This window comes from Xiphophorus hellerii, chromosome 3, assembly GCF_003331165.1.
Source record: "Xiphophorus hellerii strain 12219 chromosome 3, Xiphophorus_hellerii-4.1, whole genome shotgun sequence".
Lineage (NCBI taxonomy): Eukaryota > Metazoa > Chordata > Actinopteri > Cyprinodontiformes > Poeciliidae > Xiphophorus > Xiphophorus hellerii.
In genome coordinates, this window is record NC_045674.1 from 6,828,624 (window position 1) to 7,067,221 (window position 238,598).

General features: G+C 36.8%; 2 protein-coding genes, 1 long non-coding RNA gene and 1 other non-coding gene across 4 annotated transcripts in view; 2 read left to right on the forward strand and 2 right to left on the reverse strand.

Annotated features, from left to right (window-relative positions):
* Positions 1–15,199: 15,199 nt before the first annotated feature.
* On the forward strand, positions 15,200–32,486 carry LOC116717830 (uncharacterized). The gene is made up of 3 exons (XR_004338818.1): positions 15,200–15,295; positions 28,885–28,893; positions 32,477–32,486. It is a non-coding gene; the product is annotated as an uncharacterized LOC116717830 (long non-coding RNA).
* Positions 32,487–102,690: 70,204 nt separating this feature from the next.
* Positions 102,691–208,921, forward strand: znf385d (zinc finger protein 385D). Its single transcript, XM_032558641.1, has 8 exons — positions 102,691–102,903; positions 122,783–122,925; positions 160,243–160,350; positions 170,133–170,301; positions 197,309–197,629; positions 201,181–201,362; positions 205,268–205,369; positions 207,954–208,921. Exons 1-8 carry the CDS (start codon positions 102,882–102,884, stop codon positions 208,194–208,196), a joined length of 1,290 nt encoding a protein of 429 aa, XP_032414532.1. The 5' UTR covers positions 102,691–102,881; the 3' UTR covers positions 208,197–208,921.
* Positions 208,922–230,064: 21,143 nt separating this feature from the next.
* Positions 230,065–230,138, reverse strand: trnai-aau (transfer RNA isoleucine (anticodon AAU)). Its single transcript has one exon. It is a non-coding gene; the product is annotated as a tRNA-Ile (tRNA).
* An 8,137-nt stretch (positions 230,139–238,275) lies between these two features.
* The window catches only part of rab5ab (RAB5A, member RAS oncogene family, b), a 15,054-nt gene continuing 14,731 nt past the window's right edge, over positions 238,276–238,598 (reverse strand). The window contains exon 6 of the mRNA XM_032558493.1: positions 238,276–238,598. This exon is cut by the window's right edge and continues 1,074 nt beyond it. The gene's annotated coding sequence lies outside the window, so the exon portion shown is untranslated.

Here is a 238,598-nt window from a genome sequence, read left to right on the forward strand (position 1 = left end):
TTGACTCAATAGACTTGTTAGCATTAGCATGGCCACCGATGAATGGTTTTCCTGTAACAATAAGTTGTTTCTCAAACATTAGCTAAATGTGAGTACATAGGATTGATTGACAGCGCTAAGACCCTCCTCCTGGCTCTGATTGGTTGTTTTTGGTCAGGAGAGGTGCATTTCTAAAGACGGCAATAGTAGCTCGTTATTGAGAAACTATTGACTTACAACAAGCTCCTACATCTTGATGAAAATTTTCTTTAGTTAGTTTTGTATTATGTCAAACGCTAAGATATTTCCACAAGAAAATAGACCAAAAATTTGTGTTTTTGCAGTGCATTTCAGAAAAAACTTATGATTTTGACAAGCAGATTAAAGAAAATGCTACATAAAGTCAAGTAAAGAAGTCAAACAGAAGCTCGCACATCCACTGAGTAGCTTTCATGCGGCTCTCTCAGCTACATGATTCAGTGAAGAGGACTGTGAAATGTAAGAACTGCAAAGCTATTAGGTTGATATTTCAGCTTCTTACAGTCACTGTTTCCTAATACCAAGACCAAACATTCATTCATGCTTGAAATTCACGGTGAGTATCTAGCTTGCAGTTGTAGAAAACAGTACACAGCGCATGATGTGCCTGCAGAGGAGCAAAACATCCCTGTAGTCAAATGAATACGACAAGATTAAGCGACGGTTCATTGCTGGTCGCAGTGAGGTGCAATTCACTAAACCTTAAAAAGTCACAACGCTAAAGGGATTTTTTTAAACATTTAATTTTTTTCTCTATGAGGCAAGGAAAGCTGAATTTTCTTCCAGAATTACCAGCTTCTCTGCGGTGATGAGAAGGCTGAAATTCCTGCAAAAAAGGTACAATTAAATGGGAAGCATCAGGCATGGAGCCATGCCTGATGCTCTGGAGCCACAGAGTGTCATTCACATAACACTTTCAAAAGCCTGAATTTCACATTCTTACCAGCTGGCTGCTTTTTTTAGGCCGGGCTTACTTGCAGATTTTGTTTCTTCATTAACCCGTCTCATCAACGCTGGCAGCTCTGAAAATATATTAGCTGAAACATTTGTGGGCTGGACCTGTGGCTCCACAAAGAGAAGAATATATTTTTTTCCCACTAACTGGAGCTGAACATCTATTAAAGGAGACAGCACTTTGGGTTGTTTCAACTGCGAAAAGGTCAATGAATGAATAAAACACTGTGTTCAGGGATTCTCCACAGGTCAGATAAGTCTGTGCTGCTGCAGCACCTTTCTAAAATATTTAACACACTCAACCATAAAACTCTTGCAAGGTTTTGACAGCAATGTAGTTCCAGTACTGTAGATCAGAGCTAATGCTTGATTCTTAATTGGATTTGTTAAAAGACAGAAAAGACCATGGTGTGCCTCGTTTAACTGAAACATGTTTTTGTCAGGATCTGTGTTTTCTGTGTTCATTTAGAGTTTTTTGTGTCCTTGCGTCTCTTCGTTGTCCTGTCCTCCCCTTGATTGTTCCCAGGTGTGTCTCGTCTCTGTGATTACCCTCCCGTGTATTTAACTCCACCTGTGTTCTTTGTTCCTCGTCGGGTCCTCGTCTGATGTGCGTTCGTGTTGTTCCGTTGCCCATTCCTTTTTACGGTTGCTACCGGTGTCGAGCCCTGGTTTCCGCTCGGCCGTGCTGCCCGTTATTTTGGACTGTGTTTTGCTGGACATTTATCATTAAAACCATTAATTTACCACATCCTGGGTCTACAGCGTCTGCCTCACCAACCCTCACCACACCACATGACAGAAGGACCCGACCAAGAACGAGGTGAGGTCGCGGCGCTCATGGCCGAAAATAACCGTGAGGAATGGATCCAGCAGCAGTTGGAGTTGGCGCAAAAGGATCTGTACAAGGACGTAGAGATCCTGCCCTCTCCACTGCTGCTGGAGGAAGAGGGACTGGAGTCGGACTATGATAAATTAAAGAACCAGATTCACACCCTGACAGCCACCACCCACGCTACATCGTCGCTACCTACAAACATTTTTGAGTTAACTTCCGAGGAGGATTTTTGTTTTCTTTTCGAGCAGTTCAGAAAGGATTCATTCGTGTTAGAGATCGTGTTTGAACTTTATGACGAGTTCGTGCGGAGAAAACAATCCGTTCCAGCCTTCCTTCCAGCGTCCACTCCAGCTCCCATCACACCAGTACCACCTTCAGATCCAGCTCCGGGACCGGCACCTCCAGCCGGCGCACCCGAGGCCGTTTCAGCCGGCGTTCCAGCCGGCGCACCCGAGGCCGTTTCAGCCGGCGTTCCAGCCGGCGCACCCGAGGCCGTTTCTGCCGGCGTTCCAGCCGGCGCACCCGAGGCCGTTTCTGCCGGCGTTCCAGCCGGCGCACCCGAGGCCGAATCAGCCGGCGTTCCAGCCGGCGCACCCGAGGCCGAATCAGCCGGCGTTCCAGCCGGCGCACCCGAGGCCGAATCAGCCGGCGTTCCAGCCGGCGCACCCGAGACTGAGACTCCCTGTGTTCCTACCGAGACTCCCTGTGTTCCTACCGAGACTCCCTGTGTTCCTTCCGAGACCCCCAGCGTTCCTTCCGAGACTCCCTGCGTTCCGACTCAGACTCTCTGCGTTCCTCCTGAGACCCTGACCTTCTGCGTTCCTCCTGAGACCCTGACCTTCTGCGTTCCTCCTGAGACCCTGACCTTCTGCGTTCCTCCTGAGACCCTGACCTTCTGCGTTCCTCCTGAGACCCTGACCTTCTGCGTTCCTCCTGAGACCCTGACCTTCTGCGTTCCTCCCGAGACCCTGACCTCCTGCGTTCCACCCGAGACCCTGACCTCCTGCGTTCCACCCGAGACCGAGACTCCCTGCGTTCCACCCGAGACCGAGACTCCCTGCGTTCCACCCGAGACCGAGACTCCCTGCGTTCCACCCGAGACCGAGACTCCCTGCGTTCCACCCGAGACCGAGACTCCCTGCGTTCCACCCGAGACCGAGACTCCCTGCGTTCCACCCGAGACCGAGACTCCCTGCGTTCCACCCGAGACCGAGACTCCCTGCGTTCCACCCGAGACCCCCTGTGCTCCACCAGAGACCCTGCCTCGGGGGGCTCGTCGTCGCCGTCTGTGGGCGGCCCCCGGGACTCATCGCCACCTCCAGCGCCGCGGACGGCCGCCGGACGGCCTCCGTGGTTCCCGCCTCCAGCGCCGCGGACGGCCGCCGGACCGCCTCCGTGGTTCCCGCCTCCAGCGCCGCGGACGACCGCCGGACCACCTCCGTGGTTCCTGCCTCCTTTGCCTCCGCCCACCCTGTGGGTAGTTTTTTGTTTGTTTATGGACTCTTGGCCCTTCTTGTGTTTCCGCCCACGATGGTGGGTAGTTTTTTGTTTTTCTGGACTCTGGCCCCCCGTCCAGCGCCCCTCCGCCCACCCTTGTTGTGTTTTTGTTTTTTCTGGACTCTGGCCCCCCATCCGGCGCCCCTCCGCCCACCCTTGTTGTGGTTTTTTTTTTGGGCGTCTGGTAGCCGCCCTTGAGGGGGGGGTACTGTCAGGATCTGTGTTTTCTGTGTTCATTTAGAGTTTTTTGTGTCCTTGCGTCTCTTCGTTGTCCTGTCCTCCCCTTGATTGTTCCCAGGTGTGTCTCGTCTCTGTGATTACCCTCCCGTGTATTTAACTCCACCTGTGTTCTTTGTTCCTCGTCGGGTCCTCGTCTGATGTGCGTTCGTGTTGTTCCGTTGCCCATTCCTTTTTACGGTTGCTACTGGTGTCGAGCCCTGGTTTCCGCTCGGCCGTGCTGCCCGTTATTTTGGACTGTGTTTTGCTGGACATTTATCATTAAAACCATTAATTTACCACATCCTGGGTCTACAGCGTCTGCCTCACCACACCACATGACAGTTTTCCAATTAAATGATGATTGTCCTGTGGTCACGACAAAAAGGTTCTTATAAATATTTACACATTTAGAAAACCCTTTTTAAACTGCTATCCTTGCTTCTCACAAATGCCCTGTGCTATTATGCTTCCTTAAACAAGTTAGGACAGGTGTATGAACTATACAAAACACATTTATTACATTTTTTGAAGAAAAATTTTTCTTATATTGAGATTTTAGTCTGGCCAGTTCTGCCTATTTTCAACTCCTTTCGGGACAAGCTTTTTTAGGAACTCTGTCACTTTAAATCCAAATAAACTTCTGCTGGCCACGCCCCCAGACTCAACATTTACACCAGGGCTATTATAGTTTAACTAAAACTAACAAAAACTGAAATTGAAAAACATTTTTGTGAACTGAAATGGGTAAATAGGATAATTAATGGGGGGAAAAACTATAACTAACTGGAACTATATAGTTTAAAATGAACCTAAACATACTGAAATTATCAGTATTCTATTAAGTCAGCAACAAAACTCTTGTGTTTAAAAAAAAAAGCCATTTACATAATTCAGTAAAACTAACTGACCAAATGTCCTGGAACTCAGCTTGGGTTGCTAGGTAACGGGCGGGGCTTCCGTGGGGTTGCTAGGTAACGGGTTGGGCTTCTGTGGGGTTGCTAGGTAACGGGTTGGGCTTCTGTGGGGTTAGTAGGTGAGGGGCAGTGCCTGCTGATTTGTGACGTTATATTCTGGAGGTTTTTGAAACTGGTCGTTTTCCAGACACCAAAAATCATTAAGTTATTGTCAAAAACTAGCTGGTGTTTTTTCTTAAAGTACCTGGGTTGTTTTTTTTAGAAGCAGTGGAAACACAAATGGAAGTACACAAATGTGTAAAATATTAATTTTGCACAATATGCCTTCTTTAAAGAGTAACTGGTTCTCAAATCAATTTTTGTTTTTAGCAGATAAACTGTATTTTAAAAATCAGTTTTAAACACCAAAAAAAATGTATGATTTAAAAGATATATTTGCCTACTGGTAATTCACGAGTTAGCCCAACAATAGTGATTGTCTTACATGTGGTATATTGAACATTTATTACAAAGGATGAAAATAAAACAGCAAGAAGATAGAAAAATTATATTGTATTATTCCAGTGCTAACCTGACTTTTCTTTGATTAATAGTAAGTGGAACATTGATCAACATATTTGTGTATTGTTGATTTTTATTATGTAATTTGACAAAATGCAATGTTTACTTCTTGTTTTATATGTGGTACTATATTGTGTTTTTATGCTGCAAAGCGTTTGAATGGTAATGAAATATGCTATAAATACAAACATGACTTGACTTTTCTCATATGGTTGAAGCTCTTTGCTTTGTTGTTTTTACCTTAAATTACTTAAAATACAAATGAAGCTGGCAGTTTTGAATATGGCGGTCCGTGTTTTCATTGGTTTTTGTTGTCAGCGCAGATAAATGTTTTTTTTTTATGTGGCAAACAGGAAGATCTGGTGTAAACCAATCTCTGCTGCTGGTTTGGCTCTGCAACCATTTAAACAATAAAAAGCATTGTGTCAAATGTTTAAATAATTGGACAAAACAGAGAAAAACTGCAAAAAAAATAAGGGTTACGCCTTAATTATTATAATGATTCATGAATCCTACTCTGAAAAGCTTCTTATTCCGGCTCAATTCACACATTTTCCCATAAATGTTTACTATAGCATACCTCACATTAGTAACAATAAAATTAACGCTTATGGGTGCCGCCACATAGTTTTAAGTGCTTGTCAAAACCGCAAGAGAAACTCGTTTGACTCACTGGGTTAGCAAAAAAAAACAAAGCCTTCACGCTGGCAGCTAAAGCATCATAAAGATTCATTCAGCTTTCAGAGCCGAGCACATCCCAGTGGGTGAGAAAAGGACAGATAACAGGAAGAAAAATCTAAAAAATGCTTCTTTAAATTAATGACACAGACAGAAAAACATATTTTTCAGTGTGTTTCTCTAACAAATCTGGTTCTTTATGGTTTCAAGACTGTGTGTGTATACACATAAATCCATCAGCCTTTTCCTCAAATGTTTAGATGCAACAGTTTTAGTTTGTTTCTGTTGGCTTGATTAATGTGTAACTGAAGCCGAGTCAAACATGGAGAGTCTGTAAGTCTCTTACATTTACTAATTATGCCAACGCCAAACACCTGAAATATAGTAAGGGAAACCACACCAATGTCTCATTGTGTGGTGTCTGTGGTGGTTTAGATTACAGGAATCAAAAGAGAAAACAAATAATTGCTTAAAATGTAAAGTATGTGGAGTGTAAAGAATGCTGTGGTTTATGAATAAATATTACGTTCTCCTAAAAGAATTGTTGACATTTGAACCATAATAAATGGATCATTACCCAACATATTTGATGCATATTGATGATTTTAAAGATGATAGAACTTAACATCTGGTTTTCACAAATGTTGAAGCACTTTGAACGGTCATGTTGCTGAAACGTGCTCTACAAAAAAACTTGATTGCTTGATTGATTGACATATTAATGTCAAACCTTTTATTTTTCCATTCATCCCTGAAACAAAATGTAAACACCCAAACACGGCCTTGTTTAATTCATCAAACAATGGATGTCAATAGAAATTTGTTTCTATCTGACAAAAAGTGTGTACACCTAGTAGAGAATGCCTTAAATAACATCAGAGATATTTTTTATAGACATCTACGAGAATCTGAAATCAATTTGAAGAAAGTTTGCTAAACTTTTTATCTTTATTAGAACAAAATTTGGGATTTTGATCCAGCTAAGATATTTCTCAATTTTGAGCCAGTTGTTGGGTTGTTGTCATTTTTTAGCATCAATTTTCTGCTTTTCCTTTAATTTATTTCACCGCATTGTGTGTTTTTAAATGATAAAAAATAAAACTGGAAACCTGAGTGAAAAGTTAAATATTTTATCCTTTGTAAACCTTGTTGAAACTAGAAGTGCTTTTCTTTTCACTGCTTGTTAAAAATGTTCGCACCAATATTAGATCTATTTGTTTAATCAAACTGGCTCTGAAAAAACGCAGAACCCTTTCTAATCTCTCAGCTGGAGGACTGCACAGCGAATGTAAAACAGACTTCTGAGAACTGCAGCCTTTATTGTCTGGATTAATAACAGCGTACTCAGAGAAAATGACTTACTGAGAGCCCTGCTCTTATCTCTGGGCTTTTCAAGAGTCGATTCACTGAGATGTGTGTGAACGCCTGAGGGCGAGCTCACACCAAAACCACGAGGCATAAATCGCACGATAACTGCCTCCAAACCAGGAGCTTCGTCCTCCTCAGTGAAGAATCAGTTCATTAGTTCCAAATGATTTTTATTTAAAGAATTTCCTCAAGAGAAAAAGGAATAAATCACGATTATTCAATATTCTGCACAGGTGAACATCTTTGTGGGACTTATTGTTTTAAAAAAAAAAATCAATAAAACACAAAAAAGGCATTGGCTGCATTCAAGTTTTCTTTGCAAAGAGATTTGGTGAGTACAGAGTTTTTTCTCTGAGACTTATAGCCTCTGTGTTTGCCTCGTGGTCTAAGGTGTGTGGCGGCATAACAGGTTGGATTACTTTATTGAAAAGAGCCCAGATGAAAGGTAAACAAAATGAAATCCCTGCAGGAAAACATTGTTTGAATGAGTCAAAGTCACTTGTTGCAGCTGCATTTTGTTGCTATGGCGATTTCTTTGTGTTTTCCTCCCAAGAAGATAAACTGCTGATTTTCTTTTGAGTGATCGTAATCAATAATTCTCCAGACTGTCTGAAGGTCTTTCAGAAATGTTCTTTTTCAGCCTTTTCTCTTATTTTTATTCCAGGAATGTGTTTTTCCTTCTTTTATCAAAGCTATTTCAATTCAATTCAGTTGAGTTTATAAATGTAGCACATGTAAGAAATAATGCCACAAGGCTATTTAACAACAAAAATAGACGATTACATCGAGTTAATAGCTGTGTGTCCATTACAAATATAAGCAAAACTTTGTCAATATTCCACTAATTTGAAAAAAAAAAAACCCAACAGAATTTCGCATTTGCAGTGTTTCCATTAAATAAGAAATGCAGCTAAAATCCCACGTGAATAAGTGTGGCCCTAACACTCCATTGTAATTAAACAGATTTGCATGTGTGACTTTTTATTTTTAAACCAAACTTTTTAAATCACTTATCACGCTATAAGTTATTAAAAAACCTCACACACCATCATCTTCCTACCACTTCCTGTCATCTTCTTTGTCATTTCTGCCAGTAGTAACATTCAGATTTACAAAATACATCTATTTCAATACAGCCGAAAATCCATTAAATCCTAACGCAAAAACTTCATCAGAAAAGAAAAAAAGTTTTTTTCCACACTGCCGTATTTTCATTAAACAAATTTATTTTTGCAATTCCAATTTGCACAATTATATTTTCAATGGAAAGGCAGCTACTCTGAACGACTACCAGTCTCGACCAACTGGGAGTTTGAGAATACAGACCATTCACACAAAGACAATGAAACAGAAGCACTGATCCAGGAGTACGTCCTCTGTTTGTCACAGTTTGGTTTACAGAAAACAGGATTTTAATATTCTCATTTAAAATCAGAGTCTCAACTGGTTCTAAAAACAGTCCAGGAACTTAAAAAAAAAACAACAGGCAGTTGTTTTTGGGCAATAATTTAATGACTTTTGGTGTCTGGAAAATGAGCCGTACAAAAACCTATGGAATGTCATGTCACTAATCATTTGATCTTTGCTAGTCTGTTACCTAGCAACAACTCGGGAGCTCCACATGTTGTGTTCTTGTTAGTTGTGCAGGAGACTCTACTTCTGCTTTTCAAAGATGTTTTGTTGTATAATTGCGAATCTGTTTGAAGTCATTTACATGTGTGGGGGGCGTGGCCAGCAGCACCTTATTTGGATTTAAAGTGACAAGACGCCCTAAAGCAGCTCAAAGTAGGCATAACTAACCAGACTAAAATCTCATTACTAAGAATAATTTTGGGCAGAAAATGTAATGAACATAAACCTTTAAATACTAGATGACTGCAAAACTTGTGCAGAGGAGGCAAACAGAAGCATTAAAACTAATCTGCAACTTACAGTATGTGCACAAAATAAGAGTTGTTAACAAAGTAATAAACTGATATGACGAAGCATAAGTTCAACACAGTTTAAAAAAATAATCAAAATACAGATGAAAATGAAAACGCTCCAGAATCATGGCAAGCAGCCAACAGCAGCACATTCTTCACACATTTGTTGCTGAAATAAGATTAAAACCTTTGAATGACTATTAAACAGCCCAGCTTAATAGTGCAAGAGACATATTGGACTTTTATTTTATAAATTCTGCCCTGACTACTAAGAACAAATTGGAGCAAATATGATTAAATATTAGCCTATTTTTCTAATCTGGGGTTTTTGCATAACAGTGCTAACATCACATTGGAGGCAATGCTATTTGTACGAGGAGGCAGCAGGTGAAAATATTACTCAGGTCAATTTGCACCGTCTCCAGATCAACAGCTCTATTAGCTTGGTACCTTTCTAATCATGTTCCTTTTGCCATAGGAAATTAATCTGTTCTGCCATTTCCTTTAATTGCCTTTTCTACTTGAACTTATCTCTCACTTTGTGCCGTTTGTGTTCGTTACGAAAGCAGGGACAAACCTGACAGAGTGCAGGAGGTACAACGTAGATTTTTATCACCTGATAATGACTCCTGCAAATATGCTGTAAGTCAGTATTTTCGTTAAGGGGATCTATGATGCCAAGTTCACATTTTGCAAGCTTTTATTCTTCTATCTGGGTCTGAACTGCTTCTAAAAACGGCACAAGCACTTAAAAAAACACCCAGCTATTTTTTGTGGTGGTAAGTTAAAGTATTTTGGTGCCTGAAAAATGAGCCATTTCAAAAATCCCCTGAATGTAATGCAACGAATGAGAAGACACAGCCCCGTTACCTAGCAACCCCAGTCAGCTGGTTTTACTGCTGCATGTGCTCTACTGGACAAGACAAGTGTTTTCTTTTAGACTTACCATCAAGAAATCACTTGTAACATTCTTGTTGGTTGTGCAGGAGGCGCTACTTCTGCTTTTCTAAGATGTACAGCTATATAATCGCGTATCTGTTTGGAGTAATTTTCACGTGGGATTGTGTAAAAGTAAAACAGCTCAGCAGTAGCTTATTTGGATTTAAGCAACAAGAGGCAGAAATGACCAGAATAAGATCTCATTATCAAATGATTTTGTGGAAAAAATAATGTAATGAACATGTTTTGAATAGGCCACAGACCTATCCTTAGAAGGTCAAGGAAGCATAATAGGTCACCTTTAAACAGAGTTTGGTAGTGACTTGTTACATTTACTGAATTACACTTGAGCAACTGAAAAAATGTACTAATTAAATTTAAAGAGCCTGGTTTTCCTTGGATTCTTAATTTCTTACTCACTGAGGCGTTTTCTTGGAAAACTTGGACAAAATGAAACTCTGATATGACTTGAAAACATTAAATGTAGCATTTCAAACGCAAACTCAGCTCATTATTGGATCCGGATGAAGAAGATTAGCAGAAAATTTAATATAAACACATGAAATTCCATCAGTAACAAAATTTACCAGCATATTGCAAAAAATAACAAGCTACAGCGTCAAATTCGGCTGCTGCAGCTGCCTTCTCCAGCGCTCATCCAAGTTGGTGTGGCAGCAGATAAAATCAGGCCACTCGTTTTAATGAACATCTCTTGGATTACCCTCCACAGTCATTAGATCAGCATAACAAAGGGACTCGGGCTGGCGAGAGGAGCAGGAGGTGCGGCGCGGTTCGGGTTCTTGGTCTGACAGACAGCGACCTATTAGGCTCACACGTGAACAGGGGAAGCTTCGGTGAATTCATTTCCCCAGTTTGTCCCTGACAGGTCTCAGGGCCACGTCTGCTCACTGCTAAGGAGGCTTTTGTGATGCAAATGCTGTGGATAAAGTTTAACCCCTGCAACAATCCGAAACTTGGTGCCCCGTGTTGGCGAGTCCCTCAGGGTCACCGCGGCTCTGATCCAAAAAGACGCAAGTTCAGAGGCAAATAACTGATCCTGGAACAGCTGGCTGGGTCTCTAATGTTACAACTCTGTAGAAATAATCACCCAAAAATGAAACTTCAGTAAGAGGAGTACTACTTCTACATAAAAAAATAATAGTAAAAAGTAGCCGTCCAAGAAATTACTCAAGTAAGAATAAAAACGTATTTGGTAAAAGTCTATTCAATTACTGAGTAACTGATGAAATCATCAACCATTTAATACTTAAAAATTACATCATCAGAGGACCAAAATATAAAGTTATGGGTAAATTTAGGCATTTTAAGAACAAAAATGTCAATAATTTATGTAAGTAACAAAAAAATAACAAAAACAGACAAAAGAAAAATGTTTCCTAATCAGTTTCTTTAAATATAAAACTTATAAAACTTTAACAAAACCTGCAGGTGTGTGTCTGTGTCTGATGAATTTTTGGTTAAAACATGTTTGTTATTCATTCAGTGGGTAGAAAATCCAGAAATTTTACTCACGTAAAAGTAGAGATACTAAATTATAAAATTACTCAAGTAAAAGTAAAAAGTACAGCGCAGTAAAAATACTCCTAAAAGTAAAAATTTTTCAAAAAAGCCACTCAAGTAAATGTATTTGAGTAAATGTAACTAGTGCCTTTTAAAGATGACCTGTTGCGCTTACTTGAACAGGTTAAGATGGGTTTATGGGCAACACCAAACATGTTAATTACAAAAAATGTAATTAGATAACAAGATTTTATTCTGGTCAGTTCTGACTGTTTTGTTCTCCTTTCAGCTGTTTTTGGGCGTCTTTGTCACTTTAAATCCAAGTCCACATCTGCTGGCCACGCCCCCAACTCAATCTTTACACTCGCACATGGTAACGGCTGCAAACAGATGTGCAGTTATACAACTGTACATCTTTGAAAAGCAGAAGTGGAGCCTCCTGCACAACCAAGAAAAAAATGCAGCAAGTGGTTTCTGGATCGTAAATCAACAATAAAACACTTGTCTTTTCCAGCAGAAGTAAAACTAGTTGACCAAACATGCTGGAGCTCTGCTAGGGTTGCTAGGTAACGGGTGAGACTCCACTGGGGTTGCTAGGTAACGGCTCAATGCCCACTGAATGTGACTTAACAATCAATGGCTCATTTTCCAAGAAAACCAAACACCAAAAATAACTTGTCTAAAAGCTGCTGGATGTTTTTAGAAGCAGTTGAGACCCAAATGGAAAACATGGAAAATGTGAATTTTGTGTAATTAAAACCAAACATTTTTTATTTACATGAACCAAAAGAAAATTTTTGAGTTCAAATTGTGTTAGGATGGGAAATATCCCTTTTCGTTTTGATTTCTATGGTAAATCTAACTTGTTTTATAGGGAAAGCAGAGTTTTCTATGAACAGATACAGTAGATAATCTATCATGAAAAATTGACAGTGTGAAGTTAAACTATTGTAATAAAGATTTTCTGTTAAATTTTAATCATTCTTCCGCAGCAGTAACTGTGGACGATGTTGTAAATCCTTCCAGACCAAGGATTCTCTGTTTCGTGATCAATAATAGAAAGAATTTGATTTGTTCTGTGAAACATTCAGCAGTTTCCTTCAGAAGAGAAATACAAGGGAGAACAGCTGCTTGAAAATAAAAATCTAAAAATGGACACGGAGGAGTAAAATAAAGAAACGGTTTGTTTAGTGCTCCGAGGAATTTTACACGTTGTTGTGCAAGATCACATAATCTGCCCTAAAACCTGAGGCAACATCTGTCGATAGCAGGTACAATGAACCTGTTATCGAGGCTTTATTTACGATTATCCACGGAGATTTTAGGTACATAGATAGACACACTGTGTGCACAATTATGAAGCAAGTCTTGTTTTTAATTTAAAGTGCTATGAAACCTCAAACATGAGTGTTTAAGAAGGGAAAAGTGGCTTTCTTTAGAGAACATATACATGTGCACCATTATTGGGCAAAATTATTAAACAAGTAAATGAAAAACACATTTTTGACATTTTTATTTTCAATTGTTTCAGTGAAAATTATAAACAAATAACTCAAAACATTCCAGAAAACACTTTTGACAAAATAACGAAGCTGCCTTCTTTTCAGCTTTCCGTTCACCAATGCTGTTCAGTTTCTTGGTTTAGTTACATATTTCATATTTTTCAACAAAACACTAAATACCACATTTTTCTGCATTATGTTCTAATTTGTTCACAGTTTGGTTCTAATGATATAGGAGCTTATTTTAAGTACATTTTTCCTTAATACCGATTTTGAAAAGTACTAGTTCCACTATTTCATTTATGACATTTTCCCCATGTTATAGGTGAAATAATCACAGAAACTATTACTGTTTTATTAGTGAGAAATTATTTACTTAAAATAAGCTCGTATATCTTGCTGAAAAGTTACTTATAAATTAGAACACTTCAAATAAGACAAAACTAACTTACAAGTAACATTTTAGTAAGATATATGAGCTTATTTTTAGTGAATCGTTTCGTACTAATTCCACTAAGATTATTTCATTGGCGGTAAATTTTCCCCCACATTATATTATGAAATAAAACTAAACTTAGTAACATTTTAGCTGAGCAGATACACTGCAAAAACGCAAAATCTTCATCAATTTTAAGGAATTATTTACTTAAAATGAGCTCTTATGAATTGCTGTAAGTTAGTTTAGTGTTTTTTCAAGTGAACTAAGATATTTGTACTGGAAATTAAACCAAAAATACGTTTTGTGCAGTTTTTGATTAACATTTGCTTATGATTTTGATGAAGGCTTTTGGCAAGATGTGAAGTTTATCACTTGTTCGGTAACTGGTTATGTCTTTATGAAGTAAAGCGCTTTGAACTGCCTTGTTGCTAAAATGTGGTTTACAAATAAACTCGACTTGTAAAACAGGGAATAACTGCATAAAAGCAACAACTGCATGTCCAAAAGATTTTTCAATTTAGAAGGAGTGAGAAAGGGAACAAATGGCTAAATGTTGCGGAATGAAAATTTAAATTCTGATCAGAGAAAAACTGTAAATATCTTGGTCTTGGTTTGAACACCAGGGGGAGCTGTTGGACCTTCTTTCCCTGGGTTCCTGAACGCGTCCTGGCTGCTGTCAGCTTGGTGTCATGGCAGTGAAGAGAAGAAGGTGCCTGAGTTGGTGTGTGTGTGTGTATGGGTGTGTGTGTGTGTGGGGGTGTGTGTGTGTGTGGGGGTGTGTGTGTGTGTGTGTGGATTCCTGAGGGTCCTGTTTTCCGTCTCTCACACAGAGAGATGGCAGCAGCTGCTTTAGACAAGACCGCCGCTTGTGATGAGACAAAACTCAGCACATCAGGATCCATCAGCGCCATACAGGCTGAGCAGCAGGTCATGGGAAGGACATTTTTTCTTAAAAACACGTCCCTTTTAGTCCGTTAAGCATGGAAAAATGAACCTCTGGCCCAGAAACGTTTGATGCTCAGTGATCCCTCAAGGCTTTAAATTGTTTTACCGGGTGTAATCGTCCGCCTGAAATGTCACAGAAAGGCATTTGCTCCCGATGGGTTTTTTACGGCATTTCTTTTATAGGATTGACTCCTTAAAATCGACACTAGATTGGCATGAAAGTGGTTTTACTTTGCAGGTAATGGTGGAAAAAAGAGCAAATATCTACACATCTACAAATACATGAAAACAGATGAAATGAGGAGGAAATTGCTGAGTTTCCACTACAAATGGAAATGCAGCAAAACTTTGGAAAAACCCATAATTTTGTAATTGCAGTTTTTCCATTAAATGAGAAACTCAATTAAAATCACGCATGAATAAGTTGATATGTCGTTAAAAACACATGCCACGTCATCATCCTCCTACCACTTCCTGTCTTCTTCTTTGTCGTTTCCGCCAGTAGTAACAGCCGGATGTTACTACTGTGACTCGTGTGATGCTAAAAAGTGTTTCCATTGTAGTTTTGAGAAAGAAACCAATCCTGATATAGCCACACAAAAAAACACCTCAACCAAGTGCTAGAACTTTTTATCGAAAACCTGAGTATTTTCAAAATTGGCATGTTTTCATTAAGCAAATTTATTTTTGTAATTCCAATTTGGACAGTTTTAAAGTAGGTGGAAATGCACTTAATAGCTTTGTTTCCAATACAAATTTGAGCAAAACTTTGAGATTCCACGGAGGTAACAAAAAAACAAAACACAATTTCACAATTGTGGTGTTTCCAATAAAAAAGAAATACAGTTAAAATCATGTGAATGAGTTGGCTCATATGGTAGGTCGTTAAAAAACATGCGGCGCCAAAGTCCTTCTACCACTTCCTGTAGTCTTCTTTGTCTTTTCCAGCAATAGTAACATCTGTTTCTTGATCATGACTTGTGTGATATTAAAAAAGTGTTTCTGTTGCCGTTTTGTAAATATATATAGCCCAAAAAGACCACTTCATCCTAAAACTTTTTAATAGAAAAACTTGTCGAAATTAGCATATTTCCATTTAGCAAATTTGATTTTGTAATTCCAATTTGTGGAATTTTAAAGTCCACAAATTGCATAAAATTTTGTTGCATTAAATTAGAAATGTGTGAATAAGTTTGTTCACACAATAAGTCATTAAAAACATGTTGCACCATCGTCTTCCTACCACTTCCTGTTGTCTTCTTCATTGTTCCCACCTGCAGTAACATTTAGTTCTTGATCATAGCTTGTGTGATTTGTGAGAAAGTGTTTCTGTTGCAATTTTGCAAAATACACCAACTTGGATGCAGCTGGAAAACCGCCTCATCCTGGTGCAAAAACTTTTAATCAAAGAAATCAAGTTATTTTCCAAACTGGTTTGTTTCCATTGAACAAATTTATTTTTGTGATTCCAATTTGTGCAACTTTATGATGAGTGAAAACAGCTAATTAAAGAAGTCTAGTCTGAGTTTACGAGCAGCCGCTCTGCCTGTTAGACATTTTCTTCCTGATGCTGAAACATCTGGGTCCATAAAGAACAGAGTTGATGACGGGTCCCTTCAGAACCAAATATTTAAATCATGAAAACTGGAGAACTCCTGCGTCTTTCCACTCACACCAGAACCGAACCCACCCATGCCTGCAGGGGAGGTCCTTCTCTTGGCTGCTCTTGATTTTTCTGGGATCCTTTTTCACAGAGGGCTGGACAAACTCCAACTCCCTCTGAGTCACGACTGAAGATTCAAACCGGAGGAACCGCTTCCAAACTCTCTCCTCTGGAGACGTGTGTTTTTTAAAACTATTATTATTATTTTCACCACTTTTCCCCACAGCTCAGTTAGCAGAGTAAATGATGCTCTTTCTTCTTCCTCACCTTTAAGCATCTACTGAGTGGCTTTATGGTGCACATAAGTCATATTTTGTTAGAAACAGACCCGTGTGTTTAACATGGACTCTAAATACTTCTCTTGAGAGCGGGAATCCGACCACAGCGACATTCAATACAGAAAAAAACATCTGTAATGTTGAACTGCAGCAATTTAGGCCTGATCCCATTTCCTATGGCCCACTACCCTGAGATTTTGATGAATCCCTTCGAGGCCAAGAAGGTTAACGGCTGAAAGATCCGTCTATGAAATGTGACGATGCTTCAAGAGGGCGATAAATCACCAGTTGTCATGAGTTACTTATATGTTAAAGGCTCTCCCCCGAGTTGCCGTCTTTAGTTGCTTTGATCTGCCTTTAAAGGTGACGTATTATGCTTCCTCGAGAATTAACATTTTGCAAACTTTTTTACTTCTAAAAGCAGCCGAAGCGCTTAAATAAAAACACCCGGTCGTTTTTTGGCAGTAAGTTGATGTTTTTTGATGTCTGGAAAATGAGTTGTTTCAAAAACCTTCCAATTGTCACATCATGACATTCTGCAGGCACTGCACCGTTACCTAGCAACCCAAGCCACGCCCAGCCTGTTAGCTAGTACCCGAAGCTGGGCTGTGCAAAGGCTGCTGGAACAGACAAGTGTTTCATTGTCGACTTACCATCCAGAAACCGCTTGCTGCATTCTTGTTTGTTGTGCGGGAGGCCCCGTTTCTGCTTTTCAAAGACGTATAATTACATAATTGAATAAGAGGAAGAAGAAGAAAAAGAAGTTTTATTTATGTAGCATTTTTTCAGCAACAAGGCAGTTCAAACTGCTTTACATGAATTAGAAGAGACACAAAAATAGCAACACAAGCACAATAAAAGAAAAACTACATTTTAAAATGTTCCAGTTGTTCTGGGTTGATAAGTAGGTAGTACTTTCAAAGTTTGTTGTAGATGAGTAAAGTACAAAGCTAAATGTTGGTTCTCCATGTTTGATTCTTGTTCTGGGTTGTTGAGTACTCCACAATTTATAAACTAACAGGAGTTTCTTTAAGTCTTGCTTCGATAGTAAAAGTATGATTGCACGTCTCTCTGCAGCCATTTTCACGCACGAGTGTAAACATTGAGCTTATTTGGATTTAAAGTGACAAGACGCCCTAAATTTCATGATTCTATGTGACTAGTAGCCTCAGGTTCCTGGTCATTGGACCTTTTCTCCTGAGAAATTGTTGCACCTAAAAGTCCTAGTAGATTAGCATCAAACCTGTTTGGCACCAACCGAGATGGCATGGTGAGAAACTTCTTGGTTGAAACTAAGTTTGAGCTTCAGAAAGTCGTCGTCTCCAGATGCTGAAAGCTCTGATTGGCTGATTCACAGCAGAACAGATGAACCTGCAGAAGTGGGCGGTGACTGTGAAACAGATTAGAAACTGTATTGAGTTAAATCAGTCTCTTCACGTTTTCTTTACTTGCTCCATTTCATAAACATGTGTTGCCCCCCTTTTTCCTCCTTCCATTTCCCACCAATTTACTTAATCTGTCACTTAATCTAGTAATGACTGGTAGTGTTAAAAAAATACTTAAATGTCAGAAAAACTGTGTAATATTTTATATTGTCAATGAAGGCCAGCATTTTAGTTAAAGTTTTTTCAGCTGCTTGGTCCTGGCTGATTACTTAATTAGGATTTATAGAGAAACAGAAAACTTCTTAGATTATTACTTTTAGAAATTGTGGAGTATTTATTAATTTAGACCAACATTTATCTTTGTACTTTTAATATCAGAGCAGGATGTAGAGAAACTTCTGCTATTTTACAAATCCAGAACAAACTTAGAAAGTACCATCTACTTAACAACCCGGAACAAGAATCAAAGATGGAGAACCAACATTTAGCTTTATATTGTACAAATCTAGAACTCAACCCAGAACAACTGGAACAAGAGTCCAGAGAAACCCCTACTAGTTTATAAATTATGGACTTCTTATTCTTATTAAACACGAGGAACCAATATGTAGTTTTATACTTTTGTCTTTCTTTTGGTTTGTTGTTTTGTTTGTATTTCCTTGTAATTCATGTAAAGCACTTTGAACTGCCTTGTTGCTCAAAATGTGCTATAGAAATAAAATTACCTTACCCAAATCTCACAAATGTGAATAATGTTGTTTTTTTTCCCAATATACCACCATATATTTTTGTTTCTTCAGGTTGAAGTCATATTATTTTTATTTTATTATCATATTTTCTGTCACCTTTTAACATATTTATTGCAAAAACACAGCTTAGCAAATTTGCTGTGGGAAATCCTGGATATTTCTTTATTGGCTTCGTATGACCACATTTTGATTCAATAAACTCTGAGCAGATCATAGAAAATTACTTTAAAACGTCCAGTATTAAAGCGGGCACAGTGCGTTCCCACTGTACATACTGAATGTCCTGTGGCAAACAAACAAAATTAACAGCACTCAGATAGGTACACACTGTACTGAGCTGATTACTTCCACAATAATAAAATTATCTGATTTCCTATGAAAGTGTTGAATAAATCTCCATAGCAACCCTTGACGATTTCTTTTTGTTCCCTGAAAAATTTATCCTACGTATCGACAGCTACTGGAAACCTGTAGCCCTGGATGTGGAATCCCTCTTTAGCCTTGGATGTTTCAGAAGTTTTGCTCATGTTTATCCAAAAAGAAATAAAAAAACTCAATGTGTTTGCAGATTTTCTGCATTTGAGTTAGTAGGTGTTGCTTTTATTCGAAGCTACCATCTGATTTGACCATCATGCTGCTCTTAACAGATTTTAAAACTGTTCTTTACAGCTTTCAGCCGTCATTTTTACAGCCTCGTTAAAGATCTTACTCATGCCACCTGTTTTCCACCGATTCAGCCCAGCAGCAGGTCAGATCTGAGACGTCGCCTCTGTCTGGAAACATCTCTCGATTTGGGACGGCCATGAAGAAAGACATCTAAATGCAGCAAAAATGCAAAAATACATTCACTATTGTAGGTTTTTAGGCAGGGCAGTCACATTCTTGTTAAAACTCCTTTTAAATGTGACCTACTATGTTTCCTTGAACAAGTTAGGATAGATCTATGGGTTACACAAAACATTTTCTTTACCTTTTTTCATAAAAATGTAATGAAAACATTCTTAGATAATGAGGTTTTGGTCTGGTCAGTTCTGTCTATTTTTAAACTGCTGCTGGCCCCCCAACTCAACTTTTCCACTTGCATGTAAAAATGGCTGCAAACATACTACAGTAGATCTTTGAAAAGCAGAAGTGGAGTCGCCTACACAACCAACGAAAATGCAGCAAGTGGTTTCTGGATGTTAAGTCAACAATAAAATACTGTCTTTTTTCCAGCAGCCATTGTACAGTGCATACATACCCCTGTCACAATAACAAATTTTGCTAGATGATAAATTGTCCCAGAAGTTATTGCAATTAATGATGATACTGTTGTTTTGAGACCATTTTCAAGTAACATAATGGTAATGGCTTAATAATGTGAGAACCCATTCTCAAAGATCTATAAACCTGAAATTATAATGAACATTTAACGCTGGAACTGGAAGACATTTTACATTTCCAAAATAAATAAACAAAACAACAAAAACAAGAAATAAAATGAATTCTGAAGTCTTTGTAAAAAAAAAAAACTGTCCTTCAGAAAAAAAGGTTAGTTGAGACCAAAACTTGAAAAAATTAAGACTTTTATCATCCAGTTTTTGGTAGAAAGAGAGAAAAACGATAAATCACGCAAATGGGAATTATTGAGTTTGTTTTAATTTATCATGCCATTAATTGGTTATTGCTTATCGCAAGTTGCCTTTATGCATACAGCTGTAAAACTAGTTGATCAGATATGCTGGTACTCAGGTTGTGTTGCTAGATAACGAGGGGAACTCCGCTGGGGTTGCTAGGTAACGGACAGTGCTGTTACATTCTGAAGGTTTTTTTGAAACAGTTCATTTCCCAAACACCAAAAAAGAATTTACTTATTGCCAAAAAAACATCTGAGGAATTTTTTTCTTTGCACTTGGGCTCTTTGTAGAATCAGTTAAAACCCAAACAGAAGCATAAAAAAAGAACAAAATGTGAATTTTACAAAACAGACTGCCTTCTAAACTATTACTAAACATAGAAGCCCACTATTTACATGTTTTTTTAGTCCTGTAGTTTCTTTAATTTCATCACCGAAAGGATATTATTAGTAAGTTTAAAAGCTCGTGGATCACTCTTTTTGTGTTTTTCCTACTAAGTTCAGGTTTTATCTCACTCCGCCCCCCCGACCTCCGCCCTTCGCCCCTTACGGCTTGAGGGACTCTTGGTGCCAGACGTGGCTGCAGTCTTGCTCCAATCACTCAGTGGCCATTCAAACACAATCAACAACGTTGTGCTGCCGAGCTGTACACAACGCCTCTCCAATTACAGACACAATCACACCTGATTGCTCATCGTGTGTTTATTGGTCAGTTTCCAGAAGTTACTTGCTGCTTCCTGAATGAGCTGGCCTCTGATTTCTGCTCGTTTCTGAACCTGTGCTGGAAATATCCTCTAATTTAATCACCCTCTATATAATGTGTGCACGATAAAAAGACCTGAGTAGTCAGTAGGATTTGACTTTTTTGTCTAGTCTTCCTGTTTTAAAGCATCTAATAACGACATAAAGTATTCAAAGGGATGAAGCCAGAAGGATAAACCAGAAAACATCTCGCCATATCATTTTAGGATCTGATTTTTACAGTTTTTAGTTGCACCTGTTCACTAAGAAGTAGCACAGACTGCAGCTGCAACTCTGTGAAATCCCTAAAAACACATAAATTTGACCAGCAGCTGCTAAAAAATTAGAAATTAGCATTTCCATTGTGGCTAAAATCACAATAATACTGATAATGTTAGCCTGCTAACATCTGTGTTGAAAAAAACTTAAAACATTAACCTACAGCAGAAACACTATTAATAATACCAACTATCTGTATTGCAGAATTATTTAAAAAGTGAAAACTTCTCGAAAGGCAGTGTTAGCATTTACAGTGTTAGCATGCTTGGCTAGAAGCATAATAAAATATAATTTTTTTTGGTGCTTTACATGAAAGGATATCAAGCTATTGAATAAGATTATTTTGCAAAGTAGAATATTTGTTCAGGTTTGTACATTTTGAGTTCATGCAGCTTTTAGCAACAATAGTTATATGGACATTAATACACATTTTCCTTGTAATCTTTTGGGGTTTTTGGCTCAGGCTGACTTAAATACCACTTTAGTCTTCTAAATGAATACACTTTCCATGCATTTTCACATTTCACAAATTACAATAATTAATCATGGAGATTAGCATTGGTGCTTAATTATGTTATGAAATAGTGATAAAAAGAGGGACAGAAATAAAACTTCCCACCTAGTGGCCCTACCAATTATTAAAAAAAAAACATCACTAAACAGAAAATAAAGTATAATTATCTGTGTTTGCGATGTAGACGTTCTCCATGGGTGTAAAACCTATGACTGATTTAATAAAAGCCAGCACTTTCTTAATAAATATCTATAGATAGGTGGTATTTGTAGTGGCAGATCTCAGGCTTACTTCTCATTAAATGTTTTTTCTGTCTTTTTATGTTGTCCTTCATATATTGTTGATTTAATATACCTAATTTAAAAGAAAATAATTAAAGTTTTGCTATAAAACAGTCAATGGGATGCTGTTTCTTTTTACTGCATTATTATATTACAGCACTCTACATACTAACAGATGGTTTTATACCATTGGGAAAAAGCATAAAAAATATTATTTTTATTAAGTCACATGCTGCATAAACATCTCTTCAAATCATCCACAAACGAAGATCTTCTCTCCTGTCGTTCTCCCTGGTAAAATATTCATGAACTGTGTTGCTTGTGTTTCTTTTTAATAAAGCAAACACTGCGTGGTCTCATTGTTTGCATCATCCTCACAGCCTAATAGCATAATCTAAATAAGCAGGAGAAGGCATTCAGGGACAGTTTGGCAGTGTAGGTTACTTTTTTCTGCTTGGCATGAAGAGATTAATGGTTTGTTTGCATTCCACTCGTTGCGCGGTCCCAAGCGACACTCTGCTGTAAACATGCAGAACATGTAATGAAAGATGAATCTGACGACGACGAGGGAAGGCTTCCCCGGAGATACGAAGCCATTTAATTAACAAAGGACGGCAAAGTTTAGGCTGTAAGACTAAGGTTTATGATTCTTCTGAGGTGTTTTCATTGTGTGCTTAGCTTCTGACATGAAAAACATAGATGGTTAAATATTTTTGTTCAAAATAGAGAATAATAGTTACTCTAGAAAGACGTCATGTTCTCCTACCTCCCATTGAAAAGGGACTGTAGGCTAACAGAGCTGTGACATATTTCAGATTAGTCACTGCAAAAACAAAGTCTTACCAAGTAATTCTTGGTGTTGTTTTTAGTACAAACGTAACTTTTCAGCAAATTTCAGCAAGATATAGAAGTTTATTTTAAGTCAATAATTCCTTAATATTAATGGAAAAGTACTGGTTTCACTGGCAGATTAAATATCGTTTTACTAGTGAAAAAAATCTGTTAATTATGGAACAAGTACTTATTCATCAACATTAAGGAATTATTTATTTAAAACAAGCTCCTATATCTTGCAGAAAAAATTACTTGTAAACTAATACACTTGAAATAAGACAACACTAAAATAAGACGTTTGTACTAAAAACTACACCAAGAATACTTTTTAAGATTTTGTGTTTTTGCAGTGTTGGCATATGAGACTTTACTCCCTAAATCTCTGTTTTCCCATGTACACACGCAAACAAGAAGGCGTTTCATGAAAATCCCCACTTTCTTTCTTCTTATTTTTTTTAATAAATAATTGTTCTTGGTGACACTAAATAGAGATTTCCTGTGGACGAAAGCCCATAAAAAATTATTACTTTTCCCAGATATTCAGCTGCATGTGGACTGGCCCTAAACATTGGGTGTTATTTAGCTGTAAGAAATAATTCTCATTTTAACATCTGTGTCATTTATTAACACGAATATAGTTTCTTGATATGAGTGCAGAAAAGTTACTTGTAAGTTAGTTTTATTGTGACTGTAACTGTTGTGACAGTGTTGTCAATAACTGTCCAAACTTTTCCTTTTTACAGCACAGAGCGATTAAACCAACTGACCAAATGTACTAGAACTCAGCTTGAGTTGCTAGGTAATGGGGCTTTGCTTGGGAGGGGGCGTGGGGGGGGGGGGGGGGGGGGGGGGGTTGCTAGGTAACAGGCTGGGCTTGGCTGAGGTTAGTAGGTGAGAGGTCACTGCTAGGTAACAGGCTGGGCTTGGCTGAGGTTAGTAGGTGAGAGGTCACTGCTTACTGATTTGTGACGTTACATTTGGCAAGTTTTTGAAACCAAAATGAAGCACTGCTAGCTACTTGTAGGTGTGGTTGAAATGTATGGATAATTTTTAATAGCCCTGTTCACTCCTGCTCTAGTAAAGAGGTCTAAACCAGTGGTCCCCAACCAGTTTATTACCGCAGACCGGTCAAGACTTGGCAATTTTGCTGCGGCCCGGGGGTGGGGTGGGGTAATGCTTCTCCATGTTGGTGTTCCGCTAAAGCCTTTTTTTTTGCCCCAATTTTCCCTTTACGACAATCTTACAACGTCCTGCAGTGTCTGGTGTGTTGGCCCAATGTCTTGGCCCGATTATCTCAGCCTGTGCGGTTTTCCCTGACTGGGAGCGAGAACTCAGCCTGTTGAATGTGACAGGTAGCCAATCAGAAAGCGCGATGACGTAAGAAGGAGAGGAATCCCAAACAGTTGACATGGCAACTGAGAGTCCGGTGGACATCAGGGGTGATGTGTGGAAATGTTTATTACTATATGTAAAGGTCATTTTTGGTTATGTTTATTCAATTAAAAATGTTAACTACGAACAAACATAACTCACCTCCAAATCATAGAGCTGCTGCTCCCGCCATCTTTTATCAAACGCCTTTTCTTTTTGTTACAATTTATCATTTAAAATGAGCCACAAACTATCACTGCTGTTTCTACATCGTCATCCGGGTTTGATTATTCTAAATTCACGTTTGGTATGTTGGGGGTTTTACTGGATTTTCTACTGGAACCGGGATGTTCGTGAGTGGAATCGGTTCTGTGGTGTGTTGCTCCTGCCGTGCGGCTGGAGACACGAACCGACCGAACCTGTTGGACTTTTATCGGCTCTGTGGTCACAGAGGTTTGGAAAATCGGCTGGTAATCCTTAAATCGTGCCGTGTGAACCAGACCTAAAACTCACAAGCTCTACTCTCATCTCGTCTCGACCGCTGCCCTAACGTTCTGACTCTGGTCGCTATGGTAACGTCTACACATCCCTTCAAAATAAGATACAGATGCGCCACAAAAACGAACATTTTACTTTTGTGAAAATTTTAACTCACGATAACGACTAATGGGAGCCCTGAGCTCGTTTCTCTGCAACGAGACCTGGGAGTGATGAGAGACAATGACACCAGAAGTGTTGCTTATCCACAGGGTGCTTTGGTCTCTAGTGGAGAAACAGTTTGAAGCTTCATTCCCGCATTAACATCCGGTCACCATGTCATGCAGAGCTTGGAATGTGGGAATCACCTACCGGTCCGGGATGAATCCATTCTCCTGTCTCTTCTCTGGGCCTTTTCCCTTCACAAAGAAACTTTCCAAAGAATCTGATCTGTTTCTAACTCATTCTGCTGCTTGTGGGCTCGATGTTGGCGCCCAAGGCCGAGAGAATCCGGTTAAAGGATTTTCAAAATAAAAGATCCTCCAGACTCAAATAATACATAAAACGGAAATATTCAATTATTTCTTGCGCGGCCCGGTACTAATTGGTCCACGGACTGGTACCGGTCCGTGGCCCGGGGGTTGGGGACCACTGGTCTAAACTACATACCTTTTTGAAAAATAATGTTTTCTAAACACTAAAATGATTAATCATTTTGCCACACTGTAAAAACAAAAATCTTAGGAAGTATTTTTGGCCTACTTCTCATTGCAAATATCTTGAAATAAGACAAATCTAACAATCTAGGAATGTTTTAGTAAAAAATACTACAGATTATCTTACTTATAACATGAGAAAAGTGTCCTGTTAGTGAAATAATCTGTCGGTGCAACTAGTACCTGTTTTAATAAGAAACAAGGAAATATTTACTTAAAACAAGCTCCCATATCTTGCTGAAAAGTCATTTGTAGGTTAGTTTTGTCATATAAGTGTACTAAGGTATTTGCACTAAACTAGACCAAAAATACTTGGTAATATTTTGTGTTTTTGATGTGAATAAACTGCGATTTAATTTCAGTAAATTGACTGTTTCTTGAACATGTGACAGTATAACTGGATCTATGTACAGTACGTCTGTTATATTGAAGGAAAACTGGTATCGGACTGAATCAGAAATAAACTGAATTGTCCTCTGTTGAAAACAACTTAGGTCCATAAAAATCCTTTGAATCAAATCATGTTTTTATTTAGTGCATAGATCTAAAGGGACATTTGTACTGAATTTGTGCAACAAATGAAGCGAACAGAATAATTTGGAGTCATTTGAGTTACGACTGGATTAAACTGCATCGTAAAATCTTCGGCACAGACAAAGTTTTGAATATTTGCATTTTCAAAATCCAGGGATTTTCAATGTGGGCAACAAGAATGACCTAATGGAAAATTCAACATTTGTCAAAATGCCTGTGTTTGTGTGTACAGAGGCCAAAAAGACTTTGTTTTACTTTAAAGTCCTTTTTATCCAGAAACCTCATGCTGCTCTGATCGGTCAAAAGCAGTAAAGAAAAAGAAATTTATTTGTTTGAGGAAAGCCAACGTAATGAGTCGGCTGGCAGTATAAAAATATGTTTCTGAATTATCTTCCGTGGGACACATTTGGACACGTTGCAGATAAGAAAATAAAGGAGACTGAAAACCAATAATGCATAAAATGAGTCACAGGCTGAGGGATGACAAATGTTTAAATCTGCAGGATAGCCGTGTATGTTTCAGGCTTTTCTTCTCTCGCACAAAAATACATAAATTGAGAGAGATTAAATAATGGGAAAAGAGTTTGAAATATATATAAAAATGTAAATGAATCATTTTCAGTGGAGTTATACACAAAGTTGTTAACTAAATAGAATTTAATACTTTGAAGTTTCAGGATATAAGTTGCTTCCACGCACAACTTTTTTCTTTCACCCTTAATTAATGCATAGTAAACAGTTATTAATGACTTATCAGGTGTCTATAGATGAATTGGTAACATCCATAAATGATAGTCTATGAGGGGAGTCTTGTTGAGACGTTTTACCAGAACAGCATCCTTGTGCCTCCAGTGCTGACTCAGACCCTGCAGAGTTTGGCCCCAGCAGAAGAGCAGAAGCAGTTTTATAAAAATGTTTTCTAGCAGAGTAAGACGTCTGGCAGGAGAAGAAGCGGAAAGTGTTTGTTTATTTGCTTCTGAAAGCTGGCGGGTTTGCACAATAACTCCCTGCGGATAATCTGACGTCAGTCTTTGAAGCCAGACAACGCGATCATCATTCCAGTTTGAACTGAAGCCTAATTGGTATCAGTTGTTGAAAGGAGGTGATGAACAACACAAGAAAGGCCTGGAAAAGGAGCCTTCCCTTGATTATTCCACATATTTATGCAATAAAATGCAAATTTCTGGAATAAACAAGCTTAAATAAAAAAATATCTGTCAGCCTTTCAAAAGGAATTCGCCATTTCATCATCAAACCAGTTTATTGAAGCAGAGGTCTGAAGATAAGGTAATTATTCCAGTTTGATTTTCTTCAATGCAGAACAACCGGCGCTTCCTTTTATAAGTCTTTTTATTTTTTGATCAACTTTTAAAAATGTAATTTGCATAATTGACATTTTTGTTCCATTTCATGTTATTTTAATCAAAACCAGAAGCAAAAGCAGTAATTAGATCAACTTAGTTGCGTATATTTAACTGTTAGGAGACTTTGGTAAAACTTTAAAGGACAATTTTAACATCTAATTTGTTCATTTTCACGATTAAAGAAACAAGTTTCCCATCATGCACCAGAACCCATCTGTTCTGGTTTCAGACTGTTAAAATAAACAAGCTTTAAATTAGATAAAACGTTCTGTTTCAGGGTTGATGAATGACATCATTCGGCTTATTTAGGTCTGATTCTTTCCTACATGGCATTTTGATGGAGCAAAATTTAATTAAATCAGATCAGCTTGTAAACACGGCTGTAGATTAAATAGGAAAAAATTATATATTTAGCATCTCAAAACAAAAATGAGTCAGAATAACAACATTTAAATATAGTATCTAAGAGCAGAAATAAGAAAATGGTACTGAATAAAATAATAATTAGCAATATAAAGTAATATTTGCTCTTCTCTTCTGTCATTGTTGTCAGAAAACAAAGTTTTCATCTGATATTTGGACTAAAACAATTTAATCCTTGACAAAAACATGGACCTATAATTTCATTATATTTACCAAACCTTCTTCTAAACTTTCCATAATGATGGAAAGTTGAGTGGAAGGAAAAAGTGCATCAAAGCTACAGCATGCTGCCATGTTCTCTCCTCCTCTTTAGCTTATTGGTACTTTCTCTCTTAAATCATCTTAAAGAAGAACGAGTGCAATTAGTTTCCCCACACACCTTTATCTGTTTCTTATTTCTGTTTCAGCTTTGCTTTATGAACAAAGCCAATGTTGAATCATTTGCACGTTTTTGTCCACTAGAGGTCAGATTGAAATACTTTTGTAATCCGGAAAAGAACAAATTTATATTTACAATGTGTCGTAAATATGGAACTCCTCCCTTGGTGAAATTCTGACATAAAATTGTTGGACAGAAGCAATTCGGTCCAAATAAAAACGACATTTAATGTTGTCACAGAACATGAGTAAGCAATCAGTAATGCTCTAATTTCAATGTGTTTCTGCACAACACATGAAAAACACTCTTTAACAGCATGTGGCTAGCACTCCAAATTAAAAAGAGTTGATGTTGTAAGCAAGGCTGAAACGATTAATCACGATTAATCGTTTATTGTCAACTAATTTCGTCATTGATTTACCATTAACTGGAGTATACAGACTCACAAAAGGCCACTTGCTGAAAGAACAACTAATTCAGAGCAAAAGTGAACAAAGACACCTTCTGCATTTAAGGAGAAATAAAACCAAATTTTCTACCCCAAAACTGGCAATTTTAGCTCAAAATCGTTCAAATTTGGTGAAAAAAATCTTCTATTAATCATCTTTTGAAATCCAATTATTTAATCAATTCATCGAAAATAACCAACAGATTATCCCGTACACCACGTGTCAAACTCAAGGCCCGTGGGCTACATCTGGCCCACCATAGTTTTATGTGGCCCAGAGAGAAAATAACCCTTTAATTCTTATATAATATGTTATCAATCAAATGAAAGCATTTTCAACAGAAGAGAATTAGGACCACTAAAATTATTTTCTTAGAATTTTGATTTTTTGTCTCAAAATTCTTTTTTTTATTTGAATTTACCAGAATTATTCTGATTTTAATTTTCCACAATTAAAAGTCAGAATTCTGGTGGGAAAAGTAAAAATTCTCAGAAAAAATGTTCAGAATTCTGAGAAGAAAAAAAGTGTAAATTTTTACCCTTTCTCAGAATTTTGATCACAGGAGATTATATCCAGAGTTCTTTTTTCAGTGGCAGTAACCTTCTTCCATACATTTCTGTATTTGTATCCTGATAAATTACATCAACGTGAAATGATGTTCAATCAATCAATCAATCAATCAATCAAATTTTATTTGTATAGCACATTTCAGCAGCAAGGCATTTCAAAGTGCTTTACATCGTTACAAACACAGAAACACAATGCAACATAGAATCAACAACCAAAACAAAGCATTAAGTCAAGTTCCATCAATAAATTTGTAATTGATCACATTTCAAATACAATCCTAAACAGGTGGGTTTTTAGTTGAGATTTAAAAGAAGTCAGTGTTTCAGCTGTTTTACAGTTTTCTGGAAGTTTGTTCCAAATTTGTGGTGCATAGATGCTGAAAGCTGCTTCTCCTCGTTTGGTTCTGGTTCTGGGGATGCAGAGCAGACCAGAACCGGAAGACCTGAGAGGTCTGGAAGGTTGATACAATAAAAGCAGATCTTTAATGTATTGTGGTGCTAAGCCGTTCAGTGATTTATAAACTAACAACAGTATTTTAAAGTCTATTCTTTGAGCTACAGGGAGCCAGTGGAGGGACTTTAGAACTGGTGTTATGTGCTCTATCTTCCTGGTTTTAGTGAGAACGCGAGCAGCAGCATTCTGGATCAGCTGCAGCTGTTTGATTGATTTGTTGGACAGACCTGTGAAGACGCTGTTGCAATAATCAATACGACTGAAGATGAACGCATGGATGAGTTTCTCTAGATCTGGCTGAGACATTAATCCTTTAATCCTGGAAATGTTCTTCAGGTGATAGAAGGCTGTTCAGTATTATTTAACTTTAAAAGTATTCACTGAGTGCAGAGGCGGCTAGTTACCAAACATTTTGAGGCTTGTTCTTGGGTTTTATCAACACATTCTACCACAACCGGCCCTTTGAGGACATTCATGATCTCAATTTGGCCCAAAATAAAAATGAGTTTGACAGTGATGTTATCAATAAGTCTGACTTATTGACTTATCATCAATAAGTCTGTAATAAGGGCTGAGCTTTAACCTCAAAGGCATCATTTGCTACAAATGATCAAGTGTTCACTAGAGGAATGATATAATATTGTAGTTTAGGTAATAAAATATTTGTTTTCTTATTTCTAAAAGGAATTGAGTTGTACATTTGCATTTTTAATGTATGTCTAATATTGTATAAAAAAGGCTTAAATCAAAAATTGTGCCAATTTTCTATTTGATTAATCGTCAGAAATAATGACTAGATTAATCAATAATGATCGTTAGTTGCAGCCCTAATTGTAAGGTCTTTTATTTATCAGCTTTTACAACAATTTCTGAAATATCAACAAACATTTTAACTATAAACAAATCATTACAAATAAAGGATATCGTAAAAAGAAGAAATAATTGCTCAGATTTATTTTTTTCTTAATCATCCGTTGTTCATCTGTAGAGAAACCATACAGTTTTATTCTTTTATTTATGGAAATATATTATAGTTAAGAAGTTCTTACAATGTCTTTGTAGGGCTCCAACTAACGATTATTTTAATTATCAACTAAACTATCAATTTTTCTGATGATTAATCGATTAATCGGATACAAATGGGCACATTCTGCTGATATTTTATTGAATCCTTTTCTATACAATATTATAAACACATCTGTCTATGTTGATTATTATTGATTAATAATAATCAAAAGAAGCATAAAATGATATATATTTGTTTTTACATCATTTTAACCAGGCGAAGCAAAAACTAATCAACTTGGGGAAATTTGGGTGGAACACATTTACAGATAAAGACATTTTTATTATTTTAAATACAAAATGTATGCATTTTTTGCACAGTTTTAGCTTAATTACAGCTTTGAGTGTGTTAACCCTTCAGCAAACTGACTTTTTTGATGCTCCAATTAAAGATTAATCGATTACTAAATTAGTTGACAATTATTTCAATAAGCGATTAATCAGAATTAATATGATTAATTGTTTCGGTCCTATGAGTTTGTAATGTAAAATGTATGTTTTTTATGTTTTAAAGTTCATTCTGTAATTTGCAGCATTATTACAGCCCATAAATCTTTGTGTTTGATTAGTAAGGTGGAAGTGAGGCAGGGAGGTTTGTGTTTTGCTGATTTGTTACTGAATGTTACCCCAGCAGAGAAAACCACGCAGACATAATTCAGGAGGAGAAGCTGCTCTTTTCTCTTTGTATCTAATTTTAATGAGGTTGACTTTTATTTATTTATTTTGGAAGAAATAGGAAAATTGGGACACATGCAGTGCTTGCTTAGCCCTGCAGGTGACACCAGCAACATATGTAAATGTAAACACATGCGGCATGCAGCAGATAAGAGGAATTAGACGGATTTAAGTTCTTTTTTTTTGTACATGGTGGGAATCAGTCGGCTGTGGTTTGGTTTTCCCAGCTTTCTGCAAACAAAGTTTTGAACTCCTGCTTTAAAACCGCTTCCTGGAAGCAAAATAAGCGTCTTCTTTTTCCTCCTGTGCCACGTTTTCCGCCAGCTCATCACTATTGTCGCTCTGCTGTGTAGCTGTTTGCTAAAACCTGCAGCCAGAATGCTTTTGTCAGAATGAGACGCCATCAGTAAGGAGTATATTTGCTGTACATATCAGCAGATCTTTACTTGTAGCTGAAAAATAAAAAGGGAACAAAATCAATCTCAATCAAGGCAGACGACATTTCTTTCACAGCTGTACGCAGTTCCAATAATGTCTGTTGAGATTTGAAATGCTTAGAGGTAGAAAGTCATGCACTGACTGCTGCTGCTCTCAACAGCTTTCATTTATTCTCCCACTAAAAAAAGATTTAAAACTGCTGACTTCCTCTTTTAGGTTGAGAACTGTGACATATAAATTAGGTCCTTGCAGAACTCGCTCTCTGTGTGCACATGTGGGCCTTTTTATGACATGTTCAGGGGATCACAGAGGAAACAACAGAAAAATCACATCTCAGCTTTAAATCGAGTTAACTAGGACGCCATGGTAACCGCTCCAAGGCTGAGGTTTCTGAAATTTGGGGCAGCAGCTTTCAAGGACAGAATAATCTCACGTAATTGGTGAAAAGCCTTCAGCGCAGAACAATGTCCTTTCTCTGCTTTACTCAGGGAAGTAGAAGTTATTATGAGGAGTCAGTATCTTACCTGACAGGACTTGGAGTTTTAATGAGAAAATTAAGATAACTTCAGACTATCCAACTTGTCCGAACTTTAATATATTCAAAAGTTGTTGAATTTGTTATGTTTCTGTGCAGTACTTGAAGTTTTTTTTAGTGGGAAAGAAACATTTTCCAATACCCAGGTCACAAAATCACAAACTTTGTCAATATTCTGTTCATGTGTGTGTTTCCATTAAATTAGAATTGCAATAAAAATCATGCATGAATAATTATGTTCACAGAATAAGTCATAAAAGAAATGTTCTCCTACCACTTCCTGTCGTCTTCTTCGTCGTTTCTGCCTGTAGTAACGTCCAGTAGTTGGTCATATGACTCGTGTAATGCGAAAAAAGTGTTTTTTTGAAATTAGTGTTTCCATTAAACAAGTTTATTTTTATAATTTGAATTTGTGGAATTTTATGGTCAAGGCCAATAGATACGTTTCCATTACAAATGTCAATACTCCACTAATGTTGAAAACACAGTTTCACAATTGAACCGTTTCCATGAAACAAGAAACACAATTAAAATCACATGCAAATAAGTTTGTTCAAGCAATAAGACACTAAAATACTTGACGAGTCATCATCCTCGTACCACTTCCTGTCGTCGTCTTTGACCTTTAAGCCAGTAGTAACTTCCTGTTGCTGGTCATGTGACTCGTGTGATAAGAAAAACTTTTCCGTTACAGTTTTTCAAAATAGACTAATTTCAAGTCACCGAAAACAACATCATCTTTGTGCAAAAACCTTTTATTGAAAAACTTTATTGTCTATTGCTGCGTTCAGACTGAACGCGTTTGCACTTTGAAGTCAGACGCTTGACATTTTGCTCTAGTTGAGCATCGAAGCCAGTTTGTGTTGGAACAAGCCCTTGTTTTCCATTGCTGGTCTCTTTATACAGCGGCAGATGGAACCAAAGTATGATGTAGTGAAAGCTTCTGCAATCATACGGAGGCTCCGATGTCTTTGCTGAACATTTTGTGTTCAGTTTTTTATTGAACAAGCAACGTTAAAAGCTGATGACGGCATCTTGCCTTTTATTTTTCTCCCGGTTACTTTGAACAATGGCGGATGAAATACTGAGAGAGCGTCTTTGCTTTATTTACTGAAAGCAACAAAATGTCGCCGTTGGGCGCGTGTTTGAGTTTACCAGGTAATTCAGAGGTGTTGCGAGTTCACAAGCCGGCTTTCACTAGATCGGCTTGTGAAAGCCGAGCTCGCTTTCACAAGCCAGTTCGGCGAAGACGACGATCTCTATAAACACTGTTTTCATCTCAACCGAGCCCGGTTTGATGACCTGCTAACCCGCGTAGGATAAAGACCTGTTCAGATTTGCATTTGAAACAATATAAATGAAATATTAATTAATCAACAATCTGATGTGTAACGACGGCAAAATGTCCCGTTTAAATTTTTGACTGTGTGTTCTGGAGTAAAATTTGATTGGATTTGATTTTGATCGGTGCCAGTATCTCCTGGCAGGACACCGACTACAGGCCACTACGTCACATAGCAGAGTCACTGTGATTGGTTGACGCTCCGCGATGGCTGCGCGTCAAACCCTGGAAACGCGTCAAGCGCTGAACGCTGGAAATGCGTAAACCAGACTGTAAACCAGACAACCTTGATGCTCAAATCGCGTTCTGCCTGAATGCAGCATTAATTCACCATCACTGTCTATTTCTGGACATTTAGTTTCGGCTAAAAAGAGCACTCGTAAAATCTGTTAAAACTCTCAGTTTTTATAGAAAAAGCCCACAGAGAGAAGATGTTTCTCCCTCGGTTGTGTGAAAATGCTAATTATCGTGCGTTAAATTTAACCTCATGTAAAATCCTGGATGGATTGGCTCCCTGCTGCTGAGGATCACAGCGAAACTTTGACTTCTTCCATAATGACCTTTAGAGAGGGCCTGTTTCCATCCTCGCTGCAGGGAGCCGCACCTGGCGGCGCCGCCCGCAGGGCAGCTGCTGGGACGAAGTGAAGTGGTTTTCAAATTAATCAGAGGAGGTGAGCTAATTGTAGCGAATGTAGCGAAGCGGCTGGCGGAAAACTTGTTTATTCTCAACCTCAGGCAGAGAGATGAAAAGGTCCAGTGATATTCTGGCTCTCTTTAAAAGCCGTAAACCGTCTTTCATCCGGCGCAGACTCTCATTTCTCTCTGTGTGTGTTCCACTTTCAAATCGCTGCAGAAAAGGCCACACAGAGAAACCCCGAGGAGCACGCAGAGCCTTATCGTAAAGTCGTGCTACAATAATGCGACTGTTGTCTGCTGCCGCTCGGCATTTATTTGCAATGCTTTGTAATCCCCAGAGGAAGATAAGTGGCTAAGGCGTTTAGGTGGAGCATTTTGTGACAGTGTGCAGCGACGCTGAGGTCTCACTGCCCACGCAGCCGCACATAAATACACAGACACACACGATCTTCATTCCTATTCAGCTGCTTGCATAATTTACATTACTGCTGTAATGTACTCAAACAGGAGAATATCTTGTATTAATGTAGCAACATGTTTAAAGGAGAAAACAACATGTCAGGAATAGGTTAAAAATATTTCAAAAATTACAAAATGAACGTAGAGCTGAAACGATTAGCCAAAATGTTTGTTATTTTGCTTTCACAACTGCTGTGTTTTTTTGTTTTTACATGTATGTATTTTCACTGCTGTGTTGCTGAAATTTGCTACGCAAATAAACTTGATTGACTGATTGGTTGAAGTAAAAGTACAGCACAGCAAAAATACTCCTAGAAGTACATTTTTTCCAAAAATTACTTGAGTAAATGTAACTAGTTACTCAACTCTGGTTTTGAGTTGTTTAGTTGAGATGATAACGCTCATGATAACAGTCTCTGCGTTCCCCCTCCCCACAGGTTAATTTGCAGTTTAAAGCAAGAGCGGAAATGTAAAACACATTCATCCACCTCTTACAAGCAACTCATCCCTGAATAATTAATGCTCTGGGCTTTTGTGTGCCTTGCTAATCTCGCTGCCCGTTGACTCGGGTCTCAGAGTTCGGGCTGCCTGCGCCGGCTTGCTGCTGCTGTACATTAGACCAACATAGCGAGTGAGAAAAACATCACCTCAGTTACAATAACAAATGATGGTGCTAAAAGATCCTGCAAGGACTGAAAGTAACCGCTAATGGAGGTGAAGTGATGCGGGAAATTATGATTCTCTGAATTTGACAGTGTATAAATAATCATAAGACTGTGATGACTTGCAGTTCATGTGGATGCCAGGATGAAATGTGAAGCAGTTGCTGGTAAATTAGTACATTAAATAAGTCAATAACAAAAAACAAGGAGAAAGAAATATATCTAGGATCTTTTGGAAGCCCAGTTTCTGTAAACACGTCCGCCCTTCACAAAGAACAGCAGCTGAAATTTTTGCACTTTTTTGCTTCAGGAAGGCAGCGAGCCGTCAACTGTTGCAGATTCCTTATAACTAAAAATACACAGCGAGTCTGCCCATCAACACCATGGCAACAGCCAAACCACAGAGGACAACCGGATTTTTATGCTTTGTAAAGCAGAATCCCAATAATACTAAAAATTACATTGAAACTACATTACTATACATCTGAAAGTTTTCTCTGTCAGTGTAATACATACTGCGTTGTATTAATAACATTTGGGTATATTGCAAGGACAGCTCATACATCTTCATTTTCTGGTGTGTCAGAAAAATATTGTAGGGTTGCCTCTTCTTCCTCCCCCAACATCAACAAAAGGATAGAAAAACTCAAACCGACTGGTTTAAACTGGTGAAAACGACAACGGGTAGGAAGGGTAGTGGTGCAGGGTGAGGTAAGAGGTGTCGAGTTGCATTCTTAATTTCACATTGTGCATGTTTTTGTATTTCCATTTGGTGCTCCTACTGCTGCTCCTAAAAACAGCCCAAGCACTTTAACAAAACACCCAGATGCTTTTGGGTGTCTAAAAAAACATCTGCTGAATGTAAAGTCACAAATGATTAAGTCCTGCCCCTCACCTAATGACCCCATAGAAGCCCAGCCCGTTACCTAGCAACCCCAGTGGAATTCCGCCCATCACCTAGCAACCCAAGCTGAGTTCCAGAACGTTTGGTCAGTTGGTTTTTACAGCTGCTGGACAAGACAAGTGTTATGTTGTTGACTTACCTTCTTGTTTATTGGACAAGAGGCTCTTCTTCTGCTTTTTAAATTTGTATGATTGTATAGTAGCGCAACTGCTGTAGCCATTTTCACTTGCAAGTGTGAATGTTGAGTTGGTGGGAGCTTATTTAGATTTAAAACGAGAGGCCGTAAAACACTTCATACTACAATCTCACTATCTAACTATAAAGACATTTATCACGTAACTAGCTGTTTAAGAATCATCATTGGTCATATTCCATAGAAATGGATCTGCTACTCCAGTCCTTGAGTGATACCATCTTGCAACTTTTGGATGCCTTCCTGCTCCAACACACCTGAATCAAATGCATGAATACTGACCAGGCTTTTGCAAAACCTGTTGACATGCCAGGGAGGTAAAGCACCCTTTTGATCCAGGTGTGTTGGATCAGGATTGCATCCAAAAGTTGAAAAACAAGTTGCAACCAGTCTGGAGTCGCAGACCTTTGCACTAAAGCATCTGCTTTGCAAAACTGCAAGTTAAATGGTTTTTTTCCCTATATGAATTAAAATGTTTAACTTCTTAGATCATATATAGAATATATATTCTATATACTGTATATATTGAATGACTTATTCAAGTCATTATGACTTGAATAAGTCATAATGTGACGTCTTCTAGGTTCAGTCAGACGTATCACTTATGGTTATGGTCGTTATGGTTTCAAAAACACAAAAAATGTCCTTCATACTGTTCATTCAGTTTAAACTCCTTTCATTGAGATGCCATCAAAGTACTAGTTCTGCTTTTGTTACTTTGTAGAGAGCTCCACAGCAAAACGTGTAATACGTTTCACAAAAAGCACCTGAAAGCTACCACTACATGCACTTAAGTCTGTCCATCAAATGAACAGAACGCAAGAATGACTTTGACCTGGGATGGAAATAAGACCGGTTCTTCTGAGACCAAGGCTCAATGTTTAGAACTTCAACAAATATTTTAGGACACTGCATTTTGTACATCACAAAATGCAAAAATTAATGGAAAAATGGTTCATCACTCAACTTTGTATAAGCTAATAATTGCTACAATAAAATAATATTTAAGTTATTAAATGCAGCCACACTGTATTGATACACATTCTCTAAACTGAATTAATCAGCTTACATTGAACAACAGCAATATGATAAATAAAAAGAACATTTAGTTTAGGCTAATAAATATTTGTGATATTTAAAAAAAAATCTTGATTTATATGATCGTCTGAATAAAAGCAAGTCATCAGCGTGTCAGATGTTAAAAAGCCTTCTGATCCCCATAGACATGTTGCTTGTTATTGTTTACGTTCAGAAATTTTGCGCATGCACACAGAAGAGCAAAAATACTCTTCTTTTGCTTGCCATCAAGAGCTGCGCTGCCATGGTAGAACAACTTCATTAAGAAAATGAAACCTGGAGATGAAGGAATTATTAGCTTAGTGTAGTGCGCAAGAGAAAAGGGAAAAATAATGCAAAAACGGTGAAGAGAAACTCGTATTCTTCTTTTTTCTCACTCAGACCCGTTGCCATAGCAACTGACTGAAAGCAGCTCCACTAGGATTCGACACCAGAAAACAAAACATTTCCCACACAAAGAACAGAACATTCAGTCCGTTACAGCATTATGTTTTCAGGCCTAATGTTTGTCTGAGATTATTAGTTATTGATCGTATAAACAGAGCGATGGCTGATTAGCTGACGTTCAGAGTTGGTGTGTGGGTTTCCTTTTTGTTATCTTGTAACTAAACCGAAACACACAATTCTGCAGCACATGTACATGTTAAGGTTGTCAAAGTCAAGCTAGCATAACTGACCTACTTCCTTCTCCCTCAATATTTTTTACTAAATTAAAACTTTTTCCTGACCTTGTTATCTAATTGTCATAGTGTCAATAATTAATAACAAAACACTGCGTCTCTTTTTCTTTTATACACAATGCGTACATTTAAGATTTTGTGCGCTATGTTGACAACTTGACAGATAAAACCAACAGGTTACCAAAATAAAATGGAAATATTTTTGCTAACATGGATTGTGACCATAAGACATCAAATATAAGTCTGCAGTATGGTAAGGTACATTCCCTAACTCCAGAACAAATCACAATTAACCAAATTAATAAAAACTTAAAGCCATAAAATCAACACTCCTGAGCTCTGCTCCAAATATGCAAATCATACATTTTATATGACACCTTTACATAATGTTGCATATCATTATCCTTTCTCCTGTTCACATTTTCTGAAAGGTAGGTAAGTATTTCTGAGCGCTGTATGAGGCTGTGGCTCATTTAGCAGAACATTTGATATAAATATAACTCTGAAGGAGTTTGTGCTCCAGAGAAAATCAAAAGCTGCAAAAAATGAAAGCAGCTGATATAAAAGACCTTTTATTGACCGCTGGTACACTGTTGTCCATTCACCTCAGTAATAACGTTTATGTGAGTCAGATTTCACATTCATTTGAGCCAACTCCGCTGAGAAAAATAAAAGCTTTATTGTATTTCAACCCCACAGGCTCTAATTATCGTGATTTTCTGATAAACTGACAGTCCTCTGCTGGGCATCAAACTGAAATGTGTCGTATATGTTGGAGCTTGTTTAATTCCTTTCTGATTGCTGCCTCGGATAACAGAGACATGGATTTTTCAGGTGTCAAATGTGTCTCCGTTCGCGAAGGTCAAGTGTCTGCAGGAACCCGGGGATCACCCTGCAGGACTGCGTTACTGCGCTCAGATAACCCTGCAGGAGAAACGCTGCTGCTCTGACTCACATTTCTCCATGAGCAGCCGCTGGAACTGAGTGGCGCCTAATCCGCAGCTCAGCCTCCTGATGCTGAAACTCTCAATTTACCTCTTTCACATTTCGCTATTTTGATACTTTTGATGTATTGATTGGTGACAGGTGGGAATGCAGAGACTTGCAGAAATAACAGAAGATATTGGATCTGACAAGATCTTTGTCCTCTCAGGGAGTTACACCATATTTAATTTTTTAGCAGAGCTTCTATTTTCAGTATTTAGACATCCGTTGGACGCACAAATATATTCATTCATAATAATGTCTGTACTCAATGTACAGTGCCTCGTACTTAAACGTGACAGGCGATTAGTCTTCCTTGAAGAAGAAAGACTATTAGGTCTTCCTTGGGCTATAGAAAATATGTTTGTTACATTTTGTGCACAAAATCATTCTTAGATAAGATTTTATTTTGGTCAGTTCTGCCTGTTTTTAGCTCCTTTCAGAATGAGCCTCTGGTCACTTTACATCCAAATAAGCTGCTGGTCAAATCCTCAACTCAACGCTTACAGTTACATGTGCCAACTCATGCACAATTCTACAACCATACATCTTTGAAAAGCAGAAGTGGGACCTCCTGCACAACCAGCAAGTGGTTTATGGATGGTAAATCAACAATAAACCACTTGCCTTTTCTAGCAGCCATTGTGTAGCGAATACAGTGGTAAAACCAGCTGACCAAATGGGCTGGAACTCAGCTTGGGTTGCTAGGTAACCAGGCTGGGCTTCCATGTGGTTGCTAGGTAACGAGGTTAGGCTTTGCTGGGGTTGCTGGGTGAGGAGTAAGTCTTGGTGATTTGTGACTTAACATCCTGAAGACAATAAAAAACTGCATATATATATATATATTTATATAAATATAAAGTATAGTTAGTACTGGGAGAAGGCGGAGGGGCTCAATTTCTTCACAGTTCATTTGCCTTGTGTCAAACTGTTACGACATGGTGACAATTTCAATAAATATGTAAAAAAATTATTATTTTTTAAACGTTACACGAAAGCTTTAAGAACATCAGAAAAGAGACGGCACACCACTATTTTTTTTTATCTATAAGCGCCAGCGGAGCCCCAGACTGTTTAACATCTTTCCTCTGTTCAACGTTATAGAACCGCAGTCTCTCCTTCTGCAAACCACAAATAAAACGGCAGGAATAAATTTCATTTTCTACACTCTAAAAATTTGTTTCCAAGCAGTCCCAAAACACCCGACATCAAAGAACAGACATGTTTTCAAACCTATTAATGCAGAAGGTTAAGAACTGTACTTGAAATGGACCCGCAGAGCTTCGCGATCGAACACATTAACTCCTACATTACGGTTTTTTAAATTTAATTCAGCTATGCTTCTAAACTCATTTTGTTTATATTTTAGCTTGATTTATTTACTTTATCTAATCAAATTCCTAATATAAGCAGAACATGAACAGATAATCTTTTTAATTATCAGTTGTCAAATAGTTTACACGTAATTTTTTTACATTTCAATGAATCGTTTATTAGTTATTATTGCTTGATTTTATAAATAATGAGATTAGTAACATAGCTTGTCTTACTTATTATTTATGTCACAAGACAGAAAAGTAAAGCAAAACAAAAACAGCTAGTAGCTGAAGCTTCTACATTTTCTCTTTTGCATAGTTTTCAAAGTTAAAGCACTCTTTTTTTCTAAGGTTTTAAATTAATTTAGTACATTTTGCTCGCAGCATATTGTGAAAATGTGTTGTTTGTTTGTCCTGACGCTGAAAATAAGCCACGTACCACATGCTGCTGTTTATCAGAGCTTACATGCTTCTTTCCTTCACCACAGAGAGAATCTCTGGTGGGTCCGTTGTGCTGCGTTCGCTCATTCATGCCGTCTGGATCCGGCTGTATTGGACATTATTGCTCTGTCCTTAAACTTGTTCTCTTTTCCACTCTAAAGCGGCAGATCAGTCCGTCTGCAGCCCTTTCCCTTGTTCGAGCACTCAGTGTTTACTGAGGCAATAAACATTTAAGTGCTTTACTCAAGGACAGCTGTACTGTCCTCTTGAGGGAAGCACGTTAATGCAACAATGATCTAACTGCCGAAATAACCAGCCTGCTCTGTGTAATGCACTGCAGGCTGATTAAAACCTTAATGGTACTTTTGTTACTGGTCCAAACTCTTATCTGACCCATCCTCTCTTCTCATTGGGTTTGGTGATATTGAACGCAAAGGCCTTTGTTTAAAATTAAGCTGCATCGTTCTTATAATAGGATGTGTCAACACTTTTTATGATAAATAAAAGTTACACAAGTATTTAAATTTTCTATTTTTAACTGAATAAAGAAATCTGATACAAAAATAATAAAACTGTACAAAAACATGGCTGAAGACATTTATAAACATTGCAAAAACAACATTTTACTAAATATTTCTGTTCTAGTTTCTATTGCAAATATCTTAGTACACTTAAAATAAGATAAAACTAACTTACAAGTAACTTTTCAGCAAGATATAGGAGCTTGTTTTAAGTTGAGTAAAGACTTTAGCTGCTCAATTTCTCCTGGTGGAATCAACCAACTCACTCATTCTTTGGTAACCTAGCAACAACCTGCCGAGTAACTCGCAAGGTTTCACCCCTGTGTCTCACAACTGCTTAAAAATAAAAAAAAAACAACTTTGTGAAGTGAAAAAGATAATGACAAACTTGAGAATTTAATTATTATTTAAATATTTTACTTAAATCTGAGTCACCCTGTAGTAAAAACCTTTAGTAAAAATTTCCTTTAGATTTACCAGACAGTATTGGTATCAGTATTGGATCGGTATGGCTGACACCAGTCTGAAATTCTGGATCAGAAATTAAGCCAGAAGTATTGAAAATTACCAAAAGAAGAAAATGACAATTTAAGGATGGAGAGCAGACAGGCAGGTAAGCAAACTGATTTTTTTATGTTGCAAAAAATGTTAAAGAAACATAAAATAAAGATGCAACAACCGTAGGAGTTAGTAAAAGCGTCAATCTGAGAGCAGTCAGTCAATCCATCACCTCCGTTTTATCTTTTCTCCCAGGTGGTTAATGGAAATTAATTTGCCTTCTCTTTTCATCCTGTGAGCAAAATTAGCTCTGATTAAACTGCTGAAATAATATCTGAGCAGAGATGAGTCAGAGTGTTAGCAGCAGCTGCTTTAAGGCCGGCAGCACTCCGGCTCGGTGGCTACATGGCCGATATAAAGACTTCCAGCATGAGGTTCATCTTCCTGCATGCTCAGCCAGACAGCCATATAATTAGATATTGATAGAAGGGCAGTAATTAATGATTAGTCTACCAGCAACATTATCTGGCCTGCAATTTCATCCGCATGTCCTGGTGCTGATTGGGCCGCGAGGGTCACGGAGACACAGCCAGTCGTTTGTCAAGCTCCTTGACCTGAATCCGTTGTAATGGAATGGAGAAGTAATGGAAAAATCTCCACCTCCTTCCGCGTTTTTAGCCCCAAAATGGCGGCAGGCTGAAGACTCCTACAGGACCGATGGGGCCAAGAGTCGCAGTTCTGTAGGTTTTACTGGCTTTCAGAGAAAAGTGTCTGCAGCAAGGCTCAGGAAGGTTTGTAATTTATAGTGAACAAATACAATAACTGTAACTCTGATGAATAAATAACTACAAAAATAGAAGCGCAGGGTTATGTTTGCTGACTATGATGGAGTATTAGGGACACAGTAAGAAAAAATAATAATTACAACTACGAGAATAAAGTCGTGTGAGAATAAGGACATAATAATATGAGAATAAAGTCACAATATTACAAGAATAAAGTTATATTATGAAAATAAAGTCGTACAAGAATAAAGTCAATTATATGAGAATAAATGAATAATATTACAAGAATAAATTAATGATATTATAAGAATAAATTAATGATATTATAAGAATAAATTAAGGATATTATAAGAATAAATTAAGGATATTACGAGAATAAAGTTATATTATGAGAATAAAGTCGCAATAATGAAAATAAATTAATAATATTACAAGAATAAAATCATAATTATATGAGAATAAAGTCATAATCCGAGAATATATTCATAACATTACAAGAATAAATTAATGCTATTATAAGAACAAAGTTATAATATTGTGAGAATAAAGTCGTCCGGGAATAAAGTAGAAATTATACGAGAACAAAGTTGTAATATTTTAGTAATATGGCGAGAACATTCATAATATTCATTATGAACAAATGTTGTGAATAATATAGTTATAATAAGATTATAAACATGTAAATAAGAGTCATTATATGACTATTTTTGAAACACTATCACTTTATTCTCTTATTATTTCAACTTCATTTTTGCACTATGACTATTCTCGTGGTTAAATGTTTTAATATTCTTAGCAAAGCCCTAATACTCCACCGAATCTAACAGCCATCAGGACTTGTAATAATTTAATTTATAGAGCAACATTTTTAGAAAACAAGTTTCAAGTATTTCTGTTTGTGGGGTGAAACGTTGAAACGGTCTGAATGTGGAGAAGGAGATCAAAAACACCTGGATAAATGTCCCGTTATGAGTGAAATAATCTGCACTATTTTATCAATAACAAGGGATTATTTTTCTTAAAACAAACTCCTGCAGAAATTGCATTGCAGAAATGTCACTTTAGAGTTAGTTTTGTTTTATACTAAGATATTTGCACTAAAAACAAGTCAAAAAAATACTGCAGTGTACAAACATTTTTTTCCACAACCCATATCTACTGATATTTCTGCCCTGATTGTTTAGTTCTGATGCTTTACACCTGACTCTTTAGGAAGAATCGAAGGAAAAGGTGAGGGATGAAGTGAAGAATGGAAAAGAAAGGAGTGATTGTGCTGGTGTTGTTCAGTGAGACAGGCAGGAAACGCAGGCCGAATGCTCCATCTTCCTGCAGGAATACTACACCTCTGTGTGTGAGTGATGGCTGCGCCTCAGCCGGGGTTATGTGTGCGCACCGGTGCGTGTAATGAACGCCGTTGTCAGCCCGCCTCCCCACCCAGCCACCCGTCTGCACACTGCAAAAACACAACATCTTCCCAACTCTTTTTTTTTTTTTACCCTACTTTCTACTGAAAATGTCTTAGTACACCTGAAATTAGGGCTGGACAATAAATGATTAACCAATATATATATCACAATAGACACAATAGATAATACATCTGGCAATATTCAATAAATAGAATATTCACTGAACTCCTATCCAGAACCAAACAGCATTCTGGGAAATGTAGGCAGAGAAAAAGCTTTAGCCCCTCCACCTCTAACTACAAGCTAAGCAAAGTTCTCTGTTGAAAAAGTTAATTTTAATAATAAGAAACTTGAAAAAACTGCTTCAGAAATTTAACTTGATCTCAGAAGCAGATCCCTCTGTTATATTTTTTACTTTTATTTTACTTTTTGCTGTAATATACAGTTTTTTTTTAATGCATTTGATTGTATTTTTGACACTTTTTGTTATGAAAACTGTATAATTGAAAAAGTACACATTGTTTTATTTTACCAATGTATATATATTTATTTAACTTTTATTTTTTTACTAAATTCAATCTACTTTAAAGATTTCAAGACTTTAACATTAAGACTGTCATTGTCTGTAGTTATTCCTTATTCTTATTTTTTATTATAATATTTTGAATTTTTCATTGAGTTAACGATCCTATATATGTTCATGTTATTTGTATAAAATAAAGTTTAAAAAAAGAAAAAAAAAACTAAGCAAAGTTGGCTACTCACTCTTTCGTTACCTAGCAACTCAATCCTTCTTTGGTTACCTAGCAACAGCTTGTTGAGGTACCTCAACAAGCTGCTGCTGCTGTTCGCAGCAGCAGCTTCAGGTTTTGCCACTGTTCCTCATAAAAGCTTTAACATATTGTAAATTGAAAACTGTGGATAAAAGAGAAAAAATAGTATTTCAGATATTTACAACAAACTCATATTTATATCGACTGATATGAAACGTTTATATTGATATAGGTTTTTCAATCATATCGTCTTGAAATAAGACAAAACTATCTTACAAGTAACTTTTCAGCAAGATACAGGAGCTTGTTTTAAGTAAATAATTATTTAATATTGATAAAAGAATATTAGTTTCATTGGCAGATTATTTCACTTGTAACGGGAAAAATGTCTTGTTATAAGTGAAATAATTTGCAAGCGGAATTATCAATATTATAATACATAATAATATAATATTGTAATATTATATATATATTATAATGTATATAATATCAATATTAAGGAATTATTTACTTAAAACAAGTTCCTATAGTTGCTGAAAAGTTACTTGTAAGTTCGTTTATCTTATTTCAAGTGCAATAAGATGTTTGCTATAGAAATTAGACTAAAATACTTGGCAATATATTTTGCTTTTGCAGTGTATGAACATGTTTTTCACAAACAAAGAATATTTATTGATATTTCATGGCCTGTCCTAATTGTTTGAATTTATATTACATGATACTTCAGTTTTAGTTATGATGCTATGTACCTAGTTAGATGTCACTCTTTTGGAAGAAATTAAACCAAATCAATTAGCCAACTGAACTAGTACTTTTTCATCAATTATAAGGAATAAATTTTTTAAATAAGCTCCTATATCTCACTGAAAAGTTACTTGTACTAAGATTTTCTTATTTCCAGCATGCTGAGATATTTCTACAGCAAACTAGACCAAAAGTCCTTGGTCAGATTTTATGTTTTTGCAGTGCATCCTAAACCCGACCCCTCAACCGCCCAACAACAATCTCACAACTCAGAGACGACGACGACAACGATGATGACGATGATGAAGATGGCCGTATCTCATTATAATCACGAACGCAGAGGCCGTCATCACATCCAGGAAGTCGGCTCAGGCTCCTCTGCCGAGTTCATCGCTCACTGGGCTGCAGCCCAGAGGAGGAGGCTGGTCTCCGCCATTTTCATTTGAATAATGGCTGCAGGCTGCTCACCGAAATACATAATAATGATAAATGGGAATTTAAGGACCTATCAGTGGATCCAAGGACAGTGAGCAGTAAAAGATGAAGGGCTGGGACAGATGTGAGACGGCGCTTCTCGAAGAGAAATGTGAGCAGAAATGTGTGCGCCTCTAAAAACCCAGGAACTGTAAGGTGCTGAAAGCGGCGCCAAGCAGGAAAACGGCCTCCACGACTCAGAGGGTTTTATAACAGTGGAGTCGGCTTGCAGATTTTTCCTGCGAAGAGAATTGACAACTAGTGAAGAAAATGAAAAATAGATTTTCTGTTGTCTCTTTTACAATGTTTTTTTTTTGGTATAAGTAGATCATTTTTATTATTATTAAAACACTTTTTCTATACCTGCTTTGATTTATTGTGTGATCACAATAATGAAATTGTACTCAAGTACGAGCAGCACAACTTCAACATATTTTTACTTGAGTAGAAGTAAAAAGTGCAAAATAGCCGTCCAAGAAATTACTCAAGAGTAAAAAAAGTTCAAGATATAAAGTGAAGGTGAAAATGTTGCTATTTTAAAGACCAAAATGAAAATAATTAATTTAAAAGCACACAAGTATGATTGACAGCAGTAAGACCCGCCTCCTGGCTCTGATTGGTTGTTTTGCACTGGGATTATTGCGCTTCTTCAGAAAACAATAGCAGATCAGGGAAAAAATGGAGGACATTAATCTTTTCACAGATTATCTGTCTCATATTATACGGTCACAACATGGCGACATTTTTATCAAATATGTAACAAAAAAATTATTTTTTTTAAACAAATTCTGCAGCTTTAAAGGCAAATTCATGCAGTTTATCTGCAAAAAAGTGGATTTGGGGTTTAATGAGGAAACTGTGGGTTTACTGGATTATATTTTTGGGTTTCAGTAGGAGTGGATGAATACAAGTGCACACCACACTTTTCAGATCGTAAGCATTATTTTACCACTTTATTACAATTTGTTAAACTTTAAAGCTTGTGGTTGGAATATAACACAAACACAAAATCTTAACAGGTTTTTTAGGCCTAGTTTTGTAGTGCAAATATCTTAGTGCACTTAAATAAACAAAACTAAGATAAAAGGAACTTTTCAGCAGGAGAGGGGAGCTCGTTTTAAGTAAATAATTCCTTAATACAGATAAGAAAGTACTAGTTAAACTGGCAGATTATTTAACTTTTAACATGGGAAAAATGTCTTGTTATAAGTGAAATAATCTTTCAGTGGAACTAGTAATATTTTATCATTATTAAGGAATTATTGACGTAAAACAAGCTGTTTTATCTGGATGAAAAGTTATTTGTAAGTGAATTTTGTTTTATTTTAAGTGTACTAAGATATTTGCAGTAGAAATGAGACCAAAAGCACTTGGTAAGATTTTGTGTTTGTGCAGTTAAGAAAATTTATGCGTCAACACCCCAGAACAGACAAAAGGTCTTTTTTTTTTTTTATTTTACATTTTATTTAAAAGACACATTAACTTTTACGATGCAGACTCTTGTTGGCATAAATAATTACTATTAAGAGGCCAGAGTAAGCTCAGTTAAGACCTTGTGCTTTTATTTATGCTTAGGTCCGCTGAATAATTGACTGGATACATCTAATGCAGCTATCAGACTCCAGAGATGTGCTGCTGAAATGTCAACACATTTCCACCCAATTAGCCCTTTTTATTGCACATGAACTCTTTAGAGTTATAGGCCACGCAGCGGAAAGAAAAACTTTCTCTCTCTGCCAGCGAAACCGTCACACAGGATGATATCAGGACTGCAGATCAAATGCTTAAAAAGTTTAAAATTCACATTTAAAAGCTGGGGGAGTTCTGTTGCTGTTTTGTCTTTCGAGCGATATCGTCAAGAAGAAAAATACATCTTTAAAGTGTCTCAGCGTGCCTCATTTGTTCCAGAAATGGGCTCGTTTAATTCCTGGCAGCTGTGCCGTGAAACCAAAAGCTGTTCCATCAAAGTCTCAGTGCCTGCAAAGCTCAACTTGGACAAGAGCCGCATAAGCCCGCTCGGGGTAATGCTGGCAGCGCATATGGATTCCATATGGACGGCTCTCTGGGCCGTAACAAGCTGAGGTGATGGAAAGCCTCGCAGCGCCAGCACGTCCAAACTCTCCTCCTGACCCTCTGAGCCAAACGCAGGCCGAGGCGCCGAATCCAAACCAGCAGGAACTCTCACTGATTACGGGTCAGCTCTAATTGTTCGGGTTGAGTACATTTGGAAGAGTGTTTCTTGTCTGGAAGAACACAAGAGAAAGTGCTTCACAGATTGATTTTTAACCGCCTCTGGGCAAAATGGCTGGGGAAGTGAGTAGAGTGGCTGCAGGGCTCTTAAGTTTTCTTCTTCTTTATTAGAAGAACGGTGAACGGAGCAGTGGAAAAGTCGCGTTTAACTGTATTTCTAAACATTAAATACATTTTACAAATTCGACAACGATTGCTCAATTTCCTGTTCTTGTTAAATCATGAATCAACTGTGAATAGTTTTGTTTTTGTGAAAACTTAAACCAAACCTGTTTAAAAAGAAATGCTGACAAACAAAAACACAAAGTCTATCTCACATTTTCCAAATAACATCTTGATGATTCCAAAGACTTTGGAAAGACACAGGAGCGCATCTAAATTTCAATTTAGATGAAATTAAAATTTCATCTAAAATAATTTAAGTCTTAGATTACAATAAACATTGAATAACAAAACCATTTATTTAAAACAAACAAAGCACATGGATCTGTTTAACATTTGAAAACTATGAAGTATATTAATTTGTTACAAGATTAGCCTGTTTAGCTTAGCCTATCTTAACTTAATACAACTCTATTTTGGCGCTGTTATGAATGAGCATAACAAGCATTTTGAAAAAGATTTACCCAAATTCTGTTCTAATAAGTAGAAAAAAATCTGAAATTTTGATATTTCTTGAAAATTTTTGAGTTCCAAAAGTCAAACTTTTTCATTTTTGAAACTCTGAAAATTTCCAATTATTTTTTCCTAGAAAGTTTCTGAGATTAATCTCAAAATTCCAGATTATTTTTTCTAGCATTTTTAACCTAAAAATGTCAGAATTTGTTTTAGCAGAAATGTACTCATCTTTTTTTTCATCTACAATGCCCCTAATACATTTTCACAGTACTTATATGTTATATTTATTAGGCCAATTTTCTTTACTCAGAGGTTATTGAGTGTAATTTCTAATTAATTAGATGCCAGTTGTAGCCTTCAGCGTCTTTGTCAACTTTGACACCTTCCACTTGTACTCAAACCCTGCTGTCGGGGCTAAAGGTCTCCCTCATTCATCAGGAGATTCATGCCATCCCACAAAGTGCTGCATATGGAGGAAAATTTGCAGTGCAGGCAAATCAAAAGTGGAGGAGAAAAAAAGAGGCGGTATTAGAGCTGCAAACATGGGATGTGATCTACAATCTGCATCGCTGTCAGAAATGTGATGATCAAAACAGAAAGCTTGGAGCTTTACAACCAAGAGGGTCGGAAAGATTCATTTGTGCATGGTGTGGGATGATGTTATGGGAAGAGGGATTTTCCTGGGAGGGAAGTTACATCTGCTCCAATTAGTTTTCACTTCCATCATTCAGATTTCCTCTTCACTTTCACGCTCGAATCTCAGTTTGGAAATATTCTCCATGACTGTGTTTATATTTGTTTTCCTACGAAAAAAAACTTTAAAAATAAATCTTGCTTCAAGTTTACTACAATTCCTGAAACCAAAACTGTTTCACAGAAGTCAGTTTTTCCTGACTTAATTTAAAGATGGAAATGTGAAGGAGGCAACTACTGCAGGAAAATGCAAACTACAGCTTTCTTTCTTGAAGCAAAACAGAAATTTGTAACTTATTTTTTTAATATTTTAAAGGCTTTTTTTAACAGAACTTGGCAGAAAGTTTATGTTTTTTTGTATCTGGAAAATTCCATGTTGTTACCTAGCAACCCCAGTGGAACCCAGCCCCGTTACCTAGCAACCAGCTGGTTTTACCTCAATATGCGCTGTAAAATAGCTGCCTTTCCATTAACTGCAGAACTGCACAAATTGAATTTACGAAAATAAATCTGCTTAGTGGAAAAATGTCAATTTAGAAAAAACATTCGTGTTTAGATAAAAAGTTGCTGCGTTAGGGTGATGGTGGTTTGTCAGCCGTATCGAGTATTTCGCAAAACTGCAATGGACTTTTATCACATCATAATAATAGTCACATAATAAACATCCGGATGTTACTACTGGCGGAAACACTGAAGAAGACGACAGGAAGTAGTAGGAGGATAACAGGGTTTTTTTTGTATCTGTAACAGCGCGCACTACATTTTCCCCAAAAAGTCGCATTCGTAGCCGCTCCCAAGTGTAGCGAGATAAATCCATAAAATGTCTGTTTTGAAGGCTGATACATGATAAGCGCCAAATATCTCATGTAACTGCTTACATTTGCCATAATTTCTAATGACTTATTGCGTGTGATTTTAATTTAATTTCTTCCTTAATGGAAAGAAACACTGCAACTTCAAAATTGTATTTTTTCCACATTTAGGGATTTGAAGGAAGGTGTTAGTAAACCCAGTGGCGGGCCGTGCATTTCACACCTAGGCTTTCAGTAGTGCTCCGTCTGAATCAATCCAACCCTCAATAACTATTTTTAGGCTATAAAACTTCTACAGCTGCGACACACATAAAAAAAGCATCAAAAATAACCTGATAAAATTGCAATATTATTTAGGAATATAGCAACATTTTACTCACCAAAAATCCTGATTATTTGTACACAAAATCCATCCTCCTTTCTTTCCTCAAGAAGATTTCAATTACTCTGTTGTGCAGATTATCCGTGCGTTTCAGTTCCATGAAGAAATCCTTTTCTATCGCCGTCGAAGCTACTTGTGCTGCTCGCTGCAGCTTGCTAGCTCTGGCTAGTACACGCTTTGACTATCCAATCAGAGCGTGTGAATACGCTGACGTTTCGGTACGTCTGCTAGAGGGCCTTGGTGTCGCCAACTCAAAATCTGATTGGTTGAAGCAACAGTTTGATCGACATTTATTTTATGCTGCAGAACTGATTGTGAAGGCCTCCAGGCAGATTTCTTTGACCCTGGCAACAAATAGTGGCTGAAATGTGATTGGTTAAATGCTTAAATATGAAAATACATGTCTGGAAGCAGCGCAACCAGGGGGCTAGCAATGAAAGGAAGCGGACAGACCATTTGGATTTATTTAATACGTATTCATGGACAAAATATAATTAACATCAGTCTGTGATTCAGATATTTTTAGGCCAGCAGAGAAGGCCTTGCAGGCCCACCACTGAGTAAACCCGAAAAGAACAAAAGGAGGTGAACCAAAACACAAAAGTAACCACATTGCAAAATGGAAAAAGCCTAACATTAACATAAAATCAAAGAGAACAGAACATAAGAAATAACTAAAACACTCAACACAGAGGAATGAACAAATATGGAGTGACAATAATATAAGCAGAGAACAAACAAAATAAAAGCCAAACATTAATGAATCATGACAGCTGCATTCTGCAGGAAGTTCAATGATGAACTTCAGAAAACTGGTGGGAAGTTATTTTCTCTTTCTCCATGTTTAGGAAATCGTGAAAACATTTATCAGAGCACCATGAGTTAGCACCAGGAAATCCTAATAAACTCCATGTGTGTCCTTATGAAGAACGGAGCCATGAATAAAAAGTGCTGCAAGAGCAACTTCTTTAATGAACCGGGAGCAATTTTGATGATAATCTGTGTACTTTGCAGTAGATGGAACACAAATCACTGAGGCTAAAGTCTGTCAGATTTAACAAACTGACTCAGAGACCAGGATTAGACTGAATGGTTGGACCAAAACGCAGGTGGAGAAACAGGAACCAACAAATGCTACGCTAACACAGTTAATGGCCCAAATCACTAAGAATAAATCCGATCTGGGCCGTTTCCATATGTGGTTCTAATTCGGATCCAATAGTTTTCAAACCACCTGCCTTCTGAACGGTATTGTCGCATTTTATCCGACTTCTACGTCATTGATGTGAGACATGCGTCATAATTCTGCACCAGAAGAAGCCAGAATAAATAATGGCTGAAAATTATGATTATGAACTTATGAAAGAATGTCACTGAAGCGCATTACAATCAGGCAACTCCTGGCTCTGACAACACATCCAAACAGACTTCTATATAGAAGTTGCAGTCAATGCTCCACAAAAAGCCATTGCTATTCGTTATTAGCTTCCTTCATCAGGTTATGATCTGGTGACAATACTACCAGCTCCGTTGCTGAAGAAAGTTTAAAATGAATGGCTCCATATATTATTACTTCTGTAAACAATGCGAAGGTGCTGACGTCTAGATTTGAGATAAAAGCCCTAAACTGTATAACAATATTTCAATAGTTTAATAACAAACAATATAAATGTAATGAAGCTGTCAACCAAAATTGAGAAAGTTCATGTTCGTTACATTTTTTGTCCACAAAATCAGTCTTAGATAATCATATTCAAGTCTGGTCAGCTCTGCCTAATTTGAGCTCCTGTCAGAATGAGACACTTTTAGGGCCTTTGTCACTTTAAATTCAAACAATCTGATGCTGGCCACGACCCCCAAGTCAACGTTTAAACTTGCACGTGAAAATGCCTGCAAACAGATGGGAAATTATACAACCATATAACTTTGAAAAGCAGAAGTGGAGCCTCCAGCACAACCAACAAGAGAGCAGCAAGTGGTTTCAGGATGGTAAGTCAACGAGGAAACATTTGTCTTTTCCAGCAGCCATTGTATAAAACCAGCTGACCAAACATCCTGGAATTCAGCTGGGTTACTAGGTGATGGGTTGAGCTTCGCTGGGGTTGCTAGGTAACGGGCAGTGGCTTTTAAAACAGCTAATTTTCCGGATAACAAAAAACATTAAGTTATTGCCAAAAACAGTGCTTGTGCTGTTTTTAGAAGCAGAAACCCAAATGGAAGTACAAAATGTGCAAAATGTGAATTTTGCACAACATGTCCCCTTTAAACATGGCAACACAGGAAGGTGTCAAGGCTACCTTTTGGGTTTTGTTTGGAGGAAATGCCAAGAGTAGACAGCAATGTCTTAGTTTTATGAAAGACAGCTCATTCCCAATCTGTCAGCCCACCACGGGCGCCGACGCGCATAAACAAATCATTATCCTGCCAGGAGGAACGCACGGCTACACACACAACCAGGATCAAAATTGAACAGATTATCCCTTAAGAATATAAATTGTCTGTGAGATATTTTCCAACAAGTCTGTCAAAGAAATCAGTTTTCATTTCTCATCCTGAGCAGATTAAATTGCAGATAAAATTAAAATGTAAACACGTTTAATGAAACTGCGGCTGCAGTAAATAACTCTGTTGTGCATGGGAACGGCAGCAATCAAGAAACAGTAACTCACCCGGATGGCTGACATGACTCATAGAAAAATAATTTAATTCTGAACGGGCATTTACGGAGACAGAAACAATCGAAGTCTTGAGGGCTTCCCAGAAGTCTGGAGCTGGCATCCATTAGATTCAGTAGATTCTGCTCTTTGGTACTGGCAATGCCCCCAGACGGGTCTCATTACTAATCTGTGACAGATCTGAGCTTTATGAGGATTACATAATGTGCCATCATTAGTCATGTTCCATGAGTTACATGTTGGGCTAAATGTTCGCACTAACATGGGACTGGAAAATCTGCACCAACCTGAACAGAACCAAAAAAAAAAGGATCCCCCTGACTTTCCTCCATTTTTACCCACAAACAGACTTTAATGGCATTTTTGGCACCAAGAGATCCATTCAGGGTTGAAATTCATCTCAGAGCGGGTCATGCTTGATGAGGCATACGTTTTAGTTTTCTGAGAAATATTCTCTGTCAAAGGAAGAGTCATTAGAGAAACTGGGAACATTTAAAGATTAACCAGCATAATTTATATTATTCGCACGGTTGCTGACCATAAGAAAGGTAATTTCTGAATTTCTGCAAATGTCAAATTAGATTTTCTTCATGTTTAATGTGCAGAGAAAGGTTTTACTCACAGAATAAATGTTTCCCCACTGTTAATGGTTCCTTAGCATCACTGCACTAAAAAAATGGGACTTTCCCAGACCATGATTACTGTAATTTAAAAGAATGTCACAACTGCTATTGTGGTTTTTGCTCAAAATTCCCCTTGTCACTAAATTTATTTAGACGAGACATTCAATTCCAACTTTGTTCCCCATACTTTTGGCTTTGGTTTGTTAAATATTTAGAAAGGTTTTGATTCTGAATTAGTAAAGAAAACACTCTTCAGTCCTTATTTACTGCATACATACAAATATTACCAATTCATATCCAATCAAATTCAGTATTGCATAAACCCAGACTTGACATAAATAACTTAGGATTGCAAAGTTTAGAGATATTACAGCACAATTTGTTCTTTTGGTCACAAATCTTCCCTCCTTAATTAAACTGATGACATGTTGACTCCTCGCCAGGGTTTTAAAAAGAAAAATAATATTATTTCCTGATCTCCAGCTGAGTGTAAATTTGGCTTGAAATTATCTGCAGAATTAACCTTAACTTGATATTGGTGAGACTTTATTATGCAAGAGGTGGAAAAACTGGAATAATTTAAATAGTTAATGTTAAGAAATAGTTTCGTTATATTCGTTAAAATACAAAGTAAGAAAAACACAGTAGGGTGCAAGTTATGATGAGTTTGTGGCGGATACAATGTATATATTTCACACCCAAATGTAGAATTTTACTGTGAAGGGGAGAAGGTGAAAGGAGGAGACACCAATGGTTGTATTTAATTCTATTTTTGGTTTTGGTTGGAAGACAAGACTATGCTGTTTATTTGGTCAGCAGACCAAATAAACAGAAAACTGTCATTATTAAACTGATACATGTTTATAAAACATAACAAAACAGAGTCTCTTAGGTTGCTGAATACAAACATAAAAGATGAAAACCGTAAAATATGTCCAACACTTAATTCCCCATGTACAGAAGTACCGTCTGTAGTTGCTCTTGAAGGAAAGTTAAAACGTCACTCCATAAAGTGAATTAACTCACCACAGCCCTCAAGATCAACGTTGTTTCCCCCCCCCCCCATCATGTCACAATTCTACGTCATGTAGCAAGGCTGAATGAAGGACTATTTAAGTGAAACTTAATGAGTTTGTTGAGTGTTTATATTTCAAAACAAAACCGCATAAAATACATTTTCCATCCCACACCGGACTCCGTTTGGACCGTTTCTGTTTACCGTTAGAGATGCCCGACGCCATCTTTAATTTCTGTGTCAACGGCCCGCTTCAGGATGATCAGGGTTTTTTTTGTTGTTGTTGTTTTTTTTTAAGTTAATTGACTGGAACTAATTTAGTCTAATGTAACAGGTTAATTATATCACTTTTAGTCAAGCTTAGAATTCCACCAAATAAGTCATTATTTGTTAAGTAAATTAGTTAATTATATTTAACTAATTTACTCACTGCTCACCTGTTTGAAGTGAGCAGTGAGTATTTCCTATTGCACTTGAACGCACCTCGCGCAGCGTACTCACGTAGCCTGATACGTGACTGCGTATCATGCGCTGGGCTAGCAGGAGGTAAGAAGTGCTACACTCTCGGTCCAGAAGTAAAAGTTTTTCTTGGTTAACTCACATTTCATAAGTTATATATTTGTAATTGTGTTTGAAGGGATGTCTTTTGTTTAACCGTGGTATGTTATATGGTCTACATGAGCCGAAATTAGATTTTATTTAAATGTACATGAAGCTAATGCTAGTTCCTGTGTTACAGTTTTGTAACTGACTTACCTTAGCTGGATTTCACGCAGTTGTGGCGGGTTTTTCGTGGTTGTTTGTTTGATTTGTCTGTTTTTTTCTTTATTTTGGGGTTTATTTTCTTGCAAAGGAGGGTGTTTTGCACCTTGGAGTCCTCACTGCTGTTTCTTTTTGATATCTCAAACAGACAAAATCAAAGACGGTCTACCCAGATCAGGCCCCTGTTCGTCTTAACACACCAATAGAAAGATACAACGCAGAGTTGAAACTTGGACTGGTCACACTAATAACCAAATAACTGTAAGTTGATAAATTGTTGCATCCCTCTCACACAACCATTGTAAAATAAAATAATTTCAGTCCAGCACGTTTTAATCATCCGGCCCCAAATATGGATTAACTGAGATCTTGTTACCCCGTCTTTACTCTCACCCTAACCTGCAGCGTTGTTCAGCTTACACATCTAAAAACAACATCAGAAATGGACAATTGAAATCCTGTCACCTCCCATTGATTCCCCCATTACTCAGCCTTCAGATAAGGATCGCAGGTCAGGATCAGCTCGGATAAAGACAGAGGACGACATTATTCAACAGTGTGAATAATTGAGCAGCCTTGCAATCACTTTCCGGAAAGGAATGGGAAGATCACGGCAACGATCAGGCTTATCACATGGCGCCGCGGGTCTGTAACCGCCGACAGAGACGTCTGCCTTGCTGGTGTGTTGGAGACGGGTGATAGAGGAAATGTACATCGTCCATCATCATGCAGAGAAGTCAGAAGAACCTTCATATCAGCGGGATGCACTGTTGAATGAAGGACAGCATAAAGGTGACCTATTATGTTTCCTTAAACCATTTAGGACAGGTGTATGGGATAAAACATGTTCATGAAATTTTTTGTGCAAATCATTCTTAGATCATGAGGATTTAGTTTGGTCAGTTCTGCATATTTTGAGGTCCTTTCAACTGTCCCCGTCTCTTCTGCAAACAGATGCCCAATTATACAACCGCACATCTTTGAAAAGCAGATTTGGAGCCTCCTGTATAATCAACAAGCATGCAGCAAGTAGTTTCTGAATGGTATGTTGACAACTAAACACTTGTCTTTTCCAGCAGCCATTGTACAGTGCATAGAGCGATAAAGCCATCTATGGAATTCAGCTTGGGTTGCTAGGTAATGGTGCTGGGCTTGGCTGGCGTTGCTAGGTAACGGCGCTCTGCCCTTCAATTGTGACTCAACACCTGGGAGATTTTTGAAGCGGCTAATTTTCCAGACACCAAAAAACAGCTGGGTGTTTTTCGTTTTGTTTGTTTTAAGCGCTTTTGCTGTTTTTAGAAACAGTTGAGACCCAAATGGAAGTATAAAAATGTAAAAAATTTGCATTTTAAATAAATAACGTAAGACAGCAGATGTTAGAGGGATCTTCCAACATTTTGCCATTTTCTTGAAAGCGGGCAGACTTTCTTATGATCTTTTAAAGGACTCTTAATCAATAGTTCTTGTTGCTTCCTGAAGGTTTTACCACCGTCTGGGTCTCTGGAAGCATCACTGTGCCTCAGAAAGCCATTCCTTCCCCTTTTCCACATTACAACCTCACCTAATGGGCAAATAGAGCCCACCTGTGTGTGATTTAATCCCAGCATGAATCCCGCTGTTCTGGGAAGGTCTCAGAGGTTTGTTAGAGAACATTAGTGAGCAAACGGCATCATGAAAACTGAGGAACAGAGCAGGAATAAAACTGGAGACGTTTAGAGCAGGGCTAAGTAATGAAGCAATGTTCCAAGCTGTGAATATCTGAAGGAGGACTGTTCAAATGGACTAAAAATTAAAAGAGTAAAACAAAACAAAACATTTCCTTTCTCCTAAACTAATGGATTAAAGCATTAATTAAAAGGCCCATTGTTAAAAGAAAGTAATAAAAAGTCATTTATGTAGGGGACAGGAGTGAAGTGGGCCCCCACCTTCTTCAAACCTATCAAAATGGTTTCAAACGTTGTGCTACGTTTGTGCAGCAAAGATTTTCGTTTGTGCCGCTATCATTTTAAAGATATTAAGAAATGTTTCCAGGGGTCATGACAGGTCAACCAGCCCCCCACCTTCTTTAAATCAGACAAAATTGGTGTCAGTCAACTCGTCTACATTTGTGCAACAAAATGTTTTGTTTGTGCTGCTTTTCCTTTTTAAGATATTAATAAAAGTTTAAAGGTCAACCAGCCTCACCACTTTTACGAAATCAAAAAAATTTGGTATCTATCAACTCGGCTACGTTTGTGCAGCAAAAAATTTCATTTGTGCCGTTATCATTTTAAAGATAATAATAATAAAAATGTTCTCCAGAGGTCATCAAAGGTCAGTGAAAATCTGTTCATGTTGGAACTGTGAATTTTGTAAAAAAAAAAATGCTTAGGTGCTGACAAACCAGCACAAACTTAGCTGAGTTGATTGACACTAAATTAGTTTATTTTGGAAATGTAAGTGGGGGGAGACGTTTGGCCACAGGTGACCTCTGATGACCTCTGGAAACATTTTTATTATTATCTTTAAAATGGTAGCGACACACAAAAAACGCTTGAGACCAACTTCACTCAGGTGGAAGAAGGTGCTCTGGTAGATGAACATTGAGCTTTTTGAACCTTCATATGAAACCTTATGGTTTTGAGAAATCTGCACTGCAAAATACAAAATCCTACGAAGCGATTTTAGTGTATTTTCTTGTGTAAATAACTTAGTTCACTTGAAATAAGACAAAACTAACATACAAGTAACTTTTCAGCAAGATATAGGAGTTTGTTTTAAGTCAATAATTCCTTAATAATGTTGAAAAAGTGCCAGTTGAACTGGTAGATTAATTCATTTCTAACATGGGAAAATTCATTTTTTAAGTGAAATAATCTGAGAGCGGAATTAGAACTTAAAAAAAAATCAATATTAAGGAATTATTGATTTAAAACAAGTTCCCGTATCTTGTTAAATATTTAGTTGTAATTTAGTTTTGTCTTATTTCAAGTGTACTAAGATATTTACACTAGAAACTAGACCAAAAAACCTTGCTAAAATGTTCAGTTTTCGCAGTGTAACACAGCACATCAACCAGAATACATGATGGACAGAGATTCTCCTTCAGTTTAACGTTTAGAATAAAGGATTGTAATGTGTGACCACGGCCTACTCAAAGTCCAAACCCAAAACCGTTTGAGAGAGTGACAGAAAACATATTTTCTCTGTTGAATTTAAGTGAACTTGAGCTATTTTGCAAAAAAAAAAATTATTCAAAAATGGGTAAATAATACATTAAATAACTAGAAAAACAAAATTTCAGAAGAAATTTAGCCGGGGCCTGCCAAGGCGCGCCCGTGGGGTATGGGCCCGGCGTCGTCACGCTACAAATTGGCATCGACGCTAAAGAACGCCGCAACGTAATCAGTGGCACGCGGAGAATCGCAAGAACATAAAGTAAGGCGGACGTGCACCATTCAGTATGATTTAAAATTTTTGTCAAGGCTTTTATTTTGGAAGTTTAGTTAAACTTCATTTCAAAGGGCCAAACTAATCCCATGCGTAATAGTCATTGGGTTAAATCAGTTATATAATGCTCAACAGAGCAATTATCTGATTTAAAAATATTCAAGGCTTTTATTTTGAAATTTGCAGTATGCTTCATTTCAGAGGGCCAAACTATTCCATTGTGTAACAGTGCTTTGGATAAAAAAGTCACATAAAGCCAAAAAGCGCAATTACCTGATGTAAAAATATTCAAGGCTTTTATTTTGAAATTATTATTATGCTCCATTTGAAAGTTCCGAACTAATCCCATGTGTAACAGTGCTTTGGATGAAAAAGTCATATCCGGCCAAAAAGAGCAATTACCTGATGTAAAAATTTTCAAGGCTTTTATTTTGAAATTATTATTATGCTCCATTTTAAAGTTCCGAACGAATCCCATGTGTAACAGTGCTTTGGATGAAAAAGTCATATAAAGCCAAAAACAGCAATTACATGATGTAAAAATATTCAAGGCTTTTATTTTGAAATTATTGTTATGCTCCATTTTAAAGTTCCGAACTAATCCCATGTGTAACAGTGCTTTGGATGAAAAAGTCATACAAAGCCAAAAACAGCAATTACATGATGTAAAAATATTCAAGGCTTTTATTTTGAAATTATTGTTATGCTCCATTTTAAAGTTCCGAACTAATCCCATGTGTAACAGTGCTTTGGATGAAAAAGTCATACAAAGCCAAAAACAGCAATTACATGATGTAAAAATATTCAAGGCTTTTATTTTGAAATTATTATTATGCTCCATTTTAAAGTTCCGAACTAATCCCATGTGTAACAGTGCTTTGGATGAAAAAGTCATACAAAGCCAAAAACAGCAATTACATGATGTAAAAATATTCAAGGCTTTTATTTTGAAATTATTATTATGCTCCATTTTAAAGTTCCGAACTAATCCCATGTGTAACAGTGCTTTGGATGAAAAAGTCATACAAAGCCAAAAACAGCAATTACATGATGTAAAAATATTCAAGGCTTTTATTTTGAAATTATTATTATGCTCCATTTTAAAGTTCCGAACTAATCCCATGTGTAACAGTGCTTTGGATGAAAAAGTCATACAAAGCCAAAAACAGCAATTACATGATGTAAAGATATTCAAGGCTTTTATTTTGAAATTATTATTATGCTTAATTTTAAAGTTCCAAAATAATCCCATGTGTAACAGTTACTGAGTTAAATCAGTTATATACAGCCCATAGCAGCGGGTAGTTCTAAAGGCCAGTTCTCAGTCCTGATCTGTTTCAACTGAGGATAGATAGAACTACAATGATGCGTATTTGTAGTCCAAACCAGCAGCCAATAGCCTCTTGAGATCCGTTGCTATGTTAAATAAGTTTCACACCAAGGTGTGAAGTGTTAGTGAAACAGCCTGAGAGCCTAAGAAAATCCTGTCGCATGACTTTGCTCTGAAGCACCGTGACAGAAAACCGTACGGTCTAGATAAATTTCGAAAACATTTTACCGGAGCAGACAGGCGTATCAATGTCAGGACCGATTTTGATACAAATCGTGCGATATTTGTGGCCGTGATGGCGATTTCAAAATTATTTTGGGCTCAAAAAACCTCTTCATTTCTCACTCTAGCCGAGATGGGCTGTCACTCTAATTTTAGAAAAAATGAGAAACTTTGGGTCGCTTAGAGGCAAATTGTGGACAAACCGTAACTGGTATCGACGAGCCGTCTTCACTTTCGAAGAGATCACAGACGTATCTACAAAATGAAATTTGAATGGCATTTCTAGGTGAATTTGTGACGACACAGAAAATCCTCAAAAATAGGGTATTTCTAGGATTTTTCCCATTGACTTATAATGGGGTTTTTTTCCGTAGTTTTTTGCGAATTATGTCGCCACGTTAAGCCCAAATCCCACCAGAAGTAATAGCTGGAATGGCGTGAATTTTCTGCACGTTTTGATACCTCATTTGTAGGTGTGCACCCAGCGGTATGAGCCGCATTAACGGTTACGGAAGAAAAATAAAGAATAAAGAAACACTTTCTCCGACAATAGCAATAGGTTCCTGCCATTGCTTTGCATGGCAGGCCCCAATAATAAACTGAGGTTGTTTATTGGTGTATTAGTGGTGATTTTCTTCTTCAAACTCTCATTGTTGGTCAAAAGTGTTAAATAAATGACGGACATTTTTAGATTGTATTTTCACTGAGCCAGTTATAACGTTTATTTAAATAATCCAGAGTAAATGTTTTACATAACTCCCTTTATTTATGCTGCTAATCTGCAGAACAGCAGAGGGAAGGCTTGTTTTTCCCGCCTGTGTTTCTGAATTTCTCATAATGAAGTGCTCAAACCCTAACAGGGATTTCTCTGATCGGATTAGTTGTTTGATTTGAGAAATCAGCTGCAGGCCGTTCTTTGATTTTTTTTTTTTAAGCCGCTGACATTTTGTGTTTGCCGCGATGCTTACAGTTAACACCGATCATCAGCAGTTATTCTGCTGGAACTTATGCGATCCGTCACTTGTTGTTGAGTTGTTGTTTGACTTGAGGGCAAGATTTTACGTCAAGTTTTTGTAAACGAGGCGGGAGCTCAACACTCGAACGGAGCAAACTGTAGAGCAACAATCACGGTTGAGTGGTGGCAGGAAGTGAAAAGTTTGTAGTTTAATTTGCAGTTGGAGAACAGCGGTTATTCTGCAGATGGGGGTCTTGAATTTAAACGGGGAGCATTTGGTCTATCTATATGTTAAGTGGGTTTCATGGTTAAAGAGGCCGGCTGTGACCTCAGCGCTTGGTTTATCCGACCAGCAATTCACAGACAGATCGACTTTTTTCAGCCTTTTTCACTGCAGAAATGCTTCATCAGGATAAAAAACGGGTGAAATTGTTACAATAAAAGCAGAAGTGTCCAAATTTTGTGCCAGAATTATTCAATCAAAAATATTTGTGGGTCAAGAAAATGTAAAAAAATCTCAAATAAAGCAAATAAAGTTGATCTTTTATATATTTTTTGTAGGAAACCATTATTTATTCATTGTAGATCCAAAGTTTAAAAAGGATTTTGCACATTCGATGTATTAAAAGAAAATCAGTTATAAGAAAAGTAAACATGGTTCTACATGCTATATGATTATAAATAAACTATATGAGTACTAATTTTACCCTGATTCAAATAAAAGGTTTCCATCCGCATTAACCATCTGCGTTGGCCAAATTTTCATAATTCTTGAATTGCAGTTGGGGCCACACAAAAGTAGTCTAAGGGCCACAATCGGCCCCCGAACCACACTTTTTACACCCCAGAGTTAAACGGATTAAAATTGCTCCTTGGATTAGAGGTAAAATAGAAAAAACCCCACCCTCAAGACATATCTAGCTAGCAAACATTGCTATATTTGGAACTAAATATTTTAGCTAGTGAGGCAAATATTTGGTTCCAAATTGAATATTTAGTCAGAAGAAAGTAAATAATTTGTTTAGAAAAAGCTCACAAGGCCCAGCTTTTAATTTGTAGTCCACTTTCGCTTATCAACCGAGTATAATACTTAGTTTGAAGCTAAACATTTAGTCTCATATCTAAATATGTAGCTTGCCACTTAAATATTTAGCTTGAAACTGTGATATTTATAAGTAAATGAATAATATGATGAAAATAAGACTTAAAAAAGGAACCCCATTATTTTAATCCCATGACAAGCTAAATAACTAAGATTATTGTAGTTAATTTTTTAAAGTGTGACTTTACAAATTATTCCAGGTACGTTTTTACCTTTTTGGTTTTGGTTTTAGCTTATTGGTTGCCATTGATATACAAATACTAAGAGCAGCATCCAAATATTATTTGTGCATTACTTTTTGAATCTGAACTATTGTTAATAATTGTGTGCCACTTATTATGTTGTAATTTATTTATTATTATTATATTTCACCTTTCGTGTGAATCTGCATGCTTACTTTTTGTCTTTTTGCTGCTGCTTCTCTGTGAATTTTCTCACTGAGAAGCAGGAAAAATATTTCTGTTCTGTGACACACTGCAAGAGAGAAGTAACTTTAAAGCTCACGCCTGAAAAAATTAAAGTAAACACAGATTTAGCTCATAAAAACAGCATTCCACTCGAACCAAGGAGATTCGGCTACCCTTCAAAGGACACGAAACCATTAAAAAAATTGTTTGTGGATTTTTAAGATCTTATAAATATAGATTTTTTTTTGGTCACTCTTTTTGTGTCATTGGTCTTTCAAAAATCAATAAAATCTAATAAACAGTCTCTTCTCCCTGGGTTTGTGCTGAACTCCAGTGTCAAACGCTGTTTTTATGCACTTTCATTACTTTGTAAGAAATGAAAGCCTGGAGGTTGAATTTCTACATATTACTCAACGCAGCACAAAAACTCAAAACCTGCTCCAGATTTACAAATATATTCTAAAATATAATAATTAGTCTCTGCTGAAGTACTTTTATTAGTATAAATAACACTAATGTGTTATTGAAATGTTTCAGCATTACATTTTTCATATGTTTTCTGATTTATTTCCTTTTACTATTCATCATTCTCGACATAAAGTGATGTCTGATGTTCTGTTTGTTTCTTTTTAAGGAATCTTTTAACTTTTCCGGTGGTTGGTTTAGAAATACCACATTTTAGTTTTAGTGGAGAGAGTGAACATACTGTGCCTTGCCATGAGCAAAACAAACTGCAATTTATTTTAATTAGCACAAAGAAGTGCATAATTGTGAAGTGGAAGAAGGCTATTAAGGTTTTCTTTTAAAGATTGTTTTTACAAATATATATCTAAACTGCTGCATTCATGTGTTTGTATTAAACCCACCTGCGTCAGAACTGTGTATTACGACCTTTCCTGGTAGTTAAAAGTTATCGCCGTTATTTTAGACACTTACATTTTCTTGCACGACATTCTTTGCAAAGCAGCTCAAAACTAGTCAGATTTAATAGAGAGCATCTGCGGACACCAAAGTTAAGGTCCTGCTGCAGATTTGAAACGGTCTTAGATCTGAATTTTGACTCCTATCATTCTAATCTGTGAATATTCTTTAAATTATTGCAGCTCAGGTTGTATATTTAGGGTTGTTGGCTGGCTGGGAGGTGAACTTTCACCCCCATTTCAAATGTTTTCTCTAACGTACTTTTGTTTCAGGATTAAACTGGATTTAGCGCCATTAATTCTTCAAGGAGAATGGTTTGAGAGTAATTTATAGTGTAAGGGTGCATTCACACCAGCCATGTTTTAGTTCACTTTAATCAAACTCTACAAAGTCTGGTTTGTTTGTGGACTTTGTAGAGTTTCTAGAGTGGAGGTCTGAATGCTCAAACTCTGATGTGGACCAAAAAAGCGAACGCTGGTCCGCCTAAAACCCTGGGTTCGGTTAAAGTGAACTCTGGCGCGGTTTGAATTCATATGTAAATGCCAAGCGGACTGAAAGCAGAAAAGTGGCTATAGTGCAGGGCATTCTGGGTAAATATAACCAAAACAAAAGCGAATTTCTTGTGCTGGCGGGAAAAATTACTCGTGTTCTTTTACCAAAGACAAAAGAAAAATCCTACAACTGCTAAAATCTGACGCTAAAATCTCCTCCATTGTTGTTTACTTTTCGTGACAAAGGAAGTTGCACTCGGTGATTTATTTTGAAGTTTTTGTGTTGTTTCCTTAAGTGGTTCTTGGTGCAGCACCACCACAGGTGAGGAGGGGAACAGTTTAAAAAATTTTTTTAAAGGATTTGAATCGTTTGACACAATGCCATGTGAAAGCGAACCGCACCAACTGAAAATGCAACAAATGTTGCAATTTCAGTCTCTAATTGAACTGAGTCCACCAGACTGTTAGGTGTGAAAACAGCCTAAAAACCTCGGTCTCAGTTTGGTTGAAGTGAACTCTGGTGCGGTTAAAATGCGTATGTGAACGCCTACCCTACTGGAGACCACTCCTAAAGCAGGAAGTGTACTACAGTGCAGGGCATTCTGGGTAAACAACCAAAAAGCTCACTAGTTTAGCTCTACTTTGAGAAATGACCTGTGGTATTTTACATGACTCGTATGATGCAAAAAAAGTGTTTGCTTTGCAGTTTTGCAAAATTTTAAAACATCCACAAAACATAACCTCAATCTAGTGAAAAACTTCTTATCGGTAGTCTTTTAAAATTTGGCCTGTTTCCATGAAGCAAATTTATTTCTAATTCAAATTTGTACAATTAAGTGGCTAAATGCAGGCTTGTCCCTCATGTCCTTTGACCTCGCTTTAGTTTCCTAATGATTGTGTGGAATTTGTAATCGAAGAAACCACTTGTTGAGTTTTTAGATGTGAAATATTTTGGTTACTTCCATTTTATTTCATTCATATTATTTATTTTAAAAGAAAATCTAATATTTAAAAAAAAAAATCTGACTCCATTGGTATCTAAAGCCAGGCTCATATTCATGTTTACTTGTTTCAGGTTTATTATCCTGATAAAACTTAGCAGGAAAAATGAAACTGAACCAAGCAAAGTGTGAACGCCTGTACTCTTCCTGTTATGACAAGTCAAAGTGTCTGTGATTAAAAAGATCTATTTTCTGGGGCTGCTGGGGTGAGACGGTTGTCAAAACTTGAACTTTCCTTGACCAAAGCAGCAGGATGAGAGATTGTTGGAAAATGTGCACTGTTAACCCCAAGTTAAAAAATCCATCATGTCCCGTTGTTAAGGTCTCCAGGCGTTTCACACCAACTTTCAAATAGACCCATACACACTTTTCCTTTTATTGTAAAAGAACGCAACAGTAGCGATTTCAGTGCTGAACTGATATTACAGAGCTAAATATCTCCAGCTAAGTAAAGACATCTGATGCTAATATCTTAGTTATTATAACTTAATCTAAAAATCATGCAGTGAAAACAGTCTGAAGGTCTAACAACGTTTGACAAAAAAGCTGAAAAGAGCAATAATGTTTCATTTTCAGAGCTTATTGTAGATAAAATATAATTTAATATATAATTTAAACATTCCCATAGGAATATTTTAAGGTGGAAATTGACCAGAAATATTGGTCATCATCAAGATACCAGGATTTCTGAGACCTAAAAATCCAAATGCTCCTGTAATGCTAAATGTTCCTTAAAGGGGCAGTATCATGTGAAATTAACCCTTTTTTTGGCTTTACATCATGTTATGATGTTTTGTTCATGAATGTTTGAGGAATCCTTTAATCTCCCTGGCAACCATTTGACTGCAAAACGCCTAGGTGCACCTAGCCCCGCCTTCTAGACGCAGCTCCTCCTCAGAGCTGCAGCTTCCATGCTTATTATTTAACAATTGAGTAATTTGTCAAGTGATGAATTCAACAACTATAATAAAAACTATGAATCAGTATGAAAGGCCAGTAGATGTGTATTTGATCAAAGTAGAGATAATAAAATACATTATTATGGCATCTTGTTACCTGTTAAAGTAGGAAGAAAACAAGGCCTAAAGCAGAACCTTGAGGAATGCCACTCAGCAAAACTTCTGGTTCTGATTTGACCTGATTCAATTAGATGGTTTAACGTCTGTCTACGTGCTTTAATAGAAGCCATTTTAAAAAACAACCAGTTCCCACAATCCTTCAGTTTACAGTTATAGACCAGTTAAAGCAAATCCTCAAAATGGCTATCTACTGCCAATAACATTATCTAAAATAAGTGAAATGTATCCTGAATTGTATTTATTTATTTTTATTAAAAATGCAGATTCCTAAATATGTTTTCAGAATACAAGCAGTTGAAATATTGACCTGTAACTCCTTGGAAGAGATGGGTCTACATTGGGTTTCGTAAATGTTGGCCCACCAGCAGCTTGGAGAAAGGATCTGGGAACGGCGCCACTTTACTAGTACTAGTCATGTTCACAATGCGGCAGCCAAAGGGCTTAATGAATAAAGAGACTGGAAGAACATCAAAAACACAAAGTGGGTTTTATATAACCAATCAGAGCCGTCGTCTCTTGTAATGTAATTTGCAACGATAGACCTGGAATCAGACCAAAGAGAATCAATAATGCAGTGGAAATGGTGTGACAATGGTCTATTCGCATTTTAAAAGGAACAACATTCTTTGATTTATTTTTTATTTTGAATGAATTTTTGTGATTGTTGGATGGAAATGTAACGTTTTGTTATGTGGACAGATTGGTGTAGATGGAAATAAAGTTCATAAAAATGAGGCATTACATGAATTTCTGAATTTGATCCTTTTACAAAAGCAAATCTTGAATGATTTTTTTCCAAAATGAAAAAAAAAATATGCAGAGAGAGTTATTAAGACCAACAAATAATCTGAAAATTGCTACAGAAATTAAATCAAAAGCATCAATCAAACAAAACTCCATCATAGTACCTGGTAGGTCTTACACTATCAATATAATCATCAATAAAGGATTTTATTGGTATTTTCTCAGATAGACCAACATTAAATAGAGTGTAATTAGTCACTCAAATGAAAATCTGAAAAGAAAGGTGTGTACTTGTATTCAGATTGATGCAATCTAACAATCAAAAATAATTAGACTTTATTCTTATATGAGTTCGTCCTTGTAATTCTATTTTATTAATTTTTTTATTCTCCTTGGTATGGCCCTATTGCTAATTATTACATTTAAATGAATAAATCACTTCATAAAGTTCATTTGTAGTTCAAAAAGTTTTAAATAGTATTTTTACTCACTTTTTGCCTTTCCAACATTGATATTCTTTTTTTACTTCGCAGATAACCCATGACTAAATATGCAGTCTGGGCCATAATGTCATTCAGTGACATGTACCCGCTTACAAAGAGGCCTTATTATACAAAATTAGGTTTTTACAGCTTCTAAAAACAACCCAAGTGCTTAAAAAACACCCAGCTTGTTGTTAGCAATAAACTTGTGTTTTTCGTTATCAAATACATCTGGAAAGTAACGTCCTAATCAGCGAAGCCTCAGCCCCGCTACCTAGCAACCAGAGCAGAGCCCAGCTTGTCACCTAGCAACCCAAGTGTGAACGTTGAGTTGGGGGCGTGGCCAGCAGCATCTGATTTGGTTTTAAAGTGACAAGATGCCCTAAAACAGTTGAAAGGAGATTAAAATAGGTAAAACTTACCAGACAAAAATCTCATTAACTAAGATTTTTTTTAGCTTATAAAGATTATTTACAAATATGCCAAAAAAACCAGAAAGGTTTTTATTATTAAAGTTGTTTTGTTGAACCATTTGAAGCAGCCTGGACTGGCTGTCTTCCGAGCCGTTTGCGGTGACCCCGCGGACATCAGCAGGAAGGTTTCAGCGATTAACTTAAGTGTGCAACAATTTATTGCAATTGTCCAGCTTCCTGCTTTTGTAAATCAGCATAAGGACGCCGCTTAGCACCACATGTTGCACACAGCTCCAATTTACTGAAACTGGCATGCTTCCCAGACAAGATTCAGCATTGCAGGTGATTTTTTTTTTTGTTATCGCTCACAATGTTTGTATAGCTCTTACTTCCTTTTCTGATTATTATCTCCTTCCTGATTAAATCCCTGCTTCTTATTAATAAACTAAAAGGGGTAAGTGAATTATAGAGTATTTATCCCCGCAGTAAATGTTTCCAACTTAGCAAAAGCATCTTAAATAATAATTAGTTTCAAATTTTGGTATGAAGGAAATATTAAAACTCTTCCACTTCTCATAAAGAACAATTATTTTAATAACAACGACCTCATTGGAGGTTCAAAGTGAGCCAAAAAAGCTAAAAAACAAAAATAAAACAGTCGTCCAACTTCTCAACTGGCATAGGGACACAACAACCAGTTTGTCCTGGTTCCTTTGCTGAGCTGCAGTGCAATTTCCCTGCTGGTCTCCGTCAACGAGGGCCAAGAAGTGAGAACTGTTGGACCGGCGTAGATGGAGCCGCATGCTAAATGTGGGAACAAAAGAAAACAAATGAGCAAAATTCCCCTGAAAGAAATCTGTTATTAATTACCGGCAGGCGATGGGGAAGACTTGGAGCTCTTGATCCCTGGAAAGCAGCGGGATCAAAAATGAGGGTTGACAAAGGACTTGGATCCTTGAGATTGCTGGAATCCGACTAATCCCAAAAGAAAGAGGTGAGAAAATATTTATAACCTAAATACTGGTAAAATAAACGGATGTCGAGTCTTCTGGTGAGTTTATGTCCACTGGGGTCTCTTGTCTGATGTAACAGATATGAATTTCATATTTAGCCGCACAAAAATAACTGATTTGAACTCTTGAACTGTCCATATTTATATCAGATTAACACTTTAATTTCCTCTCAGTTACAACATTCCCAGCAGTAAATGCGTTGAAGTGGCTCGGTCTATTATTCCCTCGGGACGTTAATTACATTGCTGACTGTGGCGGCCTGTTTTTATTGTTTGAGTCTCTGTTATTATTCGCCTCAGTTCATCGTGTCGTGTTCTCAATGGAGCTGTACCTTTGACAAGTTCGGGGCTTTGGCAAACAGTGCTAGTTAGAAATGCAGGAAATAGTATCTCCCATATCCTCCCTCTGGTCTTTAAAACCACAACTGTGTTTATTTATGTGTCCAGATTCCCAGATCTAAACTCATAGAGATGCTTGACTGGATTTGACCTTATTTTTACGTCGTGGCACAGATTCAACAAGGTGTTGGAAACATTTCTCACGATTTTGTTCAATTTTGACATGATTTGATCACACAGCTGCAACAGATTGTCCATGATTCAAACCTCCTGTTACGCCACACCCTGTAAGTTCCTCTACTGGGTGGAGGTCTGGTTTGAAACCAGTTTCAGCTTATTCCTCTTGAAGTAATCTTCAGAAAACTGGTACATTGTGAACATTAAAGGGGAGGTATGTTTGTTTTTCAGGCACATAGTGGCATTTTATATCACAATCAAGTAACTGTTAGCTTCAGTTATAGAAATGTATGTATCAAACATGACTTAAAATGAATTTGACTTCACAATTTAACGACTTGAATTTGGGACTCTGTCTCTTTAAGAACTCCAGCTCTTTCTGAAACTCCACCTTTCTTAAGTCTTTACAACATGGCTCCTTTGTTAACCCTTTAGCAACGTTTTTACCAACGTTTCACTGAGACGTAGATTAGCAGATGTGCAGTTCTACCAGGTGTTTGCTAATTGCTGCTGGCTAGTCTGAAGGAGCAAGTGAAAGCTGCTCTGAGGCGGAAGCTTGGAAACTGCAGCTTGGAGGAGGAGCTGCGCCTCGAAGGCGGGGCTAGGTACAACCAGGCGTTTTGCACAGCTGGATGGTTGCCACGGCGATTAAATGATTTTTCCAATCCTCCATGGGTTAATCTCTCCATAGCAGACTTGGTTTTAGTTGTGGCCTTTTCTGGGTCTTCTATAAAAGTGCTACAGTTTTCTAAATCTCAGCAAATACAACACAGAAAATATAAAAAATGTGATGTTTTTCTGATGAACATCCACAGACCGTCACTCTTTTCAATTTTTTGTTAAAGCCATTGTTCAATCAGCATGTACACCTAAGATTCGGAAAGCTCTTACATCTTCACAACTTGGATAAAAAGAACGATTCATCCACAGAAAACGAAGCAGCAAGCCCTGCAAAGAGATGGAGATGTTTCATTGTTCTGCACTGCATTTCTTTGAGAAGCTAAAACAGAAGAAAATTAAATTCCACACAGTCAGTTTCTGCCTAAATTGGAAAATAATAACTGGAAACAAACAACAAAGCGTATATTTGTCTTGTTCACCACCTTGTTTTGCTCCATTTGGCTAGTTAGTCGAAATGTCATTTGAAGGAAAGCGTAATGTGTGTCATGCAGCCTCCAGGACTTAGACAGGAAATTGCACTCATTACTTTTCTTCTTTTTTTCGTGTGGTGAGGTTCCAACAGGGGATACAGTTGTGAAACACACTTCCGTTTTTAGTTTGTGGGTAATTTGCATGTGTGCGTTTCAGCAGGGGGTTTGTTTTTCTTTTTTTTTCTTTGCACAAATTGGACAATGTAAACATTACATTTTCTAAGCTTGGGTGGGAAGTGATACTCGCATTAATGGGTTGCACTTTTTAATCTTAAACTGTGAATGTGGTAAGAGAAGTGAGAACTTTCCGAATCAACGCTTACGTGACTTATAATAAGATATATATTAAAAAAATGATACAAAAATCAACACTACTTTTCTTACGGTTTACATTTTTGTTCCATTTGAAATTTCCAAGTTTTAAATTTCGTAAACTGGACAGTTTCCTGCGTAATCTGTGAGCAAACAAGAGCCAGTGGGTGGCTAATGGTACTTTATTTTTCCTGAATTTGCAACATTGATCATAAAATGTCTGGAATATTTGGTTTGGAAGCTTTTGTCTGTAATCAAGATGTCAAAATCTTTTTCGAGAGCTGAAGCTCATCAAGAAGAGAAACTTACAAAAAATATCACATTGTGCAAAATCACTTTTCATATTTTTTATTTTAAGCCTTCAGATTTTATTTGCACATTTGCTCTGAAAGGCTAATGTGTAATTAGAAGGTCTCAGAGTAAAAGCACAGTCACGTGTTGGGAATGTGAGAAAAAAGCAGTTCAAACTATTGTTCCAAACACATATAGCTGCCAAAAATAACCAGCCGTAATGCAGCTGTTCAGGTTTTCCTTTGTGTTTCCAGTTTGAGATTTCTGGTTGCTTGTTTATTAATTCAGGTTATAGGAAAGTTTAATGATCTGAATCAACAGAGCGGAGAGACTTCTAATCTACTGAACAGTCTTCAAAAATGAGCGTGAATAAGAAGAATATGAAAACATTCTCTGTGTTGGAGAATGGAGTAAAAAAAACAAATACACAAAATTACATTTCAAACAGGACATGAGTTTAATGTGAATATAAAGTGTAAGGCCCAGAAATGACTGACCTTTCTGAACTTTGCAAATTCATCTGAAGTTAGCAAAAGCTTAGAAGCAGGCAGATGTTTTAAAGAGAATCTATTACGCAAAATTCACATTTTCCAAGTTTTTGTACTTCCATTTGGGTTTTTACTGCTTCCATAAATATCACAAGCACTTAAAAAAACAAACAAAGAAAACCACACAGATGTATTTTGGCAATTAGTTAATGTTTTTTGGAAAACAAGCCGTTTCAAAAACCTCCCGAACGTTACTTCACAAATTCTCACTTCGCCCAGTACTCCCAGCAGCATTCTGCCTGCTACTTGGCAACCCCAGCCGAGTTTCGCCCGTTACCTAGCAACTGAAGCAGAGTTCCAGGACGTGTGTCATCAAGTTTTACTGCTATATGCGCTGTACATAGCAGTAAAACTGCTGTGAAGTGTTTTGTTGTTGACTTACCATCCAGAAACCATTTGCTGCATTCTTGTTGGTTGTGCAGGAGGCTCTACTTCTATTTTTCAAAGATTTATGGTTGTTTAATTGTGAATCTGCAACAGCGTATTAGGCCATTGTAGATATGAGTGAATTTCCACCAAAAAACTCAGAAATTTTTAGATTAATCTCAGAAATATTTTAATAAAAAACAAGGAAATTTCTGAGCTCCAAAAGTCAAAGTTGGAAGAATTTTTGTGGGTTTTTTGTTGACAATTTCTTAGATTAATCTAAACATTTCTGAGTGTTTCCTAGCAAACTTTCAAATTTTCAAATGCAGAAATTTCTGTGGTTTTACTTTAAATTTTGCAGCTTAATCTCAAAACCTCTTGAGTGTTTTTGGGCAGAAATTTTCTCCTCTCATTTTGTCTACCCACAAAGGCCCTCAGACGCCATCATACGCATCCGTTTGCAGACATTTTCAAGTGCGAGTGTAAACGTTGAATTGGGGGGCGTGGCTAATAGCAGCTTATTTTGTTTTTACAGTGACAAGAGGCACTAAAACAACTGAAAGGAGATCAAAATAGGTAGAACTGACCAGACTAAAACGTCAAAATCTAAGAATGACTTTGTGCATTAAATGTAATGAACATGTTCTCTATAGATAAAACAAGATGAGTGGAAAGAACAAAGTATATGAGCTGAATGTGCAAGAACAAAACAACAAGAAGTCGGACAAGATGGTGAGGACGAGCACAAGCTGCTAGACTGATGAAATTTCCATTATCTCCAGCTGTAATATTGTGAAAGTCACTGTTGCATGTCGTCATTAGTACTGTACCAAAGGCAGGCTGTACACCATACACCGAGCAGCCAACATACTTTAACTAACTGTGCAGCACTTTGAGGGCTCACCGTTTTATTTTTGTCTCCTTTTATTGAAAACAGCTGACTTGAACTTGTCCGATCGGGTTGCCAAAACAAAAAAAAAGGAGAAATTCTTGAACCTAGATGTTTCTCATCTTCCCAACTGGGAGTGAAACAGCAGAGCTTTGTGTCCATATGTACGGGGAATGAAGCGCCAGGAGAGAATAAAATTAACTGCATTCCCTCTTTGAGAGATAGCACCCGATAAAAAGAAAAGCTGCACGATCAGACCTGATCAAACACTTAACAGGTAGAATGCATGGCAGGAGTGTAACTGGAAGCTTTATTAAGAAAACCAAAAGTGCAGCAGAGGGGAGTGAAAGTAATCATGTGAAAAAATCGATAATATTTTAGCGGTTCAGGCGAACTCCCTCACTCCATTTCTGCTCTGGCCAGGATACCTTACCAGAACGTTTTCCACAAACCCGCAGCAAACTCATCTCTTTAGCAAATCACCGCAGTCTTAAAGTAATTAACTGTCTAATGCAAATGTGAGGATGGTGTGAATGTTTATGAGGTTGTGTTTGGATGAACCGATGTTTCATGTTTGTGTCTGGAGTTGCTTTTTTCTTAAAAAATAAATGTGAAAGAAAGAAAAAACTCATCTGTAAAAGCAGCTATGTTGTGTTTGGAAGTGTTAGCGCCTGTGAAAAGCAGAGATAAAGTCTGCTGCTCCGATTTCAGTTCGTAAAGTCAAGATTAATATGGCGGTTTGTCCAGTAAGGAGGACTATTATCTGAGAGAGTGGAGACATAATAAACCAAGACCTTACTCAGGAACTTAAAAGCTCCTAGTGGGGAGCTCTGATTGTTTTTATTCACAGCAGTTACAAAATCTGTAATTAGAAAAAGGCCTCTGGCAATAAGCAATAAATAAATTAATCGCATGATAAATTAAAATGAGCTCAATAATTTCCATTTGCATGATTTAGTGATTTTTCTCTCCCTTTCTACCAAAAAAGTCAACTTTTTGGATGACAAAAGTCTTCAGTCTAATGTTTTGGTCTCAACTTGGTCTTTTTTTGAAGGACAATTTTGTTTACAGACACCCCGTAATTCATTTGTTATTTCTGTTTTGTTTATTTATTTTAGATATTTGAAATGTCTTCCAGTTCTGGTGTTAAGTTTAATGATCTTTGATAAGCATTATATTACTGTAAAATGGTCTCAATAAAACAATATTATCATTTATCACAATAACTTCTGGGACATTTTACCATCTAGAAAAATTTTTTATGACAGGCCTAATCAGAAACAAATATTTTCGTTGTATCAGGATTGAGGTAAATTTTCTCAACACAACAAAATAGTTTCTTTATTTTTTGTTGTCGTTTCCAATAAACAACTAGACAGCCATTTGACTTATTTACGTTGAAAAATGTCGTTTTTGACAACAAAACAATTGGTTTTCTGTTTACAAACATAAACTGACAAGCTTCAAAATGATGAGGTAAAATTTTATACGCCATCATCCAGATATTGATCACTGAACATTTTGTTTTTATAATATATTTTTCAATATTTCATTCAAAAATAAAATTTTCTGGCTCTAAAAATAATATTTTCCCTTTAAAAATGTAGCAGTTAGTTTTACCATCTAGGAAATACCATTACATGCAACATACACATCTATATAAGACAATGTAGAATAAATTTGAGGACCTGATATACGGAGTACAGCAGGATATGTTAACATTTTTACAGTGTGATTGAAATACAAAATGTGTGAGAAATTGTGTGAAACAGCAGCACAACCTAAAGTTGACTGCTTAAACCACCTTAGCGGTCATTTAGTTATACTACTGGTACATTATTAGTATGTGTTTATAACCATTTTACTTTTCCTCTGAGTTTTCTACCAACAGTTCAGTTCATGCTGTTTGCTTTGGGATTTGGTCACATTTTTCTGGGTTTTTGTTAGCATTACACTCCGTCTCTTGCAGCAGGAAATTCCTGGCCTTTCTGAATGTTCTCCCTATGAATGCGTTGGTTTTCGCCAAGTATCCTAATTTCCTCCTGCATCGCAAAAATATTCTATGTTAGGGTATTTGGTTGCTCCAAGTGTGTATGCGTGTGTGTGGTTGGCTAATTACGTTGTTATAGGAAAAGCAGAAATGGTCTGTTGCCATTACTGAAAGACATTAATCTGGGAGAAAACAACTGTAAACTTTTTTAAAAATCTGAATTAGTTTGGTGTACATTGTCAAGAGAGACAAAAGAAAACCTTTGCAAGCAGAGACAGAATCAATAAATTAAGTTTCAAGTTTACAGTGAAAAGCCCAGAGACAAGAAGAAAAAAAGCAATTTTGCAAGTTTCATATCTTCAACTTTTAGACAAGAATGAAGACAAACAAGCTGACAGTGTAGAGGTCACTGTTATCTCCAAAATTCAGATAACTCTGAAACGTTATCATGTTTGGTTTTACTTGTTTCTGTTTATCTACATCCCTGGATTAAATTACTAATCATCTCATCTGTCTTATTTTCTCTCACTAATTTAGCCCTAATGCATCCATTCCACTGGAACAGTATTAATATGTTTTAATCTTTTTCTTATTTTGAGATACTACAACATATTTCATTGGGATTTTAGGTAATAGACCAACGCATCCCATAAGTATCATTTAACTGTGAAGTGGAATGAAAATATCCATGTTTTAAAAGTTTTTTTTCCACAAATAAAAACATGAAATCAGAACATGCACATATATTCAGCTGTCCTTTACTTAGATGTCCCAAAATAAAATTAAAAAGTAAAACTAACTGCCCTCATAGGTGATCGGATCCAATTAAAAAAATCATTAAGAGTTGAAACTTGTTTTCACACTGCACTGTGTCAAAATGATCCACACTGAAAAACATGTTCACCTCCTGGCCTGTGGGGGCGCCACACCAAGAGCCACTGAAGAAAACAACATAAAAACTTCTGAAGAAGACAGAGCCCAACTTCTTTCTTCATGAAACGGAAACAAAAAAGGACTGGCATCAGATTTTAGCGGTTGTAGGATTTCTCTTATACCTTTGGTAAAAGATCACAAGTAATTTCTCAAGCTAGCTCTAGACTTTCATGTTTGTTTTGTTTGTGTTTACCCAGAATGCACTGGAATGTGCTGCTGCAACGGTCTCCAGTCGACTTGGCATCCACATATGCATTTGAACCTCTACAAACTAACCAAACTTTCTAGACTAATGAAGTAGAGTTTGATTAAATGATGCAGCCTCAGTTTCCGTGATGTTTCTCTATTTCTAAATAAAAATAAGTTCCTAACTTTAACTTTTCTGTTCTGCTGTCGGCAGAGCATTTTTCATTTTTGTAACCTTTTCTTCACCTACAAAATACTTTGAAAGAAACAAATTAGGAGAAAGCTGCAAATTAAAAGCAACACAGAAAGCGCATGTCTTAATTTTTCATGTCTTTCTGCCAATAGCGGCTGCAACACAATTCAGTAACAAAAAAAACCCCTCATATGATTTATTGTAATTTAATTCACGTTACGCCTCTCCGTCATTCTCCAGAGGAACCATCTGTTTCCTAATTGGTTTTCTCGTCTCCACCGTATAAGTGAAAAGTTAAACAAAATGTGTTCAGCTTTGCTTTGTTGTCCTGAATCCAGTGGCGGCAGCAGAAAGACTAAAGGTTACGACTCGCTCTCCAGCAGCTCCAGGGTTAAACAGCCAGATGTTCAGGCTGCAAGCCTCTGGTAGACGGTGATTTGTCTTGAAAAAGGCTGTAAAATTTCTAATTGCGATCTTTTTTATGTTATGAAAAGAAAGAGTTGCACCTTTCCCATCTGTCTCAGAGAATTAGCCCAACATGGGTAAATTGTTTCCATCTACTGGAGTATTGGTTTTCCCATGGCTCTGCTGCTGCATCGCAGGAAAATGTAATTGTAGAGGACATGTAATGGCTATCTGATTTTTTTTCTCTTGATATTTTCTTTTCAGAATCCACATCATAGCATGTCTTTGGCATGCTGTAAACTCAACCTGGCATTGTCGTACACTCTGGGCATAAAATACAACACATGCGCTCCAGGGCTCCGATATGGAGAAATTTTACCTCAGTTTTTCTCTGAAGTGTTGATTCTGTCCAGCTGGATCTTTTACCAAAGGATTTTTTCTTTTCTCAAGTGAAATTGTGCAGAGAACTTGGAAGCAGCCAAAAAGACAAACAACATACACGTATGTAAAGAGGGATTATCAGTCGACACCATGTACTGTGCATGACACAAGCAAGAATACATTATTCTAACTATTTAAACTTTTTACAGTTAGGTAAAGAAAATTATTTACAACTAGCAGCCAGTACAGATCAGAGGTTTTATTTTGTAGTACTGACCCTTTGCAACTACGTCACGAAATCATTCAAGGCGCCTTGATGGACATCGGAAGTGAGGGACAAGAGTATTGAACAGAACGATTGAAATTGTTTTCCAAATTGTTTCTGCTAGTTTATTCATGGCTTCTACTTGTTGGAGTCGAGCTAATTTATCTGTGAACGTAACACACCTGGTTGGGGCTCACAGACGGCGGATTTACAACAGTTGGAAATAATTAGCTTAGAAACCGACCCATTCTTCCTCCCTCTTGACGTGTTGATCAAATTACCGACTTTACCTGAATTCACACCACATCATTTATGTCACTGTCATAAACAGCAGGTAGTCATTACATCGGAGCAACATTAAAAAGATGCAAACCAGTTTTTTCCATTCATACTAGGCTACATAACGGCGTGGCTTTGTTTCCATGGTTACTAACTTCTTCTTGATATCTTTCTAATCATACTTATAAAGTATATGAACGTTAATCTTCTTACCTTGTAAAAAGTGTTTGCTGCACATCTGTAATTACACTGAGCTGCTATCCATCACTGCTGTATTTTTCCTCATTAAAAGTTATAAAATAAAATGACAAGTTTGGTTTGCATCCTTGTCTGTTTGTGCAGCCAATCTCGCCATTTTTTAAAGTGAAATCAACTAAATAATAGCGATATTAGGTTACAGTTGTTTGTTTTTAGACTAGCTTTAAAGGAGCCCATTGATTGATTTGACGTTCGTCATGGCGGAGTGGGCGGAGTTCTGGAGAGCGTGACGTCACACGCAAAGGATCGCTAGCGCCTGTAGTTCAACCTGCTGCCATCAAAGCTGGCTTAGTTTACCACCAACTGCAGCTACTCAATGCTCTCATCTGCGTTTGGGTCATTAAGTTTCATCTCGTTCACTAATGCCATTTGTTAGCATGACTCAGAGTTTTTAAAGTGGGGACCAGTGGAGGAGGAGAACCTTGCTGCATTTTTGTTTGTTGAAATGTACTACATACATCTGCCATTCATCAGCAATCACCCTCCCCAGTATTTATGCTCCCCAGTTTCCATCACTCCTTGTGAGATCCTCCTGCTTCCATCCTGTTTACCGCCCATATCTTGTGTTTCCTCCACCTCTCTCCTGCTTGTTTTTTGTAGCTTACATCAGAATTTAAATTTAGGAGGCACCAGTTGATCTACAGACATAAAACACGTTTTAAAGAAAATAAATTAATATTGTTCTTGACTCTTTCAATAAGTAGTGCCCTTACACGACCTCCGTCAGAGCGGTGCAGTGAAACCGAATTTTGCCAACGCTGTGGAAACAGTAGAAGCGGGTAAATGAGGATGCTGTAGCGAGTTGACGTGTCCTGGATAAATAAACACCTGAGACAAATTCGGAGAGATGTTCACTGAGATTACGCTGCACCTCTCAGGAAAATGAGAAACAACTTCTGGAACAGAATGTGTCCAACTGTAGGCCAATCTCCTGGATTAATTTCAAAAGTCTGTTAAGGATTGAAAGTTTGCTTCTGGTTTGTAAAATAAGTATTTACCCTCTTATGCTTTCTTCTGTTTGTTTTTTTTCCCCCTCACTTAAATGTCTTGGATCATCAAAAAAATGTTTTTACAGAAATGCAGTTTTCAAAAGATGACTTGATTTATTAAGAGAAAAATGGGTCTCTTAAATTACTGCGGAAGAATTTTGGTCTGCTTCTTTTTACAGAAATGTTTTTAATCTCATTGGTTTGTTTTCAAGCATTCTCTCCAAGATCTTGCTCCAGTCTAAGTCATATTTAAGTCTGGACTTTTTGCAAAATCTTCTTAACTATTTAGAGGTTGACTGGTGAGCTGCAAAAGTTTTTGTACTTCGATTTGTGTCACTAATCCAAGTACATCTAAAAACAGTCTCAAGAGCTTTAAAAAAACACCCTGACGTTTTTTGGCAATAAATAAAAGTTTTTTAGTGTCTGGAAATTAAGCCGTTTCAAAAACCTTTCGAAAATAAATCAGCACTACCTGTTACCTAGCAACCCCGAAGACGTCAGCTCGTTACCTAGCAACCCCAGTGGAGTTCCGGACGTTAGAATTGACCTCCAAATCCTTCATTGTTGTTTCACTTATTTACGTACATGCATGAAAAACTGCATTTTTCTAAATATAAGGAAGCGGTTTTCAAATATTTATTCAAAAACTGTTTTTATATTCATTATTGATATACTATCTTTGATGTTAAAATGTGTTTAAAACATCAAAATGTAACAAAAAATAAAAAATTTAGTAATCTGTAAGGTTGCTTTACTTTTTACTGTCCATAAACTGAATGTGGTTTAAAACTCACTGACTGCAACATCAAGTTAGACTTTGTTGAGCAAGTTCACTTTATAATTTACATGCAAAAAGAGAATGATTTGATTTAATCTGTTTTTTTTTGGGGTAATCAATGAGCAAACATTTCTGCTGTCACCTCCTGTTTTTGAAGGAACAGGTTAGCGTGACATATTTCTGCTTTATTCCTCTGAGAACTGAAATAATTTATCCGCTTTTTCATTCCATATCCAGCAAATAAAACAAGAATTTATCAGTCTGTGGATAAGAAAGTGTGAACCCGGTGAATTTGGAGGAAAAGCAACAGAGTTTAAACGCATTATCTGTGTTTTTTTTTGTGATAATGGAGGGAACTCAGTCAGGTCTGAAAGTGCTGTCACGTTTCTCTGGTTACATGTTTGCAGATATTGAACATTTCTCAGTGCTCCTTCAGATAAGGCTTCAGGGAAATGCCGTGTTCATCACCACACCGGAGGGTAAAACAAGATGGTTTTGTGCTGTCGCTTTGCGAGTGATAAGTTTTAACCTTCTCTGAATCCTCCTATTTTATTCAATACTGTTGTTTGTGTCAGTCTGCACAAAGAAGCAGGGCTCCATTTTTCAGCCAAGCTTTTTAAAGGGGAACTATTATGCAAAGTTCACATTTTACACATTTTCATGCTTCCATTAAGGTTTTTACTTCTTAAAAAAAAAACAAAATAAAAAAACAAACAAAAAAAAAACAGCCAGTTTTTGGCAGTAAGTTCATGTTTTTTGGTGTCAGGAAAACAAACCGTTTCAAGAATCCCCCTAATGTAGTGATATTCAGAACCCTCATCACCTAGCAACCCCAACGAACCCCAGCCTGTTACCTAGAAACCCTGATCAGCTAGTTTTACTGCTGTATTCGCTGTACAATGGCTGCTGGAAAAGACAAGTGTTTTGTCGTTAACTTACCATCCAGAAACCCCTTTTTGCATTCTTGTTGGTTGTGCAGGAGACTCCACTTCTGCTTTTCAAAGATATACTGTTGCATAATTGCGAATCTGTTTGCAGCTTATTTGTATTTAAAGTAACAAGAGGCCATAAAACAGCTAATTCTGAAAGGAGATCAAAATAGACAGAAGTGACCAAACAAAAATCTCATTTCTTAAGAATGGTTTTGTTAAAAGAATGTAATTAACATGTTTTGTATAACTCCGGCTTCCATGACTGTCAGGTTAATTGGTTTCTCTAAATTGTCCTTAGGTGTGATTGTGTGTATGTGGTTGTTTGTCCTGTCTATCTCTGCGTAGCCTTGCAACAGACTAGCGACCTGTCCAGGGTGTACCCCGCCTCTCGCCCGGATTGTTAGCTGGATATAGGCACCAGCACCCTTCCTGACTCCACTAGGGACAAGCGTGTAAAAAAATGGATGGATGGATGTTTTGTATAGACCAAAAACCTATCCTAACCTGTTCAAGGAAGCATAATAGATCCCCTTTTAACCAGTGATTTGGCACAGATTTGATGTTCTGTTGATGAAAGACACCGTAGCTCGTATCCTCCCTGAAGACCGCCACGGCAGCGCTCTTATTATTCGCTTGTTTCCGGGGCGAACGGCATCATATCTCATTCTGTTTATTTCTTTGATCGTGCAGAACCAGCTCCTCTACTTTCTGTTTCATCGCTCTGCTGGACTCTTCCCCATCGCCACGGCCGTCTTTAATGACAGGAAGTCTGAACAGCCAGAATTTTGAGGTCAACCTGTCAGACTTTTCTAATAATTTTAGATAAGTGCAGACACTTTTTTTTTACTTTTTTATCTCCACATTATCACCACAGTAGTCAAAAAGCGAGCATTGAATGCTTGACCACAGAGATGGCCATGTAACTGGAAAAGAAGCACACATTTTATCTGAACACTGCGTGGAACCACTGAATGAGATGTATTTTAGTCTGTCTCCAGGATTTAATTGTACTTTTAGCGGTTATTTCCATGATTGCTGTGGACAAAATTATGAAAAAATAAGAGACAAATATTTCCACTAACATTACAATGTTCTTCTCCACTTGTAAATCACCTTTTCTGTAATTATTGGCTCACAGTCGTGTTCTTCCGTTCACAGAAACATTACTTTGGGAAACTGTCTTTTAAATTACATTTCTGATTATTCTAACTTGTGTATCTTTATTAGCATAATAATGGCTACTTCTCCTGGGGTCCACAAAAAACACATTTATTAAAAAAAACAAACAGTTACACTTAATAAAACACTAATAACATATTCATTAATTCATGAATTTTGGCAGGGTATTTAATTACATTTTGGAGTTATCTTCATAAGTTAAGGCAATTTAAAAAGCAAAAAAACCAAAAATATTACCTAGTAAGATGAGACTAACTGACAAGTAACTTTTCAGCAGGATATAGAAGCTTGTTTTAAGTAAAAGAAATCCTTAATAATGTTTAAAAGTACTAGTTCCGGGGCGTGCTGTGGTGGCGCAGCGGGTTAGCACGCCCCACGTTTGGAGGCCTTAGTCCTCGACGCGGACGTCGCGGGTTCGTCTCCCGGTCCCGACGACCTTTGCCGCATGTCTTCCCCCTCTCCAAAAACCCTCCTTCCTGTCTGCCTACTGTCGAAAAAATACGAGCCACTAGCGCCGCAAAAACTCTTCGGAGAAAAAAAATTGACAAAAACAAAAAAAGTACTAGTTCCACTGGCAGATTATTCACTCATACCATGAAAAAATTTTTACGTCACTAAAATCAGAAGGCACTGGCCCTTACTTAGCTCAGCCCGTTACCTAGCAACCCCAGCAAAGCCCAGCCCGTCACCTAGCAACCCAAGCTTAGCTCCAGAACAGAGCAAGAATGTCATGTTATAACTGAAATATCCTTTGAGTTGAAACGGTACTTTCAAGTATTTGCGGACAACTTCAGTAGTTTAATCCTTATTTCACCATGTAAAGACCAACACAGCGACCTTCTTCCTTGTTTCTGCCAGATTTCTAAGCTTTGTTTCTTAAAATTAGGATGTAGCACATAAAGTTGTGTTTAAGCATGGCAGAACAAGGTGGTTTAAGAATAAATAAATGTCAGCTTGGTGGTTGTTTGGGTTAGGAGTTAGGTAGGGAGTGGTTCTCTCAGGTTTTCCGCTGGTGAATAACCAGTCTGAAAATGTGCTTGCAGGGCAAACACATGGAAAATGTTTCTACCAGAGGAGAGAACCATCAGATTCAGGCATCACAGGCTCTTTAAATTATTAAGTCAGCTCTGTTTGTGCTTGTTCTTTCTTGGTGTGACCTTTCACCTACATACACTGTCACACAATGTGAAGTTTCTAAGCAGCTGAATTTGAACATCCGTCTTCTGTACTATTAACCTCCCACTTATTTTTTACTTTAGGGGATTGTTTTAAGTAAATAATTATTTAATTACACATTTTTCCCATGTTAAAGTGAAATAATCTCCCAGTGGAACTATTACTTTTTCATAAATATTAAGAAAATATGGACTCTAAACAACTTATTATACTATAAAAGTTATTTGTAAATTAGTTTTGTCTCACTTCAAGTATACTGAGATATTAACACTAGACATTAAACCAAAAATATTTGATAAAATGTGTTTTTGGAGTGTTGGTCTCAACTAGCTTCTTTTTTGAAGGAGGCTGTTTCAGTTGTTTTGCTAACTTATTTTGGCTATTTAAAATGTCTTCCAGTTCCAGTTAGTTAAATGTTTGTTAGAAATGAAATTGACCTTTTGAGATTTGAGGTGTACTTAGATTATCACGTTATTACCATTATATAACTTGAAGATGGTCTTAAACAACAATATTATCGTTTATCGCAGTATGTGGAGGTGCCAGTTTTAAAACAATTAGCTACAGTTTTAGTATTAAAGCTGTAAAAGAAAGAATAAAACAAAAATTGTTGAAATCAAAACTGGTTTTATTGTCACTGTGGTAGAAATAGAGCACAGCTAACTACTACCGAGGTTATTACAGTTAACTAAAACTGAAATTGAGAAAATGTTTTAATTAAAATAAATAAAAACTAAGTAATGGAGAAAAACTATAACTAAATGGACCTATGTCATACATTTATAAAACTAAGTAAAACATATTAAAATTATAGACATATTTTCTGTTTTTGTGTTCATGAATCTATTTAATGACTTTTTGACCTGATGAGAATTTTTTTTGCCACAACACTACAAAATGGCAACAGCAAATGTTGGGAGAAACCACCAGAGTCAACTGGTTGTTTAACAATAATTGAATAGTTTTTTTTGAAAATGATATCTTCTGTTTATATATTCAATACCCAATCAATACCCAATGGTATGAATACATAACCTTATGAATTCAGCATCTAAAAATTAACCAAAGTATGAACCAAAAAAAACTATTACTAAAAATAATAAAAACTAGACAATATTTAATTAATAATAAATAAAAATGAGCAAACACACTCTTAAACACATACAAAAAGTCAATGAAACAAAGCTAAACTATAATTAAACACTATTATAACCCTGGCCACTACAGGAAGTAAAACAATCACATTTAATTTGGAAAAAAGGAGAATTTTTTTACCTGTGTGTTTCTTACTGTTACTAACGGTGAAGATATTTGGAATTTGATCAAAGATTAAAACATCCAACATAAAAAAAAGGAAATATGCAGAATTTGATCAACACTTAAGCTCCCATGGTGTTGCGTTACTGTCTGCTTTCTGTCAAGCTGAACTTTTGTTTCAGTCGGTCCAAAGGTAATATAACATTCAGTTGACATTCAGATTTTTGGGGATTTGGGTTTGTTGACTCTGCGTGCTGCAGTTTAACCAGCCGCTGTGATTATTTCTGCTCCCAGTGCAGCTGTGTTTGTGCTCCAATCTCTGTCTCCTATACTGTGCATGACGAAAGAATGAAAAACAAATGAATGAAGGAAAGCTTGCTGATTTATTTCCACCACCTTTGGGATTTTAAATATTTACAGTTGTTCACAATAAAATTAAATGTTGGAAAAATTGGGGTTATGACCATGGAGGTTTGGTTGTATGGTGTAAGAAAGAGAAAAAAGACCTGTTTCTAATATTAACCTCCAGCATGAATAATTAATCTGGAGCGTTGGTAAATAATAGCATTTTGCGATTGCTACAGGCTAGCTAATTTAGTTCGTTGTCACCTAAATGTAATTTTTTAACCACAGGCTCAAGCTGTGTGGGCTTCAGGGAGGTGATGATGAAAAATAAAGAGCCCTGATCCTTTACAAAGTGCAACGCCCTGTGTGACCTTGATGGGGGCTGCTGCTGGATGGACAGGGCGGCGGCGCAGAAGGCTCTGAGGGCGAGGCGTCCATTCATCAAGAGCTGTGGGATTTATTGAGCTTTGGGTATCATCCTGTGTCAAGGTGCACATTCTTTCTGTGTATTATAGGGCCAGATGATACTATGTGGAGGCTTCCAGTAAATAATCTCGAGGTTATGTCTTGTGTTGAGTTATGCATCCAGTTAAATTTATGATTAAGGCTCAGAGGAATGAATTATAAAGGAATGTTCACATAGAAATCCCAGTGAAGCATGAATAGGAGTGGAGGAAATGCATTAGACTTGCTTTATGAGAGGTAATCTGAAATCGGTGATGTCAAAACCACAAAGTCAGACACAGAAAAAATAAAAGCTGGAGCACAGCACATCTCAGGAAAACAAAACAAAGTATTTTTGACCTTTTATGATTATCAATGGATATATTATTGATTAACAAGTCAGACTATTACTTATACTGCACCAATTTTCACATATATGCTGTGTTCAGGGTCATAGATAATTAAAATCACATTTTAATTATCTATTAAAATGTGACCAAAATAAAAAATATGATTAAAATGAAATACAAAATAAAAAGAGCAAAAGAACACTGAAAACGCAGACAAAGCTTGTTCAAAAGTGATAATCAGCTGACAAAGTACAAAAATCTTCACTACAAAGTCTCCAGCTCAAAATTAGGTTATGGATTTAGTTTAATGACTCATTGAGGCGGAAAAGGCCAGGAGAAGTTTAGCATGGGAACCTAGCAAACCAGCACCTTATGCTGGTTTGTTATGGAAGGATTTAAAAGTATTCTTTAGTGCAACCAACCTGAATGTAATTTACTATCTTGCAAAATGGCCACTTGAAAAATAAATTACATTTGACAAGAGTTATTAAAATAAATGTTGTAATTTCTGCTCCAGTCAAACACTCTTGCCTATTTAGCTCAGGCACTGAGAAAAAAACAGCTGCAGTTAAAGGGGCGGTGTTGTGTAAAATCAACTTTTTTCAGCGTAACATCATGTTATAAAGCTTTTCCCTCATCAAAAACGTACCTGGAGTTTTGCTTTTATTCTTTTATGCACGTTGGAGAAATCCTTTAATTTCCATGGCAACCATTCAGCAGGGCAAAATACATGGGTGGACCTAGCTCCGCCTTTGAGGTACAGCTTCTCCTCTGACTTCCTGAAGGCGGAGTTTCAGAAAGAGTAGGAACTTTTAAAGAGACAGAGGGCCAATTTAAAGCCATCAAACTACAAAGTCAAATTTCTTTGAAGTTATATTTGATATATATAATGTATTTTTATACTTGAAGTTAAAATAGTGACTTCATTGTGTTTTTAAAGTACAATAGTAGTAGTAAATTTTTATTCTCAGAGAATTGTGAAGAGTTCCCTGCTAATATCCTATTCGAATAATAGTTTTATCTGTGTAGCTATGAAAATAATGCTTAATGTAATTTTCCCATTTAAAATAAATTGTAGTTCTCAACTTATTTGTGTCCTTAAAACATTTAATCTGACATTTATATCTTAACAAAATAAATAAATCCCTTTCATGGTTTTTGCCAATTATTACACAATTAACAGTCACTCTAACATGAAAAGGAAATCTTGGGCTTTGCCGTTAAAGGGCAATAGCAAAATGAGGAGAGATCTGTCACAAATCTCTGGCTGCTGCAAAAAGATTTGCTATTAAACACTGGCTTCACTATCGCATTATCTGCTGCTGTGCTGAGCCGCTGCATTCATTTTCTCCCCCCCCCCCCCCCCCCCCCACTGGCTCACTAATCCAGTGTCGCTGGAGGAAAAGCAGCAAACATTTTATTTTTTTCACATGGTTTTCAAAGACAGCTTTTGTTGAGAGGCCAAGAAAATTTTGGATCGCATCACAAATGCATTTTAAGCATGGCAACTGGATGTATGACATGCTTGTACAGACTGTGAAGTGCTTACTCAGAGCAACGCATTCCTGATGAAAACGAAACTCCCCTTACTCGAAAAATTTATCTTGGATTTGATTCACCCAACAGAAAAACATCTACCGGTTTTGTTCCACAGTTTGGAAAATTGGGTCAATAATCTGTAGAAATAAATCTTTGCCCAGCGTTAATTTACAGGGAACATCTAATTAGTTACCTCTAATTGGATCCTAATTCATTATAACTGAGGAACGTCCATCCGACCTCAGCTATATTGCTGTTTTTTTGTCACTACTATTACTAATTTTACTTTAAATAAAGATAACCTAAACAAATACAAAAAGCATGGCACAAAATAAATGTCATTTTAAGTCAAAGAAGGGAATCTAACCCAACCTTTTCCGATGTAAAAAAGTAATGATACCATGTCTTCTCAAAATAATTATTCAGTGGGAAGTATTGTGTGTTTTGCAGCCACATACTGCCATTTTGTAAAATGATCAAGTAACTGTTACCTTCAATTGTTGTAAAAATGCTATATATTTCAAATATGACTTAAAAGAGATTTGAGTTCTTAATTTAACGCTTCTGTTTTTTTAAAAACTCCTGCTCTTTCTGAAACTATGCCTTCACAACATGGCTCCTCTAGAAACCCTTTAAAAATGTTTTTTACCAGCGTTTCACTAAGAAGTAGCTACGATAAATGAGATCAGCTGATGCACAGTTTCACCAGGTGTTTGCTAATTGCGGCTGACTAGTCTGAAGGAGCAGAGTGGGGGAGTTGCAAGGGAGTGAAGCTCTGTGAGGCAGCAGCTTGGAAACTGCAGCTCGGAGGAGGAGCTTTGTCCTTGAAGGCGGGGCTAGGTCCACCCTGCTGAATGGTTGCCGTGGAAATTAAAATATTTCTCCAACATTCATGAAAGAATCAAAGAAAGTTTGATTCTTTCCATGTTTGTCTATGATGATGGCAAAACATTATAGCATGATGTAGAGCTCAAAAAAGTTGATTTTACATTATACCTTAGATAACATCTGAATCTGACAACATGAAGCTAAAGGATCTCAAAAAGCAGAAAGTAACGGTGCGATCTAAACAAAATTATTAACATCCATGATAAAAAACATTGAAAATATCCAGAAAAGCCTCTAAAGTACTGCAGGTCTCACATCCCGCAGAGTGAGTGTTAATAACCCAACAATGACAAAGACACAACAAACATCAGATAAAATCTTCATGATCACCAAGATTTTATCTGGTAGAAAAATAAAAATAAATAAATAAATTATTTTTTTAAAATAAGAAAATAAAACATTTAGTGCCTAAAATACAACAACATGGTGTTCCTTAAGTGAATGCTTGATCATTTGTAGCAAAAGATGCAACTGCAACTAAAAAATACTTTGAAAAGTTCAGGTCTTTCTGCTTGACTTAAAATCAACACAATGTAGAGCTAATCTGCTGATTATATTAGGATTAACAGATTAAAAATAAATGCAAAAGGTGCTTAATGGAAGATTTTTACCTTATTCTTTTTTGCAGGATGAAGCTAAAACTGTGCGACTTGAGGACTTCTGGGTAGAACAGATTTCTAGACAAATATATGTATATGTTTATCTTTGGGGTTAATTTCTGCCTTTTTTAAGCCTATAGTTCAGTTAATGATTAATCGGTTACTAAATTAGTTGACAATCACGATTAATTGTTAAAACTGAAGTGGTTAAGAAGAACTTTTTTAAAGAAAACATATGTGGGATAACTTGTCTTTTGACGAGACGCGTTCAGATAAAGCTTAGATTTTATTGATTATCTTGAACTCCTTATGGTAATCCATAAAATCCTTTAATTTAAGACTTTGTCTCAGATGTTATTTGCTCTGTCCTACTCAGCAGTCGGTTTTCCAATACATGCCAGGTACACACTGACCTACCCGCCTTACAGTTTGGGTGGCCGCTTCCTCTTCAAGGTTTGTTTTCACCCACTGTTCTGACTAAATCCCTCAGAAAAGCCCTTTTCCTGGCAGGTTTAATTAGGTTTTAAGTCGTCCAAAACGCAGCAAAAACAAAAACCAGTCAGAACTTAAACAGGATGTAGAGCAGCGTCATTGACAATCCTTTGAAGTTTGACTATTTTAGTGCCGCATCAACCACGACACTCATCATTTGGATTGTAGATCGTGAGTTAAATGAACAGATATCTTACCTACCTCTATAGGTATTATTCATTTTATGTTAATTATTATAACCTTATGCATCGACGTCTGAATGGATACATTTCTGTTTGCAGCTGCATCGGTTACAAAACAGCAGACCCCACTTTAAAAACCACAGCTTACTCTTCCTGTTTAGATAGTTGCCATCTTTTGCTCACGTTGCCGTTTTCCTGATTTACAACCGGCAATGGCTTTTTAAAACAGACTGGATGAAAGGCGGAGGTCGCTGGGAAGTCAGCAGCACATCGGTGTTCAATTAGACGCCGTTAAAACTTGGAACTTTTAAAGTTTGGCAGAGGAAAAGTCCCAAACGTCTCCCCCCTGATCCGACATCTCAAACAGGGAGTGGGGAGTGAATAATCCCCGCTGTATTTTAGGGAATGACAAGCGCTGGCAGTGGAAGTGCAAATTAACTAAAATTCATTTGAAACGCCTGTTGTCTTAGATCACATCATTCCTGCATCCGTCAGACTTCCTGTGTTCTTTGCGGAAATTGCTCAGCCCTTGTTTTGACTCCACTTTCTCGTTTCGCAGTGATTTCATTGCGAATAATTTGCTTTTAACACGTTCTTCATTAGTTGCCCGTCGCTGTTATGTATAAACATAAGGAGGAGAGTCACAATCAGATAAAAGCAATTCCGCTTTGTTGAGATAAGAAAGCTCTTTCCTTTAAAAAAAAAAAGGAGTTTTTAAACTTTAATGCCCGTTTTTGTCTAAGCATGTTGGTTAATGTCTCCTCCGTCTGATCTCTTTGAGAGGAAGCAGACTTGTCTTTTACTCGAGTGATGAGCTTTTGACATCAATTTGTGTTTGTTAGACTGCAGCAAGGCATCCTCCCCCAAAGATCAATACCTCGACTCATCCCTCTTAGGCTCTGTGCCTTTACAAGCTGTACAGACAGATAAAGTGTAAAAGAAAGAGCAAGACACAGACTGAAGAGACAGGGGGGGAAAGCTGGAGGGAGAATCAAAACAGCCAAAGCGGCAGAGTAAATCTGGAATTGGTTTTATTGTTGGAGCATGACTTTCATGATGTTGGCTGCTTGGCCTGCATGATTTTTTTTTCTCAGTTCAAGGTTACCAGACTCTCTGAAAATGTTCTTATTGTAGAACATGAAGTGAGGAGTTCACTGACAGGACATTCAGTGTAATTTACTTGTTCCCAGTCTGTAATAAAAGCAATCAGGTGAAACGATGAAAAAAGGTATGGTTCCTGCCCTCGTTATTTTCTATATTCAATGCTTTTGTCCAACTATTTCACTTTAAGTCCTACACCCCTCTTAAATTCAAATGAAATTCAATAAAATGCACAGATTTGAATATATTCTGCAGCAGAACTACAGAGCGGAACAACTCTTCTCAGAGGGCAATGTGACGACATGCCACACATTTAACATTTAAAACTATGACAAACAGAAAAAAATATAACTCACCGTAAGAAAAATAGTGGGGTTTAAAGTGTAACTAATCCTCCTCTGAAAGCTAAAAATCACAAATTTTGGAAAGTTCCTTCAAAGTGGGCGGAGCCAAAAGACGCGACAGAGTGTGGGGATGAACGGAGGGGGTTAGCGCCGTATTCATGTCTGTGGTTACCACGATGACAACTCATCCACTTTATCGCTATAGCGATTTTTCAGACTCCTCTAGTGATTCTTGTTTTCAAAACAACTAGTGATAAAGCTAGTGACTCCTATTCCGTGTTGTTGGAGACAACGAATGCAGCCTGTCTGTCCTGAGCGGGCAGAGAGCGGCCATTAGCCGCCATTAGCTTCTCCCGCTTCACAGTAACGGCCTTCGAACAACGCTCACCAGTCGCCATGGCAACGCTCGCAACAACTGAGAGAGAGGGGGAAAGCACTATGCTTTCTCCTTGCATGTTTTTTTATTTGTATGTTTTATTAAATAACGTACAAGTACGGAGAGAACAGTAAACCATATAAGAGTAGTGACAAGGGTTATTACAACATCATGCTCATAAAATGAAGTTAGATAATACTAAAATGTTTAAATTTAGTGTTATCTACTGGGAATGAGAAACTGACATTGGTGAAATAGGTCAATTTTAAAAGTCACAAAGCAATTCATTTTTCTACTGAAGTTGTGAATATAAAAATCAAATTAATTAAAAAAAAAATATTTTCTTCTGTTCTTGAGTAATTGTGAAAACCAAGGACAATATTATCGCAACATAAAACAAAATCTTTATATGTACTATTAATTATAAACCGACAGACATTTCGATTTATAGCAAAGCAAAGCCAAAAGAGAGTTTCAGAGTTAGAATCATGTAGTGAACATTTTATATTAATATCCTTTTTGAATTTAGCAGGTAGTGATTAGCTGGATAGTATTTATGTATAATTTTGTGGGTGTTGTTGTTTACATCTGGAAATGTTTGCACATGTGGTAGATTAGCCACATGTGCTAATCTACCACATGTGATAACAGAACACTTATTAATAAACGCAAAATATTATTAATAATATTCTGCGATATGGAATCTGTTTAACAAAAATTCGCCTCATTTTCCAACTTTTTTTTTTTTTTGACTAGAAACATTAAAACTCTGATGTGATGTTTTCCCTAGACAAAAGTTCTGATTTCCGAGGTAAACTGAATGCACCATTACACCCTGATTCTCCAAACAGAAGTTGCTCAGAGGGTCAAAAGTACTCCAAACGAGAAAACAAAACAAAAAAAGTGAAATGAACGATCCTTTTCAGGACAGGCTCTGGTGGAAGGAGCCGCACAATCAATCAAAGCCGACCGAACAAAGTGTCTAATAAATCAGTTTGTGACCAAAGCAGAAATGTTCTTGGCAATCTGCATTTATACTGTCAGGCAGAGCCAGATTTAGCTCTGAAAACAATTTCAACCCGTACTCAGAGCAACTTGGAGGGCTTCATTTGTCTGAGTGGTTGAGATTCGCTCATGACGGTGATGGACAGATCAATTCTTCCAAGCGTGCCCGGCCTCCTCCAAACGCTTTTACCAAGGATTTCTCAGAGTACCGCTATCTTCTGGGTCAGCTTGAATGTAGCGAACAAGTGCTTGCTGTCGATCCATGCATGACACATTGCTGTTAAAGATTTGTTCAGGTTTTGTTTTCTCTTAATATCAAGCAAAGAGAATCTTTAGTGTAAATATTTAATTTGTCACAAAAAGTGGCTATTCAAACAAACCTGTGAAAAACTCAAGACGTATTTGCGATAAAAGGCGATGAGTGTCTGAATCTGTGTTAAAATTTCAAAATAAAACAAGATAAAACAAAAAAATCAGGTGTTATTCTGGTGGTGTTTTTATTTTCAAACTAATTTAGAAAAACAACTATTACAAAATATTAAACAGTGTGTTTTTAAAAAAAAAAAAAAAGTATATATGTACAGTACAGACCAAAAGTTTGGACGCACCTTTTAATTCAATGAGTTTCCTTTATTTTCATGACTATTGACATTGTAGATTCACACTGAAGGCATCAAAACTATGAATAACACATGTGGAAATATGCACTAAACAAAAAAGTGTAAAACAACTGAAAATACCCCTTATATTCTAGTTTCTTCAAAGTAGCAACCTTTTGCTGTGATTACTGCTTTGCACACACTCTGCATTTTCTTGATGAGCTTCAAGAGGTAGTCACCTGAAATGGTTTTCACTTCATAGGTGTGCCCTGTCAGGTTAATAAGTGGGATTTCTTGCCTTATAAATAGTCATGAAAATAAAGAAAACCCACAGAATTAGAAGGTGTGTCCAAACTTTTGGTCTGTACTGTATATATATAAAAAAATGATGATGATCAGCCTGAAAAAGTTTGGGAAACACTGCCATGGATTTATCCTAACCTGTTCCTGTAAGCGTCATAGGTAACTTTTATAGCACATCTGTGGCTAAATCAAACACAATATAAATTACAGGAACCATTTTTACTCGATATTTGGGGAACTACCTATGATATTTTACATGACAAGGAACCATAAAAGGAAAGAACACGGCCGCTTTGGTGTTTCCCTTTTCAGGCTTGGATTGGGCTTAACTAGAATATTTCTTTGTCCAGGTTCAGTTATTTTTAAGCAGCTGAGCTAATAAATTATTCGTGCCATGTACTCCGCCCTGTCAGGACAACTGAAATGCAATATGTCATTAACATCTTTTTGCTGCCACACCTATCAAGGGAGCTGCAACGAAATGACAACAGAAAAAAAGAATCTGCATTTAATAAATAAATATTAAATTTTTATTTGCTTGGGCTGTAAGAGTCATCGTGAGTCATTCATGAGGAGAAAGTGGAAACAAGACAGAACTCTGGTTGGCTTGTAGAGTACAGAGTTACACTGCTGGCTGATGATTGTGGAGTGTTTATGAACTGCGTTGCTACATAAAACTGTACAATGTCAAATGTGGCTTGTGTGTAACCCACCTTCATGTCCTCTGGAGGCATTGCGGCCTGTTTTTCTCCCACTAAGCCCTCTGGAATCGAGTCTGGTTTCCCACCATTTCCTCTCCACGTGTTTTGCATCACTGAACGAGCAGCAAAACGGGCGGCAGATAACCGCTCATACCTGCAGGGAACAGGACTGACTAAACAAGGGGTATTTTTGGGATCTTTCATTGTGAAATCTGACCTACCATCTAGAACAAGAGGCAGTATTTTCAGAAAAAGGGGGAGTTAAGGTGAAGAACATAACTGTTTCCAGTTACAATGATGAGTCATTCGAAAACACATTTGAAAGGCGTTTTATTTTGGAGGACGTTGACAAAAGCTATCGACTAGTCCTTTTTTTTTTTTGCTATGCTGAGGCGACTGAAAGCCTGTGGCAGTGGAGGAATAAACTAAAACTGCAGGAGAATCATTTGGAGTTGGCGTTAGATTGGAATAGAAATGGGATTTCAGGTAATTCGGCTGAATATGCTGCAGCTCCACGCTCGGCTGTGGTTCAAAACTATTGATCCACTCTTCTCTCTTTATGACTTTTTTTTCTCCCACCATTTAATTTCTCAGCAGAGAGGATCAAAGTGTTCCTGCAACAGTTGCAACATCCACCACCAACCATCCTTATTTTTTTCCCCTGTGAAATCTTGTAATTGAAAACAGATATCGGAGTTACAACACGCTGAGTGGACTGAACCGAACTCTTCACTTTAACGTCTTTTACGTCCATTACATCGGCTGTTTGTACTCAAGGGTTAAATATACTGCAGATCTTCTATAAGTCTGTTGTTGAGAGCGTCATCTGTTGGGGCAGAGCCAGGGACCTAAAAAGGCTCAACAGCCTGATAAAGAAGGCTGGTTCTGTTCTGGTTCTGTTCTGGAGACAACTGTGGAACCTCTGGTGATTATTATGCAAAGAAAGATTGTTAATAAAGTAAAGAAAATTATGGACAACCCTGATCATCCTCTTCACAAGACTGTCTTTGGAAGGTAGAGCATCTTCAGTCAGAGGCTTGTTCAGATTTAGTGCAGTACAGACTGCTACAGGAGATCTTTCCTGCCAACAGCCATCACTTCCTACAATAACTCTTTGAAGAATCTTAATTATTGAGTTACAACAACATTTCATTTGCTTTGAGGATTAATAAAGTATTTTTGAATTTTGAATTCTATTAAGATATTCGCCCTTTCCACGTGACGTCACGCACTCCATGGCCCACTGCGCCGTGACGGACGTAACAACCGATGGCTCCTTTAAAGCTAATCTAAAAACAGACATCTGTAGACTGATGTCGCTTTTATTTAGTAGATTTCACTTAAAAAATGGTCATACTGTGCTGCGCGGTCGGCTGCACAAACAGACAAGCATGCAAACCAAACTTGTCATTTTATAACTTTTAATGAGGAAAGATCCTGCAGCGACGGACAGTAAGTAGCCCTAAATCAGGGGTCTCAAACTCCAGTCCTCGAGGGCCGCAGTCCTGCAGTTTTTAGATGTGCCACAGGTACAAAACACTGGAACGAAATGACTTAATTACCTCCTCCTTGTATAGATCAGTTTTCCAGAGCCTTAATGACCTAATTATTCTGTTCAGGTGTGGTGCAGCAGAGGCACATCTAAAAGTTGCAGGACTGCGGCCCTCAAGGACTGGAGTTTGAGACCCCTGCCCTAAATAATAATGACTGGCAGCCCTCGGTGTAATCACGGATTCGCTTTTTAAAGGTAAGAAGATTAACGTTTATATACTTTATAAATAGGTAATTTTAGAAAAGAAATCAATTATCGCATTATGGAGAAGGTACGTGTGTAATCATTAGTTACCATGGAGACAGTGCCGCACCGTCATGTAGCCTAGCATGTATGGGAATAACTGGGTAACATCTCGTCTTTTGTATGTTTTTAATGCTCCGGTGTGAAAGGAAACGCTGTTTATGACATAGTGACATAAATGATGTGGTGTGAATTCAGGTAAAGTCGGTAATTTGATCAACACGTCAAGAGGGAGGAAGTTTCTAAGCTAGCTATTTCCAACTGTTGTAAATCCCGCCGTCTATGAGCCCCAACCAGGTGTGTTACGTTCACAGATAAATTAGCTCGACTCCAACAAGCAGAAGCCATGAATAAACTGGCAAAAACAATTTGGAAAAACAATTTCAGTCGCTCTGTTCAATACTCCCGTCCCTTCCGACGTCCATCATGGCGCTTCGAATGATTTCGTGACGTATTAGAAAGCATCAATAGTTTAGTGCTAGTGTCCAAATCACCTACATAAATGCAAATTTTTGAAGAAAAAACCAAATTTTTTAGTTTTTTTGATCGAACTTAAACATTATTGATCAACAATTCAATCCTCCACTAATCAAAAAGCAGAATCAACAATACGGGCTTGTAATCAACTTGGAATTTTGGATTAAATTTTATGTTAATGCACTGTGACATCTGGCACACATATCACAATTTGTGCTATTTCCTTTATACATATTTATATTGATTGTCATTTTCTTATCTCCTTGCTTTATTTTATGCTCCCCCTGGTAAATTATTGTTATTATCTTCCCGAGTTTTGTTCACAGTACAATTGTATTGTTGTTTATTATAATAAATAAAGTTTATTAAAAAAAAAGATAGTGTCCAAATCAGGTGGGAGTATCACTAGTGGTGTTCTTTGCTCAAAATAATGGTATAAATTACAAAAAAGAGCAGGAGTTTTCCTTTAAAAATGTAATTGTGGATCTCTGGATCGCTTTAATGCGTAATAAGCAATCCGATGCCAGGATTACGCAGTACAAGTTGTGTAATTGTTGATCAACAATTACACTACTGGAGAAATTTGTGTATTTCTCTACAACTGCTACTTCCCGTCATGGGAACAAGAAAATAAACTCATTTCTGGAGTTACCCGTCCCAGGACATTATAAAAACAATCTGGTCTACATTTGTTTGTAACGTTCAAGTTTTAAATGATGCCTTACTTTTATTCAGTGGTGTGTTTATAAACGTCTTTTACAAGGCGAGCCGAGCTGGGGGGGTCAAAAGGTAATGAAAAAGTCACTTGCAACACTAGCAGATTATTTTATTTATATTAAGACATTTTCCCATATAAAAATAAGTACAAGTGAAATAATCTGTCAATGAAACTAATAATTTTTCATTAATAGTCAATAGAAATTATTGACTCTAAATAAGCTCCCATATCTTGCTGAAAAGTTACTTATGACATAGTTTTATCTTATTTTAAGTGTACTTAGATGTTTCTACTAGAAACTAGATAAAAATTATTTGGTAAGATTTTTGTTTTTGCAGTATTGTACCTCTGTCTCTTGTAAATTTTAAGTTTAAATATCCTGTATCATTTATTTATTTTATTTTTAATTTTTTTATGTTAAATGCAAAATGTTTATTTTGGCTTGAGTACTGCTCTGAGTATGTTGTCCTTTCAGCAAATGGTATGATTTAGAGTAATCGATTACTAAATTAGTTGCCTATTATTTCTATAGCGCTCCAGACGTCACGTTACAAAGTTTGTTTACGCCGCCATGTTTTCTGAGAACAGCAACCGGGAAGCACACAAATCAATGAGAAGAATGGATGGTAGCAATTAACTTAACTTTCGGAAAGCGACAAACCACTAAACTTCAGACTACGAATCAGTGACCCATATTTAGCTTTATTTGTGCTTTTCAATTTGCATTCAATGACGGGATCCTGCGCTCCGAGCTTGTTTAATCGCAGAAGTCTGTATTTTCCTCCTAACTGGATCTTTAGGGATGTAATAAAATGTTCCCTTGGTGGTTTGTGTACCATCTGCTTCTTTTCAGGGGGTCAGCATCTTTATTTAAATTTTAAGGGAAAGACAATCAGATTTCCTTGGTTAGATTATAGTTTTTAGCACTCACCTCCATTTTTTCCAGCTTCTCTTCTCTCCATTTCCTCTATTTGTTTTGTGAAAAACAAGTCAAGAGTGTCCCTGTTGATCAGATAACCCTATAACTAATGAAAAGCGTCACTGAAGTGACAGCAAGATTAATGAAGTATCTTGGGCTGCGCTTGCATGCGGTGCACCAGGGTTTTTCCTGCAGAGTTGCTGTCGCGGGCTAACTGCTATTTATGGTGACAAATAATGCCCCATTCTGCCACCAACACCTGGAGTCAAGGTTAAAAAACACATTCCCCTCGACAGGATGAGGGAACGCGGACGAAGGGTGGAAGATGGAAGTTAGCAAGCAGAGACAAGGACAGGTGGCTTTTCTGATGCACAGTAAACTTATTTTCTGAAAACTGGGCGCAGTGGGAGGGCGCCAGGAGAGGCGGCGGACAGGAAGAATGGCAATGAAGGATTAATTGAAAACATCTTTGAAATACAAAGTAGTTGAGGCAGAGGACTCTAAAGGGGATGATATCAGAAAGGAGTGAAAAACAGCTTCTAGTCGTCATTATTTGCATGTTTTTATTTCACCTAAGTGCATGCAGCTGGCAGTGTTGCTGCATGACTGAACACAAAGATGTGTGTGAATGTGTGTGTGTGTGGAGCTCAGACCCACATCACTTTGATTAAGACGGTATCTTATTTGTAGTCGATACCGGCGGCCAAACCTCGGGAGCGGTCAATTTCATCTGACCTTCAGCAGCAGCGTTACAGTCGGGGTGTGTGTGTGCGTGTGTGTGAGAGAGAGAGAGTGGGGAAAAAAACATCCAGACAGACAGACGTTAAGCATGTGTGGGAATACGGGACCACAAAACACACTTGACTCAATGACAGACATAAACACATTCTGACGTTCTTCTGTCTCCATCAGGCTGCAAAAACAGCAACAGGTGCAACAAAAAACATACAAAGTACGGAGCCCCCTAGGGGGAAATGGAGGGTGTTTATTTTTTTACAATAAGTTTTGGGTTCTCTCGCCACAATGTACTGATCAGTTCACACAGCATAACTGAAAGTCTTTCTTATGATGGCCTCCGTAATTTCTGCTATAAAATAAGGCTTTTGTAAGATTTCCATGTATATTAATATCTTGATGTCTGAGGTTTTATATCTTTTTCTTTTGGATAGAAATGGACACTAAATCCACTTCTCCATCGTTAAATCTCAGTGTAGCCCAAGTTGAGAAAACGTTTTGTGGTTGACCTACCATCCAGAAAACACTTGCTATATTCTTGTTAGCTGTACAGAAGGCTCTACTAATGTTTTTCAAAGATATACAGTTGTATAATCTTATTTTACTTTTACTTTATAGCTTTATGTTTTTGCAGTGTGGTAATCAGAATTTATGGATGTGGAAATTTTGGTATAAATGGGATGTTTGTGTTTTCTTTAACCTTTGAAAGCTGGTGTAGTGTAGCGTAGCGTTGAGTGACGGATCTTTGATAATCACCAGTCCTCCTTCGGTTTGCATAAATTATGACAGATTCAGTTTAAACTTTTCAGTGACGTACGGTTTGAGCGTCCCCACCAGAATTTCTCAGAAACATTCGCAGTCTGACTGATGTTGACATTATTTATATGCATCTCTCTGTTACATAAGCCTCTTTCTGTCGGCATGAATTTGCCCGCATGTCGGTTGTATAAATTTGTTTCGATGAACATGTCATCTGTATTTGTATCTGCGCTTGTTTGTGTTTCTCAGAGCAGCCTGCTGTAGGTGTCTCTGGAGCGTTTTCTCTGCAGATACGAGCGTGTGTAGTTGACGCACACGGCTTGGTTTGTGACTAAAGATTCTGCGAGCCTTTGTGTGTTTGCGAAGACTCGAGATAAAAGCGAGCAGCCGTGTCTCATAGCTCCAGTCTGATATTTGTGCCTGTTGAGTTTGATTACAGCCAGGCAAAAAGTGGGAGAAAAAAAGCAAAAATTATGAAAAGAGAGTGACAAAGTGAAAGAAAAACAAGACAGATGGGAGTGAAATTCAGCAACAAAAGGCATTCTGAGCGTTCAAGAGAAAATAAAAGAGTGAGTGTCATCCACAAGGGGTGACAGAAGACAAAAAGGCTGATTAAATCAGTGCACTTACTGTGTTACTGTCACTCTAATCCTATAATCAGATTTCTCTAACATCAAGCTAATAATCAAGCTGGTATCTGTAATTAAATTCTCAACTGCCTTCCCTTCGGACAGCTGTGTCACTGTGACAACCAAACAGGAGCCAGAAAAAGGAAAGATCATTACGCAAAGCGGTAATTTACTCCACTGAAAATAGCCGAGCGCCGATGCTGAGTAAGACTTGAGCAAACACAAAGTGAAGCGGCTTGAAAGTTGTTTATTTTTAAAAGTCACACTTCACACATGCAGGGAGATTTCTGTAGAGATGGTTAGCTAGCAGCACAAATTCTCCATCACAGACTCAAATACACAATCAAACAATCAATCAACATGGGGCTGATATGCGACAAGCGGAGGGTAGAGTAACCAAAATTATACTCAAGCAAGAGTAGAAATACTTCAACATATTTTTACTCGAGTAAAAGTAAAAAGTAGCCATCCAAGAAATTACTGAAGTAAAAAAGAATAACTGATCAAATTATCAATCATTTAATATTTAAAATATTACATAGTCAGTTGGACCAAAATACAGCTCTGGAAAAAATTAAGAGGTCATTTAAAATGATCAGTCTCTCTGATTTTACTTTTTACAGATCTATGTTTGAGTAAAATGAACATTGTTCTTTTATTCTTTGAACTACAGACAACATTTCTCTGAAATTACAAGCAAAAATGTATTTATCTCATTTTATTCACAGAAAATGAGAAATGGTCAAAATAACAAAAAAGATGCAGCGCTTTCAGACCTCAAATCATGCAAAGAAAACAAGTTTATATTCATTTAGAAGCAACAATACTCATGTTTTACCTCAGGAAGAGTTCAGGAATCAATATTTGGTGGAATAACAGGAGGTTTTTAACGGGGTTCAGTTCAGTGGGCTTTCCAGAGCTGTATATAGTGAAGTGGAAATTTTGGTGATTTAAGGATGAAAATTACAATAATTCATATAAGTAACAAAAAATAATAAAATCTGACAAAATATCTTTTTTTTTCAAATTAGTTTCTTTCAATGAAAAAAACAAACTTTTGAAAATAAGTAAATTTGGTTCTAAATGGTCCAAAGTTATGGGACAAACTAAAGTTTTGCTACATATACAAAGTTTTATGTGTCAGAAGAATTCAAGCTAAAATCAGACCAAAAGTAAAGTCTTTTAGATATTTAGTCAAAATCAAGTTTAAGTCAAACATTAAAACAAACATGTGGGGAGATTGATTGATGTTTTAATCTAAGTCAGATTTCTGTTTAAACCCGAGTAGTGAAACAAAGAAAAGTGAATTAGTAGTCTTTAAACTACACTATAAAAATGCTGTTGCACAACCAGTAATTCAAAGTACAGCAGCATATTTTTCATTTTGCTCCCATTGTTGCGTTAGAGGCTTTATAAGCAAGAATAATGGTGAAATTGAGCCAACACAGTAAATCTGCAGCTGCAAAACCCTAAAAGGTGCCAAAAACGCCCCGCAGAGGAGGAGAGGAAAGGTTGGTTGTAAATATAATATGAATGTTTGTTATTGTTATTGTGAAAACATGGCTTTAACTTAGAGTCCATGGCTACATTTAAAGTGTTTTATTTTTATTTTGGTTTGCGTTTGTGGGTGGATTGACTCCAATATTAAATATTAAACAATATTTGAGATTTTTTCTATTCCACCCATGATCACAGTAATACATAAAGGCTCAAATACATGCACTAGTATTTATCAGTGTTTCCACAACTTTGAGTTTAGTTTAGTCAATTTGTTCTCTATTAGTTTTTTTTTTGTTTTAACATATTTTATCGTTTTTTTTCTGTGCCTCAGTTTTCCCCATCAGCTGTTCCTCATTGCTTTAATTACTCACTGCAGCATTATTTAATCACCTCTCCAGCGAATAAACTTCCACATTCAGTCTCCAGTAGTTCGATTCTCTGGTTCTGTTCCCAACATTCTCGGTAATTACCAACTTCTTTATTAAAAATCACAATTATCCAAACTGTAGTAAAATCACATGTTTAACTTAAAACACACCAGCTTTTTGGGCATCTACTGTCTGTGGCATAATTCATGTTGGATGTTTCATTATTTCAATCTGAAAAAGTAGATTTAAATTTGTTGATTTCTTTGCAAACACTCACCATTTAGCAAAGCCGATCAATTATCATTTTCAGCCTCCATTTTAGCACTTTCATTTGGTAGCAGGCTAAATTGATAAAAATAATGGAGTACTTTAATTCCACAGTAGAGAAAGCCATATAGTTTCAGTAAGTAGGTATAAGAAAATAATATCGGTATTTGTATTGGTTATCGGTTAAATGAGTTTTAGTATATTGGCATACCGGATATTGACCAAAAATCCAATATCGTGCATCCCTACTTTTTAAAAAAACATTATTTAAGAATGTATGTATTCACAGTATAACAGCATAAAACACTGGTGTTAACTATCTAAAAGAGCAGCAAATTTTTGAGAAAAAAATTCAGAATCCTGAGGGGGAAAAAAAGCCAAAGATAAGGAGTGTTTTGGGTGACATAAAACAAGGACGAGTCAAGCAGAAAGAGAGACTGTTGCTGGAAAATGTAGAGAGACACCCTGGAGAGCGAAAAGAAAAAAGCAAAGGGAATCAGAGAGAGAGAGAGAGAAAGAGAGAGAGAGAGGGAGGAGGACGAGCTAAAGAGGAGGGGAGGAACGAAGGGAGTACCAGAGTGAGGAGAGACAGAGAAGCAGCAGACAGAGCGCAGAATGCAGGCTGGTCACTGACACACACACACACACATGCACCGACACACACCTCTGAGGAGTGTATGAGGCATGCACACGCTGCTGCCCATGGAAACACACACACTGGCAGGAAATACAGCGAACCCCAGAGCCTGAGGAGACATGGAGAGCAGCATGTTCTTTGGTGAGTCTGCTGTGTTTCAACACAAACTCCTTCCTTTTAGCTGGCCGTGGACTGGGAACACTGGTTTCCATTAGAGGAAATCACCATGAAGTTGCTCACCTAGGCAACCTCTTTTTGTTTTAATCTCCCTGTGTGAGCGGAGTCTCCACTCTGACATGTAAACGTGATCCAGCTGAGCTGCTGTACTTGTTCTGGAAGCTGAAGATGGATCTGAGCAGATGTTGCAGAGAAGATCAAATTGCTCCATTAGGGCTTCAAAAAAGAAAAAGAAATGCTGAATTAACTCCCTGGGTGAATCCTTTTAAAAATAACTGCTGGTATTATTATTTCCTGTGGTAGAATTAGGAGGATTTATCATTAAGGATTAACCAATCAGTGCATTTGGACGTCTAGTATGAACCAGAATGTTTGCATTGTGTCAGGATTCACAGGAATTTGAGTTTCCATTTCGAGTGGATTCCTTTGTTTTTATTATGTTTTATTGTTTTGATCTATTGCCCTCACTCTTGTTTATCCATTCCATAACAATTAGTCATTTTTCCTCAGCTGATCCAGCAGTGCTCCTCTCGCAGCTGCAGAGCATTTAGTTTATCACACTCACCGTCTCACTCCAGAAAACACTGCTTGTAGTATTTCAGCTGTGCTTTTCGTAAATTTATGATATGGTTTAGTCCTTCTGATCGCCTAAAAGTGATCCTGCCTCCCTCCTGCATGTGTTTGAATCCTCAAAAATTACAAAACATTTGTATTTTCTCCAACTTTTTTAGTGTAATCCAGACTTCCCCCATTGTACTGTAAGCCTGGCAGCCCGCCAGGCTTTAATATCCCCCGCCAGGCTAAACTTTATTTATTTATTTTAAATACTTTAAAAAAAAAATAAACAAGTGATAGCAAAGATGGATTAAGCTAGGATTATAATTGATTCATTGAATCACTGTCCTCTACAACATCAAATAATTTGCAGGTATTAAAAATAAAAATACTCCGATCCAAAGGAATGTGCAGCTGAGAAGAATAATTTAAAAACTTTACAAAATGTGTATTTGTGCATTTAAAAAGAAATGACTGTTCACACGAAGTCTTTGTAAAGCAACCAGACAAATCTTTTTCATCCAATCAGAGTTCTCCTTGTAAATAGTTCAATAATAACAACCAATCACAACCAGCTAATCAAAATACTGTATGAAGCAGCAGATGTTACTAAGTAAAATATTCGGATTTAGGAAAATGCACAAAGAAATTTAATACAATAAATACTTTCATATGCTTACTCATCATTGTCCATTTTAGTTAATATTTCTTTACATTTTATTTTTTACATGTGAGCAGCATTACGTAGTGTGTATGGCTTTTTGGTTAACTCTCCCAAAAAGCCATAATTACATCGTTATGCGTTAAAATTTTCTGTGAACCTTTTACATTTTCTAACACGTCCAGCAGCGCATTTCTGCTCAAAAGTTTTTGTCGTTTAAGCAGCACATACGCAGAGATTCGGCGTCTTGGCAGATCAGAATCAATGATTTTTAAGATTGGGTTCCAGAGTGGATAAATTTCTGAACGCCACGTTCATGTTTCCGTGTCGCCATTCGATTTGAGCCATTTTTTAAACGATGACCTTGAAGCTCCACCTGTCTTTACCTAGTATGCGCTTCACTTTCAAAAATAACAAACATGGCGCCATTGAAGTGAAGTGTGGCGCGATTTGAATGCCATTGTGGATACAAATGGGACTGAAGGCCACTCCAAAAGCAGGAAATGAACTAAAACGCAGGGCATTCTGGGTAAACAGAACCAAAACAAACATGAGAACCCAATGCTAACATGCGGCAAAATATTAGGGCCATGCTAAGTAAATAACAAATGTAAATCACAAGAATAAAGTCAAACTATAATGACTTTATTCTTGCATTATTTCACCTTTATTCTTGTAATCTTATGATTTGTCCTTGTAATTTTATGTTTTCTTAGTAAGGCCCTAATACTCCGCTGTACTAATGGGAGAAATAACTCAGAATCTTTTACCAGAGACTCCACATCTGTTTACATTTTGTGAAACAAGAAGTTGTGTTCAGTGTTTCCTCCGGTGGTTCTCGGTGCAGCGCCCCCACAGGCAAGGAGGTGAACAGGTTTTTCAAAGAGTTTGGCTCAATTGCGGCAGTGCAGTGTGAAAGTGAACCATACCAGCTGAAAATGTAACAAATGTTGCAATTTTGGTCCCAGATCAAACCAAGTACTACCGAACTATCAGGTGTGAAAATAACCTTAAAATCAGTTCCATCTTGATACTAGTAAGCTATATTAAAGGTGAATGTATATTGATGACGTACCTATAATACCACGCATCTCCTTTAACCAACTGGTTTTGCTCAATAACCCTAGATGGGAGTTACTGGCAGCAGGAGGCTGTTGAAATTCCCTGTAGAGGAAGGCCTCTTCCATTAGTTGATAGGAAGGACACTGGAGGAGGCTTTGAAAGACTTAATGCAGCTTCCAGTCAAGTACTCTTCTCTCAGCTGGCTCACATCGGAGGAATAATTACACAGGGATCCGGATTTCTAAGGGAGGTGGGTGATTTGTTAAATGAAAGATTTTTTTTTTCTTCAGGGATTAAAGTGATCCAAACTTATAGACCGTGACTTGTAAGAGGGAGAAGGATTTTCTCTTGTTATGCTATACACAGAGGATGAGCAGTATCGGGTGAGGGAGGAAAGATGGGCCTGGAAGCTTATGAATGAATAAGCCGTCAGGTGCAGAGACAACTTGGGCTCTTTGAGATCCACTGCCGACGTTGCTCAGGTGTGAAACTGCTGGAAGTGGAGGAAAGGAAAGTGAAGGTGTTGCTGTTCTGTTTGGCTGCTTCTAATCCCATAAGATGAAAAGGGAAAGTGGGAAAACTCCCCGGCTCTCAACTAAAAGAGCATTTCGGATGGGTTTTTGTAGCTGGAGAAGCTCGTTTTACGCGTGTTTCTGTGTCATTTTATCTTTACTCCTTGGTGTAAAACACAACAAAAGGATGGCAAAGATCAGTGCCTGGATGTGTGCATCGTTTCAGCATTTATGAATGCACTTCTGAGTGCGCTGCAGGGGGAAAATAGATGCGATCTCCTAAAAGATTAATAACACTGTTTGTTCACCAGCTCTGCATTGCTCCTGTTTAAAAGCTTTCTGTTGGAGTGATTTATACCTGACCCCTGAACTCTTTGAAACAGGAGCCCAAGAACTTGGAGAAAATGGAAAACAGATCAGAGAAAGACTTTTCTCGTTTCACACAACAAAAAGTTGCCATAAATAAACTGTGAGCGAGCAGATGAGCCCTCAAAACATTGACACAGCAAATAGGAGTCAGAAAATTACATACATTTTTAAAATTATAACTGTTTTATAAACATATCTGTACCCTTCAACTTGCAGAAGTTACACAAATTGTGAGGGAATCTCTTGTCCACAGTCTCATTTTAATTTTCATTTGATGAGACTATTGTTGGCTTCTATGTACGGAATCACAGTGATGCCAAAAATATACAATCATCTTTAGCATTTTAGAAGATTCCTGAATGCTTTTGAGTGAAAGCTACTGGCCTTAAGAAGTATTCATAATTTCATTCACTTTGACAAAACCCGTGAAAAAAAATTGCCCTATCTAAACTTTTTAGAGATTTAGGCTAGCGTGGTTGCCTTCTTTAGGAGAAAACTTTTCTAAAACCCATTTTTTCAGGCGGACAACTTTTACCTAAATTTGTTTACTGCAGTTAAAATAACGTATTAGTTTTGCTTTCTGTTAAATAAAAACCTTCAAAGGTACAATCACTCATTTTACTCTGTAGGTCATCCCTGAAATTCTGTTGCTCAGAATCACAAGTCGAAGTGCGAACTGTGTCACGGAGTGTTAACTCAATAAAAACATGCATTATCTGCAGCATTGTTCACTAAAATGGCACACCACCATCGATGTGTTAAAGAAAACATACATATGTATTCACACTTAATGATATTCTAGACTTCTGCATTACTCTTAATTTTGATACTTTAAAGTATTTTGCAAGTCATATTTTACATGTTTTTATACTTCCATTTGGGTTTCTACTGCTTCTAAAAACAGTCCAAGCACTTTAATTGGCAATAAGTTCATGTTTATTTTTGGCTTCAAAAACCTTCAGGATGTAACATTACAAATCAGCAAGCCCCGCCCTTCCAACTAGTAACTCTGGGAAAGCCCAGCCCGTTGCCTAGCAACCTCAGCTAAGCCTAGCCCCGTCACCTAGCAACCTAAGCTGAGTTCCGGAACGTTTGGTCAGTTGCTTTTACCGCTGTATATGTTGGAAAATGCCTTTTCTTAATGAAAAAAATGTAATGAACATGTTTTGTATGGCCCATAAAAATATCCTAACCTGTTTACGGAAGCGTAATAGACCACCTTTATGTATTTTTAAAAGAAAGTATTTACTTTTACTCAAATAAAAATGTTAATGCGGAGTCAGGGAGTATATTTTTGTCTGTTTATTTGTACTTTTACTTAAGTACAGTGTTTGACTACTTTCTCCACCACTGTAGGTTTTTGAGGAAAGTGCTTATTTTGAAGTGGGATCTGAAAAATGTGTTTCAAAACTGATGTGTTTGGCTTCGTAGGGTCGACAAATGTTAATCAGGTTCTGGAGTTCTGTAGGCTGTTGAGGTTGAGTCGAAACCCCAAAGGAAATCAGCCCAAGACTTTCTTTTAGTTTCTGCAGGAAACACGTCCAGGGATTGTTGGAGCCGATTTAAAAACATCTGTGTTTATTAGTAAGCTTTGTTCATAATGGCAGAGAGAGCTACCGTAAGTTAACAAGACACGAATGGAGCCAAAAGAATGAAAAATTTTTTAAAAAGCCAAATTTATCTTGTAAAGGTTAATTGGAAAATTTGTGAAAGTGTAGCTCTCAGAATGTTTTAAATCCACCCTTTGTTCGTTTTAATAGGGGTGAAATGATTTTATCCCCCCTGCTTGAAGGGAAGCACTGATCTCACAGCATGTTAAGGGTCAGCGAATACAATCAGCAAGCTGCATAAAAACACAAAAAGCATTAATCACATCAGGAACGTGGTCGGCATGCGAATAAGCTTCAGTGAAATTCAGATTTATCTAATAATTGGATTTGTATTTGCTGAGGGAAATGGACGTGCCGCGCGAAAGCATTCTTTTTATTATGAGTGGCTTTGCCAGTGTGGACTCTCAGCCTCTCCAGACAGATCTTATCCGGGCAGCCGGCAGGTTCAGGACAACAAGAGGAGCTGGAGGGGAGGGAGCCAGCGCCAATGATTAATTATTAATGCCAGTCAGCGTCTTCCAGACATCATTTTTACTTTCCTGCTCTCTTGAAGCCCCGCCGCAGGAGGAAAAAAAACCCCCACTGCAGCCCAGATATGGGGATCCTTCAGGAAGGGCAGCGCAGAGGACGGCTCCAGTTGGAGGCGCACACTGCAAAAACACCATGTTGCCAAGTGATTTTGGTCTAGTGTCTGTCACAAATATCTCAGTGTGCTTGAAATAAGACAAAACTAACATAGCAGTAGCTTTTCCTCAAGATATAGGAGGTTGTTTAGAGTAAATCCTTAAGATTAATGAAAAAGTACTAGTTCCACTGGCAGATTATTTCACTTATAACATTCAAGATGTTGTAGCAAGACCTAATCTGTGCACTTCTGAGACAATATTACCAATAAGACAAATACACTGCAAAAGTACCAAATCTTACCAAGTGTTTTTGTCTAGTTTCAAGCGCAAATACCTTAGTGCACTTGAAATAAGACAAACTATCGTATAAGTATCTTTTCATCAAGATATGGAAGTTTGTTTAGAGTGAATAATTCTTTAATCTTAATGAAAAAGTACTTGTTCTATTGGCAGATTACTGCACTTATACCATTTCTTCATTGTATAATTCCAGTGCAACTTTTATGATACCTTCACAAAACCTAATCTGTGTACTTCTGATAATATACCTGAAATAATACACAGAAAATTACCAAAAAGATTATTACACTTAAAAAAATACCAAATCTTACCAAGTATTTTTGTCTAGTTTATACAGCAAATTTTTCAGTTACTTGCAATAAGCCAAAACAAACTTAGAAGTAACTTTTTCTCAAGATATGTGAGCTTGTTTTAAGTAAAATTGATGAAAAAGTACTAGTTCCACTGACAGATTATGTAATTTATAACTTATAAAAATCACCTAGTGGATTATTATAACTATTTTAACAAAATTAAGGAATTATTGCAGTGTTTCGAATTGTTTTCACTTTTCAGATGAAGGTCAAAATTTCACCTATAGCAAGACATTTTTCCCATGTTCTAAGTGAATGATGGAACTATTATTTTTTCATGAATATTAAGGAAATGTTCTAAAACAAGCTTCTTTATCTTTCTAAAAAGTAAGTTAGGTTTGTCTTATTTCAACAGTACTAAAATACTTGTTCTAGAAACTAGACCAAATATACTTGGTAAGATTTTGTTTTTGCAGTGCATTGATAGTCGCTGCTAAACATTTAACAACACTGTATGTGATGCATCATTTAGCACAGTCTCAAAAAGAATAAATAACCAAAGGCTAGTGGAGGGAAAAAAACTTTAATCAGTTTCAATCTCATTCAAATGTGTCGAATTGTCAGATCTCATCTGAGTTCTGCAGCTGAACATTTTGGGGCTTCGCACGCGTCTCCAAGAGCCTCAGGTTAAAAACAAAGAAGTGCACCCATTGGTTTGTGTTTAATTTGATTCGTCGGAGTTGCTTTTATTAATTTAAAGCCCTGCAGCCGGATATCAGCTGACATGATGACGAAGAAGTGAAAGCGTTGCATGTCCAGCGTCACGGCGTTTGAGCGGTGTCTCATAAGCTTGATGGGTGCAAATGCACCACTTCCTGTCTTCTAAGATTCATTTTTCATAATTCAGCAATTCCTGGGGGGGATATGACTCTTTAGCTGTTATTTATACATAATTACAGTTCGTTTTATGGAGATAGCTTACTGTGGGATTATCAGGTTTGTTTTAGTGGCACGTTGAGAATGAGAATACCGTCTTGGGAGGTCTACTGAAACTGTGTGTCGAACGGTATTAAAATGTATGTGACACCGGTACCAGTAATTACTCTCCCAGTTTATTTACACTGGTAATTAGTGGAGCTTTGTGATAGCTTTTACTTTAATAAATGATTAGAGTTTCTGTCTGCAGAACTGTGAAAGGGTTGCAAACTACCGGTAATTTATTTATGTTGTCCTTCCAAAGAGCGTGGCTTTCTTGTAATCTTTTAAATTTGTCTTATTTCTCTTTGGACTTTAGTAGCTTTTCTTTATAGAAAAGACACAATTGTTTTTCATCTAAAAGTAAAATGTGTGTAAAATTGCAAAAACACAAAATCTTACCAAGTATTTTTGGTTTAGTTTCTAGTGCAAATATCTCAGTACATCTAATACAAAAACTTACTTTCAGGAAACTTTTCAGACCAAAAATATATATTAGCTTGTTTTAAGTAAATTGTTTCTTAATATTTATAAAATAGTCCTACTTCATCCACTGGTAGATTATTACAAGAAAGTTTTCCCAGGTTTTAAGTGAAATAATCTGCCAGTGGAACTAGTATTTCTTCATCAAATAAGGAGTAATTGAAGTAAAGTTACTTTAAAGTTAGCTTTGTCTTATTTCAAGTGTACTAAGATATTTGCACTAGAAAAACTACCTTAGCAACTACATTTTAGACTCTTATTCTTCCAAACCAGAAAAGGAATTAGACCAGAGGATACTTACTTACTTATACTTTTCTACCAACTCCGAATAGGAGTATCTAGTTTATTTACTTTGGATCAACATTATTAGTTTTTTCTTCTTTTGCTCTTTCTTTTGGTTTGTTATTTTGTTTGTATTTCCTTTTAAATCCTGTAAAGCACTTTATATTGCCTAGTTGCTGGAAATGTGCTATATAAGTAGTTACCTTTACCTTTAGAAACTAGACCAAAAATACTTGGTTTTAAAATTTGCATAGACAAACATTTAAATTCCTGGTCCCCATGAATGTCACATTTATTGGTTGTATTTTTGGTGCCTGCATGGGAGGCTGACAGCGAGAGACAGTGCTCACTGTGCAATTAATCGTTTGGTGGGTATCATACTGACATCTACCCAGAGACCTCTTCTTCAATTGACCTTTAGCGTTCTATTTGTTTTGCTTTGCCTCGCCTCAATTACTTTTGTTTTCATCAAGTCGGAATAAGTGCTCGTGACAGAAAAATAGGCCACATAACAAAGCTGCAGACGGAACAAGCGAACAGCTCCAGAAACACTTCTGAGAGGTATTTTAATGACTGTGACCTGCAGACCTCTCAGAACAAACCGACTCTACTTGCAGACCCTCGATGTAGAGTAGATGACAGCTTCTGCTATGGAGCCCACTTTAAACCAACAGGACTGCAGTCCAAAAGCAACCATTATTAAAATTTATGTCCAAACTCTTTCTCAAAAGCGTGACAGTTCTTGACTGAGTGGCAGTCCGTTAATCAAGTTGTTTTTTTTTTTTTCTTTTTGAGAGTTGGAGTAGTATGACGTGGGCTGAGCGCTTTGGTTTCAGGATTAAAGTTTAGTTTAAACCCAGTCACTCGTCTTCCTTCTCTGGCTTATTTTTTTAGTCCCCCCTTTTTTTTTAGTAGTGACAGATGTTTAGGCCTGCAGACTTGCAGGAATGTGCTCATGTGTTTAATCATGTTGGCTAGATTATGAGAGTTGTGTTGCCTGTCCTACCAAAAGACAAAGAAAACAAACATAATAGAGACATAAACACGAACACTAATTTCTTAAACATGTTGAAAACCTCCACCGAACAGGAACCAGAGCTGTCAAACCGAATGTATGAGGCACATGTGCACCATTTACCCAACTGGCACTCCAAGTCTGACACAGTCACCCAAGGAATAACTCTATAAAGTCTCGGGCTACACTATGCAAGTGCTCTATCTGCTAAAACCTCATTGAGTTTGCATTTATGAGGTAATTTTCAATCTTTTGTACTCAAAACTTTTGTTCTCTTTCAAATATTCACTGTGCTTTCTCAAACCTTTCTCCTCGCGCTCAGAACTCGTCTCTGCTCGGAGCAAATCTCCACTTGGAAACCTCTCCGCTCGCTTGCAAATTGTTTTCTGCTCGCACTTGGAACAGAAAAGTACCGTTGCCTGGCAACCTCTCAGCTAACAGAGGTGAGAGGTTGTTGCACTCAGTGTAACAACGAACGTGTTGTAATGGGTGCGTTTGTTTCCTTCTACGCGTGTGCCTGTGTGGCTGCTATTGATTGTAGCAACCTGCGCCGCCCACTGGATGGAGGGAGAAACAGCAACGTCAGTTTTCTGCTCCGTAGTACACCAAACATCCGCTAGCAGTGTGCTACTGATTGCTAACAGCTACTGATCTTAGGCAGGAGTTTGTTCACCCCAATACAACAGTTATTTAGTTGGCCATAACATTAACACATTGTTCATGCCATATTGATGCCAGCCGAATTTCTTTTTTTTTGCTTACTTACATAAATTATTGCCATTTTCATCCTTAAAATACCAAAATTTCCACTTAACTTTATATTTTGGTCCGTCTGATGATGTAATTTTTCAATATTAAATGATTGATAATTGGATCAGTTATTCAGTACTTGAGTAGACTCTTTTCACCAAATACTTTTTTGCGCTCACTTGAGTAATTTCTTGGACAGCTACTTTGTACTTTTACTTGAGTAAAAATATGTTGAAGTAGTTCTACCGTTACTTGAGTATAATTTTTGGGTTCTCTACCCACCTCTGCTAATGAGCCTCCCTCTGCAGCGGGAGTCCACACTCATGTGGACTCGTTCCTCCAGCCATTTTTCTTTTTTGATTAGCTGTCCTTTGCGGCTGCAGATGGTAATGTTTAACGCTTGGTTCATGTCCGTCAGTATGAGTTAACATTTAATGCAACAGTCAATAAATGCGTCATTTAGAGGAAAAAAACACGTATAAGTCGCAGAACCAGCCAAACTATGAATAAAGTGTGACTTATGGCCTGGGAAATACGATTTGTTTTTCAATCCAACGACATACAAGTTCGTGGCAAGAACAGAAACTGTGTGGCAGCAACTTTCCTTCCTGTTTTGGTCAAACGGGACAAATTTGAGGTTTGTTTCAAGCTAACCATGTGATTTTCTGCACCACAGTAAAATTTAACACCACCACATTCCACTGGGAAATGTACTTTTTACGCTACACTGATCTGACATCTATACTTACCAGTGGCTCAGATTTTTAGACACAGAAGGACCACGGCTCAGTCGGAAGCCATAATGAAACATGTCAGCAGTTATGGAATGTATTGTTGTGACATTTAGGCTTAAAATGCGTTCCCTCTAAAGATTGGATCTTAATAATGTTGTTGGTCCTTTTCAGACCAACAAAATCCTGTGTGGTATGGAAGAAACCAAGCTTTTAGCTTTAGTCTGTTTTGCAAAAAATAGCGATACTTTATCATCTCTATCGCATTAAGATCTGGAGTTTCTGGAAGAATTGAAGAGTCAAAACTGTTTTTTTATTTATAAGTTCATCCATACTGACATTATTATGACTGGGTAAGCTTTGTTTGTTTGTTTTTTGTACAATTTTCAGATGTCAAAGACTGCCATGTTAATCTGTTCAAACAGTTATATGCAAGTATAAACATCCTGTTCACTAAGGATGGTGTGATGTCTCAGATATTAAAGGAGATCTGTGCTTTTATTCTTCCATTTTGGTTTCTATTGCTTCTAAAAAAAACAGTCCAAGTACTTTAACAAAAACACTCAGCCATTTTTTTTTGACAGTAAGTTAATGTTTTTTGTTGTGTGGAAAATGAGCCTTTTTAAAAATCTTTGGAATGTAACGTTACCTAGCAACCCCAGTAGAGCCCAGCCCGTTACCTAGCAACCCAAGCTGAGTTCCAACAGCTGGTTTTACTGTTTGGTTGGTTGTTGATTCACCATTCAGAAACCACTTGCTGCATTTTTGTTGGTTGGATTTAAAGAGATGAGATGCCCCAAATAGGCAGAACTGAACTGATTAAATCTCTTTATCTAAGAATGACTTTGTGTGGAAAATGTGTTGATTTTGTATCACGCAGAGATCCAACCTACCTTGTTTTTTAAGCACAATAGATCACTTTTAATGTTTTCATAGTGTGAAATGGTCAAATCAACACTACAACAAAAGTAAAAATGTTGTGAATATTATAGTTGAAGCTGATAAAAGCATAATTTTCCACAACGAAACAAGTCTCAAGATGTGCTTTATAAGTGTAGTATTTTTAGAGGTGGTCCAATAAAGCTAAAATTGAAGTATTTGACCAAAAGGACCACCATTACATTGTTAAGAAAGGGAAGAAAGTTGTATGTCGATGCAGAAAAGAAATTGTTGGCATCATGAGGAAAGAAGATTAAATGGAAACACTGAAGAAACATCTTAAGTCTGAAGCTAAATCTTAGTCACAAATTGGGTTCCAGATGGAGAATGACACAGAGCGTGTATCAAATTAGGGTGTTTTCACACATGAGGTGTTTAGTCTATTTAAAACATAATGTTTTACTTCTCCCTTTGGTGTGGGTCGTTTGTGAAGATGTGAGCACAGCAGTCGCATCAGACTGTGGACTAAAATTATTGCATGAAGCATTTTGGAGTCTTAATACGATTCAAAGTGAACTGTAGAGCGATTGGTTTATGGTGTGAATTTTAATTCAATCTCGATGCAACCAGCTACCAGGTGTGTGATGTGAACTTGATTCAAACACCTTCCTTGAGTTGTTTTTTTAATATGTAGCATTAAGACAGTGGTACAATTCTGTACAAACACAAAATCTTACCAAGTATTTTTGTCTAGTTTCTAGTTCAAATATCTTAGTACACTAGGAATAAGACAAACTAACTTATAAGTAAGTTTTCAGTAAGATATTGAAGCTTGTTTTAAGTGAATAATTCCTTAATACTGATGAAAAACGTCTAGTTGCACCGGCAGATTGTTTAACTTTTAACATGGAGAAAATGTTTTGTTATAAGTGAAATAAGTCAGTGGAACCAGTGCTGTTTTTAAATCAATATTAAGGAAATATTTACATAAGACAAGCTCATATACTGTATCTTGCAGAAATATTACTTGTAAGTTAGTTATTTCAAGTGTACTAATATATTTTCAGTAAAAAGTAGATAAAAAATACCTGGTAAAGTTTTGTGTTTTTGCATTGTTCATTCTCCAGGTTTTCAGCTTGTTCAGAACAAAGCATCTGCTTCCTGTTTTTACATTTGGTGCTCCCAAACCACACACACCTGATCAATAAAGATATACTCTGACTGGGTAAGCTCTGGTGATGATGATGATGGTGAACTTCCACAAATCTGGTTCGTCTTTGGGGAAAATTTCCAGATGTCTGAAGCTGCCATGTTAATCTGTTCAAACAATTATATGCAAGTATAAACAACCTGGTAACTTCCAGCTATCATACTTTTTACTAAGGATGGTGTGATGTCTCAGATATGAAATGTTTTTATTATTTCCTTTTGGTTTCTATCACTTCTACAACTCAGTCCAAGTACTTTAAAAAACGGCCAGCCATTTTTTCACAGTAAGTTAATAGTTTTTGTTGTGTGGAACATGAGTCATTTAAAAAACCTTTGGAATGTACCATCACAAATCAGCAGGCACTGCGCCGTTACCCAGCAACCTTAATGAAGCCCAGCCCGTTACCTAGCAACCTCAATGAAGCCCAGCCCGTTACCCTGCAACCCCAATGAAGCCCAGCCCGTTACCCAGCAACCCCAATGAAGCCCAGCCCGTTACCCTGCAACCCCAATGAAGCCCAGCCCGTTACCCAGCAACCCCAATGAAGCCCAGCCCGTTACCCAGCAACCCCAATGAAGCCCAGCCCGTTACCCAGCAGTCCCAATGAAGCCCAGCCTGTTACCCAGCAACCCCAATGAAGCCCAGCCCGTTACCCAGCAACCCCAATGAAGCCCAGCCCGTTACCCTGCAACCCCAATGAAGCCCAGCCCGTTACCCAGCAACCCCAATGAAGCCCAGCCCGTTACCCAGCAACCCCAATGAAGCCCAGCCCGTTACCCAGCAGTCCCAATGAAGCCCAGCCTGTTACCCAGCAACCCCAATGAAGCCCAGCCCGTTACCTAGCAACCACAATGTAGCCCAGCCCGTTACCTAGCAACCCCAAGCTGAGTTCCAGCACATTTGAACGCATTTTACCAATGTATGCACTGTACAATGGCAGTATATAAATTAACGGTACTGTATACTGTACTCTATAATGTATATTTACTGTATATGGTACCATATGCCGTATATTTCTGGTAAATATAAAGTAAATTTACCGTTTACGTAAACGGTAAATTCACTGTATGCCGATATACGGTATAAATGTGGTATATTTATATAGTATAAAGATTTTACTGTAAATATACAATAAAATTCTGGCAACCACAACTGCTGATATTTTACCGTAAATTAGAGATTTTTTTTTTTTAGTGTTTCTCCACTCCTGAGTGTCAGAGGGACAAAAAACAACTAAACTTCACTTTGACTTCTTGTGGTTCTCCGGTGGAACAAATCAGCTTCATGTGATGATGTTGCAGGTCAAGGGGAAAAAGTAAAAATCCCCAAACCTGAGCCATGATGGCCCGTCAGATCCCATCTGTCAGTGCGTACACTAAACACGACCCCGTCAAACAAATCCACATGTCAGAGCGCTGCAGATGAACTTCTCACACCAGCGCGGCTGTGTTTGGATGATCTGCTTTTGGCTACGCGCCTCGCTCTGACGGACGGCTCATTTGGCTGTTAGCAAGGTGAGGCAATCCTGAGCAGTAACGTCAGGCCGGCATGTCGGGCGACGGTTGATCCCTGCAGACGGACATGCTTTGTTAAAGTTGGTACCGGAACGTGCCTCCACATGAAAGGCCGCATGTGCGCTTTTTCCAACAGATGGCAGCGCTCCGGTGGCTGGAGGAAGCAGCAAAAGATGGAGAAGGAAAGAAAAAAACAAAAAAGGCCCCGCAGTTTGTGGCTTCTCCCAATTCTCTGCTTGTTTTTATGACTTTTGCTTTTTATTTACCCCTAACCACAGCCTGGGGACTGAAACGTGGCAAACATTGTTTTTATTTGTCTCATGACACTGGTTTGATGCCAGCGCTTTTGAGCCTGCTGGCTCAGGTTTTCGCTGTTGTTATGCAGCGATAAAAATGAAAAAATCTCCCCTCTGGTTCTCATTATAGCTTTGTGAAATAGCTTCTTTAACTCCTAATGTTTTGGAACGCAGGGGCAGTTTCTTTCTCTTTTTTTTCTGCCATTTTCTTTTCAATCCTGACGTGTTGAAATCAGCCCTGTCCTGTTTCCAGCTCGTGGTTAGGAAAGCTCTCTGCTGGCGTGGCGCTCTCACATGATAATAAAACTGGAGTATTTACTTTTGTTTTTCCTAGAGATGTGTGGCCTGGACCTCTCTTACTGTTGAATCATCTCATAAGACTCGCTGTGGGGCCGCTCCACCTCAGCAAGCATCTGATTTCAGAGAAAAAAATAAATAAATGCACTTTCCACCTGCTAACCCAACCTGCTCTTAGGAAAAAGTTTAAATATTTTCAACCTGAATTCACCTTCAAATCAATTATAAGGATAAAATTACCCCAAAATGTAACTTCTGTCCACATAGCGTAGACTTTTAGTCAGAGTTGGGTAGTAACTGGTTACATTTACTTATTTTAAAGTCTTACTTGAGTAAAATTTCTGGATTTTCCACCAGCTGAATGAAAAACAAACATGTTTTAACCAAAAATTAACCAGACACAGACGCACACCTGCAGTTTTTGCTAAAGTTTCATATGTTTTCTATTGAAAGAAACCAATTTGGAAACATTGGCAACGCTTTATTTAAAGTGGTCTTATTTAAAGACTGATATGATACCTTAATATTGATGAAAAAGTACTAGCTTCATTGACAGATAAATTCACTCATATGACATTTCCCCATATTATAAGTGAAATAATCTGCCAATAGAACTAGTTGTTCGTCAGGTGACAGAAGACTGACTTTGTATCTGTATTTATGTGGCTCTGGATGTTCAGTTCTCACCATGTAAAGGTTTAAAACCAATAGGATTAATGGAAAATCAACTTTGAAAAACACAGGAGCCAATACTGAGAAATGTTAAAAGAGGGAAGATTGCAAACCTGAAAACACATTGAAACTGTGAAGTACGGTGGTGGCAGTATCATGTGGACTGGCTGTCTTTTGCTTGGTCCTGTGCTCATCATAGAGTTCATTGTTTAGTTCTTTCTTATATACAATATGTCACATCTATCAAAGTCAGAGCTGGGCGGTAACTAGTTACATTTACTTGAGTAACTATTTGGGAAAAAAATACTTTTAGGAATATTTTTACTGAGCTGTATTTATTACTTCTACATGAGTAATTTTATTATGAAGTATTTCTACTCTTATGTTCTGGATTCTCTACCCGCTGGATGAAAAACGAACAGCATTCTGGGTAAAAACCACCTAAACAAACGTGAGAGTCTAGAATAAGATGGAGAAATGGCTCATGGTGTTTTAGCAAACGCAGAAAGAGAAATCCTGCTAACATCTGACGCTACTCCATGTTTGTTTACATTTTGTGAAGAAGGAAGATTTTCATGTCGTTTCCTTCTGTTTCCTTCTGCTGCAGCGCCACCACAGGCGAGGAGGGAAACAGGTTTTTAATTTTGATTCGTTTGACTCAGTGCAGTGTGAAAACAAACCACAGCAGCTGAAAATGTAACAAATGTTGCAACCCAAAGGATTTCTGTAATATGAAGGAATCAAAGCAACACTCCAGGAATGTTTTTAATAAGGAAATAACACTATACCATAATATAAAGCTCAAGAAAGTAGATTTTTACATGTTATTTTCCCTTTAAATTCAGATGCTTCTACCATTAAACCAGTGTGGTACCATAATACGTTCCACCGCTGCACTAAACCCACTTTAGAGTCAATAAATGCAAAGTTCCCAAAGGTCACGACCTGCAGACTCAACATTTGCGACCTCTAGACCTTAAATGTCCTTCAGAAAAGCTCAAGAACTGAAAGTAGAGCACTTCCAGAAGCACTGCATAATATTTATGGATCATTAATTCAAGGATTCTATGCCAATTTATAAACGCAGCTGGCGGGACAGCAAAAATTAATTTCTCCAAGTCGAGTATAAATTATATTTTGAGATGGTGTTCTCCATAGAGTTGTTTGCTTGGTTGTGTTGTAATTAGAGGCTGGCATAAAACAGGAATCCATTAAAAGTGAGAGGATTCAGCCACACCTGCACAAAATCTAAGAGAGAAAGTAAATTAAAAGAAAATATGTTCTGTTCCTGTGATCACAGGTGAGAAAATTAACTTCAGTGAAAGAAAAAAAGAAGCAAATTTCCTTTTTCTGTGGGGTAAAAGTTTTAATAGTGCCTTTATTTTCCTTTTCAGGTTGTTGTACAGCTAGAAATGAAATGTAAACAAAGCTTTTTGAATCAAAAGGTTTCTCTAACTCCTCTGCCTTGAACTGGTCTTCATTAAATCGGTGGATCTCTCTCAAATGTCTCTGAAAGAAGACAAGACAACACAATTAAGCCAAAAGTTTTTATTTCTGCAGGATGTCTGAGAGCGAATCCAAAAGCATAAAGTGACAAATGATCCGACCGCTAGACGTGTTTACAAGCTGCGATGGTCGTGAAGGAGATCGTCACTGCAGAGGCATGAGTCATGCTTTTTATTTTTCTTATTTTGAGGCCGTCATTCGTTGAATTGTTCTGTGACTTTCTAACAAGTTTATTTGCATAGCACATTTCCACAACAAGGTTTACACCATAAAAACATGATACAGTAACCGATTATGAAACCAGCAATAAGCATTATATTTTGTCAAATACCGTCATAAAGGAAATAAATGTGAAATATGTTGATCAATGTTCCACTTACTGCTAATCAAAAGCAGGTGGGATTTTTAGTCTGGATTTAAAGGATCTCGGTGTTTCAGCTGTTTGGCAGTTTTCTGGAAGTTTGTTCCAGATTTGAGAAGCAGAAAAACTGAATGCTTCTTCGTGTCTACACTGCAAAAACACAAAACCTTACCAAGTCTTATTTTAAGTGTAGAAATATCTTCTAAGTGTACGAAGATATTTGCACTAAAACTAGACAAAATCACTTAGTAAGGTTTTGTGGACAAAAATACAGTGTGGTTCTGGTTCTGTGGATGCAAAGCAGAACCAGAACCAGAAGACCTGAGCAGCTGGGAAGGTTGTTATGACAACAGCAGATCTTTAATGTATTGTGGTGCTAAGCCGTTCAGTGATTTATAAACTAACAGCAGTATTTTATAGTTTATTCTCTGAGCTACAGGGAGCCAGTGTAAGGACTTGAGAACTGGGCTGATGGTCTCTATGTTCTGGTTTTAGTCAGAACACCAGCAGCAGCGTTCTGGATCAGCTGCAGCTGGAGGATTGATGTTTTTAGACACTATTGCAGTAATCAATACGACTAAAGATGAATACATGGACGAGTTTCTCTAGATCTTGCTGAGACATTAGTGATTTAATCCTAGAAGTGTTGTTCAGGTGACAGAAGGCCGACTTTGTAACTGTATTTATGTGGCTCTGAAGGTTCAGTTCTCACCATCTAAAGGTTTTAAAACCAGTAGGATTAATGGAAAATCAACTTTGAAAAACACAGGAAACAATACTGAGAAACGTTACAAGTGGAGTTAAAAGGGGGAAGATTATAAGGTTGAAAACACATCCCAGCTGTGAAGTACGGTGGTGGCAGTATCATGTGGTCTGGCTGTCTTTTGCTTGGTCCTGTGCTCATCATAGAGTTCATGGTTTATAGTTCTTATGTCCAACATGTCACATCTATCAAAATCAGAGTTGGGTAGTAACTACTTACATTTACTTGAGTTACTATTTGGAAAAAAATTACTTTTAGGAATATTTTTACTGAGCTGTATTTTTTACTTCTACTTGACTAATTTCATTATGAAGTATTTCTACTCTTGAGTAAAATCTCTGGATTTTCTACAGTCTGATGATGTAATTCCTAATTATTAAATACCTTAGGTTTTGATCAGTTACTCAGTAAATAGTTTTTTACTTTTACTTGAGTAAAAATACACTGCCTGGCCAAAAAAAAAGTCGCCACCAAAAATTGGTCACACTCTCTAATATTTTGTTGGACCGCCTTTAGCTTTGATTACAGCCCGCATTCGCTGTGGCATTGTTTCAATAAGCTTCTGCAGTGTCACAAGATTTATTTCCATCCAGTGTTGCATTAATCTTTCACCAAGATCTTGTATTGATGATGGGAGAGTCTGACCACTGCGCAAAGCCTTCTCCAGCACATCCCAAAGATTCTCAATGGGGTTAAGGTCTGGACTCTGTGGTGGCCAATCCATGTGTGAAAAAGATGTCTCATGCTCCCTGAACCACTCTTTCACAATGTGAGCCCGATGAATCCTGGCATTGCCATCTTGGAATATGCCCGTTCCATTTGGGAAGACAAAATCCATTGATGGAATAACCTGGTCATTCAGTATATTCAGGTAGTCAGCTGACCTCATTCTTTGGGCACACAATGTTGCTGAACCTAGACTTGACCAACTGCAGCAACCCCAGATCATAGCACTGCCCCCACAGGCTTGTACAGTAGGCACTAGGCATGATGGGTGCATCACTTCTCCTGCCTCTCTTCTTACCCTGATGCGCCCATCACTCTGGAACAGGGTAAATCTGGACTCATCAGACCACATGACCCTCTTCCATTCCTCCAGAGTCCAATCTTTATGCTCCCTAGCAAACTGAAGCCTTTTTTCCTGGTTAGCCTTACTGATTAGAGGTTTTCTTACGGCTACACAGCTGTTCAATCCCAACCCCTTGAGTTCCCTTCGCATTGTGCGTGTGGAAATGCTTTTGCGTTCACAATTAAACATACTCCTGAGTTCTGCTGTTGTTTTTCTTCGATTTGATTTGACCAAACGTTTAAGTAATCGCCGATCACGATCATTCAGGATTTTTTTCCGACCACATTTCTTCCTGGAAGACGATGGTTCCCCACCATCCTTCCAGTTTTTAATGATGCGTTGGACAGTTCTTAACCCAATTCTAGTAGTTTCTGCAAATCTCCTTAGATGTTTTCTCTGCTTGATGCATGCCAATGATTTGACCCTTCTTAAACAGACTAACGTCTTTTCCACGACCACAGGATGTGTCTTTTGCCATGGTTGTTTAAGAAATGAGGAGTTACTCATTGCATCAGCTGGGGTTAAATAACTTGTTGCCAGCTGAAAGATAATCGCCTATGCAGTACTTATCCAATAGGAGGCTTGTACCTATTTGCTTAGTTAAATCCAGGTGGCGACTTTTTCTTTGGCCAGGCAGCGTATATTGTAGTGCTACGCTTACTCGAGTATAATTTTTGGGTACTCTGCTTCAATCTGATCAAAATATTCCAGAATTTGTGACAAATTCTCAAAATTTCATAAAATCATAAGTGTTTTAAAGGTTGTAAACCTTTAAGAATATTTTTTCTTCTAACTGCAATCTACTTTCCTACTGGAAAAGTGCTCATTTCTGGCTTCAGCTCCAGTTAAACCAGTGTGTGATGACTTGACTTGGCTGCCTCAGCAGCACAGTTGCTAAATAGCTGGAAAAGCAGCAAATGTGACGCGAAGGGACGGAGATATCGATGACGCAGATGACACGGATCTAATAGGAAGAGCGTTTCACGGATGTGAGGTAAATAGATTTTGGCTCAGTTGCTCAACATGTTGCCTTTTGCTCCGTCCTCCTGCAGGTAACACATGTCAAAATGGCCTCATGCCTGCGCTGGTGCGTCCCACCCTGCCGGCCGTCCAAACCTCGCTGGGCATGAAGCCGTTCCTCCCGATCCCGCTGGACACCGCCTCGGCCGTCAGCCTTTTCCCAGGATTCAACACGGTGAGTGAGGGATTTAGCTGAGGAAAGAAGAGATGGCAGGTCTCCACTTTCTGCTCCTGACCTTGAAAATATATCATGTCATCTGCTGGCTAAATATTGTTCAAACCTTATAAATTTCTCATCATATCAGTACACAGCTGACATCTTTGTTTCTGCTTCTGTATTTTTATCAGATCTTTTAATTTGCAACAACGTTAGCTACAAATTAATCTATCAATTATTCTGATGATTAATCGAATAAAAAATTTCCCACATTCTGCAGATTTTCATTTAACCACATAAGCCTTTTTATACCATATGAGAAGTACATTAGAAGAGTAAATAACTCAATAATAATAAGAAAATAAACATTTTATAACACAGCATTCCTTTAGTAAATTTGAACTGGGTGAAGCTAAAACCACCACTTGCAGAGTTTTGGGTAAAACATATTTATAAACAAAGTTTTTTTAAATCTAAAAACCTATATATGTTTTATACAGATCATGTATGATTAATACAGGATCTGTAGGATACGTATTATTTGTATAATAAGTAAATTTACTGCATTGTTTTGTGACTACGATCAAGTTAGAATGTTTGTATGAACATTTTATTTTTGACACGTTTTCTTCAGCGGTGGAGTTTTGTGCAGTGAAACCTTTGGTTTTAAAAGCTTTATTTATTGTTTTTATGGGAAAATCAATAAATAAAATTTGAAAGACTTTCTGAAGATCTCTGTAGGTCCTCCTCCTCTTTTGGAAGGAGCACTTTATTTATGCTTTTACTTATGGAATATCTCCATAAATAAATCTCTTTTTTTGTGAACTGAACTAAATTGCACCATTGCCATTTGTAATTTTTTGCAACATTAAGAAGTTTTGTGAATTTTTTTTTTTTCTGTGTGATCATTTGATGAGGATAAATCTTTTTATACGCCATGAATTAATGTTAAAACGGCTGATATTGATTTGGAAAGCTTTGTAAATATTGATTTCTGTCACATTCTTCCTTTGTGTTCAATTCTCATTTCCTGATTTTATTATTTTTACCTATAACTGCATTTGATGTGGTTACATTAATATTTTTATTTATGTAGTAGGATCATAAAGTTTATGTACAAAACAAAACAAGATAAGTGAGTTAAGACTCGACTAACAACTGAGACTTGACTTACACTCCTAGTTCGAGACGTTAGTCTTATTTATACGTTTTTATCTCGTTACTATGAAAGGCAGTGCTTGATTATTAGTCAGTGACAAGAATGGTTTATGGGCTCTTAATTTCAATCAGTTTATTTATTCTGTAGCTTGATGAAAGCATTGGATTGTTTAGGTAATAAATAAACGTAGCTTAGTTTCACTGCTAGGCTAGCTGTAGCAAAAGGTTCCAGCTGGTATTATCAAAGAAAAAGCAAATCCTGTGTAGTTCATTCACAAGTTCAGCAACGAAGCAGAAGCAGAAGAGAACGTGTACCTTTTAATTTCTTTTGCAATTTACACCTTAAAGTTGAACATCTTTGCTATTTAGAATTGAGAACAAAACTAAGTTACCAAAAGAAAACCCTTCAACCCAAATAACTCTTTATTATTGTAACAGTGACCTATTACTCTTCTTTCAACAGGTTAGGATAGATCTATGGTCTGTAAAAAATATATGAATTCCTGTTTTGGCATAAAATAATTCTTAGATTAAGATTTTAGTCTGCCTGTTTCAAGCTGCTTCCAGAATGAGCCGTTTTGCATGCTGGAACTCTGCTTGGGTTGCTAGGTAACGCTCTGGGGTTGCTAAGTAACGGTCTGGGCTTGGCTGAGGTTGCTAGGTAACGGTGGAGTGTGACTCAACAAGCAGGAGGTTTTTTAAACAACTTATTTTCCAGACACCAAAAATGTTAACTTGTTGCCAAAAAAGATTGTTTTTTTTACCCCTCCAGGGGGTGTTTTGTGGGCTCTAGTGTCCCTTATATGATAGTGGACTGACAGGAAACGGGGGAAGACACGCGGCAAATGTCGTCGGGTCTGGGAGTCGAACCCGCGACGGCCGCGTCAAGGACTCAAGGGCTCCAAATACGGGTCGCGCTAACCGCTACGCCACCACGGCACGCCCTGCCAAAAAAGATTTTTAAGGACTGTTTTTAAAAACAGTAGAGAAAGGAATGGAATTATAAAAATGTGCAACATGTGAATTTTGCATAGTAGGTCTCCCTTAAGGTTTGATTAGATGAAGGCACTCTAGTAGGTTTTGAACTTTAATGCTCTAAATTTTGCTCCAATGTGAAACGTTGAATTGAATCAGTCTTCTTATTTCAAATTTGGTTTATTATGTCGCGCCAAATCATACCAAGATTTCTGCAGTTGATAATCTTTCATTAGTTTTTGTTGTTGTTATTGATATTCTAACTATGGAAACCTCCTTAAACACAAACGTAACATGAGGCTGAACCTCGCTGAATTCATGACCAGTCAGAATGTTTGGATCCATTTCTGTCTCGTTTAGAAAGTCAAACGTTATTAGGAGGAAATATGCGACAGCTCAAATCAGCGAGGTTATCAAAAGAAAGATGGCTCCTCAAGGAAGAGAAGAAAACGTAGATAAAAGGCTCAAATTTTCTGTTTAAATTTAAGGGATTCATTTAAAAATCTGTTGGAAAGCGAGGGTGAAATATGGAGCACAGCTGGTTGGAAGTGGGAAGGAATACAGAGATGAAAGAGTGGGAGTGGGGACGTCACAGAGAAGTCGCCCGGTAACCCAGGAGAAGACGGATTGTTTCTGTTTCATGGGAAAGTTCAGGATCCCTTCGCTGCCTAATCTGTATTTAACAGACTTCTCTCCAGATAATGAGTAAAACACTGCAAACCCTCCAAATGGTGCAGGATTAACACAAAGAAATCAAGTGTGCTCACAGACACTTGAACACACCACTCCTTATCTTTCATAGTAACTGTTTTATCCAACTTTTCTTTAGGTTTTTTTGCTTTTTCGTCTTTTGCTTTCCAAACTTTCCTCATGGTTCCATATTTCCGAATGCAGCTCATCCTCTGCGCCTCTGACACGAGTCTTAAACCGGGGACTGATGTGTCGTGCAGACGTGGGGATAACAAGCTGTGGAAAAAAGAAATCAAAAGCTGAAGAAACTGAATCAGGTCATATAGGAACCATCAAGGTGGAGGAAAAAGACAATATATAGTGTTATTGAGATTTTTTCTTTTTCAAACTTTCATTCCTGCCTTTCTGGGTTGAAAATACCTTTTTTGGACAACAATTTCTTCTTGTTTTGGATACTGTGTATAACTGGACGGATTTTTCACAAGTTTTATTCCCACAAGTCTGAATCAGAATTGATCCGCGCCACTGAGCCGCCATCTTGGTAGGCAAGCACAGTGAAAACCATAAATGAATCATGGATTCGAAACCAACAGAAAGTATGTTGACACTTTAGACCAAATTATGTATCAACAAAATCACTGCTGTCGGGATCGATCAATATGAGACGGAGAATGTGGCTTGCTTACTGTTGTCATGGCAACTCCATAGCAACTGTCATGACAGTTAGTTGTGGACACCTACCAAGATGGCTGTCGGCTACAAAGTTCCTAGAAGTGTGAGGTCACATGAGAACTATGTAGACCTTCATGTTTTAATATTGTGACGATGCGTAACCATAGCAACAGGTTGGTTTACAACAGGGAGCCGCTGGTTCAGCCTTTCTGAAATACTTTATTTCAGAAAGGCTGAAATAAAATAACAATTACTTCATTTATCTTTGGGATCAATAAAGTATTTTTGAATTTGAATTATATATATATATATATATATATATATATATATATATATATATATATATATAAAAGGGAGGAGTAAATTACTGTCAAAAACATTTCTAGAGAGAATCTTCTAAAGAAAAACTGAGAAATTTTGAAAAGTGAAAAATTTGCGAGAAAAATATTATCAGAAGAAAAAACTTGAAATTGGAAGTTTTATAGAAAAAATAGAAAAATCTTGTTTTTCTCTACAAAAAAGAAGAAAATTTCTGGAATTGAAAAGTCCAAAATTTGCTGGAAAGAGATTAATATCAAAAATTTTCAAGAAAAAATAAGAAAATGTAGAAATATCCAAGTCTTGTTTTTTTCTTCAAAAAAGAAGAAAATTTCAGACTGAAAAGTCAAAAATTTGCTAGAAAAAAACCTCATAGTTTTAGATCAATCTCAGAAATCTTCTAGAAAAACCTGAAAATTTTTAGATTAATCTCAAAAATTATCTTGAAAAGAACAAGAAAAAAAGTCCAAATTTTGTTTTTTCTACAAAAGAAGAAAAATTATGAGATTGAAAAGTGAAACATTTTCTAGAAAAAGATCAATCTCATATATAAAGTATATATTTTAGAAAAAACAAGAACATTTGAGTTTTCTTTCTATCCATTTTTTTACTTTTAAACAGATATTTCCAAGGTTTATTTTCCAGAAATGTTCTGTGATTATTTTTTGCTACGAATTGGAGATTTTTGGCAGAAATGTTTTCCTTACTTACTTTTTCTCCTCCATCTCACATGGCTCAAATGCGCCGTCGTACTTAAGAGCCGCGGATTGAAAACCGTAAAACACATGAAGCAAATCATTGTGCGTTTGTGAGGCCTGAGCAGCGCATTAGATGCTGGAGATTTGTGATTGTGCTGTAATCGTGCACAGAAACCGCCCAGCTGTTTGACCGAGCGAAGCGGATTCTGTGATTTACAGATCTTTCCATCTGCACTCCCCTCTGAAAGCAGACGCTTTACATCGGCTCAGATGAGGTCACATTTGCTTACGTGCCTCCAGGGCTCAATAAACATTTATGTTCCCCTGTTTCTTTTTGAAAAATAAAATAAAAAACACATGATATTATCCTGATGATGACAGTTCTTCCATTAACGCACCGCAGGAGTGAGAATACACTTAATCATGGCAAGATACATGCTATTAAATTCATTTTTCATGTGTTGGGAAGAGGAAAAGGGGACAAAACAGAAGAAATGGTGGAAGCGTGTCCGCACCTGCGTGAAATGACAATAATACCAAAGTCTCTTGTCGAAGCGCTGCACAGTCTTGTTCTGGGATGAGTGACAGACAAAAATCAGGGAGTCCATGGCCAGAGGCGGAGAATGGATGTTTGTTCTCGCGCTCTCTGTTCCCTTTGCCCTGGTGGGGCACCGCTACACAATAAAATCCTGCAGAAAATATGACTGCAAGCCACAGAAGACGACTTGAAGCATGTAAGTGCATGTGTAAAGAGAGCAATGAGGTGGAAAGCTTCTTTACGAGGAGTTTTCGGTTTGAGGAGAACAAGCACAAAGGCAAGGCGAGAGCAGCTGGTTTGGTTTTTCCTGCAAACTCTACTGCCAACACTCCAGTTTTTTTTTATTTAAATGAGCACATATTTAAATAGTTACCTATTTGTTCATGCAATTGTGGCACTTGTGGCTCTGGATATAAGAATAAAAAACAAAATAACACATTTTATCCAGAAAAGTGGGTTAGTAGTTAAAAATGAAGCAAATGATAAAAAAGAAGAGGTTCAAGTTCAGTTGAATAAAGTGAAGGCCTGTCATGGTAACAAATTGATCTGGACGATAAATTGTCCCAGAAGTTACGTTTTAAGACCATTTTCATCTAAGTTAATGGTAATAATGGCAAGAACATATTCTCAAATATCAATAAACTTTCAATAATAGCGAACATTTAACACTGGAACTGGAAGATGTTTTAAATATCCAAAATAAAGAAAGAAAACAGCAAATAAAATGAATTATGAAGCCTCTGTGAACAACAATAAAAAAATTATAGTTGAGACCAAAGCACCAGAATGAAGACTTTAGTCATCCAGTTTTTGGTAGAAAGAGAAAAACGATAAATAATGCAAAAGGAAATTATTGAATTTGTTTTATTTCTTCATGCGATTATTGTGACTGGTGTAGTAAAGTGCAAAATGTTTATGCTTGTTTTTCCTTCTTTGCTAGGCAGTAAAATCCTGCAGCTGTACGGCTGTCATTTAAGTAGATAAATAAAAAAGGTTTCTGATTTTTGTTTGTCATCTAAACCTCTTTACTATTAATGAAATTGTGGAGAAAAATTGATCTTTTGTGTCAAAACATTTTGTACGTAGCCCACATCTGTGTGAGTCTGGGATGGGAACGCCGAAGCCTTGATGTTATTGGTCAGTTTATTTTTGTTTATTTGCTTGTTTGGTGTTTTTTCTGTGAGCTAAAGATGAACAAGCAGAGTTTGGTCCCTCCCGTAGTGACAGGAGCGGCCGTTTGGATCCCGCCTGAGCTTTTTACCGGGTGTGCAGTTCTGGCTGGTTTTGTGCGACATGATGCACTTTGGAGATGTGGTTCTGCTCTTGCAGGTCAGGTCCAGTGATAGTTTTGTCTTTTCACTCCAATAATATCCTGCAGACGCCCCTGATGCTACATTTTTATCCTAAACGGTCCACTTTTGATTATTATAAGCAGAAACCTGCCAACTCGGATCAGATTAAAGCTGTGGTCAAATAGTAGCTTTTATTTGAAATGAACTAAACTGACCAAGGAACAGTAATGGCATTCTGCCTTTCACTAATGATATGTTAATAGTGAATAATTAAATCCATAAACATATTTTACGCATTATAGCAAGAACCTGCTCAACTTTTAAAGTTACACTGTATTGCATCAGCTCCAGAATTAATTGAAACTGGTCATAACAACAAACAGAGTAGAGAAAGTAATTGGTCTTGAACTGGAAATGTGATCGGGAACGAATTGTTTGTCAAATAAACTCCGTGTTTGAGTCTAAGGAAGGATCATGCTGTTCCAGCGGGGAGGAGTTTTTTGTTCTGCAGAGAGAAATGAATTGAAACGGTTCTGGGAGCCACAGATGAGGCAGATTAGCGCAGCTTGAGGTTATTCCTGAACAGTTTTCATTCTTATCACATGCAGTAGTGTTTTAAAGCCTCAGAGGAAAGCTACAGGTCAGATAGCCTCATGCCATCATGATGGAAACTGTGTTCAGTTTTTGAATGTGCACCAATAAAAAAGTGGCTTTTTGTGCGTTTTGTTTCTAATATAGTGTCTGCATATTAAAACTTGTCTGCAGGGTTTTGTCTGATATATTGGAGTCCTGATAAAGAAGTGACATGTAATTTTTTTTCAAAGAAACTAAATATATCCACCGATATCCAAAATCTTCCTGAAAACCCCTACTTTAGATTAGATTGCCCATGACATTACCATTTTCTCTATTTATTTTTGTGCTGCGTTTGCCCATTTATGGACCGAGATCGTTTGTTCTCATCTATCTGACAGATTCTGGGCTCACGTTTCCACGTCTCGCAGTTTTATCAAAGCATATTCCCTTCAAATTCATCCCAAGTTTCTGGCCCTGCAGTGACACGAATCAAGAGTCTGGATCTTAACAGGTGACAGAGCAGAATGCTCATTTCAGAGCATCTGAATCTTAAAGGACATCTAAATCTAGACAGTTAATCAAAACATATCTAATGCAGCTGGAATTTCTATTTCTTTTTTTTCTTAACTTAAAATGTAATATGTATAAGATATTCACTGTGAAAACGCAAAATCTGACCATTTTCGGTCTAGTTTACGCATCAAATAGACAAAACTAACTTGCAAATAACTTTTCAGCAAGATATAGGAACTTGTTTTAAGTTAATAATTGCTTAATATTGATGAAAAAGTTCTTGTTCTGGCATTTATTTCACTTTTAGGAAAAATGTCTTGTTATAAGTTAAATAAAATGCCAATGGAACGGGTTCTCTTTATTAGAATTAAAGACTTATTGTCTTAAAAAGCTCTTGCATCTTGCTGAAAAGTTATTTGCAAGTTAGTTTTGCCTTATTTCAAGTGAACGTACTTGTAAGCAATATTTTAACAAGACATAGGACGTTGTTTTAAGTAAATAATTCCTTAAAATTGATGACAAATACGAGTTTCACTGGCAGATTATTTCACTTATGACAGGAAAACATGTCTTGTTATAGGTGAAATAATCTGCCGATGGAAGTGGTATTGTTTCATCAATATTAAGAAAATATTCACTTAAAACAAGCCACCTTTGAGTTAGTTTTGTCTGTTTTCAAGTGTTCAAGATATTTGAAACCAGATTAAAAATACTTGGTAAGGTTTTGTGTCTGGCATATGTACAGTGGCCGGTTTTGCAGAAAAGGGGGAAAATAGGAGAGTGGGCTTTGAAGAACTTTTAGAATTGCTCTGCAACTTTCAATTGATTCAGTCGCAGAACACTTATTGAAATTGCCACCTTGAAAGAATTGAAGCACAGCGAAGAGGAGAATGAGAGGAAACCGGGGGGAAGAGGAGAGTTTGAGAGTGTAATGAAAGAGAAAAGTGAAAGGAGGAAAAGTGGTTTCAGCTTAAAAGAGCCTGGTGTTAGACGGATGCGATCCGTGTGTGTGTGTGTGTTTTGAGTTGTCTTTCTTTGGTCCTGAAAATAAGATCAATCCCACATGGAACCTACATTTGTCTCAGAGAAACAATACAAACTCCATTTCCCCCCGCAGAGTAATCAGGAATGTGATTCATCGATTCTCTACTCAGATCTGCACGGTGGGAAATTGCTTTGTAGTCCTGTGACACGCCGGCCTCTCTCCTGACTCCCGACTCCTTCGCAGCCCAGTCAGTGTTACTGTCACTGGTTTAATGGAAACGTGCTCCTTGACAAAGCGCATAACACGGCAAGTCAAATGGCCCTTTTGTCTGTTTGAGAAAAGCTTTAATGTGTTTTTTGAGTATAAACAATGTTGGTTGTCTGACAGCTGGAGCCCATTCACCTCTGAGTCACTGTACTTAGATTAGTTTAGTGATGCAGGAAGGCAAATTGAGCCTTCAACGTGACTCTGAAAGTTAGAATTTATCTGGTGATTTCTGATTTCTGGTGTCTGTTGATGATGAATGCGGTTCATTTCTACTGTAGGATTCAGGATTTGGCAACAAGAAAGAGACAGAAGAGTGAGTTTTTTTGGTCTACTATTTAGTGCAAACATCTTAATACACCTGAAATATGACAAAACTTACAAGGAACATTTCAGCAAGATATTAGAGTTTGTTTTTAGTCAACAATTCCTTAATACTGATGAAAAAGTATGAGTTCTGCTGGCAGATTATTTCACTTCTTACACCATGAGAAAAATACCTTTTTATAAGTTAAATAATCTACCAGATGCTTTTAAAAAAAATCAATTTGGAGGAATTATTTACTTAAAACGAGTTTCTTTCTGCTGCTTAAAATCTGCTTGTAACTAAATGTTGTCTTGGCTGGACAATAAGCAAAAAGCAAAGTTGGTGGAATCTACTAACGCACTCTGGTTACCTAGCAACTCGCTCATTCTTTGGTTACCTAGCAACAGCCTGCTGAGTAACAGGCGCAGCAGCAGTTTAAGGTGATTCATAACTTCTTTAAAATAATTTTTAAAAACAAAGCTGTGGTGTGAAAACTGAAGACTATGAGCCGTTTCTCTTTGTTTTGGTTGTATTTACCCAGAATGCCTTGCGCTGTAGTCCTCTTGCTTTTGGAACGGTCAGCGTTGTTACAATAAAGTCATAAGACGACTTTATCCTCGTAATACTATGATTTTATTTTTGTAATATTATGACTTCATTCAAATACTTTTGTTTGTTTATTTTTTTGTCTTAGGGCCCTAATTGACCCTTTGCGAGTGACGTCACACTCTCCAGAGCTCCGCCCACTCCGCCATGACAGACGTCAAAACAATCAGCGCGCCTCTTTAAAGCTAACCTAAAGACAGACATCTGTAGCCTAATATTGCTTTTATTTATTTGATTTCACTTTGAAAATGGTCATATGGTGCTGCGTGGTCGACTGCACAAACAAAGATGCAAACCAAACTTATTTTATTTTATTTTATAACTTTTGATGAAGAAAGATACAGCGGCAAAGGATAGCAGTCAATCATAATGACTGTCATCCCTCGGTGATTTTCAGCGAACACTTTTTACGACGGTAAGAAGATTAACGTTCATATACTTTATAAGTAAATATTTGTAGAAAGATATCAAACATCGCACTATGGAAAGGGTACAGTAAATGCACTAAGGTAAATGGTTAGACCAACCATTAGTAACCATGGAGACAATGCTGCACCGTCATGTAGCCTGGTTAGCATCTCGTCTTTTGTACGTTTAATGTTGCTCCAGTGTAAAGAGAAACACTGTTTATGACTGTGATGTAAATCATGGTGTGAATTCAGGCAGAGTCTGTAATTCAGGAGGAACTACGGGTCGGTTTCTAAGCTAGCTTTTTCCAACTTTTATAAATCCCGCCGTCTATGAGCCCCAACCAGGTGAGTTACGTTCACAGACAAATTAGCTCGACTCCAACAAGTAGAAGCCATGAATAAACTGGCAGAAACAACTTGGGAAAACAATTTCAGTCGCTCTGTTCAAAACTCCCTTCCGACGTCCATCATGGCGCCTGGAATGATTACATGACATTTTTACCAAAGGTCAATACTGTTCGTACTTTCTTCTGCTGACTTCCAAACGATAAATAACTGCAGTTGCTCTGGGTCTGGTTTCCAGATTTACCCGTGTGCCGTAAACATCTTCAGTAATAGACTGTAAATTGTGTTCCTGAGGGGAAGCATGTGAGCTGACAGAACGACGGGGGCCGATCAAAGCTGGAGACCACCACAGCGCCAGCCGATTACCTTCCAGCGGGTCACACCTGCTGGACCGGACTGCATTTCTGTCCAACATGACTGCGCAGCAGCCCCTGATAATTCACTTTAGGCTGCTGGGCTTTTTAACCCTCTGAACTGGAACAATAAGATGCAATCCGACGAATCCCAGCGTTCATCTTAGTGTTTAAGTTCTGTGAAATATCCACCGCAGTGCGATCGTTTACGGAGGTCTGAAACAAAAAGACTGTTTCTGTGATTTTTTTTTTTTTTGTGATTAAAATGGGAGAGAGAAACATTAGACGCCCGCAATCTGTTTCTGATTCCAGGCTGCTGCCATGTGCTTCGGGTTCTTTGAGGCGACAACAAAATATTTCAACTTTAACTGCCCATGTGCTCATCTTAAAAGAGGAATTATTACTCAATTTGGGAATTCAAGTCAGAACGTTGCAGTTAAAAACAGCAGGACGTGTTTTAGATTTTGGCTTGGATTGGAGAGGGGGAATAAAAATAAATAAAAATAAAAATCAGGATTTCAATGGTGAACGGATTGAGCCTTTATGATGTGTTTGAGATTTGAGGTTAATTGAATTTGTCACCTCTTGGTTTGACAAATCTGCGGGGGAAAGTCACCTGAACAAACTGCAGATGGCTACAAAACTCTGTCAGAAGTTTTCAGAGGCATGAGCGCAAATGTTGAGCCGAAGATCATAATAATGCTGACACAGCCTGGCTGAGGTAAAGATCCTCGGGGCTGAGGCACTTTACTGCACATTAGTGCGGTTTGTAGACTCCCTCTAATCCTAAGGAGACCATTAGACTCTCGATTAAATTGAATTAACCTAAAAACAATATGCTGTACTTTACAGTCAGGTCTTAAAAACCAGGACAACAAACTGAAAAACCATTAAATCAGACTTTTTACTACGTTTCACTCAGAATTCATCTGCATGTTTTTAATATTTGCATTTTTCAAGATGTAAAATGCATATAAAAATGCTGTGAGGCCTGTATGAGGTCAGGCAGTAAAATAACAGATGTTTTTTTTTTTTTTTGAAAATCCACCTAAATTAAACCCCGATGGTGACATGCACGACTGAGGAGGAAGTTCCTAACATGAAAGGGAGCCGGGTAAACATTTGTGCCCGGTAAAGAAAAGAGTTAAAGCCTGTTGCATTAGTCGTAGTAAAACAAAGGAGGATTCCTTGACTAAAGTAGAAAATAGAACGACGCTTAAGGAAGATAGATGTCCAGTGATTTCTTGTTCCCTCAGTAGCTGTGTTTCAATCTACAGTACAACTGTTCAAATTGGAATTATGAAATGGAAATGATTTAAAAAACTTCAAAGTTTTTCAATTAAAGTTTTTTTGTGCTAGGATGAGGTGATTTCTCGTCTGTTTCAAAATTAGTGTATTTTGCAAAACTGCAATAGAGTGAACTGCATCACGAGTCGTGATCCACAATCGGACATTACTACTGCTGGAAACGACGATGAAGACGACAGGAAGTGGCAGGATGACGATGGGATGTTCTTTTAACGACATCGCTGGAACAAACTTATTCACGTGTGATTCTTATTTAATGGACTTTTACAACAGTAGTGGGATATCAACAAAGCTTTGCACTGATTTGTAACGCAGCTACTTATGATGTTCCCCAAGTTTCCATTTTAAAATATAGAAACTTATGTTTCCATATTTTATTTAAAATATGAAACTTTTAATATATGGAACTTTAAAAAGTTTCCATTTTTTAAAATATTGCAATTGGAGATTATATATATATAAAAAAAATAAACATGTAATTGAAACTGCACCAGAGTTCACTCCAACCGAACAGAGAGCTAGGTTTTTATGTGGACCAGAGTTCAGTTTTTTGGTCCGCTTTAGTTTTTTACACCTTCGCAAAACGAACCAAACTTTCTAGACAAATGAACTAGATTTCAATTAAAGCGGACTAAACAGGACTGGTGTGAATGAACCCCTAAAAACAGTTTTTTGTCTCCTATTTTTATTAAAATAACAGAAGAAAGCTTGTAAATATGTTTAAAGCTGATTTTTTTTGGAGATATCGGTTTCTGTTTAGTTGAATTAAAATATTTGGGCTTACCTTTTGCTTTAGCTGAATATGCAAGTTAGTTATACAAATGTGCAGAAGCGTAAATTATCTTATTCCAGCAGATTTAACGCAGTTTTAGCCTTTGGTCGTCTCTAGTTCCCATCAATTATAGTGACTCTGATTAACCCGAAATAAAGTTCACCTGTCCTGGGAGGATCATCCTCACATTTGTTATTTGTTAGCCTTAGCCAGGGCTGCAGTCGGCAGAGTGGCAACAAAGAAATCCATTTATATTTGTATATTTATTTTAAAACAATAGTACTGCAAACATTTCTATAAAAAAAGTTTGGGCTCTACATGTGTCAACGATCTGCTGCATTATTCATACGTCAGGGTGGTGAAAACTACAAAACAAATGTTTGTACTGCACAACAAACACCTGTCATGTTCTGTGGCAAGACCCACCTGAGAGAAATGCTCATGAGGCGGTGATAAAGGTTTAAAATATCTGCTGAAATGAAATGAAGATGTCAGATCTGAATCGTAGGGGTTCGATCCAGATGGCGGTTTTCTGGAAAAAGGTGAGAGAAACGAAGGAAAGTGGAAGTTAGTGAGTGGAAAATATGTCAATAGTGGCAACTATAGTGATAAAATCAGTCAAAAGGTGAAATAATGATGTGTACAAATCTATCTAAACAGGTTAATGGATATTTTTGTCTTTTTTCAGTTGAATTGTACAGAATATATCCTGTAAAGAAACATTTTTAATAATTTCTGATGATTTCAGGAATGTAAAAGATAGATATAGATAGAAACAAGAGCAAACATCCAAAAATAAATTACATAAAATTTTACATAAAGTAATCTATAACACACACAACACACAAACCGTTGTTTTACTAACATGATAATAATTTTATTTTCAGATTAAACAATGTTAAACTTGAAAATGTGATTTTTTAAGCCTGCGGAGTCCAGACTCCAGCTCATAAATATTTCACTTTCACCGTTTTGGTCTTTTAAAGAATTATCTCTCAATCATTTTTATGCATTTTTTGTTTGTTTATTTACTTATTTGATAGACACAGAGGCAAGAAACATAGATCAAGACAATCTAATGCACAGGTGTCAAACTCCAGTCCTCCAGGGCTGCTGTCCTGCAGTTTTTAGATGTGCCACAGGTACAAAACGCTGGAATGAAATGGCTTAATTACCTCCTCCTTGTGTAGATCAGTTCTCCCAGCCTTGCTAATGACCTAATTATTCTATTCAGGTGTGGTGCAGCAGAGGCACATCTAAAAGTTGCAGGACTGCGGCCCTTGAGGACTGGAGTTTGACACCCCTGATCTAATGTCTGCATCACAACGTTTATAGTCGCAGCTAATTCACAACCACCACCTTTAAAGTTGCAATATGTAACTTTTATAGAAAATATCTTCTTTACATATTTGTTAAAAATGTTACCGTGTTGTGATCGTATAATATAAGACAGATAATCTGTGGAAAGATTGATTTCTTCTTCCTCCTTCCTGAGCTAATATTGCCGTCTGAAGAAATACACCGCTTCCAACCGGAAACAACCAATCAGAGCCAGGGGGAGGTTCTTAGCGCTGTCAATCATCCTCATGTATTCTCTGTTCAATGTGCTAATGATGGTAAAAACAGTCTGACATCATATCTGTGGCCATGCTAACTAGTGTAGCATTCACGACAGGATTGGGAGCTCAGAATGATTGACAGCGCTAAGACCTGCCTCCTGGATCTGATTGGTTGTTTCGGATTAGCACCTGGAGAAGACAGAAGAGCACAATTTGTTTTTCACTGATTGCCTCCTACTATACTGTCACAACATGGTGATAGTTTTATCAAATATGTAAAAAATAATTTATATAAAAGTTGCATACTGCAGCTTTAACAGTTAGTTGAAATGGTTTAAGAGTTAAGATCAACAGTAAATACAATAAAATGATCAAAAAGAGATATAAAACAATGTATTTAAAACTAATGAGTCAAACACAATTACAATATTTAAAAATGAGTTCAGGTCTGGTTCTTGTTTGGCCCATTTTTATACCTTGAAATAAATATTTTAATGCAAGTCATGGCCTTAAAATCAATCTATCCTTCTGCTGCTTTCTCTCTCAACAGATGTCTGCAATGGCTCAAGTGCTACATGATTGATCCATTTGATAAAAGAACATTTACAAAACTGTCAAAACTCATTAGATTATATTTTGTCTCAAATCTAACTTTTATTTTCGGTCCTAAAGCTGGAGCCTCTACCCGGCTTTCACCTGCGTGGTTTTTGTTAGAAGTGTTTTGTTTTTTTCCCAGCTGTCAGCAGCTGTAAATATCGACACCATTACAAATCAAGATGTCTTCACTCTTCACAGATGGTTCTGAGAAACAAACCATCTGTCAAAGCAGGCATTAATTAAAGCAAACAACTAATCTGGTTGATTTATCGCTGCTTCAGGAGTTTTAAACCCAAAGTATGAAAGTTATTTACTTTTACGCTTTTTGCGGTTGGGTGGTTTCAGACCCAACAGGTATTGTTTGACATTTCCAAATAATCTCAGTAATCCTATAAAATGTTTTGAAGCACTGGAATACGAATGGAGCGTTTTAATCCTGTCATTATTCTGTATAACTGGGGGATTCTGATTCTGACCTTATTTGTTGTATTTTTGGTTAAATTTTAACCAACGTTTGTGTTTGTAACAGTCTAAACACTGCAAAAACACAAAATATTACCAAGTAATTTTGGTCTAGTTTTTAGTGCAAATATTCAAGAATTCAAGGATTTTTTTTATTGTCATATCATCTTTGCTTGTCTGTGGTACAAAATTCGGACTCAAGTCCAAGATTAATAAATTTAATACACATAAATAAATAAATGATGTATGTGTTTATTTATTTATTTAAGTTAAATAAATTATTATAAACAAATAATTTATATAATTTAGTTTTGTCTTTTCCAAGTATAACAAAACATTTGCACTAGAAACTAGACCAAAAATATTTGATATGTTTATATTGTGTAATTTATGTGACCTATAGATATGTATATTAAAAAAGTGTTTGTGTGTGTAAATAATTTATGAGATGAATCGGAATTAAGATTAAATATCTTATAGCACTTGAAATAAGACAAAACTAACTTAAAAGTAACTTTTCAGCAACACACAGGAGATTGTTTTAAGTCAATAATTCCCTTTTATTGATGAAAAATTGCTTGTTCTGTTGGTAGATTGTTTCATTTATAATGACATATTTTTCCCATGTTACAAGTGAAATAATCTCCCAGTTGAACTACAACGTTTTCATGAATATTAGGGAATTATTGACTCCAAACAATCTCCCATGTCTTCCTGAAAAGTTACTTTTCACTTAGTTTTGTCTTATTTCTTAGTTATTTGCGCTTGAAACTAGAAGAAAAGTATTTGGTGAGTTTTTACAGTCAACATGTTTGTTGTGTAATAGAGAGAACTCGCACTTAATGCAGATGTTTTGGTGTTTCCCCATACATTCCCAGCGCCTGACTTCGATCCCGCAGGAATTTTCTTGGTTTGTGTCAGAGTTTTCTCGGGGCTGCGTGCCAAGCAGAACCATCTGGGGTTCGACTCCATGAATCTTCTTGCACCTGCAGCACCGTTGTTTCCCTAATGCTTCCCCAACCAAACGCACACTGCACCCAGGGGTGGAATATTAACACTGTCTTCCTGCACGGAGTCGAGGTCGACGCCTGGATTTACGAGGGACGGACTCCCAGGACTAAATCATTATGTGGATGAGGCCGTCTGGGACTTGCACTCCCTAACGCCAGTGGCGCGAGGTCTTCGCGTCCGCCCCGTTTCTCTGCAGTGATACTTCCCGAGCTTACATAAATATGTCCCCTGTGTGCAGAGAGAACTCGAACAAGGGTCACCCATAAATCATTTACGCTACAGAGGCCCCGTATGAGGGTGGAAGTAGAGTTGGAGTTAAGGAAACGAGGCTGAAAGTCGGTGGTTTGAATTCTTAAACTGCCTGGGAAATTATGCATGGAGATGATGCCAGGACCGGTCATTGGTTTGGTATTTTGAGAACATAAACTCCAGAACAGACAAATGTGTGCCTGTATTTACATGGGATATAGAAACTATATGTTCCCAAAGCCAAATGCAAGTTTTTCTGTCACATAAAGAAATTATATCATTATAAATTACTACAAATCTTCTGCTTTTAAAGGCAGAAGACCTAAAACAGATTGGCATAAAGCAAATAAAAGCATTATTAGCAGAGTGTAAGGTTTGGCAGTTATTTATTTTTTCCACTTCCAGAGCCATCCTTTAAATCTGTTTTTTGGGAACACCTTGGAAGCGCTTGTGTAATGCAGTGTTAAAGACGTTGTGGTCATGTTACTTGTTTTTGGATAACACCGGGTCTAACGAGGTCCGCCGCACAGTGAAAGATCTCTCTCCTGAGCCCAATTTTCTTGCCTCACCAACTTCTGATGCCTCTGTGATACAATCTGGCACTGGTGATAGGTAGTCTGTCAGCCCGAACCCGAATGACTGATGAAGATAGGGGACTTACTGCACAGTCGCTCAACTCCCACTGACAGGCTGTCATATGGTTATGACTTGGTGTTGATAGATTTAGACAGTGCCACCTCAGTGTTTTTTTGAAGAAGCGCTTCTTTGGCCTTTGGGATACAGGCTTTTTGCAACAGCGATGTCCTCAGATTAACAGAAACACCAGAGCAGAAAAACAGTCACAAATTAGTAATGTCACGAAAACATGTGAAATTTCTGTCAAGGTTGTTGGGAAAAACCCAGACAATAAAAATCTACCAAAAAGTGGTAGAAGTGGTTTGATAGTAGAATGGTGGAGCGGAGAAAGTTTCTCCTTCTTCTATACTGAGATTGTTGAATGGAGCAGAAAATCCAAGCCCTCTAGTCTAGCTTAATTATTTTCAATAGAAACACCATTATAAGTTTAAACTGGTCCCAGGGTGTTTGACTTTACCTAGCTAAACTGGAATTTTGATACATAGGTATATGTATATTTACACGTTTAACATAGTCACAGGTTTAGGACTGTAAAATGTTCAGCTTGGCGATGTTACTGTGATATTTTGGGCTCTCTTTGTTTAAGTTGAACCCTCTGCAATAAGCCATACTTTTCTCTGTCATCATCCCAAAGTGCAGCCTCCCGTACTACTCAACTACCATTTCAGACATCAATTTATCCCCAATATAAAATATATAATCTGGTTAAAAAGTGGTTCTTGACCTCTGCCAGAGACAGTTTCTGAGTCTGTTGGCTGTTTTCATTCTTTCCAAGCATGTCTTCATATTGAAACATGCATGTTAAATAGGTTAATGTCAGAAAATGATATTTAGAACTTGTGAAACATCAAATCTTATGTTTTTGCAGTGCATGTACTGTATGTTAGGATCAAAAGTGTTGAATTCACTGCATTCAACTCTGTCAGATTGTGGCATTTTTCCTACAACATAACAATCTTCCTGTACTTGTTTTCTGTTTTTTGTCATTATTTTTGGACTTTTACAGTACTGACCATAAAAAGATTTTGACATACAATAAATTTGACCTGAATAAATACAAAATACTAATTTTATTGGATTATATAATTTGGTTTAGAGTAAAAATACATCCATTCTTGGCGCTGTAAATCATTGTCGTGTATGTACTGCTCACACCTTCCACCTTTCTGTCTACTGAGCTACAGCTGGTTCAACTGCCATGAATGCTAAGGCTTGTTAGCATGATGAGCTGTTTTTCTGTAACTGTAAGTTGTTTCTTTGCCATTAGCACATGTAGCAGCGAGTACATGAGATTGTTTGACAGCGCTAGGACCCGCCTCCTGGATCTGATTGGTTGCTCTTGGACACAGCAGTGGAAGAAATTAATATTCTCATAGACTATCTGTCACAGCATACTGACAGTTTTAACAAATATGTAAAAAAAAATCATTTTGTAAAATGAAAGTTACATACTGCACATGAGGTTGTTTAATTTTGTCTGCCAACCAGTTCTGTAACTCATCATAATGCTGCCGCCTGCCAGTGTTACTGCTGCTACATGCTACATTTATCAGGGTACTGCATTCTCAAGTGTGCAATTATGTGTGGTATAATGGGTTTAATAACTCAGCAGAAAGCTCTGCACCCAGTGAAGGCCAGACTGGCACTCTCTGTAGATAATAGTAAAAAGAGTATATTATAGTCTGCATTCAACAGAAGAAGAAAAAAATCAGTTCTTTGAAATTCATGAAATTTGCATTTACTCTCCAAACACCTCCAATGGTTTAAATAGGCTGCTAACGAGCTATTTTCCTGTTTACACTCTGAGTTTCTCAGTTAAACCTTCTGAATAAGCTCTGTTTTCTACCTGATGATTATCCTTGTTTACTTGATTTCTACTTTGCATAGCGACCTTTCAGACCAGAAAAGCTCTTATCATCTGACTGCTTTGATGCAATTTAAATTATGATTATTCCTCCACTCAAATTAGTCATCACAAACAAAAGAAGAAAAGAAAAAAGTTTTTTGGTTTTTTTTGGCGGTGACATTGACGCATATGAATTCAGTAAATTGAATGGGTGCATGTTACTGAGAGGCAGATCAGATGCAGCTCTGTTGTTTTCTCCGCTGCATCCTTTGAATTACTTTCCTCATTTAACCCTGAACTCTTTCTCTCTTCACTACTTTTCATCCTCTTCCCTCTTTCCCACAGACATTATGTTCACCTGGTGTTACTCTATTCTTTCTCCGCTCTCCCATTGCTCTTTAGCGCTGACCCCTCCAACATCGCTGGGCCCCATCAGGATGAAATATTGAACTGGGAGAGTTCCCTGAAGGCATCTGGCTGCCCCCGCGCTCGGTCCGCAGTTCAGCCAAGATAAAAGATAAAAATACCGTATCCAACTCTCAAACTCCATTCAGCGCTATCAGAGTATCTGTCAGCTCAAATGGCTGTTCGAAGTAATTACCTTTGGATCAGATCTAATTAAAGCCCTATTGGTCTTTCCTCTGTGGCTATTTGAAGTGAACCAAAGTAACAGACCTGCATGTAAATTTCACCAAAGCTTCAAAACGTCTTCATAAAGAATATTAAAGTTTGAATCTTTTTAAATTAAACTGTTGGACATCGTTAAAATGTCAAAAACATAATAATTATCTCTGTGTGTGTAAAGGCAGAACTTTTCATGTAAAAACTACTATTTTATTAACATTTTGTAATTAAAGATTATTTGAGTTAAACTAAATTTAAATGTACTGAATTAGATAGTTCTCATGTGACGTCACACTTCCTGGATCTCTGTAGCTGACAGCCATCTTGGCATCTTGGAATCCGGAACTAACTGCCGTGTCAGTTGCTATGGAGTTGCTATGACAACAGCGAAGCAGCCACAAACTTAGAACTCGCTCTCACTTTGTTCCCATCTAACTTATAAACAATATAAGTACATTACAACTACTGCAGTTTTTGAGTAAGATAATTACCAGTGATATTTACTGCAGTACTTGCTGCCGAATTAGCGAAGTTAGCTTAGCTAATGTAGCTTTTATCTGCTAGCTAAGACGGATATGTAGCCTATGTGCATGTTTACATAAAAAGGACCAAATTAGAACTGAATCAGATTGAATGGAATAAACTGAACAAAATTAATTGAACTGAATCAGACCACATAGATTAAATTGAAATAAATAAATCGAACTTAAGAATCTATCTAAATAGGGATAAAAGTAGAATTAAATTGACCTGAGCCGAATTGAAATGAAAAGATTAAAGAGGAAAAAATACAAGAATTGAATGAAAACTAACAAAATTGAATCAATTTCATCAATTAAGATGAATAAGAATCGAACTGAACCCAATCAGATTAATAAGTTAAATCTAATGGAATCAAAAAGAACTGAATCTAATTCAATTGTAAGTATTAAAAGAGATTTATTGAACTTTCTTTGCTGATTAATTTGAGCTAAGCTGTTTTCTTATTTAATATATTTCCAGTAGGACCAATAAAGCTACTATTGATCACGGTTGATCAGACTCAGCTATCTGTACTGGTATGAGGGTTTCTGAGTGGTGAATCTGATCAACTAATCAGATTCCAAGATGCTAAAACTTGGGAAATTTCAGTTTGCAGCTTCAAACTTAAATTAAAGGTTGTTTTTATTGTTCCTTAATGCCTTGGAAATAAACTGTCAAGTCATTTATGTGCTCTGGGTGCTATTTCTGTTGGTTATGCCTTTGAACTCCCACATAAAGCAAATTTCTGTGACATGTGGCAGCGTTTAAGTTGGACCTGTTTGCTTTTCAAAGCGGCACCATTAGGGCTTTAGTCTTCTAAATCGGTTCTACACAAAGAATCCAAACCGATTTTAGTTTGCTGCAGGGAAAATATAGTCTTCTCACCAAACTACACACACGAACGTTCAGTCTTGTTTTAGATTTAGTAAAGATGCAAAGACGCTTAGCTTTTACCTGCAACCCAGGCTTCACATCTGATAAAAAGAAAAGTGTAAGAAAAACTACATTTTTATGCCGTTGTGGAGACAAAGTACCAACCTACGCTGAGGATTGTGTGTGTTTAGGTTGAAGTCGGGACCTTAAACTTTGAAAAATTGCCGTGTCAGTAAATTGACAGTCTTTTTACATGCAAATGACCCATCTGAAACTGCTGATTCACAACAAAGAGTAATTTCTAATCTGTCATTTCATCCAGCTGCCCACAGATTGGAGGAAAGGGTCTGACTCTTGACAGGGCTCAATGAAAAGTTTTAGATTAAACGATTTATATTCTCATAATACTTCACCATGAATATCAATGAAGCCTGATTCTGTGGTAATGAGAGAGAAGCGTGGCCGTCTATTGGATTTCCAAAATCGATGCATGAGCCATGTGGAAACTGTGAATTCACAGGATGTTCCTAAGAGCTGAAGCCTTTTAATTTATTTAAAGCAAGTTTGCTGACTGAGCATCAATGATCTTTACCCCTCATTCACAAAATGGTAAATATTTACACATTTTAATTAGTAATTAAGCCTATATATATATATATATATATATATATATATATATATATATATATATATATATGGCATTTAAAATAAATAAAAAAAACATTATGTGTAAATATATTCAACAGTTTTCAAATTCAATAGAAAATCTCCTTCTGCTCTCCAGTTATTAATCGGTTTGTCCAAAACATACTAAACAGATCGTTATGATCCTTTTCAACTGAATGTTAAAACATCGCAAGTTGTTTTAAAGAATTTCAAGGTGCTATGCACACTTATGTAACCGAGTGAAATAAGCCTTTAGACACATTAAAGGGGAACTATTATGAAAATTTCACATTTTGCACATTTTTGTACTTTCATTTTGGTCTCTATTGCTTCTAAAAACAGTCCAAGCTGGTTTTTTTAGCAATAACTTATGGTTCTTTGGTGTCTGGAAACCGAGTTGTTTCAAAAACCTCACAATTATTGAGTCACAATGCACGTTACCTAGCAACCCAGGCTATGCCCTGCCCTGTTACCTAGCAACCCAAGCAGAGCTCCACCACGTTTGGTCAGCTAATTTTACCGCTGTATGCGCTGTACAATGACTGCTGGAAAAGATAAATGTTTTGTTGTAGACTTACAATTCAGAAACCACTTGCTTGGTTGTGCAGGAAGCTCCACTTCTGCTTTTCAAAGAAGTACGATTATGTAATTGCGCATCTGTTTTCAGCCATTTTTACATGCGAGTGTAAACCTAAAAATAGGCAGAACTGACAAGACTAAAACATGTTTTGTGCAGCCATTAGACCAATCCTAACCTGTTCTAGGAAGCATAATAGATCCCCATATAGATGGATGACAGTATACAACCATTTATCTTGAAACAAGTGTTCAAGAATAAGGTGCTTCGTCTGTTCCTCCATCCTTCTTCTCATATCCTGAATTATTTACACTGACTAAACTCTTCCTAACATCACATTTGATGTACCGATACAAAATTTATACTCTGTGAAAATACCCCCCACCCAAAAAAAAACAACAACACCCTTTCTTGGCATTTTTACAGTTGAGACATTTTATGCACTGAAGTGGAGCTGATCAGGAAGCGTCCTAACAGAGTCATGAACCAGCTCAGCTGACTGATTTAGATGGAATAAGAGGCAGTGGCTCTTTTTCAAAGACTTTCCTTCTTTTCTTATCTCTAACATTAAAAAGGATAATATCTACCCACTTGTTGTTCTTCTGGTCATGATGAATGTCATGATAAGATAGAATAAACGAGCTAATCAAACCAAACAATGACCTTATTAACAGCAGATAAAGACCTGATAAAGCGTTTCTGTTTCCATTCTGCCATACTCAGTCAACAAACCACAAAGATATCTTAACATGTCTGCTTGAGACAAAAACTCGTCCCCATATTTCTCTTGGCTTTTCCTCTTGGCTTTATTTTGCTGTTTTATTCATCAGACATTGCAAAGCTGCAGTCAACACCTACGGTTAATATGTTGTGGCCAGGAATTTGGTATAAAATCATAACCAGAGCCACATTCAGAGGGCGGCCAAGCTGATTAAATTTTTGGTCTGAGCCCAGATTTAATTATGTCCCAGTGACCGTTTCCTTCTTGTCAACACAATTCTTTATTCCCAATGCTTACATAAGATGAGGACAAAAAGGCATAAATCCTAATACTTTTATGATACAATATTATTCAGTAAATTAGAATATGCATTCATATTAGCCCCTTTAGAAAATAACAAAGTTTAAGCAGGTATTAAACGTACCTTTAGTTTAGCCCAGATTTCACATGTGTAATTAATCTATAATGTCAGTGATAAAGTTCCTGAAATAAATGGGATTTGAAATAATATTCTAATGTGTTTAACTGGTCTGTATAATACAGAATAATGAAAAAACAAAATAGATTTGTTTTAATTTTTTCCAGACTGACTTTGTTTCTTACCTGTTCTGGAATTTCTTGAGATCATAAAATTATGTTTTGCTTTTTGAAAGCTGTTGCTCCACTTTGTGTTTTTGGCAATAAGTTAATTTTGCTTTGGTGTCTGGAAAATAAGCCATTTCAAAAACCTTTCGAATGTAACTTTACCAGTAAGCAGCCACTAGTTGGAGAGTTCATGTTGAACCATTACATTTAGAAAAGCAGAGAGAAATCAGCACATAAGTATGAACTGAATGCAGTGTATAGACTACGTCACCGGGACAACAACGCTCTTCAGTGTAGAAGTTGTGGCTAAATAAACCAGACTTAAAGTTAGCCACTTCTAATATCAGTGAGGTGTTTAAGATAAAGTCAGACGTTTAAGCATCTATTTACATGTCTGGTTCATTTAAGGTGAGAAAGTGATCCGTAAAGCTGCAGTATGTAACTTTTATAAAAAGTATTTTTTTACATATTTGTTGAAGCTATTGTTATGTTGTCACAGTATGAGAAAAACACCAAGCTGCCTTCTGTCAGCGCTAACTAAAAACAGCCAATTAAAGGAGGTGTGTCTTAGTGCTGTCAATCACAATCTTGTGTGATGCTGCTCGTCCCTCCTTGCCCTCTGCTAAGCTTCAGCTAACAGTCTACCATGAATCCTCAGGATAATTAGCATAGCCACCGATGGCGGTTAATAAACGGTTTTCCTGTAAGAAGTTGTTTCTCCGCCATTAGCACATTAAGCAATGAGAACATGAGGTTGATTGACAGCTGCAAGCCCCTCCTCTTGGCTCTGATTGGTTGTTTTAGACGAGGAGTGGTGAATTTCTTCAAACGGCAATAACAGCTTGAGATGGAGGTGGATGAGCTTGATCTTTTCACAGATTATCTGTCTCATAACAAACTGTCACAACAGGGCCACAGTTTTAGCAAATATGTAAAGAAAATATATTTTTAAAATAAAAGTCATATTTTGCAGCTTTAAAAGCGTTCCAGCCAATAATTCCAATATGGCGATGTCCAAATAAAGATCTATTTCAATTTGTTCAGTTTAGAGTTGCATATAAATTTACAATGTGTCTATTAAAATAAATATTTCCACATTTCACCTAACTATTGTTGATGCGAAGGGCGGCCATATTGGATCTCAAATTGTCCAACTTTCCAATTGGGAGGGAATCCAGTTTAATTTTTCCAGCTTAGAAGTTGGACTTTCCGAGTTCTGACTACAAATTGAACGCACCATAACGTTATCAGACTAAACATACAAGAACTTACATTGTTAAGACTTATTTGCAATTACACAATATAAACTTTTAACTTTTTTATGTTCAGCACCAATGAAAGCATGTCTTTCTGGAAAAATTGAATTCAAAGATCAACAATAATCACAGTAATTAAAAAAATGTCCTTAGCTGTAGTAAATAAAGTCCATTCAAACTGCAAACTGTTCACCAGAGAGATTGTAAAGACGTTACGTAGTTGGACGTACTTTTTCTTTCCAAAGCTGCCAAAGTTCTGAAGTTGGAGCAAAAACGTCCCCATGGCAAAGCGATGCTAATTTTGACTTATCGCAGTCTTTCTGGTCATAAATCGAAACATCTCCTTTTCATTTATCACCATCTGCAGCACATTATATGGATGAAATAAAACAGGTATTCAAAAAATTGGACAGATATTAACATTAGCCCTTTTCCTCAGTAAGGTATGTTTTAAACTCGTCTTTGTCAGGGTTTTTCTCCTTAAAAAGCTGCTGCTGCAGTTTAAAATATCTGCAGTTTGTGCCAGATGTTTTATTTCTGGATCATTAGCCAACAAGAAATCTGGCTTTTCAATCACATTTGGGATTAATCAGCCACAAGATTAGCAGTTTTACTTCACTGACGGCAAACTGGAGGATTTGTTTCTTCGGCAAGTCGTTTTAAGGCATCTTTAAGGACGTTTATGAACTCAATCTCATTTCTATCAGATGTATAAATAAACACGAGAGGATTTGGAAGCTTTCTGAAATTAAAATGTTTATTTTTTTTTCTTCCTCACACTTTCATGAAAATCCTGAGCGTTGCACTAAATCTCCGCCATATTTGAAGTGCATGTATAACAGAAGGTTTCGTGTTTATGTTTGGTTTTCTTTTCACACATGTGCAGATCATGAGGAATATAGTTTTTTATGACATTATACTGTAAACATACATTTCAATCTGCCAGGCAGAATAAGAGACGGCTCCCTGTATGAGGTCTACATGCTGTACTCACAGTAACCAGACTCGCTTACTATTAAGCAAATGGGGATGAATGATCTGTCAACTGCAATCCTCCTCTCTATGCGTCTCCCAATTACCTGCCCCGCCTGACCCGGTCCGGTGCATCAACACACAGCCTGGCCAGAAAGGGCTTCAGAAATTAGCAAGTGAAATCTGATAGGGGGGATTTTCCACCTCACACACGTTTTTCCCCAGAGCGAGCGCGAACGGACTCCAACTGTTCATGAAATAAGACAGGAGGAGCGTTACAGGGGGAGGGCGGTGTGTCAACCAAAATATTACAACTGGGAAGTTTTCAGGTGGAAACACCAGACTATAAAGTCTCCCAACACAAAATGTTATAAAACGCCTCACAGATTCCAGTGCAATCCTGCCCGATGTGAAAACATTACCCCGATTACATTTAAAGGTGACCTCCATGCCTAAAACTAACCAGCTCCACATTTTTGCAAACGCAGGAATGTTTAAGTAGAACCGAAGTCTCTACAGCTATGAAGGTTTACATATTATTATACAAGGATTTTTCAAATGGTACGGGCTTTTGAAGTTGGAGAGCTGAAATCACAGACTGTGCTTTATGCATAAGCAGCTGATTTTCACCTCCACAAGTGTAAATCTTTAAGCTATGCGTGCATATTTACATGCATAATGAAGAGGTTTGAATTGCACAGCAGTTAAACAGCGTTTTGTGTTTGGTTTTATAGATTGTAAAGCAAAATATGCTCCAGATTTAGTGGTTCAGTGTTATTAATTTACAGCAGCAACATGAACTGGAGTAAATCTGTGAAGGTAACATAACAGGAATTGTAGTTTTTAAATTTCTGTTAGATGAGTGAATCTTATTTAAAGGAATCCATAATTGTGATTCACCATCATGGGTTTATTGTCTTATTGTTGGAGAACTTACTGTAACATTGTGTAAAATTTTAACCTTTTCCTGCTTTATAGGAATTTAATTCCAAAATAAAAAGGTGAAGGCTTTAATATTTTCATTTTAGCCCTTTTGTTTTCCCATAAATCACACAGTTGTGCAGCTTTATCCAGAGAAATGACAAACAAAACCTTGTGCAAGAAGCAACAGAAAGAGCTGGGTTTGCTTTTGACCCGTCTGTCAGGCGTCTGCGGTAAAAGTCGGCGCATCTCAACCGCCATCTCAGCTCATCGCTGTCTTGTTCTGTCACATTATCTGGCAGCGCGGAGCGGGCAGCGGCGGCCGTGCTGAACTTTGAGATGGACGGGCCTTCTGCGGCCTGTCGCATAGCATCCAGCAAATGACCTGCTTATTCTCCGAGCGCTGTCGACACTCGGCTGCTGTCAGAAACACATCAGAGGAAATCAAAGAGGAGCGGGCGAATGAAAGCAGACACTCACAGGCAGCGAGCTGGGGGAGAAGAGAGATGCATTTATTCACATTGATCAGATACCTTGAGTTTCGTTAGGCTTCCCCAAAAATCGAACTGGACAGCTTTCAGCTCTGCAAGCACGCAGGATAAAACGCAGCTTTCCTCCACAGGACAAACAGTTTCATTAGCAGAGAGTTTAAATGTTAGACAAAACACGTTCCATGACGCATTTTACATAAAGTCATTCTTAGATAATGAGATTTTACACTCAAATGTGAAAGTAGCTGAAAACAGATGAGTAATTATACAACTGTACATCTTTGAAAAGCATTAATGGAGCCTCCTGCCCAACCAACAAGAACTTACCACTCTGAATGGTAAGTCAACCAAAAAAAACACTTTCCACCAGCCATTGTACAGTGAATACTATGGCAAAACCTGATGACCAAACATGTGGGAGCTCTGCTTGGGTTGCTAGGTAACTGGCTTGGCTGGGGTTGCTAGGTAGGGGGCTAAAACCAACTGCTCCCGCCTGCTGAGTTGTGACGTTTATATTCCAAAGCTTTTTGAAAGGGGTTGTTTTCCAGACACCAAAAACTTTAACTTATTGCGACAAAAGCAAACGGCTTGGTCTTTTAAGCGCTGGGCTGTTTTTAGAAGCAGCGGAGGCTCAAACGCAAGTTGGTGGAATCAACTAACTCTCACGCAAAATGTGGATTTTTTTTTTATATTCCCCTTTAAAAACATATTCAGAAGCTGAATACGTTAGTATTTATGTCTTGAACCACATGTTTTAATAAACAAGGTAAAAACTTAAGGAAACATCTTAATTTCATTTGACACCACATGCACTGCTGCTGCGCCAGTTAGTCAACAAATTGTTGCTAGGTAACCAAAGAATGAGTGAGTTGCTAGGTAACCAAAGAGCAAGAGTTAGTTGATTCCACCAACTTACATAAGCTGGCCTTGACAGGTTGAAGTGTCTGTTGCAACATTGTTATTGATTTATTGTGTTTAAAATCCCCTTACTTTGGTCATAAATGAAAACAAATGTTAAGTTTTGATCAAATAAAAGAACAAAATCTCACTCGACTTACTATTCGAGGCATTTTTCCCTCTTTCTGCAGAGCTCATGTTGGCATTTTGATGAGGTCGATTACTTTCTTTTTCTTTTTTTTCCCCCGTCCACATCAGGGTTGGACGACTTTTTCTGAGCTGCAGTGTGTCGGAGGCTCTGAACTGCCTCTTTCTGATGATGTAAAGATGTTTACGTGAGTGAAGAACCCGCTCAAATGTTGCCTTTTCTCAGACAGCAGATTACTGAGTCCTCTTTCCCCCCTCTGATCGGCGGCGGTGGCTCTCCCTCCGCCTCAGGCCACAGGCTGTTTCAAGGCAGACAGCTCATCAGGATGACTGACAAGTCTTTGCGCTGCAGCTTGACCTGCTGGGGGAAAAATTGCATATTAGAGCTCTAGGAAGTGATTTGAAAGATGACACTGAATTTAAGGCATATAATGAGAACGAGCTCTGTGCACCGCTGCAGGCTTTCAGTGTGGGCATTTGCTTGATGTGTGTGTGTGTGTGTTTTGGACTGATGTGTGTAGAGTAGATATGCGCCCTCAGCGCTTCAGCGTCTGCCAGGCGAGGCTCAGTGGGTGGCCGATGAGTGGCGAAGGGGAATAATCTTTCTTTATTTCGAAGAAATCAATAAATCAAAACGAAAAGAAAACAAGAATGCTTTTACAAATGTTCATAGATTTAGACACATGCTCAAAGAAACATATGGATCCGTCATTTTAGCTGCTGTATTTTTCTGAAAAAGTATGACAGTGTATAAGTGCCGATGTAGATAGAAAAAAAAAAAGTAACTAGAGAAAGTTTGAGATTAATTTCACAATTTTTCTAGAAAAAAATGGAAACTTCTGAGCTCCAAATGTCAAAATTCTGAGAAACAAACTGAAATTTTGAGATTAATTTTAGAAATTTCTAGAAATAATTGAGTTTCAAAAGTCAAAATTTTCTGAGATTATTGTCCAAATTTATAATTTTTTTTCCATCAACTTTTCAAACTCAAAGATTTCCAAGTTTTTCTCAAAAAAAAATTCTGAGATTAATATCAAAATTTCAGATTTTTCTTTCTTGCAAATTTTTAAATTTTGCAGTTCAAAACTTTTTATATTTATTTTTCTAATTTGAAGGCGGAATGGGCCAAAAATCCCGCAAACTATTGTCAGAAGCTTGTGGAGGGAAACCCAAAAGGTTTGACCCAAGTCATGAGTCCATGATACTGACCAGAAGTTATGCAAACCTACAAAAGTAAAAAGTTTTCTTTTTCTTTATTTTTTTGTTTTCTGGCATTTAGCAAATATAAATAATTTTGGTAATTTTAACTAAACCAAAACAAGAAAAGTTTGGTCTGATTTAACTTCAAACATTGAGAAAAAAAAATTTATTCAGTGTAAATATCTGGTTTCAACTGTATTTAGAAATATTAATTGTGCCTTTTTTAAATGTTGCTTGTACGTTGTTTCAATTTTGTGGACTTACTGTCCACGAAGTCACTCCACAGATCGATATCTTCTTATTATCGTCTTATTATTCTTTTTTTGTGTGTTTTAAAAAAATTATTTCTCCTCTTAAATTGCGTCTTCCTTCTCTTTCTGTAAACAATTCTTGAATATTTTTGGGTTGTAGATTATGTTATCTGTGCTGATTTGAATTTATTCAAATCTATAAATTTCACTGCACATAATTTGTATGAAAAGTGGCTTTGTGTGTTCTTTGTGTCTTACTTTAATTATTCTTTTTTCTGAGGTGTGATTATTGGCCTCAGTACTTTTGTGTCCCCAGACAGAGAGAAAAACAGAAGAAAAGATGCAGCAATTTTGGATGCAACGTGTTGCTTATTCTTCTGAGAATTGCAGCCGCTTCCTGCAGACTCCTTGTTTCAAAACCTATGGAACAATGTACGTGTGTGAATGGAGCTTCTTAGCTACTAATAAAGCAGCAGAGCTGAAAAAAAAAAAATTACAGCTTTATTGGAAATTATTGATGATTGTCCACAGATAGGCAATAAAAAAATCTTATGTGTTTTTTCTGGATTTTGCCTTTACTTGCGGTCTCATCACTCTGTAGTTATTTCACAGCCTCTGCTCTGGGAAGAAAGGAGGAATAACATATTTCTATCCCAGTGCATGTTTCTAGTAAGAGGTCACTGATCTCTGGTCGCCCAGATGTTTTCAGCTCGCGTTAGCTCAGGTTTCCAACGAGCTGCGGAGAAAAAAAAAGGTTTCACGGCCAGCGATGCCGGCCAACATCGTGTGTCATCTTCTTCTTCCTTTGGTGAGATTCACGCCACATAAGGAGCCTGTTGCACAACAGCTTCAGGTTTTTTTTTGTTTGTTTTTTCTTTGCGCTTCAGCAACAAAGTGTGTCAGAGCAAATCAGAGCCTCTTGCTGCGTTAATAAGATGCAGAGATTTCAGTGTTTTCATGTGCAGCTCAGTTCATCCCCAGGTGAAAGGTTGGGAGTGGCTCGCTTTAAGACAAATTCGGATTTTAGGCTGCTTTTTCTGGCAATGCAACTCAGTAAAATATTTAGTCGTTTGAATCTTCTCAATTTGGAGTTTGCAAATTATGCTAATCTATGCTAATTTGTCCTGTCTGTAATCTTTTCCACTGGTTTTCTGAAGTCCTTTAAAGGCTTTCTTTGAGTTTTAGACTCTTTGGATTTGCTGCTTTCCTGTTCATTTTTGTCCTTTAGCTGATTCTTTATAGAGGATGTACAGTATTTTCTGCATTAAGCTGCCTAAATGTAAAATTCATGTGATTTAATGACAGTTTTACTTGTGCATATTGTCACCTTCACTGCAAAAGTGCTTACAAAAACTTACAAGTCACTTTTCAGTAAGATATAGGAGCTTGTCTTAAATAATCATTATTTAATATTGACAAAAAATATCTATTGACAGATTATTTCACTTACGACATTTTTCCCTTGTTGTAAGTTAATTAATCTGCCAGTGAAACTAGAACTTTTTCGTCAATATTAAAGAATTATTTACTTGAAACAAGCTCCTGTATCTTGCTGAAACATTACTTGTAAGTTAGTTTTGTCTTATTTCAAGTGTACTGAGATATTTGCATTACAAACTAGACCAAAAATACTTGGTAAAATTTTGTGTTTTTGCAGTGCATCTACAGACTGGAGCAACATTTTCATTTCTGCAGAAGCAGCTTTAGCCTGTCTCTAAGGATGCATTCAGACCAGGTTTGTTTAGTCTGCTTTAATCAAACTCTGGACCGTTGTCCTATGAAGTCCAGTTCGTTTGTGGAGGTGTGAATGTGCAGGTGAATTCTGGTCCGTCTAAAAACCTCCGTCTCAGTTCGGTTGAAGTGAACTCAGCTGCGGTTTGAATGAATTCACCTGCACATGAATGGAAAGGAGACCAGAGACCGCTCCAAAAGCGGGAAGTGGGCGTTCTTGGTAAATACAAACAAAATACACATGTTAGCCTAGCGCTAGCAGGAGAAATGGCTCATGGACAAAAAAAAAATCCCACAACCACTAAAATGCGAAAAATGTAACAAATTTTGGACTTTGATCGAACCAAATCTACTGGAGTACCTGGTGTGAAAACAGCCTAAAAGTTGCAGGATTTCGAAACTTGAAACAGAAACTTCCACAAGTTATTTTCTTAATGAATCCAGTGGTGCTTTTAGCTTAATACATCCTGTTTGTTTAAAATAGCAGATGAATCTTCCTAAATCTGCCACCTTTTGGTGTGGAAGTCTTTATTTAATTCCCCATTGGATCAATAAAGTATTATTGAATTTGAATTTGAAAGAAATAGAATTTCGTTTGCCCCTCACACGTCAGAAAGTTTTTCTGTGTCGAAGCCCTGAGTTTGACCTCAGTTTGACCTTATTACTTCCAGATAACTCGCGTTCCTTAATTACAATATGAACTGAGGAAATGGTTACCTGAAAATGCTTCGCCATCTTCTTAATGCTTTCTCTCTGCTTTATTGGCATCAATTATGTTACATTTCTGAGGGGCGGGAAGCTTCTGCTAATTGCAGGGCCCAGATATGGAGGCGCAGGATACTATTTAAAACTTCTCCATTTTGCTGCATCGCCATTTTTCTCTGATTATCATCGAAAAGGTGTAATTTGTATCCGTTGATGGTTACAATAGCTCCACAAAATCGCCTCTGGTCATTTTCTGACCTGGGAGAGTTAATCAGCATTATCTACTGTAGAGATGTAATTAGATTAAATCTCTTGCTTATGTTTACTACAGAGGATTATGAGTAAATTAAGAGCACTTTGTGTGGCTTCCAGAAGCATTGTCAGGAATTCAATGCAACTTTTTAATTATTATTTTATTGTAGCAAGATTTAAATTACAAACCCAGGAATATGTATTATAGCAGAAAGGTAGAGTTTGGGTTTAGTAACAATATTACACAAGAAAAAACCTTGAGATTTATAAATGAAGTCATAAAAAAGTTGTACTCACAACAGATTATTCTTTAAAATAAGACTAAGTGCTTGTATTTTGAAAGAAATCATATTTTTTAGCTTATTTTGTCAAAGTTTAGTTTTTTTTTTAGGTTGGAAAACATTGTAAATGAAAAAGAAACTTGCTTTTCTGGGCGTTTGTACTCAATCAACAACTGTTTGCATGACATTTCGTCTAATCATTTAAAATTATAACATTCTCTGCTCCAATTTTCTTCTTCCAGCTAATTTTCATTCACGTTTTTTTTATTTTTGTCCTCTCCTTTAATGTCACAGCTAATGTTTTGAATAAATTTGAGCCACTCTGTATTTTCCAGTCATTTCCGAAGCTGCACAGCTGAAAAACCTAATATAACGAAGAATGGAAACTGTCATGTTTCCTTTAATGTCGCTTGATATATGTTTGCTAATTTTCTTCATATACTGCAAAAACACAAAATATTACCAAGTATTTTTGTCTATACTTCAAAGAAGACAAAACTAACTTTTCAGCAAAACATAGAAGTTTATTTTATGTAAATAATTCATTAATATTGATTAAAAAAATACTAGTTCCACTGGCAGATTATTTCATTATAACAAAAAAAATGTCATGCTATAAGAGAAATAATCTGCCAGTGGAACTAGTATTATTTTAATCAATATTAATGAATTATTTACATAAAACAAACTTCCATATTTTGCTGAAAAGTTAGTTGTAAGTGAGATTTCTGTAATTTCAAGTGTAATAAGATATTTAAGATAATAAAGTTTCCATTCTGGGGGATTTAGGCAGAGAAAAGACATTAACTGTGACCACATAAGAAAAGTTGGTGGAATCAACCTACTCTGTCACTCTTTGGTTACCTAGCAACTCACTCACTCTGTGGTTACCTAGCAACAACCTGCTGAGTAATGGCGGCAGTTAAAGGTGATTCATAACTTCTTAAAAATAATTTAGAAAAACAACGATGTGGAGTTAAAACTGGATAAAAAAGGGAAGGTCAAGCAGCATTTTAGATGTTTAAAACTAAAATGAATCAATAATTATTGATATTGACTGATATGAAACACTTATTGTGATGTTTTTCAGCCCTGACATTATCTTGTAATATTGAACAGCCATTAATAATTGAGGTTAAGGAACAGATTGTTTTATTTTTCTTCCTTCACCGGAGCCATCCAGAGTCTGATTTAGTCTTGTTGCTCTCAGTCATATGACCTTATGACCTCAACCAGGCGTCAGCTGACCCCAAAGCCTGCCCACCCAGCTGATCCTTATTCACTTCCTTTCCAGACAGACACCGGCGTTCAGCCTCTCTTACAGGTTTAGGCTCCCAGCTGCATCTGATTACTTTCTGTTTGCTGAAATGTCTTTGCCTGTTTTTATTAGTTGCTCATTGCGGCTCACAGTTAAAACTTCAAAGACATTTATTTCTTCAGGATAAACTTAGGAAAAAGTACCGGCGTCCCGTAAGATAACACTTTATTTGACTGACATAGTACCTGTTATAGACATGAACTAGTCTTTATGAATGTTTATGACGGTTGCTATGAAGTGTCATTCGGTAAATAATGACATTTTAATGCAATGTTGATGCTTTAAAAGTGTCGTTATTTACCAAATAATGCAAAGTTCAGACTTTTAAAGCAGCTTTTCATGTAACTTTGCATTAAAACTTCATTTTTTTACCAATTGACTCTTCAGTCATAAACATTCATTAAGACTTGTCACATTTACTAACTTTTACTTGAATAACAGAATATTTTTTAAAAACTTTTTGTAGTATTTTTACTGTGTTGTAATTTTTACTTTTCCTTCAGTATTTTTATTATGCGGTGGCACTACTCTTAGTAAAATTTATTTTCTACCCAATGAGTGAAAAACAATAATATTTTGACTAAAAATTAACCAGACACAAGCCTTCAGTTTTTGTCAAAGTTTCATGAACTTTGTTTTGGATTTTTTCTTACCTACTTTTGTTATTTTGTAATTATGTTATTTATTTGAATTTTTTAAAACTTTGGTCCTAAAACATCCTAAATTTACACTTAACTTTATATTTTGGTCCATCTGATGATGTAATGTTTACATATTAAATGTTTAATGTTTTGATCAGTACTTGAGTAGACTTTTTTTTTTAGCAAATACATTTTTACTCTTACTTGATTACTCTTTGGGGAGAGTATCCAAACGTTTTACTCAAGTAAGAGTAGAAATATTTCATAATAAAATTACTCAAGTGAAAGTACAAAGTACAGCGTAGTAAAAATACTCTAAAAGTACATTTTTCAAAAAAACGTTACTTAAGTAAATGTAATTGAGTACATGTAACTAGTTACTCCCCAACTCTGGCTATAGTTATTACAGCTAGTCACTACAGATCAAGCCCCAAATCTGGGTCTGAACTTTCAGAGTCACATAAAGAATATTACAAAGTCGGCCTTCTATCACCTGAAGAACATTTCCAGGATTAAAGGACTAATGTCTCAGCAAGTAAATAAATGTAATTGAGTAACTGTAACTAGTTACTGCCAGCTCTGTGCAGATACCTCCAAATAAAGTGTTACCTTCTGGTTATTTTGGGTTTCGCTTCAGTGTAAACTCTGAGATGTTTCTTCAAACTAGCTAACATCATTACACTCTCTGCTGAACAATTGTCAAGATTGATTCATCTTCCCACGCTGTGCCAACACCTTTCCACTTTCTCCCGCCGTGAGGCCACTGTGAGGGTTTCCCCGGAGTCAAACGGACCTGTTTGTTCTTTTCAGAAAGCGAAAAGAAAACAGACAAATTAGAGTTTCACAGACGCAGGAAGCTCAAAATGCATGTAATTTCTGCGCTGCAGCGGCTCTTTTGTGTGTCGCGTGTTCTGCTGACGGACATTTTTCTTCTTCTTTTGTCAGTGAACAATGAGACCATCCAGTTTATTATCTGCACAGCAACAGCTTGGTATCACTTCTGCTTCATATCATGGAGCTGCACTTCAAAATAAAACATCTGCCGAGTGTTTGCGCTCTGCTTTGCTAGATTAATGAGCGGAGAGTGGAAAAGTGAGATATGAGGTTAGGCTGGACCCGAGGTGCGACACGCCGCCTGCTAGTCGCCGCGCCGCCAGCAGCGGCGGGAAGATAAATGAGCAAAGTTTGTTTTTGTCAAGGAGCTTTCTTCCCTCAAGCAGAGGTATTCTGAACGTACAACTCTAACGCGTGTATCACTGAATAATGCTGGGTAAACGGTTTTAGTATGTGGTATGACCTTTGTTTATCCGGCTTTATCACAAGTCAGAGTCCTTTACAAAACATTATGACTCATGTTTTCTACAAAAAAAATTATTGTGTGGAGTGGAGAAAGTGTCTGAGTTTGGGAAGAATACTACAGAAGAGGATAGGGCCACTGAAAGAAGAAAAACAATTCAGAGTTTAATCCCAAAATTATGACTTTTTTCTCAAAGTTATGACATTTAATGTCAGAATTACGGCTTTTTGATCTTAGAACTTCAGGATTCTGGCATTTTTCTCACTATTCTGACTTTAATCATAGAATAGATTTTTTCCCCTCTGAATTAGGACTTTTTCTCAGGATTCTGACTTTAATCTCCAAATTATGACTTTAATTTCCAGATTTTGAATGTTTATTTTCAGAGTTGTGACTTTAAACCCAGAATTATAATTTCATTCTCATGGTTGTGACTTCTTTTTCAAGATTCTGTGACTTTTCCCCCCTCAGAATTATGAAATTTTTCTTAGAATTCAGACTTTCAATCCCAGAAATCTGACTTTTTTTCCTCAAAATTCTGACTTTAAGCTCTGCATTCTAATTTTAATCCCAAAATTCAGACCCCCCCCCCACAATTGTGACTTTAATCTCAGAATTGTGGCCTTTCTTTCTTGAAATAATTACTTCAATCTCAGAATTCTTGATTTTTTCCCCTCAAAATTAAGATTTTAATCTCAGAAGATTAAGATCTGAATTCTGGAGAAAAGCCAGAACTTCATCTCTAGTTTTCATACATCTATGCCACAGTTGCGTTCCTTTCATAGTGTCAACAGGTTGTTTCCATCATCCTCATTAAATCAGAGCAGAAACTCTTCTTGAAAGACTTTAAATATTCAACAAACCTCTATCTAAGAGGAAACAATGGGTTAAAAATGGTAATAATGTGAGCATATGAATAGCTGAAACATTTTTCCCTTTCTATCTGGACTATTGTAGTGAAAAACACAGTTAGAGGAAATAAGGGAGAATCATTTGAATGATCCCTTTTAGGAGTTTTCCAGCAGCCATTACCCCACGGTCAGTAAAAACTCTGTGTGGCTGAAAGAAGCACTTAGTCCTGTGAAAAAGCCTGAATTCACCCACCGAGGTGAAAGATTGACACACAGCTTTCCAGATCGCTCCAGGCAACCTGTTTTCTCTTCACAGCCCAGCGAGCGTCTGCGTAGTCAGGTGGATTTACAAGTCAGCTTTAGCACCGTTTTAATTAGCCGGCCCGTCTGTCTGTCTGTCTGTGTCCGTCCTCCAGATGGACCCGGTGCAGAAAGCCGTCCTCCATCACACCCTCGGCATCTCTCCCACTGCCAAGAGGAAGCATGTGTCCTGCAGCGTCTGCCAGCTGAGGTTCAACTCACAGGTGAGCGACTCGAATATAAATTCTCTGCAGAATCAGATTCCACAAAGGCTTAATTTGCTGGGTTGTTCGGCCCGAATCGCAGCTGCATTGAGATGCAGATCAAGTGTTCAGTCCTCTGTAGGCGATGATGCTGACTGAGCAGCAGACAAAAAAAAACTGACAGGTAGGCACTTTATGAAGTTTATGAAATGCAACCGGGAGCAGTTTTATGGTTTTTTATGAAGTAGTAGCTTATTCTGTTGCTGAAATTGCGTGAGGATCAGAAGTGAATAAAGATTTTATTTATTTTTTTAGATGACTTCAAAGACATAAAACTTTTCTGCAGACACCAGCCATCACACAAATTAATCCTCACTGGATGGTTTGTGTTGGTGTGTAATTTTGTATGTTTTTGTACTTCAGTTTGGGTTTCTACTGCTTCTAAAAACAGACCAACGCTTAAAAAAAACAAAAAACACTCAGCTGGTTTTTAGCAAGACGTAAAAATTTTTTTTTCTGGTGTCTGGAAAATAAGCCGTTTGAAAAAAACCTCCTGAATGTAGTGTCACAAATTAGCAGGCACTAACTTTCACCTAGCAACCCCAGCTAAGCCCAGGCTCTTACCTAGCAACCCAAGTGGAACTCCGCCCGTCACCTAGCAACCCAAGATGAGCTCCCGCTATAATCTCCTTTTTTAACTATTCTTTTTCATTAATATTAAGGAATTACTAACTTAAAACAAACTCCCATACTGTGTTGAACAGTCACCCATGTGGTATTTTAAGTGTTTTAAGATATTTATGCTGGAAACTAGACAAAAATACTTGGTAATGTTTTGTGTTTTTTGCAGTGTACTTTTATTAATTATGAGTATTCAAAACTTTTTTCTTCTTTAAATAAAAGAGTGGGATTTTCTGAAGGCTTAACTTAGCATTATTAATTAAAACCACAGTTTTGTTGGAAGTTGAAGGACTTCTTCTTTCTGTTTGTTGCCATTACTCCATGTTTTCCAAGAATATCTTGCGTACCACAGCAGGTAGAGTTTATTAGCATACTTCCATATTCAGTATCTTCTACATGCTCGAGTATTTTAATCAAACGCTCGGCGTTCGCATTAACTCGCTAAATCTAACCAACGTTCGAGCGCCTAACCAAGCAGATGGGTTTCGATTTTCTCCTGCACCTAATTTCCATACCACTTTGGAAGTAATCAAAACAGATTTAAAAAGAAAATCAGTGGTGGTGCATGTTGTTAAATCAGACGCATTCCTAACTGGCAGTGTCACGGCACCTTTCATTAAGCAGTAATCAATCCATTTTCAACGCTGAATGGGCAGGTGATTACTCAGGACGGGATTATTATGTTTTACAGAGGAAATCATATCTAAGAACTTACTGACTGTTCATCAGCTGCTCATTTCAGGCCTTCGTTAAAGGAAAAGGCTGCGTGTTTCAGCTGTCAGCCATATTTACGTGACCAGTGGACGGATACTTGCTGGTAATTTTTTTTAAAAACTTATTCACTACCAGATGGATTAGATAATTAAATTTGCCAGAAAAATGAATTTGACATAGTGTACTAAATAAAATTTTATGTTCCTGTTCATGAGAACTTGTGTAAAAAACAAAAGTTGGAAAGAGATTTTTTTAAAAAAAGACAAGAAAAAAACAACAGCTTTTTTTCTGTTTCAGTCTTTTTTTAACAACTGGAAAACAAACTTATAGTATCAGTTTACAGTTTTTAATAAATAACAGTTTTTTCTTGATGTAGGAAACTGAACTTGGTTGTTTTTAGTTTTAACTTCTGAACAGCTGGAGTGTATTTTCATACCTTTAGTTTTTGGGTTTTAACAACTTACTCATTGATTTATTACTATTATTTCAGTCATCTTCATTTCACAGCTCTTGTCTGGCTTCCCTTGATCTTTATAATCATTTCTGTTTGCATCATTAACATTTTTAGATGTAAAGACATCAGAGAGTTTAACGTACATCAAACTTCACCACCCCACTTTATTTTAAGCTTTAAACTATAAAAATACTAAAAAATGTTAATCCTTCACTTCAACTGCAGACATGTAACCTTTGCCATTAAGCCTTGATATTCAGCATTACTCTGTAATTAAACTACCACCAAAATATGTGTATTAGCGGAAGTGAACTCCTTCATATTTCATGCATTTTCAATCATAGCATATATTTGCTCCTCCTTTCTCTTTTTGTTTTTAGATATTTGAGTTATCAAGATAGACAAAAGGTGCTAAATTTGTTGAGAAAAATGTAACAATTCTAAATTAGCTGTAAATAAATAAAATTCTTGCTTTTAAGCATGACTGAAGTTGCATTTTTTACTGTTTAACTGCATTAAAAGCCTCAAATAAATGAAATTTATACCAATGAATGTATTTAAGGTTATTAAAGCAGCTGTCAATTCAAATAAGCTTGTAAAATCATTTAGATAAAATGTGCCTTTAGTACTAACTCACCAAAATAACAGCTAGTTTAGTTAGTTTTTATTTTTTACTTAACTGCATGTGTTGACTTTCCCACTAGAGGCTTCACACACAGAATGTGGCCTGACAAAATAAAGTCTTAACTAAATGTGTTTGTAATGATAATGAAGACTTTAATGGCAAAGTTAAGTTTAAATGAAGCCATCCGTTGCACAGAGCGGGACTGTTTTCACCTTGTGGCAAAGAGAAGGCTTAACGATTTATGCAATGTTTTCCTAATATCATAGTGTCTGTTTCTAACCTAGTGGTTAAAAAAAATGGATCCAAATTCTTTATTTTATCACATTGCAGCTTCAAAATATCATATTTTTACTTTTATTTGTTTATTTTGCTTTCTACCGCTAAAAAAGAGTACTTAATTTTTTTCTTTTACATTTTTATACAGTATAAAGACACAGTGTGGTGAGATTTTAATGCCTTTACTACAGGCTAACAATATATTACAGTATTTTTTTATTAAAAGAAGAAGATATGAAACGGACCGCCTGTTTGGAAAGTAATCAACACGAGTTTCTGTGTTTGCCACCGTTCAGCAACAAGGCAGCGGAAACATTATGGAACCAGAAATAAACATCACATTTTGTCAGATACCTTCGTTAATACACATCAAATAAGTTGGTCAATGTTCCATTTATTATGGTTAAAAAGTAACTAATCAGGTGGGTTTTACTCTAGATTTTGCCAGAAAACTGCAAAACAGTTTTCTGGAAGTTTGTTCCAGATTTGTGGTGCATAGAAGCTGAATGCTGCTTCTCCATGTTTGGTTCTGGTTCTGCTTCTGCTCTGCATTCCCAGAACCAGAAGACTTGAGGGGCCTTGAAGGTTGCTATGACAACAGCAACAGATCTTTAATGTATTGTGGTGCTATGCCGTTCAGTGATTTATAAACAGTATGCCAGTGTAGGGACTTTAGAACTGGGCTGATGGTCTCTATGTTCTGGTTTTAGTCAGAACACCAGCAGCAGCATTCTGGATCAGCTGCAGCTGGAGGATTGATGTTTTTAGACACTATTGCAGTAAAGATGAATACATGGATGAGTTTTGAATTTTTTTTTATTTTGTTACATCACTGTAAACATCAATATGCCTGGTTTCCATGAAAGATTTATCCTACATAAACACAAATCTTGCTCTTGAGCATCAGTACATTCCTGATACAACCCTACAGCAACATGCAGGAATAATTACATTTATCCAAATATATAAATAATGCTCAGCAGGGAGCATGTTCTGGCTGCTTGCTTGGAGCAGAAGAAACCTGTATTTTAGGAATGTGTTTATTTTTATTTGTTTCACGAATCATTCTCGACGTTTCTCAGTCTCTCAGCGTTTCAAACTTGCAGCCTCTAAAGGGCTATATTTATGTTTCATAGTTATAACTTCCTGAAACGGCTACCTGTGTTTATTTGTTGTGAGTTGGAGTCATTTTGTGGGGTTTTATCTCATCCACAGGTGTGTACGTTGCAGCAGCAGTAAACTGGGAACAATCCAAATGACCTCCATATCTCATTAATGCAAGAAAAAGAGCCACTATAGATTTCTCTTGCACCCTTAAAGAAATCTATTTCCATAATTTAGAAGCGCAAGACTCCATAGACTCCAGGAGAGTGTTTATATACCCGGTGAATCTGGGTCATAAAGATTTATGACTGGCTAAGAATAGTGGATAAACTCAGAATTACAAATAAGGGAGCAGGATGACTCCATAAAAAGATAAATAAATAAGCAAAAAGGAAGCAAAAAGCTTTGGAGAAATCAACAGATAAAAGATGAGTCTAACTCCTTAAACAGGTTTCCCTGTCCTAACATAAGCACTAAATTAAAATATTTCATTTAATTGGACAGATTAATTAGCATATCCTTTGGGAACAGGAGATTGTTGCATTTTATTTTTACTCTTTAGTGTATTATATCATTTTAGTTTATGGAGTATGACATGTTATGGCTTGATTTTCTGCTCATTGCTTTATGTTTCATAACATTAATCGCTAAGGTTTGGAACAAATCATGTTGGAAAAAGGCTTTTGGGGTTTCTCCCTCTGGTTTTGGGATTTTAGTGGCTTTTTATTGTTTTGGAGAAATAATAGTTTTTAGCTTTGTTCTAAAACATTTTCCGCTTTAATAGAGAAGTCATGGTGGCTTGAAAATAAAAACCTTAAAACTAGAATTTCATTGTCCTTTATTGGGGATATTATGGTACAAACGCAAAGAAGTGAATACCTGTCAAAATAAAACATGACTTCTACTTCTTTCATAATAAAAATCTGAAAAGTGTGGCCCTCCTTCACTCACTTACCGTAAAAAAACAAACAACTGTGAAATTAATTGGCTTCAGAATTAACTTAATAGAGTCTATTAGTGCACAATAACATGTAAATTTTAATTAATTAACTAAATAGATTTTAACATGTAGAAAATTTTGAATCTTTTTTAAAGGTTCCACTTTTGACTCCACGTTTTGTGTTTCTGGTACGACCAAAAATCAGACGCACAAGGAGGGTTAATAAAAAAAAAGGCTAGCCTTTTACTTAAACTATTCAAGCATAAAATACCACGACTTTGCATCTATCTGATGGTTGAATGACCTAGATGGCAGATTAAAAACAAATATATTTGTTGTTTAGTTCATATAAACAATGGAAGATTAGAAAATAAAAAAAAATTATTATGAGAATAAACTCGTACAAAAATAAAGTCAAAATAATACAAGAATAATGTTGTGTTACAAAAATAAAGTCATAATATTCTGACTTTATTCTGGTAAAATGACATTTATTCTCATAATATCATGACATTTTTATGTTGTTACAACTTTATTTTCATATTATTTTGACTTTCTTCTTGTACGAGTTTTTTCTTGTAGTGTTATGACTTTATTCTCGAAATGTAATTTTTAAAAATTTGTATTTTTTACTCGTATGGCTCCAATACTCTGTCATACATGTCTATTTATTCAGTATATTATCAGCAAAAAAGTGTTTTTGAATTGAAAATGGTGCTTATTTTCCTCTATTATAGCTTTGGATTAAAATTTGATTAATTTCACCTAATTAATTACAGACCCAGCAATTAACTTGATTAAAAATTTTAATCGTGTCCCCCCACTACTCCATATAAAAACAGCTTTTCTGTGCAGACCTCAGCAGGAGTGAGGAGAGTTTTAAAACAAGGTTTATAATAAAATTAGACCAAGCTTTGAGCATCTCACAGATTACTATTATAATCACCTGAAAATGGAAGTTTCAGGTGATTTTAGCAAACTAAAATCAGTCAAAATGTTTGACTGATTTGTTGTGAAACCTACAAATGTGGCACAAATCTACAAAGAAAGCTGCTGTTGAAAGAGAGTCATAAAGCAAAATGCAGAACAATCCTAAAAAAAAAAACTGTTTGAGGCTGAAAAAGATCCAAGACCTGCAGCAGGATGATAACATTTAGCGAGAAACTCCTACAGAAATCCAAAGCTGCACTGCAAAAATACAAAACCATGACAAGTATTTTCTGTCTGCCTTTAAGTCTGAATAGCTCAATACACTTAAAATAAAACGAAACTAACTTACAAGTAACTTTTCAGCAACGTGAATAATTCCTTATTATTGATTTTAAAAAGGTACTCATTACACAAGACATTTTTCCCATGTTATAGGTGAAATAATGAATATTAATGAATTGTTTATTTAAAACAATCTATTATATTTTGCTTAAAAGTTCCTTGTAAGTTAGTTTAGTCTTATTTCAAGACAAAAATCTTTGGTTAAATTTTGTGTTTTTGCAGTGTATGACAATGAGTCACGTGCATAAAACTAAAAATGGGAAGAAAATACTACAGTGTTGCATTAAATGTGAAAGTGAATGATTCTGAGGTCAAACTGAACATTAATCACTACAAAAACAAGTATTTTTGACCTACTCTTTATTGCAAACATTATAATGCACTGGAAATAAGACGAAACTAACTTACAAGCAACTTTTCAGCCAGATATAGTAGCATTTTAAGTAAATATTTTCTGAATATTGATTTTAAAAAGTTTCAAGTGGAAAAAAAAATTGTCAACGCCCCTGAAGATACACTGTAAAAACACAAAATGTTACCAAGAACGTTTGGTCTGGCTTCTGATTCAAATATCTATATTTGAAATAAGATAGAACAAACCTACAATTAACTTTTCAACAAGATAAAGAAACTTATTTCCTTAATACTAATTTAAAAATACTAGTTCCACTGGCAAGTAATTTCAACTATAACAAGACATTTTTCCATGATACAAGTGAGATAATCTACCAACAGAACTATTACTTTTTAATTAATATTAAGGAATTATTTACTTAAAATAAGCTCCTACATCTTGCTGAAAAGTTACAGCTAAGTTAGTTTTATTGTATTTTAAGTGTACTAAGGTATTTGCACTAGAAACTAGACCAAAATAAAAACTTAAAACACTAAAACTAAATGAATCCTTCCTTTCAAATTGCCTGAAATAGTTCTGTGATAATGGCTCTGGATCTGAATTTAACCTCTTCAGGAATTACAGCATCACTCTTTTCATTTTTCTTTTTTCCTCCATGTCTTCTTCAAAGAGCACCTGGGAGGAAAACAAATCATTTCACTCCTGGATTTAATAAAATGAGCACCAGACGTGGAATCCGGGCGTTCCATTTCACTGCGCTGATAAAAGATGAAATATCGCTAAGGCTGCATTAAACAGCCATCCATATTACAGCAGGCTCATGACAAACCGTTAGCCGGGTCTTTGGTACCTGCAAGGTGATGAATATGGGGTCAAATTAATGGTTACATGCCAGGACAAGACCTGCAGTTAGTTTGAAAAAGTGATGCTGCTTAGAGAAAATCATCCCAAAAGAAAATACTGAAAAAATGTGTGGCCTGAAGAGAAACAATGAAAGCTTACAATCATTTTTCAGAAAAATTAAGCATCTAAAGCATTGTTTTTAAAATTGTCAAGCTGAGGACCATTTAATCCAAGACCACCTAATTTAAAATTTCCATGCAATAAGACATCTTAAAATATACAACCAGAAATTAAAATATTAGTTTTCTTTGCCACGATAAAACCATACAAGTCAAGGACGTTTTGAGCTACTTACTGATTCTTAAAGCTTTCCAGTGATGTCAAACACATGGAAATAAAAAAATAAGTTGTTCTTTTACAAAGCGTTGTGTGAATTAATAACATTTTGGGGCTATTTGTAATTTAGAAGCACATTGAAAGAAAAACAGACTTGAGTTGCTTTGGCAGAAACGGAAATCATGTTCTGTGGCAGTAAATCTAAAAACAGTTCACCCATTCCTGTGTATTTAGCCATTTATTTCATTCAATTTAATGCATTTTAATTAAATAAAAATAACTGATAAAAGTAACAATAGCCGGTGACGTGCGAGCAGAGCATTATAAGCAAGCGACGTCGTAAAACACAGGACAGTTCTCACCAACTGAGACTCGTTCACGGCTCATGAACGACACGAATCCTCCCGTCAGGTTTGACTTTGCTTCCTCCGATCATGTAAGTAATCCTGGCGTTGTTTTCTTTCCGCTGGTATCTTCTGATTTTGTTTTGAGTGACCCGGTTTTAAGCCATTTATCCATCATTATCTTTAAACACAGTCCGTTGCTAAGCTAGCCGTAGCGTCGCACTTCGAGCTGACGTCACGGCAAATAAACGGTCGTTTACGTGCAGTACCTCACAGACCACCAGGGGGAGCCCGTGGACCAGCATTGACTGAGCTAAACACTGAAAACAAAACAGGCGATGCTGGCATTTGTTTAGCTGTGGACCATAAATAATAATCCATGCATTCCTGAAACTGGCTGACTTATTTATTCCAAGAGGCAGTTTCATCCCTCCATCATGGCTTCTTTCCTGCCACAGGCAAAGTACGCTGGGAAATCCTCGGCGGTAAACAAGGACAGCTCAGAGTCTGCGTCTCCTGTCTGTGTGTCTGGATCAATTTGTTGTCTTGAAGGTGAATGTTAGTGAATCCACGTGTTCCGACTGTAAAATCAAACAATGCTTCATCCACGATATTTTTAGCTATAATTAATCGGCACAATTCTGTTGTCCATTGAGAAAAGAAAAGCGGAAATTTTAAGGAACCTTGCTCACTTCTTGCAACTATTGGTTCTCCTGGTAAGGATGAGTAAAATGTCTTAAAATAAATCAATCTTTTGTTTTTGATATTATATAATCTACCAGTAAAACAAGCACTTTTTCATCAATATTAAGGAGTAATTGACTTAAAGCAAGCTTCTTTATCTTGTTGAAAAGTTAGTTTCGTTTTGTAGTTATTTGAATTAGAAACTAGACCAAAAATATTTTTTTGCAGTGCATTGTTATGAGAGTTGTCAGATGTGCCAATGGGGTTTCTGCCATTTTTTTTTAAACTTGTAAACATGTGTATTAATTACATAAACATTAGATCAAATATTTATAAATCTTTCATTGTGAAATTCTGAAACTAAAACAACTTTTTACCAGAATAATAACAGAAGATATGGTTGTTTTTAGAATAAAAAAAAGAAAATATTGTTATGTTTCAAAGTTTGTACAGGTAAAAAAAATCATCTCTGATCTCCAGGATTGTCAGTGTTCAGGTTTTATGCATCATTTAGAACCTTAATAATGCAACAAAAGTCTGTTTTCTGCAGTCAAGTATTGATTTTCCCAGCGGTTTGTGTCTCTTTAGTTGATTTCTACAATGTGTTTTAGCTGCTCCACCTTCTCATTTAGGTAAAGTTGGATAGCAGGGAAGATTTTTTTTTTCTCTGCTATTCGTTGTGTGTTCACTTTCATGTCATTCCTCCACTGAACAAAGCACACTGATTGGACACAAAATGCCTAAAAATGGAAGGATTAGGACCAGTCCAGTGGTTTTCCAAAGATGTTTCAGAGTGGGCTCCAGGCAGCTTTCTCCAAATTAGGCCTCTCTTTTGGTTTTGGCTTTTTTCACTGGCCCTAAATCCTGCTGACTGCATTTCTCTGCTCAGTGATCATCTTGTATCAAATGTTGGATATTTGAGAAATTATAGAAAGGAGAATTACTACAAAGAAGAAAAAACATGTCTTGTATGATAGATTCTCTTGTGTAATTTATTTAGCCGGTGCAAAAACAAAAAGCAGTATAAAACACTTACTAAATAAAAATTCCCATTCCATTGCTCTGCTAATCCTGTTTAGCTTGTTGTATAGACGTATTATTCTTTATTTTCCATCCTGCGTCTACATTCTGCTGCTTTCGCCTGCTAAATATATTTTTGTTTGGTCCTCTCACAGAGCCAGGCCTTGGCCCACTACAAGGGCACCAAACATGCCAAGAAGCTAAAAGCCCTGGAAACCCCGAAGAGTAAGCTCAAAGGCTCAGCGGTCACTAAGGAAACGGCCAACCAGGAGAACGCCAAGGGCATCAACACCTTGCAGGTCCCCAACGGCACAGACAGGAAAGGTCTGTGTTTTCCTGCCCTCTACGCATTCCCCGACACACGCTCCCTAGGCTTTATGCAGCTCAGCACCTCAGCAACGTTAACCTTAAAATGCACTTTCTCCTCCTCCTGTTAGTAACAGGCTCTTAAACGGGATGGATATGCATAATTCACAGGGTTTTTTTGTACTTCCATTTGGGTTTCTGCTGCTTCTAAAAACAGTCCAACCTCTTAAAAAAAACACCCAACCAGTTTTTGACAATAACTTAATGTTTCCTGTTGGCCTGAAAGTGAGCCGTTTCAAAGACATTCGAAAATCAGCAGGCACTACTCGTTACTTAGCAACCCCAGCCTGTCACCTAGCAACCCAAGCTAAGTTCCAGCACATTTGGGCAGCCAGTTTTACTCAATATGTGCTGTACAATGGCCTTTGAAAGCCATTTTGAAATTAATGAACACGGTTTGTATTGACACTTTGCATGTTATTGTTTACATCCAGAAATTTTGCGCATGGAGGGCGAAAAGACTTTTTTTTTTTTACAGGCCATCCATATCTGTGCTGACGTGGTAGAACTATTCCTGTTAACAAAATGAAACCTGGAGATTAATTTAGTGCAGTGCGCCACAGCAAAGGGAAAAACAATGCAGAAAACCCTTGTTTTATTTTTTTTCTCGCTCTCACAGACTCGTTTCCATAGCAACTGATTAACAACGGTGCTAATGTATCAGGAATCAGCTCCATAAAACAGGAAACATTTCACACACAAAGAACATAACTTTCAGTCTATTACAGTCTTAAGTTTTCATGCTTGATGTTTATTTTGTGATAGATTAGCTACCGCTGCTATTAGCTAATCTAATAGAGCGGTGGTTGATTAGCTAATTTAAGCACCTGCTCTACTGATGATCTCTCAGAGCTGGTGTTTAGGTCTACATTGTTTAAATTGGACCAAAACACACCAAATTCCACACCACATCGACATGTTAAGATTGTCATAGTCAAGCTAGCATAATTAATCTACTTCTCTTTCCCTTCTTATGTTTTCTTAATTAAAACCTTTTCCTGACTATGGTTGTTATCTAGCTGTCATAGTGTTGACAATTAGTAGCAAATCACCGCGTCCCTTTTTCTTTTATATATCAGGCGTACATTTAAGATTTAGTGCTTTATGTTGACAAATTGACAGCTAAAACCAATGCTGGTTATCGTCAGCAAGCAGTTTTTTGCCCACCAGTGGGAAAATGGGGGCAGGATGTTGCATATGTGACGTTACGCTGCAACACGTCTGCATCCATGTAGACTTATTCTAACCTGTTAAAGGAAGCATAATAGGTCACCTTTAATCTCTTTAGGCCTTGAACAAACTCTCTGTGGATCGTAACTATCTACATACTGGTTGATGTGATCACAGCAAACTCCCAGCTTAGAGAGAAAATATCAGATTTTTAAGCTCCAGGGAACAGGAGTGATTTTTAGTTCCTCTAGAGAAACATATTTTCAGAAGCCGGTTTTTACCTTCCAAACACTCGATGCTCATTGCCATCCTTTTTACGGCTGTTTCAGGTCACCTAGTCCTTTCTCTGTCAGTTAAGAAAAATATGTAAAAAACTGACAGTTACTCTACTGAAACTGAGAAAAAAGGAATGCTAAGCTGCTCAGTTCACACAAAGCTAGATATCTGGGAAAATGAAAAAAATTGTCAATCTTTCATCCATATGAAAACTCTATTTGTTTCTGCTTGTGTTCATGGGAAAACAGAGATTATGGTCCTGCACGACAATATATCCACATACTAACTTTGACAAGATTCCCAGTCAACATTGTGTTGTGTTTTAATAACTTTATATTCTAATAAGCAATTTAAAAGTAGTTCAACCTATAGAGTGTGATTAAGGAAAAGCTAACATGAACTACGATGGTTTGTTTGGAAGGTTTGCCAAGAAAAAATCCTGTCCCTTTAAAAATAATGCTCTGCTACAAGTTATATTTGTAACATTGCCTCCAAAAGAGCCACAGTATTTGTAGAACAACATTTCTTGGACCAAAGTCAACATGTGTAGCGCCACATTTAGAGAAAAATACAGCAACACCTGAACTCTAGAGGTAAAAGTGAATTCCTGAAGCTAATAATAAACAACAGAAAGGAAAAGACTGATTGAAAAAGCAATAAAGATAAGAATAAACCAATAACTATTACACAAAAGAATGATGTAATAAGGCAAAATTGAAGTAAAGAAAGAAGAAATAATCAAAACAGAAACACCTTTCACTCTTTTTAGGAAATAAAAACCTATGAAGGCTTAATGTCACCCTTTATTTCAACTTCCATAACAGAGAATACCAAAAGTGATTCTTTTCTGTGTTTTTATCCAATGTGCCATTTTTCTAATTAAAATTTTGGCAGGAACACATTGTTGCTAAAAGTGTGTATTTTTGCTGTTGTGTGCAAGCAGTGGTGTAAATCCTGTGATGTTGGCCAGGTGTTTGCTTCATGGTTATGTCCTGGACGAAACACGCATTAAGTGGTTTGCAAAAAATAAATCTTTCAGCAACTGATAGGAACCAGATGCTGATTATTCGTTGCTCTGAGTTGGCAACAAATTGCACTGCTGATAAGTCCTTTTCTGTCTCCTGAACGAACATATGTGCAGGATAATATAATCTTCTCTTAGTCAGCAGAAATTGTAAAAGCTGGCACTTTGACTTTGGAAATTTAGAGAAGAAGCAGAAACATTGAACTGTCTCGGCTCCAGGCCTCCATCAATTTTCTGCAGCTTGTCCTATATCACCAAGGTATAAAGATGACTACTGTCAGCATTTAATGCACAATATGAGTTGTATTATTCCATTTTAGAGAGAATATTTTAGAGATTTACATCCCTCCTATAAAAATGTCAAGGCTAATTTGTTCTTTCTGGATTAGAACCTTAAACTCCCACGTAGGCTGCACTGTTACTCAATTATAAGATTATGGGATTTTTTTATTAAAAATTGAAAACTACATTTTCCATTTGTGGTCTCTAAAACCATTTCTCATTGTAACAGAAATTTACGACTGCAGAACAGAGCTGAAGTGATGTAGATTTACATGTATGTTATTAATGAGAGTCTCTGTTTTTGAAATACAATGGGCCTGGGTTCTGACTCGGTACAGGACGTTCTATTCCTTAATCCTCAGCCAGTGGATTTATAGGTGTGTTTTAAGTCCTTGTCATGTTGCAAGGTCCAGTTCAGCTTCAGCTTTATTTATTCATTTTTTGCAGATAATGTCACATTTTTTCTTAGATAATCAAATGCACAGTAAATTTAGTGGTGGATTATATTATAGTAAGCTGGATTACAACAACAAAGCATCCCAGATCATGACACTCCCACCTCCATGTTTCACTGTTGCTGTTAGGTTATTGCTGGACAGTTTCCAGACTGGCAGGAGTCCACCAGCTAATCGAGATCCAGTTTGTTTGTCTGGAAAGTCCAGTTTATTTTGGGGAAGTGTGAACATATAACTGAACTCTGATGGGGATCAAAAAAGGGAACTCTGGTTTGCCTAAAAACTAAGGTCTCAGTTTGGTTGAAGTTAACGTCTCCAAAAGCAGGAAGTGGACTACAGTGCAGGGCATTCTGGGTAAATACAACCTAAACAGACTTGATAGTTTAGCGCTAGCAGGAGAAATGGTCTTTTACAAAGACAAAAGAGAAATCCTACTAAAATCTGACGTCAGCCCGTTGTTTACTTTTCGTGACAAAGGAAGTTATCCTCAATGTCTTCTTTTAGATGATGTCTAAAGCTCCAAATGTGCTACCTCCGTTAAGCCAAAACAGCATCTAAGCCTTTTTAATTTGAACTGGAGCGCATTTAAATTAATGGGAATGCAGAAATCACAAGAGGTGATGAAGATGAGGAGAAACAAACAGAGGAAGAGGACAGAGCTGGCCGTAGGACCTGCTGGTGTTTCATTTATGAAGTTGTCTTTTAGCTTCATAAAGGAAACAATGAATGACACTTACCTCGGACTGTGTGATCCAGTAAGGAGTTCTATGGCTTTGTGTCTGGTTCGGCAACAGCAGTTTAGGGTCCGGTCTTGGTCCGGTGGGATCGGTGGTTTTGCCAGGGGTATAGCTCCATTAGCACTTGAAAGAGCGTCCAGCTCTGCCTGTCTCAGCACGGCATTTATTTTTAGCTTGTTAAGGAAACGATCACCAGTTATAAGCTTTGTCAGTTTTGCTCATACAAATGAGTCAAAGTCTTCTGGAGAGAAATGTTGAGAGCACAAATGTAGGTCCTTCTGAAGTTGTGTTCCACTCTCTGCCGCTGCGCTCTTCTTTTTTTGTGTGTGGGAAGCAATCCAGATTCTCCTCACTCACACAGCGTGGCATTATCTGAAATTACACCAGTCAAACGCAATATGATAAACAACTACTAAAAAATGGCGACCTCCATGGGTGAGAAATATAACAAAAGATGTCAATTTCTGAAGTAATTATGAGTTTTGGCGAATCACAAAAAGCTATTTTTTAGTTTATAGGAAAATTACAGCATATTTAGGCCAACATGTGAAACTAGTCCTGGATCACCTTAAGCAACTGTAAACATAATAAACAGATAAAAAAAAGGAGATGACAACAAACATTAATCAGTTAATTTCCCTAAAAAATACCACCTGCACGATTCTATAACACAGGCCTGAGATCTCAGGAGCACAAGGGGGGTGTTGGTTTATCGCAAGCAGTTCTGGGTAATGAATATTAATGTGCTCACATGTCAGAAGAATTAATAGTCAAGGCGGATAAATGCTGCATTATGTGAACGGCTGAAGTGTTTCACGGGCTCTAATGAAAGTCTCAGTTTGGTGGTGGAGTAATGGCCGCAGCGAGAGGAGGTGGAAACAACGGGGAGGCAGAGCTTCTGGATTTAAAATGGCTTGTTTTTGCTCTTAGATTCATGGAAATTATGTTGTTAACAATGCTGGCTGATTGCTCATTTCTGTTTTTAAAAATACGTGTGATTGTGCCACGCAAATAATACTCCATTTACTCCCATTTCCAATTTGAAGTCTGTGTTTTTAAGCAAAGAAACTTGACAAACGGCGTCAAATACAAGTAAGGCTGTAGTTTTTCCTCTTGAATTACTGAAGGGGAAAAGTTTTAAGTTGTCCAGATCACACAGAGCCATCAGAGCTGTCAAATTAAGATTACTTTGGCAGTCAGCTACTCGGTGTAAGTCATTATGGTGAAACACTGCCATATTTGTCAAGAAGCTAAGCACTGCTTCTCTATTTCTGCTCCTCACAATGTGTGTTTGGAATCAGTTACAACTTTTATTCTTTGACAGACTCCTTCCAGTTGCAAAGCAATTTTAATTAAAGGGAAAATAGGGCAATAGAAACTGATAAACTGACTAAATTACTCATAAATAATACATTTTCACCACAGCTAAATGTGTTGGGGAAACAATCTTTTTTGTTTTCTTTTGCTAAAGTCTCACATTTATTTGCTGAAAATAAAAATGTCTGTCGCACAATAAGCAAAATCCAATAGTTTTATTCTTATTAAATAAGTTTAGACTCACTACAATTGTCAAATATCTTTCAAATGCTCCTGCTTTAGAGAAAGAAAGCTTCTCAAAACGCCTGAAAAGCTGTAAAAACATGAAAAAAGTTGAACTTTTATGCTTTTGTTTTGACTTACTTTCCCTCTCGAAACATTTTGTTGGATGAAAATCACCAAAGCAATTAATAAAAATACATATTTAAGAGCCAAAAAATAAATCTAAAAACGCCAAAGGTGGCCTTTCTGTTGGTTTTCAAAGAATTTAAAAATTTTTCTGAAACAAAAAGAGCGTTTTGAGTCACTCAAACATGAAGGAGTGATGACCATATATGGATTACGACATAGTGCCTGTAAGAATATTACAAATCGACATGTAAATTTTCACTTTTTGGACTTTTATCATTACCTCCGACTTGGATGGAAACTGCTAGAGCAGCACAATATACAGAAAGGTTATTATTAAAGCATTTTCGCTGTACACAAAGTGCCTGGACTGTACCAGGGCCGGTCCAAGCCTTTCTGGGGCCCTAAGCAGATTTTTATTTGGAGCCCCCAAACTGACATGTCAACACCAGATGATCCATCATTCCTAAGCTGCTCTATGTGTAACATAGCTACCATTGACATCATTTGAAATTAGCTTACATCATTCATTTTAGCAAACTAACAAAAACTCTTATTTTGAAATGCAGAGTGGTATTTAAGAGGGCCATATTATTTTAATTATTTGAAAATAACATCAAGTGACAAACACTAAGTTTACCGTAGTCAAGTACACATGTAGATTTTAGTTTGTATTATTCAATGTTATTTTATATATTTTATATATATATACACATAAGTACTTTTTCATCAGTATTAAGGAATTAAGTACTTGAAACAAGCTTCTGTATCTTACTGAAAAGTTACTTGTATTTTACTACTAAAATATTTGCACTAGAAACGAGACCAAGAATGCTTGGTAGTATTTTGTGTTTTGCAGATTTACCGTCTCCATTAGCTGCATCTCTCGTTACATCTGTTCGTTTGCTGCTGGCTTTTAAATTCATTCTTCTCAGAAAAGTTTAAAATGCATCGTCAAAGCTTAGAAGTAGTTTTCAGTGGTGCCACTTCACTGGTTTGTGGTCTAAAACGTATAGAAACATGCAGAAAGAGGGTCGTTGTCCAGCCAGCCGTGTAACACTCAGATTCTTTATCACTGAACATGCATGTTGTCTGAGCTGGATGAGCGTCTGCTCACAGAGAGGTGGGATGAATTACACTGATGACTCAGCAGCAGCCTGTTAGGTTTGAGTGTTCGTGTCCTTACAGCAGCACCGCAGAGAGTAGAGGTTGAAAGAAATGCCCACAGCGCATCTCTCCATCTCGCAGTTCCACCCCAGCGCCTGAGGAAATGTACCCTGATATTAGCTATTAAAGAGCAGATTGTCAGGGGAGCAGCGCCGACGCAGCTGTGCAGCGCCGCTGGCTGCAGCGAGGCAGGAGCTGCAGGACCGTCCTGATGGTCCCCGCAGCGATGCAAACAATTAACTGACCTACCATTAAATGTCAATTAATTACACTGAAATTAGTTCCAATTGATTCACTAATAACGCACGGTGGTGTAGGTAGCGCGCATGACTTCAGGAAAATAGATGTCAGTCTATCATTTATCCAGAGGTGAGTAAAGCTGAGAGTAGAACCACTTCAACATATTTTTACTCAAGTAAAAGTGAAAAAGTATTTGGTAAAAAGGTACTCAAGTACTGAGTAACTGATCAAATTATCAATCATTTAATAGTAAAAATTACATCATCAGAAGGAACAAAATATAAAGTTAAGTGGAAATTTTGGTATTTTAAGGACCAAAATGGCAATAATTCATATAAATAACAAAAAAAAACCTTTTTCCAAATCAGTTTAACGAAAACTGCAGGTCTGGTGGATTTTTGGTTAAAACATGTTTGTTTTTCATTCAGTGGGTAGAAAACACATAAATTTTACTCAAGTTAGAGCAGAAATACTTCATAATCAAATTACTCTTATTAAAATTGTATTTTCTTATTAAAAGAAAGGGTTAATTTTTTATCTGGGAATATATTCAACATCAGATTAATAAGGTGATAATATATTACCTGGTAACAGAACTGATTGCCAACTAAAATAAGAAAATATGAGGCAGCATTTACGCTAAATTAATGTAATAATTATTGAATAGTAAATAAAATTGAGGAGGAATAAAGTAAAATTCAACGTATTTTTTTACAGAAGCTAAAGCTGTATGGTTACATGAGTGAATGGAGCGAAGTTTTAACTTTCCATCTAGAGAAATCACTTTGTGTTGTTATATTTAATATGTCTTGTAAAAGTCCTGAAACATCCGTGATTTATTTACATTTTAACTCCAAATGAGGAAAACCTTTTTAATATTATTTATAGATTTGAGGGAGATGTTACTGCTTCGTTAATTATTGTATTTTTTCAACAAAATGATTCACAATAAAAAAAGATTTCTAACAGCTTTGAAATCTTTAAGAAGATTGTTGATCAATTTCTCCTTAAAAGAAGATCTAGAAGATAAATGTGAACATTTCTACTTAAAAAACTAACATAATTAGTACAAAATAAAAATAATAAAAGAGCCAGGAGGTTGGATGAAATTTGACAGGACTCCGGGGGTTTGAGGAGTTCCTGTCCTTTAAGTTGTGACAGGTTATAATAAAGCTTCATCATTTTAATTAAAGGGGCTAATCCAGCTTGAATGGAGAATGTAATCAAACATCAGGGGAGTTTTGTGATAGCCTGAAAGTTTAAGCAGAGTGGAAGGATTTCTTTTCCCTCCTCTAATGCTAAAAACGGAAAAAACACAAAATCTTACCAAGTATTTTCGGCCAACTTTTTAGCACAAATATCTCAATACACTTAAAATGAGACAAAATAACTTACAAGTAAGTCTTCAGAAAAAGATGAAAGCTTATTTTAACTCCTCCTTAAGATTGATATAAAAGTACTAGTTCCACTGCAGAGCCGGCCCAAGGCATATGCGAGTTAAGCAGCTGCTTAGGTCCACTACACCAGCAGGGGGCCCCCAAGAGAATTCAATGAGAAAGTGTGTCCAAACTTTTGGTCTGTACTGTATATATATATATATATATATATATATATACAGTATATGACACTGAATAATACATACACATGGAAAAACTATTTTTATATTATTTTAAAAGTTTGTACTCAAGTAATAGCTAAATCTATTCCTGTTGTTAGCTGCTGTCACTGTTGGGGAAATATATGATATCAAAATTTAGTCTCTATCAGCTGATGTTATTTCCAAATAATTCAAATAATATGGCACACCTAAATACCACTCTACATCTCTATATATATACATATACACTGTATATAACATGATGTTAGCTAATTACAGATGCTAATGGTAATTAGCATGTTACACACATACAGTAGATTAGGGACGATAAAGCATCTGGTGTTGACTTGTTGGTATTGGGGGCCCCTAAATGAAAATGTGCTCTGGTCCCCAAAAAGTCTCCGTCCGGCCCTGTTCCTTTCTTCTGTGTTACTATTATCAGATAAAATTCTTGGTGATATTTAGTGTTTTGGCAGTGAAGGAGCCGCCAGGTGAGGCGTGTCCCATCTGGACGGGTCTGTCCAGATTTACCTCCCGTCCAATTCTCCCCGTCTTTGTTGCCTTCGGGATTCCCTCCGTCTCAATTCCTCCACCTTTAATTGCGTCCCGTCTTCGATTACTCGCCTTTAATCTTATCTCTCTCATCCCCACCCAGTTTTTTTTTTCTCCTTCAGACTTGTTGTTTGTTTGGGCTCAAACTTTTCTTACTCTCCCCGTTCCATTTACCTCTCCGCCTCCAGAATCAATCCTCTTATCTGTTTTCCTTTCTTTCACCTGGTTTCCATCTCCTACGTCTTTATCCCGCTAGCTCCAACCTCGCTGTCGGCGCTGCGCTCGCCCTCACCATCTTTAGATTGATCACAGTCATTACCTCCATTAATGAGAGGGGATTGAGTTCTTAACTGGGCCTTGCCGAGCCCGTTAGGTCACACTGACTGGGGATATGGATTACTGGAAGATCCCCAGAACGCGGGCCGTCCAAGGCCAGCCAAAGTACACTTTAATCACCTGCCCCTCCAACATCAAATGGCTCTTTAATGACGCTGTGGTGGATGGGTTCACCCCCCGACACAAGGGCAAACACTCACACCGACCCGGTTCTGGAGGAAGGAGACGGATCAGGACAACAGCGGCCTGTTTCTGATTACTACTCATTTTCCTTTCATCTTGCACGGCTTTTATGTGCAGGTTAAATATGAATGAACTGTAGGATAATGTGAGTTATGTGTTATTATCATCTGGAAGAAATGTGACTAAAAAACAATTAAAGTTCATATTTATCAGACATGAAAACACTGAAACCAGAGGAAAAGTTCTGTTCGTAAGGTGAAACTGGTATGTTTTTACGTTAGAGGTGATACAATTTAAGCATCAGAGTAAACAGTTTATTCCTGGAAAATTCAATTTCTCAGAAAATTTAAATATAATAAATAGATATTTAATTATGATCAATTAAAATGAGATTCCATTATGATGATTAATATTTTTTAATGGCATTTTGCTTACAGAGGTTTCATAATCTGTGTTATTCATTATTTGTGGTTGTACGTAAGTTTTTATTTCAGTTTTTCTTTTATGGGTTGTCTTTGGTTACCGTGTTTTATTTAGAATATTTTTCAAATCTTCCAGCTCCAGTGTGGAGGGTTCTTTTCAAAGTGTAAGTTCATTGTTCTGTGAGCTTGCATTGTTATGCTGTTGTCAATATATCGTATTATTGTCTCAAAACAACAATATAATCGTTTATTGGGACAGTTTATTGTTTTATTGTAACATAAGATGAATGAAAAGCACAGAAACTCATGTTACCGTTTCTGGTATCATGAGGAAAAAACGGCACTTGTCGCATTTATTGGCGTCTCTTATAAAGATGTGAAACCAAACCTGTTATGCAAGATTAATATTTTCTTCTATTTCAGTTCCAACTGCTTCTAAAAACAGACCAAGCACTTAGAAGAATTTCATAAAAAAACATCTAGCTGGCTTTCAGACAGAAGTTTAATGTGTCTTGTCTGGAAAATTAGCCGTTTTTAAAATGTAAAATCACAAACCTGGTACAGCCCGTTGGCTAGCAACCCCAGTAAAGCCCAGCCTGTTACATAGCAACCCAAGCTGAGTTCCAGCACGTTTGGTCAGCTGGTTTTACTGCTGTACAATGGTTGCTGGAAAAGATAACTGTTTTATTATTGATTTATCATCCAGAAACCACTTGCTGCATTATTATTGGTTGTGCAGGAGGCTCCACTTCTGCTTTTCAAAGACGTACAGATGTACAGCTTTACTGTACAGCATTATGGCCATCATATATTTTGTCCAGTACCTTTTGTTTTGAAGATTTTTTTTGTCTTTCACAGTTAAGTAAAGTTTATATCAGTTTAGGTTAACGTGATTGTGAAATTCAGTTTTTTATTTTGAAAGGCGTACTTCCTTTTGAGCCTGCAGAAGGATTGCAGAAGCACAGATCAATGCAGGTTTGACAGTGTGTGGCTGTTTGATGGAAAGAAAGAAAATTAATTGCAATAGGTGATTTTTAAGTTTGTGTTTCATTGATAAAGAATTTTTGTTAAATTCACGCAGCTTTACATTCGACCGTTACTTTTTCAAGGTTGCTTCAAGAATGACTGTCAGATACTGAATCTGTGTCCATAACAGCCAACTCTTCTTCTTCTTCTTCTTTTAAACGTGCTTCAAATGCGCTTCTATCAAAAAAGAGAATAATAATATCTAAAAAGTTAAGTTACAAACTTAGAGAATAAAAAGCACAAAATGTCACCCCGATTATTATTTTGTTTTACTTGTGTCTGAAAAGTTGAACATAGAATGCGTTAAATAAACTGAAAACTCGTGTTTTCTCTCCAGCATACTGGGTTGAAACCAGTGAGTTATTACCAGGCCTTGCAGAACCTGCTGACATGTTGAGGAGGTAATTCTAGCACTGCAGCCAGTAACTACAGGGCAGGAACGCGTATAAAGCATGCAGGACACCGGGCCCCTGATGACTGGATTTGGAAAGCTCAAGAAAACCTCCCCACGTTGATTTAGATGCTTTTTTTTTTCTCCAGCTGTGGATCCATTTGGGGTAAAAAGTATGTGAATCCCTGAAGTCTGGCTGGAAGTCGTTCTCTTTTAGCGCCTGGATCGCCTCAGAAAAAGTTCAGCGGTGGCCCACAGGCACAAAAACCCGCCTGGCTCGAACTGACCCCAAACCTTGTTCTGGGAATCACACTCAAACCTGGCAACGCAGCGGCAGAGAAGCAGGTGTGATGGCAGCCGGATGGGGACAGCAAGCCTGACTGAGTTAATCGCTGTGATTTCAGGCTGTTTGGAAGCTCGGCTCAGCGCGGCCGCCTGGGAGTCGAAGGCTGTTAATTGTAGGAGCGAGGAGGTCGTTGGCGGCCTGCTAACCATATAAACATCAGCCAAGGTTAGCGGTGTCAAATAACCACTTTACTAGAATTTAAGGGAGCTAACGCAAAAGTTTGTGACTTTTATTGAAACAATATATGTTTTGATATTGAATCTATCACTGTTTTTACCGTTTGTTATGAGACAATCTGAGGAAACATTGAGCTCCTCTGCCTTCTCCCAGTGCTAACTAGAAACAACCAATCAGAGCCAGGAGGCAGATCTTAGCGCTGTCAATCACCCTCCGTGTGGCGCTGCAGCTGCCATTGATATATAACTAGCATAACATCAGTTATGCTACTTATTAGTTATGACTAACTAATGCTAGTCATGACTTGTGTTATGACTAGCATTAGCTATGACTAGCATAACACTAGTTATTAGTCATAGCTAATGTCATGATAGTCATCACATTAGGTACACTAGCATTAGTTAGACATAGCAGCAGTTAGATCATGCTAGTTAGCTTAGCCATCGATGATGGTGGAAAAACGGTTTTCCTGTAACTGAAAGTTATTTCTCCACCATTAACACATTGACCAGCGAGTATATCAGGTTGATTGACAGCGCTGAGACCCTGCCCCTGTCTCTGATTGGTTGCTTTCGGTTGGGAGCGATGCATTTCTTTAAACAGCAAAAGTAGCTCAGGGAGGAGGTTGAGAAAATTGGTGTTTTCATAGATTATCTGTCTCATAACAATCTAGGAATAGACAATAATCAGTTGATTGCATGATAAATTTAAATTAGTTTAATAATTTCCATTTGCTGGATATATAATTTTTATATATTTTTTTCTTTTTCTACCAAAAACTGGATGATAAAAGTTTCCAGTCTGGTGTTTTGGTCTCAGATAGGCTTCTTGAAGGACAATTTTGTTTACAGAGGCTTCATAATCCATTTTATTTGTTGATTTATATTTTGTTTATTTATTTTAGATATTTAAAATGTCTTCGGTGTTAAGTGTTCATTAGAATTTAGAGTTTTAAGAATGCGTTATGTCCTTACCACAACATTATTCATCGCAATAAACTTATGGAACAACTTATTGCCAAAACATATTTATTTAATAAAAGTTACATACTGGAGCTTTAATGTAATGTTGCATTCGTCTAAAACTAGGCATAGGCATTACTTATTCAGTTTACAATGTTTAAATGAAATAAATCAAGTCCGAGGTAAAAAAATAAAATAATAAATCCCCGCTCTTTGAAGTTGAGGAGAAAACCTTCAAATGTTTCTCTCGTGATATTGAACGTAACAGCTGGAAATAATGGCCTTTCCTAAATCTATCGGCAGACATCTGCAGCGTCGGCGGGAACACACGCGGACACCCAGAGGTCAACGACCACAGGTGCTCCGCGCCGCTCCGCCAGCGCTCCATCATGCGCTGGCAACGGTGATCAAAAGGTGCCCTTGTTTGAGGTCAGGAGATGGACAGGTCCTGTCAGGAGCGCTTTGTTAAACGGCACAAAAGAAGAGCAGCAGAGAACAGGGAGAAACGGCATCCTTAAACTTAGTTAAAAGTTTGAGTTGTTTCAAAGAAAATTCATCTACTTTCCAAGTCAATGACTCGATGCAAGTTGCTGCGTTTCCTTAAATAGAAACTTTTTAAAATACTTTCTGTTGAGCGATATTAAAAATGAGGATCATTAATGCTAGCTTTGGACAAAACGTTTGGATCCTTCCTCTTTTCCTTTTGCCCGGGATCGAGCGGCGTTCTCCATGAGCGACCCGCACCCGCGTGCTGTTAAAACGAAACAACGACAAAGCGTGTTGACGTCACAGATCACAGAGTTTAATCTCATACAAAGCAATGAACAACAAAGCTGCAGAGGAACAGAGATATGCATTTTCTCATAAAAATAAGACACACAAGGGAAGACAAACGAACATAAAGACAGACAAAGGCGCCCAACTTGGAGAGAAAAAGATGGAAAAAAAAAACTTCTCTCTTTTTCTTAACACGGAATCTTAAAGTAAAAAGGTGTTTCCCTATTTAATATATGCAGGCAAGGCGTTCCGTTCTTTGACCAATCAGAAACTCCCTCAACACCCAGAGATCCTGGGACTCCCCCTATCTCAGCTCCGATGTCTGGCTTTTATCTAAGTCAAAGGGCGGACGACTTCGTCCTGGGCCGCGCCAGGTACGGGGAGAGGCGCCAAAGAGTCTGTAACTCCTATCAGAGTGTAAATTTTATAGCTTTGTGTCTGTCAGCGGGGGAGGAAAAAAGGCCCTGCTTTGGCCTGCTTCTTCAGCTGAATTCCCAAATGTTCAACAGAAAACTATTCTAAATTAAAGTGTTGGCTATACCTTTACACATGTCGTGGATTAGCTATATTAAGCACCAAACAATAATTATTTTCTTTACAGTTCCCCCTTTTGAGGTCTTCAAAAAGACCTCAATAAAAATTGATTAAGCCTTCTAATGCAGAACCAAAACTATGTATTAAAAAAATAAAACAAAACAAAAAATAGAAAACAAAAGGTTGACGTAGCCTAATTATATACAGTTCCCCCTTTTCAAACAAAACCCAAGGGTAAAAACGACTTATCCTTACAGAAATATAAAATCATAAAACAAAAACACAGGATAAACAAAACCCAAAGTGCACAATGAAAAATGAAAAAATAAAACAGGGACATACATAGTAAAATTAGTAAGAAATGCTCTGCAACTTAAAAGACAACATTCACCATCCAAGTACAACCTGTCAAATGAGAAAGACACAAAATTACAATCTGTTGCTCGTCTTTTTCTGTTTTTTTTTTTTTTTTTTTAAATGTCCATCGACAGTCTCTTAAAAAATATGAAGTCTTCGTCAGGAAATGTTCAAAAAAATGCGCGCAAAAAACGAAACGAAAGTCCTTTTCAAAGTTCCCAACGAACGAAAAACACGCAATAAAAATTAATGTCGATGATGATCCTCTTGTAGCCTGATCTTCTTCGACTGGAAACCTCAAGAAACGACCTGTCACAGGTCATTAAACAGACATTTTGTGTTCAACATGAATTTCATTAGCATCAGAAACACAATTACCACATTCTTTAATATCATCTTCATTACAGTCAGCATAATCAAACGATGGTTTCACCTAAAAATGAATTTGTTTTGTTATTTTCCATCCAGGGAAATTATTTTAATCCTTTTTATCAAAGAACGCAGACTTTGAAGGAGACCACATCCGCAGGGCACCAGGAAACCAGCTGCAAAACTATAATGACAAAACAGAGATCAGATTTATCCAAAGGCATCATTCATTTGTGTAATTCAACACAAACATCTTCAATTCACTTTGTGTTCAAGTGAATCCTCCAACGCTCGTGGCTCTGTGGCTGTTATCTTCGAAATAAGTGTGAAGCCGCTTCTCCAAGCAGCCCCACCCCCGCCTCGCATGACACAGCTTGTATGACAGATTCCAGAGTCCTGGAGCTCCGAGCTCCAGGGCAGTCTGTGTGCAAAACCATGAGCAACACATCACGTGAAACCTTATCTCCTACTCTGTCCAGTTCTGTTCATAAAATGGTGGATGTGATCCCTTCAATTTACGTTTCTATTATAATATACTATAGCTCCTAACCGATGGAAAACACCAAAACCCTGTAATCATTTGCTTCAAAAGACATGTTTCCAAAGTAACATGTTCCCAGAATGTTAAACATATGCAGATCTTTTCTTAAACCAATCTTGTAAAAATAGGATTAAACAAACGAAACAAAACAATCACAAAAACTTAAAAATGTAGTTGTAAAGCTTACATGTACCACCAAAAAATGAATAACAATGTGAATTAAACAGTCCAGTTTAAATTACTTTCATAGAACAAACTAGATCTTATTGGTTATCTGTGTAAATCATTTTACATGCGTTCCTTAAACAAAATTCAAAAGTTAGACTTGGAGAAATTATAATGAAACAAATCCAGACATTTTCAAAATACACCAATTGTACCTAGGGTTATACTTGTCGTCGAATTTAAAGTTTTATTCAAAATCGTTTTAAATGGATGTAAATCAAAACAAAAATCAAGTTTAGAAAAATCATTATAATCCCACCTGTGTACGTTTCCTGATTAATGATAACTTTAATCAATGACAGATTCTTCAAAACATTTCTTAAAACATTCATGCTCCATTAAATTAATGCTCTGAAAATGGCTGACACAATAATATTTTAATTTCTATAATTATTTTCCCAAGTTAATTAACCAAAATATGCTTCATTTTCACTATAAATTTATCTATTTTCTCAAAATATGTTAGCCCATTGTCAGAAAATGTTTTAATGGAGAACAACTCAAATCCATTTAAAATAAGCACATATCAGACATATTCTTCAAAAGTTTTGTTTAAGTAATATAAGTGTTTCAGTAATCTAATTAAGTAATATAAAAATAACCCATAACATATTCTCCCTCTGTATGATACATTACTGGCTAATGTATCATCAGTACCTAATATGTTAACTAACGATGTTGATTAAACGGGGTCATTATTTTACTGAGAAATTCTACCCAATACCGCCCCGTCCTAACAGGCAAACTGTCAAAACAAACAGAACAATTTATTATAGCATGCTTTAAACCTTCAAGATTACTATTTTCAAAAAAAAAAAAAAAAAAAAAACATTTCACATTACAGTTTTAAAGCTCAGTATTCAATTTCACTCTCATGTTATCAAATAATTCGTCGTAGAAACTTCTCAAAAATTTTCAGCAATGTTTGACAAAACGTGTATACCAATTAAAAACTCAGTGAAGGTTATGCATAAACCAGCCAGAGAGACGTTGAAAGAGAAAAAATATAGTCTTAGTTAAGAAAATGTAAAAATGATAAATTTCGAAAAATACTGGTCAGAATATAACCAAATCTACAAATGAAAGAAATTAAACTAAAGACCAAAGTTCCCTATCCCCTGGTGAACGGGTCCAGAGGAAACTGATAACTCAAAAAAAAAAAAAAATAATAATTTGTTATATTTAACAAAATAGACAAAGAACTGACACAAATAGCCAAATAAAAAGTCAGACTAATGAAAAGAAATTTAAAGATAAAATCCTAAACTACTCACTACTACAATTGTAACTTATATTCAGACAGTTTATCAGGAGGTATTTTAAACAATGGGGGAGAAAATCACGTGCCTTACAGCTGCTCGTTCTCCCTTGCTGAACTTCTGTGAGCAGAGGTTGTTTTGTACTTAAAAACGTGGTTTGCAAAGAGGCTTCACATGTTAATTAGTTGAATCTAGTGGGGGTAGAAGTTACAGCACAGGTCTGTGCCCCCCCCTTTTTGCGGAGCTGCTGCAAGGGGGCTGCTGCAAGTCCCCTAATCTACATTATTCTCTAAAAAAGTTCCACCAAATCCTCTTTGATTAACCCATAAGTTATTTCTAACTTAATATTATCCTTCAACAACAAATTTCGTAAATTTTAGCAAAATTTTCTATATTAAATCAATTTCTATTTAACAAGAGAGTGACTTCTAATTTATTCTGTCTAATTATCAGTAAGTCCTGTAGATTCAACAATATTTTATCTATCGTAAAGTTTTGGTCAGTTTGAAAAAGACTGATTGTGAAAATATCTAGAGTCAGTTGTATATTGCAGTTTGTTGTTATCTGAACAATTACCTCTTACAGTTAGAGCCTGTTTCTCTAAAAATCTTCGTTTTTTTTTTTTTTCTTATCCTCAACTCATGAAAAAAATCCTATTTTACTCATTGTATGTTATTCCATTTTCCTACTACCTTCACAGCCTTAGAAGGAATAATTAACATTATATCCACTATTCAGTTCTCAAGTCTATATAAATTTTTATTTAATTTATTTCATAGCTGTACCTAATCAGTTATGTATTTATCTATTTATCCATTCAGCATATTTATGTATTTAACTATTAATTTGCCAAGACAGCATTTCTAGAATCCTCTGTGACCTAATTTTCTTGGCTTATTCTTTCTTTCGTTATTTATTTATTCATTTATTTAACCGTAGAACCCATATTGTAATTTCAATTCGTTCAGATAATGTATTTTATCAAGATTCTATCCTTTAATCACCTTCCAAACTGTACACTGCAGGTCACACTTACTGCTGTTATTGTTTAATTTTAAGAAGTTAGTTCAATTTAACACAGAGGATGTTTGTAAAAACTAGAAATTTTGCACCATCAAACAGCACTGAGAAAAATTCAGTATTTATATGACATAAAATACCAAATGGTATTTTATCTCCAATCACACACTCTGTCAAACCAACATGAATTATAACACAAACAAAAACACACAACACATTACAGAAAACACAAAACACACACATCTGGCCAGGTTTTATAGTCAGTCAAAATTTCATCAGTCCCCAAGTGTCAGTCTGTGGTCATTATTCTATCAAATTTAACTGTAATTTTTATCAAATTTACTGAAATTTATATCAAATTTACTGAAGCTTCAGGAATTGTCCAATGTTTTATTAACATATTTTCATGTGTCAATTTAATTAATTTTAAAGTCCAATCGTCAGGAACCTTTTAATTCCCCGTGCACGTTTAAAAAGAGAGACATCTCAAAGTTATGTAAAAATCAAACCACAACCAATAATTTTGTTTTCTGGTACCAGTTTTATTTACTTATCTCTTATTTTATTTATTTATTTATTTTTAAACTAAACGACCACGTGTTCGCCATCGTTCTACTTTCCCCGTTAAGACGAACCCCGACCATAAAATAGCGTATAGCACGTGTCGCAACTCAGTGTCCATAATAACTTCACAATAAAACGCAGCAAAATCAACTCAAATTCACACAAGCAGCGCTTTTCAAACAGCGTTCCGCACAAAGCAATTAACGCATACACACGCACAGACACACAGACACCCACAAAACTCTGGAGGACAAACAGCGCACTTCCACGGCAGCCGGCACACAAATCAGTACACACAGAGAAATACAGAGACACAAACGGTTTCAGACGAACGTAAAAGACAGACGGGGGATAAATAAAATAAAATAAAATGCCGGCTAAAAACTGCATTAATTTCCAAACTTATAAACTTAGTCCTATATTCTCCGCGAGTGATGCAACTCGGCCCAATCCTGTGAATTTTCCAACTTGTAAACTGAGTCCTCCGAGTGATACAACTCAAAAGCCAATATAAGTCCAATAGAGCGATTCAGCTCGATTCCAATATAAGTCCTGTTTCAAGAGCGATTCAACCCCTTTTTCAATGTTTGACCAGAGAAAAATTAATTTAACATACTTTTCAAGATTTAACCGATGAATAGAGCGATTCAACGCGAAACCCAATATAAGTCCAATAAAGCGATTCAGCTTGATTCCAATATAAGTCCTATAGAGCGATTCAACTCCTTTTCAATGTTTCACCAGAGAAAAATTAATTTAACATACTTTTCTAGATTTAACCGATATAGGCCAATATAAGTCCGCTGGAGCTGAGTCAAATCTCCGGGCCGATTCAAGCCCACACTAAATTTCATGCACTTAAAAATTCATTATTTCAGAGGCACAAGAACGAATCCTCAGGGCTAAAGAAGACAATTAACAAACCCAGCAATTCCGACAGAGGCTACGTAAACTCCTACTGTCTCGACCAGCCACGATCACTTGTAGTGTGCACGTTCCGTCCAATTAGTAAACAACAGACTCTTTTAAAAACAATCTGTATTCTCCTGCAGCTGCGAGACTCTGCGTGGCTGCGCACAACAAAAGAGTAATTAAAAAACGTCTTACCGCACGAGCCGAACGGATCGATCGGGGAGAGACCGCCACCCGCCAAGATTCCAGAACCGGACGAAGCCCCCAAATATTAAAAATGAGGATCATTAATGCTAGCTTTGGACAAAACGTTTGGATCCTTCCTCTTTTCCTTTTGCCCGGGATCGAGCGGCGTTCTCCATGAGCGACCCGCACCCGCGTGCTGTTAAAACGAAACAACGACAAAGCGTGTTGACGTCACAGATCACAGAGTTTAATCTCATACAAAGCAATGAACAACAAAGCTGCAGAGGAACAGAGATATGCATTTTCTCATAAAAATAAGACACACAAGGGAAGACAAACGAACATAAAGACAGACAAAGGCGCCCAACTTGGAGAGAAAAAGATGGAAAAAAAAAACTTCTCTCTTTTTCTTAACACGGAATCTTAAAGTAAAAAGGTGTTTCCCTATTTAATATATGCAGGCAAGGCGTTCCGTTCTTTGACCAATCAGAAACTCCCTCAACACCCAGAGATCCTGGGACTCCCCCTATCTCAGCTCCGATGTCTGGCTTTTATCTAAGTCAAAGGGCGGACGACTTCGTCCTGGGCCGCGCCAGGTACGGGGAGAGGCGCCAAAGAGTCTGTAACTCCTATCAGAGTGTAAATTTTATAGCTTTGTGTCTGTCAGCGGGGGAGGAAAAAAGGCCCTGCTTTGGCCTGCTTCTTCAGCTGAATTCCCAAATGTTCAACAGAAAACTATTCTAAATTAAAGTGTTGGCTATACCTTTACACATGTCGTGGATTAGCTATATTAAGCACCAAACAATAATTATTTTCTTTACAGCGAACTGATACCTGGGATCGATTGGACTGGATGTGGGACTGAACCGAAGAGCCTTGAGACAAAATATGTTGGGAATACAAAGCTCTCATGTGACGTCACACGTCTCTGAACTTTGTAACTGACAGACACTTGGGCAGGCAGTTGCTATGACAACAATAAACAAGCCACAAGCTTATGCTGCGTTCACAACGAACGCGCAAAAACGACGTTTCAAGTTGGACGCATGTCCACTTTGAAGTCAGACGAGAGACACTTCGCTCCAGACGCGTCAAAATCGCTTTAGAGACGCGTCGGGACGTTGTTTTCCGTTGCCAGGTTGTTTGGACAATAGCGGATGACATTGAGAGAGTGGCACCAAAGTGTTATGTAGTGAAAGCTTCTGCAATCATAATGGAAGCTCAGATGTCTTTGCTGAACATTGTGTGTTCAGTTTCTATGTGAACACTTTTGCGAAGTGCAGCTTCATTTAGCCAATTACCAGAAATGTGTTTGATGTGCCATATTTTCAACTGCTGCGAAAAACAACCCAAGTACTTAAAAAAAAAAAGAACAAAAAAAAAGCAGGTGGTTTTTGGCACGAAAGTTTTTTGTGTCTGGGAAAGTGAGTCATTTCAAAAACCTCCCAATTGTTAAATCGCATTCCATGGGCCGTTACCTAGCAACCCCACACTAGCCCAGAGCTCGTTACCTAGCAACACAAGCGAGTTCCAACACATTTCCAGCAGTTTACTAGGATTTAAAGTCACAAGACGCCCTTGTTGCTAAAAAAGATCAGAAAGGAACTGACTACACTAAAATATGATGGACATGTTTTTACAGCATATAGATCTATACTAACCTGTTCAAGGAAGTATAATAGGTCACCTTTAAAATACATTTAATGCTGTTTTTATCAATTGGGGAGACTTTACATAACTTAGTATAAATAGTTTTTAAAAATCTAGGAATACAAATGTTTTTCTACATTCTGTTTAGTTTTTTACACTTTTCTAAACATAGAATATAATTTACTGAAGTTGCAGACTTTTCTCGACTGCAGAGGAACTACTGTACATTTCCACTTCGAACTTTGACTTGAAAATGGGAGTTAAATGGTTCTGGTTATTTTTTTGTGTTTAAATATGTAGACGGTAGATTGTCAAGAAAATCCGAGCTCATCCCACTTCCCCATGCTGGAGATTTTAGTTTAACAGTAATAATAAATAAAGTTATCTTTAAAATGAATCACTCAAGTGACATCTAGGCCCAGCAGTAGACTTAAGTGTCAATAAAATAAATCTGGTTGTGTGTGTTGTTTTTGTCTCATGCAAACTTTGCTTTAATTCTACTTTTCTCTATCTAATCATAAGAAATCATAGTCAGTCAGAGAGAGTCATTAAACAGGAAAAGCAGGTTTCCTGGAAAAAGAGGAAGTTTCCAGCCTGCAGATTTATAAAAATAGCTGAGACTATTCCTTAGGTTAAAGCATGAAAGTTTTAAAGAATGAAATCTAAACATTTGAGTAATTTGATAAGATTCAAAGTAAAATGCTTATATTAATATTGGTTTACTTGTAATAATACTTACACTTACATTTGTGAGAACATTTATAAGAAAAACCAGTAACCGTAACTTTAGTATCAAATAATTAGAATCATGGATTATTCTTGGTTTCTTTTCAGAAAAACATCTGTAATAACTCACATTAAGATCATAATAAGTATAATTAATAAGTTATGGTTATAAAATCATAAATGAATGATAAATCAGAGAAGCTGAAGAAAATAAATGTGATATAAGTTATGGTTATAAAATTATAAATGAATGCTAAATCAGAGAAGCTAAAGAAAATAAATGTGATATAAATGTGATTTTTACATTGAACTTGAAATGGTGTAAAAAGGTGTAACTGCAATTAAACATCACTGATATGTTGTAGGTAGATAGTAGGTGAAAGGTGAACGGTTAAGGGAAAAAGGGGAACTAACAGGAGAGCAGAGATGATCAACGCCTTATTTAGGTGAAAGGTTGTGAAGACAATGGACAGGAGGTTGAGCAACCCTGAGACATTAGCACAGATATCAGGACATAATGTCTGAAGGACAGTGATGGATATGAGATCATCTGTCCAAGCAGACAGCCAATGAAAACGCACCAAAAGGGTGGATAAACCCTATAAAAGGTGGGTGCAAAAGAGGAACCTTTCGTTGGATCCTCCGGGCAGCTTCGAGCCAAGATCGAGATGGACAAAGAACTCTGCAGCTGAAGAAGAGCCGGGGCCACAGAGCCGAAGACTGTCCTTCTCATGGAGACCAACCCGTCAGGCCCACAACCTGTGGCTTCAAATCGCACTTCTCTCATCAGCTGGGTTCAGACCCCAAAGACAAAGATGAAGACAAAGGCAAAGACAAAGAAGAAGAACTGGTGCCTTTTTTCCTGCCAGCACCACATCCTGTGTGACCTCACCATCCATGTGGAGAGGAGGCTCATCAGACCTGCGGAGATCCCTGCCTTCATCGATCGGCGTCTTCCTCCTGCTGCAGCACCTTCTTCATCTTCAATCATCACGGAGATCCCTGCCTTCGCTGATCAACATCTTCCTCCTGCTGCAACATCTTCTTCATCATCAAGCCAGGTCTGGGGTTCGAAACGTCAAACTCCGTCCGTCTCTCTCAAAGGTTCCCTTTTTTTTTTTAGTTCTTAGTATCAGCAGTAGGGAAAGACAGACTAGATGATTGATTTTACTTATTTGATTATTTCTGCTACTGAATTAAGCTGTACTGACCCTTGCAAAACTGCCTTATTAATAAAATATTTAGCATAAAGAAAATCTAAAAGATGTTGTGGACATTCAGTTAATGAGTCACCTTAAAGTTCTTTGATGGTTGTAAAATAGCTATGATGTTTGATTCTGGAGAGGAAAAAGTTTAAAATGTTTTTAGGTTGCTGGTAGCCCAAATTTAAAACGTCATCCTTGGGACTCGCCCGAGTCACTAAAACCTACCTGGTTCAATAACAAATGCAAGTTGTAAAATAGAGAACGAGCGACCGTTAACAGGTGTGCTCTGTGAAACTAGTTGGCTGTAGGCTGCTCAGTCTGGCTAATTCACAGGGGGAAGAAGGGTGGGACACCTGGATGTAGGCCGTCAGAAAACCAGGCGAATCGTTTCTCGAAACCAGCTTAAACAGAGTTTACTTCAGTCCTGGACAGGGTAAATCCCGGCAGATTTAGGAAACTCAATTAACCCGTTAGAAGGAGAGCTGGTAGCACATCTCCCCTCTCAGAAGAGGAAGCAGAGAGTGAGACAGTAGAGACAGAAAGGAGGGGGGGGGTGTTGCGCAACAACAAGATTCATAAGATGCTGTTCATTCCGGTTAAATTGTATCGATGGAGAAGAATGGTTCTCAGTGCCGCATGAAATTCCCAAACTACAGTTTCCTAACTTTGGTGTCGTACTCCAGCCTAAAGTCTTTCACTCTGTGGGGTAAAATGGGTGTTTCTTGAAATATGTTCTGACTTTATAGCAAATTTTTACCATCATAAACCACAGCCTCATTGCATTTTGAAGCTGTCCTTGTATATTCATCCTCCGCTGACTCCTGCGAAGATCTGCATTCAAAGGCTGCAGCGGGTTTTATGATGGAGCTGCAAATTTTATAGCTGGAGTCAGTCAGGTGTAAAAGGAGAGCATTATGGGTAGAAATGTGCCTCGGAGCCATTTCAGGAGGTTAATGGATTGGATGCTCGCAAACACTCAGATAGTAAAAGTAAATATCACAGTGTGTGCGTTTCCATACGTTTATTAGGCGCTCATTCAGAGCGAGAGCAGAACCATCACAAATTTTACCACTTTATTTAGATCATTTCTGATACTTTCAGAAGCCTGTTTTATAATCTCCTGCTTGCGTTTCTGATTTCCTTTGGCTGTGGCGATCTTTGTTAAACTGTTGGCTTTACAAGGTGTTTGTGGCACCAACTGTGCTGGGATAAATAACGACCGTATATAACGGTCCACAAAACCAGCGTGACATAATTCACTATTGATCTGCTCTCCGAGCTCGCGGATCTTCATTCGGTGACGCTGCAGTGCGGAGAAGTCGGAGGCGTCGGCATCGATCAGCCGGCGTCGGCGAGGAGGAATTTCATTTTTTGGAAACGTTGCGGTCCTTCTGTATTCAACGGCCGGGACGCGTGGCGTTGTTTTTATGAGTCGAATATATCGATCCGCTGCTGTCTTTGTTCTCGGAAAATGATGTAGAAACATTTCTGTCAGGGTGGAGCAGCTCAAGGTGTTGAACACGCTGCGGATTCACAGCTTTACGTTATAAATGTACAGTATCAAGATTAACTTTAGACATGAGTAAGAAAGCATTGGTTTACAGCAATTCTTTGTAAACTGCTTCTTGTTTACACTGCAAAAACAAAAAACATTACCAAGCATTTTTGTCTAATTTTTTAGTACACTTGAAATTAGAGAAAACTAACTTACAAGTAACTTTTCAGAACAAAACAAGTAAACAACTCCTTAATATTGATGAAAAAAGTACTGGTTATATTATCAGATTATTTCCCTTTTATCAAGACATTTTTCCAATATTATAAGTGAAATTGAACTAGAACTTTTTCATCAAAATTAAGGAATTATTTACTTAAAACAAGCTCCCATCTTGCTGACAAGTTACTTGTAAGTTTCTTTAATTTCAGGATATTTGCATTGGAAACTAGACAAAAATACTTGGTAATATTTAGTGTTTTTGCAGTGCAAACAGGAAGCAGTTTGAAAATAATTATTATTTCAAGTGTAATAAGATATTTGCACTAGAAACTATTTGGTAAGATATTGTGTTTTTGTGACTTGTAAATGTAGGTCTGACACAATAACAAATTTTGTTGGACGATAAATCGTTCCAAATTATTGCGATAAACGATAATATTGCTGTTTTGAGACAATTTTCAAGTAATATAATGTTAATAGTGGAAGAGCACATTCTAAAATATCAATAAACTTTAAATTCTAATGAACATGTAACACTAGGACTGGAAGACTTTTTAAATATCCCAAATAAATAAGCAAAACAACAAATAAACTGAATAATAAAGCCTCTAGAAACAAAGCTGTCCTTCAAAAAAAGGCTTTTTGAGACCAATAAACCAAACTGAAGAATTATTTTGTCCAGTTTTTGGTAGGAAGAAACAAGAACAACAAATCAAGAAAATGAAAATTATTGAGCTTGTTTTAATTTATCATTTGATTAATTAATCTACTTGAAAACAAAACCACTACTATCATATTTAGATTAAAACGCTAATTAAAGCTAATTATTCTAAAAAATGGACCAAAACATAAGATTGGACATTATCAGTAATGAAACCCCGAACTGAAACCTTTGTTTGGATCAAAGTTTTTGGTTTTGTCTTGATCAAAAAGCCCTGAAGGTTTAAATTTAAAGAGCTGGATCCGAAGGATGCTTGCAAAAATTACATCAATTGGTCTATTTGACGTTCAAAGCTAAATTTTCTGTGGTTTAGGAAGCAGCAGCAATTTTATTCCTCCACATTATGTTGAATAAAATTTGTGGGTTTTTTCACAGACTATTATTGTTGCTTAGGGGAATTAATTTCATTATTGCGCCTCGTTAGTGTCATCAGTAATAATTAAAAAAACATGGGAACAAAACGGAAAGAATACAAATATCTCATAATTTATGAATGTATTATTGCTCATTATTTAGGAGGATTGCTTCAGGTTTCACTCTATTAAATAAATACATAAATGAGGTGAAACTGAGCCTTATGTTGTATTGCTGTTACTTTAATTATAAGTAATGTACAATTAGACTCGTGGTTTTATTTTCTGTGCCAAAACATGAGGAACTGACCATGAAGTGTATTTTGAATGTGACAAACGGAAACATCCTGTGATTTGTAAATCCCTTCATTGATTTAAAACATGCTAAGCTTTTTTTTTTATCTGTTTATTTGCTCAAAAACTGCTGTAACAGGATCAGATCTGTCTGTTTCTTTACACACTGATGTACGTCTGGCAAAGCAGGAAGGTCGTTTATTTGACCTGGAGGGGAAAAAAAGTTTGATTTTCTTCATTCAGCAGTCTCTCACTGCACAAACTCTTCCGCTGAGTGAAATCGCATTGCTTTCTGCTTTACTGACTGCAGCTGACAAGCAGGTTGGTCCAAGTTGTGTCTGAGACAATCCCTTTCTATCACTATTTTTTTTATTTCACTTTGGTGGGATTTTTAAAATGTATTTCTAATATTTAAATGAAAAATCTGTAGAATGTTCAGATTTTTTATCCAATTATTTTATTAATCATCCAAATTTAATAATCGCTTACTAAAATAATTGTAGTTTTAGCCCTAAACCAAACATAATTTCCACTTATTTTTCCACAGATGTCACCTCTGGATCAACGGCTTCCCCCCTGATCAGACCAGCGAGCCCCACGGCGACCCCAGCTGCACCCTCACCTGAGCCGTTAAGCTCTCTGAAAGCTCCAGGTGACGCGGACGCCTCCGACGCTACCTTGGCTTCTCACGGAGAGGAGAAGCCGCCGAAAACAAACTCACCCTCAGAAACGGACGCAGACCACCAGGCCGAAGCTGAGACGGAGACCGACACGGAGACAGAGGAGGAGAAAGCCCGGCGCCTCCTTTACTGCTCGCTCTGCAAAGTGGCGGTCAACTCTGCGTCGCAGCTTGACGCTCACAACACCGGTAAGAAGAAAAACGAATATAAAGACCTGATCTACTGCATGAGGTTCAGTTATTTCTAATTTCATAAATAAGATTTAGGCTTAAAGAGAGAAAACTATCTCCAATATAGAATTTTTTTTTTTTTTTAAAGTTTGTTCATATAAGAAAATGCTTATGGTCACTAACAGGGCTGATCAATAGATCAATAACAATGCAATAGACATATCAGTATCAATAGATGACACATATGACAGAATATTCAATAATTTTACTGAACTCTAATCCAGAGCCGCGCAAGAAAGACTTTAGCTGCTCAGAAAGGTTGGTGGAATCAGCTAACTCACTTTGGTTACCTAGCAACAGCTTGTGAAGTAACTTTTGGTTACCTAGCAACACCCTGTGGAGAAATTTGCACTGCAGCAGTTTAAAGTTTAGCCACAGTGCCTTTTAACTGTTTAAAAAAACCATAAAAAACAACGTGGAGTGAAAACTGTGGATAAAACAGGACAGGTAAAATCACCAGCTTGGCAGTACAACAAAACAAATCAATAATTACACTGCAAAAACTCAAAATATTACCAAGTGTTTTTGTCTAGTTTCCGGTGTCTTATCTTATTACACTTGAAATTAGAAAAAACTAACTTGCAAGTAACTTTTCAACAAGATATATGAGCTTGTTTAAGTAAATAATTCCTTAATACTGATGAAAAAGCGCTAGATTAATTCACTTTTAAAAAGACATTTTCCCTTGTTTGCAGTGAAATAATCTGCCAACAGGACAAGAACTTTTTCATCAATTTTAAGGAATTATTGACTTGAGCTCTTGCAGTTTGCTGAAAAATTACTTGTAAGTTAGTTTTTTCTTATTTCAAGTGTAATAAGATATCTGCACTAGAAACTAAACAAAAGTATTTGGGAATATTTGTGTTTTTGTATTGTATCTATCGACTGATAAAGTCTTAAATCGTGATGCACGTTTTCAGCAGTTCTGTATAGAAATAATGTTTCCAAATCCCTCTGCCAACAAAATGTTTCAACATACGACATCATAATGAGTCTGTTGCTTTTCACAACCACCAGCATCCAGTTGATTTATATAAAAAGGAAATTCTTGGAACATTTCAATATTTATCTGCAGGATTCCCAGCATGACTGTCACAGAAACTCCTACACAATAAAACTCTCAGTTGAGCACAGACAGATTAATAGTTACACCACCTTGTGCAGAACGCAGCTCTGATTCAGAAGAGAGAACAAGTTCCTTTCATAACCAAACAGCTGGAGTTTTCTCTGACATCTTTTGTTCTGTCAGTCATTTTTTAGTCTTTGTAACATTCAGAAAGAAATTCTACCATTTATTAAAGCGTTGATACGTTTAACAGTTTGGACTCCTTTTGCAAATGGCTTCATATGCTGGTAGTATGAATGCAAATTACCATTTTTTGTGACTTCATATATATTAAAAAATATATAAAATATATAGAAATGTAAACTATATTTCTCTTCCCCTGAGGTTTCATATCCTCTTGTGTGACGTAAACATTACTGAACATGTTTTATGGTGGAGTTGGTGCAACAATTACTGCAAGGATGAACTGATGTGTAAACTATCACAATATTTTGTGGTACTGTTGTGAGAATGATTAAAAAAATTATGTTTAAAAGACTATTTAATACTTATTTTTAGGTAACTGTATGGCTATGACTACATGGAACAGCATTCATGGGGCCACAAACACAAATACTGCTCTTGGAAAAACATAACTGAAACTACACATAGTTACACATTTAATCATATTTTCAGATTTACTGATATTTATTGATGCTCTAATGGAACAAACAGTGGAGAAAAGTATTAAAAATAACATTTCTGATAACACTGTCAGTCCTGGTTTTTTTCTAACATTATTAACTGAATTTATGGAAACAACAATAAATGAGAATTCTTATCTTAATAAGAATTAATATAAAATGATTTATTGAACCAGACTACAGACACATAAAAATGATAAATGTTTTGCTTTGGTGGGATGTGGTACAGTTACGGTTGTACAATAAGTAAATAATGGGGCTCCATACACAACCCTGAGGAACGCCATTCCTGAGTGAGATGGAGAAGGGAAGTTTAAGGTCCAGAAAATATTTGCAAGTTCGGATTTTGTCCAAAAGCAGATGGTGTTGGAGAGTCCCTGACGTAGTAGCTTGTTAAATCTGGAGTTTAAATTAACGGAGCGCATCACTTAAAACAAGGGTGTCCAAAGTGCGGCCCGGGGGCCATTTGTGGACCAAGGAGTAGTTTTGTTTGGCCCCTGGTCACAGGTTGAGAATAGTTTTAATGGTATTACAGCAAATAAAACTGATGCCGATGGAGACTTTTTGTGTTTGTCCTTGTATTAGATTTTCAGTTACAAATCTAAAACAGAACATTTTAGGTACAAAACAAGTCCTTTTCTTTTATTAGTCGTATTTTTGTTTTGTTTTTGCATGTTGCTTTAAGTAGGGCCATAAATCATAAACAGGCTTCATCACAGCCAATATGGCCTAAATATGGTTGGTTTTCAACTTGACAATTTTGGCCCACAGTACAAATCAGTTCGCTGATTTAAAGCATTGAAGAACATGGTGCGTTTACATGCTACTTGTGTGCTTGGAAATAATCTGCTTTATCGTCCATGAAGCACACCGGCGCGTAGGTCCGGTCCGGTCCGGTCCGGCTACTTGTTCTGCTAGCAGCTTGTCATGCAGATCCAGTTGATAATAAATGAAAGTTATCCATCTCACAGAAACAGATCCAGCACATAAAGGCAAAAATAAACACGAATATCTGCGGCTTTTTCAAACTGATATTTAAAAAAGTAATAATTGGTCATGTTTAAACTTTTGATGTCACAACTTTTCTCTTGTTCTTCTTTTGTGTTGCTTTCAGAGGCTGTTAACTTTTTGGTAACTGTGTGTCAGAAACAGCATCAGTCTTTGAGAGTCAGGCGCTTTATGCCTTGGTAAAGGTTTTTAATAACCTGGGTTTTGTTTTTTTCCTCTGTAATGAGGAATTCTATTTAATAATAATAATACAGAATGTCAAACTCAGTTTACTTCCAATTAGTGTTTAGAGAAGCTACAAACCCTGTTAGTAAAGCAGGCTGTGTTTCTTTTGCTGTCATAAATATGAGCTGACTTTATATATATATTACATATATATATATATATAATATTACTGACTTTCATGCTGTTCAGTTCAAAAGGCTAAAGAGCTTCAGAGCTGCATGTTTTCTGTTTCCAATAAAAACTGTAAAAACCTTTAGAGTTCCTCTAACCCTGTTTCTTTGTGGGTTAGTAATTGTCTCTCCTGAGTCAAACGCAGCTCAAAGCTTTTAAACTGGTGAGTCTTTGATCGGGGATGTTTTGGGATAATTTACAAGCTGACCCTTCAACTCTGATTCTCGTATTTCAGAAGTCACCCGAGCAGCAGCGGCAAACCCCGTATTGAACTTCTTTTCCTCCCCCCCTGCGGCCGTTTCTCCAGAGGTGACAATCATGTCGTGACACGTCTCGTTTCCTGTTCCGACCCGCAGGTACGAAGCACAAGACGATGCTGGAGGCCCGCAGCGGCGTGGGCTCCATCAAGTCTTTCCCTCGACCGGGAGTCAAAAGCAAATTGGCTTCATCCTCCAAATCATCAACTGGCCTGCAGAACAAAACCTTTTACTGTGAGACGTGTGACGTGCATGTCAATTCAGAGACTCAGCTAAAGCAGGTGAGATTCACAGACTGGAAACTGGGTTTTAGTTTGAAATTGAGACGTAATTTCAAAGAAAATGCTAATTTAATTGTTTTTTGTTATTCTTTTTGAGTTTTTTTAACCAAATACTGTGTTTCTCACACAAGTATGTCACCTTGAAATTCACAGAATTGAGCCGGAATAATTGTTTAACACAATAAATTATTCACATTTGCATAACATGTCAAAATATTTAATGGAAAGGCTCAACGTGGCGCTTTCTGAGGGCTGTGGGAAGCCAACACGCCTCCCTCATGTGTGCTGTTGCATCAGCTGAAGGAGGATAAGGAAGGAAATAATAAATCAGAGAACAACCCCGTACTTTATGCAAATGATGTCTTTGAATACTGAAACTGACACACAGGCTGCTGTAATGCAGCTCCGCTTGCTGATCCGTCCATGTATTATTAGGCAGAATGAGGGATCGTATGCAGAAGAGTCATGTTGGGGTAAAAGGATTCCCCTTCTGTCACGTTTATGACATAAAGTACAGAGCAAGAATCTTTAACTACTCATAATTTCTCCATATTTTCCCTCCAACCCACCAGAAATCCTTACAGCATGTTAACACTACCCAGATTTTTCTGTAATTAATCTCTCTTCAAGTAAAATGTGAGTCATTGTCAGTTTTGCTGAGTTTTGCTTTGTCTATTTATTTAAAAGGGGTCATATTATGCTAAATTTACATTTTAAGTTTCTGTTCTTCCATTTTGGGGTATTCAGCTTTGAAAATCAGCTCAGGGCTTAAAAAAAACACTTTATTGGCAATGGATTATTGATTTCTGGTTGTATGTATATTTTGATGGAGAGAAAATCCAAAATAAATTCAAACTTGTGCATAAAAATGTAACTTTTTTTATCATTGCAGCTGTACATTGTTTAATTGTTGCATCCTTGGAACAGAAAAGTGTAGATAAATCATTAACCATGAATGATTAGTAAGTGTAAATAAACCAATATAATATTTTATATGTAAAAGGTTCATTTCTGGATCTCTGCAGTTTGGTACCGAACCTTCGTTTGATTTGTTTTACGTCAGAAATCGGCCCGGTGTTATCAGAGCCAGCCTTGATGTTTCTCTCTGAAAAACAAACAGGTTTTCTTTAACTTTTCACGTCTGAAGAGCAGAGATTCCCCACAAACAGGACGCGTCCCGAACGGTGAAGAATTTATGAAGCAGCTCCAAGCCAAGGCAAAAGTGTGAATGTACGACCCTCTGCAAGGATTGGAGAAATTTAAACCGGGGCATAAATCAGGTTTTTGGTAACAGGATGTACCCACACTGACCACACAGCTGTTTGTCATATTTCAGAAAGAGGAAAGCCACATTCTCCTCGCTATTTAGCAACATGCTAATAAATCAGACCATGGCAGGCTCAATAAGCCCATAAAGCTGAAATAGTTCTCACCAGTTAGCCAGGAAGTATGGTTGTTTGGACATGGACAAGAGTGTCAACTCGTCTAAACTTTTTAATATTTTCAAGATTTCTACACTTATTTCCATGCTTTTAATTGACATCCAAACTGTCTGGCCAGGAATAAGTTCTCAAAGGAAAAGTTTGGATGTTTTAATCAGGTGTTATAATTCAGTTCTCTTTAGTTAAAGAGCCTCGGAAAAGTTTTCATCCTCCTTTTTCTAACCTGGTGTCGCATTACGAACAGAAATCACCAAATATTTTTTGAATTGGGATTTTCTGGACATTCAGCTCCACTGATTTTCCATTTAATTGGCCAACATTTCTGTTTAAACTGAAGATAAACATCGCCACAGCATGATGACGCCACCACCATGTTTCAGTATGGAGTTGGTCAGAGTTGGGTAGTAACTAGTTACATTTACTTGAGTAACCTTTTTGAAAAAAATTACTTTTACTACACTGTACTTTTTATTTCTACTTGAGTAATTTTATGATGAAGTATTTCTACTCTTGAGTTAAATTTCTATGTTTTCTATCCACTGAATGAAAAACAAACATATTTTAACCAAACATCCACCAGACACAAACACACACCTGCAGTTTTTGTTAAAGTTTCATAAATTTTTTATTGAAAGAAACTGATTTGGAAAAAAATTATTTTGCCTGATTTTGTTATATTTTGTTACATATATGAATTATTGCCATTTTGGTTCTTAAAATACCAAAATTTCCACTTAACTTTACATTTTGGTCCATCTGATGATGTAATTATTAAATATGAAATGATTGATAATTTGATCAGTTACTCTTTACTTGAGAAGACATTTTGTTAAATACATTTTTACTCTTACTTCTACTTTTTACTTTTACTTGAATATAATTTTAAAGTTGCAGTATGTAACGTTATTTTTGAATATTTATTAAAATTGTCACTATGGTTTTGAATGGTCAAAAACAACAAATCAGAGCCAGGAGGTAGGTTTTAGTGCTGTCAGTCAACCTCGTGTACACGCTGCTAATTATGCTAACGGCCAATTTACCGTTTCGAAAAAACCCTTTATCTGCCTTTACTGGATAAACAGTAACAGCTTAGGCTAGTTAGCATGGCTAGTTAGCTCCTGTAAACGCTAGTGAGCATTGCGTACAGGAGAATGATTGTCAGTACTAAGACCCTCCTCCTGGCTCTGATTGGTTGTTTTTAACCAAGCTGCGTATTTCTGCAGATAGCAGTAGGACCCCATGAAGGAGTTTGATTTTTTTCAGATTATCTGTTTCACAACGCTGTGACAGTTTTAACAAATATTTTTTTTAAATTATATATACAAACTGCAGCTTTAATGTGCAGTGTCTTTATTTTTTCCACATATTTGCATATTGTAAAAGTTATGTTGGTTAAGTCTGACCGCAGTGTTTTCTTCTCCATGTTTAAATCGGACTTCCTGTGGTTTTCTCTCATTTAAATTGTCTTCTCTACAGATTATTTATGTTTTTTTCTTTTTTATCTAAGGCCGTTACTGATAAATTTCAGATTCACATAGAAAAAACAACGGTAAGGTTTTCTTTTTTTTTTTCTCGCACACTCAATGGTCGCCTGCTGGTTAAACGATAACAACAATGACTTCTGCCTCGTGTTTTTTACTCCGTTGCCGTGGTTACACAGCCGGCCATGAAAATGTGGAAAGTAGTCGTGGACATCCAGAGGCAATCAGCTTTTATTCTTCAGCTGCAGATGTTCTTACTGCTGCACATTTCTTTAAGTTTAACGCTTTAATCTCAGTCACTTTTAACGACTGCTGTTAATCGATTAGACTAATTGATCAGATTAATCACGCTTGAAATGTGAATATGCACATTTTAAATATTGTTTTAAATCAAGTGTCTGAAGATTCCTCCAGATTTTCATATTCAGGAAGTTTAAAAGAAGTAATTTTGTTTCAAATGTTAATAATGGCTGAGAAAATAATCAGAGTTGAATGTTTGTTCAAATTTATTTAGAGTTGCTGAGTGAAAATCTGTTGTTATCTGAACCCTTAATGTTTTCTACAATGGAGAATTAGGGCCACGCAAAAAAATAAAATAAAATAAAAATCCAAAAATAAAGTCATATTCTTATGAGAATAAAGTTTTACAAGAATAAAACAAAAATAAAGTCGTATTTCGAAAATGGTCATTAGGACTTTTTATACCCTAAGACTTTGTCGTAGTTTTTTTTTTTTTTTTTTTGCATGAACCAGCAAAAAAAAAATCTTTTTACTTACTGGAAAAAAGATACTGATTATTAATAGCTACTCTGTTCAGCCCCAATTAATTAAAATAATTTATTAATGGTAAAAAAAAAAATTAAGTATGTTTCATGTTCAGTTCTTCTTCACTGTAACATAAAATCTCAAAGTAAACAAAGTGAATTGGTTCCTTTTTTCATGTCATTGAAATTTTTCCTCCCTTATTTCTTTTCTCTTTTAGCACATCAGCAGTCGGCGTCATAAAGATCGAGCGGCAGGTAAACCAGCGAAGCCCAAATACAGTCCCTACAGCAAACCTCAGAAAGGCCAGACCAAACAGCCGGTGAGTCTCTGCAGACAGAAAGTCCATTTCCAAACCAACCAGTCGTCGTGTCGACAACAGACACTCGTACAACACCGCACCAGAGTCAGTATGTACGGGAAAAAAAGTGGAGCAAATTTCCACCCAAAAACACCAACAGTTTTGGTTTCATCTCAGAAATTTTCTGGAAAGAAAATTTGAAATTTCTGAATATGAAAAGTTGAAAATTTGCTAAAACTAAATCTGGAATTTAAGATTAGTCCCAAAAATTTTCTAGAAAAAATTACTTTTGGAACTCAGAAATCTCCAGGTTTTATAGAAAACTTCAGGGAAATTTCAGATTTTTTTTCAAACTTTTTTTTTTTTTTTTTTACAAAATTTTTGACTTTTTGAGTTCAGACATTTCCTTTTTTCTAGAAAATGTCTGAGATTAACCTCAAAATTTCAGATTTTTTTCTATCAAAATATTCAACTTTCCAAGCTCAGAAATTTCCAAGTTTTCTCCAAATTTTTGTTTACAAAATGTTTAACTTTTGGAGTTCAGAAATTTCCATGTTTTTCTAGAAAACGCCTGAGATTAATCTAAAATTTAAAAGTCGCCAAGTTTATTTCTAACAAATTTTTGACTTTTGGAGCTCAAAAATTTTCTTGTTTTATTTAGAAAATTTCTGAGATTATTCAAAACATTTCTGGACTGAAATTTACTCTTCTTTTTTATTTTTTCTACCTATAACATTGCTGATACGCCGTTGTGGATTTGTCAGCTCATGCGCAGCAGCAGTTTCATCTTTTACCTTCGTGGTAGGAGGATTTTTGTTGGAGGGAAAATTGGAAAAATCAGTGAGCAGTTTTAAGGCTTCTCCATGAAGTGATCTTCGATAAGTCACGTTTGGTCCAGCCGACCGCACCAGACTCGGTAAAATGTCAGCTTTTATAAGCGGACCACCTGCTAGCACGCTTTTATTAAGAAACACTACGGCCTAATTTGAAGCCTTGATATTTTATTGACAGAAATAGCATGTCTGGTCCAGCATGCTGCAGGAGGAATGCAGGCTTGGGTCGATTACTGTTTAAACGTGATTGTAAATGTCATATTTAACTTATTCTGAGGATTGTGGTCGGACACATCAAAGCGGCTCACGTTGATAAACCCCAGAACAAAAGAGAGAGCAGAAATAAATTTTTATTTACCTGGGGTCGTTGTTGAACTTTCTGGAACCTGGCAGCAAATCGTTGCTCTTTTCTGGCTCCAGTTTTTGATTGTCACATACGGTAGATATAAAAAGAACCATGTGGGTTTAATGTGGGGAGCTGTTAATCTTACAAAAAAGCCCAAGACGATGTCGTTCATCACACCCACTGTTTGCAGAGACCAGGCAGCAGGGATATCAGTGAGGGGGAAATGGCTTTTTCTGAAACCCATCATTGACTGAGTTAACGGAGAGGAGCTCCTCTGATGAGCGCCGCGTACAGAGCGCTTCCCGTTGGGCTGCGACGCACCAGCCGCTTATTGATAACCTGTGACGGCGGCTGCTATGCTGGGAGGACGCAGCCTTTTCATCACTGATACACAAGATTAAGCCTGATAACTGTGGTGACATTTCCACGCCACGAGGATTTTCATTTTTATGCTTTTCAGATAAAACTACATGACAAAAACACAAAAACTGGCCGTTACTTTAAGATTAGAAACATCTATTTGGGAGGGTTTTCTCGGAGAGACCAATTTATTGTCTTGCTTCGATGATTTGTCACATGAGCTATTTATCTTTAGACTGTCAGACAGCGGCAGAGCTGTGGGAAGAAACTTACTCCACGTCTGACGACCAGATCAGAAAGATGTTTTTATACCTAGCTGTAAAAAAACACCATATCTAACCAGGGTTATGCCTAGCTGTAGCTAGATATAGGCATACCTAGCTACAGATAAACCTAGCACAGCTAGCTATCTAGTTATCTGTAATCAAAATGGTCTGTAAGAAAGATAGAAAATGTTACTTTGTTGGACAATTTAACTGATTTCTGCAGAAGATGGTGCCACTGCAAAAACACCAAATCTAACCAAACACTTTTGGTCCAGTTTCTACTGCAAATATCTCAGTACATTTAAAATAAGACAGAACTAAGTGTCTTATTAGGCTCCTTCACACACCGCACAAACCACGGCGCCAGCCCAACGCAGAACCCCGCCCATTAGCAATATTTTCTTAATATTGATTTTTTAAAAGTACTACTTGCACTGGCAGATTATTTCACTTATAACACATTTTTTAAATAATCTGTCGGTGGAACTAGATCTTATTTGAAATTATTGACTTAAACCAAGCTCCTGTATCTTGCTGAAAAGTTACTTGTCAGTTAGTTTTGTCTTATTTCAAATGTTGCAAGATATTTGCACTTAGAAACTGGACCAAAAATACTTGGTTAGATTTGGTGTTTTTGCTGTAACTTTCTTTTTACCTGAACAGTTTTTCACAAACTGGTAGGCTTCATGGCCACAAAAATGTTTCTCATTTGATATTTTGTCTTTAAAACTGAACAGTGTCTGTGGATTAAAGTTATTCCTTTATCAATCTGAAATGCTTGTTGTGTCTTTTACTCCCAGATTAAGCTGATCTTAGGAAAGGAGCCTCAGTGTCGCCCTCTGACGGCTCAGATCCTTCCCGCTCACTTGGCAGCGGTTGCCGCCGCCATCGGAGGCTCCTTCACACACCGCACAAACCACGGCGCCAGCCCAACGCCGAACCCCGCCCTTTTCCAGACTCAGGCGCTCCCCGCCGCACTGCTCCGCCCGGCCCCCGGGCCTGTCAGGACCTCTCATCCACAAGTCCTCTTTGCCCCTTACTGAGCCTCGTCCGCCTCAAAGACCAAACCGCGTGGAGTCACTGCAGCCTCCTACTATGCATCAGATTACTGGACATCTTCAAGCCGCCATGTTGGAACCTCCAGCTCCTCATTCGGGTGGTTCATTCAAAGCAACCGGAGCTTCTTGTGCTGGATTTATTTCTCCGATCCTGACCGAACGAGCTTTCAGTGCCATGGCTAACCCGTCCCGGACCGACCCGGAACTACAGTACATCGTACCGCAATAATGTATAAGACTAACCCTGTGAACTATGCAGTGTTGTTGCGTCCTGACTGGAATCTGGTGCGTGGCGCTTGGATCTTTGCTGACATGGAGGAGTCACTCATAAGTTAAACAGGTTGTTACTGGTACCGAGCGCTGGAGAAGCCCTCCTCTGTTCCTGTATGCACTTTAAGCTCTTTCTCTGATGTCTACAGTAGATGGTTAGACCTGTTAGGTGGTTACTGTCTTGTAAAGTGTGTGTGTGTGTGTGTGTTTTTCTTTTTTGCATTTGTCTCTGCATATCTTTATGTGTGTGTTGGGGAATGTTGGGCTACATGTGTGTGAGTGTGAGAGATATTTCTATCCATCGTAAGCCATTCCAGTTGTTATCCAGCATCCATCGTCGCCTACTGTCTCACTGCAAAAACACTAAATTACACCAAGTATCTTTGGACTAGTTATAGTGAAAATATCTTAACATACAAAGAAAAAGCCAAATCGACTTAGAAGTAACTTTTAAGCAGAATATGAGAGCTTGTTTTAGGAAATAATTTCTTAATACAGCTTATTTCACTTAAACTTTTTTTCTCATACGTGAAATAATCTAGAACTTTTTCATCGGTATTGTGTGTTTTCCAGTTACATGGTGCCATTTTATAGCACAATCAAGCAAGTATGTTAGCTTCAGGTGTTATAAAAATGCTATATCAAATATGGCTTAAAAGAAGTTTGACTTTGTAATTTGATGCCTCTGTCTCTTTAAGAGCTCCTGCTCTTTCGGAAGCTCTGCCTTCAGGAAGTCATCACAACATGGCTGCTCTATTAACCCTTTAACAACGTTTTTACCAGCACTTCAGTGAAAAGTAGCTTCTGTAATGAGCTCAGCAGGTGAGCTGTTACACCAGGTGTTTGCTAATTGCTGCTGACTAGTCTGAAGGAGCAGGAGAGGGCTGCTCTGTGAGGCGGTATCCTGGGAACTGCAGCTCAGAGGAGGAGTGGCGCCTTGAAGGCGGAGCTAGGTCCACCCTAGTGTTTTGAACAGCTGAATGGTTGCCATGGAGATTAAAAGATTCTCAAACATGTATGAAAGAATCAAAGCAACTCCAGTTTTTGATGAGGGAATGACATTATAACATGATGTAAAGCTCAAAAAAGTATTTTCTTTTTCATGATACTGGCCCTTTAAGGAATTATTGACTTAAAACAAGCTTCTATATTTTCTTGAGAAGTTGCTTGTGAATTTGTTTTGTTTTATTTCAATTGTATTAAGACGTTTGCAGTGGAAACTGGAACAAAAATACTTGGTTAGACTTTGTTTTTGCAGTGCTCTGGCCAGAGGGACCACAAAAGCTTGTTGTGTTAAATGTCGTGTAAAAGATGAACAATTTCAAATAAAAGAATCCTAATTTGTTATTGATTGTGTCCCTTTAATCATTATCAATACGGGGAAAATCAGCAGCTTTATATATATATATATATATCCATAGATATATGGTATCTATATATATAAATTACATCTGCTTTCGGTTGTTTCTTTGTTTTTTCCTCATTTTTGTGTGATGATGATGATTTACTTTTGCGGGTTTTAATAATAGATAATGGCCTAATGAAAACACTTCAGTGTTTCAAATCAGCAAACTGATTTTAATAATGGATAAAAACCCTGAATGAATATAAAATCAGTTTTTAAATGATGATTAAATTTCTAACAGGAACCTAAAACACGTTTGTTCCATAAACCTGCATGTTATAACTGGAAATGGGGAGAAATTTGAGCATGACCTTTTTGACACCATGCTACAAAATTCTAGATGCAAACTTTGACTAGGCCACTCCAATGAAAATCTGGATTGTGAACTGAATTTACATATATGTTTATGGATTACTGTTTAGCTGAATAACCAAAGCGCTCTTCTCTTTTGGGTCATGAACTGACGGCCATCTGTTCTCCGTTTGTGACATTTCTGATCAATAACAATGATTGTGTTTCTTATCTGTTTTTGGATTTCTTTGGGTAAAGGAATCATATTTTGGTTTTTGAGATTGTTCAGTGTATTTTATAGCATCATAAATATTCTATTAAAGCGATTACTTTATTTAAAAAATTTAATAAATCTGCAGAGACAAGTAATTTTTTATTTTTTTCAAACTCAATTTTAATTTTATTTTCTATCAGTTGGTTTTCAGTCATTTAATTATTCCTCATCGGTTTATCTGTGAACTCCAAAAACATTAAAACCCACAGAAACGATGATAAAGCCAGAGATAATCAGGATTTGATGATTTTTAGCTTCAGTGGAAACATGATGTGTTTTTAAATGACGTTATAATTTAAAGCCTGAATGGATTTATCGAAAAGGAAAACAGTGAGAGATTTCACTAAGCAGAGGAAAAGTTTCTCTGTTTGATCATCTTATGAGTCCAAAACGTGCTGGATCTGGGAACGCAGACGGCCTTTTGAAAATCTGAGCTATAGTTAAAGTAAAAATGTTCTTTATCAAAGAGAAACATGCATCCTGCTGTTTCATGTTCATTAAATTCAGCTCTGCTTTTTGATGTAGAAAAAATGCTCCCTAAAGTCCTTCACAGTTATTTCTTATCCAGTTAATTATCCAAATATTTTCATATTTTGTATTTAAAAAAAGAGACTTATTTAAAAGATTTTTTAACGTGTGGCATTAATCCAGATTAAATGCTTCCGGTTTTATGTAGGTTAAGTTTACCAAATTATTTCTATTTGCTAAATGTCAGAATAATTTAAACTTTTTTTCTTCTTCAGATTTACACGTTTACATGTATACGTCTGAAACAGAGCATTAAACACAAACTTTACATAATTAATAAAAGCAAAACAAAACCGAAACACAATAATAGCATAAAATGTGTTTTTAGAAACGACAACTACAAAATAAAATAAAATAAAAGCAAAAAATGCAAACAAAAAAAAGCTGGAGACTAAATATTACTTCTGTTAATTTTCTGATTAAACTGCTGCAACTAAACAAAGTCCTGCTAAATTTCTCATTAACTTGTGATATTTTAATATAATTTACAATTATTTTATCATTTTTATAACCTTAACCCATGACTTTTTATACAGTCTGTTTTAGTAATTATCAGATAAAATTATGTGTATTAGTGTCAATTAAAACATTTCACACTTTAATATGCCTTAAACATAACTGTAAGTTAGTAAATAAATGAACTAACTATGAAAATACAGATGTCTTTATTGAACCAACTGAGTTTTTTATATATATTTATAAGGTTTGAACTGGATGTTCAGATGTTTTCTGTTCACTCCTGATCTTAATAAATCTGACTGAGGTTCTGTTTACTGCAGCCAGTCAGACCCAAATACATAATTTAGCATTTGCTCTGCGGTTTTAAGCAAACATTACCAGAGTGAACTCGCTCTATTTTCAGCTGTGAATAATTACACATTTTGAGTCCTAAGTGTTTTCAGTAGCAGAGCTGTGTTGAGTCTAAATAAACCAGTGTGTGTGGGGTGTGTGTGTGTGTGTGTGTGTGTTTATGGTAATTTGTCACCCAGTGAGAATTACCACTGTGTTCATTTTTAGTTTTCCTGTAGAACATCAGCTTATTTACTCCCAGTTTTAGACATTTCTGTGTTTGTTTGAGGATTAAAACATTCTTTAATACAGGAGGGAAACAGGAGAAAGTCCAGCCTGTTGTTACTCAAACCCAGTGTGATTTGTTTTTTCTCCTGAATTAAATAGTGGCAAACGTATCAATGCTTTAATAGCTATATAAAAGTCCAATCTGCTGGGTTAATTTAGATAAAGAACTTCTTGATCTAATTTGGATAATTAACTGAGCTTAATGTACTGTTTCATTACTGGGATTAATTGAAATCTGTTATTAAAATGATTTTTTAAATTATTTGTAAAGTGCCTCAAGATAACATTTATTGTGAATTGGCATTAAAAGCAAACTGAATTTAATTGAAAAAGGACATTTACTACAAACAAAATGGTAAAATAGTACATTTTGAGGCATTAAAAATAAAATGTTACATTGATTCAAATCTGTTCCCACCTTTAACGTGACGTATGTAAATATTGCGCTATTTAACTGAAAAACGCATAATATGTTTGAACATAAAAATAAAACAGCAGTTTTTGACATTCGTAAGTTAATATTTTTTGACATTTTTCAACAGGAGTCTCGTTTATCTTCAGCTTCCTGGCAGACGACTGAAAAGTTTAAGTCAAAACTGTCAAATCTGAACTTGATCATCCACCTAAAACAATAAAAAGTAAATAAACATTAATCCCAGAGCATGGTGCTGCCACCACCATGTTTTTCTGTAGATATTGTCTCCTTTATGTTTTGTGTCAAACACATTTGAAATTGTGACGCAGAGGTTTAGTTTATTCGCAGATTTTCAGTTTTGGATATTTTCTCTCCAGCATTACTGCTCGGTTCAGACATACAGAGATAGATCTGCATGTAGCACACTAAAAGTACTTTCCAGACATTTCTGCAGCTCCTTCTTGTTGCTGTCAGCCCCTTGGCAGCCTCTCAAACCAGTTTCCATCTGGACTTTTCTACAGTTTTGGAGAAATGTCCAGTTTCCGTAATGTCCCTCTCATCCCGTTTCCTCTTCTGCTTGATGGCTGCCTTCACTATGCTGTGGTATATGTATATTTTTTTTAAATTGTGGATGTATTTCCCTTCCACTGACCAATACATTTGCCCAATCAGTTCCAATTGATCCTTCATAATCTCAAAGCTTAATGGAAATGAGCAAATGACATTAAAATTATGAATCGGATTATTTGTAATTGATGGCAGATGTGAACTAACGGCTGAAACTAAAGTAATAGTTAACATATTTTTCAAGGTTTCCCTAAACTACTTACATTTCTATAACATATTGTATAATATTATAATTATGCTGCCTTTGAAATCAATTCATAACCTTTGCACTTTTCCAGATTAGACGATCTCAAAAATGTGATTGTTGTGTAAATTGGTTTTAAAAAATACAACAATAAATCTTTAACTATGAGCTTCAGCAAACAGTCTACACAAAGTATACACAAAGCCTAATAAACAACATAACTTTACATTTACTAACAACATTACTGTGTTCGCCAGTTAAGAACCAGTCCATGCTGAATGTCCATCTCTATCCGCTCTGGTTCGCTTCCGGTTTGCTGCTATACCTCAAAAAAGGTATTTTCACTCAAATAAACCCACATCAATACTAAGAACATGACGCAAATATCTGACATATCTTAAAATACAACGTTGCAGACGGCTAGCCAACTTCTGGGTTGCCATGGCAACATGAAGACAAACGGCAGCTTAGCGTCCGTTACGCTAAAATGACAGGCAGAGCTGCAACAGGCTGGTTCCGATTCTGAGCTCTTTAATAGATGACTTACAAAACAACATTTAATTTACTTTTGGAAATGTTATGGTAAGTAAACATGCAAGTAGAAGCCGACATGCTATAAATAGCATCTAAGCTAGCTTTAGCTTTTTAGCTTTTTTCAGCGTTTACATGGATTTGTTTCACACTTGGAACATGTAGGTCAACATGCTATTGATAGCCTACATGCTACTATTAGTATTTGAGCTAGATTTAGCTTCTTAGCTAATTTTAGCTGTTACATAGATTTTTTTCACACTGCATGGTTAACATGCTATTGATAGCCTACATGCTATCATTTACCATTTTAGCTCATTTTAGCGGTTTTGCATATTGAACATAGTATACTACCTAGCATTTTTATTAGCATTTTTGTTTTGAATTTGAAAAATCCACTGCTTTGTGGTGATCTATTACATACCGTAGATTCTCAGTGAAACCCTTTTACGTTTGTTGTAATATGATACCTTTAAAAAAACCCTCAAGAGCAGGAAGGCTCCATTTCTCCTCGCCTCCTTTTTTCAAGGAGGCAGGAAAAGAAATCTGACATTTTACCAGGGGTGTGTCAGATACACAAAATCTACAGCGCATGCCTGCAGACTCACCATAAATACACTGATTAAGTCTGACATCTGAAATCCAACATTGCTTCAATCCATTTAGAAAAATAAAACATCACAGAGTAAAGCAGGTCAGCATGTCGGAGAGACTGTAATCCACCCCGACAACATAACTCAGACAGTGCATCTTTAAACCGGTGAACTTTTCCATGAACCCCAACCACATTCATCTACTCTTTGTTTGTTGCACATTTAGCCAACACTCTTCCTGATGCATGAGAGATGGCTTTCCATCAAGATGAAGGGTGTTTTTCCCACCAAACCCCTCCTCAACAAGCCAAAAGCAATACACAACGAGTCGCCTGCCGCTCTCTGGCCACCATTTCAGTTCCAGTCAAAGCCGCTGGAGAAAGGATTACAAATATCTGTAAGTGGGATGTGGGGCAGCTCTGTTCTGCTGTTTAAAGGAGCCATCAGCAGAGACGGAGCGTGATTCCTCCAGTGTCAGCAGGGAAAGTGCTGCGGACAGCTGGAAGTTCAACCAAGCGAGCGCTGGAATGGAGATTAGGCCAGAATGAGTCATGATGGGGGAAAATGTCAGATCATTAGGCTATTAGTGGAATCAAGTGGACCTTAACTTCTGCATGTTTCAGGAATATAAATAATGACAAATAAAAGCTGCCAAGTTTTTATTTTTTTGTAGCAAAAACCTTAAAATACTGATGGTAAAAGGGAAAATATCTTGGTAAGTAAGCCAGTAAAATCAATAATTTTAATATAGAACTAAATCCAAAAAAGGAACTGAAGTAGAGGTGCTGAAAAAAACTGAGAATCATAATTTATAGTTCAGGGAATTATGATTTGGTTTAAAATGTTAAGTTGTAAGTTTTTGCTGCTCCTATTTTGCATACACATCCACTCGACCACAAAAATTATTCAACTTTATTTAAGAAAAGGCCTGGTAGCTAAGCTAACGTAATACTGGTTATTTAAGTTACTGATGCACAAACCTATTATGGAACCTTATAGCATTGTTTTAAAAATATTCTGTCTTTTCCTCTTGTCAGAATCTCTAGACCATTTGAATAGAAAAACTGGTTTCTGAATCAAAATTATTTCTAGATCTAATCGAATCGTTAGACACTGAAAAATTAGCATGGCTACACTGAATATCTCCTCATTTGGGGTTAAATAAATTATTTTAAACATTCCAGTTTTTGGTACATTTCTTATTTTATCTGGAAATTTCATTGTAGTAGTATTTTAATGTACTTTATGTACTATAGATTTCACAACATCATATTTAATAGTAGTCTATTCTCATCATAATGCCATGTTTATGATACATCTAATTTTAATAACATTATGGGAGTACATTCCTTCATTAACCTGATTTTAACATTATTAGTCAATGGGCTCGTTGCACGTCATCTTCCGGGTTCGGGGATAAGCGGCTGGGTCACGACCCGTCCACTGAAAATGGCATTTTTTAATACTAGAGCTGTGTCCGAATTCAGGGTCTGCAGCCTTCGAAGGACGAATTTGTAGGCCGATTACGTCATAGCGTGGCGACAAGGCCTGTCCGAATTCGAAGACTCCTTCACATGCGTCCTTCCTTTCCCCAGAATGGGCTCTTTGCGACTGCCGCGCTGACGTCACAACAGCATGTGCAAATGCGGCTCTCTTTTTTCCGCTTTGAGTTACCATGACAGCTAGAAAAGACAAAGTAGTATTTCAGACGCAAATAAAACAATATTATGCACTTTGTTGTCTTCCTAATATAATGGGCTTTTAAGGTTTCATGGATTTCCAAGCGGTCCTGAATTAAGAAGACGTGGCTTGTAAATATTCGTCGCTACCAGTTAAAGCTAACGCCGCACAGCAAAGTTTACAGCCTTCACTTCACTCCGGATCAGCTTCTTCAGCCTAAAGAAGAAGGTAAAGGAGCTTCCTATGTTATTTCCATGGAATCACTTCTGTATTCAGCCTGAAAGAGAGTTTATGGGAACGAGAGAGCAGACCAGAGCCAGACAGCCGAGCTACTGATCCGCCTGTACACACTGCTGTAAACACCGTCCTGCTTCACAAGAAACATGCAAAACTAATAAAGCGAAATAACACGGAGACCTTAAGGAACACGGCCATATTTTTCTAAAAGCAACAACTGAACCTGAACCGTCAGCTGAACTAGAACTCCGACACCAGAGCTGCTCTACTGTTAAGCTATGGGCTTGTTGTTCCTCAGGCTTCAGAAGCAAAAAGCCTGAACCGTAAAATCCACCGTACCGACAATAAACACACGTAATATACTTGAAAACAAGGTAAAAAAAATTGTCCGTTAGAATGGATGAAAAATGTTTAGATACTTAAATAGCACATTTTTACAAGAAAAATGTCTAGCATAAGCTAAAGCTAATGTTAGCCACAAAGTTTAAAGAAAGTAAAACTCACTTTCGTATCTGTGCATAATGAGGCGAACATGTTAAAACCTTTCTCCAGCTTACTTGTCGGGGCTTCGGATCATGTACATTATTAACTGTTACCTTGGACAAGCCCTGCAAACACCCAGTGTAAAGAGCCTTTTTCAATAGATCGGAAACGGTTGAGCCGCTTTTCCCGAACGCGGAAGCTGAGGTGCAAAGAGCCATAAACATCAGGAAAATACCGTAGTATTCTTATCTAAACTTGCAGTGGATCTAGTAGAGTCACTGATTTAAACTTGTACTTTGTGTAAAGTCTCCAAAAACCTGAGAACAAATTGTTATGAGGCAACAGAGCTAACAACCAGGCAAACGTAGAGTTCTTATCTATTTATTTATTGATAAAGTCCCTTTTGCTCTTGTTTTCTTTTACATTATGAACACAAAAATAATTTACTCTGTTGAATCTCCAATCTCACTAAGTGAGATTTATATATATTACAAGTGAAACCAGATATTTCCTTATGTCTGACATTAAATAAAACGAATTCTTCTCTATTTTTGGTCAGTTAGTATTAACAAAATAATTTCTGTTGCTAAGTGAAAGAATAATGTTAGCACCTCCATCCTCTGTCCCCACAAATACGTACATAATTCAATAAAAGTGCAATAGGAATTGTGATTTGCTCATTTCTCTACAATTATGGTGCCTGCCCAGAGCTGTAAAATTTACTGAGATTGGAGAAAAGTCTGTTGATTTGCTGGAAAAACAGCCGAGTCAAACGGAGCTTTGTTTGCAGGATTAGAAATGGGAACATACTGGCTTCCTTGTCTCGAGCCAGAAGAATGCTGGCGCAAAAAACAAAACAAAACAAAACAAAAACAAGAAACCCTGAAAGGAGAGAAAAAGGCATCCATTAAAAATAGAGAATCTTAAAATTACTGAAGCAGAAAATGTAACAAAATTTAATTTGAAGTAAATAGAAAGTAAAAACAAGAACATTTATTATTTAAAAACATGAGAGGATTTTTTAAAAATACATGAACCAGAGACTGTTTTGTTTTATTAATTTGTAATGATGAAAAACTGTGTTGTTACAATCTGGCTTGACGAAGCTTTAAGCAAAACAACAGAGGGCTCATTATGACCCCAATATATAAAAACAGGAATTCTCTTCCAGCTGCTCTGTAGTCACAGATATCAAGTCATAATGATGTGACATTTTCAGCTCCTGTGATCAAAACAAGCCTCTGTTTGATGCTCATGGCGTTTCCTCATTCACAAAGAGAACAATAGATCCAGAGCGTGACCTGTCTGCTCCACTGTGACTGAATAACAAGCAGCTCTGACTGCCTAACTAATAAAATAATAATAGGAGAAAGTTTTTATGAGCGTTAATCCCAGTTACAACCACATAGTAAAATTTACGAGCATTTTGTCACCTGTTGGGCAACAGACAGGTGCATTAGGGCCATTGTAGGTAAAAGCAAAGCAGGAAATTGCTGCTAAAAACTTTTAAAAAATGTTTTAATTAATCTCAAGAATTTTATAGAAAAAACTTGGAATTTGGAAAGTCTAATTGTCTAATTCAATTAGACTTTTGAATTTTAGACTTTCAAAAGTCTAAAATTTTTAGAATTTTTAAAATTCCTAAAACGCCATCGTATTGTTTGCATATTCTGAAAACATTTTGGACTGTATTAAGTACTTTCAAATCTTTTAGAGACATGACTTCGTAGCACCACTCAGTTTAAATCTTCGGTTTTTTTTCTGAAATTATTTGCTGAAAACATACAGTACATGATAAAAGCACTTCGAATGCTGGCGGTCCGTCAGACTCCTGAGACAGCTCTCTGGCTTGCAGCGTTGTTAAATCTACACGCGTCCAGATGAAGGAAATACTGTATGTCACCGGCTTAATGGACTGGAATGTTAATTGAGGCATTTGTCATGATGTTGAATCAAAGCCTTTCCGAAGCCGGCTGCCCCGACCCGCCCGGCGCTGCCAGGACTCCCTGCAGCAATGCTGGTTGGTCGGTTCAGCAAAGAATCTGTTTCAACAACCTGCCTGAATGCAGCGACCTTTGGATTTAAATGAAAAATGAAAAGCAACTCGAGATAACTAATGGAAAGTAAGGCACGTCTTTCCTGTTACAGTGACAGACAAACACAAAGTGATGGATTTGACAGAGGAATTTGGCCAGGGAACGACATCCAGCTGTGCCAAGCAGGTAGCCAGGTCATAAATCAAGGCATTGCAGACTCAAATGAACTCAGAGCTTGTAGAAATGAAGACCACATGAAGTTCGAGAGATGAAATCATCTATTTATTGATTCCAGTAACGCTGAATGTTTTCTTTTAAAATTCACATCCATTTATCCCATCGCTGCAATGCTGTTTAACGCGTCCCTCTGTGCAAAAGTTCAGCATGCCCCCAGGTCATTTAGAAACTATCTGTTGCCTAATGCCTCAAAAACAGGCAACAAAATGCTCGTAAATGTTACTGTGTGGTTGTAACTGGGGTTAACGCTCATAAAAGCTTTCTCCTGTTATTATTTTTATTGGTTAGGCAGTCAGAGCTGCTTGTTATTCAGTCACAGTCGAGCAGATATGTCACGCTCTGGATCTGTTCTCTTTGTGAATGAGGAAAAACAGCATGCATCAATCAGAGGCCTGATTGATCACAGGAGCTGAAAAAGTCACATCAATTTACAAAACTTGAACATTTTTGACTCGAAACCTTTTTTCAAGAAAATTTATGAGATTAATCTAAAAATTTCTGATGTTTTTTCAAGCAAATTTTCTACGTATCTAACGCAAAAATGTCTGCGTTCTAGAAGTTTGTTTCTACAATATTTCTAAGATTATTCTCAAAATTTCTGAGTTCTTTCTAGCAGAGTTTCGACTTTCCAAACTTCAAAAGTTTGGTTGTTGTTTCTGGAAAATGTAGGAGATTATTCTAAACATTTCTGAGGTTTTAACAATCTTAAAATTTCTGAGTCTCTTCGAGAAAATTTTTTACTTTTCAAGCTCAGATATTTCCAAGGATTTTCTAGAAATTTTCTGGGATTATTCGCAAAACTTCTGAGGTTTTTCTAGAAATGTCTACATTTTTCAAACTCAAAACACTCCATTTTTTTCTGGAAAATTTCTGAGATTCAAGAGTTTTTTTAGCTAAAAAAAAATTCCCTGTTGTTTATCAGATTTGCTGAAACAGGAAAATGTCTAAAACAATCTGAGTTTCCATTAAACATATAATTGTGGAAATTTAAGTAATAGAAATGAATCCACTTCATACCAATTTGGAAAAAATTATTATTTTCTTTGATAAATAAAGTTTTTGCTCTGAGGTGATTTCTCAGCTGTATCAAAATAGATGTATTTTGCAAAACTGCAATGGAAACAGGTTTTTTTTGCATCACATAAGTCATGTGATCAACAACCAGCTGTTACTACTGGCTGAAATGTCGAAGAAGATGACAGTAAGGAGATGAGAGTTCATGTCGCAGCTCGTTTTCTAATGCTTGCACAAACTTATCCATGTGCGATTTTAATTGTTTTTCTTATTTAATAGAAACACCGCAATTGCAAAATTGTGGGTTTTTTTTTACATTAGTGGAATATTGACAAATTTTGTGTACATTTGTAATGGAAATGCAGCTACAGTCACCATGTTACTATTAATAACAACCACCTAAAGAGATGTTTGCAGAGTGGCTTATCAATACTGAATCCCAGCAAAAAGCTTCAGAGTTTCAAATATGTTTAATATGACGTTTGAATGTTCTTCCTGAACATTTGTGGCTTCTCTCCAGTCCATAAAGCACGTAAGTTAGATTAATTGGCCAATCGGAAACTCCAATCTGCCCTTAGGTGTGAATGGAGGCCCAAACCCCAAACAAAATCAAACAAGTATGGAAAAAATTTACGTAATTTTTCTGAATAGAGTCAGGAAAAGCAGGCAAATGTTTTCCTGATTAAATATAAATTAAATCTGAAAATCGCCTGGAGATGAAAATCATTGTAAATTAGCACCATTTAAAAAGTGGTCAAAATGAAGTTAAAAGTAATTTAAGCCACTTAGTTAAACTCCAACAAAAATACAGTCATGATATTATCTAATTGTGAACATTTATCTGTTTGACTGCAGGACAAATGATGAAGTGAGACACTAAAACGAGGAGGTGAGGCTGAGGGTGGCTCGCTGAACACAATCAGATAAGTGAAAACACGTTTGGATCAGCAACAGTGAGCAGCCGAGATCATTAGCAATTAAAAGAAAGCTAAAAAGAAAATAAATTAACTCTGGATCACTGATGGATTAAAGTTCGACCAAAATGAACTCCTGACCAAATTATTATTATGATTTCATTAATAGTTTGGTTGTTTCTGTCCAAGATTCTCTTCTATGTGTAACAATAGTGATGAAAATTCACATTTTGCACATTTCTGTACTTCCTTTTGAGTCTCTACTTTGTCAACAGAATGAGTCCTTTCACAGACATTCCAAATGTAACAAATCACCAGGCACTGTCTGTTACCTAGCAACCCCAGCCAAGCCCAGCCCGTTACCTAGCAACCTAGGCAGAGTTCCAGCACATTTGGGCCCTGTTTACATGACAAAAATGCAACAAAAATTTACCCTTTTCCCCATTTCTATTAACAAATTTACATGAAGACGTTCTAATTACAATCTCTGTTTACGCAGCATTTCAGTACACATCTAAAAGTTGTAATGCCCTCGCCACGCCACTAGTCAGTGTTCTTTGAAACTAAGTGTGCGTGTGTTAAAAACAAATTACAGTACAAACGCAACAAAACTCTTCCATTTTCACCAGAAATTGTTGTTGTGTGAACAGGGCCTTGTTGGTCAGCTGCTTTTACTGCTGTATTTACTGTATAATGGTTGTTATAAAACACAAGAGTTTTGTTGTTGACTTACCATCCAGAAACCACCTGCTGCATTCTTGTTGTTTGTGCAGGAGGCTCTACTTCTGCTTTTCAGTGATCTATGGTTGTGTAATTATAAACGTTGAGTTGGGAGGAGTGGCCAGCAGCAGCTTATTTCAATTTATTTAATAATAATTAGGATAATTAATTGTAATTAAGTAAAGAGAATAATAATAGTAGTAATAAGATGAGGCATTAAAACGAAAAACAAATCAATTAAGAGGAATGTGGAACCGTGAATATGCAGTAGTGTAGATTACCAAAGAAATCTAAAGATAGAAACAGGAGTAATTTTAATAATCCTGAAAAGTTTTAGTGATTTGATATCAGACAGTGAAGAAAAAGAAAGGCCTAGGTCCCTATATATACATATATAATATGTAGGTTTAGGTTTTAACTATTGAATTGATCAGATCAAAGTTGTTGTTTTGCTCCATCTGGCTGCATGATTGATGCTACTGTCTCCTTTACTGAATAAGCTCTTCTGAATAAAATGAGGCTCATGAGTCAAAGTGTTAGAATGACACTTTCATGAAAAATGTATTATTCTCAAAACAAAGAAAAAAACGGATTATGAAAATGCACCTTTTTCTCCCACTCACTGAAACCTTTCTCTCCACCTGAAAAGCAAAAACCTAAGACTTTTAAATAATTCAAACATTTTCTGTTCTGCACATTGTGTTAGAAATGTATGAAAAATCTCTCTTTTCTTTGTGACGTGAGCAATAAAAACTAAAATTGAGAAAACATTTATGTTAATCGGAATAAATAAAAATGGTAATGTGAAAAAAAAAACTATAACTAACTAGAACTATATTGTGTGAAATTAGAGCTATAACATCCTTCGTTTTTGTGCTTTTGAATCGATTTACTAGCCGTTCAGACTGATGTGAAATTGATTTATGTTTTTCCCCCAACACAAGCAGTTTACGTCAGCTGTTGGCAAATTACGGCACTCCCCCTAGTGGCACAACGTCCACAAAATGGCGGCAGCAAAATTCCGTTGGTTGTTGAACATGAATAAATTTTTTTGAAAATGTTAAATTCTGCTGGGTATTCATTACGCATAATAACAACACGATGCATCTAAAATTACTATTGTAACTAATAAAAACTAAGCTGAAACTAAACAATATTTAACTAACAAAAACATTCTAAAAATGAATTAAAACTAACTGAATTAGACAAAAAGTCACAACAAAACTAAACTAAACACTGAAAAAAGACAAAATCTTACCAAATATTTTGTTCTAGTTTCTAGTGTCTCAGTTCACTTGAACAAAATTAACTTTTCGGCAAATATGTGAGCTTGTTTTGAGTTAATTAATTAATAATGATAAAAACGTATAGTTCACTTATAACATGACATTTTTTTCCATGTTATAAGTGAAATAATCTGAACAAGTATTTTTCAAATAAATAAGAATTATTGACTCAAAACAAGCTCATATATGTTGCTGAAAACTTACTTGTTAGTTAGTTTTGTTTCATTTCAAGTGTACTAAGATATTAGCACTAAAAAATTAGACCTGAAATACTTGGTAAGATTTTGTGTTTTTGCCATGATGACTGAGTTTTTGTCCCAGTTTTTAGTGCAAATATCTTCGTTCACTTGAAATAAGACAGAACTAACTTACAAGTAATTTTTTTTAGCAAGATATAGGAGCTTGTATTAAGTTAATAATCCTTAATATTGATAAAAAAGTTTTAGTTTCAGTGGCAGATTCTTTCACTTAAAATGTTGGAAAATTGTCTTGTTAAATACTAAATATTCTGGAATTAGTACTATTTTATTAATCTTAAGAAATTACTGACTTAAAACAAGATCCTTTATCTTGCTGAAATGTTACTTGTAAGTCAGTTGTGTTTTATTTCAAACGTATTAACATATTTCCACCAGAATAGAATAAAAACACTTGGTAGGATTTTGCGTTTTTGCAGTGTAATAAAAAAATCCAAGACTATTGTAACCCAACTGCAGAGACTGTTAGGTCACCTCTTATTAGCATGCAGCGCTCGATCCTCTCCTGTCCCCTGCAATCGCCTTTATGACAAGCACATCAATTATTGAGCCATTAATTATTGGCCGGAACAGATGTCAGTCAAGTGAGACGGACACTTTGACCCTGATGGAAAACACAAAGCTATAAACACACGCAGACTGAGTCTGGCCATGGGCGCTTGTGTCTGAACGCAAGAGGAGGTTATAAATTTTGAGGACAGGGAAACCAGGTAGAAGCAGAGCTTCCCTGACAATTACTGCTAATATTTCAGATAGTATATGCACTTATCCTGCTGCAATTCAGCTCAAGAAAGCACAAAGCAACCCGGTAGGAGACATTAGCACTTTTAATTTGGGCCATATGGTGGGAAGATGTGAGTAAAGGAGCCGGGAGAAGTGAGTGAATGACTACTGCTACATCGCAATTTTTTATTATAACCTTTGTGGAGCCCTGCAGAGTGAAAAGTTTCGGATCAGGTTTATTAAACATTATTTCAGGCTCTTCGACTTGCAGAGAGCCGTACCAACAGTTCTGGGTTTTATTTGCTCTGCGGCTATTAAGTGTCCAACTGTTACATAAGGTGGACAGGAAAATATAATCTATAGTCTGAGACAGAAAGAAGCTTCAGCAATTTTTTTCTTTTAATATACAGTGTTGTGAAAAAATAATTGCCCCCTTAAAGATTTATTATGTACTGGACGTCAAAAAGATTTTGAACAAACACAAAATGCTGATTTCATTTGATTATATAATTTGGTAAAATATATATCCAAAAAACCTTTTCACGTGTGAAAAAGATCTGAAAACTGAGTTTAATTTTATTAGCCTCATTAAGATACCCCTCGAACAGAACTGAAAAGCATGATTGACAGCGCTAAGCCCCGCCTCCTGGCTCTGATTGGTTGTTTGTAGTTAGCACTGGGAGAAGGCAGATAATCTTGATTTTCTATTTTTTTCCAGATTATCTCTATTATGTTATACTGTCACAACATATAGACCAATAGTTCCCAAAGATTTTTCTTCTTCTGATTTTAACTTCCATTCCCTCATTCTCCGGTTTTTCCACTCTTTATCCCCTTTATCTATCAAATCTTGCGATAGTTTTAATATAATGTCAGCGATTCTCGCGAGACTACCGAACAGCCAATCGCTGTTCAGTATCAGGGTTACATGCTCTACCGCAGCGTATCTGCTAGCTATATTAGCTGGAGCGGGGAGGTATGAAAGGTTAGGACGCGTTGGGAGGAGCAGAGCTGCAGGTCAGTTGAGCTGCAGATGCATATTATAATATTATATTATATTATATGCATATTGACTGAAAATTATTGTTTGGAAATTATTTATAGTGCAAAGAGTGCCATTTATTGATTTTGTGTGCACATTAGAATGATTTGATTATCTATTTATTGAAAAAAATGGTCCTGTTTTATTATTCAGGCCAGGTTTGATGGTGAGCTGAAGGTCCAGGCCGATTGCATCTGTTGGTGTGCGAAGACTTCTGCTTCTCCTGCCAGGCTGGTAGGAAGCTCCTTGCAGCCAACAAACAATTTTGTCCCCACTCTGAGCTGTCAGCCCATGACCTGCACTTCACCAAGCACTTTATGATTAACTTGCTTGGGACCGGCTCTAACCAACCCCAGTTTGGGGTGGATGAACTGAAGGGTGTGGGTTCATTAATTATGGAACTGTGGGATTGATTAATTTTGTTCCTTTTTTGTTTGTTGTTTTGGGTTTTTTTCTCTTTTGCACATTTTATATGGCCATTTGGATGTTTTCACTGATGTTGTAAATATGTTTATAATTTTTGTTACTATACATACAAGGCACTCGCAACTGCAACCTTCTAGTCTCTGTCTGCTCCTTCATGAGTCGCATCTATCTTCTGAGAAAATGAGCCCTTTGACCTTATTGGTCACAATCCATTTACATTGATTTAAAATATAGTATACTGTTATCTTTACAGATATGCTACATGTAACTGTTTTTTTGGGGGGGTGTTTATCCATACTGCTTCCCGCACGGCGCCCACCTCCCCGGCAATGGCATGACCCACACTGATATAGACAGTTTTAACAAATATATTAAAACATGTTTTTATGAAAGTTGCGTACTGTTGCTTTAAAGCTGGGTTATGTAACTTTTATTAAAAAATATGTTCCTTTAAACTGCTGCTGCGCAAGTTACTCAACAGGGTGTTGCTGGGTAACCAAAAGTTACTTCACAAGTTGTTGCTAGGTAACCAAAGAGCAAGTGAGTTAGTTGATCCCACCAATCTTGTTGAGCGGCTGAAGTTTGTCTTGTGCGGTTCTGGATTGGAGTTCAGTGACATTATTGAATATTCTATCAGATGTATTAACTATTGATATTGATCACATGTCTATTGAGATATATGTTGTTATTGATCAGCCCTGTTAGTGACCATAGGCATTTCTTATGTGAAAAACTAAAAAAAAAAAAAACTGCAGCAAGATGTAGGAGCTCATTTTAAGTCAATAATTCATTAATATTTATGGAAAAGTACTAGTTTTAGTGGCAGATTATTTCATTTATAACATGGGAACAATGTCTTGTTAAATAATCTGCTGATGAAACTAGGACTTTTTCATCAATATGAAGGAATTATTGACTTAAAACAGGCTCCTACAGCTTGCTGAAAAGTAACTTGTTAGTTAGCTTTGCCTTATTTCCAATGTACTAAGATATTTGCACTAGAAACTTGGTAAGATCTTGTTTTTTCAGTGTAGATGTGTCAAAATATAAAACTGCACTGAGCTTTCATTTTTATATTCCTTTTTTTTCACCTCTAATTACCAGACCTGACGTGTCAAAATCAAGTTTGACACTGACCCATTCAGTCAGTGAATGAATGGGTCACTGACTGACCCATTCAAGAAAGTCAAGAAAGCTTTTACCAGCGATTTAAACCACGACACCAGAGCAATCCCTTTCACACCACTCCATTTATTAAGCAGGTCCATCTGTGAAAAGTAATCATTGGAAAATGTTTGGATAAAGATAAGACCTTGGTTTTAAAATACTTCTTCCTGTCACCATCTATCTGCTGTGAACTTCAGCTTATCAAAACAGTTTATATCCACACTTGTTGGGATGAGAGCGAAAACCTTTTTTCCACTTAGAAAGCCTGAAGTTGTTTCTCTGTATTCTGGTTTTAAGAATCCATTCCAGTAAGTGGTGCAATTATTTACTGTCATAACACCTAAAACAAATCTGTGGCCACTATCCAACACTGATTGATATGAAGCCCTGAGTTTGGTAATAAAAACACAGAGCTCGAAGTCAAGCGAAATAGACTGTATTGATCATGGTCCCAGTGGCTCTTGGTGATACAACTCCTGGTTTGTTTCTTCTGTTTTTCTCCATTTGGGAGTCGGTTTCTAAGATTTTCAACCTCAAGTCAAAAACAAAGTGTTATTTTAAGAATAAATACCCAGGTATTTATGGTACGCCCAAAGATATGGTTCAACATTTACAAAAATAAACCTATTTTTTTGGTGATAATGTACAAAATGTGCATTTTATGCCGGTCTCAATTGCTTCTAAAAACAGTGTTTTTAGAAGCAATCTTCTTTTGCCCCAAAAAATCTTATTTTGCCCCCCAAAAAAGACAGCTTTTTTTGGGGACAAAATATTAAGGCTTTTTGGTGTCTGGAAAATGAAATGTTTCAAAAACCTCCAGAATGTGACGTCACAACTGACAGGCACTGCTCCGTTACCTAGCAACCCCAGCCAAGACCAGCCCCGTTACCTAGCAACCCCAGGGAGCCCAGCATTCCAAAGTTAGATTTTGTTTTTGTATTCATTTATTGTATCTATTTATATAATTTTGTACATTTTTTTACAGCACTGTTTCAATGACTAGAATAACTGAATTTTAATCTGTCTATGATATTTTATTAGAATACACTGGATCTCTTTGTCTTGCGGATCTGAGCCTTGAGACTGCTTTTATTATAAATTGAATATATACACTGTTGTAGAAACTAAGTGCAACATTAGAAGAATGGGCGGCACCGGTTCAGTTCCTTTAGGTCAAAAGTGTTTAAAGTTAACCATCAGCAGACCAGCTGGTTCACTTTTGAATGACTCACAATATGACTAAGCTAAATAAATTACTTAGATTTACTTCACTGTCCCATAGATAGAGGGAAAGTAGAGTAAATAGAGAATCAAACAATGGATTCAGTTTCTGTGGCCCTATAGCACATCAACATGTGTTATAAAACATCATTAGTATATGTTCCCATAATAAAATAGAAAACCACAGAGCAGTAATACATATTTGTAACATTCCCAAGGCAACTCTGGCATTAAAGTGGCTGTTTTACAGGTTTCTGTAAGCAGTAACATGACGTGTTTTCATAAAGCTTTGATTTAATGTAGTCATTGCTGTGGTGTGTTAACACTGTGGTTATCAGATATCACTTAGCTCAAACACAATGCTAATGATGCTGCCAGGACTTTAATTACATTTGTGCACCACTGCAGCCATGTGAAAGTCCTGCTCTGACTCATTGTTCCTCACACAGAGAGCAGCAGCTCGACAGAAAGGAGAAAAGCAGTCGGCCTCTTCACAGTTATCCATTAATAGACAGAAATGTCATGAGACGGGTCATATCAAAGCCACGACTTGCTGCCTGCGTTTGATGTGTTGACGTAGAGCACAAGGTTGGACCTCCTGAAAGTCACGGCCGCTCTAATCTCCGTAGCCGGTGGCGTGCGTCACCTGTCCTGGCTGTCACAGGTAACCCTGGGACCTCGCCGTGATGACAGCCTCATCACAGATAACTGAGAATATATCCGTTACGTCCGCCATGGTGTTATGATGTGCAGCGTTCCGGTGATGACCGGGGCTCCCTGCAGCAGCGCTTCAACTCCTCATCTTCAGGCTGGGTAATTTCTTTCCTTTTTTGCTTCATCCAAATCTACCTGCAGGCTAAAGAGGAAGCAGTTGCCACAGCGACGAACCGCAGCCGCGTCACTTCATGAGTTCATAAGGTTTATCACAGTGTGTATGATGCCTATTGAAATCCACAGAGCTCCTCTTTGTCACCCACTCAGGTTGTACAGGTGTTATATTTCCAGGAGAATCGAGTCTAAAGGTTCTCATATATTTTACCGTAAATTTCAGAATGCAAGATTTTAGCAGGTCTAACAGAAAATTTAAATTACTAATAGTATCATTTAATTTAAACATGTATTTTTGTTGGTGTCATCTTAAACTTAACCTTTTTTAAATCTGTAATCACAGTTAAAGGTGCAGTATGCAACTTTTTAAAAAATATGTTTTCTACATATTTTTAAAATGTGTTTCCATGTTGTGACAGTATAATATAAGCAGATAATCTGTGAAAAGATTGATTTCTTCCACCTCCTGTCTGAGCTACTATTGCCGTCTGAAGAAATTCACCGCTCCTCAACAATAACAACCAATCTGAGTCAGGTGGAGGGTGTTAGCGCTGTCAATCAATTCATGTACCTGCTGCTAAATATTCTAATGGCGGAGAAACAACTTACCGTTTCACGAAAACTGTTTATCTGTCATCGGAGGTCGTGCTAATTAGCTTGAGATTTCATGAGAGGCTGTGCTAGCTGTATCGTAAGCGCGGAAGGTGGAAAGGGGATGAGCAGCGCCACACAGAGGGTAATTGACAGCGCTAAGATCCGCCTCCTGGCTGTGATTTGTTGTTTCTGGATAGTACTGGGAGAAGACAGAAGAGCTTAATTTTTAAAAAACAGATTATCTGTCTCATACCATACAATAACAATATAGATACAGTTTCAACAAATATGTTCAAAAATATTTTTGATAAAAGTTGCATACTGCAACTTTGGTTTGTGGGGTGTATTGATTTATTTATTTAGGATGGTTTGGATGATCATTTTAAACCCACTTTATTTACATTTGGTCAGGTTATTTTTATCTGATATTAATTTAATGATTGGAAATATTTACTTTTTAATTAAGTAATGGAAGATTGAATAATTTTAGTTATTATTCTGATTATTAATAGATTAATCTGATAAAAGAATTTGGTGGATTGTACAGATTTTTTATTTAATCATTTAAGCCTTTTATATACAAGAGTAAAAAATAAACAATGAAAATAACCAATTCAGTTCCTTTTTTAGATAATGTTTATTATTGGCTTAACTACTGTGAGTGTGGTGTTCTTTCAACAAATTGCCTTTTTTGAATCTGTATATTCCAGTTAATGATCAATCAATTACTAAATTAAATGATTATTTCAGTAATCGCTTAAGTGTTGATTTTCTGAAGAGTTTAGGTTTCAATTGGCCAGTACGGGGATTAAACCCATGACCTTGGCGTTATTAGCACCACACTCTGACCAGCTGAGCTAACCGGCCATATGTAATGTTGAGTTTTCATCGATGTAAGAAAAACTTACATGATCTTAGCACAATGAAGATTTAAGAAAAGAGCTCATATTCTAAAGTTTTTCAAAATCAATATGCATAATGGTTTAATTTAAATTCTTCTGCTATATTTAATCCCAATTATTCCGATTAATTGTTTCAGCCTTGGATAAAGTCTTCTTTCACAGCACCACAGTAGAATTTCAAAGCTAAATGATGGTCAATAGGTATTGCACTTAATATTTCCAAAATGTTTGACTTAAACTTCAGATGTGTCATTTAGAGACAGGGGCTGACATACCACAAGTGATAATGGTTTACTTATGGTCCACTGCTGCCCTCACCTGGAATGTGGGTTGAAACTCATTTAGTGAAATTAAGAATCAGTTCTACACTGTACACATCTTATTTGAATCAACAGAAATGGTTATAGTTAATCAAATATCTGATTTAAACAATTCCGTTATGATCTGATGTGAATGGGGTCGTTTCTTTCTCTTTCCATCTGTTCCCAGTTCTCTGCTTGATTTCTGGTCACTCATCGTCCTATAAACAAAGGCCTCCTGCATCTACTTTCTGTCTTGCAGCTTAATCCACTCTGAAAGAACTGCTTAAACCTCGAAGACTTCCAGGTGTTCTTTGCTAAACCTGACCTGCCTTCCTATGCTGAAGACGACGTCTTTATGCTCCCCTCAGCCCGGACCGAGGAAACCGATTCCTGACCGTATCTCTGCACATAAACATTGTCTGGAATCTGTCTATTTCAATAAATCTTGACCAGGGGTTTCCAAACTTTTTGTTGAGATAGTCCCCCAAAACTCATTGGTTTCTGGCTGGGGTTAATGTTACAAAATACGTAAAGAAACATCAACATTAGCATGTCTCACTTTTATTCACTATTCAATAGTTATTACATTTGTTTATCATAAATGATGCTTCATATCTTCTGATTTAGCTGGCCATGAGTTATGCAGTGGACAATTTTATTATTATTCCGGTGTTTATGTCATAATACACTACCTGATAATAAAAAAAACATTAACAAAGCGCTTCACAAGTCACTCAAAGATATTGAAACAGCGACAAAGGGCTACCTTAGTGGAGTAAAATATTTATATAGTTGTCCATCAAAATACCTTTTTGTACTGCAGGAAAGCATGTAATATTTTATATTTATCAAATCACATTTTATTTTCTAAAGTTCTTGGATTTTGTTTCTTAGTGCTTCTTCACAGCAGGTCTGCTGGATGATTGCTTCAGTCTTTTTTCTGTTTTACATGACTACATGGTGACACTTGGTTAACCAACGGCTAATCATTGATGGTCACGTTCCACAGATTCTAGAGATTTCAAAATAAATACATAATAATACGGCATTTTATTAAACGTTTTGTGCTTTTCTGTCCCATAATGAAAACTATTTCGAAATAATTTTCCTCTGAAACCTTTCTAAGAACCGGCCAAGCCGTTGCTAGCTATGCTAACGTGTGATGGGTATGCTAGCTAGTTGGAGGAGAAAAGCAATTGGATAAATTTAACCGGCAGCCAATCAGAGAGATTAGCGTGGTAAATAATATTTTAATAACTTATTTTAACCGATTAAAAACAAATGTGATAAAAAAATATATATAATTTAACCATGTATTACATTATTTTTCTTATTTTCGCATTTTCTTCTTCTCATCTTCCGTCTAACTGGCCCGTAACGCCCCCTGGCGGCCCTCACTTTGGAAAACACTGCCTTTGACAACCTGTTTATATGTCAGCATGCACTTCGTTCATCTCAGTGTCAACATGAGGAAAAAGCTCATGGACCGACTTGAATGACTCATGGCTGGAGCGCCGACGCTCCCAAACCAACTTGGTTTAGTTTTCTGCCAAGAAGAATAACAAACGTCGAAAGAAAAGGTCTTTTCAAGCTTGCAACTAATTAAGAAAAGTAATGAGTGAAGGGTTTGAATGTTTATGTAAAATACATTTTTCAGTCTTAATAAATTTATAAACAACCGAGTTGAACTTTGGCACAAAGGTTCATGTTAAATGGATGTATTAGGTGGAAAAAATAACAGAATGAGCCAGAAACATAAACTGTGGAATATTTGACAGGTTCTGAAAACATGTTTAACAAATACCGTTCCTGGTGAATGATAGATTGAACTGGTGACATTTCTGTCAAAGTATGTGTCATATATTTACTGTCAGATGTTCTGAAATAAAAGTAAAATAAATTAAATCCAAAGCCAAGCACAGCTTTGGAAATATAAAACCTTGTTTTTAATGCACTGCATAAATTTGCATAAGACTCCACACAGGAAAATCCCCCCTGCTGCTTTCCATTTGAAAGGCAAGATGACAAATTAAAACCAGAAATGCAGTTTTTGGTGTTTCTCAGCACTGACATAATTTATTGCTCTGCTGAAGGAAAGGCAATGAAATGTATTCAGTTGTGTCTTACAATTGGTCAAATTCCCACGTTTGAATGAATCGTAAATAGTTTCCAACCCAGGAATTCAGACAAAAACTTTTAAAGGAATCAGTTTTCTCTAGTTCTGGCTATGACAGACACAGGCACAGCTCAACAAAAACATTTCCGTCCAGAAAAACCCAAAAGTCACATTTTGTCTCATCACAACTACAAATGTATTCATTTAAAACGTAACTCTTACTGTTTTCATGATGCTGTTTGTTCTTAATGTTCCCTAACAGATCACAAAAGTGGATTCTGTTTATTATTTTGTTGACTTCTGAAGGAAAACTGTTGGATTTTATCACTCAATTACAATAATAGAAATATATTGTCACAGAATAGTTAGAAAATCACACATTTTTTTCTGTTCATTTTACAATTATGTGCTACTTATCACATAAATTAAAAACTGAATTAAAGCTAAATAAACAATTTTTTTGTGTAAAGTGCATTGAGATGACCTGTTGTGAATAATTTGGAGTTAAAGGAAATAAACTGAATTGAACCAAAGTAAAATTGTTGGAAAGTTTGTGGCAATGAAGGGAAACTAAAAAGCAGAAAAAGTTAATCAGCTACTCATAGATTTGCAATTCTCTATCAAAACTTGTGTTTATTTTCACAATTTACCGGATATTTACTTCTAATTTGAACAGTTTGTAGAGATCAGAGGAATGGCGCATCCTGTGCAGCTGAAGGGAAAAGAAAAACGGTTCCGTTACCACGGAAACCAGGGAAAGGTCAACAGCTAAGCTCACTTTTAAAGACTGTGATATCTTCAGAGGAGACACACTCTGATGTTTTTCCTCTATAGATAAAATTACAGACCACGGCACAGCCTGGGATGTGGCTATCTGCCGATCAAAAGCCAATCTATAAGCGGAGTGCAGCGTGCTTAAGAAAAGGTTGGTCAGCTGGCAGAAAAGTGTCTTAAAAAAAAAATTCTTTTAGCACCAAGTGAGTCTGACGCCTCAGTACTTCTGTCGTTTCTTTTTTTCTTTTTTCAGTTTTAAAAAACTTAAGTGTTTCTTGTTATCCACATATTTCAGTTTTTGAAACGGCAGATGGAGTGAAAGATGCTTGGATTTATTTTTAAATTTGTCTGAGCTTGATTATTAGCGTTGATGGATTTGTTAAATGCCCACTATTAAACCCTAACCCTATCATAATCTCACAGAAACATTTAGAACAAACGAATCTGTAAATTTGTCATATTTATTCATGATGTAGAGAAATATTCACATTTTGTACCTTTATTTGGGTCTCAACTGCTTTTAAAAACAAAAACCACTCAGTCGTTTTTGGCAATAAGTTTATATTTTTGGTGTCTGGAAATGAGCTGTTTCAAAAACCCTCAGATTGTTCTGTCACATTTGAGTGGAACTGCGTCGTTACCTAGCAACCCCAACCAAGCCCAGCCCATCACCTAGCAACCTCAACTAAGCCCAGCCCATCACCTAGCAACCCCAACCAAGCCCAGCCCATCACCTAGCAACCTCAACTAAGCTCAGGCACATTTGCAGCTGGTTTTGTATGTGCTGTAGAATCACTGCAGTAAAAGACAAGTGTTGTGTTGTTGACTTATCATCCGGCATTCTTGTTGGTTGTGCAGGAGGCTCCACTGATGCTTTTAAAAGATGTACAGTTGTATAATTGAGCATCTGTTCGCAGCCATTTTCACATGTGAGTGTAAACGTTGAGTTGGTGGGCGTGGCGAGCAACAGATTATTTGGATTTAAAGTGACAGACGTCCTAAAACGAAATAGGTAGAACTCAACAGACTACAAATCTCAATAAATAAAAATAATTTTGTGCAAAATAGAGAAGACTAATTAATCCAGAAAACACAAAGAGTACAAAACTAACTCCAGAAAATAAACAAAAAGCACAATTATAACACAAAAATAAGTGAGAAGCTAATACAAGGGAGTAAAGAAGACATGATCTAACCACTGTACACAGAGGAATGAACCTAAAAAACAAGAAATTTTGAGATTATTCTCAGAAATTTTCCAGACAAAATGTGGAAATATCTGACTTTAAAAAGTTAAAAATTTGCTAGAAAAATTTTTTCCAGAAAATTTTTTTAAATTTCTGAGTTTGAAAAGTCAAAAATGTCAGAAATTTTGAGATTAATCTCAGAATTGTTTTAGAAAATATATGGAGATTACGGAGTTTCAAAAGCTGAAAATTTTTTACTTTTTCTAGAAAATTTCTGAGACTAATCTAAAAATTTCTGAGATTAATCTCAAAACTTCCAAGTGTTTTGGTGGAAATTTACTCCTCCTTTTCTTTTCTTCTATCTGTGATGGAAAGATTACAATAAGATCACATCTGCTAGTCATGTTATATGAAATGCTTATGAACTCTCACCAAGAGAACTATTTGGGTTACATGTAGAAGCTTGGAAGTTGTTTTCTACAGCTGCATCAGAACCAGACTGTCTCGCCCTTTGTTCTTAATTCTTTATCCTTGGTATAAAACTCATGTGTTGTCTCTGCCTGGCAGAGCTTTGCATCCAGATTTTGTTCATCACTGATTGTCCTACAAGCTCTCTGTATTGTGCACAATATATGAATAAACCTGATTGAGTGATTTTACCTGAACAGTGCTTGGAAATAGTCTTTTTTCTATGACATATCTTAATACGCCGTCGTACAACTCTAATAACTCCCAGTTGCAGCTTTTCGAAATGGCCGCTCTTCCCATCTAGTTTCTAGAGAAAATATCTCAGTACTCTTGAAATAAGACTAACTATAAAGTAACTTTTCCTTAATGTTAATGAATAGTACTTGTTATTGGAAAGTAAAATAAATTAACTTATAACACTGGAAAAATGTGTTATAAGTGAAATGATATGCCAATGAAACAAGTACTTTTTCATCAAAATGAAGTTAAAACAAGCCAAAAAGTTACTTGTAAGTTAATTTTGTCTTATTTCAAGTTTTCAAAGATATTTACACTAGAAATTAGACCCAAAATTCTTGGTAAGATTTTGTGTTTTTGCAGTGCAGGCTTAAAAGACAAATCAAGTCCAACTTCAGTGTGTAAGTTTGTATAAATAAACGGCATCAGCTGCTCAATCTGCAATCCCCCAAAGTAATAACTCCGTCTAATGAGATGGCAAACCCGCAAATAACGTAATGCGGCGACTGTGGGGTAATGTTATTCAATCAGCCGTGCATCGCTGCTCTGTCTGGTTGAACATAATCAAAGCTATAAGAGGTTTTATCCACATTAGAGATGAGCTGTGCTGTAAAGAGCTTGGTGTGTGTGTGTTCTGTTTACAAGGCTGTGAAAAGTGCGTTTTGACTCTTGGCTATCATGCGATTTGGCTGATTCGGAGCTGAGAAGATGATTCGTCTGATGTGGCCTCTGAGGATGGGAAATGTGTCAAGAGGCAAGAAGATGGAAACAAGAAGAGGAGAGAAGCGAGAACCAGCGAGACACTGGAAAATGTGTGCATACGGACTGACACACTGACGTCAAAAGAGGTTTTTAAGTGTGTTTTTCTTACAGATAGTTATTCCAATTAAATGCAATAAACTCTTGGGAGGGTTGCTGGTTGACTTTAGTGTTTTCCAGCTCTGAATTATCCGTCTCTGGGTAAAATGATGGACGTCAAACTGCTTTGAAGTAAGCTTTTAAATGTTGTGATGTAATTCTGTCCTTGGCATGTCGACCAAATTTCTATGTCAAATGTAATATTTCAGAGTTTGTTAAGCACTCCAACAAGATTCCCTGAAACTTTTAGAAAAGAAACAGGCCTGTTTTATTACATATTCTTCACCATAATTAACTTAACTATGTTTTCAACATATTCAACATGTGACCAAAACACATGGTTTTAGCTGAAATACCAGTAGAGCTTCACAAAATATACGTGTTTATGTTTGTAATGGTAGGGCAGAAAAGTTTTGTTATGGTTTTCCCACAAAAGAACTGATTGGAATAGAATATAATTGTTACCTAAGTGCTTCTTTTGAGTGGTATGTTTTCATGTCTTTTCCATTTTGAAGATCAGCAAAGAGAAATTATCCCTAACATCAATATTTAATCCACAACAAAACAGAAAGTCACCGATTATTAAATAAAGCAAAACGCTATGATCCACTTAAAAACACAAGTACTCAAATTAAAAGTTATATTTTTCTACATTAAAGCTAATTTAACTTAAAGATTTAATTCGTTTAAATGGTTTTTTATACAAAACTTTACCAGTGGTGGCAATAAATAGTGCTTGGATTTAATTTCAGTGTAATTTTCATTTGAAAGAAGTTCCTTGAACTACAAAATGTGATGTTTAAATAAAAATACTTTTTTGTGTGTGCAAAGTAGAGTTAAATTATGTTTTACAGTGCTGGAAAAGTATTGACTCACTTTTCTTTTGCTTTTATTTCTGACTTGGAGGCTCATTTAGTAGATAGTTTATCTCTTCGGTTCTGTTTGTTTCGCTGCTGTCCAGGGCCGGTCCAAACCTTTTTGGGGCCCTAAGAAGATTTTCATTTGGGGCCCGTTCATCCCAAAATGTCAACACAAGATGCTTTATCATTCCTAGGCTACTCTAAGTGTAATTATTAGTATGCCTGTCGCAGTAAGTAATAAATTAATTGAACAATAAATTGAAACGATATCAATAATTTCCATTTGGATGATTTATTGTTTTTCTATTTTCTCCTTTTCTACCAAAAACTGGATAATAAAAGTCTTCAGTCTGGTGTTTTGGTCTAAACTAGCCCCTCTTTACAGTCTTTTTTTAAATAAAGACTTCATAATTATTTTCTTCTTGTTGTTTCTGTTGTTTTGTTTATTTATTTTGGATATTTAAAATGTCTTCCAGTTGCTGTGTTAAATGTTTATTAGAATTTAAAGCTTATTTATCTTGTTCTCACATTATTATGCCATATTACCACTATATTAGCTGAAAATTATGTCAAAACAACAATATTAACTTCTGGGACAATTTGTTGTCCAGAAAAATTTGTTATCATGACAGGACTAATTATTAGCATGATTAATATTTAGCTTACATCAAACCAGTGTTATTATGGCTCTTAATTTTTAACTTTACAGGAGTAGCAAACTAAAACAAATTATTTTGATTTTGAAACACAGAGTGGTGTTTAAGTGTTATATTATTTCAGCTATATACATATAATTTAACTGTGCCAGAGTTTTGCTCTTGGGGGCCCTCTGGTGGAGTGGGGGACCCTAACATCATAGAGTGGAAGAAAAATATTTTTATTCTGTGTATTTTTTCTTCTTTAGTCAGAGGATTCTTCAAATTTATTGTAAGACAAACCTCTACAGGAGATCTTTCCTGTCCATGGCCATCAGAACCTAATAACTGAATAAATTTGAATTAATGAACTAAAACAAAATTTATTTTAAAAAGTCCACAGATTATTTTCCCAAAGTTTTTTTTAACTTGTTGGTTTACAAGATCTGTCATCAAGTATGAGATAGGATTACTTTTCCACATGGAGTCAAAAGAGTGTATGTGATTTATTTTTATTTTCTAGAAAAATTTATTTTTATGTATTCAGATTGCTTTTGTCCTATATTTAATTGTTTTTCAATATCAACAATAATTTAATTGGAACAAATACAGCAAAAGAATCTCCAGAAGAGCCACTGATCTCCACACAGAGAATCATACAAGAGACCATTTTGTTGGATTTATTAAGATTCAGACACTCAAAACGGATCAGCCCGTCACTAGTAATGCTGTTTTTACATCATTAAACCCATTGAGCTGCAAGAGAGACCACCAGTTAGATTAAATACGCTCCCCGCCCGCAGCCGAAAGGTTAGCAAATCCAATACAGTCCATCATATAAAAACCCAAGGGCAGTTATCAATAATTAAAACATGATCAACACTGTGCAATGCAATAAAAGAAGTTCCTTTCAAACGCCACCATGGACCTTTTCTCTCCTTTTTTGGAAAATAAAGAAAATAAAATTAATTAAAAATAATAATAATAA

Bases quoted from the DNA above. Each gene is read 5' to 3' on its own strand.
- znf385d (XM_032558641.1), top strand. From the start codon at position 102,882: ATGGAGAGCAGCATGTTCTTTG. The intron at 197,630-201,180 runs GTAAGAAGAAAA...TCCGACCCGCAG, and splicing joins GCTTGACGCTCACAACACCG to GTACGAAGCACAAGACGATG. The intron at 205,370-207,953 runs GTGAGTCTCTGC...TTTTACTCCCAG, and splicing joins AAGGCCAGACCAAACAGCCG to ATTAAGCTGATCTTAGGAAA.